The 282,416-nt window shown below is 38.7% G+C and overlaps 7 protein-coding genes across 11 annotated transcripts; 5 read left to right on the top strand and 2 right to left on the bottom strand.

Annotated features, from left to right (window-relative positions):
• Window positions 1-5,756: 5,756 nt before the first annotated feature.
• Window positions 5,757-30,235, top strand: hps1 (HPS1 biogenesis of lysosomal organelles complex 3 subunit 1). 2 transcript variants are annotated; one of them, XM_079843167.1, is made up of 18 exons: window positions 5,757-5,943; window positions 6,715-6,836; window positions 8,106-8,240; window positions 9,245-9,387; window positions 11,954-12,062; window positions 12,145-12,305; window positions 12,427-12,526; window positions 12,618-12,687; window positions 13,737-13,792; window positions 20,701-20,856; window positions 21,020-21,199; window positions 24,860-24,936; window positions 25,021-25,152; window positions 25,227-25,292; window positions 25,444-25,588; window positions 25,999-26,112; window positions 26,200-26,282; window positions 28,742-30,235. In XM_079843167.1, exons 2-18 carry the CDS (start codon window positions 6,720-6,722, stop codon window positions 28,902-28,904), a joined length of 2,007 nt encoding a protein of 668 aa, XP_079699293.1. In that variant the 5' UTR covers window positions 5,757-5,943; window positions 6,715-6,719; the 3' UTR covers window positions 28,905-30,235. The 2 variants fall into 2 exon arrangements, with proteins under 2 accessions (XP_079699293.1, XP_079699294.1); XM_079843168.1 differs by having other exon boundaries at window positions 5,794-5,943; window positions 25,227-25,295; window positions 25,447-25,588.
• On the bottom strand, window positions 29,559-39,420 carry st3gal7 (ST3 beta-galactoside alpha-2,3-sialyltransferase 7). Its single transcript, XM_079843169.1, has 7 exons — window positions 39,264-39,420; window positions 38,978-39,141; window positions 38,686-38,806; window positions 35,903-36,228; window positions 35,607-35,793; window positions 35,206-35,346; window positions 29,559-30,707 (listed from the first exon to the last, which is right to left on the bottom strand). Exons 2-7 carry the CDS (start codon window positions 39,109-39,111, stop codon window positions 30,471-30,473), a joined length of 1,146 nt encoding a protein of 381 aa, XP_079699295.1. The 5' UTR covers window positions 39,112-39,141; window positions 39,264-39,420; the 3' UTR covers window positions 29,559-30,470.
• An 8,439-nt stretch (window positions 39,421-47,859) lies between these two features.
• On the top strand, window positions 47,860-54,538 carry ankrd2 (ankyrin repeat domain 2 (stretch responsive muscle); the record flags this gene model as incomplete). Its single annotated transcript, XM_079842240.1, has 7 exons — window positions 47,860-48,015; window positions 48,141-48,245; window positions 53,515-53,613; window positions 53,879-53,977; window positions 54,080-54,178; window positions 54,269-54,367; window positions 54,464-54,538. The coding sequence occupies 7 exons, from the start codon at window positions 47,860-47,862 to the stop codon at window positions 54,536-54,538; spliced, it is 732 nt and encodes a 243-aa protein (XP_079698366.1).
• A 5,309-nt stretch (window positions 54,539-59,847) lies between these two features.
• morn4 (MORN repeat containing 4) lies at window positions 59,848-70,688 on the bottom strand. The gene is made up of 5 exons (XM_079842198.1): window positions 70,546-70,688; window positions 70,090-70,168; window positions 69,347-69,461; window positions 69,126-69,235; window positions 59,848-61,500 (listed from the first exon to the last, which is right to left on the bottom strand). The coding sequence occupies exons 2-5, from the start codon at window positions 70,154-70,156 to the stop codon at window positions 61,352-61,354; spliced, it is 441 nt and encodes a 146-aa protein (XP_079698324.1). The 5' UTR covers window positions 70,157-70,168; window positions 70,546-70,688; the 3' UTR covers window positions 59,848-61,351.
• Window positions 70,689-94,954: 24,266 nt separating this feature from the next.
• nkx1.2la (NK1 transcription factor related 2-like,a) lies at window positions 94,955-97,539 on the top strand (the record flags this gene model as incomplete). The annotated part of the gene is made up of 2 exons (XM_079841979.1): window positions 94,955-95,186; window positions 96,935-97,539. 2 exons carry the CDS (start codon window positions 94,955-94,957, stop codon window positions 97,537-97,539), a joined length of 837 nt encoding a protein of 278 aa, XP_079698105.1.
• Window positions 97,540-136,422: 38,883 nt separating this feature from the next.
• Window positions 136,423-265,141, top strand: prkg1a (protein kinase cGMP-dependent 1a). Of its 4 annotated transcripts, none has more exons than XM_079843715.1 (18): window positions 136,423-137,169; window positions 159,288-159,454; window positions 175,719-175,832; window positions 210,634-210,739; window positions 214,335-214,398; window positions 229,535-229,612; window positions 229,697-229,791; window positions 238,014-238,079; window positions 239,309-239,383; window positions 248,877-248,973; window positions 249,172-249,311; window positions 250,506-250,595; window positions 250,686-250,827; window positions 252,886-253,049; window positions 254,451-254,573; window positions 254,653-254,715; window positions 254,808-254,874; window positions 263,787-264,952. In XM_079843715.1, exons 1-18 carry the CDS (start codon window positions 136,913-136,915, stop codon window positions 263,883-263,885), a joined length of 2,007 nt encoding a protein of 668 aa, XP_079699841.1. In that variant the 5' UTR covers window positions 136,423-136,912; the 3' UTR covers window positions 263,886-264,952. The 4 variants fall into 4 exon arrangements, with proteins under 4 accessions (XP_079699841.1, XP_079699842.1, XP_079699840.1 ...); XM_079843716.1 differs by lacking the exon at window positions 263,787-264,952 and adding an exon at window positions 257,024-260,466 and having other exon boundaries at window positions 136,696-137,169; XM_079843714.1 differs by lacking the exon at window positions 136,423-137,169 and adding an exon at window positions 148,025-148,638.
• Window positions 265,142-270,086: 4,945 nt separating this feature from the next.
• On the top strand, window positions 270,087-272,422 carry dkk1a (dickkopf WNT signaling pathway inhibitor 1a). Its single transcript, XM_079842851.1, has 4 exons — window positions 270,087-270,470; window positions 270,624-270,765; window positions 270,850-271,008; window positions 271,489-272,422. The coding sequence occupies exons 1-4, from the start codon at window positions 270,279-270,281 to the stop codon at window positions 271,737-271,739; spliced, it is 744 nt and encodes a 247-aa protein (XP_079698977.1). The 5' UTR covers window positions 270,087-270,278; the 3' UTR covers window positions 271,740-272,422.
• Window positions 272,423-282,416: the final 9,994 nt, after the last annotated feature.

The raw sequence follows: 282,416 nt of genomic DNA, 5'->3' as shown, positions 1-282,416 counted from the left end.
ATAACATTTAAAAAATGCCACTTGGCTTGATATTTTGTAATTTAAGTGTTGCATACTCGTCCAAATACTTTTAGGGGCTCTAAAAATCCCATGTACAGCGATTCCTTTGTGCTGCTAGCTGACTAAATAATAATAATAAGCATGATGAGTGACAAAAGTTTTTTGTACAGGTTCAAACCTTTTATTATATTAGTAAATGTACATACAATTGGTATTTGATTTAAACAGTGTGCTTCCTCACTCTATAAATATTATTTATATAAATGTATATGTGTGTTTATGAGTGTGTGTGTGTGTGTGTGTGTGTATGTGTATGTACATAGTCACTACATATTGTCAGATAATTAATATTGTACAATAATAACATGCTTTTTGTAAAACTTACAACACAGACTGGTGTTACCGTTTGGCAATAAAAATGGCCTTTTATTTTCAAATGTATTGAGTTGCTCACAGTATGCACGCTTGTGTATCATTGCATTGTCTGTTTTTTGGCCACTCAATCACAAAGCAAAAATGGCAATTCAGCTTTCAAACTGATTATATGAGTTCTGTTTTTGGAAAATTTTGGCTCTTTATATGGTTATGACAGAGTGTATAGTCAGAAGTTTTTCACGGTCAATAATTCACACCATATTTTATTCGATTCAGAAGATTCTTTTGTGATTTAGATATTTGTATGGTCTTTGATTTGTAAAATACACTTTTACAAGAAATTTGTCTTCCTTGAATGTGTTTATTGCTAATTTAGAGTTGTTAATATTTTTTCTGTTAAAGAGCATTATTTTATTATGGAAATGTTTGTGTCTGAATATTATTTTTGTCAAAATATATAAATAAAATAATAGTAAAAATGTTTATTGAAGATCTTGGTGTGACCTCTCATTTAAAATATTAAATTTGTGTGTGTGTGTGTATATATATATATAAATGTTTATATATATATATATATATATATATATATATATATATATATATATATATATATATATATATATATATATATATATATATATATATATATATATATATATATATGCATTTATTTTGTAAAAAATACAGCAAAAACAGTATTATTGTGAAATATTTTTACGATTTAAAACAACTTTTTTCTATTTTAATAAATTTTAAAATGCAATTTATTTATGTGATTCAAAGCTGAATTTTCAGCAGTCTTCAGTGTCACTTGATCCTTCAGAAATCATTCTAATATGCCGATTTGCTGCTCAAGAAACATTTATGATTATTATTAATGTTAGTGATTAGTATTAACAGTTGTGAAAAAAAAATTCAGGATTATTTAATGAATAGAACGTTTAAAAGAACAGCATTTATCTGAAATATAATTTAAGCTTTTGCAACATTATACATGTCTATCACTTGATCAATGTAATGCATTGCTGAACAAATTATTAATTCTGAATAAAGTATTAATTTTTTTTCAGTTCTTTCCCAAAAAGAAAAAAAATTCTTATCGACCCAAAACTTTTGAACGGTAGTACAATGTTATAAACGCTTTCTATTTCAGACAAATACTGTTCTTTTCTATTCATCAAAGAATCCTAAAAAAAGGATTTCTGAAGGATCATGTGACACTGAAGACTGGAGTAGTGATGCTCAAAATTCAGCTTTGCATCACAGGAATAAATTATGTCTCTTAAAGGGTCATCCATTGTACAGTTTATATATAAACTGTACAATGGATGACCCTTTAAGAGACATAGAGTCTGAATTGCAGAATTCCAGCACATGTTCACATGAGTGCAAGATAGGAGGATAAAAGCAAGCTAAGAGCTTAGTGATTTATACATGGGCCTGAACACAAAGAAGTACAGAAATAAATTGTGACAGTACGCTGCAACGGGTAACCCAAGACCGAGAGCTTTATGTCCCATCAGGTCAGGGGGAGAAGATCAACTCACTAGTCTTCAAAGGCCCGGCAGGGTCCTCAGCCCAGCGCTGGAGGGTTCACAAAGGGATGGAGCCAGTTTGCAGCTCGCTCACCAGCAGATGTTCCCTTTCCAAGCAGCTGGGACAAGACTTTGTAGAGGAATGAGAGCTAACTGTTGTGTCAGAGCAATCGTGTGAAGTACTAAGTGATGAGAACCATTTGCACCTGAATGAGACTCAGATTTAGATAGGGGATTTTGATCTTTTCTCATCTGAACTGCTTCAAGATATGTTTTGAATTTTAAAATGCATTATGTATTTGGAGCAAACCAAAAAATGTTGCATTGATGTGGTCATTAAATTAGTATACTGGCTTTATTAACTGCGCTTAAGTGCATACATGTACATCATGTTCTAAAATGTCTGCAGTTCACATATGGTTCATCTTAAAAGACTTAACGTGGTTCACTCATAAACATATTCCAGGCTCGTTCACACTTGGTCAGGACTCACAAAGTCTGACATGACACAGCAGGCCTTTATGAGCAGTGTTGGGGGTAACACATTACAAGTAACTCGAATTATGTAATCAGATTACTTTTTTTCAAGTAACTAGTAACGATTACTTTTAAATTTACAACAAAATATTGTACTTTTTCAAATAAGTAACGCAAGTTAGTGCAGAGGTGTTGTGTGCGCTGTGTAAACATGATGGATATTACAGTTAGACTAAATGTGAGCAGGCATTTACTCATCTAACTTGCACAAAAACAGATTCAGTATTCCTAAAAAGGAATAAAAACAGTGAAATGCAAACTCTGAGGACCTGCAATAATATGTTAAATAACACAAATATACGTCATGTATTTAATCTCACTTGTATTAACCTTCGATGATCCAATTCAGCCACACGAATAAACAAAAATGACGTTAGAATCCTCTTCTTAAATCCTACTCTTTTATGGCCTTGTCCCAAATGGCACACTTCATGTGCACTTTCGGTCTTGTGGACTTACAATGGCCGCTGCGTGCGCGTGTCCGTTAAGTCCACAAGACCGTAGGGTGTCCCATTCGTCATTTAAGCATAAAGAAGGTAGCTCGTGAGCGTCCCCTTTGTGGCTGCTATGCGCCCTTGATGCGCACTTCAGCTGAGCCCCCAAGTTCGCGAGCTACGCAGAGGACTTCTACCCGGCAGTCAAAGCGCCATTACGTTGTGAAAGTGCGGACTCAGAGGAAGACCATGAGGGTTTAGGGTGCCATTTGGGACAGGGCCTATGTCGTGAAAGTGCGGATTCAGAGGAAGACCGTGAGGGTTTAGGGTGCCATTTGATACAGGGCCTATGAGTAGCCTACTGTGAATTTGGGCATACTTCTTTTGTCACATACTGTTTTTCGCCTTCTATATAGTAGGGAAGTATGTGACTTCAGATGCAGCCTTGAACTTTCTTCTCCTGCGTTCTATTCTTCTGCAGTTCAGAATGGCAGCACAGCTGGAACGTTTGTTTGAGCTGCGCCCTCAAATAAAGGTGTGAATTTGCATTTCCTTCAACCCGAAGCTTATTCATTTCACTTTTGGTGTGAATATGGCCTTTACATTGCCAAAAATATATATTTTTTTAGATTACAAAACAAACAAGCAAGCAATCCCAGCTGAGAAAGAGTAACACAAAATTAACATTACACATTACTTTCCATAAAAAGTAACTAACACAATTAGTTACAGTGGCAAGAAAAAGTATGTGAACTGCTTGCAGAATCTGTGAAAATGGGAATCCTAAAAATAAAAGAGATCATACAAGACGCCTGTTATTTTTTATTTAGTACTGTCCTGAATAAGATATTTTACATAAAAATGTTTTACATATAGTCCACAAGACAAAAAAATTGGTGAATTTATTAAAACAACCCCGATCAAAAGTTTATGAACCATTGATTCTCAATACTGTGTCGTTCCCTGGATGATCAACAGCTGTTTTTGTGTTTCGTGATGGTTGTTCTTGAGTCCCTTGTTTGTCCTGAGCAGTTAAACTGCCCAATGTGAAAACTTTTGGACAGGATGAAGATGTCCAAATTTTTCTTATTTTGTTAAAAAATCTATTTAGTACTGTCCTTCAGAAGCAATGGAAGATACATGTTTCCCAGAAGACAAATTAAATTTACCTTGATCTTCAAATTCAATACGTTTTCACCCCCCGGTTCTTAATACATTGTGTTTCCTTCTGGAGCATCAGTGAATGTTTCAACCTTTTTTAATCTTTTTAATCCCTCAATTATCCTCAGTGTGAAAAGATGGCTCTTAAAATCGTACAGTCACTGCTGGAGAGGGTTCAAATATGAAAAAGATGCTGGAAAACTGAAGAATGTGTAGGACCTGGAGGATTTTTCTGAAAAACGTTGGGCAGTTGAACTGCTCAGGACAAACAAGAGACTCATGAACAACCATCACAAAACACAAAAACAGCCGTGGATCATCCAGGCAACGACACACAGTTTTAAGAATCAATGGTTCATAAACTTTTGATCGGGGTCATTTTAATAAATTCAGCTATTTTTTTGTCTTGTGGACTATATGTAAACATTTTTTATGTAAATATCTAGTTAAAATTATTCCCATTTTCACAGATTCTGCAAGCGGTTCACATACCTTTTCTTGCAACTGTACTTAGGGAGTAACAAAATATTGTAACACAATACTTTTAAAAGTAACTCTCCCAAACAAAGTAAAAATAGTAAAATAAAATAAAATGTTCTTAACATTTTTGTCTTACTTTAGTTAAATATCAAACCAAACAAAATATAAATTTATTTGAGATTCAAAATTGCATAAGATAGTAAGAATTATTTTTAAAAAATACATCAGGGTCATGAAAAGGAGAGTTTTGCATTAAAAAAATGTAATTCCTATATGTACTTCAAAAATAAAAATAAAAACTGCTGGTGTAGTTTGACTGGAGTTTTCTTGTTTTCCAATGCAAAATGTCCTGACTGAACCGCAACCTTGGTTTAATTATAAATATGCATGATCGTTGTGAAACAAGCAGGTAGGTCTTTGTCATTTGATCAAAGCTGACAATCAACAGCATGGATTCATATACAGACATAATGAAGTGTGACGTTTCTCTCTCTGTATATGCTGTGGACTGGAGTTCTGTGAAGAGTCAAACTACCTTTGCGTGACTCCCCTGGCTTTGCCATGCACACTGTAACCAAACCCAGCGTGAAAATGTTTATATTTTTGACCCTATTTGGAAGAACCAGAACCCATCCCCCTTGAGCCAAGATGGTGGATTTCATGATGTTTACACTACATATAAGCCAGTTGCATAGAGGGTTAAAATTGGTACAATGTTAAATTCTTACATGTGTGTGTCATAGACTGAACAAAGGCAAAGTCAAAGCCCCAAATATTTATTTAGAATTCCATGCCGAAAGAAAGAAAGAAAGAACGAAAGAAAGAAAGTAATTTAACAATATAGGAAAACATTTGACATCTTTCCTGTGCATGTAGCACTATATTGGAGTTGTTAAAACGAAAGAGGAAGACAAATGCATTATTTTACAATAGTTAAATGAGAAAGACAAAGAGAGAGTGTGTAAAAAAGGTGGTTTTCCATTTTATTGACTGCAGCGTCATTCAGTCATTGTCAAACTTAATCCATTGTTCAACGTTTTTAACCACTTTAATTAATTAAAATTATTTTGTTTTAACTTAGTAATATTGTAAAGTCCGAAAGAAGACAGACAGAATGAAAGAAAGAAAGGAGAGAAAGGGGGTGATTTTGAATGGGTTTATTTGTTTATTATATGAATGAATGAGCAATAAAGGAATCACGCGCTGTAGATCCGCCGCACATGATCTGAATTCCAGACGTGACGCGCGCGCTCGCTAGTGATAATCAAATCACGTGACAGGCGCGCGCACACAAACACACTCACGGAAGCGCTGCTGCAGTACAGCTGATGTCAAACTGTTTGTTGTTCTGTGATATTCAACTGCCTCATGATTTCGGGGGCAATGGTACTCTTCTGTTCTAGAAGCGAACAACTAAAATAGTAAGTTTACTTTGTTGAAACGTAAACTGGTTAGACGTTTTAGTGCAAAAAGTTTCCACTTGAACTTTTGTTTTCTGCGAATTAAGCATCAAATGGGGCGTGAGCTATAGTTTCATCCTGGAGGAACCGAGAGGTTTGGGCTTCTGCTGCAGTTGGGATGGAACAAGAGTATTGTGTACTATTGTGTGTTGTGTAGTCGTTGTTTGCATTCTAATATGTTTTATTGTATTGCATTTGAATACCAAGGAAGCTGCATTGAGCAATATGAGTTTTTAATTTCTGAAATATTGTCTTTGAGTTCTTTTTGGTGTCTTACAGAATTATTTATCCCATTAGAAGTCATACTGGCCCTAAAGGAACTGTTTTATAAAATATATTTTGGTAACACTTTATTTGACAGTGACCTTGTTACATAACAAGGACACTGTCAAATAAAGTAATAACATGCACCATAGTAATAACAGTAAATTATGCATAATTACGTGCAACTAACCCTCAACCTAACCCTATAGTAAGTACATGTTGTTTATTATTATTACTCAGTACTTAATATAATTACACTGTACCAATGACACCTTAAAATAAAGTGTATATATTTGTTGTGTTATGTTGGAATTCATTACAGATTATTAGGACTGGTGAAGTATGATTTTTATTTTGATTAGTTGCATGGAGAGGTTTTTGAAAGATGAATGTTTAAACAAAGCCATGTTAGAGTGAAACCGTGAGAATAATAATAAATATTGTCCTAATAACTGCATTTGTGTTCAGGTAAAATGAAGTGTCTACTGGTGGCCAACGATAACGCAGAGGTTTTGTTCTACTGGAGTGACAACGAGTTCGAGCAGCGGATCCAGGATCAGTATGTTGTTTCCCAGGAGGAAGGAGAACGAGTGAGAATTAATGCTGTTTGACATATCAGTTAAATTAGTGCTGTCAAATGATTAATTGTATCCAAAATAAAAGTTTGTGTTGCATAATAGATGTGTGTTTACTGTGTATGATTATTATGTATATAAATACACACACATGTATATATTTAGGAAAATAAATATATATTTACATATAAAATATGTATATTTATATATAATATAAATAATATATATATATATATATATATATATATATATATATATATATATATATATATATATATATATATATATATATATATATATATATATATATATGCAAATATTTATTTGTGTGGGTATTTAAATATACATAATAAGTATACACAGTAGACACACATATTAGGGCTCTATCATACGCCCAGTGCAATGCGGCAGCAGGTGAGACGCAAGTGTTTTTTTGCTAGTTTCAGCCCAACGCAGTTATCATTTTCACGTCCTGCATCATGTTGTTTAAATCGCAAATGCACTTGCGCCCATCTGTTCAGCCATGGGCATGTTCAGGCACATTGTTGGCGCGTTGCTATTTTGAGGCAACTGAAATAGACTGCGCCATTGACCAACTGAAACCTGCTCTAAAGTCAATTGCGCTGTATTTTTTGTATTATTTAAAGGGCATGTTAGTAAATATGCGCCTATAGGCGAATGCACAACGCGCGTACACTCTGCTTATTACGCACACAGGGACGCGCAGCAGCACACAAACATTTTTAAATATTAAAAATAAAAGGATTCCTCTCTGAAGAAGTGTTCAGTCTTTCCGCATGCAAATTCTGCCATGGTGCAAGCACAACTGGCTTTTAAAGGGAATGGGAGATGAGACTCTGATTGGTTTATTGGTTAATGCCCAAAGCACGATTACTTTATGATGCCCGCGGTGGCGGCGGTCGCGAATTTGTATTTGGAGGTTGTTGAGAGAGCATTTTCTTGTGGTGCCCCCCTGAGCACTTGGTGCCCTACGCACAGCGTGTGATGCGCGTCGTGGGAGTGGCGGCACTGGCTTTAAACCATGCGCTCAGATCGTTAAAACAGGGTCCATATTATGCAAACACAGACTTTTATTTTTGATGCGATTAAACACAATTAAATGTTTCACAGCCCTAATTTAAATTTAAGACAATTTTTAAAATATTAAGCTACATTTTATTTTTAAATAAAACAAAAACATTTTTAAATAAAATTTAAAATACATGCATTCATATTATTGTGGAAAGTTGAATGATTATTGATAATATTTTTATGTGTTCTTAGCTGCCCGCTTTTGAAGACAGCATTAACACTGTCTTCGCACCCATCATCATCTCCTGTAGCACCATGGTGGACCGACTCGAGGACAATTACACCTCCTTCAGCACAGAAAACAATCATATCTATGTTCTGCATCAGGTAATCCACAGCAGAATGAAAGCGTCATCTGATCTAACACTAATAAATATGTTTTATATTATATTGTTAAATATCAATATTTTTTCATTTAGATGTTCTGAGTGGTGTTTAATTAATTAATTTTCAATTAATGAATTGAGTAAATACTCTAAATTCTGTTGAAAATACTTTATAACTTCATTACACATAAGATAAAATCTATAAATTGTCTTATATTATATAAAATTAATAAAATGTTTTTACATTTGCTTCACATGGAGATCTGATCTCATCATCATCAAGTTTGTCTGTGATTACATGAAGAAACTGAAAAAACTGAGACAGACTAAATCCAGAAGAACTAAGGATCCAAGACACTTGAATAAACCAACCTCCAAAGCTACCTGGAAAAACTATGTGCAAGTGCCCCAGGACAAAATTTGTTTTAAATGCAAAGGGTGGTCACACCAAATATTGATTTGATTTAGTTAATTGATAAATAAATCTATCTGTGACATTATTTTTGAAATCATCCTCACTTTACAGCACTTTTACACAAGTGCCTAAAACTTTTCACAGTACTGTGGCTTTGCAGGTTTGGTTTCTTCAAGTGTCTTGGAGACGTTGCCGCAGTTCTTCTGTCTCAGTTTTTTCTGTTTCTTCATGTAATCACAGAAAGACTCCATGATGGTGAGATCAGAGCTCTGTGTGTGGAGCATACCAGCTGTTGTCAGACTCCTTGTGCATACAAAAGTCTCATTGGATTATTCAAATTAATGGCAAAAGGAATATTTGGAAATGTACATTTATATTTCTTACTGACACACAACAGCAAAAGATATAAATAACTGGCGTAAAACCATTTTTTGGGGGGTGAAAATATTAATGCAATACAACAACAACCATGCCAGATTCAAAGTCACTAAAATCACATTTCTTCCGTAACACTCTTTCAAGAAATGATATGTATTTTTCCAGTACTAATGCTATATCTGTCAACAACACTTGTGCTTTCTGTCATGCAGTTTGAGGAATGTCTGTACATCGCTGTGAATGGAGACGGAGATGAGACCGAGGAGGATTTGAAGAGAAAGATCTATGTGATGAAGAAACTCACAGAAATCATGTTTGGGATGGTGACGCTCAGCGGGCCCCTCTTGAGGAAAGAGTGAGAACTGCACTTTGTTCAACATCACCAGATTTCATACCATACTGTAGACTGAAGGGATAGTTCACCCAAAAATGAAAATTCTGTCATCATTTACTCACCCTCAAGTTGTTCCAAACCTGTATAAGTTTCTTTGTTCTGCTGAACACAAAAGAAGATATTTAGAAGAATGTTTGTAACCAAGCCGATAGAGCAACCATTGACATAGTAGGGGAAAAAATACGATGGTAGTCAATGGTTGCGTAATATAAGTTTGATTATTCTATTGGTTCCTGATTTTTTCATTTCAGATCCATTAAATTCAAGCAATATATATATATATATATCAGGCAGGGCTCTACATAGCGACCATTTTGGGCGCATTTGCACCTGAAAATGACTGCGTGCGACTGTGAAAAAACAATTAGGCGCACCGGTGCGAGTGACCCGATCGATTCTCATGAATAAATGTAATACAATCGGAATAAAAACTACAACTGCCAAAGTGCATCAACACTGACTGAGCAACAGTTGCGTTTCGTTCTGCGATCGACTGCTTGTCATGCCTTCTGTCAGCAGAGCATGTGCAAAAAACGTGTGTAACGGACTAAACTTCATAGATAGTTTACCAGGTGAGACGGATGTGACGCAGCCATGCGCACTTACCAGACGCCTCGCGCTGATGTTTATTTGCAGCCAAATCCAAATTAACTAGAAATACCACATTTGGATTATCATAAACAAGGTCGGAAATTAACGGGGGCTTGGGGCAAAAAATGCCACCCGAAAATTACTAAATAATAATTTAAAAAAGCCCCTGTATGAGTACTTGATTTAATCTTTAGGCTATCAGCTTCAGTCCACAACTTTTCTCGTGTTTAAAAATTACTAGATGTATATATGAGAGTACATCATGAATCCATTTTCCAAACCGTGTTTTTATCTTACCCTGAATCACTACGGTACACATATAATAAGTGTTTATATTCTGACTATTTTATTCCAGTTTGGTTCGCAGCGCTGCGGAGGAGCACAGTCCCTGCGTGACTCGCCATAGACATAAACAGAGAGAAGTAGATCCGGCTGCAGTGTTCTTCCGCGAGACGCATGCAGTTCTGTTTATTAGCGCCAGAGCGCCAAAACAGTTACTGACTGCTATTGCTCCGAGTTGGCAATGATTGCAAATGTTATACTGACCTTGTACAAAAGTCCAATATACAAGCTGATGTTAAGTAACAACGTTTTAGCCACAATACTGTTTATTTCGTGAAAATCAAAACTACACCAGAACTGTTGCGCATCTCCAAGCGGTTCGATTCGAATGAATCTGCGTTTGAACGATTGAATCAATGACTCGCAAATAGACTTGACGCGCCACCTACTGGCGGTTTTATTTTCATATTTATACTTTGCATGAACTTTTTATTTAAAATATCATACTTTTAAAGTTTCACTTGTACATAACCCATTTCTAAATTCAAAAACTTATATTTAAAACATTCATACAACATTATTTACCCATGAGCTGCATTAAACAGTCTAATCACCACTTCAGATAGAGCTGCTGTGCCACTTCTACACTGCAAAGATTGATCTTTTGATGCTGATTTAATTAGATTGGTAACAGTCTGATTGTGTCGTATTGCTGTAACTGAATTTATTGTTTAAATTAACATTTTAAAAACAACTTTTCTATTTTAATTGAAGAAATTGATAAGATGATCCATATATTTAATAAGATTAGAAAACATTGCTCTTATAATGGTAAAAATGCCCCTGGACATTAATTTAAAGGGACAAAGATAGTCCTGTAATGGGGAAGTTATAATTGGAATGCGTGTTATTGATCAGAAAGTGCTCCTAAATTTTTTAAATTAGGAGCACAAGTGCTCCTCAAGAAAAATGTTAGCGTAGAGCCCTGTATATATATATATATATATACATATATTAGTATACGTTTTTAAAAGAAGCCATTTTCGGCTTCAGTTTCGGTGTTCGGCCAAGTGCATCCTAAATTTTCGGTTTCGGCCAGTTTCGGTGCATCACTACAAATAAATATGTTTTATATTATATTGTTAAATATCAATTTTTTTTTATTTAGATGTTCTGAGTGGTGTTTAGATTTTCAATTAATGAATTGTGTAAATACTCTAAATTCTGTAACTTTATTACACATAAGATAAAATCTATAAATTGTCTTATATTATATAAAATTAACACAAAAGAAGATATTGAGAAGAATGTTTGTAACCAAGCAGATAGAGCAACCATTGACTACCATAGTAGGGAAAAAAATACTATGGTAGTCAATGGTTGCTCTATCTGCTTTGTTACAATCATTCTTCAAAATATCTTCTTTTGTGTTCAGCAGAACAAAGAAACAAATACAGGTTTGGGACAACTTGAGGGTGAGTAAATGATGACAGAATTTTCATTTTTGGGTGAACTATCCCTTTAATAGAACTAGTCTCATTGCATTTCACTTCATTTTATTTTTGGTTATTACACCAAAGGACTTTGGTCTTAAACCTGAACAGACAAAAGCATTTTTAACAGACACTTTCATATATTTGAATTTATTTGTCAGATTGCGCCCTCAAGATACAGAGCAAAGGAACCGGTTATGGAAGAAGCTACGAAGCCTCCTGGAAACGTACAGCCACTTGCGAGAGCATGACCAAAGCTTTTTAGTGGAGGTGTGTGCAAGCGCTATTTTTATCAGTTGTATGCTGGGTTTAGTTTTAGATCACACATGAAGAGTTCTCTGCCTTTGTTCAGGCGGTGGAAAGGTTGATCCACCCGACCCTTTGTGAGCAGTGCATCGAGTTTCTGGAGCGTCGGCTGGTGCAGCAGATCAACAGCAACATGGACAGAGCGGGCGAGGAGGTGCTGCATGCTTTCATACTGGTGCACACCAAACTGCTGGCCTTCTACTCCAGGTACAGCAAACGCTTATGGAGAACATGATGTTTTGACCACAAAATAAATCAGAAGGAAGCAACAAATATTTTGCTACAGAGAACTTTGAAAATAATCTCAGATTTCTAACTTTTTGTGCAGTCGAAATGCCAGCAACCTAAACCCCTCTGATCTCCTGGCTCTGATCATCCTTGTGCAGGATCTCTATCCCAGCAAAATCGACCTAGATGACACTCCTGAGGTTTGATGTGTCTTGTTTTTGATATCACTTGTTGATATCTCACAGTGTTTTATTTTTCATTGTGCCCTGACAGTATTTTCTGTATATTTAGGAGTTAGAGAACAGTTCAGTTCCTGATGTATTCTACACACCAGAGCCCTCTCCTCCTGAACGGGAATCAGGTGATTAAAACGAATAGACTTACATAGACTTTGGGCCTCATTAATGAAACACGAGCAGAACGAATTTGTGTGTAAATCGTTCGTAAAGCCGCTCTGACGTACATTTTCGGATTCACGGAAATTTTTGTATTTTCAAAATGTTAGTTGGTACAAAAGAAATTTGCACCTGCTCCCTACCACATGTAAATGGTGCGTTGCATTTTGATGGACTATGTACCATAATAATATTTCAAGAGTTGATTTGCCCCGTCATTCTTGGGTAATAGGCAGCGCTCGTCACTGTCACTTTTTACCCGGCCGTCCAATCACAGTGGAGGAGGGGCGGGAAAAAAACTACATCGACCAATCATCCCACTTGTACACCGACTAAACAACAATACTGGAGAAGTTAATACTGCTTTTTACTGCTTTTTTTATATTCAGTTTATTCCTCAAAATGAGATACTAGTAACACAGTACTACCATGGATATTCTGTATCATATTCATAGCAATCAAAGTATCTCAGAAGGAAAAACTCTGCCCTGGCAAAGCGCTTTCAGCGCCACCAGCTGGCCATTTTCAGAAGAGCACCAGGTGTTTTTTAGCTGGTTAAAATGCTTTGATGGACACACAATAATTTAATATTTATTGCTAGGCATATGACCAATTAGTCTCTTTAGCATTTATACAAAATACTGGAGCCAAACCTGAGAAAGAATTCCAGAAGATTCCACAGCGTTCCTGCACACGTCATTTGCAGTTGTAACTCATGGGCAGGGATTATGCAAATGATGAATGACCCTATTTACGAATGTTTGGAATTCTTTATATACACACGTTTTACTACCGAATCCGTGGTATACGAAGCGTTTGTGAATCTGGAGGAGAGTTTTCGTAAATGTCAATTTTACGCGCAAATTACTCAGAATTTGCTCATATATTTACGAAAGTTTCATGAATGAAGCCCATTGTGTGTAATGCAATGATTTCTAGACATGTTTGCTAAAATTTTGAAATTTAACAAAAGTGATAAGTATACAAGCTGCATATTTGTGTTTTGAATGCACAGTCCGACCAAGAGGTTTCAGTCCGCCTGTCTTCCAGTTTGTAGATCCTGATGTTCAGGTGAGCTATCTGTTCCTGTCCATCTCTGCTGGCCTAAAAGTAATATGATTATGTACACTACCGTTCAAAAGTCTGGAGTCAGTAAGATTTCTTTAAAATAATTTGTTGTCAAAAAGATGAGAATAGAAATAGAAATAATAGAAATAAATTGTAAAAGAAATAAAATAATAATTGTGTGTGTGTGTGTGTGTGTGTGTGTATATATATATATATATATATATATATATATATATATATATATATATATATATATATATATATATATATATATATATATATATATATATATATATATATATATATATATATATATATATATATATATATATATATATTCTTCATCACAGCACCTGTTAGAGGGTGAGATATATTAGGCAGCAAGTGAATTTTGTCCTCGAAGTTGATGTGTTAGAAGCAGGAAAAATGGGCAAGCATAAGGATTTGAGCGAGCTTGACAAGGGCCAAATTGTGATGGCTAGATGACTGGGTAAGAGCATCTCCAAAACTGCAGCTCTTGTGGGGTGTTCCATGCAGTGGTCAGTATCTATCAAAAGTGCTCCAAGGAAGGAACAGTGGTGAACCGGCAACAGGGTCATGGGCGGCCAAGGCTCAGTGATGCATGTGGGGAGTTTGGAGGCCTCAAACTCGTTGTTGTGCTCCTCAAACCATTCCCTTTTTGCTTTGTGGCAGGGCGCATTATCCTGCTGAAAGAGGCCACAGCCACCAGGGAATACCGTTTCCATGAAAGGGTGTACATGGTCTGCAACACTGCTTAGGTAGGGGTACCTACCTAAGGGGGTGTTACATGTCAAAGTAACATCCACATGGATGGCAGGACCCAAGGTTTACCAGAAGAACATTGCCCAAAGCATCACACTGCCTCCGCCAGCTTGCCTTCTTCCCATAGTGCATCCTGGTACCATGTGTTCCCCAGGTAAGCGACACACACGCACCTGGCCATCCACGTGATGTAAAAGAAAACATCATACCAGGCCACCTTCTTCCATTACTCCGTGGTCCAGTTCTGATGCTCACGTACCCACTGTTAGCGCTTTCGGCAGTCGACAGGGGTCAGCATGGGCACCCTGACTGGTCTGCGGCTATGCAGCCCCATACGCAACAAACTGTGATGCCCTGTGTATTGACACCTTTCTATCAGAAACAGCATTAACTTCTTGAGCAATTTGAGCTACAGTAGCTCATCTGTTTGATCGGAGCACACGGGCCAGTCTTCGCTCCCCACGTGCATCAATGAGCCTTGGCTGTTCATGACCCAGTTTTTTGTTCACCACTGTTCCTTCCTTGGAACACTTTTGATTGATACTTACCACTGGAGACCGGAACGCTCTGCTCTGACCCAGTCGTCTAGCCATCACAATTTGGCCCTTGTCAAACTCGCACAAATCCATCTACGCGTGCATATTTTTTCTGCTTCTTACACATCAATTTGAGGACAAAATGTTCACTTGATATATCCCACCCACTAACAGGTGCCGTGATGAAGGGATTATCAGTGTTATTTACTTCACCTATATATATATATACAGTGAGGAAAATAAGTATTTGAACTCCCTGCTATTTTGCAAGTTCTCCCACTTAGAAATCATGGAGGGGTCTGAAATTGTCATCGTAGGTGCATGTCCACTGTGAGAGATATAATCTAAAAATAATTTATGATTTTTTTAACCAATTATTTGTATGATACAGCTGCAAATAAGTATTTGAACACCTGAGAAAATCAATGTTAATATTTGGTACAGTAGCCTTTGTTTGCTAGCCTAGAAATCTAGACGCACCCTAGCGGCAGAAAATTAATTTTGCCTCGAGTGTAGTCTAGCAACTCTCGGTAGACCTCAGAGCTGGAAAAACCAAACTCTGATCAGGCCAATCACAGCGTGTGCAGAGTCGGTGGGCGGGCTTAACATAATGACGGAGCGGAGTTGCGGAGATTCTGCGTGCTACAAGTAAACAAAGAAGCTGACGACCAGCGTCTTTCAAATCGGTTTTGGCCGCTACTCTGGAAGACTTGGAGTTAAGCTTTCCTTTGAGGAAAGAACAAAGAACGGCACTTAAGTCATTCGTAAGAAAGGAAGATGTATTCGGAGTTTAATCTGTCAACTAACGTTAGCTCCGCCTCGGTTGGTTGTGGCGCTATCCAATTGCGTGCAGAGGGAATTTGACAGACAACCGTTTATCCCGCCCCTCGGATTGAGCCCTGTCAATGGTGAGTTTCCAGACCAAACATCTTGATGTGGGTCTGGCTTGTCAGACTATTTGTTTGCAATTACAGAGGTCAAACGTTTCCTGTAGTTTTTCACCAGGTTTGCACACACTGCAGGAGGGATTTTGGCCCACTCCTCCACACAGATCTTCTCTAGATCAGTCAGGTTTCTGGCCTGTCGCTGAGAAACACGGAGTTTGAGCTCCCTCCAAAGATTCTCTATTGGGTTTAGGTCTGGAGACCTTGATATGCTTCTTACAGAGCCACTCCTTGGTTATCCTGGCTGTGTGCTTCGGGTCATTGTCATGTTGGAAGACCCAGCCTCGACCCATCTTCAATGCTCTAACTGAGGGAAGGAGGTTGTTCCCCAAAATCTTACAATACATGGCCCCGGTCATCCTCTCCTTAATACAGTGCAGTCGCCCTGTCCCATGTGCAGAAAAATACCCCCAAAGCATGATGCTACCACCCCCATGCTTCACAGTAGGGATGGTGTTCTTGGGATGGTACTCATCATTCTTCTTCCTCCAAACACGTTTAGTGGAATTATGACCAAAAAGTTCTATTTTGGTCTCATCTGACCAGATGACTTTCTCCCATGACTCCTCTGGATTATCCAAATGGTCATTGGCAAACTTAAGACGGGCCTGGACATGTGCTGGTTTAAGCAGGGAACCTTCCGTGCCATGCATGATTTCAAACCATGACGTCTTAGTGTATTACCAACAGTAACCTTGGAAACGGTGGTCCCAGCTCTTTTCAGGTCATTGACCAGCTCCTCCCGTTCTAGCTGATAGACAGGTGTTCAAATACTTATTTGCAGCTGTATCATACAAATAAATAGTTAAAAAAATCATACATTGTGATTTCTGGATTTTTTTTTTTTTAGATTATGTCTCTCACAGCGGACATGCACCTACGATGACAATTTCAGACCCCTCCATGATTTCTAAGTGGGAGAACTTGCAAAATAGCAGGGTGTTCAAATACTTATTTTCCTCACTGTATATATATACAGCTCTGGAAAAAATTAAGAGACCACTGCAATTTTTTCTTAAATCAGCATCTCTACATGTATGGCAGCCATTCCATTCCAGTGTCTGTTGAATTCCATCCCAGGCACACCTCATTCTACTGAATGAGGTGCTGATTAGGTGATCACCTGAACCAAATCTTTTTTACTACACTGCTGTGGTCATCACTATCCTCTTGCAATAGAACCAGCTGGATGGCAAAGAACAGTGCTAATAGTAACTCAAAAGTAATTAGAATCGAAAAATAACTATTGACCATGCCAAAAGAGTTGAAAAGGAAAGCTTTGAGTGAGGAAAAGAAGGGTTCAGTTCTAGCTTTACTGGCAGAGGGATACAGTGAGCGTCAAGTTGCTTCCATCCTTAAAATTTCAAAGACGGCGGTTCATAAGAACAAGGTCAAGCAGCAGACATTGGGGACAACAAAGCTACAGACCGGCAGAGGGTCGAAAACGACTCTCCACTGACCGGAATGACCGCCAACTCATTCGAATGGCACTCAACAACCGTAGGATGACATCAAGTGACCTACAAAAAGAATGGCAAATGGCAGCTGAGGTGAAGTGCACAGCGAGGACTGTTCGAAACCGGCTCCTAGGGGCAGGGCTGAAGTCGTGCAAAGCTAGAAAAAAGCCCTTCATAAATGAGAAGCAAAGAAGAGCCAGGCTGAGGTTTGCAAAAGACCACAAGGATAGGACTGTAGAGGACTGGAGTAAGGTCATCTTCTCTGATGAGTCCAATTTTCAGCTTTGTCCAACACCTGGTCGTCTAATGGTTAGATGGAGACCTGGGGCCTCATTTATAAAACTTTGCGTAGGATTTGCGTCAGAAGTGGCGTACGGATGAAACATAGGACGTGCATACGCACAGAAATATTCGGATTTATAAAACCGTGCGCACGCACATCCTACGCAGTTTTCCCTTAATAAATCACAATCAATTCTAAATGTAGCGCAGCTTTTGCGGCTTCATGTCACGCCCATAGTTGCCCATAAATAGTCCATGAAACACCCACAAGTTAATATTCATAATTTGTGAAATCATGGCAAACACAGAGAGGAAATTAAAAAAACTTAACTTCACTCAATGCGAAGTAGAAGTTATCGTTGGCGAGGTTGAAAAGAGGAGAAACATTTTGTTTTGGAGGACACAGTGTGGGCATTACTAATGCCAAAAAGGCACTTGAGTGGCAAAAGGTTGCAGACGCCGTAAATGCTGTAGCCTCACAACCTCGGACCGTGGCCGAAATAAAAAAAGAAATGGTCGGACATCAAAGTCGAGGCAAAAAAGCGTCTAGCGCTCCATCGCCAGAGTGCCACGGGTGGGGGAAAGGGGACACCGGAGCAGACCCCTCTTGACGAGAGACTGGCGGCAATTATTGGGGAATCCCTATTAATCCCTATCCCTATTATCAACGTGGAAATGGGAAATAGTTCAGTGCAAATGTAATTTCTTGCAGTTTTCTGAATGGTTGAGACACGTCATACGTTATTTTATCAAAAATAAAACAAACTAAAGGCATATGCATATGATTCCGTAGCTGATGAATACATTTTTACTATGAAAACAACTTTCCCCAGCGGACAATTAATAAATCCATCCATCCATCCATCCATCCATCCATCCATCCATCCATCCATCCATCCATCCATCCATCCATCCATCCATCCATCCATCCATCCATCCATCCATCCATCCATCCATCCATCCATCCATCCATCCATCCATCCATCCATCCATCCATCCATCCATCCATCCATCCATCCATCCATCCATCCATCCATCCATCCATCCATCCATCCATCCATCCATCCATCCATCCATCCATCCATCCATCCACCCACCCACCAGACGGACACATTGACGAGAATATCAGTTTTGTAGGCTACATTATTTCGTTCTGTTTACCATATTATTTATGAGGATGAATTGCATAACATGGCAATATTATTGCAGAACATATTTCACTTTTCTTTTTGCAAATATGTGTTAAATTGCATTTCTGTTGTAATTTTCGTTTGTTTTACACTGCAGATCGATCAAACGGGTGTTCGTGTAGGCTGTTAATTGTAAGACTTGCTTTGTGAAGTCTTCATGTTATTTATGAGAGGCAGTATAGCCATTTCTTTTACACAACGTTCTACAGTTTCACATGTTTATTCCATCTGCCGACGGTGTCGCCATTTCTCATTTCACCCGTTTTTGTGCGTACGCCTGGGTCAGAGCTTGCGTGAAGGACCGCACATTTTCCCGTCAAGTTTGCTTTTTATAAATACCAATTATTGCGTAGAGAGCGGTGTACGCCTTCTTTTGTGCGTACGCAACGTTTATAAATGAGGCCCCTGGAGAGGCCTACAAGCCACAGTGTCTCGCATCTACTGTGAAATTTGGTGGAGGATCGGTGATGATCTGGGGGTGCTTCAGCAAGGCTGGAATCGGGCAAATTTGTCTTTGTGAAGGATGCATGAATCAAGCCACGGACAAGGTTGTCCTGGACGAAAACTTGCTTCCTTCTGCTCTGACAATGTTCCCCAACTCTGAGGATTGTTTTTTCCAGCAGGACAATGCTCCATGCCACACAGCCAGGTCAATCAAGGTGTGGATGGAGGACCACCAGATCAAGACCCTGTCATGGCCAGTCCAATCTCCAGACCTGAACCCCATTGAAAACCTCTGGAATGTGATCAAGAGGAAGATGGATGGTCACAAGCCATCAAAAAAAAGCTGAGCTGCATTAATTTTTGCACCAGGGGTGGCATAAAGTCACCCAACATCAATGTGAAAGACTGGTGGAGAGCATGCCAAGACGCATGAAAGCTGTGATTCAAAATCAGGGTTATTCCACCAAATATTGATTTCTGAACTAGAAATCAAAACATTAGTATTGTGTTGTTTAAAAATGAATATGAATTCATTTTTCCAGGTCTGACAACACTGGATCTTTTTTGTTATTTTGACCAGTTGTCGTTTTCTGCAAATAAATGCTCTAAATGACAATATTTTTACTTGGAATTTGGGAAAAATGTTGTCAGTAGTTTATAGAATAAAACAAAAATGTTAATTTTACTCAAACACATACCTATAAATGGTAAAACCAGAGAAACTGATAAATTTGCAGTGGTCTCTTAATCTTTTTTACAGAGCTATATATATATATATATATATATATATATATATATATATATATATATATATATATATATATATATGTTGCCCAGCCCTATACAATATTATATAATATGTTTTACCCCCTAAAACTTTCTTTTAAACTTTCTATTTATCAAAGAATCCTGAAAAGACATATACAAGTTTCCACATAAATATCAACATTGATAATTAGTAAGACATGTTTCTTGAGCAGCAAATTACTATATTAGAAGGATTTCTGAAAGATCATGTGACACTGATGACTGGAGTAATGATGCTGACAATTCAACTTTACCAACACAGAAATAAATTACATTTTAAAATATATTCAAATATTTTTTTTTCTATTTTTCATTTGTTATAATATTTCACAATATTACAGTTTTTACTGTATTTTTTGGTGAACATGCTCTTCTTTCAAAAACATAAATCTTACTAACTCCAAACGTTTTGTATCATATAACATTTGTATTTATAGTGAAGTTTCTCGTATATCTTATGATTTTTAGATGGCTGAAGACAGTCTGCAAACTCTTGAAGTTCCAACCCCTGACCCCTCAGCCCCAACCAGAGTGTTCCTGGAAGCTAAAGATTGTCCCATGATGCCTCACTCCATGTATTGCCTGTCTCTCTGGCCTGGAATCACACTAGTGTTGCTCACCAAGGTCTTTCTTAATATCATGCATTCTGTATATTACCACTATTAGACCTCCTAAAGCAAAGAAAAGTTACATTGCATCTCCTTCAATAGAGATCATGTTGGTGTTAAACAAACATGTAGAGTTCCCACCTAATTTTTCTATTTTATTTATACATGCATCTCAATAGATCCCCAACAGTCAAATGGCAGTGTCTGTTTACAACTATCTGGACGCCTTTGTGAAGCTGGAGAAGAGGTTGTGTGAGGGGCATGAAGGGGCTGCGGCCACACGGAGTCCGTCCTCTGTCCAGGAGCAGCGGGGCAGACTGGAGAAGTTCATCAAAGCCTTGGCCAGCATGGACATTCAGGTCAGTGTGGACAACCGAACCGAACACACACCCTTAATCCATTGCACATTGTCAGATCCACAACACAATGTTCTATCATTAGGACTCATGAGGAATTTAATGATTCTGCATTCATTTCAATTCTGAATAATACAATTTAAAAAAATTAAAACAACATTAATTCAAATGAAAACATATTCTTTAACTATACTTTAAATAGTTTTTCCCATCAATATAAAAAAATAAATAAAGGTGAATTTTTTTTGTTGTTTTTTTTAGTTACACTATCATTCAAAATGTTGGGATTTATATTTCTATGATGTTTTTGAAAGAATTCTCTTACACTTACCAAGGCTATATTTATTTTATCAAAAATACTGTGAAAACAGTAATTTTTTGAAAAATTATTACAATTTAAAAGAATTTCGGTCCGCTTAATACATAGACAGTTTGACAGATGCCAGATCTTCTAATCGTGATAACTGATCTCTGGCTGATTTGGTTCTTCAAACAAATTTGCGGATTTTATTAAAATATTTGGATTAAAATCTGAGATTCTGAGAGTCTGAGATTGCTGCACATTGTTGTCTTTATTGGAAAGGGCAGATGTATTGATACTCAAAACCATGATCAGCAATGCAGCAATTGGCTGGTGGCAAGACAGTAACGTAATGACATCATATTAAAAAAGAACATCACACACCTGATGAAAAACTCAAATTTCTGGACCTTTATAAGGAAACAGCCAAGCGACCAAAACGACTTAAAAGTTAGAATAGATAAATTAAATGTGTACTGTTTGTTACATGATTCCCAATTATTTCATTTAATATTTTTTACGATTTAATTGTAAGCTTTAAATTTTTATTTCAATGTTGTAATTAGCAATTCATTTAATTTAACCCGTGATGCAGATTTGTTATGTGACAGCATTAATTAGTTTTTTAAAGGGTCAAGAACATTTTTCTAATGACACAGCATTAGCAATAAAAGTTTTTATTAAGTTATCTGCATCTCCTGCTCTGCATCAAGCCAATCACATTCTAGCTGTTCATACTAATGTACGGTTTAGACTAGCTAACTAAATGTGTGTGAGACTCCGACTCCGAAAAAATATATTATGATAGATTACACAACATTATAATATTATTTGCAAATGTATTTTTAAATCATTATTATTATTTTAAATTATTATTGTCCCTGGTTCATTGGGGGGTACTCTTGTAAAAAAGTGTTAAGTATCACCTCCACTTAAAAAGTTGCAATCTAATCCTGTTTACATGAAATAAGACTGAAATAATCCTGCTTTTTTTCAGGATTCTATGATGAATAGAAAGTTCAGAAGCGCAGAATTTCTTTGAAATTGAATTTTGATTTGTTACAAAGTAAAAGTATTTGTTGTCACTTTGATCAATTTAATGCATTCTTCTTAAAATAACTTTTGAACAGTAATGTACAGTATGCTTAGCACTAAAATACAGCATTGATTAGAATATTGTTCTTTGTTTTGCAATTTATTCATTGTTGTGTCATATTCAAATCTAACGATTTTTTTGTTCTGCTTTAGACATTTGCACACTAAAATTTATATTTCAATTCATTTAAATCTATTAATTCCAAGAATTGCCACCTTACAAATAAAAAAATAAAATAAAAAATCTTCCGCAGCAATTACCATAAAATTACTTTTGAAGATTTTCATCCAGTAATTAAAGGTGCACTATGTAAAAAAATGTCAGTAAAATATTCAAAAACCACAAGGCCAGTGTTATATATTTTGTTCAGTTGAGTATTCAAGATTCAAGATTCAAGATTCAAGATTCAAGAGTTTTATTTGTCACATACACAGTTATATACACAATATACAACTGGCAGTGAAATGTAAACAGGTCCGCTCCATGGACAGTGCAAATAACAGTTACAAGAAATTAAAATAGAAATAGAATAAAATTAGAATAAAAAGTATTAACATAAGTAGAATTATAAATAAATCAAGTAAAAGATAAAAATAGGAAATAAGATAAATAAAAATATAAAAAATATGTGGATATGATAAGTGAGATAAACTGTAGACTTAAAAAAAGTGGTTAACATAAAATATATATATATGTATATATAAAGAAGTATAATGTGCAAGGTTTATTACAGGTTGTTACGCAGTAACAATAGGAAAGTAAAGTGCAGTGCAATTGCAGTATGTGGATGTTAATGTTAAAAAACCGTATGTTTATGCGTGTGCGGGGTGAAGTGAAGTCACGTGACTGAGTTCAGGAGTCTGATGGCCTGGGGGAAGAAACTCCTCCTGAGTCTTTCAGTTTTTGCCCTCAGGCTACGGAAGCGCTTACCAGATGGCAGCAGGGTGAAGTGAGAGTTTGCAGGGTGATTAATGTCTCTGATGATTTTGGTAGCTCTACCTCTGCAGCGTTTGGTGTAGATGTCCTGCAGAGACAGGAGAGCTGAGCCTGAGATGCGCTCGGATAAGCGCACCACTCTTTGCAGGGCTTTGCCATCATGACTGGTGCTGTTCCCGTACCACGCTGTGATGCACTGAGTCAGGACACTTTCTATCGCCCCTCGATAGAAAGTTTTCAGGATGGCTGGTGAAACCCTGAATTTCCTCAGCTGGCGCAGGTGGTACAGTCTTTGCCTGGCTTTTTTCACCTGTGTCTGGATGTGTGTAGTCCAGGTCAGAGTATTTACAATATCCCAAATGTTTCCAACTATTTGTAAATCGTGAGAATTTGCTATTTTACCCAAGGAACCGGGACGTGTGAGGGAGTCGCCTGTCAGTGGCGTCATATCTGCGTTACCCTCGGTTTCCGGTTTTATTCTGCAGAAACGCTTTACTCTCACTGCAGTGTGCAACAAGTGTCATAGCAGCCGCCGAGCGAACGCACAGAGTAACGTCATAAAATTATTTTCAACATGCTCAGATGTATCCAATATGATAAAAAGAGCTGCGTTACCTCATACTCATGACCGGAAAAGCGGAAGTGGCGCCGGCGACCGTGCCATAATGAAAGTCCCGCTGCGGCGTGTTGTGTTCTTCTTATTATCAATCGCTCCAGAGGCCTTTCTCAGCTCCACAACACTCGGTCCTGCTCTGCTTCATACTACAGTAATGTTAATAATCGCATCCATGAACATGATTTCTGCCCGAGTCCTATCCAGATTCTTTTCAACCGGCTGTGAGGTGAAGACCACATGTCCCAGGATTCTGCGCTCAAACGTGGCATCATTAAACTACCCCTTGTTTTTTAATAGGCGACCTCTAGCAGATGGAAAAGTTACATAGTGCACATTTAAACAACCAGAAAGGTCTTGGAAATTAATTGACCAGAAATGGTGGAATGCTGTCTCTATAATAGCACGTTTTTTGAAAACTCAACTCTTTATTTCCTGATTTTAGAAAATCAGGTCGGCTGAATCAGTGAACTTTTTAAATCCCTTCTTAAAACATACTTCTATCGGAGAGCCTTCCCTGATTTTATTATGTACAATTTTGGAAATAACTTTTATTTCTCAAATGTGTGTTGTTTCACCTGCCTGGTTGAAATTGTTTTAAATCAAGTATTTTATAACTTGTATTTGATTCTTGTAAAGGACTTTGTACTGTTGGTTTTAAAAGTGCTTTATAAATAAAGGTTTTTATTATTATTATATTATTATTTATGTGTTCAGCCTTCTCAGCTTCAAAATGTGTGGACAGACTTCAAGAACAAGGCCTTCACCAGATCTGGATCTGGATTCACAAGGGAGTGAGTAATGTTCTTGTTATTAACAAACTGAAAAAAGAGGATGTGGCTAAATTCACTCATTTGGCGTTGTATGTGTTGTTGCAGTTTGCTGCCCTCTTGTCGAAACATGAAGACTCAGTTGTGTGGTGTGTACAGGCGTTTTTTTGCAGCTGAGTGCATGGGCAGAAGTCAGCGACTGGCTCCTCATTTGCAAGAACGAGCTCTGAACATGGTCCAGTATGTATGAACCGATACTTCTACAGGATTCATTTTGATAAATCACCTTTGACTGTCTTTCACATCTGTTGCAGAGAGAAGTTGATGAACTGGAAGGATTTTCTGCTAGTGAAAAGCAAAAGAAATATCACAATGGTGTCATATCCTTTTCTTCTACATTGAGTATTTTGGTTTTGGCGTGATCAGTAGTAGCCAGGGAGGCATTTTTCTATTTACATGTGTTGCATTCACACTTCAATCTTCTTCTGTTGTCATGTCACATTGTGATAAACTTTAACCATGCCATCTCACATACCTGGAAGAGTTTCCTGGTCTCATCCACTTTATCTATGTGGATCGTTCAAGTGGTCAAATGATAGCGCCCTCCCTAAATGTGACTGATGGCACTATCTCTGAGCTCGGAAAGGGACCTGTAGCTGACTTCATAAAGAGAAAGGTGTTTTTGTGTTTTGCTGTTTGTTACTATGTATTGTTATATCTGTGGATATAAGTGAAAATGATTCAGTATTCTTCAGTAGAGACAGAATGTTGTCAGAAAGCTGACAAATAATTCATAAAATCTAAATTAAATAATATAAATAAATATAATCAACATATTAGAATGATTTCTGAAGGATCATGTGACACTGCAGACTGGAATAATGATGCTGAAAATTCAGCTTTGCCATCACAGAATGAAATTATATTTTAAAGTGTATTCAAATAGAAAAGTGATTTATAATAATATTTCATTTCTGTTTTTACTGTATTTTTAATTAAATGTTACCAATCCCAAACTTTTCTATAATACTGTATATTTTTCATTAGTTACTGATGATATACTAATCTCCTCATGAATCTGTGCAGGTTTGGAGTCTTGTGGCAACAACACGGCGATACCTACACAAGGGTTACCCCACCGTCACACTTCGAGATGGAGATTATTTCTACTGTTACTTTTTGTGGTTTGAAAATGAAACGGTAAATGGCAGCTTGCATCTTCTTTACAATTACTATAATACATTTAATGAAAGTTACATTGTCGGTGGTTCAATTTTGTTTTGACAGGGTTACAAACTGGAAGTGATAGACCTACCCACTCACCCAGATGACACCGCTCCAATAGGAATGCTCACCTGCGATTATTATAGGTAAGACACAGAAACAAGGACTTCACTTGCAGTTTGAAGCATATTTATCATTCAGAATGATTTGACAACACCTTGTCTAGGAGTTTAAAGTGCCCCTATTATGCTCTTTCGGATATTACCTTTCATGTAGTGTGTACTATAGCTGTTTGTGAATACAAAAGGTCTGCAAAGTTTCAAAGATAAAAGTGCACAACAAAGTTATTAGCCCCTTTCACACATACAGTCTTCACTGATAAATTACTGGTAAGAGATCATGTGTGAACAGGGCCTTTTCAAAAATACTGGTAAATCAGTTCCGGCAATTTACCACTAAGGGAAGTTATAACACAACCAGTAAATTACCTGTAATGTGCGCTTTGTGAATGCAGAATGATTACTGGTGTATTCGCGTATGAAGTCAGAACGCGCTGACGTAAGAAGTCTGCTTTGGGCTAATCGAGTTTTTATGGAGATGATGTGATTACTGTCTACAGAAAGCTTTTTTTAATAGTTTTTCTATTTAAATATGCGCTAAATGATGATCTTTGACCTTTGCGCCACATCTCACAGCTTTTTCAATGTGTCACGCTCGACACGCTCACTCATATCTTTGTATTTAACGGTAAAGTCATTCTTTTAATTTTCCGTCAATTTACTGGGATTACTGTGAGAAAGGGGCTATTGTCTCCTAAAAGAAAGAACAATTCTGAACTGCCTGAAACGAGTCATCAGTAATTCCAGTTTTACTTACATGCATGAACCTATGTATGTTTGTAACAGATTTGCATAATGCCAGGTTTTTATTTAGTCTTCATTCGCTGCCCACTTGTTAGTGTAGCCCAGTAAGAGCTTTGCATGTAAACATCACTCCACTGGCCTCAAGAGGCACGCTAGCAACTGCCGCTAGAGGCTGCGGTCTTTAGAGTCCTTGTTGTCGCCCACCTCCCACACTTGAGACCAAGTGTGCCGCAGATAGGGATGCACCAAATCCAGATTTTTGGGGTTCGGCTGAATACCGAATCCACTGGTTAAGATTCTGCCGAAACCGAAAACCGAATCCTACTCCCATTCTCAGTCCATTATCACAGTAAACACATTAATGAAGTAAACAACGTCCACAGCAGTTTTAATTTAATTTAATTTTAATTAAGAATAGGCAACATTATGCCAGGATGACTGTCCTTCCTTTGCCATACCTGAAGTTGCTGCATTTTGGCTGCTGTCTGTCAAAAAGCCCAATATTCGGCCGAATCCGAACCCGAATCCTGGATTCGGTGCATCCCTAGCCGCACAAGTTCTGAAAGCGTCTCGATCGGCCCCAAGTGGCTGGAGGCAGTATAGGTCATAAACTCCGCCCTCTCCATGAAATGTAATGGGACATAGACAAACTAAACAATCAAATTACACTTCAAATACATTTATTCCAAAGATAGTTTCTGTAATTGTAGGCAGTTTTTATTACGCAAATGTTAGTTCAAGTGTTTATTCTTTAAATAAGTTTGGTTTTAGTTAGTTATTTGATGCTATAAAAACGGGGGTGTGGCGTTATGATTGACAGCTGAGACTGACAGTTTCTCTGAGCGAAGTAGTCACTGAGGCACCAATGGATATTTTCAGGGAACTTCGGGAGGAGATTGGAGCTTTAACTTGAATTTCTACATTCCCATAACTGTTTATTTCACAAAAGTGTGATTGATTAGGCGTGAGTGTAGGCGGGACCTTGATATCGCAGCTCCACTTCACTCACATCACTCTGGCTCCAAGATGTCAGTGCCATATTTGGACACTGGCAACTTCACTTCTGTCAGTGGAAGATAGTGAAGGCGCATCGTCCATCGAGTAGGACCGCTTACTTTGACTCCTCAAACACTGTAATTTGTGACTGAGGCTTAGAAGAGTTTCATTTTGTCAACATGTTGAGAAGACGTGCTGCAAAAGCAATCACTTTGTGAAGAAATCACTTTGCATGCACTTCCAAAGGATGAGGGCTCAGGTTTTGTTACTATGTGTACAAGTGCTGAGGAAGATCCGGAGCTGAAATCCAGAAATGACATTGGGCGTTCCGTTTCCGATACGCACTGAAAGCTGTTGACCAATCAAAACAGACTGGGCTGTCTGACCAATCAGAGCACATTAGGCTCTCAGAAAAGGGGGGTTTAGAGAGACTTATTTTGAGCATATTTTGACCTTGGATGCATGTAAACCTATTGTAAAAGACCTCCAAACTAAATTAGGAGCATTTAAAATTGCATAATATGGGCACTTTAAAAGTTTTAAGGTTATTGTACATAAATCTTACATGGCTACTTTTGAATAGAATATTTAAGTTTGAATGGAAATGGACTTTGCTACAGGTTGCTGTTGTGTTCTTAGTGGTTGGGAGGCACTACTGCGTTTTGGATGGTTTCTAGGTTATTGCCAGGTGATAGGAAGCTGAACTTTCTTTAACACATGTCTATTCTGTTCTGACGGTGTCATAGGAAACTGCTGCGGTACTACAGCAAAAAACATCAGAACGAAGTGGTGAAGTGTTATGAACTGCTGACTGTGCATCTGGGTGTAATCCCCAATGAATACATTCTTCAGCACTGCAGTCAGCTGGCCCGTAAGCTGTGGGAGCCCTCCCGTATCCCGCTCCTGTGACCAACACGGTCCTCAGGGTCGGAGGAATATGCTCCATGCAGCTGTGTTCACTTTATTATCTTGCTGCGTGATTTATAATCTATATGGAGAGTTCTCTGCACTTTCTGCACAAGCACTTCTTATTTCAGTTCAGGTAATTGCAGAAAATACTGTGCCAGGAAACTAAACATTGCATTTCTTGTGCTTCTAATGAACTGAATGTAATGTGCAAGTTAACGGTTATAAACAGCCATTCTTAAAGGGATAGTTCACCCAAAAATTTAAATTCTGTCATCATTTACTCACCCTCAAGGTTTTCCAAACCTGTATGAGTTTCTTTGTTCTGCTGAACACAAAAGAAGATATTTTGAAGAATGTTTGTAACAAAGCAGAGAGAGCAACTATTGACTACCATAGTATTTTTTTTCTCTACTATGGTAGTCAATAGTTGCTCTATCTGCTTGGTTACAAACATTCATCCGAATATCTTCTTTTGTGTTCAGCAGAACAAAGAAACTCATACAGGTTTGGAACAACTTGAGGGTGAGTAAATGATGACAGTATTTTCATTTTTGGGTGAACTATCCCTTTAAGGGTCTCGTTATGCAAAAATGTGTCTGATTATTTTTGTGAAACCAGGACCAAATATTATAGGAAACACTCTTTAAAAAAAAAAAAAGTCAAGTCACCTTTATTTATATAGTGTTTTATACAATACAGATTGTTTCAAAGCAGCTTTACAGTGATAACAGGAAAATAATGATTCAATGATGAAAACGGAGTTCATTCCGGCTGTACAGAAGCGATTTCAAAGCTAGCTTGCTATTGCTAACCTCCGAAACTGCCTACCCTACCTCAGTTCTTAGCGTGCCAACAAATTTAGAAAATTACCCACAAAATAAGGTTGTAAAGTTAAAGCTGAAATACCCAAATCTAATTCTTAAAGAAGACAATTACAATTGAATTATCCTGCCGTCAAAAATATCCATTGTATTACAAAAGCAGATGACTTCTCTCCTTCCATTACATCAGCACTTTTTGTATCTAAAATGAATGATCATGAATGTGTTACAAAAATGCAACAAAATATTCCCTATTTAAATTTTAGTTCAGAGATCAAGTTAAAGACAAAGTACATTGATAATGAAAATATGTTTGTTTTTAACCCACTGTTTTGTGCTTTAAAAATACAAAGTGATATTTTACAGGACCGATTATAACACTCAAACATAAATCTGTCATTTATATTTTGATACAATATTGTTTGGATATATATGTAATGTTCTGTTAAAAAATGTTTTACACTGTAATCAGTTTTCCAAGATAAATAAATATTAAATAATTTATCTGAATACATCTTTTGTCATCTTTTATAAAGCTATATTTAAATGTGTATTATAGTAGCCTTGGTTTTAATTTTAGTAGTCATTTTCACTTGTTTTGAATGCCTTTCTTTGTATATTATGTTATTGTGTAATGTCTGTTGTATTTTACAGATGGATCCTATTGTCTTCCATCAGGTCTGTTTCTGTGGTTTGTCATCTCTTTTAACTTCTTTGTGTAGCTGTTTCAGAGTCTCTGTAGTCATTACAGTGCACCCGTGAGGTCTTGCACCCCTCCAGCTTTCACCAGCTCCCGCAGTAAGATGGTCTCAGCGCTGACATCGTGAACCACCTGGGCCTTCATGGCGTCCATGCGGAGAGACCCATAGTAATGCAGCAGAGCTCCAGGGTGCTGCAGATCATATCCAAATCCAGCTAAACTCACCTCATCACACACCTGCAGGGCCAGAACTGCTGCAGTTATACCCAAGGTCGGCACCATCTAACGAACAAGATATAAAACTGAATTCAGTTAACAATGCTAGCAGCAGAAGATTTAGTAGGAGTCTCATTCCTCAAGGACAAGGATTTATATTTCAAATAATGTTCTTTTGAACATTCTGTTCAACAAGAATCCTGAAAAAACAAAATCCACAAAAATATTAAGCAGCACTACTATTACAACATTGATAATAAAATGACATTTGTCCTCAGGACCAAATCAGCATAAATTAAGTACATTAATTAATAATAATAATACCTTACATTTTAAAATGTATTAAAATAGAAAGCTGTTATTTTGAATTGAAATAATAATTTTTCACAATATTACTGTTTTTAATGTATTTTTGATCAAATAAATGGAGGTGAGCATAATTTCTTTAAGAAGATTATAAAAATCTTATCGTCTCCAAACTTTTGAACTGTACTGTGTATATATATTTATGTGTGTGTGGTCCTGGTAAACCCTACATTATGAGGACCCACAAAGATGGCAATATCCAAAATACTTTTTGGTCCTCATGAGGAACACCGCTTATAAATCAGACTAAATGATGTTCTCTTTCATATAGGTTAGGCATATAATAGGTTCACTCGACGCTGCGTCACTTTATGACGTAATGGGAACGCCCTCTGGGTGTGCCGATTGTCTGAAGCCCTTATAGAATCACTCCAATTCATTGGCTGATGGTGCGGGCACCGCCCCGACGCTCTGACGTCGCTACATCATACTGGCGCGTGCGCCATCTGCTCCTCAGATTTCTCTGCCTTCATGAAGTGGCCATTTCATGCCCTTCGGTTTCGTTTTTTCTGGCCCAAATATCTTGGATTTCATTCAACTTTTATCACCAGCACTTCAGCCACTGCGGATAGTGGAACATTGTTCTCCTTGCGGTGAAGTGCCATGGATTTTCGTTGTTGCCCGCCGCGCACTCGCTTCATCGCGAATGACGACCCCCACAGTAAGTGCGTTAAATGTTTGGGGTTTTCACACGCGCGCGAGGCAGTTCAGAGGTTTTCAAAGTGTACATTTTGTGATAATCTCCTTCTCAAAACCCTCCGCTCGAGGCTCGCGGTTTTTGAGAGGGAGTCATCCGTTTTTCCCCGTCGCGCTCCCGAGGCTGCGCAGGCCTCTCTTGGATCCGCGACCTGGGGTTCGGATGTAGAGCTCGAGGATGTGTAGTGTGAGCAGACGGGCCTCGCCCTTTCTCTCCCTCTCTCCCCCCAACACGTGCGCAGGACTCCGCCCGTCGAATTTTCGCACGACTACCTGTGTCCCAGCCCGGAGGCACACGACGCGGTTTCCTTCGGACTGGATGATGATGTGTTTACCGCAGCGTCCGACTCTGAGGATGAACGCACCACTCCCTCTGTCACATTTCTCCCACGAGTGGAAGCTTCTGCCAGGGGTATCATCCTGGGTCCTCTGCACAATTCAGTCAGTTACACACTCCAGTTCTGTCGCAACCCCCCTCGCTTCGACGGGGTCATTCAAACTGTAGTAAACAGCGCCTCAGAGGCTTCTGTTCTACAATAGGAACTTACTTCTCAACTCCTCAAGGGTGCAATAGAGGAGGGTCCGTTAGCAGAAGAGAAATGTGGCTTCTTCAGCCGTTATTTTCTGGTTCCAAAGAAGGACGGCAGATTGCGTCCCATTTTGGACCTTCGCCATCTGAACTTCGCCCTCTACAGAGGGTAGTTCAAGATGCTAACACTCAAGGCTATTCTGTCACAGATACGTGTGGAGGACTGGTTCGTTACGATAGACCTGAAAGATGCATACTTCCATATTCAGGTCGTCCGACGACACAGGAAGTTCCTCAGAATTCGCCTTCAAGGGGAGGGCTTATCAATACAAAGTCCTTCCCTTCGGCCTCGCCCTGGCACGAGGACGTTCACAAAGTGTATGGATAATGCTCTGGCCCCGCTGAGGCTCCAGGGCATCCGTATTCTCAATTACCTGGACGATTGGCTCATTCTGGCCCACTCCAGGGAGTTGGTGACTCACCACAGAGATGTCGTTCTTCGGCACATTCAGTCTCTTGGTTTGAGAGTGAACACCGACAAGGGTGTTCTCACCCCAGCTCAGCAGACCACCTTCTTTGGAGTTCATCTGGATTCTGTTCCGATGCAGGCCCGCTTGGCCCCTGCTCGGATTTCCAGTATTGTAACATGCTTGGCCCGCTTCAGGCTCGGCCATCATGTTTCTGTGGGTACGTGTCACAGGCTCCTGGGTCTCATGGCCGCAGCTTCCCCGGTGCTTCCCCTGGGACTGCTCCACATGAGTCCCTTCCTTTGGTGGATGAAACGCTCAGGTGCTCGGTCAACAGGATCGGCCCTTCACCTATTGAAGGTGTCGCACGGCTGCTTCCGCGCCCTATCAGTATGGCGGGACCCTCTCTTTCTTCGGAAGGGGGTCAATATGGGGGCTGTTTTCCGTCACCAAATGGTCACGACGGACGCCTCTAACCGGTATTCGAGGGCAGACCGGCATGCGGGGTCTGGGAAGTGGAAGTTCTCTCTTGGCACATAAACTGCCTAGAGCTGAGAGCTGTGTCCCTGGCCCTTCAGCACTTCCCTCCCTCATGGGACATCATGTCATTGTCAGGACGGACAACATGGCGGTGGTGTCTCGTGTGAATCGCCAAGGGGGATCACGGTCACACACCCTGGACAGGCATGCACGCCGTCTCCTCCTGTGGGCTCAGGACAAACTTCTGTCCCTGAGAGCAGTCCATGTACCCGGAGTCTTGAACCTCGCAGCGGATTACCTGTCGAGGCAGAAGCTCAGGTCGGGAGAATGGATGCTGAACCCTCAAACTGTATCTCAGATTTGGGAAGTGTTCGGCAAAGCGGAGGTGGACCTCTTTGCCTCGAAGGAGTCGTCCCAGTGCCGACTCTGGTTTTCTCTAAGCTCCCCAGCCCCATTGGGGATAGATGTGTCCGTGCATCCATGGCCCAATCTGAAACTCTATGCGTTCCCGCCCATCAAACTGATTCCGGCGGGTCTGTGCAGGGTGAGAGAGAGTGGAGTCAGCCTCCTGCTTGTGGCTCCACTCTGGCCGTCCCAGGCTTGGTTCTCGGAGATGGTTCTCCTTCTGGATTATCCCCCCTGGGAGATCCCGATCAGAGAGGACCTATTGTCCCAGCTTCAGGGCAGGATTTGGCATCCTCACCCGGAAATTTGGAAGTTGTGGGTATGGCCCATCCATGGCCAGTAATGCTGGATACTGGTCTTCCTGCCGATGTTCAGGAGACCATTGCGAGTGCGAGAGCTCCCTCCACTATGAGGCCCTACTCCTCCAAGTGGAGGGTCTTTGAGTCATGGTGCTCGTCCCATGCGGTGGATCCAGTTAACTGCCTGGTGGGTCCAGTTCTGGAGTTCCTGCAAGAAAAGTTTGCTGCTGGAGCAGCGGCTACCACCCTTAGGGTTTATGTTGCCGCTATCGCTGTTTATAGGGAGTTGGACACAGTTCCTCTTGCATAGATTGGTTTAGTCTTTTATGCGAGGGGTTAGGCACCTGAGGCCAGCACGCTCCCCTGGTATTCCCTCTTGGGACCTCTCAGTTGTCCTTGAGGGGCTAATAAAGGCTCCCTTTGAGCCCTTGGAGTCAGCTCCAGAGCGGATTCTGACTCTCAAGGTTGCTCTTTTGCTAGCATTATCCTCCCTGAAGCGAGTGGGCGACCTACAGGCTCTCTCTGTTAATGGGACCTGTATGGATTTTGCTCCTGGCCTAGTCAAGGTTACCTTAAGACCTAGACCAGGTTTTGTGCCCAAGGTTTCGTGGTCCACTTCGTTCCGTTCTCAGGTTATCACCCTTCACTCTTTTCACCCCCCTCCTTTCGAGAAGCTTCATTTGCTCTGCCCTGTTCGAGCATTGAAGTGCTATGTAGACCGGTCTGACGGTTGGAGGAAATCTAACCAGCTCTTGGTGTGCTTCGGTGCTGGCCGCCGCGGGCTTGCCGCGTCGAAGCAAAGGATTTCCCATTGGGTGACGGAGGCTATTTCGCTGGCTTATGAGGTGCGTGGTATACCTTCACCTCTTAGCATTAGGGCGCTTTCTACCAGAAGTGTGGCTTCCTCTTAAGCTTTTTTTAGAGGGGCTCTTCTGGAGGATATTTGTGTAGCTGCAGGTTGGTCCTCCCCACACACTTTTGTGAGGTTCTATAGCTTGGATCTCGACATGGCTCCGGGTTTTCATGTTCTATCTGCTTAATCTGGCCATGCAGATTATCTGGTACTCTTTGAGACAGATATGGCAGCGCTTTAGCTTGGCGTGTGTGGTATATCGTTCCCATTACGTCATAAAGTGACGCAGCTTCGAGTGAACCTATGAAAGAGAACGTCTCAGGTTACTTGTGTAACCTATGTTCTCTGAGTAGGGAACGAGACGCTGCGTCCGCTGCCAAGCTCCTCGCGCTGCAGGTTGTTCAGTATAGAAATAATTATGTCTGTGAAAAATCCCCATAAAACATTGAAAAAGTATCTCTGTTCTGACCTTTTTCTGTTTCTCTGCATAGGTTTGCAGCACCTGTCCAGTCCTGTACATGATTTCAGGATTCAGGATGCGAACATTTTCTGGTTGAAGAGGTATCGTGTCTATTACATCCTTCCAGAACCACAATTTAGACCACCAACTCTTCAAAAAGACAGGGACAGACAATGACTTCTTTAGTGATATCTGGACCACACTGTTCATGTAAACAATTAGGCCTATTCCTATTGTAGGTGCCCTGTTTTTATTTTGTTTTTTTTTTAATGTTTGGCCATTTCTATTATCTTTAAGGCTAGAGCAACCCTAAAAGATTACAAAAACATTTCATATTTTAACATTTTTGTCCAGCAAAATGCTCTCTAGAATGAGAATGTCCCTCCTGAAAACCTTCTGCCATTACTCACCAAAGGTTCTTTGGTTACTACAGAGGTGAGCCATGCTATATCTAAGCTCTTGAATACGACCAAAGCCACCACTTCAGTATTCTCATATTCTTGTGAAAGGGAAGGAGCTCCTTCTGGATAAATGAGCCGAATGGTCGTTCTAGAGCCAACGTCTTTCTCAAATCCAAATACTGGAGCATTGTTCACTCTGTAGGTATGAAGATGAAAATATTAATATCAATAGAATTAGTTCAGGCAACTTAAAATGCCTCGTTGACACTGTTGCACCACACCCATGTGTTTGTTAATGAACTAACCTGATGATAATGTTGTACTGGTCTATATGAGGTCCAAGATTTCTGCCGCGTAAAATGCCACCGCTTCCGACCACCACACATCTCCTGCAGGTCTCTGGGCCAGTAGGTACACCAGTATAAGGCAAAGCTTTCAGGGCCTGAGCCACCATCTCCTCACTACCTTGTAGACCCAGAGGAGGAGGCAGTGCCCAGTCCTGTGTGCCGTTCTCCAGGAACACAGGGATCTTCAGCAGCCCAGCAGGCGTAGGCAGCGTCATCACCCTCTCCACACTCCAGCCAATGCGGCATGACTGAGACAGCAGAGCCGCTGACTGATTCAGCAGAGCCTGAGGTGTGTACAAATGAATGATTAGACACCTGGCAACAACATGTCTTTTATAAGAGAGTATCTCATAATACGTATTGCAGTAGCAAAGATGCATATCAGATTTGTACTTGTTGTACCTTCTACCTTATACATAATTAATATAAATGATTTTTTATTTACATGTACACTACTATTTATATGTTTATATGAAATACTTTTATTTATTGAGAATAAGAAATATTAAGCAGCACAACTGTTTTCAACATTGATAATAATAAGAAATGTTTTTCAAGCACCAAATCAGAATATTACAATGAAGGATCTGATGATTCTGAAGGACACAGGATTCTATGTGACACACACATACTGTACACTTAGTTTGGGTTTAGTAAGATTTTTTAAATGTTTTAGAAGTCTCATTTGATTTAAAAAAAATATAGTATAAACAGTACTATTTTGAATATTATCACAATTTAAAATAACAGTTTTATATGTGAATATGTTTCATAATGTGTGGACATTAAACATAACTGACTTTTTTATGTTAGAAAAATCTATTTCAAATAAATGCTGTTCTTTTGAACTTTCTATTCATCAAATAATACAAATATCATGGTTTCCACAAAAATATTAAGCAGCACAACTGTTTTCAACACTGATCATCAGAGCCGGCTCTCCCTATAAGCGAACTAAGCGGCTGCTTAGGGCCCCGCCGCCACTAGGGGGCCCCCTAACTACAGATTGCACTCGCCAGCGTCGCCGCAGTTTATCACGCAAGACGCTCAATTCGCGTCATTCGCACCGCGCGAAAAGCGCCTTCCGCGCCGCTGGATCTCCAGACGCGCGTCAACGCGCCTTTCCATTGACTTAACATTGAAATCAAATCACTCGCGCCAGACACTCTATTTGCGTTTGGTGTGAACGCAGCATAACGTTAGCTGTCCGTCGATTATGCTGAATCAACATTGCTTGCGCTATGGTCCAGCCGTCGGCCCCAGCTCTGGGCTACAGACCGCTTAGAGACAGACCCACCTCCTATGAATGTATTTTCTTTTTAACAGTTAACGTTACATGACCTACACTAGTTCTGGGAAAGAAAAAAACGAAAAATCTTTGTCTCAATAGACGCTTATTACAATAAAAAAACCGATAATATAATTTAACATTGGATTTCTTTTAATTTACCCTTAACATAATTGTAAAAAACAAAATGTCACTTTCTCAGGAGGAGCCATTCTTAAATATTTTAGTGGTCGTGGAGAAACATTTCAGGAGGCTGACACAAGTAAATATTTCCCACTGCCTTTCTTTTGAATAGTTTTGTGCGCAACTTCAACATAGCTAATTTTCCTCTTGCCAATAAAAAATTTAGTTTTATAATCATAATTCACTATGTTGTCTAATCGTACTTTAATATTAATTTAAAATGAATGTGTTTTATCTACTCTGCATACTGTATTTATTATTAATTATATTGTAATCTCAACAGCTGGAGGAGGTGACTCTACTGCTGCTTCAGTAGAGCATAGCGAGCCGCATACCACTATGGCTAATGTTGTAAGTTAGCTATATATTGTTAATGCTAAATTATTAATATTTATTTGTTTACAACAAATTGACCTTAAATTTGCAAATCTATAATCTTTACTTTTACTGTTTCAGTGAGTGTACTTTAATAAGCAGTAAAATAATTGTAGGCAATCATGTTAAAAGATATACAGATGAAATATGTAAGTGTTAGATTGTATACAGTTGCTTGTTTGCAGTGCAATACTCCATTATTCACTGCAAGGCAGGGCCCCAAAATTATCCTGCTTAGGGCCCCCAGATTTACAGAGCCGGCCCTGCTGATCATAATAAGAAATGTTTTTTGAGCACCAAATCAGAATATTAGACTGAAGGGTCTGATGGATCATGTGACACTGAAGACTGAATAATCAGCATGCCATCAATATAATGAATTAGTACATTATAAAATGTAATAAAATAGAAATGTTATTTTTGATCAAATAAATGCTTTTGAGCATAAGAGACTTCTTTCAAAAACTCTTACAGACCCTAAAATTTTGAACTTTTAGTGTACTCTATATTAATTAATATGACAAAAGTTGTGACGTATATATTTATTTATTGATGTATAATTTAATTAAATATTATTACAGCACTATAGTCCTCTATAACCCTAAAATAAACATTTTAATATACATTTTATTTTAATTATTTAAAATAAGTATGCTTGCATGTTTGCAATATGAAGTTTATTTATTTATTAATTTTGTATTATTTATTTATTTTTAATTGTAGAAAATAAATTTGAGGTTTGAATAATTATATGTAAACTCCACATGGATTATTTGAATCATCTTAAATCTGTAGTAAAGTCACAGTTGAATATCAAGTCTCTTATAAGTCACAGATCCTACAAATTGGTGCTCAACTTTTTAGCTTCATGTGGTGAAACGGTAAATTACAGTACCAGAGTTTCAGCAGAACTGTCATTAGTCCAGGTGGGCTCTGGTGTTGGCAGATACGCAGGAACCAGAAGTGCAGAGTAACAGCTCAACAACAGAACAATGCTAAAAATGAAGTTGTTCCTCCTGAAATCATAAAGCAGTAGTCTTATGAAGAGTACAGTCTTATGGTGTTTTAAAAGCTCGTGCTAAGTGTGCTTCATTGGTTTTAATGGCATGCGACTAAATCTCCAGTGAAGCATGTGAATGGCAAGCATGTTTCCGTCGTGTCACAGTACTTATCTCGGGCAAACTCACCGGCTAAGGAAGAATTCCCTGGACTCTGCCCTTTGGTCTTGGGTGGTTGGGCTCTCCGAGCTGCTGGCTTCCGGTAACAGGGGAACGCTGTCTTCATCATTATCCTTAACACTCAAGTGTTTCAGTGTCACCATTTTTCCATTCAGTTCAGTTCCCAACTACGCCTGTTAGTTATGAAATAAACAGGAGTCATACTTTGCTTGCTTGTTCTTTAGAGCCAATGTGATACAGCCTTCATTCACAGCACATTTTAATACTTTATGCCTTTATAAATGTTGTTTCTTACCTCTTATTTCAGGTGCTGTCTTCTTCTTATAGGTGTAGAGATAGAAACATGTCTGTGTTGTACTGAATTTGAGCTGCGCTTTTGTCCCTTTCATCTACTGCCGTGTTGTGAGTGTTTTGTCTCGCTCTGATCCCTCCTCACAGTTAATCATTCATCTGTCTGAGAGGCTTCACATTGTAGCCTACACCACAGTTCATTATCTAGTCTACTGTTTAAACAACCACACACTGCCATTTTGAATATGTTTGATACCATACTTATCATCAGAACTTTAAGTCCTTTAGACAGCATGTACAGCTGTTGCTCAAAGCAACAAAACAAAAGTTAAAGCATGACTTTTCTGCTGAATCTTAGCTTTAAGATGTTTGTTACATGTCAAAGAAATCTGATTGAACTTGAGGATGTGAAAAAACAAGTTTTGAAGCCTAAAAAGTTTGAGAGAGTTAACTGAGGCACAGGGTTGGAATCAGTGTTGGTGAAGCCTGTATGTTTTTTTTTTTTTTTGTATAATTAATCTCTCTAAATTAACAAATTATGTTAATTAAATGAGACACACACACACAATACAGTACACCAAGTTTGGGATAAGAAAGATTTTTTTAATGTTTTTGAAGTCTCTTATGTTCTATCATTTGATCAAAAATACAGTAACATTGTGAATATTATTACAATTTAAAATAACTGTTTTCGGCCCACTTTATATTAGGTGTCTGTAACTATTATGTACCTATAGCAAAAAATAAGTACAATGTACTTATTGACTCCAAATGTACAACTGACTCCAAAGAAGACAAGACAAGAAGCCTTTTTACTCGAATCAAGCCCCAGCATCGGATTAATGCTGACAGCACTGCAGCTGAGAACAGCACTGACAACTCTGCAGCTGAGAATGTTGCTTCTCCCCTGTGGCTATCCGGTGATAATAGAGCCATATCCCACGTGCCTTACTCTCCCTGCAGCTAGTGGATTCCCCGGTGCTCTTCTCCTGTGAAGACCAGCGCCCTCATCTGGTACAAGCGTTTTGGTCTCTTTTAAGAGTTCCAAGGAGGAAAAGCTGGATCCGCTCTCATATGATGGGGGTCCTTCAAGTGTTTCAAACCCCAGACCCTGCTGCTTTCAAGGAGCTGCGCAGCACAACTGACCTCGCTCTGTGATCTACTTAGACAACGGCCCAGGAGATCAGCCGTATGATGGTTAGTGGTGCTCAAAGCACCACCTATGGTTAAACTTGGAGATTAAGGACACCGACGACACAGCCCTCCTTGACTCCCCTGTCTCTCCCTCGGGCCTATTCGGTTCTGCAAGACTTGTTATGCGCCACTTCCTAACGAAGCAGGCAAGTTCTTCTGCTCCTTCTATAGTCGCCCTAAGTCGTCATCCACTCAGCAGCACAACAAGCCAGCTCCCGCACCGACTCAGCCCAAGGCAGAACCTTAGGTGAAGCAGCGCTTCTGCCCAGCTAAGCTCTACCCAGTTCTAACAGCCCAACCTGTTCAGTTCCAGGCATTGAAGGTGCTGTGCTTGTTGTTGGTACTGGGTCTGCCCCACCAGTGGTATGCGTCCCCAGACCTCCTTCCGCTGTTAAAACGAGTAAAAAAAATGCCACATATGACTTTTCAACCCCTTGCCGCCCGGACCCAGGCTTGGGAAGCCATTCCTGGCATGTTAAATTGGGTTTTAGAAATAAGAAAATGGGGTTACTCGATCCAGTTCGCTCGCAGGCCCCCTGCTTCTGGGGTGTGATTCACTCTTCAGTCTCAGTTGTCAAGGCTCACGCCCCCTGACCTGAAGTACAAGCTCTGCTTGCGAAGGGCACTGTGGAGAAAGTTCCCATGACCCGCAGCGAGTTAGGCTTTTGCAGACACTACTTCCTCGTTCCAAAAGCCCATCATCGATTTGAGATGTCTGAACCGCGCTCTGATAAGACATCCATTCAAAATGCTAACTTTGAAACAAATCCTCTCGTAGATTTGCACTGGGGATTGGTTTTTATCAGTGGATCTGAAAGACGCATACTTTCATATCCAGATAGCCCCTCATCATAGACCGTTCTTGAGATTCACGTTCGAAAGGGTGGCTTACCTATATATAAACAGTATATATATTGCATTATATATATTTTAACATGTTATATATACATTCCTACATTCAGAGGGCCCCTTGCTCCATGCACCTTCACAAAACGCGTGGAAGCGGCCCTCTCCCCCTGAGACGGATGGGAGTATGCATCCTGAACTACCTCGATAGTTGGTTGCTTTCAGCCCAACTATTTTTAGGAACTATGTGCACACAGATCTGGGGTTCAGGGTCAACCTAAGCAAATGGTTGCTGTCCCCCATCCAACGCATCTCGTTCCTGGGGGCAGTATTTGATTTGTCCCAAATGCGGGCTTGTATTTTGCCAGAACGGTCCCTGAAATTTCAGAGACTAGTGGCGACTCAATGTTGGGAACAACCCCCCTAAAAAATGTTTCAGAAGCTACTGGACCTCATGGTGGCAGCCTCCTCAGTAGTTCCCTTGGGCCTGTTACATATGCGACCACTACAACACTGGTTGAAGGCCTGCGTCCCACCTCGACCATGGTGCAAGAGCCGCCTCATTCTCAGGGTGACCCAAAAAAGTAGGAAAGTAATCATGACAGACATAAAGGTGGACCTTTTTGCGTCAAAAGAGAATGCCCACTGCCCAACATTCTTCTTGAAGGAAAATAACACTCGCAGGCGGCCCTCTCGCCGATAGCTCCGCTCCCTCAGGTCATCAATGTATCTGGGAGGACAGATGCTCGATTTTACTCGTGGCACCAATCTTGCAGAACCTTGGTTCCAGGATTAGTTCAGCTGCTAACAGCAGCCCCATAGCCAATCCCACTGGAGAGACCTCCTTTCCCAGATGGAGGGGTCAATTTGGCATTCTCAACCCGAGTTGTGGAGCCACCATCTGTGGCCTCTCAACGGGAGCCTTCATGTCTTTCCTGGGAGGTCATGGCGCCTTCTACCAGGCACCTTTAAAAAAATATATATTACTTTTTGGCTGGTGCTCAGTTCGGAGTATAGACCCTCTGTCTTGGGAGATCGCTTCTATTCTCTCATTCCTACAGGTACTGTTGGACGGCGGATGCACCTTATAGACGCTCACGGTATGCACGGCAGCTAACACGCCAGACCATGCTCCTATAGCTGGCCAGTTGGTTGGGAAACACGACCTGGTGGTCAGATTTCTCAGCTGGGCCAGGAGGCTAAACCTGCCTAGCCCCAACATGGTTCCTTCCTGGGACCGGTCTATGACCTGTCTATTTTCCTGCTCATGACTGCCAACCTTCAGCCTCTCTCTCTAACAACCGCCCTTCTGCTAACTCTGGCATCGGTCAAGCGAATTGGTGGTCTGCAGGCTCTTTCAGTGGACACTTTCTGCCTCAAGTTTGGCCCAACGACAGTAAAGTTGTTCCTAGGCCAAGGCGAGGCTATGTGCCTAAGATGCTTTCCACACCCTTTAGAGCACAAGTCATTTCACTCTCTGCTCTCCCCTCTACTGAGGGAGACGAGACGCCACACCGACTTTGCCCAGTCTGGGCCCTTAGGGTGTACATTGAGCGCTCTACCCAGTTCAGGCAATCAGAGCAACTGTTTGTGTGCCTCGGAGGCTGCTCAAAGGGGCTGCCAGTTACGAAGCAGAGACTGGATAGTGGACACAATAACATTAGATTCCTTTAGTCTTTGGACTTGCCTGTGCCCTATTGGGGTGAGGGCTCACTCCACAAGGGGAATACCTCCTTTTGGGCTTGATCTAGCGGGTGTCCCTTGCTGTGTCGTCTTATTGAACATATTTTAGGTCACTATCTCTGGTAAGCTGCCTTGGGGTCCTTGTCATCAAGCGTCCCCAGGCTACAGCCTCGCAGGACGGCTTCTGTTCTGCACTAGCAGCACACCGCTATTGAATTGCATTCTGCATAAGCATCAGAAACTAATGTAATGCAAGTTAACCGTATCGAAAGAGAACGTTCCAGTTACTAACATAACCTCGGTTCCCTGAGATAACGGAAATGAGCTACTGCTGCTCCCGAGTCGAAAATTTCTGGCGAAAATGGCTTTCAGCACGACATAAATAGGAAGTTGGCCCTGCCTGTTTCAGCGGGCTGAAAAGCCCTTTTCTATGTGCAAGTGCACAGATGTAAACCAATCAGGCTTCAGTATTCTAAGAAAAATGCAGTTGTCCGCATAATCGTCAAAAACTGATGCAATGCTCATACCAGTTATCTCAGGGACGTTATTTACGTTAGTAACCGGAATGTTATCTGGCAAAAAAATAAACAATTAGGAATCTCTGTTAAGCTGACAGCATCAAACAGCATTTAAACATGAGTAAAGAAAACATAATAAATAGCAGTATTTCTTAAAATTATTGTGCCATTGCTTTATAATATAATACAAAAAATAATAATAATAATAATAATAAACACTGCTAGTGCTTAAAATATAAAAAAGTCTGGATAAAGTACTTTGTTTTTAACAGTTGAACTACTAAATTCAACATTACTAAATTCAGTAAACTTGGCTCATTTTAAACAGATATTGGAACAGTTATTGTCAACTTTTAGTTCTTTTCTTATACATATTTAAATAAAAAATAGTTAGGGGTGACTCCAAACATTTAACGACTGGTCAGTTGAAGGACTTGAACAGCATGACTGCACTGTTATGAAATCAAACAAACCATTAGGAGTATTTACACATGATTATTTGCTGTTGCTCAATGCTTGGTTCAGTTTGTTTTATTGGTCAAATGATGATGGTTTTATTGAACATTTCAACTTGATCTCACCTTCACAACCATTTGCTTCTGTTCTTCCTTCAAACACAAACTGCATATCTCAAACACTTAATCATAATAAGACATTTGTGTGCATTCGTGCGAATGTACAACTAACAGGATGTTCCTGAATGCCGTTCCGTGATTGGACATTGTGTGTTAACAGGCGTTCTTTGAAACTAGAAGGTATTTATGAGGTATCACTTGACACTAATGAAACACTTATAAATAACATAATCTCCAAAACAGGGTGTTTATTGGGTCGTGATTCTTGTAAAACTGGGCTCCCAGAGTGTGGCAGAGGGCAGGCCTCGCGAGGTGGATGGCACCGAACAAACGGTGAGCTCATGGGCAGCAGCATGTTGCGTGTTTGTGTGTGATCCAGCTCCTGTCCACAGCTGTCACACAGGGCCTGACGTGGCTTTACATTCCTGCTGTGAGCTATAAGACCAGGTCAGATCTCATAGAGTCTGCTATTACCGGCGGGATTTGTACACTATTATTTGTCAAAGTGTGCGACTTGAAAATACTCTGGGTTAAGTTCTTTTTAGCTATTTTTTTTTTTCCACAATGGACGAGAACATCCTATGGGCTACGGCTGTGGTTGATAGAAGAGCTGCCCTTGATAAACGGGAGGAGGTACAGGATTTTGAACAGTCTTTAGCTCTTTTACATCATCTCATTCTGATCATTTTCTATGTATTTTATTTGTATTAAGTCTGGGAAGTACCTGTCTGAGAAAGTTTGTTTGTCCTTTATTGAAATTGTTTAGAAGCGTCGAGCTAGGGCACGAAAGTTGGGGATTTTGGTCGTGGATGCATCTTCTGTGGGTGCAGAACAGGGAAAAGAATCTATCAATCAAAGTGTTGCAAACATTCAGGTGAGTGAAAAAAAATCACAGCAGAGATCAAAATATGGACTGTTAATGAAACTATAAAAATTTAGATAAACTTGATATTTGAAGCATAACAGATATCTCCATTAAAGTCTTTATTAATAGTCTCCATTAAAGCAACCTCGAGAGATAACATTTTCCTAAGGGGTCTTGAACCAAATAAAGTTAAGGAAGATCAGAAAAAATGACCTTAGGGCATTAAAATATGCCAAAAATTAAGAAAAAAAAAAAAAACAGCTATTTAGCTGTTCAAAATCTATATGAGGTGTAGATGCTTGTTTTTTGAGTGTCACTCCAGAATAAAGGCCAGTTTACACCGAGAATGATAACTATAATAAAGCGTCCACACCAGCAGATTATATTCTGTTTATTCAAGCGCTGCATTTTGCCTTCTGCCGCTTTAAATGCTCAAGCTTTTTAAAGTCTGGTAGATTCTGATTGCCTGTCATTATTTTTATTGTTCATCTCCTGAAAAAAAAATAGTTGTGACTGCAACGATATTGTTTAACTGTGTTATTATGTGCGGACTCTGCTATTCTTTTATATTTAAAACGATTTTTAGAACTATATCCTTAATGTTATAATTATAGTTATCGTCCTTGGTGTGAACAGGCCTTAGCGGGCAGTTTCTAAACTCAACAGGCAGGCTTTGCATGTTCACAAGCCCAGAGCTTCTGCCAACAGTGACGTCTTCCATTAGTGAGCGCTGTATGAAATGACATGCAATGTGATCTTGATGCTATAGAGTTATGATGTATCTGTTGTGGAATGGCTGATGAATTTTGCTACCTAAACCTTTAACATGAAACCAAGCTTTTAAAACATTGGGCTGAACCAGTTTATACCAATTAATTGTAATTATCCTTCCTATAGTCTTGATGTGAAGCTCAAACAGGCACTAACAATGAAAAGGTCATAGGATCAATTCTCAGGGAATGCATGATTTTAACCAAATGTATAGCTTGAATGCAGGGTAAGTCGCTTTGGATAAAAGCATCTGCCAAATGAGTAAATGTGACGTTACGTTGATTGTAGGAAATTATTTAGACCAGGGGTTCTCAGCTCTGGCCCTTGAGGTCCACTTTCCTGCAGAGTTTCTCTCCAACCTTGATCAAACTCACCTGCCTATAGCTGTGTCCCAATTCAGAGGCTGCGTCCTTCGAAGGCCACATTTGAAGGCAGATTGTGTCACTGCCGTGCAACGGAGGCTGTATAATTCCAAATGCGTCCTTCGTTTACCATGAAATGAAGGATACAACAGATAGATCCCTCACCGCCTTGCTTACCCTCAGAATTAATTTTGAGAGAAATGGCCGAATTACACTTTTAAACGCAAGTATCGGGTTTCAGCTTGCTCAAATGTCTAATGATACAAATGTAAAAATAAAAAAACCTTTAAAAAGATTTGAGCGATGACTTTTATCTTACTAAGATGTGATTTATATATAGTTTATATACAGAAATGAACCATGGTGAACATAATTAGACAGTTTGTGAACCATGTTTTGTTTTCAGACAGTTTGTGAACCATGTTTTGTTTTCAGACAGTTTAATATAACTTTCAAAGATTTCCTGTGCAAACGTTACTGACACTCATCAATGGCAGCTGTCACAGTTGCCAGGCAACAAGAACAGTCTTTTGTAGGCTAGACCATTCCATTTAACAACGCTCAGTCCGACCTTCGCTTCAGTCTGAATCCTTCGAAGGATGCAGCCTTTGAATTGGGACACAGCCTATAACTGGAAATCCTTAAAGGAACACTCCACTTTTTTTTGAAAATAGGCTCATATTCCAACTTCCCTATTAAACAGTTGAGTTTTATCATTTTCGAATCCATTCAGCAGATCTCCGGACCTGGCGGTAGCACTTTTAGCATAGCTTAGCATAGATCATTGAATCTGATTAGACCGTTAGCATCTCGCTCAAAAAATGACCAAAGAGTTTAGATATTTTTCCTATTTAAAACTTGACTCTTCTAGTTACATTGTGTACGAAGACAGACGGAAAATGAAAAGTTGCGAATTTATAGGTCGATTTGGCTAGGAACTATACTATCATTCCTGCGTAATAATCATGGAACTTGGGTGCAGCGGTGCAATGTTATTACGCAGCACCGTGACAACCTCATTGCAAAGGGAGTTAGTTTGGAAAATAACCAATCTAACTCTTTGGTTATTTTTTGAGCGAGATGCTAACGGTCTAATCAGATTCAATGCTAAGCTATGCTAAAAGTGCGACCGCCAGCACCGGAGAACTGCTGAATGGATTCGAAAATGGTAAAACTCAACTTTTGAACTCTAGGGGAGTTGGAAAATGAGCCTATTTTCAAAAAAGGGGAGTGTTCCTTTAAAAACTTGATTAGTTTATTCAGGTGTGTTTGATTAGGGTTGGAGAAAAAATCTGCAGGAAAGTAGACCTCGGGACCAGAGTTGAGAACCCTTGATCTAGACCAAAATAAATAAATAAATAAAATAGAAAATAATGTATGTGATTTCAACTAAGAAGCAAAGTTTATTAGTATTTTTGAGATTTGATATTTTCCAGGAACCAGCGGGACAGGGTTTTGGCTGGTTGGCTTTAGCAGCCCCTGGTGGTAGATGCCATAACTACACCATTATTTTATTTATTTTGAATGAGTAAAACCTATGTATAACTTCTTTTTGTATTACTTGCTTTAAAAAAGAGAAATAGGCTGTATATGCTGTAAAAAATAAAGTGTATAAGCATGTTAATCCCCCAACAACGCATGCAGAATGCTGTGCTGGTCATATCAAAATTGGGCATCTCATATCACAGTTTGACAAGATTTTCACAATCCTGTCAATTAAAAAACATAAGAGCCAATTTTATTGTAAGAATACTCCACGTGCTGTAAAGTCCAGGATCAGTCAGTGATGAAGAGAAGTGAATTCTTCATGCAGGCAGAGGAACGAGTGAGGCGTGAGATCGTTGATCTGGGGGGTGCAGAGAATATTACTGAGCTGCGTATGAAGAATAAGAAAATCAAGAACAAGTCCACAGCTTCCAAAGGCCTAATGGATGTTCCTGTGGTGAGGGGAACCCCATCTGTCTTTCTTGTCTTTATTATTGTTGTTTGAATTGGAGTATTTCATTAGAAGTCTTTTTGCTGTTTTTGAGTGTTTAACCAACGAAATTTGTCTCTGGTGTTTGTCAGGGTCTTGTTGAACCAGAGGAGTTTTTAAAAGCAACAGCTCAGGGAAAGATGGGAGTAGTTGAGAAGTTTCTGGAAGATGGAGGAGATCCAAACACCTGTGATGAGGTGCTGCATGTCTGAAATGACGTTCTCTCCGGTGTTATTTTAGTATCAGTGACATAATATTATAGTTTTGTTCTAGCTTTCATTTTAATTTTAGTTAAAGCTTCAGTAATTTTGTTGTTTTTAGGGGCCAAACACTGAAGGTGCGTTGGCACCTATTGAAATCGTTGGCGTTCCTATTATAGACCCTTTTCACAGACTGTGATGACACATTTTAACAGTCATCAATATCGTAAATCCTGCAGCGTTTTTTGTATTTTAATTTTTTTTTTTATATATATGTACATTTATAACACTAATACTTTGTATTTTATTACTTTTGCATCAATTTACAATAAAAAAGTTACCGCTGCTGTGAGGGTAGTAATAGCGTCTATGGGAGTGATGGTAAAAATGAACATATTTCTCTCTTTTCACTGCCGTTATCAATCTCACTCTATTTTTTCCCTCTTTTTGAAAGTTGTGAAATCACAACTGCGCCGTTTTTCTTTTGCTATGTGAGCAAATGGGCACACAAAAAAATATTTAATGTATTCTCTCATTCACAGCTATAATATTTAACCCAACTATGTCGACTTCCGCTCTGAGAAACCGGAAATGTGAAAAGGGTTTAGTATTATTAGGGGCCAAGCACAGAAGGTGCGAAGGCACCTATTGAAATCATTGGCGTTCTTCTTATTATCATTATTCCGTTTCTTCTTCCGCTCTTGAGTCTATGGCAGCCCATAGAACCGTATGGTAAAAAGTTGTGAAATTTGGCACACTGATAGAGGACTGGCCCAACATTAACCACACCTATTTTGGAGTCTCTAAAACAATCCATCTAGCGTTGACTTATTGGTTGACTTATTTTCACGAGAGTCATCTCCTTAGACTCCTGAATCATTGCTGAATCCAAAGATACAAGACTTGCCAGGTTTTGCTGTATGGTTTGTGCAGCGTTGTAATTTAGCGCTTAAAAAAGGTAGCTGATATCTTCGAAACCGCTACTCTGAGCGAGACGAAACCAGCGTCAGAAGTTCGGAAACATAGGTTGATTGATAAAAGTCAATGCCCAAATGTCAAAATATTGATAGTAAAGGGGTGTAAAATCCAATCAAGTCAGGTGTCAGTAATTTTTTACGTGTTTTTTCACATAAATGTCTATAACTCCAAAAAGAAATAAGATATTTTCACCAAAATTGACACACACATGTATGGGCACACTCCGACGACACACCAAAAAATGGTGGGATTGTGCCTCTTGGTGGCGCTATAATAGAACAAAACATGAAATTCCCATTGACTACAATGCAGTATTATGATATAAAATGCTTATGCCTTTAAGGTACATAAAAGGTTTTGAGACAGCGCCACCATGTGGTCCATACTTATAATGATAAGGCTTCTTGAGGCTATATCTCTGCAATGAGATATTGACACCATATTGACACCCTGCTTTGACATTATTGACACCAAACTGTGAGGAAATTAAAAAAATAGTCCTGCACGCGCTCCTCCATATAATGGCAGTGAATAGCAACCAAGCTAAAACATTACAAAAATTATACAAAAGTATCCCGCAATGATACAGTGAGACTCGCGCTATATATGGAAAGTGTTCAGGATGCATACAATAAGGTTTTGTGAGAAAGAAACCATATTATTAAGTCAAAATACTGAGCTTGGCCTTTACTCTGTGCACATTCCTGTGAGTGCGTGCGAGCCATCGGCAGCCCCACACGCAATGTTGTCATGTTAACCGGTACACAACATTCAGTTCAGGAGGTTTACCTTATTATTAGTATAATTGTATTATTTCTTATCATATACTTTATAGAAAAGACGAGAGTCGCGTTTTTTTCTAGTGAGCCTGACTTCTCAAAATGGTGCATGTGTGTGCTTATCCTGGGTACCGTCCTGGTCCTAACAGTGTGGCTGCTGACGGCTCGCACGCACTCACAGGAACCAGGGGCGTCGCACCCGTGGGGGATGTGGGTGTTTTAACACCCACACTTTTCCCGGTGAGAGGGTTCAACACCCACACTTTTTCTGCAGTTTTCCCGCAGTTTTGCACAAACGCTTTAGGGATGCCACAATTATCATTATAATATTAAACCGTTCGGTACGGCAATCACGGTTCAATAAGCGCTTGTGAATTGCGTGGTTTTCTTTTCTTTTTTTTGCAGTGTGCCTGTGAGTCTACGCGCTGATATGAGCAAATATCCAATCACTAATACTATACACAGTGCTAGACACGCTTGCAGTGCTGAAGTCAGAGAGTTATACTCACGGAACACTAGAGTTATTCACAATCACGAAAGTTAATTATTTGCATGCGTTTTAAAGCCTTGCCGGTTATTCGCGTGCTATGCACCGTTTTAACACGCAGAGCGCGCGCAGACTAAAAGCCTGTCAAACACTTGATTACTGGACTAAGTAGTCTTACTGTGCTATGTGTCATACTGTCAAATACACACAAGGTTAACATAAACACAGTCGGTTATGTGTAAAGTGAAAGTACATTTGCGTGTGTCTGTATATTAGATGCACGTCTTAAATTGACAGGAGCACAGCCTATAGTGAACACGCTGTCCTTAAAGGGGCAGTTCACCTCTAAAATTCTGTCATTATTTACTCACTCTAATATTGTTCCAAACCTGTATTAATTTCTTCTGTTGAACACCGACAGCTGATGGTAGCCATTGACTTAAATGTTAATAAAACTACAAAAGACATAGAAAAGCACTCTCTGCTCTTGACTGAAAACATTAATACAGTAGCTTTAATAAGAATCAATTTATTTTATATTGAAGTCTATGTAGTGTTTAATTTTTACATTTATTCATTAAATTTCATACTTAAATGCTGCTGTACAGCTTTGAGCTGCCAGTGTAAATCTTTATATATATTTATTTTATATTATACTATACACTAGGAATGTGTACAAGGTTTTTTTTAAGTAAAGTTTTAAGTTTAAGTAAGGTTTTTCAAGTCTTTTAAGTAAAATAAAAAAATTGCATTTTATTTTTCTCAAAATCTTTCTGTCCCCGTCGCCTAAGAATAGAATAGCAAAAAACTGATGTGACTAGCCATCAGAACCCAATCGAACACCGTGGTTAAAAAAAACCGAGGTATGCAGAATATATATATTATATATCTTGTATGTTATACCTTTTGTACCCTTCTGTCATTGTATTCATCGTTTTTATTGTTAACAAACAAACCACATCCATCCCCCACACTTTTGAAAAGCTTGCTACGCCTCTGACAGGAACGCGCACAGAGTAAGATCATGTGTCCACCAAAGCGTTTTTTCATGAGGCTGGCTGGCGTATTCTATTGTTTTCAATGGGAGCGCTGCGTTTTTAGAACCCCATGAGCGAAACGAGGTGCTGAGCACTCATCACTGTCACTTTTCAGGGGCGGGACAAATACAACACCGACCAACCACCACATTCTGCTTGTACAACGTCAACAGATGAAAACAAGCAGCATAATAACATAACAAAATAATTTAAAACAGGAGCAAGAGGAAATACTCTCAAACGCCCACAGCGAGGCGTTTTCAGCAGAGCGCCTAGCGTTTTCAGCTGGATAAAAACGCTTTGGTGGACACGCAGCCTAACGACCGAGCTCAGTATTTTAACTCAATAATACGTTTTCTTTCTCGCAAAACCTTATAGTATGCCTCCTGAACACTTTCCATATATGGCGAGCGTCTCACTGTATCATTGCGTGATACTTTTGTATAATTTTTGTAATATTTTAGCCTGGTCGCTATTCACTACCATTATATGGAGGACTGCATGACTATTTTTTAAATTTCTGCTTTTGAGGTCCGAAAAAGATAGAATGACATAGGGCATTGGAACAACAGCAGGCTGAGTAAAAGATGGCCTTATTTTCATTTCAGGGGGATTTATCCCTTTAAGAGATATAACCCGTTTAGATCTCAAGCTGATTATCTGAAGACTTTACTGTAGCTATACATTAATAGACACGGTAATTCCTTCGAAAATAAATTCCAGCACATCTTTACAACAACCATAATGAAATTACCCTTCACAGATAATGTTTTACAATGAACTCTGTTAGAGAGCTACATATGGCAATGTATCTGTTCAATAAAATACCTTATTCACCTGTTGAGTAATAAAAACACCATCTGAGCGTCGCTTTTAAAGGATGAGTTCACTTCAAAATTAAAATTCCCTGATATTTTACTCACCCCCATCTCATCCAAGATGTTCATGTCCTTCTTTCTTCAATCAAAAAGAAATTAAGCTTTTTTGAGGAAAACATTCCAGGATTTTTCTTCACATAATGATTTTCATTTGTTCAAGGTCCAAATCAATGCAGTTTCAAAGTGCTTCGAATGGCTTCAGATGCTCTGCGCGATCCCAGACGAGGAATAGGGTCTTATCTAGCAAAACGATCGGTCCTTTAAAAAAAAAAAAAAAATATATATATATATATATATATATATATATATATATATATATATATATATATATATATATATATATATATATATATATATATATATATATATATATATATATATATATATATATATATATATATATATATATTTTTTTTTTTTTTTAAAGGACCGATCGTCCTTTAAAAAAAAGGTACAACAACGATGTCAGATGATTTTGAAGTTGAAGATGAAGTGTTTTTTGGTAAAGGGAGTTTGTATTAGTCCTCGCATGGTCGCTTGGGACGGTACTTCTGTCTACGTCTAGTGTGACGTTTTCAGCTTGATTGCGCAATCACTGGCGGTCGCAGAGCAGCACAAGATGAGTAATTTAGGTTAAAAAGTATATGTATTTAAAAAAAAAATATATATTTAAATTACAGACCGTTTGGCTAGATAAGACTCTTTTCCTGGTCTGGGATTGCGCAGAGCGTCTGAAGCCCTTCGAAGCCCTTTGAAACTGCATTTATTTGGAGCTTGAACATTTTGCTTGCAATTGAAAACCCTTATGTGAAGAAAAATCCTAGAAAGTTTTCCTCAAAATTTTTTTATTTTCAACTGAAGAAAGAAAGACATGAACATCTTGGGTGAGTAAAATATCAGGAAATTTTCATTTTGAAGTGAACTAATCCTTTAACATTTTAAATGCCTCAGTTCTCGCCATCTGTTGATTCTTGTTTTATTACAAGCTCTGTTGCGTCCTCTTTTCGTCAGCAGACTCTCCTCTGTTTGGCATTTGTTTAAAGCGGGTGATTCCCCAGAGGTTGGAGATTTAGCTTTATCCATTGCTCACACAACTGTTTGTCTTAGTTCAGAAAAACAGCACTCCATCGGGCTGCTCTGGAAAATCATGCTAAAATACTGGAAAAATTGCTGGACAAAGGAGCTGATATCAACTTTAAAGACAGGGTGAGATCATTATAAATGTTTATGGTTACACTTTATTTTACAGTACGTGCACTTACAGTGTACTTACCCAAGAAAGTATTGGTAATATAAGGTAACTACATGGGTTTAGGTTTAGGGGTAGGTTCAGGGTTAGTACCTAGTTATAACCCAGTTGTAATTGCTATAATAGAACAGGACTGTAAAATAAAGTGCTACCATGTTTATTAAGTCATTGTTATAATGGTGTTGTGATTGTGTTGGTTTGATTTTGTCATCTGTGGTTTAGCTGGATTGCAGGGCTGTACATTGGGCTTGCAGAGGTGGAAGTCTCTCAGCACTGAAAGTTCTTCAGGACAGGGGAGCTGATATCAACGTCAGAGACAAAGTAAATATGTTTTTACTGGAAGACGAAAATACTGTACAGTAAATATAAAAATAAGCTGCCGTATGCATGACATGGTGAAATCTTATTACTCCCTACATACAGCTGCTTAGCTCACCTTTACATGTGGCCACACGGACAGGTCACAGCGACGTGGTCCAACATCTTCTAGCCAGTGGAATCAATATTAATGCCAAAGATTGGGTAACAGATGAATAATTCATGAGGAAAACACAAAATATACAGATCGTGCAAATTATAAGTCAGTTTAAACATGTCCTTTCTCTTTTAAAGGAAGGAGACACAGCTCTACATGATGCTGTCAGATTAAACCGATATAAAATTGTAAAACTCCTCATACTGGCAGGAGCCGATATGCAGATCAAGAATGCTGTAAGATCATGCTGGAAGAGAAAACAAATATGATCAAATATAATGCAATTTATCATCTAAACAGCTGGATATAAACACTTAATTTGTGTGTTTCAGGAGGGCATTACAGCCACTGAGCAGGTGAAGCAATGGCAGTTTGACACTAAGGAGACACTGGAGAAACTGGAATAGATGAGGGAGGTTGCTCTGGCCTGACAGACACATGGAGATGCATTGTGAACAGGTGCATGGCTGAGAACAGCCCACCTCTGCCTGAGTAACTATTTGCTTTCTGTGTTAAATAATGGTGAAACGTACCTGTCCTCACTCAGTATACTGCATGAATGAGGAAAGAGTTGTATTCAATTATATAAAGAAAAAGGGCTTATATTTTTATAAAACACAATTTTTATTTTTATTTTAAGTCATTGCGTTACCTTGATTAGAACATATACAGTATCAAAAACGAAACTGTCAAATTGATGAATTGCTAATTTGCAAATTAATCACATCTAACATAAGTTAAAAATTGTATATATATATAATTAAGTATGTACGTGTGTGTGTGTGTGTGTGTGTGTGTGTGTGTGTGTGTGTGTCTATAGATGCGATTAATCGATTTGACAGCACTATATATATATACACTGATCAGGCATAACATTATGACCACCTTACTAATATTTAGTTTGTCTCCCTTTTGCTGCCAAAACAGCCCTGACCCATTAGACCCCTGAAGGTGTGCTGTGGTATCTGGCACCAAGATGTTAGCAGCAGATCCTTTAGTCCTGTGACTTGTTTGTTCAGCACATCCCACAGAGGCTCGATTGGATTGAGATCTGGAGAATTTGGAGGCCTAGTCAACACCTCAAACTCATTGTTGTGCTCCTCAAACCATTCCTGAACCATTTTTGCTTTGTGGCAGAGCTCATTATCCTGCTGAAAGAGGCCACAGCCATCAGGGAATACCATTTCCTTGAAAGGGTGTACATGGTCTGCAACAATGTGTCAAAGTAACATCCACATGGATGGCAGGACCCAAGGTTTCCCAGCAGAACATTGCCTATAGCATCACACTACCTCCGCCGGCTTGCCTTCTTCCCATAGTGCATCCTGGGGTCATGTGTTCCCCAGGTAAACGTTGCACACGCACCTGGCCATCCACGTGATGTAAAAGAAAACGTGATTCATCAGACCAGGCCACCTTCTTCCATTGCTCCGTAGAGCAGTTCTGATGTTCACATGCCCACTGTTGCCGCTTTTGGCGGTGGACAGGGGTCAGCATGGGCACCCTGACTGGTCTGCGGCTATGCAGGCCCATACGCAACAAACTGCGATGCACTGTGTATTCTGACAACTTTCTATTAGAACCAGCATTAACTTGAGCAATTTGAGATACAGTAGCTTGTCGGACCACACAGGCCAGCCTTCCCTCCCCATGTGCATCAATGAGTCTTGGTCCATGACCCTGTGGCCGGTTCACCACTTCCTTCCTTGGACCACTTTTGATATATACTGACCACAGCAGTTTTGGAGATGCTCTAACCCAGTCGTCTAGCCATCACAATTTGGCCCTTGTCAAACTCGCTCAAATCCTTACGCTTGCCCATTTTTCCTGCTTCTAACACATCAACTTTGAGGACAAAATGTTCACTTGCTGCCTGATATATCCCACCCACTAACAGGTGCCGTGATGAAGAGATAATCAGTGTTATTCATAATGTTATGCCTGATCGGTGTATACATATATATACATTTTACTTGATATAAAAATTTTGAATAGGTTATTATTTTAATGTATTTTAATTCTTATTATAAATATTTAATATTGTTTATTATATTTATGCATTACTCAGGTGAACATGTAACTTAATTGTGTGGTTAAGAAATGGTTGATGTATTGTAAATGTCAGGATGGTTGGCAGTGGCACTATAGATCTTTTTTGGATGGCATTTTAAATAGTCATTTCTGAAACGAGAAATGCATGCACAACATTTTATTTGACTTTTTCATAACATAACTTTCATATGAAACATTTTTAACGTGTTATAGTTTTGTCAATGGCTTATTGTGCCAGTACAGGTTCATTGCTGTGCACTTTCCTGATGCATCAGATGACACGGAGGAAACTGATATGGCACAGATGTCATCTGAGCTTTATTAAATAATGACAATTCGACAGAGCCTAAAAGCAAACATTTAATATAGTATGATTAACATATGATTGTTTATAAATCAACAGTCCAGCTCTTTTCACTTTGTGGTTAGTTACTCAGTGTGTGTTTTGCTGCTGTATTAGAGATGTAATCCATGGCCTGGCTCATCCAGTTCCCAAACTGATCTCTTGGCCTGGTGTCATGAAGGGTTTCCCCTGTGTGTCACTGGCAGCCTCGCTGATAGAAACATCACAGTGTGCCTGTGAATCATTTGTTTAAAACGCCCAGTTGTTCTATGATTAGAAAGCTTGCAGAGATCTCATTTAATGGTTGAAGCTCTGGATAAGTGCTCTGTGCCTTTCTGTGTACTGTAAATACTGTTAACTTAATCTTGAGACATGGGATAATAGGCTACCAGGGTTTCTGCAGGTTTCACCAAGTCAAATTTAAGACTTTTTGAGACCATTATGAATTAAATGTAAGATCTATAAAAGGAAATGCAGTCACACAATTACTTGCAAAGTAAATTAATGTATTCAAATTGAACAAATCGATTAACTTGTATTGATAAACTTGCACTTCCTCATAACTCAATCCCACCAGGATTTCGCAACATTTTTTGGGGGTGATTTTTTAGAGTGTGGAGGTAATTTCCAGAAATTTGAATTTTTTTCATAATTAGGATACCACATTTACCATATTATGTTGGATGCACAATAGTCACACATGACAATAGAACAAACAAAATACATAAATCTTGTTTATTTTGGTTTAGGAATAATGCAGGATCTCCAAAAAATGCATGTTGATTTTTCGTCGTATTTAGTAATCGCAGAAACACGAAAAACTGGAGGACTATTAGCTGAAGAATAAAATCCGTTTTATGTGTCTGTGGTACAATCTGAAAGAGACTCCAATAACACGAAAGCTGATTGGTTGCAATATGAGCTGCATGTTGGTCTCATTTGTAGTCGTAATACAGCGAATTATATTTGGACTAGCGAAAGTAAGCACGGAATAAAATTCAAAAAACATTCTAAAGTGCTGCAGGATTTCAATGAGCCTTAGAAGTAGCGGTACATGGACGTAGGAAAATTAAGACCTGTTTAAAATTATTAAAGACCTAAAACAGAATACTTCAGCGAATTTAAGACTTGTTAAGGCCAAAAATTTTGATTTTGAAATTCAAGACTTTTTGGTAACACTTTAGAATAATGGTCATTAGTTATTGTATTAACTAACATGAACTAACCATGAGCAGTACATTAGTTACTGTATGTGTTCATCTTTGTTAACGTTAGTCAATATAAATACAGCTGTTCATGGTTTGTTCATGTTAGTGCATAGTGCATTAACTAATGTTAACACGATTTTAATAATGTATTAGTAAATGTTGAAATTAACAAAGATTAATAAATGCTTTATAAGTGCAGTTCATTATTAGTTCATGTTAACCAATGTTAACTAATGACCATTATTAGGGGTTCAAGCACGAAGTGCTGAAACCCTATTGTAATTGTACTTTTTTCCATGATGCATCATTCTCCATCTAAAACTGATCGGGCAGACCAAACCGTAAGTCGTAGAGACATGAAACTTTCAGGACTGGTAGTACTCACTACGACTACCAGCGTCACCGAGGCACGCCCCGACCGGCCTGACGGGGGCGCTACAGCGACCAAAAGTACGAAATGGCTCATAACTCCTAAACCGTTAGGCGTGGGCTCAAGTGTCTTATATCCTTGGAATCCTTGGCTCAAGGCGGACAACATGCACGCCTCGGATTGGCTCGCCCTTCAGGCGCCAATTTCGAGAAATTTTGGGTTTTTTGAAAAACATACTTTTGTGAACTACTCCCACAATTTTCCCCTGATTGGAACCAAACCACTGTAGAAATGTTTTTTGGGGAGAGACTATTAATAATTATGAAAAAAATTCAATTTTTCGATTCATGGTCGCTAAGGGGAATGAAAAAGTTCAATGTGTCGGGGGCCACTTTTACTAAAATGACTATAACTTGTGAACGGAACAAGATATTTTCACAAAATTTGGGTCACATGTCTATGACCTCAAAGTTCGGTCACTTGAAAAATATTTTGATAATTGGCCCCTTGGTGGCGCTGTAAGAGGAAAAAATGTTATGAAAATGGCTATAACCTCACCCAATCATTAATCAGATAATAATTGGCATGCAGTGTCTTTGTCCAGGGTGCCATGATAGTCTATGAGAACATTGGCATATCTCAAAAAACACAGTTTGCATATCGGCACAATGCCTTGAAGGAGTCTAAGAAGTTTCAAGCCAGTGTTTTTCACGGGAGTCATCTCCTTTGACTCCTGAATCCTTGCCGAGTCCAACGATACCAAACATGGAAGGTTTTGCCTTATGGTTTTTGTAACAGTGTAATTTAGCACTTACAAAACTTTTGCGATTATCCTCGAAACTGCTAGTCCAATTGAAACAAAACCACCACAGGAAATATGATAACATCGGTCAATAGCTAAACAATAACATCCAAATGCCAAAACTATGATAGGAAGTGAAATCTAATCAATGTTGCCCATTAGTCATTTTTATACGCTCATAAATATACTGTAAGTGTGTATAACAGGGTGTCCAATCCTGCTCCTGGAGGGCCACTGTCCTGCAGAGTTTAGCTCCAACCCCACTTCAACACACCTGTACCAGCTGATCAAGGTCTTATTAGGCATGCTAGAAACTTTCAGACAATAAAAAAAAATAAAAAATTCCTTAGTAAATTGGTTCTAAATGGTCTTTTTTCATCCATGATCTTAGTTTATTTATTTATTCATTTGGATCCCCATTAGCCAATACCTAGGCAGTGGCTACTCTTCCTGAGGTCCCAACAATAAAAAATACATCCACAACAATAAAGTCAATGAAACATACAAACCCAAAATATTAACAATTTACTATTGTGCCATTAAATGTTCCTTAAAAGATTTTGTACAACTTATTTTATTTTTATGACTGGTGTTGAAATTATGACTTGTACTACTATATAAAAGTTGACATTACAGGACATTAGGAACTCTCTACAAATTATTTCTTATAAAACAGCAGAGAGACAATCTGAAATTATCTTTAATAATCTGAAGTAGTTATTCTAATCTGGTTTTGGTGAGTGACATTTCAGATATTACTCTGATTTATGGATCACCAAAATGCTTTTAGTTTTTGTCAAGTTTACAACCAACTTATTATTCTGTACCTACTTTGATCAATTGTAATTCCTCATCCAAAGCAGTAGACAACTGCTTAATTGATGTTGCAGTTTAATATAATGTTGTTTCGTCTGCATACATGACTGTCCGTGCGCACTTTAAAACAAGAGGAAGTTTATTGGTAAAATAGAAAATAGTAATGGTCCTAAACAACTTCCTTGAGGAACACCACATTCAACTCTTTCACATCTGAAAAACGTCCAATATAAAATACACAATGTCCCCTATTAAACAGATAACTTTTAAACCAATGTACAGTATGAAAAGTAATTTAAAATAAAATCTAACAATACTGTACCTAATTTATTTTCATCAATCGTCTGTCATCTGTGTTAATGCTGTTCCTGTTGAGTTTCCTTCTCAATGTGCATGCTGAAAATTATTAAACACTTACATTTGCTCACAAACTATTGTTTCCAATACTTTGCTAAGAACCATTAGCAAACTTATTGATCATATTTACGTTCACTTATTTTAATGTAACATAAAACATTATTTTCTTTTTCCTATTAATTTTCCTTACTTAAATTCTTAATTTGCAATTGACCTCCCAATCCTCCTTGCTCCCAGTTCTGATCGGAGATCGGAGAAATGGCTGCTGAAAATTAAGCTTTGCCATCATAGGAATATAAATTGCCCTTCATAAGATTTGAATATACAAATAAAATGTTATCATGGCACAAGAAGCATGACAAAAAAATGTAGATCATGTGAATTTTTTTCTGACTTTTATTTCACTTTATTTTTTATGTCAGTCTTTTAATTCTCTGCTCAAATAAATAACAGTGCAAAATTCTTTTTGGTGTCAGTATATTTTATATGATAGTGACTAAGGCTTCTGTCTGACACTGCGGATGATGGGAACCGAGAACCATTAGCGGTCAGTTCGGAAAATAATTAAAACACACACATAAATCAGTCATCAAACATTTGAAGTGAATGCATCACTTTCTGTAATGTACATGAGCAGTAAAACCATTATTTCACAATATCCTAAAGTGTTAGTAAATATGTACTCATTTTAAATGAATTAAATTAACAAATAAATAAACAATTAAGACAAGTTGCTGAAAATTTTCCCTCGCCGCTGTTGTACATTGGTAACAAGAAAGATTTGAATCCAGCAATACTGACATTTAATGTGATAACTAAGGCAAATGTGCAAAAAAAAGTTATTTTGTAACAAACGGCTAGAATAGTAAAGATAAAGTCAAACATACTGTAAGTGATACAATCGCAGACGCAGACTCACAAAGGCAAATCGAGTTCATTTACCAAAAAAACATCATCTGACCACACTTCGGCACCTGCAGTGCCTCCGATGCTGACTTGAGTTTATCCTTTAGCCTCCATAACAAACGTCCATAATTTTGCGATGTTTTAAGCCACAGAGGAAACCAAGGCAGAGCAACAATGTGAGCGAAATAGAGACGCGAGGAATGGAAACACTTTCATCCGTCCCTGAGGGTTTGATGGGTCTCGCATATTTTTGAGCTCTGTTGTGTGGTGAAGGCAGAGATCACCCCTGAACACAGATCCACAATCGCTTTACTTGTGACTCAGGGGGGGGCCTGAGTAAGGGGTGCTCTCACTGAGGTCAGTTTGTCATACAGCGAGGCCGCGGGCGGTGGATGCCGAGTTCTTGGCTCTCTGCACCACAGCCTGACACTTTTCACGTTTCAGAAGCTTGTTGTTCTCAAACATTCCCTCATTCCGTGGAGCACCATGGGAACCATCTGGGAAAGTCAGCAGCCCTATAAGAAAATACGACCACATTTATCCATGCTGTAAATCTAAACAAACACAGGCACGTTCCAAAGATGTCAAAAGAATGTAAACCGATTAGGGATGTAACGATATATTGTATATCGAGATATCGCAATATAAAAATGGGAAGATATGTATCGTTGATGTAAGAGATGTGATTCGCTATATAGAGTTAGCTTTATCCAAGGCTCAGCTTACTGTATTTATAAGGTATAATTCACTCAAAAATGTAAATTCTGTCATGTACTACTACTCACCCTCACGTTGTTTCAAACCTATAAGATTTTCATTTAACTTCAAAACACAAATGAAGATATTTTACAAGAAACCAGAGAAAGATTTCTGTACCTCCATTTGAAGGTCCCATGGCATTACATTTTAATTTCATGAGTTTTTTTTTTAATTAATTTGAGTTCCCCTAGCCTGTATATGGTCCCCAAGTGGCTAGAAATTTCGATAGGTGTAAACCGAGTTCTGGGTGTCCTGCTCTGCCTTTGAGAAATTGAAAGCTCAGACGAGCCGATCTGGAATCTTCCCTATATGTTGTCATACGGGGAACGGTTACCTCCCCTTCCTCTGCTTTGCCCGCCCAGAGAATTTGGAGAAAATGGATTCAGTTTATCAGTCGTAATGTCAGCACAGGCTTAGACTCAGGGTTCCCACTCTTTCATGAACACCAGATTCAAGGACTTTCAAGGACTTTTTCAAGCACCATTCATTTTATTTCAAGCACCTATCAGATTCATAACCCAGCATATGTAGCATCACGAAAGACCTCTTAAAGTAGGTTACTTAAAGGAACACGTCGACTTTTTGGGACTTAAAGGGGGGTGAAACACTCATTTTCAGTCAATGTGTGTGTGTGTGTGTGTGTGTGTGTGTGTGTGTGTGTGTGTGTGTGTGTGTGTGTGTGTGTGTGTGTGTGTGTGTGTGTGTGTGTGTGTGTGTGTGTGTGTGTGTGTGTGTGTGTGTGTGTGTGTGTGTAAATCCAACCACCCCTGTGACAGATTTTAAGTTTCACTTTCCCTGATCCGTTACAGAAGAGGCGCATCTTGGCGGCAGGGAATACTTAACAATGCCTGGAATAAGAAACTCTAAAGTGTGGATGCACTTTTGAAATGGCAAAAGATGATCCAAAAAAAGTTAAATGCAGTTGTGCCAACAGCTCATGTCCTAGCACTCATCAACAACAAACATGGCTTTCCACTTAAAACGGGCAAGTTTAAGAGCGCACTACAGCCGGCCAATGTTAACAAGTTGGTTTTCCCCGCACACAATTCGAAAAGACTCAAACGCACACAAGCAGAGTGAAAGAATGGATTTTTTTCGATCGGGTACAAGTGTTTTAAAACATTTAAGCCGTTTCTAATTTTAATTTGCTGTGAACATGTTTAGCTAAAAAAAAAAAGCCAGTTTAGCGTTTATTGTTGTTTCGGCAGTTAAAAAGAGAAAAGTTAAAAAGAGAAATTTCACAATTCTGGCAAAACTTTAGTTGTTTTAATAATTTATTTATTTTTATTTTATTTATTGATCACTCAGGGTTACTTAATTTAACTGTGGCTTGTGTTTTTTTATATTATGTTCCCCTGCACTTTGGCATTTTGCACACATGTATTATGCTCCCTGTGACTTGATTCTGACTAGTTTTTATTTATTTTTTATTATTAGAAATGTATATTCTGTTCTAATTTAATTCTGTAAATTAATGATATTGTTTTTCGTTGTCTCGATGTTCCGCTGCACTGAAAGCATGCTGGCACAGCAATTTTGCCGATTTAATTTAATTTAGCAAAATGTGAAATGCAAATCCTGTCTGCAGTCGGTGTGTTCTTTTCCTCTATAGGCAGGTTGTTTTTTTTTTGGTTTATTTATCAAAATGTGCTTTTATATATTTGTGCGATGTTTTGTATTTCGATCGCGGCTTTAAAATATTATGAGAAAACATTTTACAAATGTTTATCCACCACATTACCTTTTATTTAAACCTAAATAAGAAAGCCATTGTCAGTTCGTCTGTCAGTTGGCAGGCAGTTTTGTTCACTTTATTAAAAGGTGTTGCTGTGTGGAGTGTGTAAAATAAAATAAAAATAGTTTTACCCGCCTGCTGACTGTCGTGCCCCTCCCAACCCATTCACACACACATAGATGATCCAACACGATCTCATGACAATGCGTATCAATAGTACAAGTGTGCAATCTCGTGGAATATACGCCTGAATGAGTTTTGGCGTGCATATGCTACGCAGTTTTTCGCGTGCATATGATACGCATTTTATGGCTTGTATATGACACGCTTTTGGGTAGGGTGAGGGTAGGGGGTGGGGGGTTCGCACTTATAATATGCCATAAAGTGCGTATCATATGAACGCGGAAAACGCCGTACCATGCACGCCAAAACTCATTTTGCCGTATACATTCCACGAGATTGCACACTCTTATTATTTATACGCATTTTCGTGAGATCGGGCTCGATGATTCGACTATCGGTCGACTATAGAAAGATTCGACAATTCTGATTCGAATATGTAAATCATTAGTCGGGGACACCCCTAGAACAAACAAACACTTGCACAACTCCGTTGCTGCTCCGGAAAAACATGATTGTCTTGCCATGACAACCAAAAACACACATCTTTTGGAGACGTTGATTTCGTGAAGTCCTGTGACTGCAGCGCAGCCGGCTTCCCTAAAGCGTTTGCTCTCTCGCTCTAGACGCGCGCCCGTACGGCCCGTACAAGGACATTCCGCCCCATATACCCATACTCAAAAAAATTTCCGAAACTTATGAGAAACCGGAAGGAGTATTTTTGGCACAGAGATACTCCACCAAATGTCCAACTTTTTTTTTGTGAAACTTTGTCCATGTTTAGGATGGGAATCCAAGTCTTTAACAGTGTAAAAAGCTGAGTATGCATGAAACAGCATACCCCCCCCCCCCTCAAGCTTATTCACCGTATCCCCCTGAGTTAGATAAGTCCAAACATACCATTCTCATCTCCGTGTCTGGTTGTGTTTCAACTCTGTCTGACGCACCCACCGCTAGCCTAGCTTAGCACAAAGACTGGCGGTAAACGGCTCCAGCTAGCCTGAAGCTCAATAAGCAACATTTTCCTCCATGTTGTGATGTGTATAGTTACATCGTGTACTAAGGCCGACGGAAAATTAAAAGTTGTGATTTTCTAGGCCGATATGGCAAGGAACTATACTCTCATTCCTGTGTAATGATCAAGGAACTTTGAGCCGTACCATGGGTGCAGCGGCGCAATGATATCACAGCGCATGAAAATTGTCCCAAGCGCTCTCTCTGTGCAAGCAGGTTGTCACGTTGGTTATGTTGACAGAAGTTAGCCGATTGTCAGGCGCTGTGTAATATCACTGCTCCGCTGCACTCATGGTATGGCAGCAAAGTTCCTTGATTATTATGTAGGAATGAGAGAATAGTTCCTACTTCGTAGGCTAGCCATATCGGCCTAGAAAATCACAACTTTTCATTTTCAGCAAGTGTATACTGCTCTACATCGGTTCAAGTTTTTTTTCCCCTGCTACCCCTCCACCCCCCGAACATAAGCAACGTTTTGTTCTGTCTTTGATAGCACATATATTGTAGGACATTTTTTTTAAATAACATCATTCTAAACAAAATTTATTTCAAATTTAATTCAAGCACTTTCAAGGACCTATATTTGTTTTCAAGTACTTCCCAGGCCTTGAATCCATGTGTCTGAAATTCAAGTACTTTCAAGTACTTTCAAGAAGCGTGGGAACCCTGTAGACTTTTACGATATGGATTCGACAGCACCGCCACAAACGGTGAGTAAAAGTGTTCATTAATGCCTAAACCACACAATCTAATACTCATTTCAAATGCAAAGATGTCAGCCAATCAAAACAGGGGCGTTTTCACTGTAGTCTCACAGCAGACACGCCCCTTCAAACAGAGCATTCAAGCCAGAGGGCTAACATCAGGATAGAAAAAATGCCTTTTATTTCAAATTATGACATTTTGTGATGTAAAAATCATACTAACAATATATGTACACCTCAGGAAACATTATAAAATAATTGTAAAAAATCCACGCCATGGGACCTTTAAAGTTCCTCTCAAACTTAAAAAGATCCCAAAAAATATCTGTAATGGCAAAAATTAATTCGTCGACATCACTAATAAGAGACAAACCAAGATCCAATTGTCTTTATAAAGATTTATTTTCCTTGCAAGGAAGAGCCACGGTCAAACGCAGCCGCTCGAGGCTACCTTGAGTGTGAACTGGAGACACAAAGAAGCCACAAGCTTCTTATACCCCCAATGTCTAAATAACCCCCGCAGTAATTTCCCATACATCTGGCGAAACCCACTGAAGGTTTCGCCTTGAGCAATTAAAAGCAAGAAACACAATGGTCCTTCATCTGTAACAACAGACATAGTATCACCTACTCCTAATCAGCATAGCTATTCAAACGCATAGATGCTAGTCAGGAATTCCTCTTTGATCTGACTCATTTAAAACACAATAGAGAAAACAGGTCTGGAAGATTAAATCTTCTGTGATTAAATTTTTCCCCAACATATCATAAAGGCATCGTAAAAATAATCAATTTGATCAATCAGGTCTAATCCAAATCCAAGTCTTCTGAAGAGAGACAGTGGCTTTATATGATGAACAGATTTAAAACGACACGCGTGGCTACTGTAGTAAAATCGGACGTTCAAATGCTTGTGTGACGCGCGAAAACAACATGAGAGTGAGTAAATGCAGAACTAACCATTTACGGTTTGGGAATAGTGATTTTGACTCGCTTTTCTTGCGATTAGAACTGTGATTGATTGCTTTGATCATCTGAAATGCACAAGCTGCCGGAATGACACTCCTCAACGTGAAAGTGCAAACATCTTTTAATCATCTTTCTCCTTAACTCTGGGACCATTTTTGGAGATTTCTGCCTGGATTTGGCCTAACCAAATTGAAAAGCTTCCCATACCCACCTACAGTGGTCTAAGTACAGATTTTGATGTCATTTTACAGGAAACCGGCAGACTGCCATCACTTCCAGTGTGTGAGGTCAAAATTCTGTCCGGGTCATAGATATATACATAGATACCTCATTCGAGCGATCCACGCCATGATCCACGCAGGCACTAATGAGGTATCTATGTACATATCTATGACGAGCCAGAATTTTGACCTCACACACGGGAAGTGATGGCAGTCTGCAAAGCTGAAGCGTTCGTCTGATATGAGGTGATATATTTGCATAAATACCGCTCGGTTTTCTCTCAGAAACCGATCGTTTCGTGTCTTAAGACATCAATGTGTCGTCACGAGCCGCGGGGTTTAATTTGAAGTTGTCTGTCCATGTTTTTTTTACTCTAATAGAATTAGACCCCATTGACAAGCATTATATGAGTGACACACAGCAACGGTTGGAGTTAAAAATCTTCATTTGTGTTCTACTGAAGAAACGAAGACACCTACATCTTGGATGCCTTAGGGGTAAGCAGAAAAACATCAAATTTTCGTTTTTCGGTGAACTATCCCTTTAAGTATATGTTGTCTGAGCTTTTTTTAGGTATCACCCTGCAGACAGTTTAGGCTGTTTCCACTAGATGGCAGCAAATACTGGAAAAAAAATATTTTGTCTGTATCATGCAAAATTTATTCAAATGGATAAACCTTTTTTTAATGTAATTTCCTCCTACCCCAATCTCTCTACTTACAAGTCTCCCCATATACAGTGGTATAAGTGGTACAAAACTGTCTGCAGGGTGCTAGAGCACACAGGGCCTGAGATATACACATTCAAAAATGAATTTATAACCAAAAAAAAATGTAAACAATCTAAAAGTGCCTCTTTTTTGGGGTTTACTACAGATCAGAAAACATATACTTAAATGTGTATCACTTTTAGCAGTGTTTAATGTAACTTTAAAGGGTTTCCAGTAAAATGACACCAAAATTGTGTATTTAGACCACTGTATGTGGGTATGGGAAGCTTTCCGTTGGCCAAATCCAGGCAGAAATGATCCCAGAGTAATTTAGTGTAAACAAGTTACTTTGTGCAAAACAAATGCCAAAGTAATGCATATCTCCAGAAAGTAGACATTCTAAGTTTTCAAATGGTACCACATATGGTCCTCTCCACAGACTTTTAACATTTATTTATTTACTTTTTACTCCTACTTTGAGTAGTATTTAGGACAAGTACTTTTACTTGAGTATGTTTTTTCAGTACTCTTTCCACCACTGGTTACAGGTGCTATAGATGCTCAGTGTGATTGTGATAAACTCACGACTTCTAAAGCCCCGTTTCCACCGAAATTACACGGAACAATTTGTACCAGGAACTTTTTTTACAGGAACTTTTTTCCCCCCAGACCTGCTACTGTCTGCGTTTCCACTGCGGTCTAAAGTACTGTGAAGATTAGGCAAATTAGTCCAGAGACGTGGGACTGCGCGCGACTGTCAGCGAAGGACAGTAATCATTTTTGAGCGACACTGTCTGCAAGAATAAATATGGAGTAGATGCAAGCAGCGCTGGTTATATTGGTTTACTAAAAATGTAATTAGCAAAACGGTGGAAAAGAGACGAACACTGATACTAAAGCGTATTCTGAAAGCTCGTTAAGCTAGATTTAAAATAAGACAACGTATGTTATAATCAGCTATTACGGACATTGACCGTGCGATTGCTGAGACGATAGCGTGCCATCGGACAGAAAGAGCAAGACGGCAAGATGGCGGTTGAAATAAAACGCTGCGTGAGCTCAACCAATCAACATGTTCAGCACCCAAGTTCCAACCCTATAAAGTTCCTGAACTTTGAAAAAGTACCACCTCGGGAGCAGGGCCGTTTAGAGGGGGAAATATTTACCCGGAACTTCATTTAGACCCCGGTTCCTGCGTTCGAAACACACCGAGTACCACCCCAAAGTAAAATTACTTCAATGAAGCAGCTTCACGTACTTCTGTAATTCATTATATATATATATATATATATATATATATATATATATATATATATATATATATATCTCACAATTAGTTTTATTAGTATGATTATTCAAAGCATTTTAGATGGTTTATTCTTATATGTATAATGCATTAATAGCTGGAGAGGTGGAACATAGCGAGCACCAGGAGAGTCTGTGTACATGTGGCACGAGTACTGCATGATAAATAAAATTAAAGTTTACAGAGTTTCAGTGACATTACTACATTAAACTACTATATATAATGTTGAATATAATGTATAGTAATGCAATGGGGGAATATTTGTATGTCCTGATAATAATGTAATAACAACAATATTTAAATAATAATAAAAAAAGTAATAATAAAAAAACATCTCTTCTTTATTTTGGCTTAAAATATTGCGATAAATATTGCATCGTGAGTTTAGTATCGCGATAATCATGACACGAGTGTATCTTTAAACCCCTAAAACCGATTGAGAAAATAGTCTGATTCTAGCGTTTACACGCTTCATTTTTTCCCCTGTTGACTAGATTATTTCAGGCCTGTACCACCATCAATCCGATCGGAATTTCATTCGTATCAAGCTCAGTCTCGCTATTGTAAATGTAGCTATTGTAAAATGAAGGTGGAATATTTACCATATCCTTCTACACGGCCACTTTTGAATTCTCCTTCAAATTTCATCCCGTCAAACCTGCTGAAGATTCCGACGCCTTGGAATTTTCCCTGGGCAAATTCACCCTCGTACCTGTTGTTAAGAAATGGTTTTGTTTTCCATGTAGTCTTACAGTCTCGCTGCAAACGTGTTCATCTCAGTTTAAGTAGGTACACTTTTTAATCTGATCACACGGTCACTCACCTGGATCCATCGGGAAAGACTAACACCCCTGATCCGTGGAACAGGCCATTCTCAAAGTGACCTTTATAACAGGTGCCATCAGCAAACTTCAGCTCGCCCTTACCGTGTCTCCGACCTGCACAGCAGACACATTGCTTCATAACTTAACACAGGAGTTTTCATCCAATATACTAAATCTATTCTTTCTACCCCCAACCATTTCTACATGTTATGTCAGAAATATTTTTTTTTTTTTAAAGGTTTCATGTCTGTGTCCCTTGTCAGCACTGTCAGATATACAGTACAACTGAAATCAATCATGCTTACATTTTCCGTAGCATCATCCAACACCCAAATTATATATATATATATATAAAGACAATTTCCATAATTTTAAGTCAATTGGTAGCTGGCAAAAGAATAATGTAAGAGTTGCCAATATTGTTATAGAATAGAATATTTAGATATAGATATATAGAGTTGTTTTGATACCTCTCAGAGATGACCCATATAAGAGTAATCTAAAACAAGTCCATAATACATAACCTTTTCATTCATTTTGAATGTAGCCTGTATTATTACGTAATTATGAATAAATTATGAAAGCAAAAATGGAAAATGCAACATACTGAGCAAAACATTTAATTGTTTTGGCAAATATAAATAAATATAAGGCCATTTAAACACATGTGACGACCTGCCCCATTTATGAAAAATGCAGTGAGAATTCAAAAGTAATGCAAAGTGTGCAATAAATATCTTGCCTTCCTTCCATTCTCCGGTATATTCTTCTCCACTGGAATAGGTGAAGGAGCCCCTGGTTAATGTCATACCTCCACCAAGCTGCAGACAAAACAAATGAATATTAAAGAGGCAGAATTAACATAATAGAATCAACTGATGATAAACAGAGGAAGACCAAACCATTTATTGAATATATGTATGTGCAATACAAGTAATGAATGTACATCACCATTGCCCACACACAAACCTAGCTATTGTGTGCTGTATAATAATGAAGTAGAACTCATGGTAAATCACTTTCAGCCAGCACTGTATCATTAATAGTGTAACGCGTCATTTACACTGAACACGTTAAAACATTTACGGACTGAAATAAAGCAGCGGCAGCGATGACGTCACCCCGCCTCTTATTCGCAGCCCGTGTAACCCGCGCGCTGTGTTTTGACGCAATTTCATTAGAGGGAGATTTCATTTACCTGTGATGTTTCTGTGCAGTCTCAAGAGCATGAAAACCCGTCGCTTTGTTCAGCGGATTCGCAGAGAGAGAAAATCGGGTTCTGGTTCGCAGTCGCCGGTCTTACGGTTCCTCTCCCCTTGAAGATCTCGCGTTGCTTCTCTCAGCGGTGGATGTGGACTGATCGCTGATTGGCTGATCAATGCCTGGGAACGTGATCTGAGAAATGTGATATGGACGCCCCTTCTCACTTGGTAAACTACCCATTAAATTAGCAATTCCACCAACAGGTTTTATTATCGTGGATACTGGTTTACAAACATAATTTTTCACCTCACCGTTGTTTTATTCGGGACAATCAGAATATTATTTACAGAAATAAATAATTGTTTTAGAGATGGTATTTAAATAACATATATATTGTTAATCAGCTGATGGATGACAACGGTCAGTTTTATTCCTTTCCAGCATTCTCCAGAAAATTTGATTTTGGGGCTTTGTTAAATTCATATTGTATTCAACACCATTCCTAGTGGTATACAAACTCTCTTGAAAGGAGAGCAAACCTTCTTTGTATAACACTTCTATTTCAATTCAAATTCAATAACCATTTTATTCGTAATCTTATGAACAGAAAATCTATTCCAGCATCATCTTTCAAGTGGATGGCATTATACAATATTAATTGGAGAGTGGTCTGGTCTCTTCCACACAAATATTTGTTAACAAACAAGAGAAAAGAAGTTACATTTCAAATAGGCCTATTACATGTTACCCCTGCAATAGTGTACTCAATAAGTATATCCAAAACATAGAAGATAAATGCACTTTTTTTTCTGTGATGTAGAAGAGACAATTGTACATTGTTTTTGTGAATGTGTTTTTGTTAAAGCTTTTTGGAACGAGTTATGTAGGCCCACCTATCTCTGAGGGAAAACAATGCCAAAATATGTACCTTCATCATTATCCAAATTCTCATATTCAGTACATTGTTACATCTGTTCATGATTCTGTGTAAATTTTTTATTCACAAATGCAAATTTTTGGGTAAGATCCCGCTACTGTCTATTTAGAATAATTCCTATTGTTTGTCTTTGATGGGCATAAAAAAAACTTAAAATCTTTGAAAAGTCAAAGATTGCTTTCAATGTTTAACCTTGTATAACTATATATTTTTTCTTATTTCCTCTGGTGCTCTATTTTGTTTGTATATTATTCGTGATCTATGTCTTGTTTTTTTTTTTTATTGGTCCTGTTGTTATGTACTTGTTAAAAAATTTGGCATAAAAAAAAGTGAAATGGACTCCTCAGTGTTGTTCACTAAGGCATGTATCACTGTTACTACTTCTCACATTAGAGTTAGGTATATGAATAAATAATTTTTTTGTACTCGACACAGTAAATAGCCGTCCAGAACACCCTGGCAACCGCTTAGAAACAGCCTGTCAACCACCCACAACGGTGAGACGGTGACAGCCAGGACCTGTAAGAATGTAGTTTACATTTTGATAGAAGTAGCAGTGTCTTATACATTTGTAACAGGGTCATTCCTGTTATCCAGTAACATTTTTGCTTCATAATTTTTTTGGGGAAAAAGGCATTCTGTTTTTAGCATTCTACCAAAATAGGGACAGGCTTAACTATTAGGAATACATATTAGTCAAGCTCAGGGATAATAATTATGAGTAGATTGTTCAGACCAGGCACTGGCCGGGAAGGTATTCCACCCAGTTAGGAACATAGTTATCACAAAATGTTATTGATCCATGCCCTCCAGTCCGACCAGGAGGAGATAGACAGCCGGGTTGTGCTCGATCTACCTGCATCATACCGTCAAGCTGGGATTCAAGTCGGCAGTGGTGAGCAGTGTTGGGGGTAACGCATTACAAGTAACATGAGTTACGTAATAATGTTACTTTTTCCAAGTAACTAGTAGAATAACGCATTACTTTTCAAATTTACAACAAAATATCTGAGTTACTTTTTCACATTAATTTGACTGACAGCTCTCCTGCCCCCATGTTGAGAAAAATAAGTGCAGAGGCGTTGTGTGTAAACATGAGGGTTATTGTAGTTTATTATTCATGCGTGAATTTGCATTTTTACCTCAGCCTGGGGCTTATTATTTCAATTTTGGTATGAAGAGGTCTTTACCGTTGCAAATATAACTTTTTTGTTATAAACAAAAACAAGCCCAGCCCAGGTGAGAAAAAGTAACACAAAAGTAACGTAACGCATTACTTTTCTTAAAAAGTAACTAAGTAACTCAATAAGGGAGTCAATATTGTAATGCATTACTTTTCAAAGTAACTTTCCCCAACACTGGTGGTGAGGACCCTGGACACCAACATCTTCTTCATCCTCCTGCATCATGCTGACACCATCAACCTCGTCATCTGCCATGACACTGGCATGGGCCGGCACCGTCAGGTGGTCAATGTCACAGAGCTGGTCGGCTACTATGTGTTTAGTGGTGCACCACTACCAGCACCTTCAAAGGCTAGGGCAAGGGGACACCGCTCAAAAATCTCCAGAAGAACCCCGAATTTCAAAAGGCTTTCAGGTTGGTGGATACATTTTAGACAATTGAATTTGAATGTATTGAAAAGAATATTTGGAGAGAGCAAACTTAGCAATTATCCCAACAATCTTTTTCCAGTCAGCTGGGCGATGAGTGGAAGGTGAAGTTGGAGGTGCAGGAGCAGCTGGAGGTCTTCACGTGTGTGATGTACAGTCAAGCATGTGAGGAATCAGTCAAGCAGGTCAGGAGCAAGATGCTCTAGAAGATTGTGGGAGAAGACAAGACCATCAGCATTAAGTCGAGAGTCGATTTTGCTTGTCTGCCCCACTGCCAAGACTCACATCCAGCGGGCAAGCGGGCAGCTGAGCCAATCTTCCGGAGGCCTAAACCCTATGACGAGGGTCAGGGGTGGGATAAGACGGACGGAGGGATTTTGCAGCCTGTCTGGTCTTGTGGACCAATTCTGGTCCCATCTCTCCTCGACCTGTTTTCTGCTGGTGTTCCCAGTGATGATGGTGAGGGGGAAGAGGATGAGGTGGAGATTGATGATAAACAACGATGATGATCATTGATCCATTTAATAGTGATCAATTTAATAACCTTGCAATTGACCTATCGGTAAGCCCCGCCCCCCTTAGTTACTGTTGCTAACTCGGACAAACAAACGGAGTTGCTATATCTTACAATGTACAGCTGTCGATGTTTTTGGACACAGAATGTAGCGTATATCCCGTCCGAATGATGGCCAAACTTAACTGATGGTTTATCAAGTTTATTGCATCGTAATTCACTCCAAAAAATCATCATAAGAGCTGAACAAACAAAGCATAAGAAGTGCGCATTAACTCTCATTCACAAACTATCTCTCTCCGTTGCATTATCATTAACATACACAGCAAATTACACAAAAACACTCAAACAACTAACAGTAAACAAACATATACAGACCGCATACCTTTTCGGGGGTGCAGTTAATAACTGGTAAACTTTGTATCTGCAAAACAACTCCGATAAACTGCGTGCAAGCTCTTCCTTTCGTTACCCGGAGACTATAATACCCATCAAAATAGGAGTCCTCCTTAGTAGGACAGATAATGTAGACCTTAAACATATCTAAAATGAAATTAATTTACATATAACCAGTTTAATATGGAGAGGCACTGAAATGTAGACCTTCGTGTTTTTGACCTTAAAGGGTTAGTTCACCTAAAATGACAATTCTGTCATTAATTACTTACCCTCATGTCGTTCGACACCCGTCAGACCTCCGTTCATCTTCGGAACACAAATGAAGATATTTTAGTTGAAATCTGATGGCTCTGAAGCGTTATGAATCAGTGAGTCGAATCATGATTCGGATCGCGTGTCAAACCGCCAAACTGCTGAAATTTGGCGATCCAAACTGCTGAATCGACTCACTGATTCATAACGCTTCGAAGCTTCATGATGCCGTGTTTTGAAATCGTCATCACTATATAAGTCGTTATTTAGGGTTTTTTTGCACACAAAAACTATTCTCGTCACTCCATAAAGTTATTGTAGAACCACTGTAGTGAGATGGACTTTGTAACGTCGTCTTTTGTACCTTTTAAGGGTCTTGAGAGTGTACCGTGCATTGTGCCAATGGAGGCCTTTCAGAGCCATCAGATTTCAACTAAAATATCTTCATTTGTGTTCTGAAGATGAACGGAGGTCTTACGGGTGTCGAACGACATGAGTGTAAGTAATTAATGACAGAATTTTCATTTTTGGGTGAACTTACCCTGTAAGTTACAGTGTTACATGACATGAGAACAGTTAGTTAGTAGGTTTGTATGTTAGCAGGGACTTTAATCGTAACTTAACGAGAGTATGACAAACACAAAATCCTCTCAGGATCTCTGGAATCAGTGCTACAGTACCTCAGGCACAACGTTTTAGCATTTTTGTAGCATAAACACCATCAAACCGATGAGAGCTTCGGATTTTCCAATGTTTCTCTATGGCGCTGACACCTAAAGATGTCCGAGTTCCGGTCCCAGCGCAACTGATACTCAACTGCTATTGGCTCATCTGCATGTGAGGGGAGGGGCTTACTGATAGGTCAATTGTTATAACAGAACAAATTAGATTTATATGGCTAAATTTGCAAAACAAAATAGCAAAGGTTACATCATTATGAGCCTAAAATGTGTTATTTGCCAGTTTTTCACCAATAGAGTGGTTGTACCATGTCAGTGACATTTCCATTTGATTCCTGGTGTCAGAATTATATTAACAAGTGGGTTCATTTGTCTTTGTATGGTGTGTGGTTTAGGAGTTATGAAAATCTGTGTTTTTCGCCACTCGCATTGACATCAATTCAAGATGGCCGCCAAACGAACCCCATGGGACATTAGTTGACCTCGGCAACGTCAAAAATTCTTAAAAAGAAACCATTAGGGTCCCAAAAAAACAGGTTACAAAAAACTGCCAGGCGGATACATGGGAACCTATTTCTCCTGCTAGACTACTTGATTAATCAAAGTTTAACAAAGTTAAACATGGGTTGCAACTAGGGCTGTAACGATTTGACCAAAAATAAAAACCTCGATTAATTGAACATTTTACCTCGATTACGATTAATGAATGATTATTTTGCTTTTTTTTTCTTCATTTTTTGCCCTCATAAGGTTTTTGAGTAAGTTCACTGATAAGGTTTGTACTGTAAATATTTTCTACTATTAAATGGTGGATTTTTTTTTCTAATGAAAAAGTTTATTTCTTTGTGATTTTAAAATACTTGAAGGAAACGGTTCAATTTCAGCAGTTATTGTCTATGGGGCAGATTTCTGTTTGTTGTACATCAGATAGGCTACAGATAAATTAACACAGTAGGCCTACATTACATTTATTTGAATGCATTAATGAGAGTGATTGTGTGTGTGAATTACTCATACCGTCTCTATTCATTATGAAGCTGTGGTTTGTACTTACTTCAAAAGGTATTAAAATATGTGCTATAACGGTTGAGTTTCTAAGCTACTTAGTGACTTAGTCTGAAGCCCCGTTCACACCGCCAGCGATGATGTCGCTGCATGTCGTCCGCGCCAGAGATTCATGTCGCTAGTAGGCGTTCCCACAACGAGTTGCCTATAAACGTCATTAGCAGATCACCCTCCTCCTTCCATGCATCTTTTTTTTTTATGTGTCTCTGTATGTACCATAGACAGGTATGTACACAGAGACATATCGTAAAGAACAGGGAAATTGCTAACAGCTAAAATCAACATCTCCTCCATCTTAACACGATACCGCAGTAGCATTACAGCAGACGGATCACGTGCACTGACTTCACTCCTATTGGTTGTCGCTCGCGAAAATCGCTGCTCATTTGCATGAAGTTGAAATTTCTGAACTTTTGTCGCTTGTCTCGTGTCGCTTGACACGCCCACATTCTGTCGCCAACGGTCACTGTCGCTCATGTCGCCGGAAGTCGCCAGCGCTCCATTGAAATGAATGGGATCGTGTCGCTTTGTCGCTGCGTATCGCTGGCGGTGTGAACGGGGCTTGAGTGCTCGTTTGTCGCAATATATCAGGCATTAGTTCAACATAATACACATCTGATGGTCGAAAACTGGCAGGGCTTAAACCACATACAAATGAAAAAACCTTGTGAAGACGCAGGTGAAAGAGGTCTGCCTTCAGGGCGCGCGCGTTGTCAGAGACGCGACACGGCTCGGCTCTCTGTGTCACAGAACAAAGCTGAGCACTGAACGGATACATTGTCCGTATTGTTGTTTTTGAATAGTGCACAATCGCTTTAAATGTTGAAACTGGCAAGCCTTTAAACGCATTTACTTGACAAACTTTATGAGCATGAAAGTGAAAGCGATCTGGCTTCGGGGCTTGCGCGCGCCGTCTGTGTGTGTGTGTCGCAGCGCGTAGGCTATAAGAACAGCAATTAACTGACCTGTATATAAACTGTGTTAAACGTGCAGTTGCTATAGTGATTCTGAGCATCTATAAACACAGATAACTGCTCCTGCATCTCTCTGTGTGCCTGCAAACTGCACTTGATGTGACTGACGGGGCGGAGTCACGTGAAAACCGAAATAACCGACATGGGAAAAATATGTCGGTTAGAGATTCTGAATGTTGGTTTCGGTTATTTTTCGATTAATCGTACAGCCCTAGTTGCAACTCGTGGCGAGAGATTGCTCAAAACTGCGCATGTGTCAAACGCCTGTGTAAGTGTACTAGTCAAAAGAAGTATAGCCTACTTTGCAAGGCTGTGTATTCAACAAACAAATTATACTTTTGTTTAGGGGTCATATAAACAGATCATATACACTCACCTAAAGGATTATTAGGAACACCTGTTCAATTTCTCATTAATGCAATTATCTAATCAATCTAATGCTTCAATGTATTTAGGGGTGTGGTCCTGGTCAAGACAATCTCCTGAACTCCAAACTGAATGTCAGAATGGGAAAGAAAGGTGATTTAAGCAATTTTGAGCGTGGCATGGTTGTTGGTGCCAGACGGGCCGGTCTGAGTATTTCACAATCTGCTCAGTTTTCACGCACAACCATTTCTAGGGTTTACAAAGAATGGTGTGAAAAGGGAAAAACATCCAGTATGCGGCAGTCCTATGGGCGAAAATGCCTTGTTGATGCTAGAGGTCAGAGGAGAATGGGCCGACTGATTCAAGCTGATAGAAGAGCAACTTTGACTGAAATAACCACTCGTTACAACCGAGGTATGCAGCAAAGCATTTGTGAAGCCACAACACGCACAACCTTGAGGCGGATGGGCTACAACAGCAGAAGACCCCACCGGGTACCACTCATCTCCACTACAAATAGGAAAAAGAGGCAACAATTTGCACAAGCTCACCAAAATTGGACAGTTGAAGACTCGAAAAATGTTGCCTGGTCTGATGAGTCTCGATTTCTGTTGAGACATTCAGATAGTAGAGTCAGAATTTGGCGTAAACAGAATGAGAACATGGATCAATCATGCCTTGTTACCACTGTGCAGGCTGGTGGTGGTGGTGTAATGGTGTGGGGGATGTTTTCTTGGCACCCTTTAGGCCCCTTAGTGCCAATTGGGCATCGTTTAAATGCCACGGCCTACCTGAGCATTGTTTCTGATCATGTCCATCCCTTTATGACCACCATGTACCCATCCTCTGATGGCTACTTCCAGCAGGATAATGCACCATGTCACAAAGCTTGAATCATTTCAAATTGGTTTCTTGAATATGACAATGAGTTCACTGTACTAAAATGGCCCCCACAGTCACCAGATCTCAAACCAATAGAGCATCTTTGGGATGTGGTGGAACAGGAGCTTCGTGCCCTGGATGTGCATCCTACAAATCAACTGCAAGATGCTATCCTATCAATATGGGCCAACATTTCTAAAGAATGCTTTCAGCACCTTGTTGAATCAATGCCACGTAGAATTAAGGCACTTCTGAAGGCGAAAGGGGGTCAAACACAGTATTAGTATGGTGTTCCTAATAATCATTTAGGTGAGTGTATACAGGTCACATATAAAACACTATATAAATAAAGATGAATTGTCTTGACATTTAAAAACAAATAAAAAATTATTTTAAAAGAAAGCAAATGTGGCTGTGATGACTCGATGACTTCTTTCCAGTCTTCGTTCTCTCATGTTCTTTCTCAGAGGTGGGCCGGCTCTGATCTCTGGTGCGGTAGCTTGGTTTCTGTCAGGTTGGGGTTGGACTTCTGGCTTCAGGTTAAAGGGTTAGTTCACCCAAAAATGAAAATTCTGTCATTAATTACTCACCCTCATGTCGTTCGACACCCGTAAGACACCCGTAAGAAAGGCTTCAGATAGGCATCCATTGGCATTCAGTACATTCACACTTCCAAGATCCATGAAAGGCACTTAAAACGTCGTTACAAAGTCCATCTCACCACAGTGACTCTACAATAATTTTACGATGCGACGACAATAGTTTTTTATGCGCAAAAAAAATCAAAATAACACCTTTATCCAACTTGTTCTTGTCTTCCGTGTGTGCCTCCACGACGCATGCGCGAGAATATGACGCAGATCCGGCGTTCGGACACATGACCCAGAAGCGATTTGTTTACAAGCAGAGGAAGACGTGCATATCTAAGCTGTTGAATTCTACATTGATCGTGCTTTAGGTCTCGGCATAGTTCTCAAAATGGGGTTAGAGTGTGCATTTCATGGATTCCCGAACCCCGGCGCTACGTCATATTCTCGCGCATGCGTCGTGGAGGCACACACGGAAGACAAGAACAAGTTGGATAAAGGTGTTATTTTGATTTTTTTTGCGCATAAAAAACTATTGTCGTCGCATCGTAAAATTATTGTAGAGCCACTGTGGTGAGATGGACTTTGTAATGACGTTTTAAGTGCCTTTTATGGATCTTGGAAGTGTGAATGTACTGAATGCCAATGGAGGCCTATCTGAAGCCTTTCTCAGCCATCAGCTTTCAACAAAAATATCTTCATTTGTGTTCCGAATATGAACGGAGGTCTTACGGGTGTCGAACGACATGAGGGTGAGTAATTAATGACAGAATTTTCATTTTTGGGTGAACTAACCCTTTAAGTCTCGAGCTCAAGCTCTCCACCAAGGACAGCAATGTTATCTCCTATCCAATATATTGTTGCCCTTGACTGTCCTAGTTGCTTCTATTGCACTCATTTGTAAGTCGCTTTGGATAAAAGCATCTGCTAAATGACTAAATGTAAATGTAAATATAAAGATTATATGAACATGTGAACTCATGAATGTTTTTTTAAAAGCTGATTTACAACAGAACGGAATTCTTGCAATTGCATCACTAATTGTGTTATTTTCCTGTTTATTACTGTGAAGCTGCTCTGAAACAATCTGTATAAAGCGCTGTTTAAATGAAACTGACTTGACTTAACATGAACACAAATTTGAAAACCTCACTACAAATAATCCCGAATTGAAGAAACATGATAATAACCCTACTCTGTCTGTTACACACCTGAAATCACTGATCGAGTGAATCTCCTGAACTTAAATTTCTTATAAATATGTGACTAATTTTAGAGAAAATATAAGTAAATCATAGAGACTTTGAAAGTCTTATTTGTTTGTCATTGAGTGGAATATTTTGAGGTACATGCTGTATTGGCAGGTATTTCATGTTATTAACCTGTGTTTAATTTAGCACTCTGACCTGTGTTTGCTACAGAGGTGGCTAAGACATTCATTTATTAGTAAGCAATTTGAGCAAGAAATTGCCCTGCCATTTGTTAACAAGTGACACGACAGATTAATTACAGTTACAGCAGCTTCCCCATGCCTTTTGGCATTTTAATTGAGACATTATTTGGTGCTTAATGAACCTCTTTTTATTAGTGGACTAGCACATATGTTTTATTATTTGTCTGAGGAACTAGGTCCTCACAGTTAACACAGTTTTACTCCATATTTCTCAGACTGGATTCAATTTTTGCACTGTGTAGGTTTAATTATGAATTATACAATTCATTTAGTGCACTACTGTACTTTATAGAGCATCATGTTGGGTAAGTTGTCACAGTTTGAACCTCTGCTGTTTATTGACACTGATTCAAGACTGATGCCTTTGTTCTTTTTCCGCCATTTCTGTGTTTCCATGGTTACCCTCATTAGTTCATTTGTCCCAGCTGTGTCTTGTTAATAATTTCTGTTCACTTAAGTTACTCTCACCTTCAGTCTTTGTCTAGTCACTGTTATGTTATGTTGGAGTATTTCCCTGCATTGCCTGTTTTGTGTTCTAAGAAGCATTATTAAAGTTTAAATTCTGAGTTTTTGAGTCTTCAGCCTGTTCCTGTGTACACCAACAGAATCATGTTTTTTCAGCTATTTTCAAATTGTGAACAATTATGAAATAAAGAAATTCATGAAAAAATAAATGTAATATGAAATTATTTGGCCAACAGATGTTGTATATAAACCCTCTGATATTGTTCGTTTGGAAGTCACACTTGAGTATTTCGCAGTCAAAAGTGACCGAACACCTGAAATCTAATTATTATTATTTATTTTTTTCAGTCAAATGTAATTTTTGTTCAATATTATGTTTTCGGTCCCACTTTATATTAAGTGTCATTAACTATGTACTTACATCAAAAAATAAGTTGGCCTACAATGTACTTATTGTGTTCAAATTGTATTGCAAAATGTTGTTATGCTATTGAGGTGGGATACTGGTAAAGTTAGGGACAGGTTTGGTGGTATATGGCTATAGGTTTACGAGTAGGTTGAGGTGTAATGGAAGTGTCAATAGTGTAATTATATATGTAATTACATGCATGTATTTTTAAAATATAAGTACAATATAAAAACATGTATGTAGATAATAAGTACATTGTATCAAATTATTAATTTCAATATTAATAAGGCCACCTAATATAGGACAATTTTTTCTTTTGTATTTTGTATATGTTACTAATTAATTATTGTTACTAATTAATATGTATGCAATAATTATGATAATTTTCAATTAAAGCTGTATTTCATGTTAAAATAGAGACAAAGCCTTAAAAATCAAAATTTTGAAGGTAAATTATTGTCGTCTGGAGGGAGTAAAAAAAGAAAAACATATGTAATGCCATAGTGTAACCATTAGATTCCATCCATCATCTTCCGCTTATCCGGGGCCGGGTCGCGGGGGCAACAGTCTAAGCAGAGACGCCCAGACTTCCCTCTCCCTAGCCACTTCCTCCAGCTCTTCCGGGGGAACCCCGAGGCGTTCCCAGGCCAGCCGGGAGACATAGTCCCTCCAGAGTGTCCTAGGTCTTCCCCGGGGCCTCCTCCCGGTGGGACGTGCCTGGAACACCTCCCTGGTAAGGCGTCCAGGAGGCATCCGAAATAGATGCCTGAGCCACCTCAGCTGGCTCCTCTCGATGTGGAGGAGCAACGGCTCTACTCTGAGGTCCTCCCGAGTGACCGAGCTTCTCACCCTATCTCTAAGGGAGCGCCCAGCCACCCTATGGAGAAAGCTCATTTCGGCTGCCTGTATCCGGGATCTTGTCCTTTCGGTCATGACCCACAGCTCATGACCATAGGTGAGAGTAGGAACGTAGATCGACCGGTAAATCGAGAGCTTTGCCTTACAGCTCAGCTCCTTCTTTACCACGACAGACCGGTACATCAACTGCATTACTGCAGAAGCTGCACCGATCCGTCTGTCAATCTCCCGTTCCATCCTTCCCTCACTCGTGAACAAGACCCCAAGATACCTGAACTCCTCCACTTGAGGCAGGAACTCTCCACCAACCTGAAGTGGGCAATCCACCCTTTTCCGACTGAGAACCATGGCCTCGGACTTGGAGGTGCTGATTCTCATCCCAGCCGCTTCACACTCGGCTGCAAACCGTCCCAATGCACGCTGAAGGTCCTGGTCTGAGGAGGCCAACATGACAACATCTTCTGCAAAAAGCAGCGACGAAATCGTATGGTCCCCAAACCGGACACTCTCCGGCCCTTGCCTGCGCCTAGAAATTCTGTCCATAAAAATACGGCCGATAGTGGAACCTCAGATTCAGGGGGAACAGTGTGGTTTTCGTCCTGGTCGTGGAACACTGGACTAGCTCTATACCCTTTCCAGGGTGCTGGGGGGTTCATGGGAGTTTACCCAACCAGTCAACCAGTGTTTTGTGGATTTGGAGAAGGCATTCGACTGTGTTCCTCGTGGCTTCCTGTGGAGGGTGCTCTGGGAGTATGGGGTCGGCGGCCCCATGCTTAGAGCTGTTCGGTCCCTGTACGACCGGAGCAAGAGCTTGGTTCGTATTGCCGGCAGTAAGTCAGACCTGTTCCCGGTGCATGTTGGACTCCGGCAGGCCTGCCCTTTGTCACCATTACATTCCTATATATCAATATAAAGAGGCTTGTAAGTTCTATAGTTGTTTTTAGACATAAAAACTTAATTTTATTAGGTTGGGGATTTGGATATTTATTTAGACATTCGCAAAGACTACTTTTTGTCAAGGTTTAGATATTGTTTTTTTTTTAAATGTTGATTTGGAGTGTCAGATTTTCCATTAATTTTACTACAGTCAAACCTGAACCAAGAGAAAGACATTTTGTTATAGACATATATCTTAAAGTATGTCAGTGCCATTGTGTTTTTTTTTTAATCTAAGGCACGCTATAAAAGCTACTTAAATGTCATAATTGAACTAGGACTAATCCTGGCTTAATCTAAGCCTATAATGTTTTAGAGTTTAACCTCTTCCTTGCGGTACGTTTTTTTACTGCATTGTGGCTGAATTGTTGATTTTATTTCACGTATTTGCAAAAGCTTGCTTTGTGTTACTGTCACACCAGTTCATATATGTTTGGGGGTGGGGTGTTTCTATTTTGCATTCTTGATATTTTAGAGTGTCACACCCCTTCTTCACTGCTGTGTTCTTTTTTTCCCGCATTGTGGCTGATTTGTAGATTGTACCCCCCAAAAATTGCTCTTTTTTTCAAGTTTCATATTTCCCATTTATTTCCTATGGCGTCATTTCTGATCACGAACAACACAAGTGTGACAATTTTTTTTACGACCATTTAGCTAGTCCACGTTTGTTTGTTTGTTTGGTCACATAGCAACAAAAGTCACAGAGTTTCATACCATTTTGATGAAGTAGCGATTTTTAAAAATTCTAAATATATATAGTTATCTAAACTGACCGAACAAGACTGTAGGGTTAATACAGTTACAACACATTAAACACTTGCCCAACCTGATATTTTTGGAAAATTTGAAATAAGTATTCTGAGAATACAACCTCTTTTCATTTAAATGCATATTGCCTGTTTTTGTACGGTTTTATTATCTTAACTTTATTTTTACCTCTTACAGTTACTGAGATATAATAATTGTGACAACTAGCCCCAGTTTCCCCCTAATAGTGAAGTACTCTCTCTCTCTTTTTCCTCTCTCAAGTCATTAAATCTTGACCTGCGTCATTGCATCCTGCAGAGATTTGAACGCATATGCCCTGACAGCTGATCTCTTCATAAAACACAGCACCACAGGGAGACGTTTATGACCGTCGCTATAAACACCAATAGGTTGGTAATGAGAAATGTCGATAAAAATCTCACCCAGGAGATCTATTACCTTTAATGTTAAAGATGAGTGGTTCTCGCTTCCAAACAACGAGAATCCCATTTCTTAAATATGGTGCGATATATCATACGCTGTCAGCGCAACATGGACAATTATGACCACGCATTTGTGTTTGCATGTAACACAATGTGTATATTTTAAAGCAAGATAAACAAATATGGAATGGTAGCTAAAACTGCACTAATTGTAAGGTAATTGATTGCCTATAGAAGTTTTCAAACTTCATTGCTTTAACCTAAAGACCATGAACAAACACTCACACACCGTATAATGGGGTATAATTTGGTCTCTGATGATTGTCCTTCACTGGTAGTAAATCAGCATGGCAATAATGCCCCAGGGAAATGGGCAGTAGAGTCCATATGCCCCAGAGTCACAGGATGGGCCCTGCAAGCATCACTACACATGAGTGCCCATCCAGCACAACATGAGGACTGACCACACTACGAGCACACATCATTGCGATATAGAGTCTGCTCTCCTTGCAAGAAAAATTGCAAAGGTCAACTTCTAAAGAAGGAAGGATGGTGGAACAGAGGTTGTTGACGAGGGTCGTCTCATTGACCGAGCCTAAATTGACCTATAATTCTCTGCAAGCCATAACATATGAGGAAAGTTTGTCGGACGTGATCAGTGCATCCAACATCAAGGTTAGAGAAGTCACGCTATTACACTCCAGTTCTAAATCTCCAGTCCCCAAGTGGAGAGAGGCTTTTATTTCATAAGCAATTGCGTTATCCATTAATCTTCCCTTTTTGTGATAAAAAAAGATAGGATTATTAAAGGACGTATTTTTTTCTGCAAATCAAAATTTACTTTCATCTGTCAAGGCCAGAGCCAATTATATGCATTATTTTTTACTTGGGTGTCGGTCATTATTTATAGCTTTATTTCTCAACAATTAGGCAGTCTAGAAAATAGGAAATGTTGTTGTCATAAATGGGTTTAAGTGATATTTTACCTCAATGGATGTTTGGTTTTACATATAACTATATTCACTATATTGCCAAAAGTTTTGGGACGCCTGCCTTTACACGCACATGAACTTTAATGACATCCCATTCTTAATCCGTAGGGTTTAATATGGAGTTGTCCCACCCTTTGCAGCCATAACAGCTTCAACTCTTCTGGGAAGGCTTTCCACAAGGCTGGCTCAAAGTCTTAACACTAATTCATCCCAAAGGTGTTCTATCGGGTTGAGATCAGGTTGAGGCCAGTCAAGTTCCTCCACACCAAACTCGCTCATCCATGTCTTTATGGTCCTTGCTTTGTGCACTGGTGCGCAGTCATGTTGGAACAGGAAAAGGGCCATCTCCAAACTGTTCCCACAAAGTTGGGAGCATGAAATTGTCCACAATGTCTTGGTACGCTGATGCATTAACAGTTCCTTTCACTGGAACTAAGGGGTCAAGCCCAACCCCTGAAAAACAACCCCCACACCATAATCCCCCCTCCACCAAACTTTACACATGGCACAATGCAGTCAGGCAAGTACCGTTCTCCTGGCAACCGTCAAACCCAGACTCGTCCATCTTTGCCAGTTTGAGTGACAGAAAAGTATGATTCGCCACTCCAGAGAACACATCTCCACTGCTCTAGAGTCCAGTGGCGGTGTGTTTTACACCACTACATCCAATGCTTTATATTGCACTTGGTGGTGTAAGGCTTGGATGCAGCTGCTCGGCCATGAAACCCATTCCATGAAGCTCTCTATGCACTGTTCTTGAGCTAATCTGAAGGCCACACAGAGTTTGGAGGTCTGTAGCTACTGACTCTGCAGAAAGTTGGCGACTTCTGTGCACTGTGCGCCTCAGCATGCGCTGACCCTGCTCTGTGATTTTATGTGGCCTACCACTTTGTGGCTTAGTTGCTATTGTTCCCAATTGCTTCCAATTTGTTATAATACCACTAACAGTTGACCGTAGAATATTTAATACTGAGGAAATTTCACGAATGGACTCACGGTATCACGCTTGAATTCACTGAGCTCCTGAGAGCGACCCATTCTTTCACAAATGTTTATAGAAGCAGTCTGCACGCCTAGGGGCTTGATTTTATATACCTTTAGTCATGGAAGTGATAGGAACACCTGAATTCAACACCTGAACACCTGAATTCAGGGGTGTCCCAATACTTTTGGCAATAGTTTATACTCTTTTTTTTACACATAAATGTATACTGTTGTGTGTAAATAAAGGAGGTGTTAGTGCTATAAAGGATTAAATTGATTATTTGTATTATTTTATTAATATTTATTTTATTATATCCAGATGCACTCTCAGTCAAAAAAAAAGGTACAGCGCTGTCACCGGGGCAGTACCCTACCCTAAGGTACAAAAGTGAAAAGGTACATTTTTGTACCTTACTTACCCCTAAATGGTACACATTACATATTAGTACCTTTTTGTCTTTACCTTTTTTTGGCAGTCTTGTATCTTAGTGTAATTAAAAGAGTCATATTTGGGACATTTTATCAGAGTGATATATCATCATGATTAGATATTCCTTTTAATACTATTTATGCAAGGAATTTGTATTTAAAATGCTTACTAAAATTTAGAAAAGGGATTAGCATACCCTGCTACATTACTTTGATTCTGCCTTGTAGACGCGCACAGACCACAAATATAATTGTTTGAAACATATGAGCACAAGGTCAAGAGAAGAAAAAATAATGTGTGTAATGCTAAGTTCTCATCTGCAGTGTTGTTTTAAGGTTACATTCTACAGTACAGGAAACATGCACACGTTCGCACACCTTTTGCTTGTGGCATAGCCGTAGACCTTCCTGGGTGAAAAAGAACAATTAGAGGAGAAATGAGGGCAGAATCACTGGGGGAAATGGCTGGTGAAGACTATTGATTAGCAAGGACTGCCTGATCTAGCGCTCAGTATAGCAATTATGCTGGTGTCAACAGAGAGCAAAGCTATGAAAGACCTTCACCTCAGCCGTTTAGTGTCTAAACACAGCATATGATCATACATGTAGAATGATTCGATTCTCCATGATGGTATTTAACGACAATTGAAATTAAATGATTCTTGAGTACTGGGACAAAACATATTAAAGTGGGGACGGGGTTGGGAATAGAAGTTTATGAATTAGGAAATTATTTTGGATTAAAACTAGTACTGTCAACCGATTAATTGCGATTAATCGCACCCAAAATAAAAGTTTGTGTTTGCCTAATAAATGTGTGTATACTGTGTATAATTATTATGTATATATAAATACACTCACATGCATGTAAATATTTAATATTTTTTTTATATTTATATATAAAATATATTTATATAATTTAATTTATATATATATATATATATATATATATATATATATATATATATATATATATATATATATATATATATATATATATATATATATATATATATATATATATAGTACAGTATATACATGCAAATATTTCTTAAATATAGACATGTATGTGTGTGTATTCAAATATACAGTACATAATTATACACAGTACACACACATATTATGTAAACAAACTTTTATTTTGGATGCGATTAATCGCGATTAATTGTTTGACAGCACTAATTTAAACATATTAATTTACGTTTTGATGCAACCTTCTTATAAGTTAATTCATATTGCCCTTTTGGCTGAAAACAGAATTTGAAACAGATTTTATTACTATTTTCACAAATATTGGAAAGTCTTGGAAAAAAGGCAGCTGTGAAATATTATAAACATATAGGACTCGGGACATAATTAGTTGGTAATATTTATTTAAACTCAGTGAAATAAAATCTCATTTACAAGTGTGATGTTCAAGAATGCAGCAAAATACATTAAGGCTAACATAATAGGACAAGTCAAAATAAATAAAGGTAGAACGGAATGCATAATAACATAAAGTCAAGTAGGCTATCACAGAAGAAGAAATGTAGAAATGTTTTATTTAAAGATGCAGATGTTTTGTTCATTTTTAATATATTTTATTCTATATGAAGTAGTATTGAGTTAAGTTTGAGGGCAGCTGGTTTTATGGACAGTGAGTAGGCTAATGACAATGAGTGATAAAAAAAATGGTTATTTTACAAAATGCTAGTTATCATTTCTGATTCAATTCAAAATGAAAATGTTCGCAGATAAAAAACTGCAGATAAGATTGTGGGGACACATTTTGTCCCATGTCTCGAGAAACAGTTCTTGCCCATTTTTAGCATCACCAACAAATCAGTCTGAAGGTGAGGGAACCGTTGGATGATTCGGGTGTGTGTTGAAGGGACAAACACAATCTGTTTCCTCCACAAATAGAGATGAATTCAGTTCTGCCTCCTTCCACTCCATCAGCCATGCCTGACCAGGTCTGCCCAGTGTCTCTCTCTCTCTCTCTCTCTCTCTCTCTCTCTCTCTCTCTCTCTCTCTCTCTCTCTCTCTCTCTCTCTCTCTCTCTCTCTCTCTCTCTCTCTCTCTCTCTCTCTCTCTCTCTCTCTCTCTCTCTGTAACCATAACCCATAACCATTAATCCCAGACACCCTATTTATACTGCCTAATTGTGATGAGTATGAATTATCAATTATTGTGAGTACCTAATTGCCCTTCATAAAGTCAGCCTCCTCTGGCTTTAAAGAGGGCTGTTTAAATGTTAATAATAGCTCCCTTCTTTACATGGAGAATATATCTTCATTTTTGAGCTCGCTGAGCGTGAGAGTCGCTCGTAATTTAAAGGGGCAATTGAGGAAAGGCGTGCAGGTGGTTCCAGGGGGACTCGTTAAGATTTAATGAATTATGATGCGACCTTCTGCGAACAATGAGCAATCAATGCAAGCGCTGAGTGACAGAACATCACATCGACTGCGGCCCATAACCTCACATCGTGTGTAATTCTTTCTTTTACGCTCTACATTAGCAGTGCACTAACCCAAGTGTCCATTCACAGAAGACTCTGCGATTATGCTGCAGTCCTAAAGGCATCCTGTCTCTCTGTATACCATCTGGGGTTATGCTTGATCTCAGCTGATGAAGTCTGGCACCTCTGCGTACATTTAGTATGTGCATCTCTAAACACCTGACACAAAACATAGATAGTGTGTGCATTTTCGGTGTGACAGACGTCGATAGAAATATACACTGCTCACAGAGTCCTGTCATTTCTACTGACATCGAAAGACCATGGAAGAGATGGTGGAAGGCAGGGGTAAATTCAGGTTTCGTTCACCCACCATCGCATAATTAAGGAATTACGTTTTAAGGAAGATAATTTTATTTGATGGCCATTTTTTAAATAGTATTTCATTTTTCAATTCAATTGTTTGGCATTCTATTCTATTCTATTCATTCACCATACACCAAACACCACTTGTGTTTTTATTGACAATTTTAAGAATTTTCTTTCTCAGTTTGTTTCTTTCACAAACAGAGGAATTTAAGGAATTTAATATTATGCCCTTTGGTTTGGAAACCAAACTCTATTCTATTCTATTCTATTCTATTCTATTCTATTCTATTCTATTCTATTCTATTCTATTCTATTCTATTCTATTCTATTCTATTCTATTCTATTCAGAACCGGTGTCAAACTTTTACAGTCACCACTTTTTCCAAACACAATTTGTGTTTTTATTGACATTTTTAAGAAAATTATTTTCTCCATTTGTTTCTTTGACAAACAGAGACCAATTCAATCCAATTTAGGTTAAGATTCAAGGTATTTTATTTGTTTCGTTTATTTAAGGAATTTTATTTTTAACCATAATTCAATTTTATGTCCTTTTCTGCCAGCCCCAGTTTGGAAATCAAATCTCTATTCTATTCTATTCTATTCTATTCTATTCTATTCTATTCTATTCTATTCTATTCTATTCAGAACCGGTGTCAAACTTTTACAGTCACCACTTTTTCCAAACACAATTTGTGTTTTTATTGACATTTTTAAGAAAATTATTTTCTCCATTTGTTTCTTTGACAAACAGAGACCAATTCAATCCAATTTAGGTTAAGATTCAAGGTATTTTATTTGTTTCGTTTATTTAAGGAATTTTATTTTTAACCATAATTCAATTTTATGTCCTTTTCTGCCAGCCCCAGTTTGGAAATCAAATCTCTATTCTATTCTATTCTATTCTATTCTATTCTATTCTATTCTATTCTATTCTATTCTATTCTATTCTATTCTATTCTATTCTATTCTATTCTATTCTATTCTATTCTATTCTATTCTATTCTATCAGAACCAGTGTCAACCCTTTTTTCATTTACTGTTTCCAAACACCACTTGTTTTTATTGACAATTTTAAGAAAATTATTTTTTGCCATGTTTCTTTCACAAACAGAGACCAATTTAATTCAGATTGGGTTAAGATTTGATGTATTTTATTTGTTATATTTATTCAAGGAATACAATTTTTAACCATAATGTCATTTTATGTCCTTTTCCACCAGCTCCAGTTTGGAAATCAAATCACTATTCTATTCTAAACCGGTGTCAAACTTTTCCATTCACCACTTTTTCCAAACACTACTTGTGTTTTTATTGACAATTTGTTTCTTTCACAAACAGAGACCAATTTATTTCAGATTGGGTTAAGATTTGATGTATTTTATTTGTTTTATTTATTCAAGGATTTTCATTTTTAACCATAATGTAATTTTCTATTTGTTTCTTTCACAAACAGAGACCAATTCAATTCAGCTTAGGTTATGATTCAAGTTATTTTATTTGTTTTATTTATTTAAGGAATTTTATTTTTAACCATAATGTAATTTTATGTCATTTTCCACCAGCCCCATTTTAGATTCTATTCTATTCTATTCTATTCTATTCTATTCTATTCTATTCTATTCTATTCTATTCTATTCTATTCTATTCTATTCTATTCTATTCTATTCTATTCTACTCAGAAACAATGTTGGACTTTGTTTCAGCAATATATTATGGCTGATTATATGTAGTTGTCACTTCTGTCTTTTTGCCTGTAGTGTGATGATAGCTGCAGTGTAAACATATAACGTATAACGTATAAAGTCTAGAGTGAACTGACCTTTACCTCAGGGAAAGAGTGTGTGTTTTTAAAAAGGGGGCCAATGGCCATGAATGTGTGACAGTGTCCCCTGGTGTAATTGCCCTCTTTCGCTATGATCCAGGCAAATCAACAAATCACCCAGCCACTTTCCACATCTGCTGCATGTCAGCATCTGCCAGACGCGCTCACCCGTCCCGGACGCTGCCAGCAAGCCTTCATTACGCCTGCTGCTGAACAGGTAGAACCGTTTGTGCAATTACCAAACAATGCTACCGACCTTGTGTTCGCCTAGACGTCCTAAAACATCACTCTCATTTAATGTCCAAAAGTTTTAGTGTGATGATTTCTGTCCATTGTGTTTTTGACACATATGTGCACCGTAATCGGTTTCCAGTTCCTTTGTGTTCATGCGTTTTATAGGACTTTCTTAAAGATAATTGTGAGCAGTATTTAACTATTGTGCAATTTATTTTTAGATACATTTGAACAATTCTGCAAATTGGATGCATTTAAATGACATGCAGTTAGTGCACTTTTACTGTAGATTTGTAAGGAAATAGGCAGCAGCATGAGGCAGCAAAAGGATTTATAAAGTTTTAGATAAGATCAAGTTTTAGGCTTTGGTTCTGTATGAATGAAGGGACTACACAAGAATCAATTGACTAGTCACAATATATGCAACGATGATAAGACTAATAACAAACCTGTATGCAAATATTAGGATGATTTTTAACGCTGAACAACATTAATTTCAGATTTACTAAAAAAAAATCATTATTTTACAAAACCCAAAAAGCACATTTAAGGCTGAAATTATCTACAGAGCAATTTTTTATGGAAAATCTGTAATTGGTTCGGGATAAATTAACTGTAGAAATGTACCTGGACAGAAGGCTCAAGAAATATCAAAGCAATGCTGCTTTAAAGCACTATAATGTGCATCACTTTCCAGAGACAGATAAGTTAAACTCTTTACACCCCTCATAAGATTTTTAAAGTCTCTTTTCCCCATTTAAATAGTGGAATCCACAGGCTTTTAGTGCTCTGAAGTTGTAATCTTCAAAAGAGTGACATTTCAGCAGTTTCCCATTCCATTGTCCGTCTGCACTCTGGATAGGATAAAGGGACAAAGTCGAAACAAAGAGCACATGCCCATCCGTAAACAGAGCTCCACCTCAAGACGCGACTACATGAATGAATCGGCATTTAGCAGACCTTCGTGGTGCTCTGATGAGTTTATTGGCCAGGAGGCGGGGACGTTGGAACAGTGGGGAGGTTTGTCCGGAAGTGTGCCCCTCTCCCCAAGCAGTGCACCCAAAGTTTTCCTCTCAGCCCCAGCAGCTGCTGTCCTCAATTTCGGAGAATGTTGTCTATGTTGTGCCCCCTGGGCCACACTTTTGTGCTTCGGCCCTGTGTAAACAGATGTGATGTGCATAGTGTCAGGCCTGCAGAGAGGAAGTTGTAAACTTGCAGGAAAGACTTCAGCCTCCATTCTCATGGAGCTCACTGAGTGCAAGCCACTGGCCTTAGACATGCTAATAAAAGCAAACAGTCCCTGTTCGGACAGTGATCGTCTGAAGTTTGACCAGCCGCAAAACATACACTGCAGGCTGCCAGCAAACAAGCAGAAATGCAACTCAATGGCAGCACAGGGGAGGTGGAGTCACTCTGTTTCATAAAGGAGAGGAATAAACATCTGTGATCTGAGGTGTGGACAAGGTTTGGATATGGTGTGTGTGCATTTGTATGTGGTATTCTGCTCTTTGTCTTTTGTGAGTATTTGCACTTAAAGGGTTAGTTCACCCAAAAATGAAAATTCTGTCATTAATTACTTACCCTCAGGTCGTTCGACACCCGTAAGACCTCCGTTGATCTTCGAAACACAAATGAAGATATTTTAGTTGAAATCTGATGGCTCTGAAAGGCCTCCATTGGCACAATGCACGGTTCACTCTCAAGACCCTTAAAAGGTACTAAAGACGTCGTTACAAAGTCCATCTCACTACAGTGGTTCTACAATAACTTTATGAATCGGCGAGAATAGTTTTTGTGCACAAAAAAACCCCTAAATAACGACTTATATAGTGATGACGATTTCAAAACACAGCGTCATGAAGCTTCGAGGCGTTATGAATCATTGAGTCGAATCAGCAGTTTGGATCGCCAAATTTCCGCAGTTTGGTGGTTTGACACGCGATCCGAATCATGATTCGACTCACTGATTCATAACGCTTCGAAGCTTCATGACGCTTCATGAGGCTTCATGACGCCGTGTTTTGAAATCGCCATCACTATATAAGTCGTTAGGGGTTTTTTGCGCACAAAAACTATTCTCGCCGATTCATAAAGTTATTGTAGAACCACTGTAGTGAGATGGACTTCGTAACAACGTCTTTAGTACCTTTTAAGGGTCTTGAGAGTGAACCGTGCATTGTGCCAATGGAGGCCTTTCAGAGCCATCAGATTTCAACTAAAATATCTTCATTTGTGTTCCGAAGATCAACGGAGGTCTTACGGGTGTCGAACGACATGAGGGTAAGTAATTAATGACAGAATTTTCATTTTTGGGTGAACTAACCCTTTAAAGCCACGTGAAAATGTTGTGTGGAGATGGGCATTTTTGTAATTCCCTTTGTTTTTTGGACGTTTGAAGTTAGTTCACCCAAGGTTTACACAGTGCAGTTAATCTTCATATTGTACTTTACAATAAATGAAATTTGGGTTGATATTTTGCTATCTATTGCAATGACATTCATACATTTTTAAGGGTTGAAAATTCTGTCATTCACTCACCATATCACACGTTATGGTTTTCTTTCTGCTGTGGAAAACAAAAGGAGATGTTTTGAAAAATGCTGTGGTCCAAACAGGATTGAACTCCATTGACTTTCCTTGTTTGAACAAGAAAAATGTTCAATTGATGGCAGAACTGTCATTTTTATGTTAATGATCCCTTTAAGTGTGGCCAGCGTAAACATCTCAGGCTTTTATATATGCTGTTCTGTCTTGGGAAATGAATCGGTAGCTTTATTTTTATGCATGTATTTTGGGGAACAGAATAAGAGAAGTAAATCACTAGCAGTAACAGTAGCGCCTCATTTATCAGTGCCGGACACACGTTTATTGATCTATCCCAGCTTTGGCAGATTGATGCCACGTAGTGAATGTGAAGATACTGCATGGCTTAAGCTATTGACTCCATAAGCCAACACACTGTACTGACCGCATAATACATAATCATTTATTTGCCAGAAAAAGACTTTATATTGGCAGTTTTATTGAGGGGTGCAATGATAATATTTCTCATTTGTTACTGAAACTGTTACTTTTTAAATAATTTGTGACAGAAATCACAATACGAATCTCTAATAAGGGTGAATTCAGGGGGATTGGGACACTTTTTCCAAGTCATCTCAATGGCAAAAAGTGTCCCAATCACCCTGAATTCACCCAGATCACTCAAGAATACTGTATAAAAATCTTATTGTAAGGGTTCTTTGCTAAACATGCAGTGCAAAGTGTAGGCTATAAGGTTTAGATGCAACAGTTTCTTGAGTTATGCTACTTGTCAGCTTGGGAACTTGTCCATGTTGATTGAAATGAGCGCAGGTTTAAGTACCGAATGCTCTCAGCCAATCGAAAGGGATCCCGTTAAACGCTCGTGTTCACGCGTCTCCTCTAATGGACCTGTTAAAGAGCTCAGGCACACCTTCATCCGCTGACATCTGACCGAAGAGAAGCTGCATCCACTTTGTGTGCCTGCTATACTGAAATAAGACATCAGAAACACTACTGGAATTTGCAAAATGCTTGAATATCAGGAGTCCGCGATGAAAACAACACCAGGTCATCGGATTCCCTTTTCCATTATTGACATATTGGATCCCAAAAAGTTTACAAGTAAAAGGACAGCAGCAGTGGCAGAGAAAGAACGGACATCATCCTTAGAAAACACCGAATTTGGAAGTTTGGAGGACCAGCGCAACGTGGAAGTCAGTCCTGTGTACGGAGAACCGCTTTCCATCTGCAATAATATAGGTGAGGAAATACGATTCATAACAAAACCAGAGGGAGAATTATTCGGTTATTTTCAAACGGGTTAACTTTTGAAATTTCTGTGTGTAGCTTTTTTTTTGTTGGCCGCAAACGATTGAGCTTCATCTTGCGTTTTAAACAAAACAGTAGCCTATCTCTGATGTCTAACTAAATTATATTACAATTCTTTCGTGATACAAGCAGAGCTTGAGCTGCTGTTACTATGGTTACCTTCAGACAATAGCGACTTGTATTCGCGCACTCTGGCTAACTTGAATCCAACTTTTGTAGTTACCGAAACATTGTTCTGAAAGCTTTTGAAACGTAGCTTATCTATATCCTATACAATAGGCTACATATTTTTTAGACATACATAACCTTGTCTTTTGGGGTTACACCTGAGGTGCCATATCCTCTATAATTATGGGGAAAACACTAAATTCGTATTATTTTGTAAGATTTGTATGATTATTTTCCCATAGACTAGCCTATATATTCACTGATCTCCTCCAAACACATCTTTTGTGTATTGTATCATTATGGTAGAATTTGACCTTCCCCTCATTTCCAAGACCGCGTTTTCTTTAAGCAGCCGCAGCTGAGTAAGTGATTGCCATTGGGACAGTCAGGGCAGATAATTGTTTAAATCGTCCCATTGAGGCGCTCACTTTGATCGATATCCCATTACTGGATGCTGCATATCTCCCTCCAGCAGCTTGCGGCTCCAAACTTCAAACCCCTGCCATGTCTGATCCCAAATATCGTTCGATTAAAACTTCCCTTTAAATAGATGACATTTATTGATCTGCCGACAAATATGAAACTCCATTAGCGCGTCATGGCATGGATTGCAGAGCTGGATTTAACTAGGGTTTCTTTCCGCAACATGACATTTGAGGCGATTTGTGATTTAGAAATTGTTGAGGGATTATGGCCCATTCCACGCCAGTCTTTCCTTGAAATCCACACGGTTACAGCCTCCCCTTATTCCCGTACAGTATTTTTAGTAGCTTGTAGGCTACAGCGCTCCTCACATAGCTTTCGTTGACTTTCTTCAGCTCATCACTGCATACGATTTCATTTGAATTTCTTATTTATAGCAAATTTCGTACCTTTATTTATTTTGAGCAATTGTTTTATATTTATTTATTATTGTTATCATTATAAATTATTACTGTAGTTTTCGATACGCCTAATCAGTTGAATTCTATATGAATTGTATAGGCTATTGTAGCTAAAAGGCCCTGGGTTAATGAACTAGGCTACATTAGGCCTATACTTGAATAATTGGGAATTCTGATGAATTCAAAACAATTCATAATAGGCCTACAGAAAAAAGCTTTCAATTATTATCCATGTTGGGCTATTTTCTGTATCACCTTTTTATTTTTTTAGGCCTACTAAATAATATCTACCCAGATAGCAAACTGACTCTATGTTGATTCAATGTCAGTTTGCTATCTGGGTAATTAATGCTAGCCAAAACACCATAGCAACACCTAGCAACCAGTCAGAACACCCTAGCAACATCCTGTCTATCTGTAATCAATTTCAAGCTTTTAAAACGGATTTAAACTTTTAGATAAGGCAAGGTCAAATGTGTTAGTTTTGTTTATTGAGAATAAGCTACTAAAAATAGGTCTAATATTCCCACTCTTATCTGGGGTTCTTCGGATTTACTAAAATGTCTACAATTACTAAAAACATAAGCTACCAGAAAGACTCTTGACATATTGATTTTTTACTGACAGGAGATCAATCAGCTGATGGCCTTCAAGGTTGCGTCAGACTGCATCCTCCTGATCCTGATGTTGACTTGGACTCATCAACCTCTCTCAGAAGCTTAAGATCGGGCTTTTCTCCTTGTGAAGATCCGGATGAAGCAGGTGAAGAGAGAACCACTCCAGTGCCGGATGATGTGTCGCGTCAGCGGCGGCGCCGGTCAGATCACAGCTGCGCAAAGCCACGGCGCGCCAGAACCGCCTTCACTTATGAACAGCTGGTGGCTTTGGAGAACAAATTCCGCACCACACGTTATTTATCAGTATGCGAGCGACTAAATCTTGCGCTGTCCCTGAGCCTGACTGAAACCCAAGTCAAGATTTGGTTCCAGAACCGAAGAACCAAGTGGAAAAAGCAGAACCCTGGTGCCGAAAGTTCTCTACAACCCTGCACAAACTCTCTGCCCAACATCAGCTCGACCTGTGGGTCCACATCTGCACTCCACCCTACATTTAGCACCGGGAACATGATCTTTCATTCTGGACCGGTGCACCTGGCATCTTCCGGCGGGCTCTTGCATCCGTTTTTGCCTGATGGCTTTCTCCAGCCAGCATTCTTCCCCCCACACTTATGAAGTGTTTCGCAAAAAGACTATGTGTAAATGTGAATTTATAAAGTGGATTACTTGTTCAATGATCCTCAGAAGGATGGGTTTGTTCTTGGCTTCATGTAGCCTAATAATTAATTAGGCCTAAAATCACTTTTTTCACTGACTTCTGTGAACAGAAATATAGATAAGAGGGACCGAACCCTGGGCCTCAAGAATGATAAATCTGAAAGATATGCTCTCATAAATGCAATTAATAGATGATCTGAGAATCTAATCATGGCCCACCCTGGCAACCACCCACTTTAAATCTTAGAGCTGGATTGTATCATATGTGTATCTTTCTTTTGTATATATTGTTTGTGTTAGCAGTTTGATACGTTACTGTAGATTATAGCATAAAATTCTTTAAAGAACTTGAAATTAAAGACAATGATGTTCATCAATGTAAAAACATGTTAATGAGGTCATCAGTAACAATAAAATATGAAGGTAATTTGCTTTTTTTGTATCATTCAGATATAAACAAAGAGCAAGAGTGTATTGATCACTCTGAATATCTGTACTAGATTATTTGGTTCCACTTTATTTTACAATAGTCAACGTGTACTTACAGTACTTACCTAAGAAAGTACTGGTTAATAGCCTAAGGTAACTACTTGGGTTAAGGTTAGGTTTAGGGGTATGTTCCGGGTTAGTACCTAGTTATTACCCAGTTTTTGCTCTGTAAACCCGAATAAGTTGGGCTAACTCAAAATAAAATGAGTTAATCAGTTACAAAATTATTATTATTTTTAGTTATGATGTTCCCAATTTTAAGTAAGCAGAACTATCACGTTTTTGAGTTTGTAGTACTCATGCATGTTAAATTGCTCCTAACTTGAAGTACTGAGTTAGATAAAAATATATATTTAATTAATTGACTTTTTTTTTTTTTGCAAATCAAATGAGTTATTTACTTCACTGTAAACCCTAATAAGATGTCAGCACTCAAAAAAGGTGAATGAGATATTTTTTAAGTTAAGAAATATTTTGCTAGCTATAACTAACTAATTCAGAAAATGCCAAAATGCCAAAAACCCACATTAACAGAAACTCTTCTAAATTAGCATAACAAAACATGAATCACTAAATCTCCCTTAACATTAATCTTGCACAAAAAACATTGTATACCACTTAATTTTACCTTTCGAGTACTACGGGCAAAACATCCCATGCAGCCCAGTTTCGGTTAAACTTAAATTAGTCTAAATTAAAGGAAATTAGTTAATACAAATCAATGAAACTGTTCAGTTTACTTGATGTCAGTGCTGTGGACTCAAAAGAAAGAGAAAGTTCGGTCCCACTTTATATCAGGTGGCCTTAACTACTATGTACTAACATCAAAAAATAATTATGTACGTATTGTGTTCATATTGTATTGCAAAACACTTTTAATGATATTGAGGGGGGATACGGGTAAAGGGAAAGTTAGGGACAAGTATGGGTAAGTTAGGGTTGTGTAAGGGAAGTGTGAAGTGTAATTAAATGTAACTACAGAATTGTAGTACTACATGCATGCATTTTTAAAAATGTAAGTACAATGTAAAGGCATGTATGTACACAATAAGTACATTGTATCAAATTATTAATTTAAATGTTAGTACATAGTTAAGGCCACCTGATATAAAGTGGGTCCGAAAGTTCTAAATACTCATAACAGTTCATTTAACTGAACTAATTTAAGTTTGTTCTTCTCAAACCAATTAACTATTTTGAGCATTAGGGTTTACAGTGTGTAATTACCCCACATATATATGTACATGCATGGGGAACGGGCCGTATTCACAAAACATCTTAAAGCTAAAAGTAACTCCTGACTTGCCGATTCAGGAGAAACTCTTAAAAATAATGGGCGGGCGTGTCAGTCCTAATTTTATGACTCCTAAATTTTTGCTCTAGTATTTCACAAAGCATTTTAGCGTTAAAACTAGCTCCTAAATCTGTGAAACGTTAGGAGTAGTCAAGAGGACTCCTCCTAAGTCACCAAATCACAAACAATCCTGATGACTGTTGTGGACCATTTCGCTTCCTGTCTACTCACTGTCCTATCATAATAAAAAGGCAAAAATGCCAAAAATAATAAATATTATTTATTTAATAAAAAATAAAAATAAAATAATGTCTGATTACCTGTGGCAGTTGTTTCATGAGTTCACTTACAAATGATCGGATTGAGTAAAAGAGTAAAATAAGCCTATTTGCCCGAGGTCTCCGAGCCCAAACCAGAGTAGGCCTACAATCCTGCAGAAAACTGTCGAGGTAACTAGGTAATTCGGTTGTGTATACTGTATCCTCTCAAGCTGATTAACTTATTTAGCGCTACTCCTGAACTTTGTTTATAAAACATTTGTTGCTTGAAAGGCTGATTATTTTAGTGACACTTAGCCTACTTTTTAAAATCTTTATTTGAATATGGCACCATTTTTTAAAATCTTTATTTGAAAATGGCAACATTCTTTTTTTTAAATCTCTATTTGAATATGGCAACATTTTCATTTTAAAATCTTTATTCGAATATGGCAACATGATACGTCACTGACTCAGAGCCGCTGAAAAACAGTTACGACATTCCATAGACTTGCATTGGAACTGAGGAATGCGGAAGTAAAGCGTGTCATAGAGCGACCAATAGTTCCAAACAACCATTAGTTCCAGCATTGAAACCCATTCATTTCAGTGTATCTCAAGCACACTCGCTAGCAAATTGACGAAATTACTGCATATTTTGTGATTTTATAGCATTAGTTGACCTCTCAGGAAAATAAATAGAAGTGGTATTTTATGAAGAGCGTTACAGTTAATGTTTATTGTTGTAGGCTATAATAGATTGTTAGACTCTAACTGCAGTTAGATAACGTGAGCAACACTGCAAAAGCTATATCCAGATGCTATCTGTCATATTTCAACCGTTTTTAGTCTCTAAAAAAGAGGCTATTCAAGGAATAACGTATAACGCCTATGAATAATGAATATGAATAACGCCTGGATAAAAAGAGTTGAATTAAATTGGTTGCCCTGTTTTTTTTAAACACTATTAAAACTTATTTATTGGGTTAAATTCTGTATATGCTAGAATCATTCATTTATATTAACCTGTTGTGTATCGAGTATCATAAAATAACATTCGGACGTTAACAACATTTAAATTATAAAAGAAATTACCACTAACCAGTAGATGGCGGAAGAGGAACACTTATTGGCTCATTAGCCATTTTTTCCTAATCTTTTTTTTAAATTAATTTGTATAGATCATCAAATCACCATTATAACATTCAAATGTCCAGTTTTGTTATTTGTACTGTGTTGAATATTTAGGCTAATTGTAGGGAAAAATCACAAAGTCTCATTAAAAACAAAAACTTCTGAATAAACTTCACAATAAATCTTTATTTCAATCACCTCTGTGCTTTGTTTGTTATGATAAGAGGGGATAATGGGAAGATTCGTGTAAAACGTAAACTTGCACTAAAATTCATTCACCGTTTTGAAACTATATAAAACTTGTTTTAATCGATATGGATTCTCATTCCTGGTAAATTAAACTATGACTGGTCATTATTTTCAACAGAAATGCCCATGATAGGCTCACATGACCCAAATAAAATAACCAGATCACTCAAATAAAACATTAACGTTATCTATTCTTTTTCTCTCCCCAGAATAAAATGCTACAGTAAAGTCTAGTCGAAGTCGATGCACATATTGTGTTAATATTTACCAGAAATTGCAGCAAATATAGTGAAACTGCTATCTATCTTGCTTAATCCTATTCAAACAGTTTGACAGCGCGGAGTTGTTTGGAACTATTAAGAGCTCCATGAACCACGTGACCACGTGGCGGCGAGATCAAAGGGTGCGTCTCAATAAGCTCCCTAGTTCAGTAGTCAGGGCACTGATCAGGGAGTCAGCCCATTGACTTATGTCCTGATCAGTGCCCTGACTACTGAACTAGGGAGCTGATTGAGACGCACCCAAAGAGTGTCGCAACTCTCTTTTTCTATGGCTCTGCACTGACTGAGACTCATCCCCCATCAGCCAATCACTATGGCCATAGTTAGTAAGCATGATGACATCATCCATAGCAACAAGGTCAACCCCGCCCTTACTCTTAGCTTAAAGGGTTAGTTCACCCAAAAATGAAAATAATGTAATTTATTACTCACCCTCATTCCGTTCATCTTCGGAACACACATTAATATATTTTTGTTGAAATCCGATGGCTCAGTGAGGCCTGCATAGGCAGCAATGACATTTCCTCTCTCAAGACCCATTAATGTACTACAAAACATATTTAAATCAGTTCATGTGAGTACAGTGGTTCAATGTTAATATTATAAAGCGACGAGAATATTTTTCATGTGCCAAAAAAAAACTAAATAACGACTTATATAGTGATAACCGATTTCAAAACACTGCTTCATGAAGCTTTGGAGCGGAAACGAATCAGCGAGTCATTTCAGCGGTTCGGAGCGCCAAAGTCACATGATTTCAGCAGTTTGGCGGTTTGACACGCGATCCAAATCAGGATTCGACTCGCTGATTCGTTTCCACTCCGAAGCTTCATGAAGCAGTGTTTTGAAATCGGTTATCACTATATAAGTTGTAATTTAGTTTTTTTTGGCGCACAAAAAATATTCTCGTCGCTTAATAATATTAACATTGAACCACTGTACTCACATGGACTGATTTGAATATGTGTTTAGTAACTTACATTAATGGATCTTGAGAGCGTAAATTACATTGATGCCTGCAGGCCTCACTGAGCCTTCAGATTTCAACAAAAATATCTTCATATGTGTTCCGAAGATGAACGAAGGTCTCACGGGTGTGGAACGGCATGAGGGTGAGTAATAAATGACATTATTTTCATTTTTGGGTGAACTTACCCTTTAAAACTTCTTCCTGTTCCTTAGTAAAAGTTGCTCTCAGCAGCTTTGTGAATAGGTTTTAAAAGAAAATTCTTAGCTAAGAACTTTTACTTCTATTTAGGAGAGCTATTCGTGCTAAGATAAAATGTTTTGGGAATACGGCCCCTGGACTTTAAAATAAAGTGCTACCGATTATTTATTTTGTCTACACCACGGCTACCAAATACCCAGACAGGTTACACTGTCTATTCTCTTCATAAACACTAGATGGCGTCACCTGAAAACTTATAGAAGAGATTGAGTCATTATTTTAGACATTTATGAAATTGTTTGCATAAATGATGGTGCATAAAACAAAAAGTAAACAGCTCTGTGAACTAAATAAAAAAGTAAAATATATAAAATATCCCCCGGAAATCTACATTTGATAAGTATGTATTTTGAAGACAAAGCACACTATTCAGAATAGCTTATAGGTTATTATTCATACTTGCTGCAGTATTTAGTTTGTATTTGTGTTGCAATTGAATAGCGTGTTGTGCACGGTTTGCAGATTTTCTGTCTAGATCAATGGAACAGCATGAATAACAGCTTTAAAGTGCATGAGATCAAGAGGGCCTGGGAAATATTGATCTGAGGTGCACTGCAGGCAACTAGTACATTATACAATACCATAACACAATAAGACCACTAGAGGCCAGTGCTGAACCAGATGTCATTAGGCTGACGTGACAGTTGATTTGAATGAATTTCATTTAGGACTTTGCTGAATGTTCTCAGAATTAAACACAATCACAGTTTTCTCAGTCACTTACATTCTTAACATTCTCTGAACTGTAATGCAACTGTCAAAACTGTTTGTTGAAAAATCAGAACTCTATATGTCTACAGAACATAGTAACTCACCCAAAACATTTAATTCATGCTTCAAAATCTAGTTGTGTCCGTCATCGTGTGAGCCACACTGGTCAAAATGTTTAGATGTTTTTCAACATAGAAATGTTAGTTATATAATTTTTGTAGCTGCCATTGCTTTGTCTGTGTATCACACTGAGGTTTTTAGATATATAGATTTCAACAGTATACAATTTTACTGAAGTCTATAGTACACAAAAAGAATTTAAGAAAACATTTATTTTTGTAAAAATCTGATAAAATTCACAGTTGTTTGTTAATTTTGACATTAAGAATTAAGAAAAAGTGTCCCATTCAACCTGAATTCACCCCTATGTCTTCCCCTAACACCACATTTCTACATTTCTTCATATTGCTCTTCCACGACAAGCAACTTTGAACTTTCACTTTAGATGTAACTCATTTCTACAAAATAAATGTAGCTTCTGCTGTTTAGGGTTGTGAAGTTCCTTCATGTTCAAAAATGGTAGTGATCGTGCAGTGAAATCTCCATATGCTTCCAAACGTGAGATTGTGATTCCTATATTTCATTAGAATGGCAGGCCATTTGCCAACTCCTGTCAGATATTTATGGAATATACATGCATGTCTGATAGATTTTGATAACTGAATAGATACTTTTTTCACATGATGAAAGAATGTCCAGAGGTTGTGAAGAGTTTGACAATTTCACTGAGAATCAAAACTCACCGGTTGTGATCAACAAGCCATGGTGCATTTAGTTATTGTGAAAATTGTTGACAATTGTACTTTTGCACACATGCAATTTGCTTAAAGGGTTTGTTCGCCCAAAAATGAAAATTCTGTCATTAATTACTCACCCTCATGTCATTCCAAACCCATAAGACCTTCATTCATCTTCGGAACACAAATTAAGATTTTTTTGATGAAATCTGAGAGCTCTCAGGCCCCTCCTTACTGTTTTGAGAGAGAGAAAAAAACAGAGAATTGAGCCAAAGCTTTTGAGAAAAACTGTAAAGTAAAATTATTGGATGGTTAGTAATGTAAGTCTGCATCAAACTAATGCTGCCTTCACGTGCTATTGGAATTATCGTAAATACGAGTTTCCTAGGTAAAAATTGCACATGAACGCCCTCTGATGTCGTGTTTACCACTGGGAAGTTCGGAAATAATTTTGATACCCCAATTCCCGAGATGGGCGTGTCATAAGCTTTAAACATGGTGGCGGGGAGAACTACTGCTGTGGCAGGTGTGGTTTTATTGCCCCCCCCCCCCCCCCAAAACAGCTAGGTCGTCTTGTCTTGACATTAATGTAGTTCATATTTACATGTAAGAGTAATCATATGAAGCGTATTGTATGTTTGGTACACAGCGAAAATAGCCTGCATTTGACTGAAATTACAGAATCAGCAGAAAGCGGACTATCTGGAATGTTTATAAGGTTGTCGGTGCATGGGAGACTATGATGTTGGTTTTAATAAGATTTTCCCAATAAATAGGCAAGAATAACCAGGGGCCTGTACCATGATGATAGTTTAACAAACTCAGGGTTACAGGATTAGTTTCGAGTTGACAAAACCTAACCAATCTATTCAGGCTTTGTTGGTCCCATGATGCTGATCATCAGCTTTCTCTGTCAACTCAGGCTTTGATCCCGAGTTTAGGATTTTAGCTGTGACATCAGTAGTGAACAGCCAATCACACGATGTGGATCAATGAAACTGACATCTACTTCTCGTGAGAGAAGCAGCGAAATTGCTTTCTCTCTTCTGCAGAATATTACATGATTGAAAATAATAAAAATTTAAACAAATTTACTCAGGAAGAAGAAAAGAGCAGTCTATGAAAGTGGACAACTTTAAGAAAAATCTTATTTAGTCAGTGCAAGTAAAAGTTGTGAAGTTAGTTTAGTTGATATATAGAAAGAATTGAACATTTAAACTCACATGTAGTCATTTGTGTAGCTTTATTTATTGATTTTAAAGCTTATTTGTATGACCTTTATATCGGCTATTTATATTAATTTTAACTATGTGCCTATTAATGATTGATTAACAAAAATTATACATGTGCAATTGATTAAGGGTATAATAATTACTTAAATGATATCTAAGTCATTCAAAATTATTATTATAATAAATAAGCATTGTTAAAAGCCAGACACTTTAGTCTTTAAAAACCATTTGCTAGTGACCTTTAATTTGGAGTAGAAACAGGGGGAGTGACTTCATTGCATCAGAGGCGTGTCACTTTGCTCACAGCTGATTGGTCTAATTTAAATTTGAGATCTCTTATCCAGAACATAACCTGCCCTGGAGCAGGTTAGCTGTGGAGCGTAAGTTACTATGGAGATGAACACTGCTAAAAGCCAAACCACTTTAATGGTACCTAAAACCCAGGATTGGCACAAACTAAGCTTAAACATATCTGGCTAGCCAGCTAAACCAGCTTCATGGTATAGGCCCCTGGTGTCCACCATGATTCCTGTTCACTCCGACAACAAAGCACTTGAATGCAACAAGCTCGTAATCACGACTTCTAAAGTGGGAATTAGGAAATTTCCGATCGCATGTGAAGGCAGCATTAGTCGACGAAAGTTCCTTCAGTTCTCCCTTCAAATCATGTGTTTTCTCAGCAGAGATGCATACAAGTGTGATCAGACATTGGAAGTGATTGTTGCACACACTACAACTTGTTTTCCAAGTTTATGTTTTGATATTCTGAGTGCGAAATCACGTGGGTTGTGTGTGTGTGTGTAGGAGTGAAGTAGGAGCTGAATCCAGCCCTTATGGCCTGTGTGTTTCTCTGGCTGAGTGTCATTCTGTATTGTCCTGGCCCTTGTTTCATCAGCCTGTTCTCCAATCTGGAGAGATTTCATGAGATAGTCCATCATTTTTACATTCTTTTACAATTACGTGGTACATGGCTTACAAATTATTAAACTATTTCAACAATGAACCATGAACAAAGTTTGTGGACACATCGTGGATAGTGTTTGGTTGATGTGTTGGTATTGTTTTACATACAGTGGTCTAAATACACAATTTTGGTGTCATTTTAAAGGAAATCCTTTCTAAAATCTAAAATCACTGCTAAAAGTGATAAACATGTTAGTATATGTTGTCTGAGCTACAATAACCGCTTTTTGATTTTTTTTTGGTTATAAATTCAGTTTTGAAAGTGTCTAACTCAGGCCCTGTGTGCTCTAGCACCCTGCAGACCGTTTTGGCTGTTTCCACTAGATGGCAGCAAATACTGGAAAAAAAATATTTTGGTCGTATCAGGTTGTGTGCAAGATTTATTCAAATGGATCTGAAGGGAGGAATATTGCATTTTTATGTCCTTGTAACACACACACACATACAGTGGTATAAATGCAATATCCCAATGTCACATGACGTCAGAGTTCCTCCTCAGACATTTAAAATTTAAAGTATATACTTGATGATGTCATTCCGGACCCTGTACAGGGCCTGCAGAGTTTAAGAGGTTAAGACAATATTGTCAAGTAAAGTCACCTTTATTTTTATAGTGCGTTACACTCTAAAAAAAAAAAGGTTCTATGGCACCAAAAATGGTTCTTCGTCGTAATCATAAAGGAACCACTTTGGTGCTATAAAACCCGCCCAATTGCTAACGTTCCTCAAAACTAAGGGGGGGGGGGGGGGGGGGGTTCCTTAGCTGGCAGCTAAAAATCGCATTCCTGGGTCTGTATATCACATAATTGGGGTCGCTTCAACCCGTGGACTTGGCAACACAGTGCCTTGAGTTCTGTTGACATTTGATAACTAACGTTATGCGTCGCTCCGTTGCTCTGATTGGTTGCAGGTCTATCCAATTGAGGTCTTTCCTGGTTCGGTTGAAACACGCCCCATAATCAGAGCCCAACGGAGCAGTATCAGACTCATATTCTGACTAGAATTGAGTATGACGACGTCAGGCTAACACAATACAGATTCAAAGTAGCTTTGCCGTGATCAACAGGAAAATAATGATGCCAACAGAGCTTTAAAAAGAAAAAAAAGTGTCATAGTTCAGCTGAAGTCAGTTCAGTGTTGATTCAGTTCCGTTATAAAGCTCATCAATTATTAATTTGTTCAATGTCATCGTCCAGCTCAGGTAAATTCTCATCAATATCGTTGAATATTAAGTGTCCCCAACTAAGCAATCCAGAGGTGACACTGGCAAGGAACCCAAACTCCATCAGGTGACGACACAGGAAAAAAATGTTGCAGAAACCAGGCTCAGTCGAACGAACGAACATGGTGTGGTTTAATTCCAGGCTGCATCACAAGTCAGAAAACAGATTGTGGATTGCTATCATATTTCATCCAGTTTCTTCTGCTTGAAGATCGGATTCGTCACGCCGGTATATGGAGCCGAAGCTGGTCATAGGTCTGTGTAGTTCTCATGGTCTTTGCTGAAGATCTGTGCTGATGGATTACATGTCAACAAGGTCTTCACAAGGGATTGGCTAGTTGACATGGTCCCATCCGGGACTGCGGTTTGGTCATGTCTAAGTGTAGGTCCACCAGTTGATCTGGATACGGACCGGATCTGGCTGACTACGGTAACCTCGGGATAAGGATGAGTCAGACAGACTAATATTAGCGTACTGTAGATGGCATTCTTTTTACAATGTAACAAGTACTTCAGTGGTGTTATGGGAAGTTTTCCTGATTCTGGTTGACCTACTTTATGCAGCCTAACAATCCTTTAACTTTAGAAATGAGATAGTGTGTTATGTGTTTGCTAGGTTAAAGAGATCACTTTTTAATCTGGATTTAAACTTGGATCTACCGCCTGCAGTCAAATTTGATTGTAATACTGAAGTTTCTTATAAAAAAGTGGTGAGATGCTCAACTAAACCTTCTAATGCAAATTTGAATATTTCTATTTTAATAATAACTACTTCTGGTCCTGAATGTTGATTAGTCAATTGGTGCTGTGTTCTATCAGAAGGTTAAGGTTTGGTTGGTTTGCTGGTAGAGGCTATATGTTTTTGAAAGTCTCTGATGCTCAAAAATACAGCAAAAACAGTAATATTTTGAATTTTTACAACAATTTAAAATAGCTGTTTTCAATTTTCAGCAGTTACCATAAGTAAAAAGCTAAAGGTAAGCTATAAACGGACAACACCGCAGTCGCTCAACTTCAACGTCACCATCAGTAAAGCTTCCGACAACTCTTTCAGTTTTTATCTCAAAACATTTTCCCACAACGTTTGAGTTAGGCTAGTTTAGAAGAGCAGAATAATAAACATAATGGATGTAAATACGGACTGAGCTTACCTGTTCGGCGTGATGGCATTTAATCTCACAACAGCCTCTGTAGTCCCATTTAACCACTTGTTAGCAACAGCCTTTTTCAAGACACGTAACAGCTTAAAAAAAATCACAAGTGGGGTAATACTGATGTATTTTAAGTCGTAGAATAAAACGTTAAAGTGTCTTGAGCTTGTGTTCACCACAAACCTTATTTCAGCCATTTAACCAAAACCCCATTAAAAAAAAAACATTGACTTCGGGACGAGGGAACCGGAAGAGCTAAAATGCTAACTCGCTTCCACGCTTTGGCCTACAAAGTGATGTCATACCTGCACCACTCTAAAACTCCAGTCTTCAGTGTCACATGATCTTTCAGAAATCATTCAAATAGAAAAGTTTTTTCATGAAAATATTTCACAAATTTGCTGATTTTACTGTATTTTTGATCAAATAAATGAAGCTTTTTTTAAAGTTTTATCATTTTAAATAATCCAAACTGTTGAGAAGTCGATCAAATATAGATTGATCAGTCACATGACTGGCAGCGGAACTCCACTGAGATGAATGAGGATGCTAAAGGATATCTTTCTCTTTGGGTATATTAATTGCATGCTAAAATGAATGGGGAAAGTGTTGGAAAGTGTTAGATAACAGTCATTATTTATGCCTTTCTGTTTAGTTAGGATACCGGTACCAAATTATACACTTTAAGAACTAGTATATTCTCTTGAGAGTGTGTGAGTATATAGTGAATACTGTGAGCAGTGTGTGAGAGAGATGGTGCGGTGGGAGATTTACTGTGTGCTCTATTTTGGGGCAGCTGGGAAAACAGTAAAGTGTTTTGGTCAAGGAATAGCTTGTGAGTGTATGCCAAGGCCTTCTCTAGTCACCCTGTTCCTCTCCCATTGTTTCATGGAATGCTGGGATATGTGTGGCCTAATGTGGGGCAGTTCAGTCATGCACAAAAATCTGAAGCAACGCCTTCCAATAGCCATTTCCCTAAAATGTGAGTTCTGAGAGTGCAGTACATTCCATTTGTGGCCATCTTTAAACACAAGGAGGACTACTTTATGTGGAGGCTCTTACACAAACATGTGCAGACTGCGATGAGACCCAGACTCTCAGGAGGAGTTTGGCATTTTTTGTTTTGTCTGAAGAGATCTTCATACATTAAATCACCCTTTTATTTTGGTCTTCTGCCCTAGGGCAATGTTTACTCTCATGTCTAACTTGCACATCTAGTGTTCTTGTTTCTCATTGTGAACGACTACACAGTCTGCCACAGCAGGGAACAGTAAAAAGACCATTAAACAAAATATGAAAGTCTCCCTCTCTCTACGTGTGTGTTTCTCTTCTGATGTTAGCTTCGGTCTTCCTTTTCATTCTGTTTTTACTCACCTCAATAATAACTCAAGCTGGGTGTTTTTATGAGCTTTCCTATTGTAGCTTTTTATGATGTGACCACAGTGGCATCTTGGGTAAAAGCCAAGGCAGACTTGGCTTTTGTCAGAATTTGCGATTATTCATCTTAGTTATTTACAGTTCTGACATCCTAAAATTCATGCAAAATTGAAATGATTCTGACAAATGCACACTGTAAACCCGCATAAGTTGGCAAAACTAAAAAAAATTACATCACATTTTTTAAAGGCCTGTACACACCGGGGCGAATATCGCACGCGCTTATCGCCAGCGTTTTTCGTGACGTTTTTCGGCGCGTCTTGAGTGTTCACACCCAAGCGATTTCCACTGGCGTTGCGCAGAGTGAACGTGCACATTCAGTAGATGCGCTCCCGGTACACAAGGTGGTGCTGCGGCACTTTACGCTTCTGACACTCGCTTGTCACACAGAAGAAGAGGAGAGACAGTATTTACGTGCTTGCCAAAACCATAGATATATTATGTCTATGGCAAAACCATTCACACACTTTTTGCTAACTGGCAAGCAGCATTAGCAGCTAATCTTCTTCTTTGTTTACTTACTACTTCTTCGTCGTATGTGTGCTCGGCAAGACCGATTTTGTGCTTGAGCGCCACCAAGTCGTGTTTTACTGTCACTTCAGCAGCTCCAGGCACGTGAACAAAAGCGCGGATCTCATTGGTCGGCCAGTTTTTTACGCGCCGCGTCAAAATAAAAAAACAAACCCGAGGCGTTTTTTTTTAAATGACGCTTTTACGCCTGGCGTTTTACGCGTCGGTGTGCTCACTCACATTGGCGCCCATTGTTTAGTCACGAGGCGTTAAACGTCGGCGATAAACGCGCGCGAAAATCGTCCCGGTGTGAACAGGCCTTAAGTTAAGAAATTTTAAGTTTAAGTAAGCAGAGCTAGCAGATTTTCATTTGAATTGTTCTTAACTTCAAATATTTGCGTAAGCTAATTCATATAATTAATATATTTAACTTAAAATTAGAAACTTAAATATTTGTAGCAGTGGAAACTTGGCTAACCATAACTAGCTAATTCAATAAATGCTACCTTGCTAATTGGTAAATTTTAAAATACTGTATATCTGTTCTCAAACTAAGTCATGCTTCACCCGACACAAGATGGAAACCCCCCCAAAAACCCAACATAACAGAAACTCTTCTGAACTAGCAAAGCAAAGCATTAAACACTATAAATCTGCCACTTAAAGGTCCCATGGCATGGATTGTTTTTATTATTTTATAATGTTTCCTGAGGTGTACTTATATTGTTAGTACGATTTTTACATCCAAAAATGTCTTCATTTAGAAATAAAAAGCATTTTTTCTATACTGATATTAGCCCTCTGGCTTGAATGCTCGGTTTCATTGTCTGATGTGAGTCTTCAGTGAAAACGCCCACTGTTGTGATTGGCTGACATCTTTGCATTTGAAATGAGTATTAGATTATGTGGTGGAGGGGGGCGTGGTTTAGCGAGGTCTGCAAGCGCTGCCAGAGAGAGAGACGGACTGCTTGTGGACCAGAGAGACCTGGAGCAAGATAGCTGAGAAAGTTTTATTGTACCGAGTTGTTGTGACCGCAAGTTTATTTTGTTTGTATCTGAGAGTTCTGAAAAAACACGAGTCCCAGTCACGTCGACCCTGTCGTCTTCCTCCTTATTCTACGAACTTTGTACACAGAGTACACAGGCAGTCTGTTGATCACGTGAAAGCATTGATCTCGTCATTGCGGTGCGTTTTCTCTCACAAACTGCTTTCACCACAAACAAAGCAGTTTGAGCAAATGTGCAGATACACTCTGTAGTATTCTTACGTTTTGCCATGAACCAATCACATGCCAGAGGCAACGTATGATGTGTTCTTATTGGCTATAGCACTTGTCAGTACAGTCTATGCAAAATAGCCAGGAAAAGTTCAGTTGTGTACTTGCTGCCAGAGAGTTAACACTGTCAAGAGCTTAATAAATCTTTATGTTAAAGGACATCCTGCGTGCACCCAGAGCCTCCTTGTACACTTCATCAATCGCAACATAAGCATAACACACTCATGATGTGTGATTGACAGATCCGAACATTATAAAGAGAGTGTTCTTTGATCGCTAATCTAGCGTCTAATCAAAATTGAAATAACAGATTTGTTTCATGCTACAAACAGAAACGATGTGAAGTTGATCGTTGTAGTCACTGGCTTGATTCACTGAAGCATTACGCTTAGGGCATCAAGACACCCAGCGGCGGGACTGACAGTATTAAACAATTTAGAAAGAAAGTCTGCGTGAACTTGAATGATTAGCTACACATCAGAAATCACTGATCACAGATCAGGCATTAATGAACACTGTTTGTGGCGGTGCTGTCGAATCCATATGGTAAAAGTCTGTTTGTAAAGCCTGTGCCTGACATCGCGACTGATAAACGGAATCCATTTTCTCAAAATTCTCTTGCCGGGCAAAGCAGAGGAAGGGGAGGTAACCGTTCCCCGTATGATGGCATAACAGGGAAGATTCCAGATCGGCTCGTCTGAGCTCTCATTTTCTCAAAGGCAGAGCAGGACACCCAGAACTCGGTTTACACCAATCAAAATTTCTAGCCACTTGGGGACCACATACAGGCTATAGGGGAACTCATATTAATGTTAAAAAAACTCATAAAATGAAAATGTCATGCCATGGGACTTAAACATTAATCTTGCACAAAAAAACATTATATAACACTTACATTTTTAATTAACTTTTAATTTTTAAGTGTCTTGGCAAAGCATGCTGAGAAATAGAAATCCCATCCCAGTTTCCCAGTTAAATGTAAATTTGATTAAATTAAAAGAAACAAGTTCATAAAACTCAAAACAATGAAACAATTTAGATAACTTAAAATGTGTCAGTTTTGTGAACTCAAAAGAAAAAGAATGTTCTAAATACTCATAAAGTTAATTTGATTGAACTAATTGGTTTAATTTGAGTAGAGACTCATTAGACTCATTCTTTATTTTTCAGAGTCATTCTTCAGAGTAGGGATGCTCATTTCGGATAATTTTCCCGACCGACAACCGACGCTCATTATCCGAATATAATCGTTTACTGATAAGATTATAATATTGAATTGGCATTAAATAAAAATACATTTGACGAGTGTGTGACCCGTTAAAAAGACACCTTTTAAACAGGTTTATTTTACCGTGCAAACAGCAGCAGAACAGATCAACACCCTCTCAAGCCTTGTTTATACTTTTGTCTGGCTCCGCACGCAGTGCGAGCCTTCGCTGACTGCGCACTGCGCGCGCGCCTTGTCCGTCTGGGGAGGTTTTTAATACTCTAGTACGCGCTCGCCGTTGTGCTATTATTTGAGACAAAAGAGGGCGACTCGTGACAATGTTTAATTTAGTAATCTTTACCAAAACATACTATGAAAAGTCTAAAACAAGGCTTCAGATGGCACTGATGCCCCGGGAATACAGAGATAATGCCTCGCTAGAGTGGCCAGCTTTAGGAAGCACCTTTCATTTGCTTTCCACCAGTCAGGAGCTTGTACTACAGCTGTATTTTAATACCGCGTAGCATATTTTGCAAGTAACTTTGTCGCCCTTTCTGTCGAAATGGTCCCACACAGTAGGCCTACTTCTTTTCCATTGCTTCATTTTGCGAAATATGTCTGTGGTTGCACGTGTCGACGTGCCCCGTGAGTTAACAAATACAGCATTTTCTTTATTAACCATGCAGCAAACAAACAAAAAATACCTTAAAAATGAATTAATACCTTTTAAACCGTTTAACTGCTAATCAGTCAAAATTCTTACTTTAGGTTAATGGTTTAACGGTCAATATGAGCATCCCTACTTCAGAGCGAACTTGAGGTCATTTTGATTTGCTCGATAATAATGTTAAAGGAATGCTAAATAACAAGATATCTATACCAACAAGTTTTTTGTTATTGGCTTAAAAAATTAGCAAATATGGTATATTATTAGATGTCTGCAGGAGCAGCCCGTGACCCAAAATCTCTGACACTATCAGACATTGTAGCAGGCTAAGATTCATCAAATAAATGCAATTATTCGCCGTTGGTGAGCATGTCACACTAAAGAGTGCTGATTCTGCCCCACCGATGAAAGAAACTCTCTAGGATCCTTCACATTGATGAGGCCTCTTTTCTTGATATCTCATGAATTGCCTTCCGTAAATTAACTTTGTATGAGATTAACTGATCCTGCACAAGATATCTTTGTAGTAAATTATTCTTCCTCATGTGCCCCGATGCAGCTCTTGCTGCTGTGTGCTGATGCTTCTCTGAACGAACCCTGATTGAAAATCTCTTACTGTTGGGAATCACACTGAGAGTCAGATCGCTTGATTTTGCCCGTGTCTTGTTACGCAACATGACACTGCATGATGTGGCAGCTGAGAGAGGATGGAATGCAAAAGAACTGCACATGTTTGTTTGAATACAGGTACGTATAATGTACAGGTACTCTAGAAATTAATATTCAATTCAATCTTTCATTTATAATTACTAGGAATAAGGCAAATGTATTACATTTTTGCAAAATATCAACGGTGTTCTTTTGGGTGGTTGCTTAGTCAAAAGAGTTCATCCACAAATCTATGATATTCCAATCTCTGGGATATTAAGTCCCTTCTTCAGTGCAAGTCAGAGAGATTTTAACACTCATTTGAATTGGTTAGTTCACTCAAAAATTCTGTCATCATTTACTCACCCTCAAGTTGTTCCAACCCAGTATGAATTTCTTTCTTCTGCTGAACACAAAATAAGATATTTTGAAGAATATGGGTAACCAAACAGTTGTTGGGCCCCATTGACTTCTATAGTACGGGGAAAAAAATGGTAAAACTTTACAATACGGGTGCACTAATATGCATTATTTCATGCTTAACTAATGCACAGACAATGTATTAGTTAATGTATGACTCATGAAGAACTAACCCATTTATTAATGATTACTGCATCAGCAACTAATGAAGATTCTATATGATTAATAGATTAAGTAAAGTAAAATGTAATTATTATCAGTTAAATGTGTCATATTGTATTAATTCCCTAATAACATATTATATTAACTAATAGTGTAAATTCATATGTTAATTACCACAATGGTTGAAGCCATGTATTTCAACTTCTCCTTTATTTAATCATTAGCTAACGATTTGCAAATGTATCATGCTATGATTTTACTTGTTGAGGCTCTTGACCATTAACTAATTCAAAATTAATTCAAAAGCCATATCCACAATGCCATATTACTTAACAACTAGTTAATAGTCCTGTGCCTCAACAAGTAAAGTCATAACATATTGATACCTTTGCAAATCGTTAGCTAATGATTAATTAAAGCAGACAAATGAAAGTTGAAATGAGGGTTTCACAGTGTTCCCAAGAAAGGCATAATGTGGGAAGGAAATATTTATGGAAATGTTTGGGAATGGTTTTATCTGTGTTTATTTGATTGATATTGCAATCTCTTTGCTGCATTATCTACATGATTAAACTGAGATCGACATGTTTTCATGGACCTCATTGTATTACACTCCAGAGGACCCTCAAAATGAACTATTCCTGTGAAAGGTATTTTGCAGCACATTTGGTCCTTTTCTTGTTTTTTTATTTATATTGGGCATAGTCCTTCTGCCTTGCAAGCATTGGATGTTATTGCAAAGTTCTGCCAGCAGGGTCTCCACTGAGTGTTTGTTCCATTTAATACATTGTATGGATTTTGTTATTCTAGTGTCCTGTAGTGGGTCATGCTATACATGTCACTCAGACCTTTTTGCATGCAGTTTAGAGCCTCATATTAATTTAGAGGTCATTTAAATAGGCCATTGAAATTAACTGCAAAACAGTTAAAAGGACATTCAAAATGGTGTAAACATACAATTAACTGGTTCATGTGATTCTACAGAAAATAATTTTTGTTTTCTTCATTTCATCAATATATAACTTGCTTTGCTCTGAATCACCAAGCCCTCAGGATAAAATCAAGTCCCGATTACAACTAAATACGCTTTCTTATTTACGCACAAATTATTTTTTGATGAATGAGGAATAAATCAACAAACTGGTCAGATGAATTCACTAATTTCAGTACTTCAACTTTTTGTCCTTCTTTCATGGTTTTCTTTTCTCCATCATTTCTTTAATCTCTCCCTAGTCATCTGTGTTTTTCCCTCTCTATTTCTCTCAGCATGTTCAACAGGTGTTGACCGTCTGGAATGTATTACCGGAAGCGGCAGTAGATCTTGAGGCTGTAGTGGATCAAACTCTGCAGTGGTCAGAGGTCAGAAGGCCCTCCTGAGCACTAAAACACCTGAGGCACAGCTCTTCTGCCAGAGCACGTTTACTCAGGGTCAGCATTGCCGTGAACAGCAGAACAGTAGGACTCAATTCCATTAGAAATCCACCATACCATTTCCTTCACATGACATAACAGAGCTATACTGGGCATGATGGAACTGTTTTGAAATAGGTTTGTTGTCTTGTGTCTAGGGCATGTGGGCTTGATATTCAGAGGTGATGTTGTTTTTGAGTCAAAGTTTAAGCCTAGTTTTAACAGGGCAGTGATTTATGGAAGCCCCTATAGCAGTCTACATCTATCTTTAGGAAGCTGGGCATTTATGAGGACAATTTTGTTTGAGGGAATCAGTATTTTTGTGGGACAGCTGACCGTTAATGGCCTACTGCTCACACACTTGCTCTCCATAACACCACAGTGTCATGCCTGACATACCTGCCTGAGGTCTGCACACACACGTTTACTTAGCTATTTAAATGAATAGGCCTACATACCATTTCACCATACACTATATTGCAAAAAGGTTTTGGGACACCCCTCCTAATAATTGAATTCAGGTGTTCCAATCACTTCCATGGCCAAAGGTGTATAAAATCAAGCACATAGGCATGCAGACTGCTTCTAAAAACATTTGTGAAAGAATGGGTCGCTCTCAGGAGCTCAGTGAATTAAATTTGTGAAATGTCCTCACTACTAAATAATATATGGTAAACTCTTAGCGGTATTATAACAAAGTGGAAGCAATTGCGAACAACAGAAATCAACACAAATCGAAGTGGTAGGCCACGTAAAATCCCAGAACAGGGTCAGCGCATACTGAGGCGCACAGTGCGCAGAAATCGCCAACTTTCTGCAAAGTCAATAGCTACAGACCTCCAAACTTCATGTGGCCTTCAGATTAGCTCAAGAACAGTGCATAGAGAGCTTCATGGAATGGGTTTCCATGGCCGAGCAGCTGCATCCAAGCCTTACAATCACCAAGTACAATGCAAAGTGTCAGATGCAGTGGTGTAAAGCACACCGCCACTGGAGCAGTGGAGACGTGTTCTCTGGAGTGACGAATCACGCTTCTCTGTCTGGCAATCCGATGGAGGAGTCTGGGTTTGGCAGTTGCCAGGAGAACGGTACTTGCATGACTGCATTGTGCCAAGTGTAAAGTTTGGTGGAAGGGGGATTATGGTGTGGGGGGTTGTTTTTCAGGGGTTGGGCTTGTCCAAAATGTCTTTGTATGCTGAAGCATTAATAGTTCCTTTCACTGGAACCAAGGGGCCAATTTCATGCTCCCAACTTTGTGCAAACATTTTGGGGGTGGCCCATTCCTGTTCCAACATGATTGTGCACCAGTGCACAGAGCAAGGTCCATAAAAGACATGGATGAGCGAGTTTGGTGTGGAGGAACTTGACTGGCCTGCATAAAGTCCTGACCTCAACCTGATAGAACACCTTTGGGATGAATTAGAGTGGAGACTGTGAGCCAGGCCTTCTTGTCCAACATCAGTGCCTGACCTCACAAATGAGCTCCAAGAGGAATAGCCAAAAATTCCTATAAACGCACTCCTAAACCTTGTGGAAAGCCTTCCCAGAAGAGTTGAAGCTGTTATAGCTGCAAAGGGTGGGCCAACTCCGTATTTAACCCTACGGATTAAGATTGGGAAGTCATTAAAGTTAATGTGCATGTAAAGGCAGTTGTCGCATAACTTTTGGCAATATAGTGTATGTGGTGAATTTCGGGTTGATAGGGACACTTTTTCAAGTCATTTCAATGGGACAAAAAATGCCCCAATCATCACCTATATAAACAAAAACAGAATAAATACTGATGCAAGCATTTCCAGAAAAGCTTGCTGGTACAAGTCAAGTCCAGCTGAAATATACCCAAGAGCCCAATCAGTCTAAGAACCCACACTGTGGAGGGACACTGTTCAGAACATAAACGCTTAAGAAAATAACATCTGATTCCTAAACTTGAACTTGCCTCCTCTAGGAATAGGCCTATATGATAAAAAAAACTGCTTTGGACAAGTTTGCCCAGATCCCATCTGAATTAAACAATGTTTCGACATTCTGCTAACCTCAGGCTTTACATTGATGTACTGCAGATGATAATACCACAAAAAAAAGAATGGAGAATCAGCAAAGATTATGCTCCCTCACAAAACAAAAATGTTCTAGTTCTTTCTCAGTTTTTGTTCAGTGACTTGAATGAAATGTACAGCATCTTAGTTATACAAGATAAACTTAAAACAAATTCTTGAAAATCCACTCAATTATTGTTTGATGATGTTTAGACACTTCCCACCGTTTGCAAAAACAACCAAAAGTCTATGGCGCAACTGCCCTGAAATAAGTGTTGAATGCTAGAAAGGGACATGATGTAACTATCCTTAACTGTTTACATGAACCAAAATCCCCTTACATGGCTTATGCTGGTAATTCATAACCATATGTACAAACAGTAATAGCTTTACAGTTCAAATAACACATTTTACATTGAATTAATATAGCACTTTAACAAAAATACAAGCTACACAGTTTTGCTTTGTTGCGACTTCCGTTGCAAGTGCATTAATGTAAAAACAATTTTTAATTTTTAACATACTGGGATACTTCACAAGTTCACACTTATAATCAGATATTGTTACGAACCGCTCCGAGGCTCAAAAGGTTAGAGATTCAAATGCAGCTCTTATTAGAGGGACAATCCAAACACGTAATCCAAAATACAGGCAATAGGTCAATATCCAGGCAGGCAACCCAAACAAGGCAGGGGACAAAGGCAAAAGGGTAATCCAAGAACAGGCAAGAAATCCGAAAAACCAAGAGACACGAACCACGGAAACACTCACAGATGCAGTGTAAGAACATACAAAACCTCACAGTGAATGACAGGGTGAACAGGTTGGATATAGGCAGAGGTAATGAGGTAAATGAGACACAGGTGTAAACAATGAGTGCTTATGAGTCCGGGCAAAGGATTATGGGTAATGTAGTCCTTGATGACAGTGAGGACCTGTCCCAAATGGCACCCTAAACCCTCACGGTCTTCCTCTGAGTCCGCACTTTCAGGACGTAAACGCCGCTTTGACTGCCGGGAAGAAGTCTGCTGCGTAGCTCGCACCAGTGCGGGCTCGGCAGAAGTGCGCATCAAGGGCGCATATCGACCTCAAAGGGGGCGCTCACAAGCACCCTTCTGAGCCCTAAAATTACAAATGGGACACCCGGTCTCTTGGACTTAACGGACACGCAGCTGCCATTGTAAGTCCACAAGACCAAAAGTGCACATGAAGTGTGCCATTTGGGACAGGGCCTTACAGTCCGAGGTGGAGTTCCCTCTGGTGGTAATGACAGGCACTCTCACTGGTTAATCGTGACAGATATAGTATGTGTATTTGGCATGCTGTCCGAGGGGAGGGCTCCAAGCTCGGAATTTGGCCCAAACCTAGAGTACTCCCCCCTATCCCTGCCTGGGATAGGAATAATTGAGAGTGAGGAATTGGGGTGGTAGGGTAAGTCTGCTATATAGACTATATAAAGCCTCCTCTCGTACTGATTGGGTAGATCATCTGAACGTGCTCCTCCCAAGGTTTGTAAATAAAACATCATGAGTTCAAATGATTTTCTGTGTTAATCATTTGTTTAATTGTATACTAAAGTGTGTCATGCACATGTATCTCTCATTGCAGCACAACAGACAATTTAACAACTGATACCTGCAACATCTACACCTTGTGAGAAAGTGAGAAGTGAGAAAGAAACATACAAAGAATAAATCATATTATTAGGATTTTAGCCTATTAGCATATTATCTCAAACAATTGAGTTAGCAAGTCAAATGCCAAATGAGAGTCTTGAGCCCGAGAGCCAAAGCAGTGATGTCTAAGAATTTTTACCAATATTTACCAAAAAAAGTAAATATTTCTCCCAACTGGAGAGAAATCAGATTTTTTTAAAATCAGAAAACATACTGGTTTTCTGGCACAGGGTTTACCTCTTTAAAAAAAGTATGGACCATTTTTATATTTTGCTCAAATAATAAACTACTAAAATATACAGCGTACATAATAATCAGTACGCTCACCATGAGCACAAAACCACGTTAACTTGTAACTTCAGACATTGTTTATTATGAAATGCTCTTAATATGATGATTATTAATGCTGTATGGAAAAAAAACAAAACATCTAAAGGCGCCATGCGTTTACTTGTCACAAAGCTGGTTTAGTTTAACGGCCAGAGTCATCTCTATGACAGATACAAATAATGGTATTTGCTGCATTCCTTTTTTTTCTGCAGCGTTTTAGCAAATGTATCTATTTTACTGTTCACCATGTTTCTGCTACTGTTGTTAAAATATCCGTGTCATCTTAATGTGGCGCTTTACGTCTTTAGCTCTAGATGAAAATATTAGAGGATGCAACAACGAAAGAGCATTACCGTAAACAACCTTGAGTGCTTGTGGTGTGAACCGCTCCTTTGTTTTCACACGCTGCTCACTTTAAACTGTAGAAACTGTAAAATGGCGCAATTATTTCCTGCGGTCCGGATGGAACCAAGCCGGGATCCGGACCACCATTTGAATACCACTAATCTAGAGAGTGCTTCCTTTAATACAAAAAGGAGTAGTTTGTGATAAAACAAGCCTTATCAATTTCAGTGCCTGTGCAGGATGTCCTTAGTAAGTATTGAGTCTTTCTTAACTTCCACATGTTTTTCCACCTCTGAAAAAAACACAGCAGCTTATGTTCTCTGACAGCTTCCCTGTCTCTGTCTGCTGAGACATCTGCCTGCTGACCTTTCTACAACGATTCCTTTCTCACTTGAGTAATAGACACACACACACACACACACACATTCACCCTAAACACCGGAGCACCCACACACAGGAAGGGGCAGCGATGTAGACAGATATTCTGTTTTTCCACTGCAGCTACAATTAGATCAGGTTATCTGAGGAAGGGTTGTGACTGTGGTCTTGCTATGCTGTTCTGCCGCTGAGGTAGGGGGATCTGTTTGCTGTCTTTAGGTTCCTGCCAGGAAGAGGGTCCCGCCGCAACGACGTTATAGTACACAGCCGCACCATTTAAGGTCTGTTACGCTCCACTCACACACGTGTGTACACACACACACACACACACACCATCACTCTGCACCACATACTTCATATACTGGCCTTTAGAGCACACAACATGGCAATATTAACACAGCCACATGGTACATCTGTCTATCTATCTATTGTTTCATCTGTCTGTTTGTCTGTCTAAATCTATCTATCTATCTAGTCTTCATTCTCACTGGAGTTTTGAAGGATCCGATAAAGAGACCCAGTCTAGTGAGAAGACATTGGGATTCAACCAGGCCTGACCTGGGATGAACACCAGCTGTCTGACTACCATCAGAGGAGCTTTTTGCTGAACTCTTGAGGAACAGCTTAAGAATGAAAGGCCATGTTTGACACAGCGAAATAACTCCAAAGCTGAGACCCATAAATTCCACCAGATGTGGGCAGTCTGGAAGAGGGAAGCTGATGGTCCAACACAGCAGAAGATCTTGAATGTCCTTGCATGCTGATGGCCACGACAGCACTGAGAGTAAATCAATGAGTCAAATATAGTGAGTGAGTCAAAGATCTGGTTGTTCACTAAATACAGTGTACAAACTGTTCCCCTAAAAGACCAAACATAATTGCTTGACACTAAAAGTTATCTAAACAGCCCTTTGAAATGAAAGTCATTACTGAGTTCTCAGAGAGGGAAGAGATAACCAGCCATTTGAATAGTGATAGTCCGTTGGATTTGGATAGCTATTTTCCTTAGAAGAATAAGGTCTAATAAGATGTATTTACAAGACACCTGAGTAAGTGAAAATACCACCCCCCCACCATCCCCCTTTGAGAACGGTGTGTTAAAACACTCCTCTAAAAATATAACATGCCTAACCCGAGGGGAGACAACAGCGTGAGAAATAGAGAGAATAAGCCGACACAGAGAGAGAGATGAAAACAGGAGTCAGTTCAGTTTATATCAACCTGAATCTCCTCATTTAGAAAATGTGAGCACAGGCCGTGTGAAATGACAGTCGATAGAATATAAGCAGACAGAGAGACAGTAATTAGCATGAGCTCGAGTCTCTCTCGTGGGCTCTGAGCCGACTGCTATGTTGTGACATTTCTCAAGCCTTGTTTTGTAATGATGCATCTGGAAACTGCTGAGAAGGGCATCCCCACCTCTAATCTCAGAAAATTGACTCCTCGGTTTAGAAAAAGAAATGTTTACATATTTAAATCAGCACAGGGAACTTATGATGACATAATCACAAACTATTTTTACATTATCTGAAGAAACTGTGAGTATTGCTTTTTTTGCCGCCTTGATGCCGTGGAGTGTTTGCTAATCCATTGCCATGATGTTCTTGAATGGTTGGCTTTCTAGGGTAGTTGCTAGGCTTTTGGCCAAGGTCTCATAGCTACATACACACAGTTAGTGTCAGGGAGTGACAACTTTACTAACAGCTGTGACTCACAAATTGCCCTGTACATACTAGAGCAGACAGGAATACATTGGTCTGAATGGAATGTTAACTGAAGTCAATATGGTTTTTTAGCCTTGAGTCCATCTCTATCTATCTATCTATTGGTCAGTCTGCCTGTCTTAATCTGTCCATTCATCCATCCATCCACCCACCCATCCATCCACCCATCTGGCCGCCCGTCCATCCATCCATCCATCCATCCATCCATCCATCCATCCATCCATCCATCCAGTCACTTTGATTTTGCCAAGTAAGACAAGCTCCTGGATCAACATATTTTCACCTAAACTCACTTGTTCAGACTTACACACCCTCCAGGAGCTTACGTTCTGTAAATGAACGACGCCATGTGGTGCCATCCCAAAGAGACATGAAATCACTCTCACAGACCTTTTTCTGGACCGTTCCCACCTGGTGGAATGACATGCTTATCTCAATTCGAGCAGCCGAGTCTGTAGCCATTTTCAAGAAACATCTAAAGACACATCTTTACCAGCAGCACCTGACCAATCAAGAATAGCACTTATCACTCTATTCATTTTCTGTTTGTCTATTTAAAGCTACACTGTGTGATATTTTCCCCCATCTAGCGGTGAACTTGTATATGACCATCCAGGGAATATTAGTTTCTCGTCCTCTCAATTCCGATTTCGTTTTAACTCCTACGGTGGCCGATTTAGTCCAAGATTAACATGGCTTCCAGTTCGACCTCGTCCACATTCGACACGGTGCCATTGAGTGTTAAAATGCGAAAGGCGAAGCTTGAATTTATGGGTATGTCCCTCTTTGGCTAATGTACTTTCAAGATGGAGGGGCAACATGGCGACCCGCATTCGAACCCCTCACCCGTATATATTTTCAATGGCATATTATAAACCTACGAGAATACTTTATTACTTGAAAGAAGTAAATATACATTAATGAGCACATTCAATTTTGAAAGAACTAAGTGTTTTTAGCTAAGAATAAACTAAAAAAGTTACACAGTGTATCTTTAATGATAAAAAATAAATAAAAAACTGTCCTATGTGTTCTGAACTGAGACTTGTTACAGCACTTGCATATTGTTGCCCTTGACTGTTCTAGTTGCTTCTATTGCACTCATTTGTAAGTTGCTTTGGATAAAAGTGTCTGTTAAATGACTAAATGTAAATGTTCACAGATTCACATATTTTGTTGATCCTGGAACAACATTCCTGTCCGAAAATATTGTCCTAACTCTATCTCTATACCCCTAAACCTAACCCTACCAATAACATGTGCCTAAAAACACGGGAAATGATTGGTGAATAACCCTGATGTAGAAGCACCTAACCCCGATTGTAAGTATAAACTTGACATAAACTGTAAAATCAAAGATTTTGATCCAGGATCTTGTACTTGGTGAAATAATGTTCACCCCATCCATCCATCCATCCATCCATCCAGACTTGACTAAGCTGCATGAATCTATAGGTATCATTTGTGTCTGTAGCATATATGTACAGTATGAACAATAATAATAGTGTTGCATGACTTAGAAAGCACCACCAATAATAAGATCACTGAACCCTTGATCAAGTCTGCCATATTGACCATATCTCCTTACTGACTTCCTGTAGATATCCCAGATTTCAGAGCATAGCGCCAGAACTGATCAATGACTGACAGAACGTCCTCTGGTCCTGGAGCTCAGAGACATCCGATTGGGTTTCACTGAGAGTAGGAGAGAGAGACTGTATAACAGGAATGGGATGAGTAATGTCTGCGCCAGCACCACCCACCAGCCCCACCCCACCCCAGCCTGTAATCCAATCAGTCCCTCAGGTGCACAGCAGTCCTGTGCTAATCACTGTGTCATCGTTCGCACAGCAGGACAGCCAGAGAATTAGCTCTCATCACATCTCTGTTATAACACCAAAGACAACTTTTGAATCCTGCTCACTTGATAATGATAAACTAACATAAACAATAAGAATTAATAAATAATGTGATAGATTTTTAGTCTCTCTTTTCTCTTGTTCTCTCTCTATCCCCTCTGAATTACAGCCCCTCTCTCATGAATGTGAAGAGAGATGATGCTTTCATATCAAGGTTGGGTGATCATGAATGCACAATAGTCTACTGTACTATGTCCCTCAGAGTGGTCATAGAAAGAAATAATGCTGCCATTGCCATTATACACTGTAAAATCCAATAAGTAAACCTTACTTAAAAAAAGCATGCAAACCGATTGCCTTGAAAAAACCAAGTAAAGTGAAATAGGCACTTGTTAGTTCTACATACTATTCCTGTCTAGTTTTGTACACTCACAAGAGAGTTCCAGTAACTTAATAATTTACTTTAGATGTACTTGTCTTAGCATAGACTACTCAGAATTACTATTTTTAACAACTAAAAAATTTCAAGTAAAATACACTTTGTGAGTATTCCTAACTCATTAATGCAAGTTGTGCTAAGGTGATGTTTTCTGCATACAACTTGGAATTACCTAGTTTACTTTACTTTAAAGACAATCCAGTTTACTTGTTAAAACCATGCAAACCGATTGCCTTGAAAAAAACAAGTAAGCTTTACTCAAGTAACTTAAGTGCTAACAATCATCTATTCTAAATCATTGAGAATAGGTACACAATTTTTCAAAGATAACATTTACATATGGACAAATACATTTAAGGCAATGATACAGTTCAAAGGTAAATTTATTGTTTTTGTTTTCTTAACAACTGACACAAGGATGGTATACACACAAGTTTGCACTGGGGTAAAACATTTTTAAAACAAAAACCTTTTACAGCACAATTTGATTACATCCTAACTCAACAGGAGATTTGTAGTTTCAGAAATTTTTGGTGGCAGTTTGTTCTGTCCCAAACCAAGAATCACTTTCTGAATGAAGTTAAAAGTGTTAATCATGCCTTTTGGGTATTTCAAATTTAAAGCATAAGACAGACCAAACAAGGCGCAAATTGCCTGAGGCAGATTCTGCATATTATCCAGTACTATACCTCCCTCCACAATGATTGGGTCAAGGTACAGTTTATTTGGCATGAGAGGTTTTTCTTCATCAATAACAGTCATCACCCCAACGGACACTTGTGGCCAGCCATCAACATCACATGCCTGAATAAAACCAAACAATACAAATATTACAACAGGGGAATGTGAAAATCCAGTTGTACCTCACATATTTTAGTGTGGTATTAAAAAGCAACTATTATGAAGCACATGTCCATTTATAGTGCAAATTTAAGATGTCTACATGAGTTCTGGGTAGGTCTACCATTATTGGGTAGTTTGGTCATGTGACCACATACATTTATTTCATTGTACTGCCATCTTAAAAGAACTTTGACGTCATTGTGTTAAGTTAATTTGTAAAAATCTATCTATCTATCTATCTATCTATCTATCTATCTATCTATCTATCTATCTATCTATCTATCTATCTATCTATCTATCTATCTATCTATCTATCTATCTATCTATCTATCTATCTATCTATCTATCTATCTATCTATCTGTCTGTCTGTCTGTCTGTCTGTCTGTCTGTCTGTCTGTCTGTCTGTCTGTCTGTCTGTCTATCTGTCAGTCCATCTATCCATGTGTCTGTCTATCATATATCTATCTGTCTGTTTATCTCTCTGTCTGTCTGTCTCTCTCTCTCTCTCTCTCTCTCTCTCTCTCTCTCTCTCTCTCTCTCTGTCTGTCTGTCTGTCTGTCTGTCTGTCTGTCTGTCCTTATTTACGTTTATTATGAAATTTATAATAATTACCTTCCATTTTCTTATAATTTGTCATTTTGTTATAATTTTATTTAATTATTTGTGCTGTACTGCTGCATATAAATGCTATTTTGTCCTTTTTGAAACTGAGCCAGACAATGTTTACTTAATGAAATAAAACATTAACAACGCATTTTCGGCATTTAACACAAGCTGCGTCCCAATTCGTATTCTATCCGTACTAAATAGTATTTGAAAATAGAATTAGTATGGCCCAAATAGTAGTATTTTGAAAAGAGTAATCCAAAGATACCCGGATGGTCTACTATTTCTGCACACTCTAAAGGCTGATATTGCCCACAACCCATTGCAAGTTGGACGAGGTTTCGATTAGAACTACAAACGAGGATAAAAAGTGTTAAAAAACTACAAACATGACAGATGTGCGAGTCCAACGGTTAAGTAGAGAGGTTTAGATAAAGGGGTTTGAGTGATCAATTATCAGTATTTAACCTGACAAAGATATTTAATCAATGTTATCCACATTATATTTCACTTGCAGCAGCATTTAGAACTTCTGTACTGATATGTTTGGCCATTAACTCTTAAATGCATCATTATATTTAAACTGCAAACACAACTGGCAGATCAACGTGCAACTACATTTATCTCCGATACGGTAGGAAATTAAACTGAGTGTGGAGGATTTGAACTGTGACGATGATTGACAGGGCAGTTTAAACGGTGATGGGATGCACGTTACCAAGCGACAGAGTCCGTTAAAGATGATGAAGTAGTATGTCCCAAAACTGGCATACTCATTTTCTAAACACTAAAAAAAAGTACGGTATGTACTTTTTCCACACAAAAAGAGTACACACTTTTAGGTCGTAGTATAGTAGGTGAATTGGGACGCAGCAACAGTCTTTAAACTAATTGCTGGAGGTTTGTAATTTTGTAAATGCATTAACACCATAGACCTAGACTCCCTGTGTTCTACTACTGACCAGACATAAGACCCATTTTTTCATGGATTTTTCAATATTTTTCTTACTTAATTGACGTTGATTGTTTAATATCTTTACAAATACAATTCAAATTCATACATGTCATCTCTGGAATGAAATCGGTTAATTGTCAGTTCTCTTACGAGAGGTTCTCTCGTATTGCGTAAGTTCCTTACGCTACGGGAAAGTATTCTTTCTTCGAGATTTCTGAAAAACCCAAAATTATCCTTAATTTTGTAACATTGTCAACGCAGTGCGGCAGCCTGGCAGACCATAGCAGGCTATTCCAGCGTGCTATTGGCTGCTCTGCTGGCAACTGCAGCAGCCTATCGGTGAGCCCGCGTGACGTGGCGACCAATGAGGGCGCTTCGCGCCCACCTGGCTTCATTTGCCTACAGGTGGGGCGTGGCCACGTGTATATAAGCAGGGCTCACGGGCTGCATATTCGATTTTCTTTTCTTCAGCGAAGCCCTTCGCATCGCTGGATCTGGAACCCGCCGCCGTGACCGCGCAGACAAGCAAGCAGAGGACAGCGCCTGAGGAAGCCGGCAGCATCGCGCCACCTTCAGCCTTCCGTGCCTGCTCTGCTATCCGGCAGCCCCATATCCTTTTACGCTCAAAGTGTTGTCGCCGCTGCGTCACACTTTTCACAAAAAGAGCCGAGCGTTGATACAAATGTCTCGTTCCACCTGCGGCTCGTGTCACGCGCAGCTCAGCTCCGGGGACCGCCATGTGATCTGCGCTCTCTGCCTGGGCCGTGATCACGCCGCCGCCGCACTCCACGCTGGCGGATGCCAAGAGTGCGAAGAACTGACGATGTCGACCCTGCGGGCTCGACTCGTCCTGTTCGAAGATGATATCCCTCCAGTCCCTGCCACGCCGCGCAAGAAGAAGCGCCGCTCGCAGCGGACTCCGGAGCTCGCAGAGAGAAGCTCGCCGGAACCTTTCCCGCCCGCTTCACTCTCGCCTTCCCCGCCCCCACCCCAGGCCGCCATTTCTGTTGCCGCCTCCGGGGATGAGGCGGATGCGGCCGCGGAACGCGCCGACAGCTGCTCCATCATGGCTTCCGACAGCGAGGACTGGTCTTCCGCGTCCTCTTCAGTCCGGGGCTCCGGACGCTCTCGAGCGGGTGAGGACGCCGAACTCTTGCGCCTTCTCACCCGGGCTGTCGAGCAGCTAGGCCTCGAATGGGCCCCGCCCAAGGTGGCAGCGCCGAACCGACTTGACGGATGCTTCCTAAACAGTCGCCGCCGTGCGCCCACCTCCAGGACTGCACCCTTTTTGCCGGAGCTTCACGAGGAGCTCGCAAAGTCCTGGAACGCGCCATTCTCCGCGAGGGTCTCGTCTCAGGCTTCTTCAACGCTCTCACAAGTTGACGGCGCGGCCGAGAAAGGCTACAACGCTATCCCTCCGGTGGAAGAGGCGGTTGCAGCGCACCTTTGCCCGCCTTCTGGTTGGCGCTCAAAGGCTGCCCTCCCGTCTAAGGCCTGCAGAGTGACGTCATCGCTGATCGGCCGCGCTTTCGCTGCCTCCGGTCAAGCTGCGTCCGCTCTGCACTCTATGGCCGTGCTGCAAATCCTCCAAGCTAATCTCCTCCGCGACAGGGACGAGAAATGCTGTGACGCTGAGTTAATCACGGATTTGCGAAGCGCGACGGATCTCTCCCTTCGCGCCACCAAGACCGCAGCACAGGCCCTCGGACGCTCTATGGCCTCCCTCACGGTAGCTGAGCGCCACCTCTGGCTCACGCTCGCGGACATGCGAGAAACAGAGCGCGCGGCCTTCCTAAACGCCCCGCTCTCTCCGTCTGGGCTTTTCGGACCAGCGGTCAAGGGGATCGTCGACCGTTTCTCCGAAGTGCAGAAAACGACGCAGGCCATGAACCTTTTCCTGCCTCGACGCCCCGGCGCTAGCAATAGCTCCGCTGCTCGCCGTCCTCGTGACCAGCCAGCAACGAGCTCCGCGCAGCGCCCAGCGCGGCCCCCTTCGTCTCAGAGAAGACCGAGCGGCCGCCCCAGATCGCGCTCTTCCAGCCGTGGTAAGCCGCCTCCACCTCGGGGCCCCCGGCCTAGGATCACGCTGAAGCCCGAGCCTCCAAAGTCCTCCTAGCAAGAGGCGAGAAACGACGGTTAAGTCCCGCCGCGGCCGGACCACCGTCAAAACTCTTTTTCCTGTCAGCCCCCACCACTGTGGCTGCTGCAGATGGATTTCACGCAGCCAACGAGCCGGCAAAAATGCCTTCTCGCCTGTCAATAACCGCCGTTTTTACGGCGAACCAGAGAAATCACAAAAGTTGCATTATTTCTGGTCGCACGGCTCGCGCCGTATGTGTTTCAAATGCAGTAAATGTGCCCACTTTTCTGTGTTCACCCCTGCACACAAGCACTATAAACCCTGTGTCCCCCACTCACATAAAGCGGCCACCGGCCGCTCGAGTGCTAGAGTTAGGTCACGTGTCCGCTTGTTTGCGTCCACGACTAACCACCACACGCGCTGTCACACAGCCACTCTTAACCGGTCATGTTCCACGCGTAAGAGTTTTGCCCGCTCAAACGCGCTCACACATTTTCGCGAACATTATGCCTCAGGCGCCACGCGCCGCGCCACACACCATTTATTTTCCGCCCAGGGTGGCCGGAGCGATGAGTGTAGGGCCGCACACAAGCCACTCCCCGCTCGAAGCGGCAGAGATGCAGTGTGTAGGGCGGCCAGCCATCGCGAGCGATCGGCTGGCCCACAGCACAGAGAGCGCGCACACTGCGCCCTCCCCTCCTATACGGGCTGTCAAACCCGCGAAGCGCGGCGTTTCGAGCCCGGAGGCCGTTCTATCCCGTGTGGCGCACGCGAGAGCGTGGGAAGCCATTCCAGGTGTATCAGAATGGGTGCTGAAAACAGTGAAGCATGGCTACACTCTGCAGTTCGCTCGCCGCCCTCCGCGCTTCTGTGCGCGTACAGAGACGAGAGTGAGCGAGGAAGTAGCACATCTACTTCGAGCAGAAATAGCCACGCTGCTGTGCAAAGGGGCTATAGAACCGGTTCCCCACTCTATGAGCGAGTCAGGCTTTTACAGCCGGTATTTTCTTGTGCCAAAAAGGGATGGGTCGCTCAGACCGATTCTGGATCTGAGGCGTCTGAACAAAGCTCTTATGAAAAGATCGTTCAAGATGCTCACGACCAAGCAGATCCTCGCGCATATTCGCCCGAGAGACTGGCTAATCTCCCTAGATTTGAAAGATGCATATTTTCAAATCAAGATAACGCCGCGTCACAGGCCATTCTTACGATTCGCCTTCGACGGCCAGGCTTATCAATACACCGTCCTTCCGTTCGGCCTGTCACTAGCACCCCGTACATTTACGAAGTGCATGGACGCGGCCCTCGCTCCTCTGAGAAATCGAGGGATGCGAGTATTGAACTATCTGGAAACTATCTTTCCAAGGGATTGGACCCACAGCAATGTGGGGTCCAGCGGGTGCTCTCCTTCCTCCAAGAGCTTTTGGAATTGGGCAGGTCCCCTTCCACGCTCAAAGTGTATTTGGCGGCTATAGCAGCGTTCGCTCAGACGACGCTAGGTAGCACGCTAGGAAGGAACGAGCTCATCGTCCGTTTCCTCAGAGGAGCCAGACGGATGAATCCCCCGCGGCCCCCGTCGGTTCCTATATGGGATCTGGCCTTGGTCCTAGAGGCCCTGAAGGCTCATCCCTTTGAACCGCTCGAGACTGTGGAACCAAGGTTCCTTTCGCTGAAAACCACGTTTCTGATAGCTCTGGCTTCAGTGAAACGCGTGGGGGATCTACACGCGCTCTCAGTGAGCCCGACATGTATGGAGTTCGGTCCTAATGACTCTAAGGTCATTCTCAGACCGAGGCATGGTTATGTCCCCAAAGCGATTGGCACTCCCTTCAGGGCGCAGATTATCTCCCTCTCGGCTCTGCCAGCATCCGATGAGGGGGACGGTGGCAATTTCCTCTGCCCTGTCAGGGCATTGAGGGTTTATGTCACACGCTCCGCCGCCTTCAGGCGTTCTGAGCAGCTATTTGTTTCGTTTGGTGGGCGCACTAAAGGTCTCGCCTCCTCGAAACAGACCCTGTCCAGGTGGATAGTGGACGTGATTGCAGTAGCTTAGGCTTCCAAACACCTGCAGTGCCCGCTAGGTGTCAGAGCACACTCCACCAGAGGCATGGCCTCTTCGTGGGCTTGGGCCAGAGGGATTTCCATCCACGATATCTGTATGGCGGCAGGCTGGGCCTCCCCGTCTACGTTCGTGAGATTTTACAATCTGGAAGTTCCTGCCTTACAGGCGAAAGTGTTATCAGTTCAATAGGGCCGTTGGTTCTGCCCAGTGATTCTGCGCAGACATAGCTCACATACTGGTAGTAAGTTCGGTACTAGGCTCATGTGAATTTGAAGGAGACCGGCGGTGCCGTTCCCTCATTTACGAGACGAGCTGTTGTGAGTTTGAAGGTGACCGGCGGTGCCGTTACCTCACTCATATAACAAGATATTGTGAATTTGAAGGCGACCGGCGTTGCCGCTCCCTCATTCATGAGACAAGGTGTGGTGAATTTGAAGGAGACCGGCAGGTGCCGTTCCCTCATTCATGGGACAGGGTGTTGTAACCACCCGTCGTAAACCACCCGTCAGTTCGAATGAAGTGTCTGTATATGTGGTGGCCCGTTTTTCTTTACCGGCCACCCTGCCCGAGCAGTGTTATGGTCCCCGGTTCCCTGGGATACATATGCTGTATGCGAGGCGCGCACGGCGTTGACAATATGTTCCCGTAGCGTAAGGAACTTACGCAATACGAGAGAACCTCTCGTAAGAGAACGATACTCGGTTACTTAGCGTAACCTCGGTTCTCTCTAGAAGAGGGAACGAGTATTGCGTTCCTTGCCGTGCGCCCCGCGGGCTTTTACGCTTCAGAACTAAGAAAACCGAATATGCAGCCCGTGAGCCCTGCTTATATACACGTGGCCACGCCCCACCTGTAGGCAAATGAAGCCAGGTGGGCGCGAAGCGCCCTCATTGGTTGCCACGTCACGCGGGCTCACCGATAGGCTGCTGCAGTTGCCAGCAGAGCAGCCAATAGCACGCTGGAATAGCCTGCTATGGTCTGCCAGGCTGCCGCACTGCGTTGACAATGTTACAAAATTAAGGATAATTTTGGGTTTTTCAGAAATCTCGAAGAAAGAATACTTTCCCGTAGCGTAAGGAACTTACGCAATACTCGTTCCCTCTTCTAGAGAGAACCGAGGTTACGTTAAGTAACCGAGTATCGTTATCTGTCCTGCATACACTGCCTTTTATCCATGTCCCATTAAGTATTTATCTTTTTTTATTTTTTTATCCCGACTCGTATACAAGGTATATTCATTAAATAGTATAATATCTGAACGGAACATCACAGTTTTCTCCAGAGCTGCTTTATAGCCAAATAAACCGTTTTCACAATTGATGATCTTTACGATTAAGTAATGAAGTCAACACTGAACAGATGAGTTGTAAAATTACACTATTTTCTTTGGAGAAAAGTTTACATCACTGAATAACTTTCAGTGGAGCACAGAAATGCAATTGATGACAATTTACATTTTTTGGGAGACGTAACCCTTATATATTTTTTTTTACAATGAGAACTTACGTTGCAGGTGTTGTATACGTTACTGGCGTCATCACTAAGCAGGATAGGTAAGCCCCGGAGCACAAGAGTGTGCATTGCGGTCACATCTGCTTGTTTCTGGAAGTAGATGGGGAAAAAAAAGAGATCAAGTTCAAGATCATGAAACATTTAAGCTACAGTAAAAATAAGTTTGGTTATTTCAATTCTGTCACTAATTATATTAATTCTGTCACAGAATAATAAACAAAATTAAGGCTGCAGTAAACTCACCCCTGCTGCATAAGCGCATCCAATTTCTCTCCAACTCTTCCTTTCTTGGACTTGAACATTGTGACAAAGCGTGGTGTGTAGCGATCCACAGCACCACAAAACTTACTCTGCAGACCTGTTAAACCCCGCAAACACCTACAACACATGCAAAAAAAACAAAAACAACTTGGGACAGTGTGGACATTTGTTAATGCATGGAAAAGCTTACAGGCCAATTCTAAAGCCAAACCTAAACAGAATGCGGTTTCTCGTGGTGGAAAAAGGAATAAGTACTTACTTGTCTCTGTAAAAGTCCATCAATGTTTTCACTGGAGTCTTCACATTGAAAAGGTCTGGTCCATCTTTAATGCAATGAGTGCTCCACTAGGGTTCACTTTCCTCATTTCTTCAACCAGAAGCTGTCTCACAAAAATAATAGTATAATGCTACAGTGAAATCACAAATATTTTCAAAAATAATCACAAACTTAATCTCTATAAGCTGCAGGTTACATATAACTTTAAATGTGCGCCATTTCAACAGATGTGTAATGTTAATAATTTATAAACCAATGCCAACAGAGGAGAATGCATCAGGGAAAAAGGGTCAAATAGAAAACCATAATTCATATTATATTTGGGATAGTTAAAATAAGTTTTAAGACAATACAGGAACCGTTGTGACACCTGATAGTTTTATGTGCAAAAAATAGGTCAAACCATTTATGAATAATATCAAAATTATTTGGTACACATTAAGAATATCAGCAAAAATTAGCGACAGACCGTAAAAAAAACATTCACACAAAAGTTGCACGCTTGATTACTTACCTTATTGTTAATCTTCTTCCAAAAACGCAACAAAGCTCTGGATAAAAACGTAGGCAGCCTGTCAACGTCTTTCCACATCTGCAAAATTCAAATTGGCGCAGAGATGGCCGAGATACGTACAGATTCTATTGCGTACAGATTCTATTGCGCATGCTCTTACAAGTGCCACTTCTTCTTCTTCGTTTTTTCTGCACATTAGACACGCTTTAATGCACTGCTGCCCCTCACTGGTATAGTAACGTCATTGCATCCTTTGTTGGTACTTGCTTGTTTCAAGTAAGCGTCACTCAAACAATTGAGTAAACTGTTATTTTCACCCTGCAATTGACTGTAACTCAACAAAACCTAGTAAGAAGTATGTATTCTATATTACTGAGTAAAGTTTACTAAGTATATGTGAGTCAGGAAAGCTATTAGATTTTACAGTGTACCAAATAGCTTAATGTGAAACAGAGAGTTTTTCTTTTTAGATGTAATAACTGATCTAAGATACCTAAATATTACAGCATGTAATTCAAGTGTCAGGTTTCACCAAATTACGTCACCCATTCATCACATGACGGGGATGAAGAGCCGCATTGATTTTGGGAGCTGGCAGAGCCAAACTTGTTTTATCACAAAATACATTTCATTCATTTTTGTTGTTATTTTGAATAATATATATATGTATGATTATGTAGTTTATCTCAAGTAATATGTGATATCAGTCTTAAAAAACAGCGGATACTTGCATTACATTATCTTAGCATTAAATGGATAGTTCCCCCAAAAATGAAAATTCTGTCATCATTTACTCACCCTCAATTTAAATGCCGGGAGTTTGATTTAAAAAATAAAATATTTTTGTAGTTTTAAAATATTAATAATATGCCACGCAGGAATGTCACAGGATGACGTAAAGAACTGCTGAATCATCTAAACGAACCGATTCCCTGAAATAAATCGGACTTCCCATCGTTAAAGGGATAGTTCACCCAAAAATAAAAATTCTGTCATAATTTACTCACCCTCAATTTATTTCAAACCTGTGTGAGTTTCTTTGTTCTGTTGAACACAAAATAAGATATTTTGAAGAATGTTTGCAACAAAGCAGATAGAGCAACCATTTACTACCATATTATTTTTTCCCCTACTATGGTAGTCAATGGTTGCTCTATCTGCTTGGTTACAAACATTCTTCAAAATATCTTATTTTGTGTTCAGCAGAACAAAGAAACTCACACAGGTTTGGAACAACTTGAGGGTGAGTAAATGATGACAGAATTTTCATTTTTGGGTGAACTATCCCTTTAACGATGGGAAGTCCGATTTATTTCAGGGAATCGGTTCGTTTAGATGATTCAGCAGTTCTTTACGTCATCCTGTGACATTCCTGCGTGGCATATTATTAATATTTTAAAACTACAAAAATATTTTATTTTTTAAATCAAACTCCCGGCAAGCATATTTTGCATTTAAAAGACGCCTAGTCGTCCAACAGCCCTGACGTCTAGGCTAAAACAAGGCCAAATTTGGGCTGTCACTGGAAATTTAATAGAATTCTAACCATAATTTAAAACAAGAACATGTCAAAGAAATGAAACCAAACACCTTGTTATGACTGTTGACTTTACTTATACTGTACATGATGGAATATCATACATCTCATATAAGTTATTTTGGTAAAAACGACATGTTGCCTAATTCAAGGTTATTTTGGCTAGAAGTGGGATAGCCTACTCGATAGCCACTGGGTCTATAGTTAACCTAGACAGTGAAATGGTGGCTATTGCTGGGATGTATTTTGTCGGAGTTAAGTTTATTGATGCCACGATTCACTTCATAAAATACAGTCTATAAAACAGTGAGGGGTTTATTGGCTATAGGCTTATGATTTGCATATTTTAACAATATAATTCATCACCTGGCTGAAAAGGCTTTGCTGCTAAAAAACAAGTCTTTGAATGTGTGTTGATTTTTCTTCAACATTCTGTTATTTGGCTGTTAAAGTAGGCGTAACTAACTTTTTGCCCCGCCCTGAGTCAATCCTTTGCACAATCCAAAATCAGCACGAATCGGGGCTGATTTTCGTTTCTCGGTTCAGTGAGTACACTCGGACCGATTCAACTCTAATGAAAGAGATTGTTCACCCGATTCATTCAAGAGATCCAAATCATGTTTGGCAGATTGATAAGATCCGACTCTTCCGAAGAATGATTCATTCACAAATCGGACACGGTTGTTAGGTCAGTGCGCTTCTAGGTTCTGACGGTATAGTCACACATTGTTTCCCACGATTGGGACTTCAGTGTGAGTGCTTTTATGCCGCATCTGTGCTTTAAAATGTCCATGTAATAGCACTTTATCGTGGTTTATGTAGAGAATACAGTTTCCGAAGAGGCTTCTCATCCCCCCACTTTATCCCCCCAAGCGCAAAAGTGAAACTCCGCCTATGCCTATGAAGACCCCGTGGATGAGGAGACAGTCTGTACCCGGTATGGTGTGTGTTTTTGGACGGGGATGTTTGGGACACAAGTAACTGTCATCGGGTCCGACGCCGACTCCCGTTTCCAACTGTAAACACGTGGATAGATCAGCTGTTTTACACTGGAGCTTCACAGCCGGAGCTTGTCTGGGCGCGTGATACAGTTTGAGAGCGCGCCTGGTTGATTTCAAGGGGATTAAAGTTTTTTTACTACCTCAGAATGAGTGACCTAGAGGAAGACTTTGCCAAGATTTTAATGCTGAAGGAAGAGAGGATACGAGATCTGGAAAGGCGCTTGGTGGAGCGAGAAGACGAAATCAACGAGCTGAAGAGAAAGCTGCACAAATGTCAGTCCGTGTTACCGAGCGCGAAGATCGGACTGCCGCGGACGCACCGCGCGCAGGGAATATCAGCCGAACCGCAAACGCACCAGGATTTATCAAACCAAAGCTTTAGGAGAGTTGCCAAATCTGACAGGTGAGATGATTTCACACATATGCAACTAATGTTTGGTGGTTTTGAACGTCTTGGGTCATGACTTGTAATAGTTAATAGGCTACTTTGTTGGCATTATTTGATTTTATTCCATCAGTGCATCATTAAGAGTAGGCTATTTGAGGTTGAGGATTCAGGACATGAATGAAGAAACTCATGATGACAGAGCATCTTTGTGAAGCTTCAGAGAGAGGGTGAGGTGGGGGAGATAGAGTGTATCATTGATCTAAACCATCATCATCATCATCATCAGCTCCCAGAGGGCTGTGAGCACAGGAAGCTTCGTGCATTATCGGCTTTTAGGGTTTGAACGTGTAGCGCCCAAGAGCCTGTCTGAGGATATTTAATACGCCATTAGAAAGTGCTTTGTTTGACCATATGCTTCCCCTCCCATCAGTCCTATCCATCTGATTCTGTGAGCATCTTTGTATAAAATGTGGCTGAACTTTCTAAGGATGGATATTATTCAGAAGTTTAGGACTTTTCTTAGTGCTTTTGGCTTTTCATCATTTTATTATAAATTAAAATGAGAATATTTTAAATAATAAAAATGCTTAAAACTAATTTTGAGTTGGCTATACTTTTATTTGTGCTTAATCTTGAATGCACCTGTATTTGCATATAATTATGCAGAGAATGTGCATGAGTGAAATCCCAGATTTGGAAATCATTATGCTTTCCAAGTTACAAATTGAGTTTGGGCTGAAGCTCAAAAGACACTTTGGGAAGCGTATCAGCATCACCTCGCATCTGATTTGAATGCAGCGATGCCCACAAGAGGGCATAAGCTCTTCTGTTGTTGTTTCCCCCCTTTACACATCACATCACTAAAAATAACCAAACAACACTAATAGTTTTATAATTGCATTTTTGGGATGCTCACCCTTAGAGCACAGTATGTGCATTTATGTGTTTGTGACCGTGTGAAGTTACTATGAAGACAGATGTGCTGGCCTAATCACTCCTACCTTAATGATTTCATTATGGAAGAAGCAGAGGGATAAAAACTGTTTGTAGCTTAATGAGCACTGAGACCATATGCTGATAAACAAACTTTGCCTTATGATGCATCATCTGACCCTCAGATTTTTCATTAATGACAAAAATTACAATACTTTTAGCACCTTGTTAGTGATGGAGAAGTGCTTTATTCCTTATCACAATCCACAATACTGTATGTTATCACTATAAGAAAAACAGCGTAGCAATGTATAGTTAACAGAGACACTTAACAGTTAGTAAATGTCACTTCTCTGAATTTAAAATATGCTTAACATGTATTTTCAGAGCAGAATTCGGTGTTATTTAGACTGTTAAAGTGCCCCTGTGCTATTTTAAAGGTAGGGTAGGCATTTTATTTTATAAACACTTGTTTGAAACTCTCTTCACATCCTAGCAATCAATAATAGAAGTGGTCTAAATATTAAAACATGTAGGGCCATTGATTTTGCCATTGAGTTGACTTTGAAAAAGTGTCCCGATCACCCTGAATTCATCCTACATATATATTCTGTGGAAGTCTCAGGACCAAAAATGTTTGTCCAATCATTTGTCCTACCTGCCTGTCAACATATGCATTTCCATATCTCCGTGCACCTTGCTCGTGCAAACAGTAACATAAGGCAATACAAAGTTGTAGACAGACAGTCCTTTTACAGTTCCTCCTGAACCAAAACAATGAGCTTATGCTGCGTTCACACCATGTCATAACCGTAATTATGAGATGGCAACCCGTGACATTCTATGTGGAGCTGAATTTATGCTTTTCTATTTCATCAATGCCGAAATGAACCTGCTGCAGTCAGGTGGTACAAGAAAGAGCTCTGCAAGATATTTACGTTCATTATTATTGTAATGTTGTGTGCTTTGAGGCATGAGGTAATTTAACGCCGTCTCTCATCATCTCGCGACGCTGTGCAGAGTCTAATGTGGGTTCATGTGTTTTGAAGGAGGCGTGGCTTTGGAGACGCTCTGAAAGGAGGGTGGGATCTCATGCTTTCAAACCTAGCTTGCTGTTGCTAGCCTTTCCGAAATTGCTTATAAAAGGTTCCTAATTTTGTTTTAGAGGTCTCCACAATAGGTTAAGCATCCAAGGTCAAAAAACACATTATTTTTCTCAAAATATACACATCACCTCATTTCCGAGTCTGAAAATGGTTTGTTCGAAGATAAACAGTTTGTTCGATCGTGTCTCTAAACCCCTTTTTTCCCACAAGCCTGCTCTGATTGGTCAGACGGCCTAGTCTGTTGTGATTGGTCTACCGCTTAAGGTGATGATACATGGGGCAACTTTTTTGAGCAACGTTGCTGGGCAATGTTACAAAGCAATATTGCTTGGCCACTTTCCCATTGGGAATGGGCAACAAATTTCTATCTGTATACTTTAGATCGGTCATGGGCCCTGTGTCTTACCTAGTTGGCCGATGATGGCAACATTGCCTAGTAACATTGCTCAAAAAGTTGCCCTGTGTATCACCATGACAGATGGTGTCAGAAGTGAAACGCCTCCGTAGTACGGTGTTCATTTTAGGACATCTTCAGACCTCAGTCATATGATGAAAAGGTGTCATGCCTCAGACTAAAAGGCTTCAGTCATTAGACAAAACGGCATCGCGCCTCAGACTGAAAGGCTTCAGGTCTCAGGAAAAACATCCTCAGGTGTCAGGTCTCGTACAATTAGACATCGGACGAAAAAGTCTCAGATTAAAATGCATCAGAAATAAAGGCAACGGACGAAAAAGCCTCAAACTAAAAGGCATCAGACATAAAGGCATCGGACGAAAAGGAGTCAGACATAAAAGGCATCAATCGGACGAAACGCAGTCATAACGAATGTTTCGAATTGCATCGCCTCAATATGATGTCACATACACGCGGTTTTATACTGCTGAATAATAGCTAAATAATAACACATTGCAACAAGCTAACTTATTGGCAAACTATGGTGAAGGGAAAGAAACCTTTCGAGACTGTGTTGTTATAAGCACAGCGCTGATTTGTCTACAGAGGTTACCAGGGAAACTCCTTTATTTCTGCTGAACAGTGTAGGCCTTAGGGATGGGCGATATCTTATCGTTTGCGATATACCGGTAAAAATTCTCCCCACGATAAGAATTTGCCTTCCCGCGATAATAACGATAAAGCCTAGTTGATGGCGCGACCCATCCGCACCGTGCCACCGCTGGCCGTCTCTTGATGCCCTAAACGTTATTACTTTATGATGGCCGCGGTGGCTGCGTTCGTCACTCTGTATAGCTGAACGGGGGTTGGAGAGAGAATTTCTTGTGGTGCCCCCCGCAGCACTTGGTGCTCTACGCGCAGTGCTTGATAGGAGCTGCGGCACTGAATCCGCATCTCACGTGCAGAACGAAAACAACTATGGTGGAAGCTGCGGAAGAGTTCATAGCTAAACAAGGGGCTGCCTGAGGGCAATCTGAACCATACAGATGTATTTTCACTCGCTGAGCACTTGGACTGAGCGCTTAAGAGATTAGCTCTTTCTCAATCGATCGGTAAAGCACACTATTTCAGTTCATCTCAATGAATGCGAAGTGTATATGACGCACATTAAACACTAGTGTGAGGCGCGCGACTGAGAGCGCTCAGTGTTTCACAAACACTCAAAGAGAGAGCGAGAGGGTCTTATACCAAACAGAATTGACGTGCTACATGTAAACAATATCCTTTGTTGCATTTTCCTGTAAAGTAATGGCGTTTATTTGGAATTATTCAGCCTTTCGTGAACAGGAAGAAAGGAATGCACAAACGGGAATCTCATTGGCTGGCGCGCACCTATAACTGTGCCTGTTTTGATTTCAGCCAATCAGTTAGAATGAGCGCTGACAACGTGATTAATATTCATGAACCCAGAAGCTCATTATTCCTTAGTGCAGTTTATTTTTATTAGTAGAATAATTCGTGGTATTATTATATTATCAACTCAAATTACTGAAGTTCTATCATTAAATCATTATTTTCAACTTTTTTGTAATCTGAAGACATTTTTGGGATAATTACTTTTGCTGTTTCTGCTATTTTTACCACTGTTTGCACCATGTATGAATAAATACAGAATCGGTTTACATGTAAAACTTTTCATTGATTTAAAAATGATTTTTGTTTGTATTGTGTGACGTTTTTTAGCACAGTTGCACTATTTAAACATTTCCTGCACTTTTACAGAAGACAATTATATCTGCAACTTTTCCATTTCTGAAAAGGCTGGTGTGGAATTTTACACCAAAAAAATTATTAATTATATATATATATATATATATATATATATATATATATATATATATATATATATATATATATATATATATATATATATATATAAAACATGGGGAACGATACTACATTTATCGTCATTGATATCGTTATCGCAATAAATACTAGAAAATATCGGGATAAATTTTTAAGTCCATATCGCCCATCCCTAGTAGGCCTAACATTAAAACTAAGAATAAAATATCAAGTACAGCTTACTTTAGGTCTCTCCCGGTCTCTCTCTCTCTCTATATATATATATGCTTTTTATTTTTATTTTGTTATGCTTGAATAACAATTAGCACACATAAAGAGCATTGCCAAGGGATTATTATTTAGCTAATGTTTTAAATGTGAAAATAAAATTAGCGAATAATACAAATGTCCAAAATAATGTCAGCAGTATAAAACCGCGTGTATGTGACATCATATTGAGGCGGTGCAATTCGAAACATTCGTTCTGAGTCCGTTTTGTCCGATGCCTTTTAGTCTGACTCCTTTTCGTCCGATGCCTTTATGTCTGATGCCTTTTATTCTGAGGCTTTTTCGTCCGATGCCTTTATTTCTGATGCCTTTTAATCTGAGACTTTTTCGTCCGATGCCTTTATTTCTGATGCCTTTTATTCTGAGGCTTTTTCGTCCGATGCCTTTATTTCTGATGCCTTTTAATCTGAGACTTTTTCGTCCGATGCCTTTATTTCTGATGCCTTTTAATCTGAGACTTTTTCGTCCGATGCCTAATTGTACGAGACCTGACACCTGAGGACGTTTTTGCTGAGACCCGAAGCCTTTCAGTCTGAGGCGCGATGCCGTTTTGTCTAATGACTGAAGCCTTTTAGTCTGAGGCATGACACCTTTTCATCATATGACTGAGGTCTGAAGATGTCCTAAAATGAACACCGTATTACGGGCTTCCTCATACACCGTGATGCAAACAGTTGGTTTTTCTGTATCAATTCCAGTGCGAATCCTCATCCTTTTGAAGTGCATGCAAAGTGGATTTAGCAAATAAAAATAGCATCTTCTCAACATATCAACAGCACGAACCTTCCAGTCTCAGCTACAACTAGTGTTTTTAGGGCGGGTCAGATGTTGTTCACAGACAGCCAATGAAGACCTTAAGCTCGTGTCATGCAAATTTGTTACATTGTTACATAGTTATGTAACGGAAAGTCAGACTGGAATTGCTGACGATTCTTTTCGGCAGTTCAGAATCTACTTTCTTTTAGGAGTTGATAACTTAAGGCTATTTGTTGTGCACTTTTATCTTTAAAACTTTGCAGACCTTTTTCATTCACAAACAGCTATATTACACACTGCATGACTAATATTTTAGTCTGTAATATTTTAACGTAATATGTTCTGAAACTGGACATTTGTTTTATTTTGATATCTATTTAAAATTTGGAACAAAACTTGGTTAGACCTATTTTGCTAGTTTTAGAGTCATTTTTTTTGTATATATGTATATATGACCCTGGAACACAAAACCAGTCATAAGAGATTTATATATCATATGAAAGCTGAATAAATACGTTTTCCATTGAGTATGGTTTGTTAGGATAGGAGATACAGCTATTTGAAAATCTGGAATCTGAGAGTGCAAAATCGCCTTTAAAGTTGACCAACTGAAATCCTCAGCAATGCATATTACTAATAATTCTACATTTTTGATATATTTACGGTTGGACATTTGCAAAATATCTTCAGGGAATATGATCTTTACTTAATATCCTAATTATTTTTGGCATAAAAGAAAAATAGATAATTTTGACCCATACAATGTTGACTCATGTTGATATTGACTCAATGTTGATATTGACTCATATATTGCCACAAATATACCTGTGTGACTTAAGACTGGTTTTGTGGTCCAGCGTCACATATATATAAAATATATATAATAAAAAAATTAATAATAAAAAAAAAAAAAAAAAAAAATATATATATATATATATATATATATATATACACTCACCTAAAGGATTATTAGGAACACCTGTTCAATTTCTCATTAATGCAATTATCTAATCAACCAATCACATGGCAGTTGCTTCAATGCATTTAGGGGTGTGGTCCTGGTCAAGACAATCTCCTGAACTCCAAACTGAATGTCAGAATGGGAAAGAAAGGTGATTTAAGCAATTTTGAGCGTGGCATGGTTGTTGGTGCCAGACGGGCCGGTCTGAGTATTTCACAATCTGCTCAGTTACTGGGATTTTCACGCACAACCATTTCTAGGGTTTACAAAGAATGGTGTGAAAAGGGAAAAACATCCAGTATGCAGCAGTCCTATGGGCGAAAATGCCTTGTTGATGCTAGAGGTCAGAGGAGAATGGGCAGACTGATTCAAGCTGATAGAAGAGCAACTTTGACTGAAATAACCACTCGTTACAACCGCGGTATGCAGCAAAGCATTTGTGAAGCCACAACACGCACAACCTTGAGGCGGATGGGCTACAACAGCAGAAGACCCCACCGGGTACCACTCATCTCCACTACAAATAAGAAAAAGAGGCAACAATTTGCACAAGCTCACCAAAACTGGACAGTTGAAGACTGAAAAAATGTTGCCTGGTCTGATGAGTCTCGATTTCTGTTGAGACATTCAGATGGTAGAGTCAGAATTTGGCGTAAACAGAATGAGAACATGGATCCATCATGCCTTGTTACCACTGTGCAGGCTGGTGGTGGTGGTGTAATGGTGTGGGGGATGTTTTCTTGGCACACTTTAGGCCCCTTAGTGCCAATTGGGCATCGTTTGAATGCCACGGCCTACCTGAGCATTGTTTCTGACCATGTCCATCCCTTTATGATCACCATGTACCCATCCTCTGATGGCTACTTCCAGCAGGATAATGCACCATGTCACAAAGCTTGAATAATTTCAAATTGGTTTCTTGAACATGTCAATGAGTTCACTGTACTAAAATGGCCCCCACAGTCACCAGATCTCAACCCAATAGAGCATCTTTGGGATGTGGTGGAACGGGAGCTTCGTGCCCTGGATGTGCATCCCACAAATCTCCATCAACTTCAAGATGCTATCCTATCAATATGGGCCAACATTTCTAAAGAATGCTTTCAGCACCTTGTTGAATCAATGCCACGTAGAGTTAAGGCAGTTCTGAAGGCGAAAGGGGGTCAAACACAGTATTAGTATGGTGTTCCTAATAATCCTTTAGGTGAGTGTATATATATAACAACGTTTAGTTCAGTATATTTGCTTTACAGTAAACTTAGGAGTAGTCAAGACTGGAATTATCGTTAAAAGTGAGATTTTGGTGACATCTAAAAAAAGAGCTGGTGCACTTGTAAGGGTCCCAAAGAGACAAAATGGCGGCAGATGTGAGTCTGTGGCAGAAAAGAGCAGCCACACTAGTCATGTTACAACAGATCCTCTTTCCATCGATCCACAAAGGAAGAACCCTGCAGGAAGAGTTTATTAAGGTGAAATTTAAAGCCTGTTTTTCTGGGAGAGGTCCTTTCAAGGGCATTGGCAGTGAGAAAGAGATCGAGGGACAAAAACCAGCAGCAGAAAGAATAAATAATCTTGTATTCCTCATTTGTTATTTTCAGATATTGTTTAGATGAGTTGTTCTTTCTGTGTTATTTTTGACTACAATAACTATCCAAAGAATGAACATCTGGGTGCTGTTGTGGGCCTTTGGGATCTTTTGACAAGTGGATTGAGTTTCAGAGATGAGGGTTTGTTTCACTCATATTCGCCTGCTCATACTGCCTTTGTGTCTCTTTAAAGGGATAGTTCACCCAAAAATGAAAATCTGTCATCATTTACTCACCATCAACCTTTATTAATTTCTTTCTTCTGCTGAACACAAAAGAAGATATTTTGAAGAATGTTGATAACCAAATGGTTCATGGACCACATTGTCTTCCATAGTATTTTTTTTCCCATAAAAAAAAAACTGTTTGGACCCTGTTTGGTTACCCATATTTTTCAAAATCTTCTTTTGTGTTCAGCAGAAGAAATAAATTCATACAGGTTTGGAAGTTGGAACAACTTGAGGGTGAGTAAATGATAGAATATTCTATCCCTTTAAGTTCTATCATCAATAGTCTACAGGGTCAGGAAATGCATCCAGACCAGAAAAAAAGGGTCATGGGGAGCGCGGGGCACAACCTAACGCGGGGTTAGTTGTAACATGCATGCTTTAACAATTTCCACACAGGCCAGGATGACGAAACTTAGTGTATTTACTAGTTGCCATATCAACATTATTTAGAGAAAAAAATGTGCCAAAATTAAAAAATCTCTGTAAGATATTACTGAACATTTCTGTAACCTGGCAAAAGTACACTTCTTACTTAAGTTTATTTTTCATCTCTGTTTTTTGCGTTCATTTAAAATAAGACAAATCTGATATTATATTAATCTTATATCTGTTATTTAACAGTTGAGATCGTTCTTTAATGTTGATCTATCCAGCAGAAAACACTGGGTTTAAATCCAGTGTTGCGTTGTAACACTGCGTTACAATGAGCCCCTATTAGAACTATGCCATTATATTCTATACTTTTATGAATTCTTTTGAGAAACCATGAGAAAAGGGTGAATAATGACTGAGAGTCAATGTTCAGAAATGATTCATTATTGTTATGTTTTGAACTATGCTGTATAACTGTATTTAGCGATGTGTTTGTTGTCAAACTCAAAAATTACTTTTTTTTTAATATTTAAAAAATGCTACTATTTTATTTTAAAAAGTTAATAATTGTATTTTATTGACAAAATATTTGAGTTTGTTTTGGACATTTTTTGATTATATCAGGTAACATTTTAAGCTGTCATTTGGTCATGTTACAATGTGCCCCTCACATGTTACAATGTACCACACCTATGGGGCATGTTGTCACGTTTCACTTCCATTCTTTCGGGGTAAATCAAGAAAAAAAGCATACACTGTATTAATGAAACAAAACCACATAATTGTACTAGACATGTGGGAAATTATTGAGGGAAAAAATAAATACTCTGAACCCAAGTGGATTTACACAAACTGAAACAGTCAAAAAGCATTAGGTTGTGTCCCGCTTTACCCTACTTGTAACTTAGGCTACTTATAATATATTTGGTTCATATACAGATATAATTTCTCTTAGACTGGGCTGTAAAGTGTAACACCTCTGTTTTGTCTTACTTGCCACTATAAGCATCATTTTCCATCACAATCACTTCATTGTTCCGGTGTGTCTTTCATAGTCTGACACCAGAGGGCGCCTTATGTCCTTTTATAAACTCAATCAAACATTATGCATCTCTACTACCTCTCCAAAGTTGAGATCAAGCCTATGAATGCAGGTGACTAGGGATAGTTGTCCCACATTTTATTCCAGTGAATATTTCGCAGGTTAGGTTTAATTTTTAAGGCACTAACCCACAAATGGATAATTTTCAGTAAATATTTCCCAAGAATAAGACACAGTCATTTAACATGTAAATGTCCAAATAGCAGAGAATGTAATCACATTATTTGGTGTATGCTGTCACAATAGAAACCTGCTATTAAACAGCCTATGTGGTGCAAAACTCCCGGAGGGCCACAGCAGTTTAGCTTCAACCCTAATTAAACACACCTGATCCAGCTAATCAAGTCATACAAACTTATTTGCAAACTACAGGTAGGCCTATGTGTTGGAGCAGGGCTGTGGAACCCCTGAGAAAAATGACCCACCTTATATTTCAGGTAAGAGCGGGCGCGGCCATTTGTAATTTTGATGAATCTGCCTTCTGGTTAATTTGCTTCCAGTTATTTTTAGCTGTAACTTTAGATATAACAGCTCGTTATACTGTCTGTGTTACTTTCCATATTATTTTATTGTTTTAATTATAAGTAGGCTACCCTGGTTTGTAGCACATACAGTTTTACAGTTACTGCACTTTGATATATTCCCTATTTCCCGATAGCAAGCCTATACCGGAAGGTTCGCACATTCACAGAATATAACAGTTTAGCCTACTTCCGTGTTGAAAAATAAGGCGGATAAGCTTTTTGTAAATAACTAGTTCTCTCCAACAAGGTGTCTCGGGTGGTAACCATTATTTGGCCAAAATAAATTGGTATAAATTTTGTTAAATAAAATAATAAAACACGTGGCAACTTCCCCGATCTCGTCCTGACAGTCAGATTAAGCCTTTCTTTCTATGTGTTGACTTTTGCATTAATGTTTACGTGTTTAACCAACAGCTATAGTAAATAGGCCTATCATAAAATAATATAAAATATTATAATTTGGAATTTCTATGACAGGTTTTCCAAGAGCATGGGATCCCTGGTTCTATTTTTTATTTATTTTTTGCAAAGAAAAAAAAAACATGTATCTACAACTTAGCTAGCCCTGGTGTTCTCTATGTTTGGTTCTTAATCATATTTAAACTTATTTTTATATACTTCTGCATTACATTTGCGTATACTATTTATGCAGTAGGCTACTGTAAAGTTTTGTTTTGTATTCGCACGAGCTGAATATCATCAATACTGACTGTCCAGGAATGCCGCGCTCTTCTGTGACGCGCACGAGCGTTCTGTGCACTCTCGAGCTCAACTCATTCATCACGTCACTGCCCACGAGAGACGCGCGCTCACACGGATCCGCTTCTGTCGGCGCTGAGGATTTGTGCGGCTCTGTGGGATTGAGGGCTGATTGTTTTCTTTTTCTTTCTTTTTTTCTACAAGGAAACCCTGAGATACTTTTTTCCCCACAGGTTGTTCTCGTTTTGAAGTTGTAGTTCATTTCAGAGCAGAACAGGAGCTGGTTTAGTGCACAGTGTCTCTTTCCTCTCAGTGAAGTTACTAAAAGTGCAGTTCTGGGAGGTTATATTCGCTTCTGGGAGGTTGTATTTGATTCAGAAGAGATGATGATGGGGACTTTACGCGACCTCCAATACGCGCTTCAGGAGAAAATTGAAGAACTGAGACAGAGAGACGCTCTCATTGACGAGCTGGAGCTCGAACTGGACCAGAAAGACGAACTGATTCAGAAACTGCAGAACGAACTGGATAAGTACCGCTCCGTAATTCGCCCGGCGACACAACAGGTCCAGAACCGCTCGGAGCTGCAGGAGCATCAGCGCACCAAACGACAGGCGATCAGCGCCGAGCCAGCCAACGTCCAGCAGCTGAGTCACGTGACTCTGCCCAACGTCCCCAAGAGTGCCAAGTAGGTTAATAACTAGATATAGCAGCAGCAACAACAAAACAAATCATTTAATACGATATAAAAGTAATCAAATACATTTACCATTGAACGTCAGTAGGATAACGGCATCAAATACCTAACTTTAAACTGTAACATAACGCTAGACTCATCACATAACACTTTGCTAGGTTTAGTTTAATACGCCATTTGATGGCTTTAATGTTGAATTTAGAGTTTAAATCATCAAACACCACATAAAGCTCTACAAATACAACATTAATCTATATGACATATGAGAACAACCACAAAGAAAAGAAGGGAACGTTCTCATGCAACTTTTTGGTTTCAATATTTACACTTTAATAAAAGCTGCCCAGCTCAAGGTTATCTGTGTTTATATACAGTATCTAAATCTGATCAGATATAGGCTATAGCTTAGGATATATATAGCTCAAACCCTGTAACATGACTAGATCCCTACAAGGAAACAAGAAGCTTCAGATTCCTTACACACCAAAATTTGTATATTCGGACACCCTCCTACTGATTTGACTTGCTGCCTTTTGCATATCTACCATACTAGGGAAGCATTTCAGATGCTTAACTGAACTCACCTGTTGTTCTTCAGTACATTACCAAAATATTATCGTAGTCATTGTTAAAATACCTTAATTACTACAGTTATTTTTACACAATCCTTCTTTTTTTTTATCACAGTGGTGGTACCTAATACCTACATTTTTACTGAAGCAACAATAACTGGTATAGATGGTATTTTGGCTATAGTTACCATGGTAACTTGTTAACAGGGAGGACAATATCATGGGTTTTACAGGTTGCACAATTGAAATCCTTCTGCTGTCTGGGGTAAATCCGAAACAAACTCATTATGTTCTGTTCAAAATGCCATTCATTGACATTTGCAGAAGCATCTTAATGATGATGCTCCAAGAAAGTTTAATTTTCCACAAGGACACATCTGAACCAGGAATATTGTGTCAGCATTAAGCAGTTATAAGAGCATTGACGTGGGAAATGCATAAAGTCTTGCCTATAATAACCGCTTTGTTTAACGGACTGATAATTTGCTTATCAAAGCAGCATGATATCGTGCAGCAGGTGGATCACGAACATTATTTACATGATCATCTGTTATTATGCACAGTAGCGTGTCATGTTTTAATTGAAAGTAGACACTGCCACTACCCGAGAACCTAACCAGACTAAACAGTTCCCCGGAACGTGAAGGATCTTTGTGTTTTTGCTGTCATGAACACACATACCCTTAATTAATTTGCATCTAGTGGTTTGGCAGAAGAGGAACATCATTCTTCTGTTTCTGACCAGCATGGCCTCCCCCATCTGCTCTGCAACTGACATTTGACAGCTTAACACTGCTAATTTACAACTTAACCTTGTTTTGTACAGAAAAGCCATTTGAACCCCACCACAGCGGAGCTTGTTCTGCCTTTTGTTCTATTCTGCTTATATCTTGAGCTTAAGAGCACCTCAAGGAATTATTATTATGAAGATGTAAAAGAAAACTCTTCCATTTCAGCTTGTGTTGGGCTGCCTGATGGGAACGAACTGGCATCAATATTGATTTAGTCTTCAAATGCTCATATAGGGTTTTGAAAGTGGATCTATGTGTGGTCAGAGAGAAGTTATGGAAGCTTGTTTCTGCCACAGAATAAAACATTTAAAAAAATAATTGCAACCTTTTTATCTTACAGTGAGTTTACATCTTGCAAATCTGTTTTTTTTTTCTTCTTGCAATTGAATGACTGTTCTCAGTCAAATAAAGTCAAATTCTGAGGGGAACAAAGTTTAAATCACGTAATTCTGACTTTATATCTTGCAATTCGGACATATTTGGCAATTGCTACATTATATCTCGCAATTCTGACTATAACTCGCTATTGTGACTTAATATCACGCAAATTTGACTTTATTATGCAATTCTGAATTTATAACTCATAATTTCGATTTTTGGCTATATCATGCGATTCTGACTTTATCATGCAATTCTGACATTGTATTGAGCAATTCTGACTTTATCATGCAATTCTGACATTGTATTGAGCAATTCTGACTTTATAACTCACTATTGCGACTTTATATCACACAATTCTGACTTTATCATGCAATTCTGACTTTATATCTTGCAAATCGGTTTTTTTCTTCTTCTTGCAATTGAATGACTGTTCTCAGTCAAATAAAGTCCAATTCTGAGGGGAACAAAGTTTAAATCACGTAATTCTGACTTTATATCTTGCAATTGACATATTTGGCAGTTGCTACATTTATATCTCACAATTCTGATTATAACTCGCTATTGTGACATAATATCACGCAAATTTGACTTTATTATGCAATTCTGAATTTATTACTCATAATTTTGATTTTTGGCTACATCATGCAATTCTGACATTGTATTGATCAATTCTGACTTTATAACTCACTATTGCGACCTTAATATCATGCACATCGGAATTTATAACTCACAATTCTGACTTTAGGCTATATAACGCAATTCTGACTTTATATTGAGCAATTCTGACATTGTATTGAGCAATTCTGACATTGTATTGAGCAATTCTGACTTTAACTCACTATTGCGACTTTATATCACACAATTCTGACTTTATCATGCAATTCTGACTTTATATCTTGCAATTCTGACATTATATCTTGCAATTCTGACTTTATAACTCACTATTGTGACTTTAAAACTCACTATTGCAACTTTATATCACACAATTCTGACTTTATGCAATTCTGACTTTATCGTGCAAAAAGTATTTTTCCGCAATTACCTTTTTAATTTTTTTTATTCTGTGGTGGAAACAAGGTTCCATAGAAGTTATATTTGAATGAAAAATACATTTATCTTTATTTTGCTTGTCTTTGTTTGCTGATGCATTGCTGATGCATGCATTAATTTAACAACTAGTAAAGGCAAATGCTTTCATAAAATATAAGGGCTGTGTATTGCCAAGAATCTGGCGATATGATGCGTATCACGATACAGGGGTTACGATACGATATATTGCGATATTATTTCTTTTTTTTTTAATAAAAAAAAAGATCTAATTTAAAAGAATAAAGAACACAACCATATGCATAACTTGACAAGTAACTATTTTATTTAATTAATACAGTCTCATTTATATCACTAATCACTATTTTGTGCAATCTAAGTAAAGGGAAATAGTAAAGTGACTGCAGGATTCTTTATGTGTATAATGTTTTAAAGGTTCACAGTACAGCGATTTTTTTAATTTCTAAACTATTTATCAACAGAAAACGCATAGTCCATTTCATGACTGAATGACTGTTTGTGTTATATTTAATACTGTAAAGCTGTTTGCTTTAAAGCAGTCTATCCAACGCTCTCCATTGACTTTGCATTGTGTGAAGCGGCCTCCATGTCATCTCGGACTTATAACAAAAAACAGAACAACTAAAAGCTGATATGTGACAAGGTGTACGGCAAACAAGCTAAAAAACACAGAACTAAGTTTTTATAAGCTGTCGACCCAAAAAAACGAGCGTTTAAGGAGACAAAAGTGGTGACAGGCAATAAGACATGAAGCTTCAACAGGAAGAATGGGTCAATTTTGGGATCCTGACACTCAGTATGTCTCAGTATGCCTACGTGTGCCGTAAACATTTTGTCACTGTTAAGTCAAATATCCAAATGTCAGTTTTATATATTATATTTCCTGTCGCTGATTACGTTCCCCTCTAGTGGGAGTAGTTCTCAGTGTAATATAACATGTCGCGCTCTGTCTCAATTGCCTGTATCCACTTTTTTGTCCTTAAATGCTTGTTTTTTGGGTCAACAGCTTATAAAACCTTCTGGGTTTTTCGTTCTGGGCTGTTTAGCTTGTTTGCTGTACACCTTGTCACACATCAGCTTTTATACATTGTTCTGTTTTTGTTATAAGTCAAAAATGATAAGGAGGCCGCTTCACACAATACAAAGTCAATGGAGACGGTTTGATTGTTTTCCCCCCGGTGGGCGTGGTTTTCAGATTATGACGCGCGTCGCTATGTCTCTATCAAGCGGCAACCTCCAGCAATTTCTCTTGAAGCCAATGCGGAAGTGACATAAATTGCAATTCATCGACGGGCCACTAGGGACAGGCTCCAGAAGGGAGCAGAATCTCATTGAGCCCCATGTTAAAATGCCCAACTTTACAGCAGATTAAAACATGTTTACAGTCTGGTACAAATTGTGGTTTTGGTCTATATGGCTTATTTTGCCCTTCATGACAACTGTGAGGGGGGTGATTTATTTTTATTTTTTATAACTCATTCGTTTACATTATTTAAAGCATTAAAGTTCTGCATAATTAAGGGCGTGGCCACTTCAAGTGACAGGTGGATAGCCATTTATCTGCTGTGTGTTAGTCATCGCGTCACTTCAGCGCCGCCCACGTCCCGCCTCTTTGCCCATTTTCTGTTATCTGGGAGTGACGCGCTGCCAAGATGGCAACGGCCATCTTGTCCCTACTTTACACTTCAAAACTGCTCATCAGAATCCTATGGGTGACGTCACAGACACTACGTCCATATTTTTTTACAGTCTATGGTCTCTAGGGAGAAGATCCAGCACCTGGCCACATGGTGCACTGAAAATAACCTGCTCCTCAACACCACCAAAACGAAGGAGCTCATCGTGGACTTCAGGAAGGAGTCAAGAGGCACACACGACACCATCCACATCAATGGAATGGCTGTTGAACGTGTCTCCAGTTTCAAGTTCCTGGGGATCCACAACTCGGCGGACATGTCGTGGACAACCAACACCTCCAGCCTGGTCAAGAAGGCTCACCAGCGCCTCTTCTTCCTGAGGACACTGAGGAAGAATCAGCTCTCCTCGGCTATCCTGGTGAACTTCTATCGCTGCGCAATAGAAAGCATCCTGACCAACTGTGTCGCAGTGTGGCATGGGAGCTGCTCTGTTGCGGAGCGCAAGGCACTGCAGCGGGTGGTGAAAACTGCCCAGCGCATCACAGGGACTCCACTACCTGCCATCGAGCACATCCAGAGGAAACGCTGCCTGCATCGAGCTCGCAGCATCCTCAAGGACTTCTCTCACCCAGCCCACAGACTGTTTTCTCTCCTGCCCTCCGGCAGGCGTTTCAGGATCCACCGGACCAGGACCACCAGACTAAAGAACAGTTTTTTTCCCCTGAGCTGTCTCTTTACTGAACTCAAACCCCCGTTGATCCACTTCCCTCATAAACTGATAACTCTTCTACCTCACATCCGCCTTCACTTTATTTGCACTACCGACTGTTTATTACAGTAACAACTGTTTACTTATGCATTTTGCACTACCATACCGTAACTGGATTATGCTCATTTGCATTGCCGACTGTTATTTACAGTACCAACTGTTTACATTTGCATTTTGCACCGTACTTCTAACTGTAATATGCAATCACTTTCCACTGCACTTTTACACTTTTTTCGGATAGCTTCTGTCCATAATTTATTGCACTACCTTAATCCACTGCCATATTCCTCATTTTTGCCTAACATATCTTTGTATACCTCTATCTGTAAAATTCTGTTTATAGTAATAGCCATCTGTATATTATATTATATTCATAGTACATATCCACCTGTAAATTCTGTTTATAGTAATAGCCATCTATATATTTATTCACTGTACATATTCACCTGTAAATTCTGTTTATAGTAATAACCATCTCTCTATTTATAGATATATTTATATATACTCAGTACATATCCATGTCCTGCACTTATGCAAACGTTGTATATCCTGCACTTGCTGCTATTGCACTTCTGGTTAGACCTAAACTGCATTTCGTTGCCTTGTACTTGTACTTGTGTAATGACAATAAAGTTGAATCTAATCTAATCTATGTAAACACTAGCGATGCACACACCTTCACCATTAGCTTCTTCACCTCCGGCTCCACGTCAGTTTACGTTCTGAGATAACACTGATCTAGCGGTTGGGTTTTATACAGTCTGTGGTTTAAACCGAACACAAAGCCACGAATCTTAGATGTAAATAAATAAATAAATAAATATCGATACAGTGTTTTTGAGAATCGATACAGTATCGCCAAACATAATATCGCGATATTCACGTGTATCAATATTTTCTTACACCCCTACTAAATATCATGATACTGAGTGATGTACCACTTTTTTCCTTCAGTATAGTGTTTTTGGCATTTGAATGTCATTCACAGCATCTTTGTTTCATAATTGCATCTGGTTTCTTCCTGTTTCTGTGTCATTCTTTTTTTTGCATTTTCCTTTGCAGTGGCTTAAAATGATGAAAGACCAGAAGTGTTTTTTTGAAGTCTTGATTGAAATGTCTCTTCTGAACTGTTCTCTGACATCTGGACTGTCTGAGGTCTTTTGAAATATCAAAGATCTGAAGTTCTTTACCGATATAGGAATGTCTGCATTGGACTCTTTGACCTCTATCCACCTTTTTCCTAGCCTACTGTTTTAGATTATGGGGGGCACTTCCGAATTGTGGAAGTTCCTCTCAAAAAGACTGAAACAAAATAAATAATTTCAAATCATAAGATTGTGCTACAAATAATACTTATCATTTTGACTGAATGAGCTGTAAAATGTCCTTCATGTTTTATTTTCAAACGTCAGGGTAATAACATAACGCTTGGTATTTTAATGTGACATGGTATAGCAATAATATCTACAAGAGCTCCTTTCAGTCGCTGCATTCTTTTCCTCTGGATTATTTCCTTTTGTATTCTGTTGTAACAGAATGGGGAAAAAGACAACATATACTGCACATTTGGTGCCTGTTCTCCCGATTTAATTTACAATATGTCCCATTAATTATTTACTGAATGCACTAAGAATATCTTGTTTTTCTCCCCAAATCCTCACATCTCTTTCAGGTTTGTTTTTCACACGGATCCTTTAAAATGTAACTGTCTCCCCTTTTCACTTATAATCCCTATTAGCAGTGTTTATTGGACTGTTTCTAAAGCAGGTAAATACAATATTTTCTGTCAAAATGACAGAAATCACTTTGAAATATCACTCAATGTTCCACTTAACGCGACAATAACGCATTAACAGTTAGAAAATAGTGACTTTTAAGCATGCTCTTATTAGACCCTATTAGTCACCCATATAGTTCAAGCCAGGATTGCAGTTTTTCCTTACACCAAACATTAGCGCGTCCCCTGCCCAATAATCACAAAGAGCTTTGTGTTTGATCAGACCACACGGGCCAGCCTTCGCTCCCCACGTGCATCAATGAGACTTGGTCGCCAATGAGCCTGTCACCGGTTCACCACTGTTCCTTCCTTGGAGCACTTTTGATAGATACTGACCACTGCAGACCGGGAACACCCCACAAGAGCTGCAGTTTTGGAGATGCTCTGACCCAGTCGTCTAGCCATCCTATTTTGGCCCTTGTCAAACTCTCTCAAATCCTTACGCTTGCCCATTTTTCCTGCTTCTAACACATCAACTTTGAGGACAAAATGTTCACTTGCTGCCTAATATATATGTAATGTTATGCCTGATCGGTGTGTGTGTGTGTATATATTACACACACTTATTTTTAACTTTTAATACTTAAGTACATTTAAAAATCAAGTATTTTTGTACATTTTACTCAAGTAAAATTGAAAGAAGTACTTAACACTTTTACTGGAGTAATGTATTAGCGTATCTGTACTTTTACTCCAGTACTTCGTCTACCAATGGCTGTCGGTTAAAATATTAGAGCTAAAACATCGACATAACATCATCATGGGCATCAATCACTCTTGAGAAGAGGGAGAAAATGTCAGCCTGAGGGGCTTCAACATGCTATCTGTCAGAGACAATAATGTGCATTATAGTTAATGCATGCAAGTATAAATTTGTTCTTCACTCGCTGAAACTAAATCAGAATGATCAGGGAACTGAGTGAAATACTTCACACTGCATGCTAAAGAGAATAAAAGGCAATCCAATTGAAAAACTTTGCCCGGGGTAGTGTACATCATTCAACATGTGTTGGTTGTTGGTGGAAATTTTTTTTATGCGCAAACTACGCATTCTGATTCTGACATTATTGATTTGAATTTTTTCAATCATTTTCTATTTTCTCCATTTATAGTAATAAGCATCAACAGTGCAGTTTTCATACAGGAGTAAGCTTAAATCTAGAAATGAATCAACATTCATTTGTCTCAGGTTATTATGCACTGTCATGTGCAGTATGATCTGTTATCTGCCATAAGACTTTGTTTCCTGTTTTAGCATTCTGTCTAGAAAATGGACATAATAAACAGAGGAAGATATGGCCATTAACTCATTAGCACACACATCTGATGACCACAGAACTACAGATGGCTTTCCAATGAGGCCACAGCAGTCATGCAGTGAGGGCAGAATATGTGAATCAGTACAGGTCCTTGGGACCATCCTTCGCACTGGGAATAGAGAATTAATTCTCCAGTTCCAAGTATTAAAGTAATAGTTTCAAGAAATAATATTCCCTCAATGAAAAAATGTTGCAAGACAAACAAAAAGCCTACTAATGAGCAACTTTCTTGTAGGAATTTTTATGTGCAAGATCTATTTAGTGTATTTGTACAAGACGTCCATGGCTTTCTACACATTTTCTTTGCTTGGCATACTTTGTCCTTTTAAGGGAGACAGTCTGTCAACCTGTGATGTGAGTATCCTTCTGAAAAAGGCAGCAGGTTCAAGTCAAACAGGGACTAGTTACAGGATGATGCAGAGGTTGTCTGCTGTAAATGAGGCCAGTGAACTCTGTGCTTTTACTGGATGTAAAACATCTCCTCTGACTGTTCCTCCAGAGAGCCAATGTCATCTAGAATACAGACTGAGTCTGGCATACAAAAATACCACACACACGTTTTTGCTAAACTTTGAAGCAGAGAGATGAGTGCATTTTATGGTTAAATGGTTAATATTTTTTTTTATGCATCAAATTAAACAAGTTATGTCTGTAACTGTAAGACTTTTGCTCTAATGTCCTGCTTCTCATATATTTCTCCTAAAGACCCTACTAATCTCAAAATAATCTTGCATATTTCTCATCAAATTCCTCCAACAACAAATGAACCGAGCAATGCCGACCGATCACATTCATTTTATAGCTCTTTAATTTTATTGCATGTCAACAGTTGTCTCATTTGTTTCTATTTTTATATTTTCCAAGTTAAAGTCAATGCAATTTTCCTCCGGGTGAGACTGTCCATGTGTGTAAGTGAAATACGCTGTATGTAAACTACTGCAGAGATCTTAAAAAGGCCTATTTATGCTCACAGCGGAGCATGTTTGTGGAATGTAAACACAGTGTGGTTCATAGGTGAGCGTTTGTGGGTTTTAGTAACTAAATCAGATGTGTGGCGTATGTCCAGGTCTACAAAAACAGACCAAGTGCTGTAACAATTATAGGCTTTTTGTTGCGGAGTGCTTGGAAGTGTCATATAAACAGCGATAATGAGATTTGAAGAACACACTCCATCTTTATCAAACAAGGTTTTTTCCAGTCACCATCACTTGAGCAATTAAATGTCATTTTGCAGAACTAAATGGATTTGCATAAATAATGACTTGAGTTGCATTTCCAAACAGGTTTCCGGAACACTCTGCCCCGTCTGACATTTTTCAGTCAAACAGATCCCACTTCAAAATGGCAGTGCAAGAAGTTCTGTCTGACTGCTCAAAATAACAACAAAAAAGCAACGTTTTTATAGGAAAAGAGAGTTACCATGTTTTCACTTTTCATTAGTCAGTCTCTTCACATTAGTGAAGTATTTTATCATGGGAAAAAATAGCTTTACTGAGGGACATCTGATATTTCATATCGTTAGAAATATTTTTGTGTTCACCTTGTGTGGGAGGTTACATTGACTTTTAGTTTAGGTGTGTGTGTGTGTGTGTGTGTGTGTGTGTGTGTGTGTGTGTGATGCAAACCTTTTGAAATCCAAATTTTCTGATTGTCTACTGATTTTTGTTTGTGATGACGTCCAGCACTGACTAAGAGACTTTGTCTGTTTACTTTTATCTCCTGAAATATCCTCTTCATTTCATATTTTTTTTTAAATCCACATTCCCTGTGGATTCATTCCTGGAGCATCTCATTGGCAATGTTCAGATTACTATCATGCAGCTCTTACTATTTCTACAGTGTGTGTGTGTGTGTTTGTGTGTCTATAGTTTGCACTACATTTGCCAAAATCTATGCAACATGGCACATTGCATTGGATGCTATATTCAACAATACAAAGTGTTCTGCATTGCCTTGCAGTTTCATGTGATTAATGAAACTGTCACCCATGTTAAGTAATATCGATAGTGTCAGCTATTATTTTTTTTACATCTTTTTATTTACTCATAGTTTGATTGAATTGCCAAAAGTTAAGATGAAAAGTAAGTAGACACCACAAATTAAATTTGCACATAATCATAATGAGGGCATATGACAATTTAGCATGGTACTGTTTGAAATGTATATTTTTGCATAATGCATTTTGCTTCACAAATGATTAAATAGTAGTAGAATACTATCTTAAATAATAGGCAGCATTAGCAGTAAGTTTTCTATTTCAGGTAGACATTACTATGTTAAAGTGTTGTCACAGCCCTATCTAACACCGTTTTTCTGCACTTTACAGGTCAAAGGAACTGATCAAGTCAGCTATCTTGGACAATGACTTCATGAAGAATCTGGAGATGTCTCAGATCCAGGAGATAGTGGACTGTATGTATCCAGTGGACTATGACAAAAACAGCTGTATTATTAAAGAAGGGGACGTGGGCTCCCTCGTCTACGTCATGGAAGGTGAGACACGGGAATGGAACACATCCTTTTGAGAGAGGGAGAGTGAGAAAAAAGAGAGAGAATGTTAGTCCTTTAAATATGTTCAACAAAGTATATTTCACCCAAAATTAAAATTTTGTCGTCCTTTTCTCACTGTCATGTCTTTGAACCCTTAGTATTTATGAATATGCATAACAAAAGGAGAAATTTTGCACAATGTCTGAGCTGCTCTGTTTAATTCAATGAACCTTCATTGTGAGTAACTGCCAAAAAAAGCTCCATAAACTATCAAACAGTTTTCTTTACCACTTATGTTCTGTCTTCCAAAGCATCTAAATAGGGGTGTGACAATAACCGCATCACCGCAATATCGCGGTAATGAGATGCCTACCGCGATGTGAGGTCATCACTGTACTTTAAAAAATTTTTTTTTGCTGCAGTGAAAGTTACAGGAGTGCATATAAAAAATAACAAAGTTATATAAATACATTTTATTTCATATTATTGTTGTTAATATGTTTATTATGTTAATAATTAGAATTTTTTGAAAAGCAAATACGAAATAGAAAATCCTGTGAATAACTGGGCAAAACTTATGGAAACGCCAATCAATGCTCTGAATTGCTGCCCATTTACATGATCAAGATAAGAAAAGACTTTATTGATCCCGAGCTGGAGAAATTCGTTTGTTAAAGCAGCTCCAGATACAACACAACAGTTGGCAAAAATACACATTAAATAAAAAAATAAAGAAATGGAGAATAAGAGCATAATATAGGCTACAAAATAGACTGCTATAGACACAGCCACTTGATTGGATGGATTGATGTGAACATTGCACTGGCCGCGAAAAGGAGGTAGTGGCACGGTGTAGAAATAAATACATTTTATTGCATAGGATGAAAGTTGCCAGAACATATGACCTTAATGTGCTACGAGCACTCCCTCGGAGCATGTATTCAGTGCTGCAAGCAACATTGTCACTCAGTTAAGATCCTCTCTGAAACCAGACAAAGTGAACATGTTGGTTTTCCTGTCATGAAACATGAAGACCAAAAAATGGGGGTCGGGAAAGTGAGGTTAACTCCCAAACCGTGAGATTAGTTGCTTCTTTACCACGGTAAGAAAAAATCTCATACCGTCACAGCTCACATCTAAAGCCGTATGATGTTTTTGTGTAAGGAACAGCCCAAAATTGAATCAAAATGTCAATTTTCTGGGTGAAAAAAAAAAACCTGTCCAAAAAGTGTCTATAGTGCCAGATGTCAAACTCCGTCACATTTGGGTTTCTGCTGTAGATCCACTGAGTGGATCACGAATATTGAACCTATGATTAGATATGTATTGATTGGGTGCCTGTTAAATTGATCCAGTCAGAGCAACCAAATCCTCTGAGACCTGTTAGCTTTTGACCTCTCCAATATTAAAACTTCTACTGATATGTAGAGTAGATTGGCCTGACTTTTATTTTTATTTTTTAGTGTCTCTTTTTTAGTTGTTTTTAAATTAGGAATCTGGGGAACTAGAACTACATTAATGATTTACTAAATATTTTACAATAAAATACACAAATGGTCTTCTAACATACATAAATACATAAATGCAGGTTCAGTAATGATTCATTTTTGTTTACACAACAATGATTAGTTAGTGCTTGTAGGCAGTGCAGTGAAGGAGAGACGTATACTCACACTAGGGCCCTATTTACACTTGGTATTAAGATGCGTTTTGGTCAATCAGATCACAAGTAGACAAAGGATTCACATTTACACCTGATGTTTTAATCCGTCTCTTTTGTCCACTTTCAACCACTGCTGTCCTGATTTCTTTGAGGGGAGGGTCTATGGGTGGGTAAATGTATGGACATTTTCAGCTCTTTCGATCTAATGGACGAAATAAGCTCACACAATTTACATATTAACACGACCGGAGAAAACAGAAATATTTACAGAGAGCAGTAGCTTTCTGCTGTGACAACTGCAAGACAACACCGAACATGGTGAGTACGTGTTAGAAATCAGGAATGGTGAGAGAAAATAGTTTGGTATGTTTTTCGTATTCAAACCATCCTTGGGTCTCCAGCTAAAGTTTAAATCCTCTCTGGCTAGTGCGATTCCGATAATGTTTCTGCATTAGGTCAGGAGTTGGAGAAACACATTGACCACATGAGTATTTACACTATGAAAGCAATCCGGTAAAATGCGTTGTCGACTGCCTCTGGAAGTTGACGATAGTGGACAATAGGGGTGGGAATCGCCAGAGGCCCCATGGTACCATATTGCGATTTGTAAAAAAAATTGATTTATGCTGAGTATTGCTATAACATATTAATACTGCATTATGAATAATTTTAATATTCATAATGAAAAACACAAAAACAAAACAAAGTACAATGACAGTCTTGTCATTCAGCTCCTCACCTTTGTGATGAATGAAATCTGATTCCTGCTGCTGGTCTGTGCTGTGACTCTCGTTCGGCTTACGCTGCACGTACATTTTTTTTTTATTGTAGTGTCTTTTCTCTAACTGAACTACTATAAAAAATCAAAACTATGGTGGTGGCTGTGCCGCAGTAGGCAAGTGATGTTACCAGTGTTGAACACCGGCAGCACTGACTATAGCAGCAAGCCTATTGTGTTGACGAGTGCGCTGACAGTGTAGATATGGCATAATATCTTGGTTTGAATTGAAGCAAAGCTTCTTTGATTGTAATTGCAAGCGAAAGTTCTGTTGCAGTGCACAGCTGGCTTAGCCTGGTCCTACCAGACTCTCGGACATTTCATTTGTACAGAGAGTTTGGCCACTCTCCATTGACAAGCGTTAACTTCCTTAAAGGCGGGTACTCTGTTGAAGTTTAAAACTATTGGATCTGCCCAGAGCCACTCTGGATCTGCCATAACCAATTGCTAACGTTTGGTCATGACATATGTCATCTCAAACTAACTAACATCAACGTCATCGTTCTCAGCCACTCCCTCTGTTCGCTGATTGGACCAGTTAAAATTTGACCGGAGAAAACCAGAGAATATACCGCAATCCCAGACGGAGTACTAAAGGAAAATTGAGCGGAAGTATGTAGGAGGGTGGAGCCAGGCTACAGCTGGCTTGCACTTGCGTGTCAAATCAACATGTGTAACTAACGTATAAACATGGACAGAGCAGTCTACGGTCATAAATATGTGAGAAAACACTTCCTGCACACACAGCTCACTGTTCACATTTGTGTGAGCGAGTCATGTGATGTTTTTGATTTACAGTCTGAAAGAAATATTTAAAATTAGTATTATTATTATTTCCTGCGTTATAAGCGCAGAGCTTGTGGTAAAAAAAATTGGCACAATACGAGCTGAAATTCAGTTCCTGAAAATATTGATACTTGCTGTCCTTGTATCGATACAATATCCCCACACAAAATATTGTGATACTATGATGTATCTCCCCCCCCATAATAATATTATAATGCTGTGTATAATACTATAGACACAGCCACTTGATTAAGAGATTTATTTTTGATAGAATAATTACTTTATAATTTTATTGGAGTCTTACACACATGCTGTACAGTTACTCTGAGCCGTGCATTCATTTTAGTAATGATGGATATTATGGGAGTGGATTGCTTCAAATTGAATTAAAATAAAATGAATTGCTAATTAGAACACAGAAATAAAAATGTAAAGGGTGTACAAATACTATAAAATCATGAATATAAATAATAGGGGATCATGTTTTTAAAAAAAACACACATTTCATTTATCTATTATAACTTTTATGTTGGTTTGGTCGTTTGGCTGTTGGCTGGTCTTCTTATGAAGGTCCAGAAACTAATTTTTTTTTATTATTATTTCTTTTTTTTATTACGTTGCTGTCTTGCCGCCAGCCAGTCGCTGCATTACTGCTCGTGGTTGAGTATCGATGCATCTGCCCTCTTCAGGGAACACAGGAACGCACAGTAATGTTAGACCACTTAATCCAGATATTTTAATCCAATCCGCAAATTCGTTTGAAGAACCAAATTAGCCATAGATCAGTTATCACGATTAGAAGATCTGGGATCTGTCAAATCATCTCAGATGTATTAAGCAAGGTACGAAGAACGGACCCCAGTCGTGATCCAATCGACCAAAGTGTATCTTACTACAAGGTATAAACAGGGCCTAGGTGACCTGAAGCACGCTGGAGGATGTTTGAACCCCGAAGTCTGGTTTGTTTGCCTAGTGTGATCGCTTCTTATGGTGCCCCGTGCCCTGGCCCTCTTGAAGAGGTGGGGTCGAGGTCCTGATCGATTGGGCTTCGGCGCAGTACGCATGTAATCTGATCGCTAACCATGCCATAAACAGCTTTTACTCTAGTGTGCGCTACTGTCATCATTACGACAACAAACATCTATTACTACTTGGATAGTACACTTTTCTAATAATTCTAGTATATTTAGGTTCATAACGGACATGAATGATGAACATGATTTGTAGTTTGCAAGTAAGCTGCATATTCCTCCATCAAAGTCAGCTAGTCTAGATACGTACAGTGCAATTAAAGTGAAAATTGTTGCGCTGCATAAGTCATAAATCTATTATAGAGTTTATTAACTAAAAGCTCTTTTCTTCAAAACAAAGTTAATCGTATGGAACAGTAAGTGCAGGCCAGCGGGGGAGTGAGGAGGGGGTACAATTGCGCTCAGGCTCGGTACAAGGCAACCGTGTGAGTAGTACGCCCTTAGTTAGAATGCAATCCTCATCATTTAAGCAATGTTTAAAGTGAGAGTATGTCCATAGCAGGGATGGAAATTAACTTTTTTGTCCACCGGCCACTGTGGCTGGTGGATTTCAAAATCTACCAGCCACTCAATGTTTTTACCAGCCACTTTCTTGTTTTTAACCGGTTAGTAATTAATACTACAAGCTCTACAATACTTAAGCAGTTTATTTAATCTCAAGTCTCAATTAAATACTGACATTTTCTCTTCCTCTCTTATACACACACAAACCATGAACTGATATACATTTCATTAAATGAGTAGGGCAGATTAATGGATGTGGCATTTGGATGATTCGTGGTCTTTTATGGCTTCCAGTTTTAGGTTTTTAGTCCCAACAATGAAACTATTAGTTTTGGCATCTTCTGAAGCGTGTTGACGACACACTAGGGTTGCCACCTTCAGTGTGGCAAAATAAGGGACACCCATTCACGACAATATAAAATGTTATATTATTTTACATTTGATAATTTAATTTATTCAAAAAGAACTCTTTAGTGGCCTATTTGGTGCACTTTAAAGGGATAGTTCACCCAAAACTAAAACATTCTGTCATAATTTACTCTCCCTCATGAGAAACCTGTATAATTTTCTATGTTCTGCTGAACACAAAAGAAGATATTTTGCAGAAAGTTTGTACCCAGGCTGCTTTGGGGGCACCATTGACTTCCATAGTAATCTTCCTGTGTGTTCAACATAACAACGAAATGTATACATGTTTGGAACAACTTGAGGGTGAGTAAAATAATGACATAATTTTCATTTTTGAGTGAACTGTCCCTTTAAGCAGTCATTCTGAACCACTAATCACTTTTTTGACAATTCTGACAATTCTATTTTTTTATTAATTTACTTAAATTATGACTATATTATTATGCAATTATTTGTCCCACTTTTATCTAAATATTATTTTAATAAATGTCAAACTTTATATGGCAGGATTATTTATTATGTATGATTAAAATTATACATTAATAATAACATTAATTAGGCTATAATCTATTAATTTTAACAAGTCTAAAATATATATAATAATTCTGTCTGCCAAGCTCTGATAATGTATGGAATTAATATTATATAAATATATTATCCATTTAAAAAAACATTAGGCCTATACCTTTAGAAGCACGGATGTGTCTTTCACATAGACCGGTCTGTCAGCGCTGCTGCTTTAAGTCAGACAGTCTGAGCTACTGAAATGCTTCACTGCAAAGTGTGCAGTTCGCCTGAGGTTCATCACGAGTTACTGGACAGACCCATTGATACCTTTTTTCTATTCAGGATGCGACGCGAGCTCGATATGTTTTTAAAAAAACGCGTAAGTTTACAGCTCATGTTCTCGAGACTCCGCCGCTATGGCAACAAAGCCGCTAAAACGCAACCACGCGCAAATTAACTTCTCTACTACTTATTGGGAATTTGATTTGTAACGCCACATTTTTTTTGAAGGTGTGCCTCCTCTAACAGTAGGCTATGCTATTTTTATTTACCCGCCACGGTGGCCGGTAGGTGAAGCGAGTTTACCCGCAACAACACAAAATCACCCGCATTTGGCTGGTGGCGGGTGCTAATTTCCATCCCTGGTCCATAGTCAAAATACTGTATGTAAACACTTATTGCAAGTACAACAGACCCTGACTGGGATCTGACTGAGAATATAAGCCTACTTTTCTGTCCATGTGATTTTCTTCTATTTTTGTCATCGCGAACATGGTCTCACTAATTAATTTTTGTGCACTTTTTTTGAAGCATCAGTGTTATTTGATCTGCAAAGGCAGGTTAGGATTGTGTCAGCCACCTGTCTCTGATGTCATTACATCTCTCAATACATCTTTCAATTTCTGTGGTTTAATGAGACCGAAAAGCTTTTGTGTTTTCTTAGGATCACTGGATTTTCTCAGTCTTTCCTCTTTGCGTTCTGTAGGGAAAGGAAGAACACTTGGTTTGAATTAAAGGATTTCGTTAGTCATGCTCCAGAGATTCGATGCTTTTGTGGTACAAATTGGGCACTTGCCCAACACACCATATTCTGGCACAAGCCAATTAGAAAGAGTGTCAGAGTGGATATCGTCTGCATGTACTCCCAGAACACATTACAATATGTTTTTCTCTGTAATACAACAAATTAGGGCTGTACGACTAATCGAAAAATAACCGAAACCGACATTCAGAACCTCTAACCGAAGTATTTTTCCCATGTCGGTTATTTCGGTTAACGGATGTCCCGTCAGTCACATCAAGTGCAGTTTGCAGGCACACAGAGAGATGCAGGAGCAGTTATCTTTGTTTATAGATGCCCAGAATCACTATAGTAACTGCATGTTTTACACAGTTTATAGTATACAGGTCAGTTAATCGCCGTTCTTATAGCCTATACGCGCTGCCACCGACACACACACACACACACAGACGCCGCGCACAAGCCGCGAAGCCAGATCGCTTTCACTTTTGTGCTCCTAAAGTCTGTCAAGTAAATGCATTTAAAGGCTTGCCAGTTTCAACATTTAAAGCGATTGTGCACTATTCAAAAACAACAATACATATCCGTTCAGTGCTCAGCTTCTTTCTGTGACACAGAGAGCCGAGCCGTGTCGCGTCTCTGACAACGCGCGCGCGCCCTGAAGGCAGACCTCTTTCACCTGCGTCCTCACAAAGCTTTGTCATTTGTATGTGTTTTAAGCCCTGCCAGTTTGAACATTAAAGTGAGTTTAGACCATCAGATGTGTATAATGTTGAACTAATGCCTGATATATTGTGACAAACGAACACTCAGACAGAAGCTCGCACATCACGTGAAGATCGCGCGCAGAAACGCAGTGTCAACGCTGTCCTGTGACTAAAGTAAAGTCACTAAAGTAGCTTAGAAACTCAACCGTTATAGCATATATTTTAATACCTTTTTGAAGTAAGTACAAACCACAGCTTCATAATGAATAGAGACGGTATGAGTAATTCACACACACCATCACTCTCATTAATGCATTCAAATAAATGTAATGTAGGCCTACTGTGTCAATTTATCTGTATTTGATGTACAACAAACAGAAATCAGCCCCATAGACAATAACTGCTGAAAGTGAACCGTTTCCTTCAAGTGTTTTAAAATCACAAAGAAATGCACCTTTTTAATAGAAAATATTTACAGTACAAACCTTATCAGGAACTTACTCAAAAACCTTACGAGGGCAAAAAATGAAGGAAAAAAAAAAGCAAAATAATCGTTCATTAATCGTAATCGAGGTCAAATGTTTAATTAATCAAGGTTTTTATTTTTGGTCAAATCGTTACAGCCCTACAACAAATAGTATAAAACGTAGACAAAACCTATTTGAATCCATTTAATCTATTATCTCAGCATTAGCTCTCCCACATTAAGTTACTGCCATAGAAAACAGCAGCTGATCAGGAATAGCAAAAGGTTTTGAGAGAATGGAGATGGGGGAGAGAGGGAGAATGGGGGATATTCCTTTGAGATTTTCTATTAGAAAGAGAAACCAAATTTTCATAGCAGGGGTTCTGTCATTCAGATTGAATTATTTACATGTGAGACAGGCTAAAATGGACAATTCAGACAGGAAAGTGAAGCAGTAAAGTGCTTGAGATGCCAAATGACTCCTATTCAATGATCCTCCATTCAGATCATCATCAAAACCAAGGTCTTCATTCTAGAGTAAAAGGTCAGTGATGGAGGTTAGAGGATCAATAATAGTAATCTGAGTTAAACTGACCAGCATTTCCATTTGAAGCCCAAAATCACATTAAGCGAGTCCTGTATTTTTGGTTCAAATTAAGCTTTTGTTGATGAGATATATCAGGGGGTGGATAGAGTATTTAAGTTCTCAGTCACACAAGAGGGACGTTTCAGCTGTGATAATTAGTTCGGCCTTGCGATAGTAGGGCCTAGACAGGAAATGATGCCCTGCATGCTATTATTGTGCCTTGAATGTCATATTAGCCTGTGTGCTGAAGTTGCCATGCTAATTAGCCCCAATCTGAATTAATAAAGACATGCTTAAAGGACTGTAGATAATGTCAGCTTTAATATTGCAGCTTGTGTATCTGATGCATGATTTCATACTACCCAAAAGTAATTTACCAGCATCCATGAGGAGAAGCCGACCACAGAAACCCTCCATATGGAAAGAGAATAAGTGTTACTATTTAAAGACATGAAATCAAAATTGACCCCATGCATGACTAATCAGGGCACATTATCTTCTATAAAAAATGTTTTGATCAAAATGTCATTCGTTTTCCAATCTCTGAAATAGTGGTTGACTCATATGTTTCAGCACCAGTTAGTTTTCACCACAGTTTTGAAAAATGCTACAAAAGTGGCCGGCCAATTTTGTAGCATTTTCAAGAGAGGGAAGAGGGGAGATCGACGACAACACCGCAATGGCTTTTGATTTCAGATTTTGCTCTCATTGAATGATCGTAAAGCCGCTCTGACGTAAGTTTTCGGAGACACGAAAATGTTCGTATTTTCAAAATGTTAGTTGGTACGAAAGAAATTTGCACCTGCTCCCTACCACGTGTAAATGGTGCGTAAAACATTTGAACGTTCTATGTTCTAATTTAGGCAAACTGATGACATTGCATTTTGATGCACTATGTATCATACTAATATTTCAAGAGTTGATTTGCCCAGTCTTTTTTAAAACATTTTTTACACTGTTAATGTTGGGTAATAGGCAGCGCTCGTCACTTTCACTTTTTACCAGGCCGTCCAATCACAGCGGAGGAGGGGCGGGACAAAAACTATACCGACAAATCATCCCACTTGTACACCGACTGAACAACAATAATGAAGTTAAAACGGTTTTTTACTGCATATTCTGTAATATTCTTCAAAATGAGATCCTATTAACACATTACCGCCATGGATATTCTGTATCATAGCAACCAAAGTATCTCAAAGCGCCCTTGCAAAGCGCTTTCAAGCGACAACAGCTGGCCATTTTCAGAAGAGCACCAGGTGTTTTTTAGCTGGCTAAAAATGCTTTGGTGGACACACGATAATTTAATATTTATTGCTAGGCATATGGCCAATTAGTCTCTTTAGCTTTTATGCAAAATACTGGAGCCAAACCTGAGAAAGAATTCCAGAAGATTCCACAGCGTTCCTGGCCACGTCATTTGCAGTTGTAACTCATGGGCGGGGATTATGCTAATTATGAATGAGGGTGTACGCGCACCCTATTTACGAATGTTTGGAATTCATTAAAGGGGCTATATGCAACATTTTCCCCAAAATCAGCGTAACAATAGCCTTTTTATTTGACCATTTATGACTCAAACATCTCCTGATGAGCATACTGACAGCTTGTCCGCTCACAGTGGGTGCACCTATAAGCCTGTATCCTATTTTTCCTATTTTCTGTCGGGTCGGATTTTTCCCGCGCTGTCTGCGGATGTGACGTCACCACCGCTGCGAGAGCGAGCAGAAAATAAGAGCAGTTCTGTTTTTTGGCCACAGGTGTCAGTCGCAAGTTTAAATTTCAGAAAAACGCATATAGCCCCTTTAATATACACACATTTTACTACTGAATCTGTGGTGTACGAAGCGTTTGTGAATCTTTTGAGAGTTTTCGTAAAAGGTCCATTTTGCGCGCAAATTACTCAGAATTTGCTTGTATATTTGCGAGTTTCATGAATGAGGCCTATTGAAAAATATTTTTAAAAAAGTCTTGCAATACACCATTTACACGCAACAAAATGAACATGTATTACACATGGTTTTGTAAGCACAAATCCATATATCCTGTGGGTCACCTGTTTTGCCAAGTCAGACATGTCCCTGGATCAACATATTTTGATAATTTTGGACAGGGATGTTCTGGGATCTACACTGTCAGAAGAAAAGGTACAGTGCTGTCACTGGGGCGGTACCCTAAGGTACAAAACCAAAAAGGTACTAATATGTACCTTTAAGGTACTAATATGCACTCTTAAAGTACTGATATGTACCTTTTAAGGTACTAATATGTACCATTTAGGGGTGAGTAAGGTACAAAGATGTACCTTTTCACTTTTGTACCTTAGGGTACCACCCCAGTGACAGCACTGTACCTTTTTTTCTGAGAGTGTAGTCCTAACCCTAACCCTATCCCTATACCCCTAAACCTAATCTTACTCATAACTTATCCCTAAAATCAGTGGGAAATAACAGGTGAACAACCCTGGTTGTAAGCCTAAACTTGACATAAACTGTAAACTCGTCCCTCAAATCTGATTGGTTGACTAGAATGTTGTTCCAGGATCAACAACAATGGTGTAATCACATTCACCATATCCTGAGGCAGCTATTATTTAATGAACAAATAATTGCACAGCCGTTCGCACTTGCACTCTGCATCGGAAATGTATATGAACATGCTTTTGCATCTTCAATAACTTTTGAGGCCTAATTTGCATACTTTTTCATAAGCCGTTTGATCTGTAATTGGACTGTAAAGACCGGTAACTCACAGTGTGGATGACTCGTGTTTGTGTCTAAGACTCAGTATCTAAATTTAAACTTGGAATATGGAAAGGGCTTACAATTCACTAGTTTTCTCCTACGATTAAAACTATCCGATAGTAACATTGTCTTTTATTACAGGGGTCTTCAACAGTTTTCAGGGCAAGAACCCCTTAAGTGATATAGACATGGAGCAGGGACCCCCAATACAAAATGTGTCAAATAGAGCTACATATTAAATGTAAATGCTTCGATATCACCATATTTTATATTAAGAGAGTAGATCAGAACTATGAACATTATTGTTGCTACAAATGCATCACTCTCTGTATATTACTTGTCATTGTTAAAATTGACATTTATGCATCATAACAAACATCACAATTTATTAGTTGTTTTAATTTATTAGTTGTGTACAGTTGTTGTAAATTAAATTTTACTGATCAGATGGATAATTAAACATTTACCTGAACTTTAGCTTCAAATTTACTAAAACTTTAGATTTTAATTGTACGGTGAGATGGACATCTGGAATTAGTGAGGGTTCTTCAGTAAAGTGCAGATGTAATGTGTAAGCAACAGCTCCACCATAACAACAATAGCGATGTACAGTGAGACATTACTTTTACAATTAATTTGCATGGAATTTAAAAAATATATTGATACAAATCACTTTTTCTAGTAATCTATGATTCTGCATTTACATTACACTTATCTTTTTTGACATGCCATATTTTTGTTCCGGGCTAGTTATCACTGTGTCAAATGCAATTTCGAGAGTGAAACACAAATGAGATGTCACTTCCAAAACTTTGCAGCGTGGCCGTTGTTCCTCTTAGCAGCATGAAAAACAATACTTTTATGCAATGGATTATAGCTATATAGCCTCAAAAGCATGAGAGAGTGCTCACTTTACAATCACAATTAAGCTGTCACTCATCTCAGTTCGTGATCTCACAGCGTTCCATTAAAATCAGTAAAGTTGTCTACATTGCATAATTAATCTCTTACTTGCATTGTGTCTTTGTTTATTAATTTGAGGTTACGCGAATGCGAGCAGAACTCCGCACTCAAAAACTCTGGCATTTTGAGTGGTGACTGGATTTTAACTTAAACACCTGTTTGGCCATTGCATTCAAGAGATCAACAAACATGTGTGATTGGCCACATTGTTCACCGCTGTAAAATGTAACCCATTATTTGTGATCAAACAATAATTTGGGGACCCCCGGTTGAAAACCCTTGTTCTGTGATGCTAAAATTTCTGACAATTTAGTTTAGGGTTTAATATCCAGTGTGATTTTAAAATGGCTGTTGTATCCTATATATTTTACTTTCTGTAGTCTGACTTGTGAAACGGGATATTTATTGAGGAAAAAATTGTAGGGTGGGATTTTGGAGTTGGAAATAAAGTAGGCGTTACACAGCTGGTTGGCTATAGGGGCTAGGTAAGAGGTACCTAGCTAGGTAATGTTACATCAGAAAATAAAACCCTTTTTAGAGACTGAGCAAGGTATATACAAATAGAATAACATGCACTGATGAATTGAGCACAATATGACCATTTTGATTTCAGACTGACATTAATGATGACAAATGTGCAGGCAGAGATTGACCATAGGGCCCATAGTCCTCTAAATCCAAGGGGGCCTCAATCTGTAACCAGTTTTTCCAACAATGACTCATTCCAAACCTCCAAATCACTTCATGCTGAATGGATTTATTCAGGTAAAAAAAGAAAACTTGAATAGAATCAACTGATGGATAAATGTTCTGTTCTCACAGTGTTGTTAGTTTTCATTCACTTTATAACCATCAGAACCATGGTTAACCAGCATGAAAGGTTGCGGGGAGAGAGTGAGTGAGTGCAGAGGTGGTGCTACAAATAATCATTATCTGTCACTGACAGACTGGGTTGTAAATTAACCATCACTTCCTTTTTTATTCTATATCTATCAGTAAATATTGTGACACTTGGTATTTTTTATGAGACATTGTAATCACAAGAACTTCTGTTGCATTTAGTCTTATCAGGTGCTATGCTGCCTGTTCTTGGCTTCTTTTTATTCTGCTCACTCAATATGACAGATGCCGTCTTGTGATTTGGTCACCCAATTTAATGAACAGTCTACAGGTGTGCACTTGTTTCTTGTCCATATCTCTCTCTCTCTCTCTCTCTCTCTCTCTCTCTCTCTCTCTCTCTCTCTCTCTCTCTCTCTCTCTCTCTCTCTCTCTCTCTCTCTCTCTCCTCTCTCTCTCTCTCTCTCTCTCTCTCTCTCTCTCTCTCTCTCTCTCTCTCTCTCTCTCTCTCTCTCTCTCTCTCTCTCTCTCTCTCTCTCTCTCTCTCTCTCTCTCTCTCTCTCTCTCTCTCTCTCTCTCTCTCTCTCTCTCTCTCTCTCTCTTCATTTGCTTATTTTTCTTTACAACTTTTTTTCCTTAACTTTTAATCCATTTTGCATCCATCTAAAGAACAGACAGTCATCAGACCTTATTTTTTTAATTCTACTGTATTAAAAAAAAATTAAAAGTATTAAATGAATATAAATGAACAAATAAATATCAAATATTTTCGATGTTTTAAATACATTTTTCAGTAAATTAGTGTTTCTAATTTACGCACATTACGCACATTTTCAGCATCCATTTACTGTCACGTTTGGAAAAAAAAAAGAAAAGAAAAAAAACGTACCCCAAAGGAACTGAAACGTTAGTGTTTATAGGGCCTAAAATGAACACTCGCCAAGCACCAAATGCAAGTAAAAATCTGTGTTGGCGAGTATATGAAACCGTGTCAATCGCCAGTTGCCCAGTAATATTTTAATGAATTCAAAGTTGTGAGAACATGAAAGTGAGCAAATGTGAACAACGTTTGGAACAGTTGACGGGCCAGTGCTGCATCGTCACAAACGTTTAAGCTTTGCCAATTGAAATACTCAAGCGCAAGAAGATGCGAAAGGGAACTTCGTTACTCGCATGCTGTTTGAGAAGATTAGCCAGTGTTATTTTACGTTTTAATTATTTAATTTAATATCTGTACCTGAAAACGACTGTTACTTGTCTTTTAATAATGTTTTAAATGTATATTAGTTAGGCTAGTAGTTTTAGCTGTGGTATTCGAAATTGGAATAGAGGATTGTGAATTTTTACTGCTGTCTAAAATGTTGGTGTCATAAGCTGCCTGTTTTTGCAAAACGAGTTTCATGGCCAATAAAAAAAATATATTGAGCAGTGAAACGCAATATAAACAAACCAATAATATCATAGGCCGACATGTTTCACTTTGCACAGTCCAATCAAATCCCGATGGACAAAATGAAGTCCCGCTCTGCATTTCCTGTTCAATGTTTTTGTTTTGCTCAGATGTACAGCATGCAGAGTCCATTTCAGCCTGCAGTGTAAACATAAGACAATCTCCCATCATTTAATATCTGTCTTCAGCGGCCTTATCTGCAGTCCGCTCTCTTTATTTCATTTCATGCATTATTTCATTCCTGTCTGTTTGATCACTTAGCATCTGTCTCTGAGTTATTAATGTTTGTTTAGTAGAGCCCATGTCAGGGGAACATCTCTGTCTCTCTCTTCTCTCTCTCTCTTCCTCCTCTTCTTATCTCTGTGAATCATAGGTAATAGATGTTTGGCTGTAGGGCATTAATAGTAGTTGAGCTGCTCTGAACAATAGTGCTTAATAACCATGACAGAGCAAACATTATGAGCCAGCCAGAAGGAGGGTTACCTGTCATCTTACAGTGCCAGGCATTAACATGTCGCTGTGTGGCATCACAAGAGATTTTCCATTCTTTGCCAAAGAATCATATTAGAGTGTGTTGGGACATGTCATCCGTTGTTCACAACAATGTCCTTGACCCTGAGGGTCATAGCTTCCTGTGTCTGTCAGAGGAGGAACTGGAGGTCACACTATTGGACATTATTACTTCCTGTTGTGGTGGTGTGTGTGTATAAGCTTTGGGATAAACATTTGAGACACTTAAAATGACTACAACTCTTCAGTGTGATCAAACCCTGGGCTAAACTTTACAACTTCATCCCTTTTCATGCTCAGTCTTCTCTATCCTTTTGTTTATATTTCATTAATGTCTGTATTTGCACTACATTGATGTAATTGAATTAATGTTCTATTTAATGAATGCACATGCTGTAGATATTTAAGCTTAAAAACTTTGACTTTATGAATGTCCTATTTGACTATGTCGTGCGATCTTGATAAACTGTTCATATTTAATTTCTTAATCACCCAGATAGTCACAGTATAATTTAATGTTGGCTTGTTGTGGGTCACTTTTTAATCAATTCTTAGCCTGTTTTGAATCTTATCTCACACTCTGACAGAAGTTATTTGCATGTTCTAACCTCTCATTTTAATGTGATCTTAAAGCATTTGATTTAATGATTAATTTGCTTCCCTTGTGTATATATGCTTACACTATTTGATCAAAAATACAGACATTTTATTTTAGGCATTCTAGTCTTGTCCTTTTACACCCACTGTCTTTTCGTTCTAAAACCTTGATATGACCTTCACGCCTTTTCCATCTTTCCCTGCATCAGTCGGTCTCATCTCTCATGGTCTTCTTTAACCCGTTTCATCAACTTTCTGTGTGAAAAGTGAAACTCAGCTGTTGAAAAGTGAGAAAAGGTGCTCGACTTCCTGTTATTCTGCTCGTAATGTATCCTATCAGCCCATCTACAGTTCACACCTCTGAGAGAAAGAGAGAGAGCAATAGGTGTATTTTAATGTGCAGTCTCACTAAAGGTGTGTTGAAGGCTGTGATGTGTGCTCTTTCATGAATCTTAAAACATCACCAGTCGGCACAGCATATCTCATATCTAGCCAATCATTTCTGTCTGTTCTCTCTCTTGTGTGTGTGTGTGTGCGTGTGTGTGTGTGTGTGTGTGCGTGTGTGTGTGTGTGTGTGTGTGTGTGTTCTGGTTTTAAGACTTAACTCACAATTAAATGTGCATCTAAATAATTTCAGTATGTACAAATGTTGTTTTGAAGTGTCTCGTGTTGTTTATAGTTGTGGTGTGTTTTTTTATTTTTATTTCAGAGGGAAAGGTTGAAGTGACTAAAGAAGGATTGAAGCTGTGCACTATGGGACCAGGAAAGGTGTTTGGAGAGCTCGCCATCCTTTATAACTGCACCAGGACAGCCACTGTGAAAAGTGAGTTCACACAGACCACAGTAATAAATAAAATCATCCTGATTTTTGATTCTGAGTACACAAGCAAGGGACATTTTGGAATATTTTTTTCCCACTACATACATGGATTAACACAATATGAGTTTATTCTAGGCCACATTTCCCAGTCTGTCAGCATGGGATTATTAATTCTCAGTATGACTGAAGACAACCAATCACTCCATTTGTGATGATGATAAAGACAGGAGGCCAGATTGAGAGAGATGTGAGGAATGAATTAATATTAGGGTACAACAAATTAATTGTGTTCAGATATTCTAGGCTGTTATTGGTTATTTTATACTTCATTAAAAGGGCTTAATGTAGAATTCAGAAACCCTTGTTATTAGCGACACCATGCAGTTGCTGTGTTGTGAATTTCAGCCAGCAACTTATTGCTTTTGCTCGCACATATGCACACGTAACAGGGACTAAATGTGATTCAATGCCCGAAATACTAATGGCAAAGTTATTTTCCGTTCCTTGCTTGGAAGTAAAAAGAAGTTGGAAATACCCTTGCAACAATTTACTCTTAATGAACATCCAGACGCCATCCATGTGTGCTTAGGCCTGTCGCAATAATCAATATATCGATATATCGCACAATATATGTACATGACCTCAATTATTTTTTGTGACGCAATATATCGCCAATTATATTTACATGATAATGAATGTCACCAACATTTTACTCGATTGTGCTGTCATCTTGTATGTTTTCTGTGACGGAGGCAGAGCGGTTATCGACAGGTGAATCGAGTCGTTATAGTGTTTTCCTGACAACTACTGACAGTTTGGAAGAATAAGCCCAAATGGACTCGATTTCAAAGCCGCAATCCCCTGTTCCGGTGCACATATAAATGTCAACGCAGAATGACGAGTGTTAAAGCCGTTTCACAAGGGAAAATGTTTATTTACTATTTATTAAATTTTTTATTTTGGATAATATATTTTTTACCCTTAATTTCCATGATCTAAAGAATTAAAAGGTTGCATTTGAAAGTGTGTAGGTCTACTTGCATTATTATGCTGTTATATTAGGATTATATATTCAGTGGCATAAAATAGTCTTAAAATGACAATAATATCGTTTATCGCAATTATTTCTGGGACGATGTATCGCGAAACAAAAAGTAGTTATCGTGACAGGCCTATGTGTGCTTTGTGCTTTCCTCTCAATAACAAAATAAACACACAACAAAAATGACTGAGAAAACAGAAGTTAAGAAAGTATTTGATGTGGATATGTTTGCACAAGCTCTGCAATTAACCGGCATCATGACAACAAATTACATTGTTATGACATATAGATCTGGCTATGTGAGACTATAGTTTGAATGAATCTCTTTTCTTTGCATGACACATTCTTCACACACAAATCAACAGGCTTTCATATCCAACCTAGGATGTCGAGGGAAGGTCTTTTTTAAGTTTAAGTTACAAGCTTTTCACACACTGGCAATGAAAATGCGATTTTATACATGATAATTCTTACATATAGCCCCTTTAAACTTTGGCACACAACTTGTCTCACTTCAACTCACCACTTACATTTTCATTAGGCTTTTCCATATTTATAAAAAAGCCCCAAGTTGCTTTAAAAGCTAGATGTAATTCTGTAATTAGCAGCCAGTTTACATAGCCATAATTAATGTCCACTGTTGTCCTATAATTCTAGTTCTTTCCCCTTTTAACAAGATCATCTCATATGCACAGGCTTGTGTGCTGTGAATTATTTGCAAGCCTTTCTTTCTCATTTATTATTCCATTCTTCTCTTCGTTTTATTTTTCCTCTGAACTATTGTTCTCCTTCATGCATATTCTCTTCTTGCCTTTGCTTCTCCATCCTCTTTCCCTCCACTTTCTCCTCCCCCGGCTGTGTTTATGGTGTCCCTGCGCTCTTCTGCTCTGTCTCTGGTTCTCTGGATAGCGTCTGGGACAGGAAGTGGGCTGGACTCTGATTAAGGGACGTGCATGTGTGTGATCTCTCCATGCGTGTCCAAATGCAATGTTATTTCCACTTCAGTTCATGTAAATTGAAAAATTTCCACTATTTTAAGCATCTGTTGCATGTTGTTGATTTACCTAATTGTACAGGCTTTCATAAAATTGCATTACAGAAATTGAGGGAAAAGTTGGAATTATGTTTTGAAATGATTATTTGTGCATCTTTTAATTCATGTAATGAACATTAAACCAGGTCATTTTCACACAATGCGCACAAGCATACCAGAAAGAAAAAGCATACCAGAAATGTTAATGCTCTATTTTACATGGAATTGTAGCCATAACCAAAAGGTTATTCGTCTAGCTAGTTTTTCCACCTCAAAATTATAATTTATACAACTTTTGCATCTCAATTATAAGCACTTCCACAAAAATACAAGCTTTTTATTACTGTTTTTAAACTCTAAAACTGTACACAAATCTGATGGACAAGCCGGCATTATTTTCTGTGATAACATCATTGCATGATAGAGCTTAAATTTTATTTAAGCTTTAACAAAAACAGGCTTTTCTTTTCTGTTTTTAAACCCTCATACTGTACACGTATACAATTGCATACTTAGAGTTCCATTAAATGTCAGAATGTAACTTGCCCCGCAGTGTTTGTGCTAGACATGAATGATACCTCAAATTGTGTGGCCTTTGAGGAGAGCAGCACTATTTGTTTTCTAAGTGATCTGACAGTTTTCAAACCTTTTGCAACTGCACATTTTATACTGGCAGGCACCACTTTTCCTCAGAAGAAGTTTGCATCTGACAGTTTTCAAACCTTTTGCAACTATACATTTTATGCTGGCAGACACCCCTTTTGCTCTGAAGAAAATGCCATCCGAGTGTTTGCATAGCTGTGTGTATGGTTATTCATCTCTCTTTCCCTGTCTCTTTCTTTCAAACACACACCTTTTTGTTGTGTCTGGTTTCCAGTGGTGTCTGCATGTAAATGAGTCCTCAGGAGAAGTCGTGGCTTAGAGCATTAGAATGCACAGGGGAAACAGCACAGATATGTCAGCTCTTAAAGTGGTTTTGACCTGTTGTGATCTTACCCACCCTACAGCTGCCCTGTCCTTTCACAGCTATAAACAACAGAGCAAAGCAAGAGAGAGCAGGCCAAGTGCTTCACAGGACACACAAGATAGAGGCTCTTTATCACAATACTCTGATGTAATTATTGAACTCTAGTTGATGCTCTACAGATTTTATGTGAGAAGCACTGTGTAACGGGCACCTATATAGTTACCTTTTAAGACGCCTCCTTTGATGTCATGCGTTGTCTAGTAGGGTGTGTCTGTGTAGCGTTTGCGCTGGTGAGCGTTTGCGCTAGAGGACTGCTCTAGACGTAAAGACATATGGGATTACCAACTCTATCATCTGAGTATTCTTTGTCTCTTTTTTTATTCTTGTCATCTGGGCACTCCTAAAACACTGACATACACTAGTAAGCACTTTTTAAACCTTAGTTTCTGTAAAGTTTGCTGCTTTACAGAATGTGAGATTAAAGGGGCTATATTGAAGAATTTTCTTATTATTCACATTTTATTGCCAGTGTGTGAACAGCTTGTAACAAAGCTTAAAAAGAAGACCTCCCCCGACTTCTTATGTTGTCTATAAAAAGCCTGTATACTGATACAAATTAAATTTTATATAACAAATATTTAATCAAATAATTCACAACTAATTACAGTATTTTCTGAGGACGGGACATAGCGACACAAAGGCTGGGTCTGCCTCGACCAGGGGCAGCGCTTGCACGTTCACCACCTGGACCCGAAAGGGAGTGGTAGGAATTTTGGGCATATATCCGGGCCAGGGTCTCAGGATCACGTAAGAAAAGGCTGGCCCAAACTCAAGGCATGATTTTTCTGCCTGCAGGTCCCCCACCCTCTTGATGGAAGTGAGCGCAGTCAGGACAGGAGCACTGTCTTTAGAGACAGGATCTTAATCCTGACTCCAGCGGCTTAAGATGAGCCCTCTACAGACCCAAAAGGACTACAGAGAGATCCCCGGAGGGGATGAGGCACGGCCTGGGAGGATCAGGAACCTGATGATCAGGTTGTGCTTTCTCAGTGACCTACCATACACTGTAACGTGATGTGCCGCGATGGTGGCAACATACACTTTCAAGGTGGAGGAGGACAGCCTCCGCTCCAACCTCTCTCTTGCAGAAAGGAATGCACAGAGCTGATCAGGCATTTTCGGGAGCTCTGGCTTGAGTGGTCGTGTCTACCACCGCTGGTGGTAGGACACTTAAGTCCCCCACGTCCTGTCCAGATGCCATGCGTGGAGGTTCCAGAGATCCGGATGTGGGTGCCAAATGGTCCCCTGTTCCTGTGAAATAAGGTCCTTCCGCAGAGGAATCCGCCAGGAAGGGGCTGTTGTGAGGAGCATCAGGTCCGAGAACCAGGTTCGGGTGGGCCAGTAAGGCATAACCATCAAGATCTGCTTATCGTCCTCCATGACATTGCACAGTGTCTGTACAAGCAGGCTCACTGGGGGAAATGCATATTTGCGTAGGCCCTGGGGCCATATGTGTGCCAGCGTGTCCATGCCGAGGGGTGCCTCGGTCAGGGATTCCTGGGAGGCATACAGGACTCTCAGGGTGAGTGACTACCCCAGAGGGGGGAAGCTCAGTTTCATCTACAGAGGACAATAGCCCACTCTCCGATACAGCTATCGACATTTTATCCTTGCTCGGAGCCCCGAATGACACACTGGGTCCCCCCTGAGAGGGACCCGCTTCATCATCCAGAAGCTCGATGACACACAACATGCTGGAGGAGTGGGAGGTCCGTGGGGAATGGCCCGGCGGAAGGGCTCCCACTAAAACCCTCAGATCTCCCTGAGACGAGGCCAGGAAAAGACGGCATCCAGGAACACACGGACAGAAATGCATCTTTAATGCTCGCTGCCTGTGCTTACTCTTTTAGGGAAATCTACTCTTTTATGCTGAAGCACCCATGGTGGAATCACTCACCAATTCCAGTTTCCGTTTTACTAAAACTCAGAGTTGATTGGGGCTCCCAAGTTGAGACCTCAAATCAGTGTAGATGCTGATGGACTCCAGCTGAAAAGCGGTCTATTTATTTCGATAAGTAAGGACTGTAAGAATCTTTAGCTTTTTCCCCAGAACGTTTTTTTTAAACCGTCTTGGACGCAAAATAAAAAGTGCGTCTTACAGGGAAGAGGGTGGCACCTGTCTGTGTGTGTGTGTTTGATCTGAGATTTTTGATGATCAGAGGCCCGTTGCACAAAAGTAGAATTAAGACATCCAGGATAAATGACTGAGCTGAGCTCAATGAAGCCAAAACAAGTGCATACAGGCTTAATTGGTTGCACAAAGACCAAGCCAGGATGAGCAGACACGGATTCATCAAGCCAGGTTAAACCAATCTTGGATAGGTGCGCGCTCACGGCTCACTCAAATAGACCCGCCACCGATCACAGATTCACTGATTCACCATGGCAACTAGAGCGGCGTACTTTTCCCCGTTGGAGGCATAAATCCTCATGGAGGCATACGAGGAGGTAAAAGACATAATTAAGAAGAAAGGCAACACCGCCACAGTGATAAAGCAAAGAGAAAAAGTATTGCAGACCTCCTGAATGCGTAAGTTGTGCACAATTACACACTCACCGCTCTGCTGAAACATCACAATTACAATCCAAATAGTTAATTCACATCTCCAAAAATGCAGTTGTACACTGATTATGAAACAGTTTAACTTTTAATTGAAATGGACAACAGATATGAGTGAAATTGTGTAAAGTAACCCCATCACACTGTATAAGGCTTTGATAAATTATTATCAAAGGCTTACATAATTACTACGCTCAGTAGTACAGTTTAATCTTAGCCGTTGTACTCTGCTTCTTATGCTGTCCACCGATTTTTTTTTTTTTTTTTGGCCTCTTATGATGTTTGTGCTGTATACTGTGTGTAATACAAGCTTGCAGGGAGGCTACTGCTTCCATTCATTTGTCTGTTCAGTTGATGTGTATGGATTTGTCCTGCATTTACCGCAGTGTGCAGACAAGCGGGGTGTGTTTTATATATTTATATATATATATATATATATATATATATATATATATATATATATATATATATATATATATATTTATTTATTTATTTATTTATTTATTTATTTATTTATTTATTTATTTATTTATTTATTTATTTATTTATTTATTTATTTATTTATTTATTTATTTATTTATTTATTTATTTATTTATTTATTTATTTATTTATTTATTTATTTATTTATTTATTTATTTATTTATTTATTTATTTATTTATTTATTTATTTATTTATATATATATATATATATATATATATATATATATATATATATATATATATATATATATATATATATATATATATATATATATATATATATATATATATATATATATATATATATATATATATATATATATATATATATATATATATATATATATATATATATATATATATATATATATATATATATATATATATATATATATATATATATATATATATATATATATATATATATATACTGTATATATAATCTCTATCTTTGAATGTGTATTTATCCTTTTGTTGTATTGTTGAGTCACTGTGTGACTTCAGTTTCGAAAGGAGCTGATGGTTTACCTGCTTTGTTTTATCCTTATTCAATAAAGGAACCTAATGTTACACTTTGTGTTTTTATATTTATATGGAATGTGTATTTTATACGACCGAGTATTAGGGCCACACTGAGGAAGAAGGAAAAAGTCATACATTTATGAGGCTGGTTCTTTCTGCGGAAAAGATGCATATTCTTTTTACAGTCCTGATACTTATGACAATGTGACGCTGATGGGCCAAAAGATTAAGTATGTCCTTGTTTGTGAAACCATACTGAAGAACAATTCCACGAAATGCCCCACAGCTGTCATTTTAACAACCGTCTTCCTCTAAAACAACGGGTTACAATATTATGACTTAATTTTTCGAAGTCTGTGACTTTTCTTTTTTTTCCTCTGTGGCCCTAATATTCTATCATTTTTATATATAGCCTTATAGTCTATGGGAAACAGTAAATTATCTAATGATAGCAACATCATCTAAAAATCATAATTTATCCAAAATTATTGAAATTATGATCACAAACGTTTAAATAATGACAGTGGGTCTAGTTATATGTGATAATGTGTAGTGGGCAGTGGAATAACTATTGGTTTCCGTTTGTGGTGACTGCTGACTGACATAAGGGATGAGATTAAATAGATCCTGGAATTTAGCCTGGTCTGGAGCAGGCTAGCTCCACAGAATAAATCTCCATGGTAATTTATACCATAACTTCCAACTGCCACCCTATCCAGCTTTAGTGCAACCGGATCACGGATAAATTGAGCCAGGATCACCAAGATATCCCGGCTTAATCCCTTATCCTAGTTTTGTGCAATAGGCCTCAGGCTGCTTATCATAACTTAGATTTTTTTCAGTGGCTACAAGAGAGCAAGAGGATGGAGAATATGGGCAAAAATTGCCCATTTAAAAGTATGCAACAAAAGCTGCTATAATTTTCTAGTCTTTCTGGATGGTAAGATGGTAGTTAGGGATGGGACGTTTACCGGTTTCACGATAAACCACGATAAAATGAACTGGCGGTTAATATTATCGTTTAAAATTTAATTATAATTAAAACTGTTTAATTGTCGTGATTTTGAAAATCCTGTCCAGTCACCATCAGTCTGGCGCAGCGCGCAACGTTGTTTTTTGAACGAGAAGAAATGCCTTCTAAAAGGACCAAATCTGAGGTGTGGTCATATTTTGGCTTTTACAAAAGTCCTGAGGGAAACTTAATCGAGGATGGTCACCCTGTCAGCAGAACATGCAAAAACAAAGTTGCGGCAATAGGGGGATACACTTCAAATCTGCAGAGTCGTCTTCGTGACCATCACCCACTGATGTATAGCGAAAGCAAGGCAAGTTAACTTTGACTTCAATAACAACTACGTCTGGGAAATAATTGGAAACAAAATATTTCAAAAATCAAAACAACATCTCACTCACTTGAAATGAACGTGAAGCTTCCGCAAAGAAAAGTTTGCAGCAAGTGGCTTTGAGCCAAAGACCAATGTTCAAACAAGACCATTAAGGGTGACATGTAAGGGATAATTATGTATATTTATTTTACACTTATTACACAGATCTTTTTTTTTTTTTTACCACATTAATAATTACAGGGACATTGTTTTAAATCTTACCTGTTTATAAATCCATTTTGTACAGCGTACAAAACAATCGTTCAGACAAGATGATCACAAAAATATTAGTAGTATTAATAGTAAAGCCCTCTGTTTTTGATTGTTTTGAAAATTAAATCAGAGAGGCAAGACGGCAAGTTGCATTTGAATGAAACGAAAGCGCGCATCCGTTGTGATCCATGGATGTGCACTGTGTTAAAATGCGTTGCTATTCACGACGGTCATTATAAGGAAGGAAATACCACAGAGTAGAATCGTGCTTAAAAAATGTGCATAGAGCTGCTTTTGTTTGTTGATTTTCAAATATAAAACTTGTTCAACTTGAACACTCATTTTAACAAAACTGTGATAATATTGATAATCGTGATATGAAATTTTCATACCGTCCCATCCCTAATGGTAGTGTTTATGTTTGTGTATGTAGCTAAATCATCTCTGTTGTCAGGAGGTAGTCAGAAAGGCAGTTGAGAATCCCACTTGCTGCTTTGCTAGAATTAAGTCTATTTACTTCCATATAAGAAGCTTGAAAACCATGATGCAAATTTGCGCTATGAGCTCCTGGACAAAACATTGATGTGTGTATATATATTAGATATTCAAACTGTGGCCCTCCAGCAATCTGATGAAAACTCAATGAAACAGCAGGAATGTTAGCTCTGATAAGTGTTTTTATGTTCTCTGATTGTGGAAAACATACCCAGTAGTGATCAGTTTGCATTTCAGACACAACTTGCTTTGGCCCACACAAATTTAGCAGTGAGGAACAAAAATGAGATTTACTTTGAGACATTTTCAGTGCAGCCATCCAACTGAGATAAAAACACTCTTTTGTTCGCACTCATAAACCTTTTACCTAATAAGCCAGCAGCCCTGTAGTGCCATCTCAATTCACCAGTTAATAAATACTGCACACAAAAGTCACCAGTTCTATATGTGGGGTGTGTTGCCTGTACAACAACGTAACTTGCTGCTTAACTACCATTGTATAATGCATCATTGAAGAAATCTGGGTGTCGTGAATGGGTGTCCCTTATTTTTCCACACTGAAGGTGGCAACCCTATTAGGTCCACTTCATGCAAACATGAAACTGTGCTTCTAACCACAGGCCGAGAGCTGTCGTTCCAACCACACAACTTTGCGATGCTGTTTGCGAATGTTCGTTGGAACCTTGGTTTCGGGAAACACTGACTCGTTGAACTATGCTGAGAACTGGAACTTGCAACCATAGTTGGGTAACAATGCTTTTGGGAAACACACCTCTGACTGGCTGGCTGGCTTCTAGCAACTTCCTGGAGTCAGGTTTTTATCAGGTTGCTATATGAGGTCTGCTAAAGAATAGCCAATTGGTGGATGTGCCAAAATTTGCACTATTTATTGAGTAAAAAACAGTTTTGTTTGAGTCATGCATCAAGTAAATAATGTTTTTGCATCTTCAAAACTACTAAAGATAATGTAAAAAATATGTCCTGTCTAAATGAGGACCAATTTCTAGTTGACTGCATTTACTTTTTCAAACTTTCCCCATAGCTTTTGAGTTTTCCTCTAAACTTGGGACCAAATGGGTCATAATATCTTGTGTAATGCATCATTAAGGGCATCATGCTGGAGGTTAGACCCTATTTTTGCAATACTTTGATGTCTTGACATGAATTCTACAATGTGTCAGTGTAACAATGTACTGGCTGTACAAAAGCAGTTTGGTGATAGCACCACCTATTGGCTAAAGTGCTCAAAACAAATCAGGAATTGACCCCCAATGTAATTTAATAATAATTATGAACCTTTTTGTGAACTTTTTCTTTTCTTCCTACAATGCTTGTGGATTCTTCAAAATTTATTAAAATCAAAATTAACACAAGATATGATTTAAAATATTGGACATTTGATGTTCAACATAGTTTGGGGAAAGAAACCTTTTATAGGTTTTGCTGGTAAAAACACAAACTAAGAACAAGGATTCAAAATATGGAATCTTTTCATATAGACATAATTGCATAATTGCCTCATTGCCCTGAAAATACCAACTACATTTGCTTGCAGTGCTAACTGCTACTGGTTATGGAGTTGTAAAAAAGTTTTAGAGGTAGGGTAGACAGTTTCGGAGAGGCTAGCTTTGAAAGCATAAGATCCCGCCCTCCCTTCAGAGCCAAAACACATGAAAGAGTCTGCAAAGCATCATGTGTTAAATTACCTCATTTCTTAAAGTACATAAAATTACAATAATAATGAACATAAAAACTTACAGAACTCTTACCACCTGACTGCTGCAGATTAATTTAGTGTTGACACAGAAACGCATAAATCTCAGGCACTGAATGACTGGATTGCTCATGACGTCATAAAAAGTGAAGCCACCGCACCACCATAATGGTATTCCACAATATTCGTTCACATTCTATTAAATTAATAGGACATCATCTGATTTTGAGAAAACATTACCTTATAGGTCAATGTTTTTTATATCTGAATTCTCCCTGCATATTCTTACAATGCAAATGTCCTAAACGTTAAAATTTTTTGAAATTTCCCCTGTTTATTAAAAGTTATGTTATAAAAGTAGACACCTCAGCATTTATATTACAAAATTCACAACTATTCTTATAAAATCTTAAATACAGATTTATACTTTGTAAAGCATGCGCGCACAATTTAATTCATCATATACAGTCACTGTGGTTATGTAATTATGTAAACCGTAGAATAGGCTACTGTTTTTATTTTAACAGTAACCAATTCAACAGTGTTTTCGCTAACAGCTTGTATTTTGCAGTAAAGATAATGACTTAAATGTTGGTTAAATTAAGAATTAACTCAATATATACAAATAACGCTTAGGCCTAATTGCAAAGTTTCATTCTAGTAAAAAGCCATAGAATTTGAGCTGACCTGTGGCTTCTTAACAATCTCCAAGAGTCTGAAGTGGATGTTGGAAAAAAGACATCAGGAAATATGCATGCTTCACAACTTATTCAGAGAAATTATGCTGACTGCGTATAGATTTAAGGACCGGAAGCTTTATTTCCAAGCATTTATACTGTCACTCCGAGCATGATGAATCGTAACCTTTTTAATATAATACAGTGCAATTTAGTAATCCGCGTTTGTATGTATTGTAATATTTACAATAATCCCAGCTAATAATCCCAAATATGTTAATGCTTGATATTAACCTGCATAATTACGTACCTGTGTCGGCAGTGTGTAGTAGACATACCCATCTTAATTATTTCTATATACCGCTTTTCCTGCCCGAAAAGACCATAAACATTAAAAATAACATTCAAAGTATCAATTAATGTGCATGCATATATCTTTTCATGTGTAACTATTCATGTGCAACTGATACGCTGCAAATCTGGGTGATATTAGTGCAATGTTTTGGCTGTAAGTCTATGCTGCCCTCTTTCGTATAGGGAATCGTTAGATGGCCGCTTGAACACTTCCGGTGGCTTCACCAACTGCATGCAGTTTAGAATGGAATGTTTAATCCAGTCACTTGTGTATAAGTGGTCTCTCAGGACATGCACAGCTCCGGGTAGAATGCCACGGGTTGCTATCTTTTAATTACGGTTAATGCAGCATAAGCTTGTTGTTTTGGTTCAGGAGGAACTGTAAAAGAGGCTGCCGCTTGTTTGCGGTGCTGTGTTTACAACTCTGCATAGCCTTATGGAACGCACTGATGACGAGTGATGTCTCGGAGGAATGGAAATGTATATGTTGACAGGCAGGTATTACATTGTCCAATTCGTTCTGAATGCAATGATACAAAGTTTTTGGTCCTGAGACTTCCACAAAAAATATATGTTCATAAATTTAGACCACTTGATTGATACCAGGTTGTGAAGAGAGTTTCAAGTATAACAACGTTTTTATATAAAAAAAACCTACCCTACCTTTTAAATAATAATAAATGCACTAATTTCTTTTCATAAATTTGCCACAGGTGGCATATAACAAATCTAATGAAACTGCTCAGTCTTACATTTGTCATTGGGTTGACTGGCCCATAATTGCTGCTTGCAGCTATATTTGATCCTTTTTGTTTTTGAAAATAACATGTTTGAGATATTGTTATTTGCTAGAAGTCTGAAAACTTTGGAGGCCACAACATAACAACAGCCTTTAGTTCACTTGCCCCCTGCCTCTCCGTCTTTCTGAAGTTACTGTTTTTTTTTTTTGCGATAGTTTTTTTTAATTCACATTGACCCCCACCCCCCCCCCCCCTTCATTTTCAGACTCAGGCTGCAAATATTTGTTTTTCTTCTTATCGTTGAAATCAATAGGAATTGTCGCTGAGAAAATGAAAAATTTGAAATGATGGCACCATTTCTCTGGAGAAAGAGCAGAAATGGAAATCTCTGCTCTGTTTCCTGGATTCTGCTGTTTATATTAGTTGCAGTGCATCCGTGTTTTGAGAATACCTTGCAGTTGTATTCGTCCCTCTCCCTTAGGTTTCTGTTGTCTGTCATCTCTCTGGAATGATTCACTGAGGCAGACAGCACTTGAAGAAGGCATTCTGCTAAAAGCATGAAATCTATGTGGCTCCTTCATGCAGCCCTGAATGAACAATGGTCTGTTCTGGACCAGATGACAAAGTGTTCTGAAAATTCGGTTTTTGTCTTTTTCTTCTTCATTTTCTCAAATGAATTAATCTCACAAAGTGTCAGTGTCACAAATAAATAAATAAATAAATATTAATATATTATGTGACAGTAGCCGCGTTTCCATTACCCTTCAAATTGCGCAAATAGAAATTGCGAATTGAAAATACACCCAATGGAAACGCGTCAATTTCGCAAAAACTCCCATATATCGCGAAAACAATTATATATGGGAGATTTTGCGAAATTGATATATGGGCGATATTTTTTGCGATATTGAGAAATCAATGTTAAGTGGTCTCTTAATTTTTTCTAGAGCTGTATTTTCTCCTAATAAGGAAAGTGGCGTAACTTTATAATGACGGACCCCGGTGCAACCACAAATATCATAACTATCTATAGGCCTACTGTAATTAATACATATATTCAAGAAATGTATTAACAGAAAGGCGCTATAGTTTCAGCCTTGTTCAAAGACTGAGGAAACAGGCCAGTTACGCACGTCAATCCATTCCCAACAATCTTGGTTTGCTTCTTTTTTATTAAATATACAGCCAAATAGTTGATTAAACATTGATCAAAATTAAAATACAATTTATACAAAACTAAATTAATTTTAAAGAAAGACTTTCTAGAAAACACAATTCAATGAAGTGCTCAAAATCCATGTCCCCAGACATATGCGCATCTGATTATGTGCCTTACTCATGCTGTTCACTTTTCATAATCAACATATGAAATTAAAAGATTATAATATTTAGACATAGCCTAACTATATGAAACTAAATAGGCTACGTTTTCTTTAACCTTCTGTCTAACAAAGTCGTTGGCGCCTTTTGATGGATTTTTTTCCTTATTCCAGCGGAAACAACTCCCAATACTCCATCCTTTTTAGCCATACAGATAAGTGCAATACATAATTATAAATAGTAAACTGTCTACTTTTATTTGTGTACACTCACGATAACAGCAAAGGCCGTGGACTCAGGGAAGAGATCATTTTGCACTCCACTCCAAACGCTGTCTTCATTTAAAAAATATATTTTGTTTATTAAACGCAAAGTTTTTCATTTCAAAAGCATTTCTAAATTCAGTTTATATTTACAACAAACGAAATTCCAAGCCAAAATAACGAAGTGGTAAAAAAAACCCTTTGAGTTACCACCATGCAAATTCAAACTTTTCGCTCGTCTCTGTATGTGGCAATGCGTCACAAAACCTGGCGTATGTAAAAGTCGATCATTCTTTACAGATGATGGTATGTTTGGACAGAAGACGAGTTCTTTATTAAATTCATAAAAAACAATAGAATATAAAATACCACAATTTATCATAACACGTCATATGTGCCGCTCAAGTATAAGGTGCTTTCCTTGCCATCAGTGCTTGGATAACACGCACGTCTCTTTCCATTAAAAATAATGGCGTGCGGTGGCTGGGATATACATAAACCTAACAACATGCGTAGCATGATTTTTGGAATTAATCACGAGAGGAAATTGTTTTAGTCGCATAACATCAGTTAATGGAAACGTTGTCATTTTGCAATATTTTTTTATCGACTTTTAGAAAATATCGCAAAAGTTTTGCGCAAATCTGTAATGGAAATGCAGCTACTGACACTTTGTGAGATTAATTCATATACAGTATATATGGCCATCCCCAAACTGTTCCCACAAAGTTGGGAGCATGAAATTGTCCAGAATGACTTGGCATGCTGAGGCATTAAGAGTTCATTTCACATTGGAACTGGACCATGAAACCGTGAAAGAAGGTCACCTACTTTTACATTATGTTGACGGCTTTGTACATGTGTGCCGTTTACCTTGCGAAGTGATGTCACCAGGATGTACTGTGGGACAACGACAAGCCTGTGTAGGGAGAGTGATGCTCCAATGTTCTGCTAGGTAATCCTGGGTCTGGCCATTCATGTCTCGGCAGTATAATGTACCCTGCCACACTGCACCCGTTGTATAGGAATGGTTTGAGGAACATGATGAAGAGATCAAGTTGTTGCCTTGGCCTCCAAATTTCCTAGAATTATATCCAGTTGAGCATCTGTGGGATGTTCTGGACCAACCAGTTGATATGTTGCTAATGTTTTGGTGCCAGATATCTCAAAACATCTTTAGGGGTCTTGTAAAGTTTTGGCAGCTCACGGAGGAGCAACAGACTATTAGGAAGGTTGTCATAATGTTTTGGCTCATCTGTGTATATTGTATTGTCTTTGTACTTTTGCATGTCTGATTGGTGTTGTTTACTCTGTAAATGAAAAGTCTCCTTTAAAATATGGCTGTAGATCTGGTTTTATGGGGAGACGAGTCTGTCAGTGTAAGGTTGAAAGATAATGGGTCGTGTCAGGGCAAGTTTGGTAGAGATACGTTTCCTCTCCCTCATGAATAATATTAACTCTCTGTGCTATCAGAGAGCATGCTGGGACGTGTTTTGCCTCTGACCACACAGCTTCTATCTCCATGTTAATTGAGAACATCATTTTTATCAGCGCTGCTGGGAAGAATCTCTGGGTGTTGATGGCCTGCAGGGAAATGGTTCTGCTAAAAACCTTACATCCCATATGATTTTTTTTAGCTATATCACTATATATATATATATATATATATATATAATGTATGTATGTATGTATGTATGTATGTATGTATGTATGTATGTATGTATAATATATATATATATGTATATATATATATATATATATATGTATGTGTATAATATATATATATATGTATGTATGCACCCATTGGAGATTCTCTATAATAGGCAATAACGGTATGCAAAATTATTGATATAATGTTTCGTGTGGGTACTTCACTTTTTGAATAACAGCCATTCATTCTCAACTCAGAAATGTGTAAATTAACAGTTAGATATAGCTCAAAAGATGATAATTTTCTATCAAAACAACTTAACAAATAATAATAATAACAAAAATAATACATGATTTATGCAAATATTCTTAAAGCTTCGTTTTTTTGTATTGTTGTAATCTATTGCATACTTAATGGGTACTTAATTTTTCAGATTTTATTTATTATTAATAATGATAAAATGAAATTGTATTTTTTATTTAGAAATATACACTGCCCTGTCAAAAAAAAAAAGTCAAAATATTGAATACACAATATAAATGTTGTGATGTTATTTCCATCAAGAGGTGCATCATTTTTGGTCAAGATCTTGTATTGACAATGCAAGAGTCAAGCACTCTGTAAAGTCTCCTCCAGCACATCCAAAAGACTTTCTATGAATTTAAGGTCTGGACTCAGGTGCCAATTCATGTGTGAAAATGATTATTCATGCTCCCTCCCAACCATTCTTTCACAATTTAAGCCTGATGCATTTTGATATTGTCATCCTGGAATATGGCCATGATGTGTCTTCCTTCATGGTTGTTTAAGAAATGAAAAGCTACACACAATTAGGGTTAACAGAACTGTTGCCAAACATATAACATGCTAGAAACATGATAGTCACTGCAATAATGATCCAATCGTAGATTCTTAAGCATTTGCCTATTTAAATCCAAACAGTGACTTTTTTTCCCGGGCAGTGTATATTTATCATTATTATAAGTAAATATTTTTAAAAGCATATGTTATTGTTGTAGTCTATTGCATATTGTTTATTGGGTTCTTAATGTTTTTTGTTACTTATGTGACCTACTAAGCGCGTTCTCCACACCCCTAACCATTTATGGATACATAGTTAGGCTATCAAAAATAAAAATGTATATCTAACGTGCTGTAGGCCAATACAGGGATTACTCTAGATCCTAATTAAAGGACAAAAAGGTGGGCGCTGGTGTAAGAAAATGAGAGGTACACTTAATTTTTTGTTACACATCAATACATATACGAAAGTCCTAATATTTTTACTCCAAACATGACACATTAAAAGGGCATAATGAAATACACATGGGCAAGGCAAGTAGTAAACCCTATAAAAAGTTAAACTCAATACTTCACACTCAAGTAGTCACATCACACATTGATCAATCACCATAAACGTGGCACACTGCAAGCCACACACACTACTGTGATAATGAAGGGAATTATTGCTCACTGCCCAATAATGTTAAAAGTAGTATCCCAGAAGTATGAACAACAAACAAACAAACAAACAAAAAAGAACAAAAACAAACCAAAAGAAAAACAATTCAAAAAGACTCACAAAAAAAAATTAATAAATACAATAACAAAATACAAAAGAGTCTCTTTCCCCGCGTCTCACAACGCGCCGCTGGACGCTTGGTCTAAGCAACAAAAAAACAATCATGAGAGACAATTACTCACAAACATTTACCGTTGGTAAGGATATTCATACCTGAATATGAAGACCCAGATAAAGAGGGCACAATTGTGTCCTTTAAAAAACGATCTCATGCCACTTCACTGTTATACAAAAGCAAAAGATCAAAATGCAAAAAAAAGTATACATTTAAAAGCATACATCTCATGTCATGTTAACTTCTATACCTGCATCAGTTCATTTAGAATCAAACTCAAGTACTGGTTATCACACGAGAAGTTTCTGTAAAGCAGTGGTTCTCAAACCTGTCCTGGAGTACCACCAGCCCTGCACATTTTGTATGTCTCCCTATATCTGACACACCCATTTCAGGTCTTGCAGTCTCTACTAATGAGCTCATGAGTTGAATCAGGTGTGATAGATGAGGGAGACATACAAAATGTGCAGGGCTGGTGGTACTCCAGGACAGGTTTGAGAACCACTGCTGTAAACAATTAGCGTCTCCACAAAATGTCAGTCTCAGACAGCTTCAAACAGTGGTGCTTCTACTAATAATTGAATCAAAACGGTCTTTAAAACACCAGCCATAATCTTGTGATCAAGAAAAACCTGAGCACGTCCATCAACGAGCTTTGTTCGGATGACGGAAGCCGCCTGCAGCGCTGTCATTTTGTTTTTAGACCACAAAATCAACAATGTCACTAAAGACGTGTGCTTTTGGTTGTGAGGGAAAGATAACCTTTTTCAGCTTCCCAAACAACCCAGTGTTAAAGAAACCCGTGTATGCAGTTGTTTTTCCGGAGCAGCAATGGAGTTCTGCAAGTGTGTTTGTTTGTTCCCGGTCATGAGTGAAACTGCATCAAATGTCTGTTTTGTTGGCAATCGGCGTGTAAGTGCATATAATGTAAACAACACAAACGTACAGTGAAGCCAAAGTTATCCAGGGATAATGCCATGATGTATTGTGTGTGTGTGTGTGTGTGCGTGCGCTCTTTAGCTCCGCCCACTACACGCCTCCACAAGCTCAGGTGTTTTCAGAAAGAATCGGTACAGCGTATCTGTCCTTAATAAATATGATAAAACTACAGACTCTTCGAAGATATGAAAGATGCAATACTACTCTATAGATACTTAAGATTAACATGAGATTGGCAGAATCTGTGCGTGTTATGTACCCTTTAATTAGTTAGTAGTTAGTAGATGACATGAGGCTCTCCGAAGTTAGTGACATTAAAAACAGATGGGCGCTCAAAACATACGGCTCCTGATCGAGAAATGAGATCTGCGTCCAGGTGTAGCGATCACCATTTCCTCCGGCGTCTGAAATGTACACATAAATCAGAGGATGGAAACTGTACTGTTTGTTAAACAGACATTTGATCTAGCTTAAAGGAGGGATTTATATTCAGGTAAATATGGAGTAAAATTTAAATGCACAACAAGTAATGTTTGTGTTCATGAACATATGTTGGCGGTTGTGTAGGTGGATGCTGTTAAATTGTTGTGTGTATCTGATGAATTCTGATCTGCCACAGGGCTGAATGTCATTATGGATCCAAACAGGAGCCGATTTTGCACTCTCTCTTTAATACACAGCAGAGAGTGGGTGTTTTAAACAGTGTTTTTGCACACATAATAAATCTGTCAGGACTGTCTGTCTCTCTCTTGTGTATAGCTCATACCTCTCTTTTTGTTACTTGCTCTTACTCTTATTCTTTCTCTCCTTCCAGGCAGAAAAAAATACAGGTGTCAGATGAAAGTCAGAAGTATTAAACTTAGACCCAAAGAAGTCAGTCAGGCACAATACAAAGCAATATCTCTTTGTGACCGATGTATTAGACGTAATTCTGTTTATACTTTATCAGTCTGATGAACTTAGATCAACATAGATCTAACCCATCTGCAAAGCTGTAGCATATCTGTAAGAAAGAAAAATCACAAATGAGAATTGAACCTAACAGGATTCAATGGAAAGCAACTGAGATCTGTCTCTCTTGCTTCTCAAAATTTGTATTTATTTTCTTTTTTTGGGTGGAGGAAAAGTGCTTCTCTAGAGTTTATCCTCTAGGATAGAGTGTTTTCGTTTTGGAAACAAAACAAAGCTTGAAAATGTATATTATTAAAGTGTGATCCAAACATCAAACAACATCCCAGCTAACAAACGTTCAAAACTTTCCATTTTTATAATTTTGCAAACATTTTGCAAGCATTACTTTTGAATGTTCTCTGAATATTTTGAAACATTTAAAAAACATTAGAAGAGGATCCAACTAAAATGTTTCAGGAAAAAAAAAAATCATGAATGATGTTAAATAGATTCATGTTTTTGTGCTAACATTAAGATCATTATTAAACACAAGATAACTGTAACGCATATGTTCTGTTTTGTTTAGTTTCATTTTGTTTTGGTTCCGTTTTTCCCTGTTCCTGTTTTCTTGTGTTCCCTGTCATTGTAAGCTGATCTAGGCTGTGTCTGAAATCGCCCCCTTAACTCTTAAATAGCCAGGAGCCATATCACCCTGTAGCCCAAGACTGGTTTCCCACTGAAGCTAAGCAGGGCTGAGCCTGGTCAGTACCTGGATGGGAGACCAACTGGGAAAACTAGGTTGCTGTTGGTAGAGGTGTTAGTGAGACCAGCAGGGGGTGCTCACCCTGTGGTCTGTGTGGGTCCTAACACCCCAGTATAGTGATGGGGACACTATACTGTAACAAGCACCGTCCTTCGGATGAGACGTTAAACCGAGGTCCTGACTCTCTGTGGTCATTAAAAATCCCAGGATGTCCTTCGATACAGAGTAGGGGTGTAACCCTGGCATCCTGGCCAAATTTGCCCATTGGCCCCTGCCCATCATGGCCTCCTAATATATATACGATTAGCTTCATCACTCTGTCTCCTCTCCACCAATCAGCTGGTGTGTGGTGGGCGTTCTGGCGCAATATGGCTGCCGTCGCATCATCCAGGTGGATGAGGAGATTCCCCCCTTCTATGTAAAGCGCTTTGAGTGCCTAGAAAAGCGCTATATAAATGTAACAAATTTTAAATTATTAGGGAACTATTTGAGAGGACAGCCATTTGTAGTGGTGTCCGAAACCATAGTAGACGTTATTGAGTGCACTCATTCAATCCCACGATGGACCACAATAACGAGTGTACAACTGATGTACGCTCAACAGCTAGAGAATGCCCATAATACATCGTGAGAGTCACGCTGAATGAATTCCCACGTCTCACCAGGAGATGGCACCCGCAGCTGAATCAGTCATCCATCCATTTTTCAAACCGTGCTGGTCCAGCGCACACAGGTATACGTTCCTTTTTAATTGATTATTACATTTGTTTAATTACGGCTTATACATGCTAGTTTCCATGGGAAGAGTTCAAGATAAATCTTTTCATTACTACTGGAGCTGCCAGTTTGCTATGTTTCAAATGATTGTTAAACAGCAAGCAGAAACTATGCAAAAGTGGAAGCCCTTCCAGCGCCGAATTCACTCCCTCGTTTTCATTCACTCCTTCAAGTGGACTATATTAATAGTAAAGTAATGTAGGGAATAGGGAATGAGGGCATAAGGGGTGGTTTCTTAGGCTGTATCCGAAATCGCGTACTGTGTAAGTAGGTACTACATTTGAATTTGAACGAACTTCACAACTTATGTTCTATATACATATATGTATGTATTCTATATACATAGTATGTTCTATATAGTGTGAATGAATGTAGTATAAATGTAATCTGGACGTACTACATGTGCCATGTTGTTGTTATCATGTGACCTATACTAGCGTCAGTTGCCTCCCATCACCTCCATTCATAAAATCCTCTCCCGTGGCCTCATGGGATAGTAAAGTGTCCATCGTATGCACACTTCAGAATCTCGCCGGATCTCATCCGGGTACTTTTCGCCTACTGTTTTTCGAATACTATGCATTTGGACATACTATTCTGTTGACATACTGTTTTTCGCATTCTATATAGTAGGGGATTATTCGATTTCGGACGCAGCTTTAGTTTGTGTCAGTTTGTTACCTTGGTTACTGATTACGTTCACCTGTTGTTCATTTAGTTTCCTATACCTCTCCTTGTGTATTAGTTCTACTCAGTGTCGTCTTGCGTTATCATTGGCATGTTAGGTTAGTACTAGCCTAGTACTAACCTAACATGCCAACGATAACGCAAGACGACACTGAGTACTACTAGGGCTGTCAAGATTAATCGCGATTAATCAAATCCAAAATAAAGTTTGTGTTTACATAATATATTTGTGTGTACTCTTTATAATTATTATTTATATAATATTTGTTTATATAGAATACAAATGATGTAAATGTATATACATGCAAATATTTCTTAAATATATACATGAATGTGTGTGTATTCATATATACATAATAATTATACAGAGAGTACACACAAATATATTATGTAAACACACACTTTTATTTTGGATGTGATTAATTGCGATTAATCTTTTGACAGCCCTAGTTAGTACTTTTAAATTCTTCTTCCTGCATTCTCCTGCGTGTTATTTTGGATTTGCTATTAAAGAATCTATATTTAATCTCCATCATGTCTGCTGACCAGCAGACTGTAACAATAACAGACTGAATATTCTATTAACATTACTGGATGAATGTTTGCTCATAACTTTGAGAGAACCTTGCCAGAACATTTAGCCAAAGTTCAGAGAATGTTCCCTGTTAGCTGGGACCAGTGTTGCGAGTAATGCATTACAAGTAATGCACAGATACTTTTACAAGTACTGTAACTAGTAAAGTAATGCATTTTTTTATATATATATTTACAACAAAATACCCAAGTAAGTAAGGCAAGTTTCTTTATTTTCCCATTTATTGACTGACACCTCGAGAGGTCGAGAGTAAGCTCAGAGGCATTGTGTGCGCTGTGTAAACATGATGGTTATTATAATTCTAAATTAAAAGTGAGCATGCATTTACCTGCACAAAAACAGATTCAGTATCTGAATAAAAACACTGAAATGCAAACTGCAATAAATAAATGTTAAATAACACAAATATACTTCATGTATTTAATCTCACTTTATTAACCAATGTTTTACTCCGCTGAACTTCGATGATCCAATTCAGCCACACTAATAAGCAAAAATTACCTCAGCTGACTTTTGAGAACATCATCATATTTGTTTAATTATTTTAGTTTTTATTGCTAAGTAAGAGTGTTAAACTTTCTTCTCCTGTGTCCAGAATGGCTTTGTTTGAGCTGTATCCTCTACTGTACAGGTGTGAATTAGCCCTTTTTTTTCAGCCTGAGGCTTATTCATTTCACTTTTGTTGAGCTTTACATTTGCTAAAAATAGATATATATATTTAATTTAATAAAAAGCAAAAAAAAAACAAAAAAAAAAAAACAAGCAAGCCCAGCCCAGGGGGGTATTCCAGAAAGCAAGGTTAACTTATTGTCTCATATACCTTAAACTCTTGGTTGATTAAAGGTCCCATGGCATGGCATTTTTCTATTATTTTATAATGTTTCCTGAGGTGTACTTATATTGTTAGTATGATTTTTACATCATCAAATGTCATAATTTAGAAATAAAAGGCATTTTTTTCTATACTGCTGTTTGCCCTGTGGCTGAATGCCCTGTTTCAAGAGGCATGTCTGCTGTGAGACTTCAGTAAAAACGCCCACTGTTGTGATTGGCTGACATCTTTGCATTTGAAATGAGCGGAGGGGGCGTGGTTTAACGAGGTCTACGACGCACGAGCTGCTGCCAGAGAGACGGATGGACCTGAGTTCACTTCACATCAGTTCTCAGCATGTCTCAGTTCAGTGAACTGTTGTAGTTACTAGAATATACTTCAGGTTATTAGTTTATTTCTAGTCGGAGGGACTGTCACTCATGTCAGAAAGTTAGTAACTTTAGTAAATTATGGATCAGCGCTGACTCGAGACGCGAACCGTTTAGAACGATTCAGTCCGATTTGGTGAACTGGTTCTGTTCACTAAAAAGAACCGATTCAAAAGAATGATTCGTTCGCGAACCGGACATCACGGAGACGGAGCGATTGCTAACAAAGTTATTTATAGTAACTACTGAGTTGTGAGAGCGCTGTCAGCACGAGTTTATTGTGTTTGTATCTGAGAGTTCTGGATAAACACGAGTCCCAGTCACGCCGAGCCCGTCTTCATCATTATTCTACCAACTTTGTAACACATGCAATGTACCATTACAGCGAGATGAACGAGTTAGTAAGTGTTGATTATAGCATTATTTTTAGATATGTTCCAATCATATGAAAAGCGTCAGTGACGCGCATTGAGTACACAGCGCAAACAAAGACAACAACAGCAGTAATCGAATGTAATCCAGTTTATTGTGGGGATACCCTCACGCTTACCCCCCTTCTGCTTAATCTCGCGCCGCATTTGGTGCCTCCGCTGTGGGCCAGATGCAGTACTGGGGGTCCGGGATGTTGAAGGCCGACCGGTCAGTGCAGCCCGAGCCTCGGCGTGCGTGAGGTTTATCTCTAAAGAGATGTGAGTCTGCCGATGTTGAGCAGAAACTCATGACTGTATGCACATTGTAGAACAGATAGACGCGACGAGGACGTACAAAAACACTGACTCACAAGATAGAAAACACGAAAACACTGTTCTGTCGGGAGAGAGAGAGAAGCCGCAGTGTGTGCACGGATAATAAATAATTAGCTACACATAAGAAATCACTGATCACAGATCAGAAGGAACTGAAAAAAGACTTTCTCAACAGAGACACAAGACATTCTCAACAGAGCGATGAAACAATGATTCACCATGGAAACGGACGCTAAGAAAAAGCGCGCCATTCTACTTCCTCCTTCTTCTTTTGTTTAATGACGATATATATAACCTACTTAATGCACATCGCCAACTACTTGGTGGTTGTGCAATAATTTTTTCAATCTTTTCGTTTAATAAGTATTTGCTTACTTACCCTGAAAGTTACCTCTGTTTTTGGAACCGAAAGTTGAGGTTATCCGCTTACTTACTCTAAAAAATACCTGGGTATGTCACACAACCGGCTTTCTGGAATACCCCGCTGGTGATAAAAACACCTGCAAACATAATACATTTTGTAAACATAAATAGCCATCTAATTATAATATTCGCCCATGCACACAGCTTCAGCCTGTCTGCTATCAGTGGTGCTAGACAAAAATAACAAGAAGCGTTCTGCTCGAAACATCACATTTGTTCGGAGAATACAATTCAGTTATATTTAGAAACAAAGGTGTGCAGACTTCCTCAACGTGCAGTAACACACTGATGTGCGAAGTGAATGTTGTGACAAAATCATAGACTTTCTCCTATCCAGCCCCAGCAGTTATGTCATAAGACAGCTCAACTTTATTAATTATACAGTAAATCCCTTACAACACTTACAGCTCTGTTTATCTTTTATTTATATAGGTAACTCTTAATCATCTTTTCAAATCTCAGCAGTATCTTTAGTTTTAATAAAAGCTGTGTTGTAGTTAATTGCAGGAATGTCCACAAACTCTGACTTGCTCTGAACAGAGAAAGAAAGAGAAGCCGATCCAACAAAGCCAAAACGATTGTGTGTTCTAGTAAGTTTTTAGAAATCAGCAGCAGCTGTCAAGATCTGTGTGAGATAGGACCCAGGTGCAGAAGTAGTGACAATTTATTGACAAAACAGCAGACAAGACACAAGGTGGGTGAGGCGTGAGGAACTCCAATGATGGTGAAGGGCACAGGGTATGGTGACAAGCCCCTATTTTAACGATCTGAGCACATGGTCTAAAGCGCATGGGGCATGTCCAAATCCACTTCCGCTATTTTAACGGTGGAAAGGCCCGTGGTCCGCATGGGTTGTACCTAGTCTCTTAATGGGTGTTTTGGGCGTAACTTGCAATAAACCAGAGTCTCAACTCCATTCCCTTTAAGAGCCAGTTGTGCTTGCACCATGGCGGATTTGCTATTTACATGCCAGAATTTATGAGCAGAAAGACTGAATGCTTCTCCAGAGAGGAATCCTTTTATTTTTAATATTCAAACATGTTTGTGTGCTGCTGCACGTCTGTGTGTGTGTAATAATAAGCAGAGTATACATGCGTTGTTACTAATGCGCTCTTTTAAATAACACAAAAAATACTGCACTAGGTTTTTGTTGGTCAATGGCGCAGTCGTTTTCAGTTGCCTCAAAAAAGCAACGCACCAACAATGCGCCTGAAAACACCTCGTTTTCAGACCAGCACGCCCGGGTGTATGATAGGGCCCGATGACTGCTGGAACCAGCCGTGGGAGACAGCGGGCTAGACATCTGAAGAGCCAGTGGTAGCACCAGGCAAATGTTTATGGCAAAGAGCAGACAGGAGTACAATAAACCAGAGATATGATGCTTGCAATTTACAGGCAGTGAACTAATCTGGCTGACGGGCAAAGTGAACCAGCATGCCAGGGAGTTTCAGGTTGCATGACACAAAACACAACACTCACAGCATGACAAGTATGAAATAAGACAAGACTCCAACAAGAACCCAACAGAAACAATACAACAGGGAGAGACAGCAAGATTACAAACAAACAAAACTAAAAAGCAATAGCTAGAGTTACAGTACCTAAAACAAAAAATAAGAGTGGGGAAAAACCTCCATGAATCATGCGGATTCACTGAGATCACCCACAGCGGTGAACCAACAAGTATCAATGGTTTTTACCTGATCTCTGATCGGTTTTATAAATTTGTAGACGTTTTAATGTGACATTTGTATAAATTAAAATGAATATTATATTTGCATAATTAATAGTTTTTAATAGTCTCTTATTGGCCTGTTTAGCTGAGCCACCATAGAACAAAGAAAACTGATTAAAGAACACATATTATACAGACATTTGATATTTATTTTGCCTTGTGAAAAAGTGCACTTTATTATACTTTTATAAAGTGTACTTGTTGCGCAAATCATATACTTTAAAATAGCACACAAGTGTGAATTACATGTAATGTTTTTGCTGCTCAAGTGCATTTAATTTCAAATGTATCACAGATTAAGTTCATATTGAATGCAATTAGTTGTACTTTTGAGTAATTTTTTAAAACAACTTAAGTTGGACTTTAATACAACTTTATATGTACTTTCATAATTGCTTCTAGTGTCTTAAAGCTACACTGTGTGATATTTTCCCCCATCTAGCGGTTAAAGGGTATATGACCATCCAGGGAATATTAGTTTCTCTTCCTCTCAATTCCGATTTCGTTTTAACTCCTACGGTGGCCGATTTAGTCCAAGATTAACATGGCTTCCAGTTTGACTGCGTCCACATTCGACACGGTACCATCGAGTGTTAAAACGCGAAAGGTGAAGCTTGAATTTACGGGTATGTCCCTCTTTGGCTAATGTACTTTCAAGATGGAGGGGAAACATGGCGACCCGCATTCGAACCCCTTACCCGTATGTATTTTCAATGGCATATTATACTTTATTACTTGAAAGAAGTAAATATACATTAATGAGCAGCACATATATTTTTGAAATAACTAGGTGTTTTTAGCTAAGAATAAACTAAAAAAGTTACAGTGTAGCTTTAAAATATAGTGCACTGTTCAATGTACTGACAGGCAATTCATGTGAACTAAAATATACACTTAAGTGGGAATGTTTTTGACTAAATGCATTTTATTTGTAATTCATTTAAAATGTATCACAGACTATGTTCATGTTAAATGCAATTAGTTGGACTTTTGAGTTTTGTTGTTGAGTCACTTAAGTGGGACTTTCGTATATATGTACTTTTTTAAATATGTTAAAAGTGTAGTTCTGAAATGCACAAGAAAAACCCAAGAAACACTTTACAAAAACTTTAACTCTCATTTGGAAAGAGTCTGGAGGACAATGAGGCTTATATGCACAATCTCACTCATATACAAAGGTACCTAAACCTACCCATCACAGAACACATTCTGCATTTTTACATTTTCAGAAAACATCCTGTATGATTTATAAGATTGTTTCCTTACGGGGACCTAAAAAATGTCCCCACAAGGTCAAAATTTACTGGTATTACTTGTGGGGTCAATTGGTCCCCATAACGTAGGGATTACCAGTACACACACAATATCAGAAGCAAACACACAGTACCTCACACACACAACCCATTAATTAATACAAACAAAATGTAAAGAAAAGTATCATTCCATGTACAACACTAAAATTCAAAACTTTGGGTAATGCTTTACAATAAAGTTTTATTAGTTAACTACCGGTACTTCATTTAACATGAACTAAGAATGATGTATGCGATATATAGAATAATAATACTTTAAACATTTATTAATCTTAGTTCATATTAATTTCAACATTTACTAATGCATTCTTAAAATCAAAAGTTGGGTGTTAATTTAGTTAATGCACTGTGAACTAACATGAACAATTACTATACATTTTATTTACTAGTTTTGAGCAATATTTTATATAAGGTTAACAAAGATTAATAAATACTGTACAGAAATAAAATAAATATTGCTCATCATTGTTAGACCATGTTGTAATACATTAACTAATGTTAACAAATGAGATCCTATAGTAAAGGGTTACAGCCCTTATAAGCTCTTAAACCTTTAGTTTACTAGCACCAAAAATAGGACCAAAAGGTTTCTTCTAAAATCTTATTCCAGCATTACAGTGAATGAATGTAAAAAAAACAAATAAAAAAAACCCCTGAAGAACTCCGAAGGCACAAAAACAAGAAATCCAAAATAGTTTGTCACCAACTATTTTGAAGTTGTTGGAAAGTGCTGTTTATGTCAATGTCCCAAAAGCTCTTCATCGGCAGAAAACTTCATGGACATTTGAAGTTGTGCACCATCTCTTCACAGTAGATGCAAATAAATCTACTGAAAAAAATAGTAAATGGACAGTAAATGGAAAGTAAAAAAAATACATATACCTTGAGGAAAAAACAGAAAGAAAACAATTGTTTATAAAACAGATCTATTATTATAATTGGCTCAATTGAATGAAAGCGATAGATGTACAGTTGCGCTCCAAAGTTTATATTCACATTGTTCATAAATGTTAATTTTAGCAATAAGTGGGATCATAAACATTAGTATGTTGTCTTTTTATTTAGTACTTCCCTGATGAAGCAGTTTATTGTGCAAGGTGTACGTAAACTTTTGACTGCAACTGCATCAAATTACCTCAGTCGTCCTCAGGGCAACATCGTAGTCGAATGCTGGGAGAAGTTCCTACGTTTCCCACAAAAATCAGGATTCTACTGACCAGACCATCTTCACTGACACTGGGCTTTAAAAATAGAGAACATTTTTATGAACGTTTTTATTCCCACTATATAAATAACCCAAGACCCATTCAGATTGAGAAAGGTATTCTTCAATTTTTCCTCATCTTGCCTTGCAAGTTTCATCTTACCATGCACCCTCTCCATGAATAATGTTCCTGTATTTACCACGGCTGGCACAGCAATGCTGCGGACACATTCCTTTGGCTTGTTACCTGTAAAATATATGATGATTAGGGGGATCTGTAAATGCGCAGGTGGGAATTTATTACTTTTTAAAAGCATTTAAAAGCTAGGATAGTTAGATACTTGATAGCAGTGTTTTAGCTTGTAGTGTGTGATCAGTAGTGCAATAATTCATGACAAAACTTCTACCATCACCTCATCAATATGGCTCTGTGATTCCACAAAGCTTGCTCTGGATCTCCAATAACAAATCTGTACTGTATACAAAAGGAATAAATAACTCCAGATAAGCACAAAAACACGTGTGTGTGTGTGTGTGTGTGTGTGTGTGTGTGTGTGTGTGTATATATATATATATATATAATATTATGCCCTAATTTTGTGCTGGTCCCCCTTTTGTTGCCAAAATAGCCCTGACCGGTCAAGGCATGGACTCTATTAGACCCCTGAAGGTGTGCTGTGGTATCTGGCACCAAGATTTTAGCAGCAGATTCTTTAAGTCCTGTAAGTTGTGAGGTGGGGCCTCCATGGATCGGTCTTGTTTGTTCAGCACATCTCACAGATGCTCGATTGGATTGAGATCTGGGGAATTTGGAGGCCAATTCAACACCTCAAACTCGTTGTTGTGCCATTTTTGCTTTGTGGCAGGGCGCATTATCCTGCTGAAAGAGGCCACAGCCACCAGGGAATACCGTTTCCATGAGAGGATGTACATGGTCTGCAACAATGCTTAGGTAGGTGGTACGTGTCAAAGTAACATCCACATGGATGGCAGAACCTAAGGCGTCACACTGCCTCCGACGGCTTGCCTTCTGTTCATAGTGCATCCTGGTGCCATGTGTTCCCCATGCACCCGACCATCCACGTGATGTAAAATAAAATGTGATTCATCAGACCAGGCCACCTTCTTCCATTGCTCTGTGATCCAGTTCTGATGCTCACGTGCTCACGTTGGCGCTTTCGGTGGTGGACAGTGGGCAGCATGGGCACCCTGACTGGTCTGCGGCTATGCAGTCCCATACACAACTGCGATGCATTGTGTATTGTGACACCGTCACAATATTATAATACATTCTAATATTCTAATACATGCTGCCTAATATATCCCACCCACTAACAGGTGCCGGGATGAAGAGATAATCAGTGTTATTCACTTCACCTTGCCAGCAGCCATATCACCCTGTAGCCCAAGACTGGTTTCCCACTGAAGCTAAGCAGGGCTGAGCCTGGTCAGTACCTGGATGGTAGACCAACTGGGAAAACCAGGTATCTGTTTGGAAGAGGTGTTAGTGAGGCCAGCAGGGGGTGCTCCCCATACCTGTCAACACTCCTGTTTTTGCAGGGAGTCTCCCGTATTTCACAGCCATCTCCCGTCCCCCTCCCGTTTTGTTATTTCTGCCGAGAATCTCCCGTAATTTGTATGGCCCAAACCAGTATCATGTGCACAGGCAGCGCAGCCAGAATAGAGTTCTGTTTCACGCTTTAACTAACAATAACACACACAATTGACCTATCGGTAAGCCCCGCCCCCCTTAGTTACTGTTGCTAACTCGGACAAACAAACGGAGTTGCTATATCTTACAGTGACAGCTGTCAGTGTGAAAACCTTATCCCATGATGTTTTTGGACACAGAATGTAGCGTATATCCCGTCCGAATGATGGCCAAACTTTACTGATGGCTTATCAAGTTTATTATGTGTTTTTTCACTCCAAAAAATCATCGTAAGAGCTGAACAAACAAAGCATAAGAAGTGCGCATTAACGTCTCATTCACAAACTCTCTCTCTCCGTTGCATTACCATTAACATACACAGCAAATTATACAAAAACACACAAACAACTAACAGTAAACAAACATATACACAAACCGTATGCCTTTTCGAGGGTGCAGTTAATAACTGGTAAACTTTGTATCTGCAAAACAACTCCGATAAACTGCTTGCGAGCTCTACCTTTCACTACGTTACCCATAGACTATAATGCCCATCAAAATAGGAGTCCTCCTTAGTAGGACAGATAATGTAGACCTTAAACAAATCATAAATTAAATTAATTTACAAATAACCAGTTTAATATGGAGAGGCACTGAAATGTAGACCTTCGTGTTTTTGACCTACAGTGTTACATGACGTGAGAACAGTTAGTTATTACGGTTTGTATGTTAGCAGGGACTTTAATCGTAAATTAACGAGAGTATGACAAACAGAAAATCCTCTCAGGATCCCTGGAATCAGTGCTACAGTACCTCAGGCACGACATTCTAGCATTTTTGTATCATAAACACCATCAAACCGATGAGAGCTTCGGATTTTCCAATGTTTCTCTATGGCGCTGACACCTAAAGATGTCCGAGTTCCGGTCCCAGCGCAACTGATACTCAACTGCTATTGGCTCATCTGCGTTCGAGGGGAGGGGCTTACCGATAGGTCGATTATGACAAATGAGTTCAATAACGTCTTAAATGAATGTAAAGAGTTGGGAGGAAATGAGACACATGTGAGATCCGCTTCATGTGCGACAGCGGAAAATCTTAGTGACAGTAACCCCTTATGATGACAATGTAACGAACAAAAGTAATTACTCACTGCTTTTTAATAAGGATTAATCTATATAAAATGTATAATTAATGCAGTGCAAACAGTTTGATATAACTTTTCAATTTCTGTATATTTCCTACTTGTTATAGAGGTAGAAGGGCACAGGTAGTCTACATATGAAATGTATTATGGGTTTATGTTTTTAAATTCACTTAAATATTTTTTGAAGCCTAATAAATGTTAATGTGTTATTTCATTGAAGTGTCAATGAAATGTTATTTAATAGAGACCTTCATTCATAAAAAGATGTCAAGTGTCAATTTGGAGATTAACTGAAATTATAACATTATACAATATATTAAAATATTACGTGTTTTTAATGGCGATTAATCACAGAAAAAATGTGATTTTAATCTAGTTCATTTTTATAAAAAATTATGTATTAACATAATACCCCACCCCCCCACTCACAAGTCTCCCGGATTTTGATACTCAAATGTTGACAGGTATGGTGGTCACCCTGTGGTCTCTGTGGGCCCTAACACTTCAGCATAGTGATGGGGACACTGGTAACCAGCACCGTCCTTCAGATGAGATGTTAAACCGAGGTCCTGACTCTCTGTGGTCACTAAAAAATCCCATGGCACTTCTCGTAAAGAGTAGGGGTGTAACCCCGGTGTCCAGGCCAAATTCCCTCTATTGGCCCTTATAAATCATGGCCTCCTAATAATCCCCATCCATTGAATTGGCTCTATCACCCTCTCTCTTCTCCACCTATCGCTGGTGTGTGGTGAGCGCACTGACTCCGTTGTAATGTGGCTGGCTTCCAAGTGGATGCTGCACACTGGTGGTGGTTGATGACTGTAAAGCGCTTTGGGTGTACAGTAGTACATATGAAAGCGCTATATAAATGCCTCATCCATCCGTGTTCATAATGTGATGCCTGATCGGTGTAGACAGTTCTCAGAACTTAATAGTTTAAATGAATATGATTTTCACACCTGGAATCATTCACATAATTCATTCATGCTCTATATCTAATAACAAACCGTTTGTTCTTCTAGAAAGATGCTATTGTTGTCATACTTGGGTGTGATAAATAACAAATGTATACACTTCACATGATAAAACAGTCCATGTGCCGAGTAGGTATATTTCGAAAGGCTGTTTATTTCCTGTTGTTATCAGAGACTATTAAAAGATTTGAGCCCATCATAAATTCAGATGAATTCTCCTGCATGAGTCAGTGGCTGTATTCAGATGCGACAGCTCACTGTTTATTTATGCTTCAGTGTCTTCTTCATCACTGCTGGAGCTTTACATTGTCTGTGCAGTTTGAAGAGCTTCAGCTTTATTTTGTTGTGTGCAAATCAATAATAAACACATTATAACAAAATAAGGTATCATTTTCCAAAAAGTCTCTTTCACATACATCAACGTCACCTTGTTTTTATTGCTTTAGCGATGTCTATAATATACACAAAACCTTTTTGGTACTTTGACAGCTGTCTGGCTCTCTCAGAAAAACAACAAGGGTTCAATATATCATTGAAGTTTTCTAACATCATACAGAAGTTTCTGTTTCATTGACAGCTGTTGATTCATCATAACACATCTGAGTGTCTTCGAGTAGGAGTCCGAGTTCAGTAGACCAAGAGGCAATAATCATATGCGCTTTCCTAGAATGTCTTTTCTCTTTCTCTGAATGCTGCCTTTAGCAGCAAGAATATGCAAGTCAATGCTGCAATATTTCTAAATATTTAGTCATTTAATGCTGTTTATCACAGATTACTTACCCATGCATTGTGAATGTTTAACTTTATTTACATTTTTGTGTAATTACAAATGTTTGCCCATTAGAGGTCGAGCATCTGTGAAAATGTGAACAATTTTAACAAAATAAGAGAGATCATACAAAATGTTATATTTTTTATTTGGTACTGTCCTGAATAAGATATTTTACATTAAAAAAAGTTTACATTTTGTCCACAAGACAAAAAAAAAAAAATTCTAAAAAGAATTTATTCAAATGACCCCCGATCAAAAGTTTATGAGCCATTTATTCTTAAAACTGTGTGTCGTTCCCTGGATGATCCACGGCTGTTTTGTAGTTTTCTTATGGTTGTTCATGAGTCTCTTGTTTGTCCTGAGCAGTTCAACTGACCAACGTTCTTCAAAAAAATCCTCCAGGTCCTGCAAATTCTTCAGTTTTCCAGCATCAACCCTCTCCAGCAGTGACTGTATGGTTTTGAGAGCCATCTTTTCACACTGAGTACAATTGAGGGACTCAAAGACAACTAATAAAAAAAAGGTTGAAACATTCACTGATGCACCAGAAGGAAACACAACGCATTAAGAGCAGAGGAGTGAAAACTTTTGGACAGGATGAAGATGTCAAATGTTTTTAAAAAAATTTTTTATTTAGTACTGCCCTTCGGAAGCAACGGAAGATACTTACGTTTTGCGGAAGACAAATTAAGTACAATTTACCTTGATTTTCAAATTCATCAAGTTTCTAAAGTTTCCTTCTGGAGCATCAGTGAATGTTTGAACCTTTTTTAATAGTTGTTTTTCAGTCCCTCAATTGTCCTCAATGTGAAAAGATGGATCTCAAAATCTTACAGTCACTGATAGAAAGGGTTCAAATATGCAAAAGATGCTGTAAAAATTAAGAATTTGTAGGACCTGAAAGATTTTTCTGAAGAACATTGGGCAGTTTAACTGCTCAGGACAAACAAGAGACTCATTAACAACCATCACAAAACAAAAACAAAAACAGCCGTGGATCATCCAGGGAACGACACACAGTATTGAGAATCAATGGTTCATAAACTTTTGAACATGGTCATTTGAATAAATTCAGCTATTTTTCTTCTTCTATTTTTTGCTATATGTAAACATTTTTTATGTAAAACATCTTATTCAGGACAGTACTAAATAAAAAATAACATGCATTTTGTAAGATCTCTCCCAGATTCTGCAAGCGGATCACATATTTCTTTCTTGCAACTATATATTGCTGCATAATCTAATATTCATAACAGCAATAATATAATATAATACACATTGCATTATACATGTAAAAAGTGTTAATAATGTATACATATTTTAATGCTTAAAATATTAGTATTCACGTAATTCTACCCTTGTGCCTTAAATGATACATGTATGAAAGTTAAATATGATTATACTACGGGGCTGAATGCTTGAATCTGAGCCACATTTTAAGGTGTGCAATTATTTTCCAGTAAATGCACAGCTAAGTAGTTCCAGGCAGGTCTTGACCACATTACAGTTCCATATCACTTCGTCACTGATTTCAGTTATGTCAAAGATCCTTACAGCCCACAACAGCAACTGAACCAAAAACCACAAAGACACTTTGCTTTGCATCCGTGACCACATTACCACCCGCATTATCACCCTTTTTTCCTAATAATTCAATGGCCCTTTGTCAATTACTCCTTACACAAAGACTTGTTGTTTAGCTATTGTAAAGTTTGTAAGCATACACTGCAAGTACCATGAACAGAACAGACACAATTATTTGTATGACAATTAAACATCCACATTTCATGTTCATATTGTAAGAAGAGCTCAGAGTTGCTGATTATGATTACGTTCACAAACTAATGCCATTCTTTCTAATGTGTGTTTCAGCTGTGACCAGTGTGAAGTTATGGGCCATCGACAGACAGTGCTTCCAGACCATCATGATGAGGACGGGGCTCATCAAACATGCAGAGTACATGGAGTTATTAAAAAGGTGAGCAGCTGTCTCATCATGGTAGTGCATCTCTTTCTTTATCCGACATCTTAATTTGCATAATGGCACCCAGAGAAGAGCGCATGGGGGCATATTTTACATATTAAAGACAGAATTCTCAATTCTGCATTGTTGGGCTCCTGAGCCACACTGGATGAAAGAAGTCTTCATCAAATACTTTAAAGACACTGAGGCAGAACAGACGAGTTTCTTGGAAGCTACAGCAATTCATTGCTGCAGAAACTCTCTATAGCTCCCAATCTCCTTCCTCTCCTCCTTTCATGATCTCTCTCTGTCTCTCTTTTAGGCTCTCCGTCTTATGTATTAACATGTGAAAAATGAAAAGTAATGCAATCGCTTTAAATGAATCATCTAATGTGGTTTCATCTAATGTTAATGATATTACCCCATCCCTGCTGCTGTATTTATTATTTTAATAATTAGACCAAATTTGTTTCAATTATGCTTTGAACCTACAGCCATTAACAAACAAAAGCGGAGTGCATGTGAATGCATGCTGAGCTGACATTTTATGGATCTGGTTTATAGGTTCATATTTAATTGAACCTGTTATATAGAATATTGTCTTAAACAGATCTAGACTCACACCTATTATGCAACATTGTGTGTGTCATCCCATGATTTATTACTGAGGCTATTTACAATAAGCTACTTAACTCTTTCCCCGCCAGAGTTTAAAAAAAAAAGTTGCCAGCCACCACCAGCGTTTTTAATCATTTTCACAAAATTTTCATGGCACCCCAGAATATTTTGTTGTATGAATTATCTGAATGCATAAAAGCCTCTGCTTTTAAACAAACATTTTATTCTAGTTTAACGGGTTCTCTTTTAATCAACGCTTGAATGTGGGTAAGATTCATTTAAAAAAGCAACATTTTGAGCATAAAGCTGAGAAAAACATGTTTTTGTCATAGACTACATCCAGATCGGATTCAGAATGATGATCAAAACACGGATGGAGTAGATCGAGACCATCAACACCCCTAGTATTTGCACAGTCCTAACCACTTCCTGGGTCGATATTTCATTCAGCAACATTAGGCAGTTTTAATTTGTATGCTGTTTAATGTTGATGAGATTTTGCATATGCATCTGCTTGCATACAGAATTATTAGGCACATAGATTTTCTGATAATTTTTCTTTTCAGGCACATTTGACCAATTCCAAACCACATTAATCTTAACTACTATTAATTTTGTATTTAATCATTTTTAAGTGATTATATAATTGTTCATGAAGGCTGGAAATGAAAAACACCTTATAAACACCCATATTCAGGTCAGGTGTGCAGTTATTAGGCACGTTTTCTTTTACAGACCAGCATCACATCCTCTCGTACCACTGTTTGAGCATCTTCCAGAATCTGGCAGTAAATTTTGGGAGTTAATGTTTAGTCCATCTCTGCAAAATGGACTTCAAGATTGGCTAAAAATGAATTCCCAAAACTTACAGCCAGATTCTGGAAGATGAATTCTTCAAACTGTGGTACAAGAGGATGTGATGCTGGTCCTTCAAGAGTCACTCTCAACTTATCTGTCTATAAAGCCTATAAAAAAACAGTCTTCATGTATTTTACAACACTTCAGCTTGTGATTCTTATTAAGTGAGGGTAATTTTGTTTTAGGATTCTTTACCTAACTTGAGTCTCTGAGATCCTGACACTTCTGGAGACTCCAGGTAGGTTGCAGTTCTGGAAAATGGTGGCGCTGGAGACTAAAGGGTTCCTGGTGGTTTCACACTTAATTCTTTTGCCGTTAACGTGTATTTTCTTCGCCACTTGTTTTTGTCTGACCCTGCTGACCCAATGAGCATTTCACTGTCCAACGGTCATGCCTTAACTGCAATTTCTAGTATTGTATCCTTCTCATGGGCATTTCATATTTTTTGTCTTTTCAGTCTGAGTTCAATCTCTTTTTTGGCTCATTTTATCTGTAAAAGAAAACGTGCCTAGTAGTTCTGCACGCAGTGTATGCTATTGCTTGTTTCTGCTGCTTCTTCACATGTTTTTTGATCAGGAGATTCAGTACTCTTTCAGAAGATGTCATAGCACCCCCTACCGTTTAACAGTGAAAACACAGAAAGCTGAAGAATTTCCTCTTTCCACTGACACAGGTCTTAGGAAATGATGAATCACAGTATTCATAAAGTATAGGCAAAAATATGCTGATGACCTACTTTTTCCAGCGAGATTCTGAAGTATATGCATACGATGGACAATAAACTATCCCATGAGGCCAATTGGATAGTAGTATTATTGAATGACCCCATTTTTTAACACATGGTTCAAATAGCTTTTCTATTTGAAAAATGGTCAAAATCAGTGATCAAATTTTTTGGTAAGGCTCAAAAAAATGTGGCGTGGTGCGATAGCCAGCTAAGTCATTATCCATTTTCGTTAAGCTTTAAATGTGCATTTTACATTTAACACATACTTTAAATATAACAGGATTGGCACAAAACATGTTTGTAATTTTTTTTTTTAACAAAGTGAATACTGTCAGAATCTATTCATATAACAGTATTTAAATAACAAAGTAAAACTATCAGTAAAATTGAATAACTGTTGGTACTTTGCAAGGCTTGTTGACATTTTTAGTTGAATATTAGGCGGATACATCCCATCATGGTGCTTCCCAAATGTCTATGATGGTTACAGCCCTGATACTTTAAATCTCAGACGGGAAAATATGATTTCTTGAAAGTTCATCAGCAACCTTTTCAAATGAAATTATGTAATTTTCAGACACAAATGTTTGCTTAGAATGGCCTGTCCATAACACCTTTAGATTTCTCTGCTGCAGTCTGTAATAGGAGACTTTAATGGCCCGTTGAATATTTTATGGCATGTGAAATATTTATGCTGGAGCTCTTGTTGATGTATGATCATCTCATGACACACAGCAGTGAAACGTGGATGCAGTCCGTCTCTATAAACGTGTGTGCATTTACTAATGCAACAAGACAAAGTTGCACAGATCTCATCAGGGACCATCTACGGCCCCCCAGGACAGCGGATCAGACGGCCTTTCCTGCCATCTCATGCTAAACATGATTCATTTAGATTTAGATAAATTACAGCTTTTATTACATAATCTAGATAATGCCTCGGCTTTGTGGCTAATGGGCTCAGCGTATACAAATTAGCCAGACGAAAACCTTTGCCTCCATTACGCAACACATGCCCATGTTTAGAAATGTTGTATTCTAGTGATTGAGGGATATTATTGTTGTTTCCGTGGCAGAGAACAGCTCTGGGTTTATTTCATTGTGTGATGGTGACCAGCTGTTTGAACCATCTCCGGTCAGATAAGAAATGTACCCGATGTACAGTGATATTCAGTACTATGAAGTGTGGGAAAAGCAATGAAAGTGTGTTGAAAGTTTCTGAGGATAATCATTTAAATATTTGTTATTTTGAGGGAATAAACACTGAACTTGCATAACATTAACAAACAGCAAAGACCCATCACCCTTAAATAAGGATCTCTTCCATCACACATTTACAGATGTGATCATTTCTTTCTTTTTCTTCTTTTTACAACATAAATGACGCAAGTTGTCTCTCACTGACAGTGTCCTGACGTTCCGGGGTCTTCCAGAAGAAATATTGAGCAAGCTGGCTGATGTCCTTGAGGAGGTAAGAGATCTTTAAACACACACACACTGGTTTGTTTTGCTATCTAAATGAGGACGTTCCATAGGCATAATGGTTTTTATACTGTACAAACTACATTCTATCCCCCTACACTACCCCTAAACCGGAAAGATTCTGCATTTTAACATTGTTTATAAATTAAAACTATTTTAAATATGAGGACATATAAAATGTCCTGCAGTATTCCTTTGGACACCTTGTTCTTATTAGCAACTATTGGTTTCATGTCTGTGTTAGCAAAGTCACCGTCTCAACACAGTGTTCTTTCTTCGCAAGTCGCCTTAAAAAGTATATAATTTCCTTCCCGGGAATGATCCAATGATGCAACAGAATTAAATGTTCACTGTTTTTATGTTCCTTGCCATACATTTTAGTACTAGATATTCTATTATAGTATTATTTAATTAACTTTTATTTTTAGAGGTTAAGCACCATCAGACACTATAATAAGACAATGGAGTCTAGCCCTACAAAATGTCATTTTTAATTTTCCACACAAAAAAAAACCTTTTTCCAAACTCCTCCTAGGCTGTTGGTCAGGGGCCGTATTCACAAAACATTTTAAAGCTAAAAGTAGCTCCTAACTTGCGATTTAGGAGAAACTCTTAAAAATAATGGGTGTGTCAGTCCTGATTTTATGCTCTAAGAGTATTTCACAAAACATTTTAGCGCTAAAACTAGCTCCTAAATCAGTGAAACGTTAGGGGTAGTCAAGAGGACTCCTAAGTCACTAAGGACCAAATCACAAGCAATCCTGATGACTGTTGCGGACATTTCTCCCATTTCTAAATTCCCTTTTGCTTCCTGTCTACTCACTGTCCTATCATAATAAAAAGGCAAAAATGCCAAAAATGATATTTATTTATTAAATAAGTAAATTGATAAATAAAAAAATAAATAATGTCTGATTACCTGTGGCAGTTGTTTCACGAGTTCACACTTACAAATAATAGAGTAAAAGAGTAAAACAAGCCAATTTGGGGTACTGTCCGAGGGATTCGAGGGCTCCGAGCTCAGAATTTAGCCAGAACACAGAGTTCTCTCCCGAATCTCCGGCTGGGCCGAGAGTTAGGAGTCAGGGTGGTGGAGGGATGCAGAAATCTGTCGAGATAGATGAGCCGGCTGTGTATACTGGATACTGGATATACTCGAGCTGATTAGATAGTGCTCCTCACAAATTTTGTTTATAAAACATAATTTGTCGCTTGAATTCTGCAATATCTCAAAATGCAGACATGTAAGAGGCTGACAATTAGCTGAACATATACTTGTTTAATTAGTGACACTTAGCCTACTTTTTAAAATCTTTATTTGAATATGGCAAAATTCTTAATTTAAAACCTTTATTTGAATATGGTAAAATGATACCTCATTCTACAATATTTCTATAATTCAATCACTGACAGAGACTCCTCCCCCATCAGCCAATCACTATGGCCATAGTTAGTAAGCATGCTGACATCATCCATAGCAACAAGGTCAACCCCTCCCTTACTCTTAGCTTAAGACTTCTCTCTATTCCTTAGTAAAAGTTGCTCTCAGCAGCTTTGTGAATAGGATTTAAGAGAAAGCTCTTAGCTAAGAACTTGTACTGCTATTTAGGAGAACTCTTAGTGCTAAGATCAAATGTTTTGTGAATACGGCCCCTGATCTTCAGCAAAATAGGCACACAGCAGCTAGGGATGGTGCTGGCAAAAAAATGAGAGATTTTGATTTGTCAAAGCATTGCAAAGTTACAAGTTAATGAATTGGTCAGGCAGTGCCCATTTTTACGATTTGAACTATAGCTGCTGAACTCAATGTCCAAGCTTGACACAAAGACATGACAATGGCTACGTTTACATGTGGAATACATAGGCGTGGAACAAGCTGTTGTAGTTGTTGAATGAAGTGTCATTCTAAAATTATCCTAGCACTCATCTGTGAAGTGGAGCAGGACATTGTGCCATTAGTCCTTCCATCATACTCTCCTCCACAGGTGGCCGGTTTTGGGCGCGGACAGGGGCATTTTTACGGCTTGATAAATATAACCAGCATGGCACAACAGTTCATATGCTCATTGTCTCCTAATTAGGACCCGTAATGGATAAATATTAAGTCTGCTGTTTAAAACAAAGAAAATTAGCGTCCGATTGAAACAAAAGTTTGTGCATGTAAACATAGCCATTCTGAGGACGCTGACCAAGTTTCATAAAATAAGTGGTGCTACAATAAAAAAAATAAACAAAATTATAACTCTGCAATCATATGATCCATGAAGTTGAAAAGTGGTATGCATCTTCTTTGGTGGACGTCCTAACATATCCCCTAATATAACTTGCATACTTCACAAAACATGGCAGCCAATCAAATTTCAGTGGCTAATAACATCAAATCTGAGTCGCCTACTGTTACAAAAATGTATTTATTGTGAAACTGAATGTGTGAAAATCAACTTTTGTGAAAATCAGTCACAAAGTGGCACTATAATAAGTGACTTTACATTTCCGCAAAAATCTAAATTCTTGTTTATTATGAATCCTTGCTTTAAGCCTGAACAATAGTACATCTAGGCCTGAGGCCTATTGCACAAAACTAGGATAAGGGATTAAGCCGGGATATCTTGGTGATCCTGGCTCAATTTATCCGTGATCCGGTTGCACTAAAGCTGGATAGGGTGGCAGTTGGATGTTATGGTATAAATTACCATGGAGATTTATTCTGTGGAGCTAGCCTGCTCCAGACCAGGCTAAATTCCAGGATCTATTTAATCTCATCCCTTATGTCAGTCAGCAGTCACCACAAACGGAAACCAATAGTTATTCCACTGCCCACTACACATTGTTATCACATATAACTAGACCCACTGTCATTATTTAAACGTTTGTGATCATAATTTCAATAATTTTGGATAAATTATGATTTTTAGATGATGTTGCTATCATTAGATAATTTACGGTTTCCCATAGACTATAAGGCTATATATAAAAATGATAGAATATTGGGGCCACAGAGGAAAAAAAAGAAAAGTCACAGACTTCGAAAAATTACGTCATAAAATTGTAACCCGTTGTTTTAGAGGAAGACGGTTGTTAAAATGACAGCTGTGGGGCATTTCGTGGAATTGTTCTTCAGTATGGTTTCACAAACAAGGACATACTTAATCTTTTGGCACATCAGCGTCACATTGTCATAAGTATCAGGACTGTAAAAAGAATATGCATCTTTTCCGCAGAAAGAACCAGCCTCATAAATGTATGACTTTTTCCTTCTTCCTCAGTGTGGCCCTAATACTCGGTCGTATAAAATACACATTCCATATAAATATAAAAACACAAAGTGTAACATTAGGTTCCTTTATTGAATAAGGATAAAACAAAGCAGGTAAACCATCAGCTCCTTTCGAAACTGAAGTCACACAGTGACTCAACAATACAACAAAAGGATAAATACACATTCAAAGATAGAGATTATATATATATATATATATATATATATATATATATATAAATATATATATATAAATATATATATATATAAAAAACACACCCCGCTTGTCTGCACACTGAAATAAATGCAGGACAAATCCATACACATCAACTGAACAGACAAATGAATGGAAGCAGTAGCCTCCCTGCAAGCTTGTATTACACACAGTATACAGCACAAACATCATAAGAGGCCAAAAAAAAAAAAAATCGGTGGACAGCATAAGAAGCAGAGTACAACGGCTAAGATTAAACTGTACTACTGAGCGTAGTAATTATGTAAGCCTTTGATTATAATTTATCAAAGCCACAGTGTGATGGGGTTACTTTACACAATTTCACTCATATCTGTTGTCCATTTCAATTAAAAGTTTAACTGTTTCATAATCAGAGTGCAACTGTGTTTTTGGAGATGTGAATGAACTATTTGGATTGTAATTGTGATGTTTCAGCGGAGCGGTGAGTGTGTAATTGTGCACTACTTACGCATTCAGGAGGTCTGCAATACTTTTTCTCTTTGCTTTATCACTGTGGCGGTGTTGCCTTTCTTCTTAATTAGGCCCTATGTCTTTTACCTCCTCGTATGCCTCCATGAGGATTTGTGCCTCCAACGGGGAAAAGTACGCCGCTCTAGTTGCCATGGTGAATCAGTGAATCTGTGATCGGTGGCGGGTCTATTTGAGTGAGCCGTGAGCGCGCACCTATCCAAGATTGGTTTAACCTGGCTTGATGAATCCGTGTCTGCTCATCCTGGCTTGGTCTTTGTGCAACCAATTAAGCCTGGATGCACTTGTTTTGGCTTCATTGAGCTCAGCTCAGTCATTTATCCTGGATGTCTTAATTCTACTTTTGTGCAACGGGCCTCTGGGGCCTATACCATGAAGCTGGTTTAGCTGGCTAGCCAGATATGTTTAAGCTTAGTTTGTGCCAATCCTGGGTTTTAGGTACCATTAAAGTGGTTTGGCTTTTAGCCGTGTTCATCTCCATAGTAACTTACTCTCCACGGCTAACCTGCTCCAGGGCAGGTTATGTTCTGGATAAGAGATCTCAAACTGAAATTGGACCAATCAGCTGTGAGCAAAGTGACACAGCTCTGATGCAATAAAGTCACTCCCCTTGTTTCTATAGGTCACTATAGCAAATGTTTTTAAAAGATTAACGCGTCTGGCTTTTAACAATGCTTATTTATAATAATAATACTTTTGAATGATTTAGATATAATTTATGTAATTATACCCTTATATATTTTAGTTAATCAATCATTAATAGGCACTTATTTAAAATTAATATTAATAGCCTATATAAAGGTCATACAAATAAGCTTTAAAATCAATAAATAAAGCTATAAAAATGACTACATGTGATATTAAATGTTCAATTCTCTCTATATATCAATTAAACTAACTTCATAACTTTTACTTGCATTGATGTATAATATATTTCTTTAAGTTATCCTCTTTCATAGACAGCTCTTTTCTTCCTGTCTGTTTGTTTAAATTCTTAATATTTTTCAATCATGTAATATTCTGCAGAAGAGAGAAATGAATCTCAGTTTCACTGATCCACAGCATGTGATTGGCTGTTCACTACTGATGTCACAGCTAAACTCCTAAACTCAGGATCAAAGCCTGAGTTGACAGAGAAAGCTGATGATCAGCATCATGGGACCAACAAAGCCTGAATAGATTGGTTTGGTTTTGTCAACTCAAAACTAATCCTGTAACCCTGAGTTTGTTAAACTACCATCATGGTACAGGCCCCTGGTTTTACAGACAGGGCTTAGACTAAGCTAGGATTAGGCCTTAGTTCAATTAGGACATTTAAGTAGCTTTTATAAATATGCCCTAAAAAAACCCACTACTAGTCAAGTCAACTTTATTTATATAGCGCTTTTAACAAATACAGATTGTTTCAAAGCAGCTTTACAGTGTTAAACAGGAAAGTAATGCAGCATAATTTTATTCAGCCGTCTAGCCATTCTGGAGAAAAAATGTCATCAGTTCATTTCAATTATCATACAGTGACAGTGTGGGCTTTAGATCAGTAATTAGAGCAGTAATTTAGTTTATATGGTTAATTTAGTTTAATAATTAGATTTATTCCGATATTTAGTTGAATAATTTAGAAAAATTTAGTGTCCCCACTGGGTGCATGGTGTGCATCTTAAGACAAAACAATGGCACTGACATATTTTAAGATATCTCAGTGCAAGTTTCTTTCAGTTAAAACAGCTCAAACATGCATTTTAGTCTGGGACTAGCTTAAGCCATGTAACCGGGGGCTAATTTTTTTGAATTATTTAAAATCTTTATATGCCTTTTCTAATATGTTAAAAAACAACTTTTTTTCTAACTCCTCCTAGGCTGTTGGTTGAGCTAGAAGTTCAGAAGATTCCTCAAACAAACAATAAAACAGAATAACTGGGAAGAAAAAAGGACTGGTTACATCTGGACTGGTTAAATGCTTCAAATAATGAATCATTCAAGAATTGAGCATCAATACATTTAAATCCAAGCCAAGTGTATTCTGTGTTCACCTATTCACTCATCCGTATTCCTGTGTTCACCATCTCATTCAATTAAACCCCACACCTAGAGTTAATCCTCTGTTTCTGGCATCACCCTGTTGTGTGCTATCAACGTATTAAAGTATTTAACACTGGAAAAAGAAAACAAGAAAATATTTAATGCTGAAATATTTGTTTATTCATTCACACTGAGACTTAAAAGCACAGAAAATGTGGAAAAAAAGCTTCACAACTCAAGTTACTAAAGCTTCTCATTTATTTCATCAATAACTTAGGGAGCATTTCTCTACCTTTTTTGTCTTTTAGTGGTTCAATACGTTGTAGTGGAGTGAATCATGAGGTTGTTTATACTCTTTCTGTGTAAGATGGAGAATAACTATTCTCTGAGGTCAACTTTGCACTAAGCATCAAAAGAGAAAAATCAATGTTTTTATCCAATAATAGCATGAGAAGATGAGCCGTAGACATTGTGAAAATCTTAGTCATCAGTCAGTCTATCATTCAGACATAAAGGTCCACATCACCTCTCCTCACCTCGTCAGCATACAACATTTATCACTGGTGAGTGAGTGATGGAGACCCACGGTTCCCTGTGTTTAAGGGTGAAGGGTTGTTGTTTTCCATTCTGTGTGGATTTGTTGATAATCTTGCAGTCGCTGTGGTCCGCCTTTGTGATAATACATGATTCACTGGCTAACAATAACACAACAACACACATAAATTGGTTAGGCTCTTATAATTAATTACATTTATAATAGGTATAATATATACACCATCAGATTTGGACTGTTTAGACAGTGACCATGATGAATCTGCGGCAGGATAAACAAAGGAGTGGACAAAGCTTACTTTCCGACATGCACATAATGCTGGTCACTGGTGAAACATTTACTATAATATAATGGAATATTTTAATGTTGCTTGCCAGTGTATGATTGTATTAGATAAGTACTATTGATATATTATATCATAGAATATTATACGATATATTATATGCCTGCTATTTTTATATTATACTATTATGGACTATTCACCGTTTCTTGCCAATTTTAGTATTACTTGTATACTATTATAGTAGTAACTAATATTTTAAATTAGATTTTATTTTTAATCTGGTAATTAGTTAGTAATTTTGTGCTTTTGTCACCTTTATACAGTGGGGAGAACAAGTATTTGATACACTGCCGATTGCAGGTTTGCCCACTTACAAAGCATATAGAAGTCTGTCATTTTTATCATAGGTACTCTTCAACTGTGAGAAATTCCAGAAAATCACATTGTATGATTTTTAAATAATTAATTTGCATTGTATTGCATGACATAAGTATTTGATCACCTACCAACCAGTAAGAATTCCGGCTCTCACAGACCTGTTAGTTTTTCTTTAAGAAGCCCTCCTGTTCTCCACTCATTGCCTGTATTAACTGCACCTGTTTGAACTCGTTACCTGTATAAGACACCTGTCCACACACTCAATCAAACACTCCAACCTCTCCACAATGGCCAAGACCAGAGAGCTGTGTAAGAACATCAGGGATAAAATTGTAGACCTGCACAAGGCTGGGATGAGCTACAGGACAATAGGCAACAACTGTTGGCGCAATTATTAGAAAATGGAAGAAGTTCAAGATGACGGTCAATCTCTCTCGGTCTGGGGCACCATGCAAGATCTCCCCTCATGGGGCATCAATGAACATTAGGAAGGTGAGGGATCAGCCCAGAACTACATGGCAGGACCTGGTCAATGACCTGAAGAGAGCTGGGACCACAGTCTCAAAGAAAACCATTAGTAACACACTACGCCGTCATGGATTAAAATCCTGCAGCGCACACAAGGTCCCCCTGCTCAAGCCAGCACATGTCCAGGCCCATCTGAAGTTTGCCAATGACCATCTGGATGATCCAGAGGAGGAATGGGAGAAGGTCATGTGGTCTGATGAGACCAAAATAGAGCTTTGTGGTCTAAACTCCACTCGCCGTGTTTGGAGGAAGAAGGATGAGTACAACCCCAAGAACACCATCCCAACCGTGAAGCATGAAACATCATTCTTTGGGGATGCTTTTCTGCAAAGGGGACAGGACGACTGCACCATATTGAGGGGAGGATGGATGGGGCCGTGTATCACGAGATATTAGCCAACAACCTCCTTCCCTCAGTAAGAGCGTTGAAGATGGGTCGTGGCTGCGTCTTCCAGCATGACAACGACCCGAAACACACAGCCAGGGCAACTAAGGAGTGGCTCTGTAAGAAGCATCTCAAGGTCCTGGAGTGGCCTGGCCAGTCTCCAGACCTGAACCCAATAGAAAATCTTTGGAGGGAGCTGAAAGTCCGTATTGCCCAGCGACAGCCCTGAAACCTGAAGGATCTGGAGAAGGTCTGTATAGAGGCGTGGGCCAAAGTCCCTGCTGCAGTGTGTGCAAACCTGGTCAAGAACTACAGGAAACGCATGATCTCCGTAATTGACCTATCGGTAAGCCCCGCCCCCCTTAGTTACTGTTGCTAACTCGGACAAACAAACGGAGTTGCTATATCTTACAATGACAGCTGTCAGTGTGAAAACCTTATCCCAAGATGTTTTTCGACACAGAATGTAGCGTATATCCCGTCCGAATGATGGCCAAACTTTACTGTTGGTTTATCAAGTTTATTATGTCCTTTTTCACTCCAAAAAATCATCGTAAGAGCTGAACAAACAAAGCATAAGAAGTGCGCATTATCGTCTCATTCACAAACTCTCTGTTGCATTACCATTAACATACACAGCAAATTACACAAAAACACTCAAACAACTAACAGTAAACAAAAATATACACAGACCTTATGCTTTTCGGGGGTGCAGTTAATAACTGGTAAACTTTGTATCTGCAAAACAACTCCGATAAACTGCATGCAAGCTCTCCCTTTCACTACCCGGAGACTATAATACCCATCAAAATAGGAGTCCTCCTTAGTAGGACAGATAATGTAGACCTTAAACATATCTAAAATTAAATTAATTTTCATATAACCAGTTTAATATGGAGAGGCACTGAAATGTAGACCTTCGTGTTTTTGACCTACAGTGTTACATGACGTGAGAACAGTTAGTTAGTAGGTTTGTATGTTAGCAGGGACTTTAATCGTAACTTAAAGGGGTGGTAAACAACGATTTCACTATTCTAACTTTAGCTAGCGTGTAATGTTGCTGCTTGAGCATAAACAACATCTGCAAAGTTACAACGTTCAAAGTTTAAAGCAAAGGGAGATATTTCAGGGTTTTTCCTACATTGAAAATTTTTTGGCGGCCGCCAAAACAAATTTTTGCCCCGCCAAAGCCTTATTTGATCAGTTATTGTGATTTATGAGTGATGTAGATCTACTGCGCTTGTGATCGGCGCATGTTAACTGATGACAGAGAGAACGAGCGGAGAGCCCTATCCCGCGCACACGCTCTCGGTCTTCAAAATAAGCACCGTTTTAGCATTCTAATATTTCACATATCACGTTAATCAAAAGGTCGGAAGACCGAATCCATGTTGCACGTGGTGGATTCGGACATTTTCTTCCTTGAACTACCGCTGGATGTGAATTGCGCTCAAAAAACGCTAACTCTTCACCGACCAGCTGACATAAACCATACTTTCAATAAACGGGAAACAAATCCTATCCAGTTATTAAGTGTTTTCTGTGTGTTGACAAATCTTTCGCGATCGCTATAACAGCGATGTTCTAACAGACGGGATTCACACACAACGCGTCTGCGCGTCTGTGTCCGATTCGCGACCTAATGACTCCTTTGAACCGAATCATTTTAACGACTGGTTAGAACAACTGAACTGTCCAACACTGAACTCACGAATCAGTTTAATCATTTACTCAGAACATCTGAAATGAGAACACAAGTGTGCTCACCCAATTTAGCAAGAGTGGATAGTAAGAATTAATTTGAATTATCCACAGTCTTTCAGCTTATTTCTGTTGACAATGTGTAGTAAATAAATAGCCTAAAATCATTTAGTTTAGAATGGAGTGAGGTGAAACCAGAACAAAGTTGTTATTAGCTAGCTGATAATTTTATGAAATTGTATATGGCAGAAAATTAGGCTATTTGTTATTTTTTTTAATACTATTTTTTAATATTGATATGGTTATATACCAAAACAATTATTTGTAAATAGTGTAAAAATGAGGAACAAAAGAAACAAAAATCAAGGTATCGAAATAAGATAAGCAAAAATTACAAACTGTTTCTTTGAATTTATTTTAAATGTATTGTCAGTATTGCGCTTGCAGATCACGTGGGTAGGGTACTTTTTACTGTGTATGTGTGGATGACCATGTCGGTCAGCCACCACCGAAGACCATTTTTGACCCAGGAAAAACCCTGTATTTGCTTTTAAAGAAATCAGTTTGCAGGTCTGGGGTACTTGCTCTGTTCAGCCTTCCTTGGGACGGGGGTGCGTTGCAGAGCGTTTAACATACAGCATGTTATATGCACGTGTGTTTGAGTCAGCGGGGAATCAGGCGCGCGCAGGGCTCCATGCAGCACATCTAACAGAGGAAAACATCCACCGTCTTCGCGATTTCAATGCCAGATTTGCACAACGTCAGCTGCGTGAAAAAAACACTGCCGGTGCATGGATGCACGACGCGCGCGCTGCACATTTCACGGAGGACAACACAAACTTCCACAAACTTCGCGAGTTCAATACAGGATATGCACAACGGCTTGTCCTGAAAGCTGGATTTACAAACAGAAGCTGTTTACGGGCCACAACCTGTAAGTCTGATTTATTTTTCATCGATGTGTTTTCCTGTAATAGGTTGTAGCAAGGAAGTAAACAGATGACAACACTGTTCTGCAAACCAGTCTGTTAAATGCTCATTCATACTTAACGTTATCCGACGAACACCTAACGTTACAAACATTAACGTTAAAATCTCAACAGCGAACCTGGCATTAGAGTAAATGATTCTTTGATTAGAGCTTTTATGTATTGTTTATCTCCAGGCATGCTAAACATGCTTCTGTGTGTGATTTGGCTAACTTACTAGTAAAGCCAGTGTTTAGTGTTCATTTTGGGTTAACGTTAGTTCTTGCGACAGATATTTGGCTATAATCGTTCTAAAAATACAAAAGTTAAAGTGCCATTCAGTAGCGATCATTATAGATCCGCAGTCTTTACTCTTGAGGACTGAACAGGTTCTGCTCGATCATCTTCACTCAAATGTTCTGGGTCTGATTCGAGCTCATATGGTTTTATTGACGCCGTTGTTTCTAATACTGAACAGCCTCCGGTAAGGGGCGTGACGTTTCCGACGTGCACTGCAGTTAGCGAATCACAACACACTGGGTCAGCTAACCAATCAGAGCCCACTGCGTATTTTTGAGGGACTGGCTTCATACAACCCGGAAAGCATCAGACCGTTTTACAAGGAGGGACAGAGCAGTGTAGAATAAAGGTCAAATATATGAAAAATAAGGCAATTTTTTTTAAAACGAAGCATGAACACATGTTACAGTGCACCCCACAAACACAGCCAAGCCTTCAAAAGAATGTGTTTTACCACCCCTTTAATGAGAGTATGACAAACAGAAAATCCTCTCAGGATCCCTGGAATCAGTGCTACAGTACCTCAGGCATGACATTTTAGCATTTTTGTAGCATAAACACCATCAAACCGATGAGAGCTTCGGATTTTCCAATGTTTCTCTATGGCGCTGACACCTAAAGATGTCCGAGTTCCGGTCCCAGCGCAACTGATACTCACCTGCTATTGGCTCATCTGCGTTCGAGGGGAGGGGCTTACCGATAGGTCAATTGCAAACAAAGGTTTCTGTACCAAATATTAAGTTCTGCTTTTCTGATGTATCAAACACTTATGTCATGCAGTAAAATGCAAATTAATTATTTAAAAATCATACAATGTGATTTTCTGGATTTTTTTTATTCTGTCACTCACCGTTGAAGAGATATAATGATAAAAATTACAGACTTCTACATGCTTTGTATGTGGGCAAACCTGCAAAATTGGCAGTGTATCACTTGTTCTCCCTTCTGTAATTCTATTTAGCTTTTATTCATTTTTATTTCAGTTTTAGTAATTTTACTAGTACAAATTAAACTTATTTAAGTTAATTTGCCAAGGCAACACTTCAAATTTTTTATTTAAGTAAAATTTTTTCATCTGATATTTATTTTTCTATTTATTTCAGCTTTATTTCAATGACCTAAACCAATATTTAACCGTTATAGTTAATGATAACACTCCTCGCTAATGTTTTTATTTCTGTCAAAAAACACTTTTTATGGAAGCCTGTTATCATCATCATCAGATATCATCACACAGAGAATACAATAAAAAAAAGATAATTGCAACTTTCTCACAATTCTGACTTTTTTTCTCATATGAGCTCACAATAATTAAGTCCAATTCTGAGGGGAAAAATTAGCTCACAATTCTAACATTTATTTTCTTGTCTTCATAACTGAGGAAAAATGCTCAACTGAATAATAAAAACTTTTTGTTTTATTATTCAGTGGCAGAAACTATAAGCTTCTATAACTTCTAAATGGCCTTCAAAGTCGAAAGATGTATTTTTGGCAACGGAAAGTTGTATTTACAGCATCTACCAGCTGGGGCAAACTTCAGGTAAAGCTCGAACCATTTGTTAGACTAATGTTCAAAATGTTAATCTGTGATGTTCACTAACAAAACAACAACATAAGAGTAAATGTGAGGAAGTAGCATCAAATAAAGAGAGTAGCTATTGGCACTGTGAGCTCTGTCAAAGGATTAGTTCAGTTTAAAGGTGCACTATGTAACATTTTTTCAGTAAAATATCCAAAAACCACTAAGCCAGTGTTATATATTTTGTTCAGTTGAGTACTTACAATATCCCAAATGTTTCCAACTATTTGTAAATCATGAGAAATTGCTATTTTACCCAAGGAACAGGGACGTGTGAGGGAGTTGCCTGTCAGTGGTGTCATATCTGCGTTACCCTCGGTTTCCGGTTTTATTCTGCAGAAACGTTTTACTCTCACTGCAGTGTGCAACAAGTGCTGCCGAGCGACTCGGTCATAATAACAGTTCCGCTGCTTGCGAGGCGTGTGTTGTGTCATCTTATTAACAACTGCTCCAGCGGCCTTGCTCAGCTCCACGACACTCGGTCCTGCTCTGCTTCATACTACAGTAACGTTAATAATCGCATCCATGAACATGATTTCTGCCCGAGTCCTATCCAGATTCTTTTCCACCGGCTATGAGGTGAAGACCACATGTCCCAAGAGTCTGTGCTCAAACGTGGCGTCATCAAACTACTGAATAGGCGACCTCTAGTGGACAGAAAAGTTACATAGTGCACCTTTTAAAATGAACATTTCCTGATAATTTACTCACCCCCATCTCATCCAAGATATTTGTGTTTTTCTTTCTTCAATCGAAAATACATTTTGTTGAGGAAAACATTCCAGGATTTTTTTTCACTTAATGGACATCCATGGCAACCAAAATGTTGAAGGTCCAAATCAATGCAGTTTCAAAGTGCTTCGAAGGGCTTCAGAGGCTCTGCATGATCCCAGCTGAGGAATAGGGTCTTATCTAGAGAAACCATCTAATAATTTAAACAACAACATTTATATAGTTTTTAACCTAAATTGCTCATCTTCTGCTGCTCGGCGACGTACCACAGATTGTGCAATCATGCCGGAAAGGTCACACTAGACGTAGGTGGAAGTGCCGCCCCAAGTGAACGTGCGAAGACTAATACAAACGCCCTTTAAAAATAAACTCCAACTTCAAAAGAGTCTTTTTTTGCTAAAGGACGTTTGTACAAGTCTTCACACAAGCGCTTTGTAAACACGGGGACAGTACTTCCGCCTACGTCTAATGTGACCTTTCCGATCAGTGGTGTGTCGCAGAGCAGCGCAAGGTGAGCAATTTAGGTGAAAAAATATATAAATCTTTATTTTTATTTTAGAAAATGACCAATGGTTTGGCTAGACAAGACCCTATTCCTCAGCTGGGAGTGTGCAGAGCCTCTGAAGCCCTTTGAAACTGCATTGATTTGGACCTTCAAATCCTTAAGTTTCCTCACAAAACTTAATTTATTTTCCACTGAAGAAAGACATGAACATCTTGGATGGCATGGGGCTGAGTAAATTATCAGGAAATTTTCATTTTGAAGTGAACTAATCCTTTAAAATGACTCGCCTGTCAATCATGGTCTCTCAGTGAGTTTCAGCAGGTCAAGCTCTCCTTCCAGTCCTCCCTTGAATACTTTAGTGATGTGATTTGTTAAATAAATGTTAGAGTGAAGGGAGTCTCTTTAGCCAATAATTGACCTTAATTGAGAAACTGAAATCTGCTGAATCTTTTTGAACTTTAAATGTTAATTTTGCATATGTAATTTTGCCGGAGGGAATGTAATTATGCTCTGGGGAATGAAAGTCTGGTCACATGGATGGAATCTGTTCTCCCGCCGTGGTCTTCTATGTGCAGTTAAAGTAGGAATTGCATCAAATATAAGTGACCACAATTAGAGTCCAGACATATCTGCATCTTACGGAATTTTCACACTGACTTCCATTGAGAAGGATTCACGCATCTCAAACAGTCTAGCTGCAGTGGCACTTAAAAAAAATAACACTTAAGATACACTAAAAATGTATAAACATCAGACAAAGTTGAACACACAACTTAATAAAAAAGGACATCATAAAAATAATCTACACACACGTATAAAATTACATTATTATAGTACATTTGCAGTTTTAAGTATAAATCATTGTAGTTTTAATCTGGATAGATTTAACTGCCGGTGAATATGTGGGTGTTTTGTTGGAGGACAGACTCTAGGTGATGTTGGAACAAAGTGTTTGCTTGTGTCAGTCTTTCTGGGCTTTGACTTTCCTATCTGCTGGTCATATCTGATTTCAGATGGATGTGTCTGGAGGTCAAGGTCTTAGAGTGCACACTGAGGGTCAGAGAGATGCTGTGCTGCCTTTTTTCTGTTTAGAAATCTGCTGGGTCTTATGTCTGCACATCCTCTATCCATACCCTCTTCATAGAAAATGTTTTTCTCCATCTTTTTTTCCACATCATCTTCACATCCTCAAACCAATTTTCTTTCTCTTATAGACTCACTATGAGGATGGCGACTACATCATTCGCCAGGGGGCAAGAGGAGACACATTCTTCATTATCAGTAAAGGAAAGGCAAGTCTATTTTAGTGCAAGCAGTGATGCTGTGAATATGAACCCATGCTAATATCTCTTCCTCTTCTTCTCACTCCTGTCCAGGTGACGATGACTCGAGAGGACTGTCCAGGTCAGGAGCCAGTCTACTTGCGCTCAATGGGGAAAGGAGACTCGTTTGGGGAAAAAGCCCTTCAAGGGTGAGATTATACCCTCTATACTACTGAGTAAGATACAAAACCTAAACTTAAAACAGCAAGGTAGGTTACAGCAAGGTAACCTGCCAAGAACAGGTTCATTGTTCAACCAAAATTCATGAGATGTACATCTTAAATGAACATTTACACCCTCCAAATGCCCATCACGGTAATGCAGAAAATCTCATTCTCCTTGAATAAGAAAAAAATGATGAGTTTCTATTCTATTTATACATAATTATAAATAACTAGTGGTGAGATCTGGATAACAATCACTATAGAAAAAACGGGTAATTACAATTTTCTTTTTTTAAATTTCTTTTGATCATGCAGTGAAATGTGTCCTGGGCAGGTTCTTGTGAGATTCATTCACCCTACTAGTTTTTAAAGGATGTGGTGACATCTTGTGGTGGCTGACAAAAATCACACTTGGAATTGAAAAAAAAAATTTATTTAAAAGCACTGCTTTCTCACACTCTTGCCACTGAGTAAGAACAAGTTTATACAGGAGTTATATTACGCAGAATCTAGTGTTTGCAGGGAGCTTTCTAGTTCCTTGATTATTGTTGTGAATTTCTTTTGTTCCTTGAAGTAGAGACCAGGAGCCTCATTTATAAAACTTTGCGTAGGATTTGTGGCGTACGGATGAAACATAGGACGTGCGTACGCACAGAAATATTCGGATTTATAAAACCGTGCGCACGCACATCCTACGCAGTTTTCCCTTAATAAATCACAATCAATTCTAAATGTAGCGCAGCTTTTGCGGCTTCATGTCACGCCCATAGTTGCCCATAAATAGTCCGTGAAAAGCCCACAAGTTAATATTCATCGATTGCGAAATCATGGCAAACACAGAGAGGAAATAAAAAAAAAAACATAACTTCACTTAATGTGAAGTAGAAGTTATCGTTGGCGAGGTTGAAAAGAGGAGAAACATTTTGTTTTGGAGGGCACAGTGTGGGCATTACTAATGCCAAAAAGGCACTTGAGTGGCAAAAGGTTGCAGACGCTGTAAATGCTGTAGCCTCACAACCTCGGACCATGGCCGAAATAAAAAAGAAATGGTTGGACATCAAAGTCGAGGCAAAAAAGCGTCTAGCGCTCCATCGCCAGAGAGTGTCCTCGTTTACCAGCAAGTCTTCTTGCTGTCTGAAGATGCGTTCACTCCGAATCCTTCCATTTGCCACATCTTCTAAGAGCGCACGATCAGCCATTGTGCGTCATTACACATTGTGATGGGGCATTTTATTTCCATCCATTTAATTGCATCTGACAAGCTACAGATGTCGTTTATAATCTACGTGGAAATGGGAAATAGTTCAGTGCAAATGTAATGTCTTGCAGCTTTCTGAATGGTTGAGACATAGCCTACGTCATACGTCATTTTATCAAAAATAAAACAAAAGGCATATGCATGAATACCATGATTCCGTAGCTGATGAAGAAATTTTACTATGAAAACAACTCGCCCCAGTGGACAATGAATACATCCATCCATCCATCCATCCATCCATCCATCCATCCATCCATCCATCCATCTAATTGCATCTCTGCTCCGCCAAACGGACACATTGACGAGAATATCAGTTTTGCACATTATTTAGTTCTGTTTACCATATTATTTATGAGGATGAATTGCATAACATGCCAATATTATTGCAGAACATATTTCACTTTTCTTTTTGCAAATATGTGTTAATTTGCATTTCTATTATAATTTTTGAATTTGTTTGTTTTACTGCAGATCGATCAAGCGAGGAGCTTGTGCTTGTTTTGGGCTAGTTTTGTTGTCAAAACCTGGCAATCCTGCGTTGATTCACAAATTCAAGGCAGCATTTAAAAACTGTCAATATAAATCACCATACATGCAATCCATTTGCTTGTTTTCACTTGAAGAATGACCACACGGCTGACGTGATCTTATCGCTATAGAAGTCCTTGCACACGTGAGTTATTGCAGGCGCATATCACGTTATCATATCGTCAAGGCATATCGGCATAATTTTTTCATATCGGCCAATGACGATTTTTATATTTTAAGCGTTTATCGGCCGATTCCGATGTCGTGCCGATAATATCGTGCATCCCTAATAGAGAGCGGCGTACGCCTTCTTTTGTGCGTACGCAACGTTTATAAATGAGGCCCCTGGAGACTTGGATATGTTCTTTCAGCAGGATTCTTTATTGAAAACATGTGCTGTCTTTCGGCTGAGGTCGTCAAGTCTAACTAAGGGAGCTGCACTTTGATCACCAATGTATATCAACCAATTTATACACTATATAAATCTTTTTGATTAAAAGTTATGATCAGTTCAGTAAGGACCACTGAAGTCAAAAACACCATAGACAAACTTTTAGTCAAATTGTATTGGCATTTTTTGCTAAATTTACATTTGGTGAAATCAGGGCTCGACATTAACGCTTGTCTGCTTGTCCGGGACAAGTGGATTTTTTGAAGGGGCAAGTGAAAAATAATTTGCCTGACGGACAAGTATCCTGGTTAAAACGTCAAAACTAAAAATAACTAGGGAATCACCAAAGTGCAATAATGATTCTGCATTCAGTTAGTGTAAGTGGAGATCAAAAGTGGATAATATAAAACGAACTGACAAGAAAATCGAAAACAAATGAGCGCCGCTCATACAAAGAAACTAGGGCTGTGCAATTAATCGAATTTCGATTTCGATTTCGATTTTGCCTCCCAACGATCACCAAAATAGTACAATCGAGAAAAAACGATTATTTTGACTTGCGTTCTGAATGAAACGCGCACGCGCTCATCCGCCCCTCCCGAAGCCACAAACTTTCTCAGATCGGGAGTCTCGTGTGCATATTATCCGCTGGAATGTAAAAACTCTGCGCGAGTAAAGATGGCAGAAGGAGGGCAGTTACAGCAGCGTTTGGTGAGCAAAAAAGGCAAAACCAACTCCGTTGTCTGGGAACAGTTTGGCTTCGAGGAATCAGACGACGAGCAGAAACATGCTACGTGCAAGATTTGCTACATGGTAGTGGCTGCAACGCAAGGGAACACCACGAATTTGTTTAACCACTTGAAAATTAAACAGAGTGACCTATGACAATCTAATAAAGAAACAAAAACTGACGAGAGCAGGGGTGCCCTGTAAACGTCATTTTTTCCCCTCATATTTTTCAAATAATTCTCTCTTTGTAAACTTTGTTCAATGCATGCGAGTGCTGCCGTATGTTTGAATATGACCAGTCGTTTTCGCCGTCATCACCCGGGTTTAGTGCCAGAAGACGCGAATGAGAAGCCGCGCGCGCTGTGAGGAAATGTATCTCTGTGCGCTCATCCGAGAGCGCGCACACGTCTCTCAGCGCGCAAATACTGAGTTCTCTTTCAAGTCTTGCTCTTGAACGGACAAACTCACACAAAACGTATGTCAACGTCCATCTTGATGAGTATCCTAGCAGACATAGTCTGTATATGCCTTAAGTGAACTTTATACAGTCGATAAAGACGACGCATATCCGATCCGGATTGAATAGCTTTTGTAAGTTTAATAGGATTCATCTTTAATTTATGCACTCAAATATGCAATGTTATTTTACATTTGAGACATTTCTGTAGGCCTACCTGAAAACTAATGTTAGACGTACCTGAAAAGCATATCTAGCCGAACCATATTGTTGATCTTATTTATTTGTGATTATCATTTTTACGTGAATAGTTTTATACTTTGATTTGAATATATGTTATATTATTTATTTTAATAGTTCAAAAAGTACAACAAATGTTACAATTTCAATTGAATTGTTGAAAGGTGTATTTTTAATAAATACAACACATTCCCAAAGTCATGTGAAATAATCGTGTTACATAATCGTGATTTCAATATTGACCAAAATAATCGTGATTATGATTTTTTCCATAATCGAGCAGCCCTAAAAGAAACTCAGTTAACATACACGGTTAAAATTGTGTAGTTTTTATATTTATAACATATGATACAGTTAAGCAACATAACACTAACAAGAGTGTTTTTTTCCTCAATACCATCATGACTGAAAATGACACTGATTTCATACGCCAGTTCCATAAACAATTATTCAACATTAAGTCACTTACATTTTAGATGCAATATAGATTTTTGTTCTATTTCAGCAGCGAAAATAGTTCCAAACAAAGATCCCAGCAGAACCGTAACGCATCTCACAGCAACAGCGCGTTACTGAATGATTCAGGGTTTTAATGAATCGGTTGAATCAAAGATTCAATGACCTATTTGTAAAGGGCCGCCAAATTCTTGAATGAATCAGCCATTTGAACGAATTTTAACTGATTAAGACGGTCACCTGCAGCCACCTACTGGTGGTTTAGTTTCATCTTTCCAACATTTCTTATTTGTATATACAAACAATTCTAAAATAATCTCATAACATTATTTAATGCAGTTGTAATTTTTCAGTGTAAATTATTTAATTTGATTGGTAACAGCCTATAGTGTCTTATTCTAATTTAATTTATAGCTCAAATTTAAGAATATAAAAGGAAATCTGAAGCATATCCTATATTTAATAAGATTATGAAAAAATGCCCTTTATAAAAAGGTAAAAATATGACAAATAGGCATATTTAAATATGTCAAAGCTGATTAAACACTGGTGAGAATATTGCTTCAGAATAGATTATATTTACAAAAAAATCCGGACAAGCAAATGTTTTACTCGGACAAGTGAATGACAGATTCACTCGTCCGAAGGACAAGCGTGTGAACAGGCTTAATGTCGAGCCCTGGGTGAAATGGCTCTGTTCTAAATTCCCCATCCTTTTCATGAGCTCCATGAAAAGCCAAGACAGGGAACAGCAACAGCTTCTGGGGACAACCTCCCATTTTTTTTTAAAAACTGTAAGGGTAGTGTAAATCCCCCATTTAGAACAGAATATGCATCAGTGACACTGATTAAGTTAAAACAAGTTCAAGGAGGAGCTGGGTTGCAAAACAGTGTGCAGAGGAAGCATCCAAGCAGGCAAACTGAACTTAAGCTGCGCTTAAGTAAGGCGCCTTTTTTGAGAGTTGCCAATTAAGTGGATAGGAATCGGATCAGCTGATATAGCGGAGCTTGACTGCGTGTCCTGCCTGAACTAACGCAGAATGCTTGATTTATACATATGCATTAGAGCAGGGGTCTTCAACGTTTTTCAGGGCAAGGACCCCTTAGCAATGGAGACATGGAGCAGAGACCCCCGATACAAAATATGTCAAACAGAGCTACATTAATTATAGGGGACAAAAGTACACAAGGAAAGAATACAGGAGGCATGCGGCTATAAACCAGTCAGATATCATTAGTTATTCTTATGCATTCTATTCTATTCTGGTGTCTGTTTTTAATGGGACTGTTTACCCGTGATTATAATTTATCTGCGTTTGGTTGTGTTACTAGGAAACAGTGATCCTGAGAGCGTGTTGATATGCTCCGCTGTGTATCAGGTGTCCTGCTGCGAGTGTGTGAACGGAGGTGAAATTTAGGCCACGGTTTTGGAAATCAGAACATTGCACATGGTCACTGTGATCCCTCAGAGATCAATTAAACGCTCTTCTGTTAGAGCTCACGCTGCACCCTTGTATATGGCATGTGGGAGGGTAACACTTTACACAGATACTTAGCAGCGTCCAGAACTTGATAAAGGAATCTCTTGATCAAATTGATGTGTGTGAGTGTATGTGCATTCAGCAGCATTTGACACCTGATTGGTTCACAAACACATTTGGCAGCGATGATGTGTCGGGGTTTCATGCTGTTTCTCCTCGAGCAGGTGGATGTGTCCCACTTAAGGCAAAATTACCCCCACACCTTACAACTACGGGAGTAGTTCTCCCAAAAATGAAAATTCTGCCATTATTTACACTCTCAAGGCATTCCATGTATTTTCATAAAACACAAACAGACATTGTAGCATTTAGCATTGTAAAATCATTCGATAAGTGTAATTTGCTTTATTCTTCTGAATGGTACTTTTTGTCCCTTTGTGTAGCCATTTTAAGAAAAAAGGCAATTTCAACATACTGCTCTTTTTTTGAGTGTTCCACGCAAGAACGAAATTCAGAAGGGTTTGTCATTTAGAGTGAGGAAATGATGACAGATTTCCCTTCTCTCCTCTGTCTCTCTGTGTTCAGTAATATTGTGGAGCAGCTGTGACCTTTGCAGTAGCGTTATTGTGTATTTGTGCTGTGACAGCTTTAGAGCCGATATGTTGTGAAGAATTCTCACCCTCTGCATTTGTGTTTCGCTGGAAATGGATCCGGCAGCGCGTGTGCGTGCACTGTCTAGCAGTATTTGCAGTTGGACCAAGGAGCAGACGCACTGTTTGTATGTGTGTTTACTGTTTAGTGTCCAACCCCTCTTGCTCTCAAAGTCGTGTATGAGAGCTCTTCCTCAGGGCAGTCAATGATGCGACAGATGTCACACAGTGATTGTTTTAGTCTTAATACAAGTGTGCAGTACTGTAGTGGTATATTTGCGCGTATAGCTGTGCTCAGATCAGACAGTAAGTGAATAATGCAAAGCATCACAAGGTCAGAGCGGGATTCAGACTATGATGACTGCGACTGGAGCGACAGTGAGGAAGAGGACAATCAGCAAACTCTGAGGCACGCTGGCTTTTTACATTTTTTTTAATAGATTTTAATCATGAGTCAAAATTAATTTTAATCTACTGATTTTTGCTTAAATACTTAAGATATAAAATATATTTTTCACCCTTTGTATCACTCCGCAACTGTCATTGCGGTCGAAGTCCACCATATATATATATTTTTTTTTACAAATATTACTGTTGTTGTGTCACGGAATGGAGTCATTTTGTAGCTATTGTTGGTAATTTAAATATTGTTGTTCAATAAATATTATTTCATATAAATATGCCGTATTTGGTAGTGAGAAGGGTCCGTTAGTTGATCATGATATGGACTTCATTGAAAGTCTTTAGATGGCGTCAAAGACTGTCTTTATGAGTGAGTTAGAACATGGAAGTTATTTTAGCGCCGTCATGGGAAATCCCCTTAACTGTTAAAAGGACAAAGATATCGCTTTCCACATTCAAACTGATATTTTTTTATAAGGGATATAATATTATGGACTTGAAGAATGAATACACTTTTCACTTTACACAACACTTTTCACGTGTTGACTACTGTAATGCTGCGTTCACACCGAACACGAATAGAGTGTCTGGCGCGAGTGATTTCCATGTTAAGTCAATGGAAAGGCGTTTTCAAAATTAATGTATATCAAATGCCGGTAATACACTCGTTTAGTCGATCTCTCTCCCATAATACTATACTCTACATAATACAATAAGCTTCAATGAAGCAACTCAACGTTCCTTCATTACTAGTTCTAAAGTGACGTTTTAGAATTAGTAATGGAGGCTTGGTCACAACTGTCAAACTGCCAACTTGAGATTTGAATCCGTGGCGGAAGGAAGTAGTTCCGCACAAGGGTTTGTAAAGACACTCCGTTGTTGTTTCTTGTGCATTTACTCCTTTGTGCCGTCAAACTGTTGTATAAAACGCAATATCACACGAGTAGCAGTGCGATTATGGCTGTATATCAGCACGCTGTGATTACCTACTACGGCCGAATCACAGCCATGCTGATATACAGCCAGATCGCACTACCAGTGTAATATTGCTCATATATAATTGTATGGATTATTTTGACCAGATTGCTCAGCATACATTGCTCAGGTCTTACTCTTCGTTAACTTGCTACATAATTCACCACATGCTTCCATTTGTGTTATTATTTGTGTAGTTTTATTACTATAAATATTTTATATTCATATTTATATGTAATTATTTTTATTTAATTATACATTTTTCATCATTATGTTGGCTTGACAAAGATTGATACTGATCTACTATTTAAGCTGCTTCTTCTTCTTTCAACTCCTCTTATTCTTCTTCATCTGGGACTAATTATAAACAGTGTCTCCTCCTAGAGCTTTAAAGCCAACATCAAAGTTTGTTCACAAACTTTACTCATCTAGTTTACATTTATAATACTTATAATTTCCTAAATCTGTTTATCTATCTGACTCAATATTTCTGTATAATTATTTAATATTACTTTAATATTTTAATTTATAACAAACATTAAATATTAAAATAAATGATTCATCTATATATCTGTGATTTTGAACGTATTTGAACATTGTAAAATGACGTTTCTCTGTATTGCGTCTGTCTTTTGAACAGGGAGGACATCAGAACAGCTAATGTCATCGCAGCAGAGACTGTCACCTGCCTTGTGATTGACAGAGAGTGAGTATATGACACGTTTATCCTGTGAAAAAAGGGTTTCTTTATATTATATTATACACCGCTTAAACCTTCACAAGTGTCATTCCAGCAGTCACCAGTAAATCAGTCCAGGTTCAGTTTGTTGAACATCTGTGGATTTTAAACTGATTGTTTTATTTGTGTGTGTGTGTGAGGGACACAGAATCTGTGGGTTTGAAGTGCTTATCGACTGCCTTAAAGTCAATAAATTAAGCTCAACCTAAATAGCTAGTGTCACGTGTGTCAATAAGCTGGAAAGAGTGAGACATTCAGACCGAGAGAGAGAGAGAAGCACATGCATACAGTATGTGCCCTCTGGCTGGGAAAACTCTCCTTCCTGTCTGATTGAGACTCAAACCATCAGCCATCTGTGTGATAGTTGATTATGGTACATTTCAATGAGCAGTATTTCATTTTGATATAAAAGTTACTATAATTTAGTACAGACTTTCTAAATAAAGAAAGAGACATGAAATCATTCAGAGTAATTTGAGAGATAGATCTTCAACTTAAAATGAGTTCAGTTTTGAAAGATAAATACCAGTTTTGTGGTGATAGACGTGTCTGTAGTAAAAGTGCAGTCAGTTTTAAGACAGGAGAATAAGGACATCATGTAACCGTCTCACTGCTTCTTGCCTGAAGAACAGTATTTAGATTAACTTATTATCATACAGACCACTGTAAAGCTAGCAGGGAACAGTCTGAATATATAAATTGGTACCTTCCTTTGATAAATCTACACTACCGTTCATAAGTTTGTGGTCATTTCTTCTTTTAAAACAAATGTAATACTTTTATTCAGCAAGGACACATTAAATTGGTCAAAAGTGGTAAAGACATTAATAATGTTACAAAGAATCCTGAACAAAAAAAGTCACGGTTTCCTCAAAAATGTATACAAAATGTTTCTTGAGCAGCAAATCAGCATTTTAAAATTATTTCTGACACTGAAGACTGGAATAATGATGCTGAAAAGTCAGATTTGCCATCACAGGAATAAATTACACTTTAAAATATATTTAAATTTAAAATTTTCACAATATTACGTTTTTTACTGCATTTCTAATCAAATAAACGCAGACTTCATGAGCATAAGAGACTTTTTTCAAAAACATTAAAACAAATTTACCCTCCTCAAACATTTTAACAGTGTTGTATTTGTCATAAAGATTAAATCTTTCTAAAGATGTTGTTTGTGGCAATCTTTCCAGCTCATACAAACACCTGATTGGAGGTCTGGAAGAAGTATCCAACAAAGGCTGTGAAGATGCAGAGGCAAAAGCAAAGTAGGTGAAATCATCTCTGAAGAACTTTTATTATTATATTTTCCTCCCTGATGTCAGTTTATAACATTATTCAAGGTTTCTTGCATGTAAAATATTAGCAATCTTGTTTTTGATCACCACTTGTAGTTGAGAAAATTATGTCTGCAAAGTACAACCCCATTTCCAGAAAAGTTGGGACATTTTGTAAAATGCAAGAAAATCAAGAATCTATGCTTTTAAACTATTCAACTGGCAAAAGTACAAATAAATAATTTCCAATGTTTTCACTGACATTTTAATTTTTTATTATTATGAACACATTTTGATTTTGAAGGCTGCAATACACTATAAAAAAAGTTGGGACAGAGGGAAAATAAAAGTGAAAAGCAGAGCAGTGGTTCTCAAACCTGTCCTGGAGTACCACCAGCCTTGCACATTTTGTATGTCTCCGGCCCTGTCCCAAATGGCACCCTAAACCCTTGCAGTCTTCCTACAAGTCTGCACTTTCATGACGTAATGCCACTTTGACTGTCGGGAAGAAGACTGCTGCATAGTTCACAACAGTGCAGGGTCAGCAAAAGTGCGTATCGAAGGTGCATATCGACCACAAAGGGAGTACCCTTCTGAGATCTAAAATGAAAAATGGGACACCCTACGGTCTCGTGGACTTAACAGACACGCACACTCGGCAGCCATTGTCAGACCATAAGTGCATATGAAGTGTGCCATCTGGGACAGGACCTCCCAGGTCTTGCAGTCTCTACTAATGAGCTCATGAGTTGAATCAGGTGTGATAGATGAGGAGACATACAAAATGTGCAGGGCTGGTGGTACTCCAGGAGAGGTTTGAGAACCACTGGCTTAGAGAATATCCAAGTTAAACTGTTTTGAAACGGTCCACAACAGTCAGTAGGTGAATAGGTAATAGGTGAAAGTATTGTGATTGGGTATAGATGGAGCATCGCAGTCTTTGCAAGTAAAGATGGGTCATGGCTCACCCATTTGTGCTAAATATCATAACAATTGTCAAATAATAAAAAAAGATTCCGGGAAGCTGGAGAAATATCAGCCTGTGTAGGGCAAGGCAGGAAACCTTTGTTGAATGTGCTTGACCTTCGAGCCCTCAGATGGCATCGCATAAGAAACCGTAATGCTACTCTGTTAAATACTGCTCAGGAGAACTTTGGAAAACCATTGTCACTTAAAGAATTAGTTCATTTCAAAATGAACATTTCCTGATCTCACCCAAGATGTTCTGTCTTTTGAGGTTTTTTTGAGGAAAACATTCTAGGATTTTTCTCCACATCATAGACTTCCATGGCAACCAAAATGTTGAAGGTCCAAATCAATGCAGCTTCAGAGGCTCTGCACGATCCCAGACGAGGAATAGGGTCTTATCTAGCGAAACAATACTTTTTAACCTAAATTGCTCATCTTGCGCTGCTCTGCAACATGCCACTGATTGCGCAATCACGTCAGAAAGGTCACACTAGATGTAGGCAGAACGTGCACAACTTCAACAACTAGTATCCTCAATTCCTAAACGATTAAAAAGTGTAATTAAAAGGAAAGGTGATGTGAGACAGTGGTAAACATGCATCTGGTCCCAACTTATTTGGAGTGTTGCAGCCATCAAAATGTGTTTATATTTACATAAAGATTCAAGAGATTTGATTGCAAGTTGGAAATAGGGTTGTACACAAAGTCAAATTCCTTCCTTCCTATTCTTTGATGAATAGGAAGTTCAAAAGAGCAGCATTCATCTCAAACAACATTGGACAGTGAAATGTGGTAGCTCACATCACATGTTAGTCAGTCGGTCACTTCTTCTTTAAGTGGGTGACAGTAAAATACAGTCTAGAAGTATGGCAGCCATTACAATGCAATTGTCAAAGGGCAGCTCAAGGATGTTTACTGTAACTCTAGAACTGTAAAGTACGAAAGGGTACATGCAGAAGACATGCTATATAAGAACCAGCAACTGTTCATAATCAGGAGAAACATGATGAGAAAGTGATGCAATCATTGTGTGGCGATGAGAAAGTAATCCGCTCAGAGAAATGTGAAACCTTATCACATTTCACAGAGAGATATCTGACAGAGAGAGAAAGACGGATTCTGGGATAGCTCAGAAACTCATTTCCCACTTCAAAAATCCCTTCAGTGTCAAATCTGAACCGAAATAGAAACTTTTCTTCCTCTTATCTGCTCATCTGCAATGTAAATGATCGCTGATGAATATGAAGAGGTGCCTGTAGTCTGTGTGACTGTCATAGATTAAAGCGTATTAAGACACATCTACAGCTGTCACCTCCTGCACTGTGTCCCCAAATCTCCAGCTGCCACACCGACAGATTTTAATGACTTCAACACTTTAATGAGACGAGTGCGTTCAACTCTCATATACATAAATGTCATTTCTGCGTCACTAGTGGCACCAAACGGAATTGCAAAAATGATGACTGTTTAAATCAAATAAGCAAGACACTCCCTATCCACCACTGTTCAGCTACACAGGTACAGTTGCTTGAGCTAATGTTGTGTTTGACCAATTGGACCACTTAAACAAAACTGGTTGTGTTTTCATTTGGTGCTGCCAGTGGCATAAAATTACAAACTCTACCTCTAAATACACTTTACAGTATCAAATCAATGTACCTGGGCTGGTGTACACACACACACACACACACACACACACGGGCCAAAAGGGCCTCCTTTTGGTGCCAATGCAGCATTGACTAATCTTGGGAATGACAGACACAAGTCGTGGCCAGAGGGAATTTGAGCCATTCCTCTTCCAGAACAGTGGCACTATGTGATTCTGGTGGAGGAAAATGTTTTCTGACTTGCTCCTCCAAAATATCCTAAAGTGGCTACAAATATTTAGACCTGGCGACTGTGCTTTGTCATGCTGATACACGGCACCTCCTTCAGGGTATAATGTTTGACCCATTAGGTGCACATGGTCCTCCAGAATGGTTTGGCAGTGACGTGCCCATCAAGCTCTGTAGAGAAAGCCAATATATTGCAGCCCAAACCATCACTGATCCACCCGAGTGCTTCTGGGCAGCAACAGTCCGGGTGTTAAGCCTCTTTGGGGCTTCTCCACACCAGAACTCCCACAGATGTGGGAAAGGCTGTCATCAGAAAACAATACATGTGTCACATTGTCCACAGCCCAACATTTGCACTGTTGGCACCAATGGAACCTACATTTGGCATTGGCACGAGTGACCAAAGGTTTGGCTATAGCAGCCCCGACCATGAATATTATGTGGAGCTCCCGACTAACAATTTTGGTGGGAACAAGAGAGTCAAGGTGCACATTTATTTCTGCAGTGAGTTGGGCAGCTGTTTTTTTTGGAGAGAAACCAGGTTAGTACCTGGACATCCCTCCCAGACAGCTTCCTCTTGAATCCACAGTTAGGATTCAATACCCACCCTGTTGGATGTGGTTTGTTCATGTCTTGCGTTGTGGTATGCAAACATTAGCCTGAATACCATAGCTCTCGATACACCACAAAGTCCTGGTCACAAATGAGGCAGCCCGATGCATACCCACAATTTGTCCTCTTTTGAACTCTGATATGTAGTCAATTATGTTGTGTGAACTAGGGATGGCTCGATACCACAATTTTGGCTTCGGTACGGTACCACAATCTAATACCGAAGTACCGATATTAAATCGATACCATACAGGGTCTGAATTATGGCGCGGGTATTGCGCATCATTTTACTCACTCTCGCAAGTTTGGGGTTTTATGAAGCGGGAAATTACCGCAAATGTTTATTATTAAATGAATCAACAAAGATTAATCACATCAAATCAGGCATTTGTTAACTATTTTGTGAGAAGTAATTTCGGCAATACTGGGCGTCTCCTCTAGCTCTCAAAATGAGCGAATTGCTTCTGGCTTTAATAGACATCATACCTACACTAAAGCAATCTGCGCGCTCAGATTCAACACTTTGACTGTCGTTTCGGGAGCTGACGGAAATCACTTGCCATCTTTTTAAACCATGCCAATTTGAACATGCAAGCGATTTTATAGAATTTCATAATTCATGGTATGGGAGCTCTTTGAGAGTTTTCTTTGTGCTCATACAACAAACATACAAGCCTAAAGAGCGCGCACATTCCAAATTAAGCTGTTTTTCCTTAGTCAAATACACACAAAATTATGTCAAAAATGTCCATCTTTAGTGAGCAGTCACATAAACACAGTCTGTTATGTCTTTCGCTAATGTAAATAGTGCAATAGTATGTGTGCAAAATCAAATATTATGAAATCTAAACATCACTGGTTAAAACGAACGCTGGAGATTTCATGATATTTAAACAATACGATCTTATGTGCGTTGACGAGTGTTAAAAGAAGATAAATGTCTAACTTAATTAGATTGTTTGAATTATGCACTCACCTGTCGATCTCTTAATGTCTTATACAAGACAGGAATGGCAAGTGACCGATGCTTGGCAAGGTTTGATGGTTCTTCAGCAGTTTTCTAAGAAAAGTAATTCCAAATTTCACGTCTAATCCTCTCTTTATTAATTAGTTTTGGGCGTGTTGAGTGAGAATCAACTGCTGTATTAATTTTGTTCCTCTATGGCGCCACATTTACCGGTTTCGCGTCAGTTTGGGTAGCGCACTGCCATCTAGCGGTGAACTTTGGAACAGCAGCATATATACCAAAATGAGCAAAATCATGATATTGTACCATTTGAAATAAAATATATACCGGTATTTTCCCGCGCGTCCCTAGTGTGAACAGCAATATTTTATGTACAGCTGTGCTATTGCTCTGCTAATTCAACCTTTACAACTCTGCTCTTACTGATATAATGTAAAATCAGGGACGATTGGCCACCAGGCTGTATGTATGTATGGAGACGTCCAATGCAAAAGCCTCTAAAAGCCACCTGGGTCAAAAAAATGAGATAATACTGAGTGAATGCTCACTGCACATAGCATGCATTACTTAAAATGTAGGATAGGATGAGTACAAATTATTTGTATAATGGTTTATTTCATATGTGTGTGTGTGTGTGTGTGTGTGTGTGTGTGTGTGTGTGTGTGTGTGGACTGGTAATCCCTACGTTATGGGGACAAAATGTCCCCACAAAGATAGCAATATCCGAAATCCTCATCCTTGTGGGGACATTTTTTGGTCCCCATGAGGAAAACATGTTATAAATCAGACTAAGTGATGTTTTTTGAAAATGTAAAAATGCAGAATGTCTCCTGTGATGGGTAGGTTTTGGGGCAGGGGCAGTGTAGGGGGATAGAAAATACGGTTTATACAGTATAAAAACCATTACGCCTATGGAAAGTCCCCATAAAACATGAAAACCCAACAAGTGTGTGTGTGTGTGTGTGTGTGTGTGTGTATATATATATATGTATGTATGTATGTATGTATGTATGCATGTATGTATGTATGTATGTGTGTGTATATGCATATGTATATGTATGTATATATACACACACACACACACACACACACACACACAAATATGAAATGAACCATTATACAAATAATTTGTACTCATCCTATCCTACATTTTAAGTAATACACCCTAAATCACACCATTGTATGTGCCGTCCATAAAAGAATCAATAAAGCTCCATATTTAGGGCCCTATGAAATCCGTTTTATTTTTTCCCAAATTCCGTTTTATTTTTTCCCAAATTCCGTTTTTTCCGTTTTAATTTTTGCTAATTCCTTTTTTTTCCGTTTTAATTTTTGCAAATTCAGTTTTTTTTACCCTTAACTGTTATTTTAGTCGTAAAAAGAGTGTTTTTAATGTTAATATAATAGAACATAAAACATAAAATAGGAATGACAAACATCAAACAGGTAACAAACATCACATTTACTTTTCAGGACAAATACTGCAACATAACACTGCACTCTAAGCACTTCAAGTCACAACTAGATATTAGTGCTGTGAATTGATAATAAAAAAAACCCAGAATTAATTGAATTTTTTCTGTAATTAATCATGATTAATTGCAATTAAAAACATTGGAGTTTTTAATATTTTGATATTGTAATAATTTCAGTTACTCTCCAAATTAATTTAGAAACAATTTAAAGACAGCATATTTTAAATGTGTGTTGTAATGGCATCTTTTTATGAATGAAGGCCAGTATCACTGATATTAATGTCTATATGAAACATTGATGACGTTACATTACAGTATAACTGAAAGCTACCAATTTCACCATTTATTAGGCTTTAAAAAATAACTTTTAATTTAATTGAACTTAAAACAATCTTTACATAAACCCATTATAATAAATGTTATATTTACCTGTGGCCTTCCCTGTCAGGCATAGTCTACACAGAAATTGAATAAAGTTATCAACACCTTTCTTAACTGCATAAATAATAAGTGAAATATAGATGAATCATCATTAAAGCTACAATCTTCTGTTCCCGTTGTTCTTTGAACATTAATGACAGACATTATCAGTGCTCCTGTCACTTTAAGAACAGCCGCTTCTGAACATGATGTGGATAATGCTGCCTTCACGTGCTATCGGAAATTTGATGATTCCGACTTCTGAAGTCGTGATTACGAGCGCATTGCATTCAAGTTTCAAAATGTGAGGGCGTTCAGGTGCAATGTTTACCTAGGAAACTCGTATATTACGATAATTCCGAGAGCACGTGAAGGCAGCATAAGACGCGCTGATCCGCGCATCTCATTTTCTCTCAAGTTCATTTAAGGCATTATTTTCCATACAGTACATTGAAGTGCATTAAAAACAAGGCAAAATACAGCAAGCACTACCTGAGGGAACTGCTCGGCTCTGTACTGAGGGCGGTGTGAACGGGGCTTTAGCGTTGAGTTTCTTAACTTTTCCGCTGATGAAAGCAGAGCCGTGGAGCCGCTTCACCATACTTTCATTGTTTTGAAGGCGGAGCTGAAATGACGGGAGGGGTTGAGTCGCCCAGATTTGCTTCCCCCGGTCTGCATTTTCCCCAGACATACGTTCTTCTCCCACACAAAACCGCATTTCATTCCAAATATGTCAAATTCCGGGAAATTCCGCGTTAACAATAGATTCCGCGTTAATATGCCAATTCCGCGATTCCGTCCGCGATTCGGTGATCGCGGAAATCATAGGGCCCTACATATTGCCACCCTGTGGTCAATCAACAATGTAATGAATTCCAGGAACCAGGAGCAGCATCATACGTGCTTAATCAACAGTGCCTCCAAGGTTTTTATTTTAATCCAAGACATTTTAAAAAGGGTTTTTGCTGATTCTTGGGGAATACAATATCAGTAAATTGTCAGAAATGTGAAATCCATGACAATGTTGCTAGCTTCCAGCATTTTTATCAGTGTGCATGAGCACAAAGACTGAAAGCTTTTTCCATGAACATCCAGATTTTGGTAGAATATAAAATCAAAATCTAAATTATTTTAGACTGAGGGATGACTTAGAAAAAAATTATGTAGGTCAGATGTATTAAAATATTTAATTGTTTAATTAATTATCACAAGTTGATAAAATGTTATATCTAATATAATTCAAAGGGGTCATGAACTGGCTAATTTTTTATGTTTTCTGAGGTCAACTTATGACTTTCGTGTGGTTTTTACATTCAAAAACATCATAATGAATAAGTAATAGGCTATTTTCTGCCTTGGTTTTGAGGCTCTCTTAAGAAACGCTCGGTTTCTATGGGCATGCCGGACCGAAGACTTGGAAGTAAACGCCCACGTCTAGGATTGGATAAGATGAACATATTTAATGAGCTTCAGCTCCCCTAAGTACATGTGGGAATTGTTTTGAAAGCGTCTGGAGAAACACTCACAGGACTCGGAAAATATCTTTATCAAACAAACACAATGATTCATCTCTCTTTGATTGATTGGAATGTTATTTTTTTTATTACTTGGCCCGCCCGATCAGTGTATATAACTGCAAACCATACACACACACACACACACACACGAAAGGAATGCCATTTCACTATTTAAGATATCACTGGCCTGCCGACAGGCTATGCTTTGGTAGCCCGTCTGAAAAACACATAGCCCCGGGATGTTGGGCTTTGCGAGCCCTGGCCCATAACAAGTTACAAGTCCGAGTCTGAAGTCCTACACCTCAAATAAAGGATTTTCCAGCCTGACAACGTGCTAAGGTATAATCATTAAATATCAAACGATCTGTAACAATGCAATACTAACACATAAAAAACATGTTTTACTCACATAAGTGTTTTGCATCTTTCCTGTTGGATCCAATATAGAAGGCACAGCATTGTGTTTTAATCTCAATATGCCTGCAAATCCAGTCTCGACCTGTGTCTTGTGTCAATAAAAGCTTTTCTTTGACTAACAAGGAAGTTTTCAGCTCCGAAACAAACACAATATTCTTATATCACAATGAACTTTTCTATATCAAAGGCTCAAAGGAAAATTGATTTCTCAATTCATCACCCATTTAAAAATATATATCTAAAAAAATATTTTGCCGTATTTTACATGCCATACTCCTTCTGTTGTTCTACTCTATAAAAGTGGTGTGAGCTATTTAACATCCCTAGCTTTCAGCTGAGGAATGCATTTCTTCTGTTTACAAGGAGTTTTGGCTTGTATCCATGCCTCTTTCCCAAACTGCACTCTTGCAAGGTGTTATTCTTGTTTGTGCATTGCTATAAGCCAGCGTTCTGCAGCCTGTATGCACATCGCTGACCCTGCCAGCCTAATAACTGATCACGTGGAAGGGAATGAATAATAAGTGAGGCACACTTTGTTTGTGCTGGTTTTTAGGACCCCTGGCAGTGTGCATGGAAAATCATAACCTCTCTGTGACACTGCAAAGCAGTTTTTGCCAAGCCAAATAGCAGCTCAACCATGTCATTGGCCAAAGCAAAGGGATTTGATTGGTCAGTTCTGCATCATAAAGCACTATATATGACTGTATCATAGTTCACAAGACATTTTATTTGCAATGTTACAGTATCCTTATGCCATTCGGACATCTAATGAATCAGATTACAAATATCAGAGGTGAACAAAAACATTTTTATGAATGTGAACTGATATAAACTCTTTGATCTCTTACCAGTTAAAACCCGGTTGGTTGTATTCAAAATAAATGACCCCGGGCAACTTTATGGAAAGTCACAACCAGGTTCATTTTATCCCACCCCTTATGAAAGTTATTGAAGTGCTTTTAAACATTGTTCATTGGTCAAATAATGCCAATGTAGATAGAATAGTGAAAGAAGAGAAACCAAACAAGTGAAAAGGACATAATAATTCTGAATAAACAGAATAATTCTGTTCCGTTTAGTACTGTTCAATACGGTTTTAAAAGCATCCCAGAGTGCATCTCTTAAAGCAGTTTCCAGACAAAGAGTGATGACTTTGAAGATGAAAATGACATGAGATTTGATTTGCAGGTTGTCCCACTAGACTGACAGAGGGAATAACTACATCTTTTCTTCCATTCATCCTCCACTCCTTTTTCTGATTTTGAAATGCAGATATGAGGTGGAGAACGCCTTCTTCGCCAACCTAAACCTGTCTGACTTCAACATCATCGACACTCTTGGAGTGGGAGGATTTGGACGTGTTGAACTGGTAACAGAACATCATGTTTTCGATGCAATATTTATTTGTATTATGTTAAAGTGTGCAGTTTTTTCCTCCAAATTATTTTAGATCATATTGTGTATTTCATTATAATAATTACATCATAGTCATTCATTCAGATTAGATATTTGTGAGACGATACACCATCTCCCCTTTAACATTATTCACTATCTCCTTTATTCTTAGGTGCAGCTCAAGAGTGACGAGGTAAAGACATTTGCAATGAAGATCCTAAAGAAGCGCCACATCGTGGACACGAGACAGCAGGAGCACATCCGATCAGAGAAACTAATTATGCAGGAGGCGCATTCAGATTTTATAGTCAGGTACCTCCAGTGGCCAGTCACCTACTACATTCAACGGCAGTTTTTAATGACTAAACTGGTTTATATGCGGTGTTATTTTGGTATCATTGATATACTCAAGTATATACACTTGTACTATGTTTTTGTAATTTTGTTGTTTTTGTAATTTTATTGTTTTTTTGTTTAATATGTTGATGTAGATTTAAGATTTAGTTATTTTAGTATTTCTTTCAACTTAAAGCAAATATTATGTTTATGCAAAAGTGATGTTTTGGTTTATTTCAAGTAATGACAATGTTTTTATAGTTTAAGTTCATTCAAGATTATTTGTCGTCACTATACAGGTACAGCGAAATTAGAGCAGTCCTTCAGTGCAGTCACATCTATACGCCATAAACAATACAACACAATACACTACACACAAAACCAGTAGAGCCAGACAAATAGTCTAATATTGCTCAGGAATATTGCACTGTAGCAGTAAGTACTGCATGATATTGCACACAATTAAAGAGAGGTAAGTACAACAGAATGTAAACACAGCAGAATAAAGTGGAGTGTAAACGTATATTAAATGGACATCGTGAGATATACAAAAGGTGTTGTTAACCTGTGGGTTGACATATAAGATGCCCCATTAGATTAGTGCATTCCTCAGTTTGTTTGTGTGTGTGTTTGTGCTGGCAGTGTTCAGCTCCCTTATGGCGCTAGGGTAAAAACTGTTCTTGATTCTATTGGTCTGGGATTTAATGGCCCTAAGACGTTTACCGGAAGGTAGCAATACAAACAAATGATGTCTAGGATGGAACGGATCCTTTAAAATGTTTTCTGATTTTCTAAGGCAGCGTACAGTGTAAAATTCCTTTAGGGAAGGCAGAGGGCAGCCAATGATTTTTTTTGTGCTGAATTCATTACCCCCTTTGATTACCCCCTGGAGAGCTTTCTGTTCTGCCGCTGGCATACCACGTATAGATACAGTAAGTTAGTACACTCTCAATGGGACAGCGATAGAAGGACACTAGCAGCTGCTCCTGTAAGTGGTTCTTTCTGAGAATCCACAAGAAATAGTCATATGTAATAAAGGAATGATAATAACCCTGACTATATCAAATGTAATGTTGGTAGTTTTTGACATCAGACGTGTGACAACATGATGTATTTCAACCCTTGAATCTGTCGAATCACTTTCTGACTGTGTTCCTCTTGCTTTCTTAGACTCTATAGGACATTTAAGGACAGTAAATACCTCTATATGTTAATGGAGGCGTGTTTAGGTGGAGAACTGTGGACTATCCTCCGAGACAGGTGACGCTTTCCTATTCACTTTTTGTTTTCATGTATGGTTGCTGTCTGGATTTCAATAACAAAACAGTCCTGTTTCTTTCCTAATTACAGAGGAAACTTTGATGACTCAACCACACGGTTTTACACAGCTTGTGTGGTGGAGGCATTCGCTTACCTGCATTCCAAAGGCATCATATACAGAGACCTCAAACCAGAGAACCTGATACTAGACCACAGAGGCTACGCCAAACTGGTGAATATAGGACACCATAAAGACACCCAGTACACAGCTTCTAGTAGTTTCATGAGGATGAAAAGACAATAATAATCTGAAGTCATCTAGAAAATTGTGCTTATTATTTTTTTTTTTTTAAACTGAAGCTACCCTTAAGAGTGTTTTAAATGTCATTGCATTAGATATCAAAATATCAAACCAATTGGTATTTAAAAATAAAAAAGCACATTTTTTTGAGGCTGCTTTTATTTTTAATATTAAAAAATGTTTGTGTGCTGCTGCTCGTCCCTGTGTGTGTAATAAGCAGAGTGTACGCACATTGGCCCTCATTTATCAAAAGTGCGTACACCAAATTTCCAGCGTACACCTGGTGTACACCCAAAACCACGGTGACTTTGAGATTTATCAATATGGACGTTGGCGTACGTCACGCACAAATCCTACGCCAGCTCAGGAGGTGGTGTACGCACGTTTTGAGTAAGTGCGAAAATGCGCAGAAAAACAATTCCTAACACCACAAAACGCACTGACAAAGATATGCTATATTATGACCCACTGTAAAAAAACTACAACAACCATAGTAATTATACATTTTTGAGCAACGTGGACTTCAATGTTTAATTTGTGTGACTTTACCAAAGCATTTGATTTGTAGGCATATGTATTCCTCCAGTTGCAAGCCTGTACGCTTTACCTGACGTTTCAGGGTTAGGCCCGGCAGCTGCGCACGGACTGGGACTGAAAATAATTCAGACTGACAAAATAATAATAACGACATTCTTCTTCTAAATAACAATAAGTGTAATTAATAATAAAAATCATAATAATAAGAATCTTACAAATTGTCATGCAATTATTAATGTGAATAAATGGTACTCCACATCACATTATCATCACTATTGTACACCCCAATACATGTGACGTGATAGGAAATTAAATGCTAATTGTTTCAAAACACGTTCTGTAAAATAATGCATTGTGATAGGTAATTTCTCATCCAAACAGCTATTTAAACTGGATTTCCACCGTACACCAATTGTCAATGATGTCTGACTCTGGCTCCTCCTCAGTGCCGAGACGCGCCTCTTTGTGGCGATCTTTATATCTGACCACTTTTTTTTTCACCTACAATAAACAAAAAAACTCATACTTAACTTGATCACTATTGGTCTATATTAAGCAATAAAACATTATTACCTCTGCTGGAGTGTGCTTCTCAACCCCCACACTATTAACAGTAGGCTACTCATAATTTGGGTCCATATTTTGTTTTTGTGGGCGCCTTTAATCCCACTCTTTAAACTCCCAAATAAAACAATTTTGTTTTTTTCCACTTCCCTGGTGATGGTCTCGATCTCCACGACGGAGAAGTTTCGCTTCTTTGCCGTCTTCCGTGTGTCCATGGCGTAAAATGAGGGCGTGGGGGAGGCAGAGACTTGAATATATAGGGGCGTGTTATTCTAATGACGATCGTTTTCAGCCGCTGCATTTATCATGGGCAGGTATTGCGTACACCTGGATTTCAGAGGTGCGCACAGCTTCATAAATCAGGCGGTGAGAGGAGTGTAAGCATAATCTTATGCCAACATATACGCCCGTTTCTACGCAAGATTGTTAAATGAGGGCCACTGTGCACCCGCCTATAGGTGCATATTTCTAACTAGCTCTTTAAATAACATAAAAAAATACTGCACTATTGACTTTAGACCAGGTTTTTGTTGGTCAATGGCAGTCGTTTTCAGTTGCCTCAAAGAGTTGCCTCTTAGCAACGTGCCAACAATGCGCCTGAACACACCTCGCTTTCAGACCAGCACGCCTGAGAGCAGTTTGTCAATTTGCATTTTGAACACAAAATACTCCATGTTCACTTGAATAAAAGATATGACGGGATCAGAAGCATAGTAAAAAAAATTTCAACTGCACACACTCATAGTTACCTAAAGAGACTTTCAAGGCCAGGGACAGGGTGAATAAAGTTCTACTGAATGCCTTTTTAAAGTATCCATTTAAAGAGTTCTGATTCTGTTAAAGAGGATTCAAGCATGAAACCTAAGATCGCGTGTAAATCTTTTAAAGGTGGATTTTGGCTTTGCTAAGAAGATCGGCTTTGGGAAGAAGACATGGACATTCTGTGGAACTCCAGAGTATGTGGCACCAGAGATTATCTTGAATAAAGGACATGACATCTCTGCAGATTACTGGTCCCTTGGCATCCTCATGTACGAGCTACTGACCGGCAGGTGAGACACAGAGTCCACGTGTTTAAAAAAGGTTTAAAGCTACACTGTGTAACTTTTTTAGTCTATTCTAAGCTAAAAACACTTAGTTCTTTCAAAAATATATGTGCTCATTAATGTATATTTACTTCTTTCAAGTAATAAAGTATTCTCGTAAGTTTATAATATGCCATTGAAAATACATAAGGTAATGGGATCTAACGGTGGTCGCCATGTTGCCCCTCCATCTTGAAAGTACATTAGCCAAAGAGGGACATACCCGTAAATTCAAGCTTCGCCTTTGGCGTTTTAACCGGTTTTAACACTTGATGGCACTGTACAAAATTCTCTACCTCGCGCATGTGCGCGTCAACTTGTTCAGACTTGTCTGGTGCATGTGCAGAGAGTTTTCATCTCAGCAGCTCCAGTAACAGAGTTATATGGAGTTTTCCTGGCTTGTTTATTCCTCAAAAGTCTGTTTTTCCTTGTGTGGTATTTCTGTGCGTTAATAACTCCGTAAGTAATAATAGTTATTGTCATTGTAGATGTGTTTCAGAGTGTGTCATCACGTAATTCAGTTGATGTCACCTCAGAAGTATTTTTGTGTCAACATACAATAGCATAATGCTCACCTATTTTGTTATCAACAATGTTTATTCGTTTATAGAAAATATTTGCTTGTAATGTATGTTGATGGAAATATGCATCAGGTCTGATCGGTATATTAACAATTGTTATACAGAGCGCACTGCAGTGCTAACGTTAAAGCTGCGCACACACTTTTGTAACCGGACACCGCTTGTTAGCAGCAGCAGCTGCAGCTCCGCTCCTTTTAATGCAGCTGCATTTAGCGCCTATAAATGGTACAATAAGCTCTGGTTTACGGTTACATTATACAAATGTAACTTATAAGTATACCGGTAGTTATACAGTTCTTAACTGTGTATGTATATTTACCATCCTTATTTGTTCTCTCACAGAAACCACATTTATGTACATATCCACGCAAACCTGTTTATGCCTTGCAATTTGATGACTGAATAAACATTACTATCATCAAAGTTCACTCTGGATTAGCTGCAGTTCTTTCTAGCCGAATAATTAGGCCAGTTGAGTTCCAACGGTCCCACTGCGCACAGAATATCCCACAGGCACCGTGTCGAATGTGGACGAGGTCGAGCTGGAATTCATGTTAATCTTGGTCTAAATCGGCCACCGTAGGAGTTAAAACGAAATCGGAATTGAGAGGAACAGAAACTAAAATTCACTGGATGGTCATATACCTTTTCACCACTAGATGGGGGAAAATATCACACAGTGTAGCTTTAAATGAACACGTATTTCAAAGTATTACGATTTTACATTTGTACTACACATGCAAAAGTAAGGTTTTATTTAAATCTCTTCATTTCCTCTATTTTTCAGTCCTCCTTTTTCAGGACCAGATCCAATGAAAACATACAACATCATTCTAAGAGGCATTGACATGATAGAATTCCCCAAAAAAATTACCAAAAATGCTGCCAATCTAATCAAAAAGCTATGCAGGTATGTATCCATCGCACAATAAAAACACATTCGCTGTCAATCAGCAATGTTTTCCAATGCCGATTTTTTTCCTTTTCAGAGACACGCCTTCTGAAAGACTAGGAAACTTGAAAAACGGTGTTAAAGACATCCAGAAGCACAAGTGAGTTTGACATTCGCTTTAAAACATAAACTTGAAGAATGAGCTGATACAGTTCTATGAATAATCTCATAATATAATGAACGTGTGTGCAGATGGTTTGAAGGGTTTAACTGGGACGGATTGAGGAAGGGGACATTGACGCCCCCCATCATCCCTAATGTAAGTGCTTACGCTCATGCAAGATAGATTTTACACTGATGTTAGGCCAGAAACATATTCTATGCAAGTCCACTCTTTAAGGTGATTATGCACGGGGCAACTTTTTCGAGCAATGTTGCAGAGAAATGTTGCTTGCTACACATTTCTATCTGGATACTTTAGATTGGTTATGTGCCCTGTAACATTGCTTAAAAAAGTTGCCCCGTGCATCACCTTTAGAAGAAAAGTTTCTATAGAATCTTAAAGGGTTCTGTCAGGTGCTTCATATATAGAACTTGTTTTAATTAATCTGCAATTTTAATAAAATGTTATGAATTAAGCAGCTTGTAAACTTTATCACTATACAAATATAAACATGAATGTATTAAGCTTAATCATTTAAGACATTTCTTCTAATATAGAACCTTTTTGGCATCATTCTTTAAAATTGAGTCAAGAGCCTGTGGGTTCTATATAGAACCCCATTATATAGAACATAAGCAGCGTTTCCACCGCAGGAACTTTCCCCAGGAACTAGGAACTTTGGGGTGGTACTCGGTGTGTTTTGACCGCAGGAACCAGGGTCTAAATGAAGTTCCGGATAAATATTTCCCCCTCCAAAAGTCCCTGCTCACGAGGTAGTTCAGGAACTTTCGGGGGTGGGACTTGGGCACTGAACATGCTGATTGGTTGAGCTCAAGCAGTAATTTTATTTCAACCGCCATTTTTAAAAGTCTTTTGCGAGGTTTGTTCTGCGTTCAGTAAATATCAGTCTTGCTCTTTCTGCCCGATGGTGCGAGTTCGTCTCAGCAATCTCACGGTCAATGTCCGTAACAGCTGATAATAACATACATTGTCTTATTTAAAATCTAGCTTTACAAGCTTTCAGAATACGCTTTAGTATCAGTGTTTGTCTCTTTTCCACCATTTTGTTAATGACCTCTTTAGTAAACCAATATAACCAGCAAAAGCAGCACAGCTTGCCTCTCCTCCATACTTGTTATTGTTGCAGACAGTATTGCACAAAAATGATTACTGTCCGTCAGTGACTGGGAGGAACAGTCGAGCCCAGTCCCACGTCTCTGGACTAATTTGCCTAATCTTCACGATACTTTAGACCGCAGTGGAAACGCAGACAGTAGCAGGTCTGGGGGGAAAAAAGTTCCTGTAAAAAAGTTCCTGGTACAAATTTTTCCAGGTAATTTCGGTGGAAACGGGGCTATAGAGGACACATGGTTGAATAACTGTGCTGTAGTACACTACTGTTTAAAGGTTTGGGGTAAGATTTTTTTCTTGAAATAATGTTTTTTTATTCAGCATTGATGCATTCAATTGATTATTTAGATGTTGATCAATTTAAGTGAGACATTTAGCTTTTATATAATGTAAAAAAAGATTTATATTTCAAATAAATGCTGTTCTTCTGAATGTACTATCAAATAATCCTGGAAAAATATATGACTGTTTTCACTCGCATATTAAGCAGTTTCCGCATTGAAAATAATAAGAAATGTTTCTTGAGCAGCAAATCACCATATTATAATAATTTCTGAAGGAAGACTGGAGTAATGATGCTAAATATTCAGCTTTGACATTTACAGGACTAAATAACATGCCTAACATGGTAACACTTTATAATAACTTGTACATTAATAGTTTACAAATGATGTGTAAGTACTATTAGCCTCTACATTGTTAATATATTAATGATTGATATACAAACAGTGAGTTCTTCATTCATTGTCACTGTAATTAACAAAATATTTATTGAGGTAGATGTTTTTTTTATGTTTTGTGGGTTTTTTTTACGTAATAACCGTAAATAGTCCTCACTTAAGGTCAATGTCATTAAGTGCTTTAAACCAACCTTGGACATTAATTGCATTAGTAAGTGTTCATTAAAATGTTTATGTTTATATACTGACTGAACAAAGAACTGAGAGGATCTACTACGGGCTTAAATACTGTGTGAGGTAATTAACTGGAACAGAAACAGGGGCGTGATCAATTAGTAACCATGGAAACTAATAACGACCAGGACACAGGCAAAACGAAAATGAAACTAAACATACTCCTGACAATATATACAAAGTTCTATCATGAACCTCTAGATGGCACAGGCTGGTAGGTCCTTAACTCAATCTGCTTGCAATCACATCATTCTCTATAGGGCACAGCTGATTGGTTCCTGCTGTATCAGTAGCCAATGAGTTTGCTGCTCAACCTTCAAATACTTGGTCAGTATTTGCTGTAGCAGTTGCAGCACGCTTTCAGAAATCCTCTGAAATTCAACATCTAAGATAAGTGAACGGTCTTTCTTATGCTATATCGCTATGCATTATTGCGTGGTCTGCCTTATTAATTCCTTAAGTAAATGCACAAGGTTTAAAATCATGCGTCATGTTAACAGTCCTGTTTTGATGCTTAAGAGTAAATTACTTCGCATATTAGCAGCTAGTGTATATGCAATATTGCAGTTTTCCAGGCATCCTCAAACGAAAGCAAGAGCACTCTCAGTTGATACTGTAATATCATATAGGCGAAACCGATTTCATCTCTCATCATCTTGTGACGGTTTGCAGACTCTGTCATGTGTTTGGAGGCCACTAAGCCAAATCGCGATTTCGGTTGAATTCTATTTAAATCACACTAATAGCAAGTCCTGTATTTGCTCACAGAAACGTGTCGTGCATGTACTGGCAGTAACAAGTAGGGGTGTGCATTGGCACTGCCCTCACAATTCGATTCGATTACGATTCACCAGGTAACGGTTCGATTCAATTCGATTCTGCGATGCATTGCGATGCATAAAAATTCTACTGCACACAAGGCAAATTTTTAATCAGTCATGAGGCAATACAAGCAGTCAGATATTGAACAACAGATTGTATTGGCTGCTATGTGTGTATTATCACTCTCCTGTATCTTTGACATAAATGTCATTAAATAAAATAAAATTGAATGGTACAGGGTATTGGATATGGCATTTTCAAACCTAAAAAAGAAAACATAAATCACTGCTTTCAGTGCTTTGAATGAGAAATGTTTCTCTTCTCTCTGCTTTAGAACCAAGCCTGTAGTGCTTCAGTCAGAAATTGAAGCTTTCGCGCCTCGATCGCCCCCCGGTGGCCGGTCCCAGTATAGCTCCTAAACCCCGCCTCTCCATGTATTAGAATGGGCGCGAGACACACTAAACAATTTAATTACACTTCAAATAATTGTTTCCTAAAGATGGTTTCTGTCATTTTAGGCAGTTTTTATTACAATAATTTCATTTCAAGTGTTCGTTTTTTAAATAAGTTTAGTTTTAGTGAGTTATTTGATGCTATAAAAACGAGGGGTGTGACGTCATGATTGACAGCTGAGATTGACGGGTTCTCTGAATGAACTTGTCACTGAGGCACTAACGGACTTTTTTCTGGATTTTTGGGAGGAGATTGGAGCTTTAGCTTTAATTTCTACACTTCCATAACTGTTTATTTCACACCAACATAATGAATTGTTCTGCATCTGCGAGAGTGTGGGCGGGCTTTTGATAATCGCGCCTCTACTTCCTGTTCTCTACTGCGCAACTCCGGTCCCGAGATCGCTACTGCGCAGACTCGGTCCCAAGATGTCAGCGCCGTGAGCGGGCCTATGAAAGCTTCAACTTTGGTCAGCGGAAGTCAATGGAGTCGCGTCGTCCATATTTTTTTACGGTCTATGTTTAGAACCATTTGAAATTATATAGAGCAATAATAACCAACTAAGCCAACTTTTTCCAGCAGTGAACATAAGTGTTTTTTTTTTACACACAGTAAAAAGCTCTAAGACAGGGCACTTCATGAACTCCTGTGCAAATATTAATCCGTAATTACAGTCACACTATTGTAACAACAACCACCACCCAGGCACCCAGCAATACAAATATTCAGTGCAACACACACAGTAACGTTGACACTAGGGACTCGTCAATTCTCGTGCTTGATTTTAGTGTGGCAGGCGCGTTAGCAGGGCGTAAGCAGCGCATATTTTTTTCGGCGCCCATGTTAACAGATCAGAGCATTCACATCGCACGCAGAGGCGGCAGCGCATCGCATCACAGGAGCAGAAGCAGCAGTGCCGCGATCGTTTCGGCGCTGAGTATATTTTTGCCGCGCTGCTCACGCTGATTTGAAGCCACAGTGGATTGTTCTTGATCAAAACTGACCAGATTAACATGGAAAATAACAAATTTCACCATGAAATCATGTAGTGAAATGCCCCGTGTGTTTCACAATCACAGCATATGCTGCCCATCAAAAATCAAAGCACGAGACAGACGGGGCTCGGAGGAGAAGCCCGGAAAATGTGACATAATGTACAATATTTGTCTGTATTTGCAATATCTGCGCAAGACAAACGCTGCCAGTGTGAATCCACAATGGGGGCGCGGGCTCCTGCCCTGCTAACGCGTGCGGTGTGAAGCCGGCGTCAGAATCCGAAATGTGCAGATGTCCGCTTTCCAAGCTTTGGGTGCGTTTTTAATTACCCGTCTATCGCGGTCATCTCCCTCCGCCTCAGCCATCTTGATTGTTGTTGTTATGACCCTGGAAGTAATTGAAACTTCACAACTTTATTGTCCAACTCAAGGCCAGAAAATAAACGGTGACATAATCGATTATGGCACTTTGCCGCATCGATGCTGAATCGTGCATGCCCCGCATTGCGATGCATCGCTGAATCGATTATTGTTGACACCACTAGTAACAAGTCCCATACTTGCTCTGCAGCAGAAATAACAGCACCAGCACCCTTGCAGATCGATTTTGCCAAAACCAAACATGTCACCATTGTCATATCCATTACCATGCCAAACATTTACACTTACACTTATGGCAAATGAGAGTTGTCATAACAGAAATACAAAGTTTTGTCATAAAACTCTAAATGGTGCAGGCTGAACTCAATCTGCTTGCAATCACATCATTCTCTATATGGCATAGCTGATTGGTTCCTGCTGTATCGTAGCCAATGAGCTCGCTGCTCAACTTTCAAATACTTGGTCAGCAATTGCTGTAGCAATTTCAGCACACTTTCAGAAACCCTCTACCTTCCCCAGCTTCACTTGTATAGATCTGCTACAGGTAATTCATGTATGCTATATTGTACAGCTGCAGCATGTCTTACTTGCTCACAGCAGCGTGTCGTGTATGTATTGCAGTAGCAAGTTCCATACTTGCTCTACAGCAATAACAGCAGCAGCATAGTAGCAGATCTATTCTACCATGATCAAACATATTAACATTAGGGCTGCGCAATATATCGAAATTATCGAAATATCGCAAATGTACATATCGCAATATGCATATCGCAAGGGTACGCAATATCTGAATGATTTTAATATGCTACTTCAATATTGTGAAAAGGGTACGTTTTAGGTCGACGCATAGAGCCGAGAATAGACTGGGCACACGACTGTTACTTATGTGACTTGCTTGACGTTAAAAAGAGTTATTAAACGCAATAACTTGTGAAAAACAAACAAAACACACACACAGTAAATATGATCCCATAACCTTATCCCCAAAGTCAGACATAACCAGTTTTTAATACAGAAACTGACAGGAAAACACATTGCTTCATAGATGATCCAAAACCCAAAGAAAAAAAGTTATGTCTTCAGTGAGGATTTAAAACTATCAACATCGGAAGATGTTGTGCCTAATGTGTGCCAGCAAATCATTCCACAGACATGGAGCAGCAACCCAAAAGGCACGATCTCCTTTCAACTTGAAATGAGACCACGGCACAGTCAGCATCACTTTAAGGGCCTAGAACATTTCCGTTGGAGAAGATGGTCTGTAATGCATTGTGGAGGCTCGCCATTTAACCCCTAATACACATACAATAAAACCTTAAATTTAACACCATATTCCATCGGTAACCAATGAAGTCAAGCCAGAACAGACGAAATGTGTTCCCTCTTTCTAGTTCCAGTAAGAAGCCTGGCTGCAGCGTTTTGTACCGATTGAGGTCAATACTGTGTTTGTATCTATGCAAATAAAAGTAAATGTGGTCAAAAAAAATACATACAAATACTTTTGAGATTACGTAAAAAATCATGAGTTAGGGGATAAGATGTATTGTTTGTACGGTATAAAAATCATTATTTCCATGGAAAGTCCCCGTAAAACACGGAAACCCAATGTGTGTGTGAGTGAGTGTGTATTTGTAAGCATTTTAAGGAACACTTAATATGAATGCTATTAATGTCCAATAAAAGATGTTTAAAGCACTTAAATGACATTTGTAATGACCTAATTTAAAGTGAGAACCATTTACTCCTAATATCCTTTAACAACTCCTTTACTACTGGTTTAAAATACTGTAAAATTGTTAAAGCATAAACTCTCTCTGTACATATGAGCTAATAATTAAACAATAATTGTGTTAAAGTAACAATGAATGAAGAACTCACTTTGTATATAGCCTATTAATATATTAACAATGTAGAGACTACAATATATACCGGTGTATATATAAAAACTATGAATAAACCTGTTAACTGTCACCCCCCTTTTTGAAAATAAACATGAAAATGCACTATCCAAACTTAAATGGTTGCAATTCAAGAATGCTTTGGAATATAGACATAAGTTTGGTCTCATTTTAAAGAAGACAGTCAGCAGATTATGGCTCAAGTGAAAACACTTCAAAAAATGAAAGTATGAAAAAGTTATGAAAGTTTAAATTTACTATAAATCAAATGTACTGTACTAAATATTTAATATTTTATGTAAAATATATATGTTACAAAATAATTTGTACTCTAAAAGTACTATCACATAAAAGCCAAATGTCTAACCAATTTGTGTTCCAAATTTGAAGTTGATACCACAAAAATTGAAGTTCCCATGAGATTTTGTTTAGGCGCTGTTCCACAAATAGCCACCGGGTGTCAATGAAATTCCATTGATTTTTTTTACGCACTCTCCTGTAACAAATGTATATATTTTTGTCCAAATATCACAAAACAGTGGGCAGATATAGAACCATGAGACTCAGACCTTTCCGATGATATGTGTTTTGTCAAGATTAGAAAAGGTTTTTATTTTAAAGTTTTTAAAATAAATGTTGTAATATGAAACATAACGACGCCCACTAGGGGAGGAGCTGCTAGAAGACTTTAGAGTACCGTTTCCATGGGAACGCAAAATCCGATTTCAAAATGGTTTTCACAGGATGAATCTTGAGTTCGTAAGCTTTCGAATGATATATAGTTTGTCAACATTAGATCAGGATAAATATAGGATATAATTGTTTTAAATATGCAGTGGCAAATGGGCCCACCGGTGGGCCAGTGACAGTTAACAGGTTAACTATAGTTTGCAAATTATTTGTAAGTATACACTCTAAAAAATGCTGGGTTAAAAACAACCCAAGATGGGTTGAAAATTGACAATTGGGTTGTTTTAACCCAGGGTTAAATGTTTGCCCAACCTGCTGGGTAGTTTTATTTAACTCAACTATTGTTTAAAAATTACTGTATTGCTTGCTTAAAATGAAACCGAACAATAGGTAACACTTTACAATAAGGTCTCACTAGTTAATGCATTAACATTAACAAAGAGCGAATAGCTACATTTTTACAGTTATTATTGTTTGATAATGTTAATTAAAAAAAGCAACTGTTAGTTAGTGTTAGCTCAGGTCCATTCAAATATAGTTACAACTTTTTATTTGAATAATGTGTTATTATTTTGCTGAAATTTACATTTAACTAAGATTAATACATGCTTTAGAAGTATTTTTCATTGTCGGTTTGTTAATGAATGAACTAATGTTAAATAAAAGAGCCTTATTGTAAAGTGTGTGGCTGAACAACAATCAGAACATATTCAAACAATATCTAAGGCATGTCATTTAGTCCAGATTAAAATATAAAATGTTTACGTTTGAAAATGAATAGCCTTAAGACTATGTATTAAGTATTTGGTTATGTGATGAGCACGTATTGTTGTCTGCGGTTCCGTCAGCGCCCTCTGCAGTCAGAGAGAGAATGTGCGTCTCCTTCACTCGTTCCGCCATGTGCTCGTCTCATGCACATTGGGTTTGTTTACATCAGTGCGCGTTCCTCTTTGACGTATTGTTAATTTTAAATGGTTGATGGGTAAAGTATTCTTAAAATGCAAATTATTCACTGTATTTTGAAGTGCCCAAGATAACAATATTGTGCATGTTCATTATTGTGGTATTACCGTATACCGGCACATGTCTAATGACAATTTATCTGTTCAATAAAATACCTTACTCAGTGTTACTTTTACAATTTCAAATCCCTAATTTATCGGCATCTCCAGAAAGCCAAACCAATGTTGATTCTCGTTTTTTGAAGCTCTGTCGCGTTCTCTTTTTGCTAGCAGACACTCCACTGCTCTGCTTTTTTTTTTTAAACGGCCGATTCCTCTGAGGTTTGAGATTTGAATCTTTCTCGCATGTTGACCATTAACCTACGCTACTCCCACATCATATAACTTTTCTCCATTTACGGATACGGTGAGACACACACGGGCTAGTGATGTATGTATGCATTTTTCCCTGCGAAAACCATCCAGAGAAGTCTAAAATATAAACACTAATAGGCTTACCATAGTGAATCAGGGTAAGATCTAAACACATGCACGATTTCATGTATTATTTAAATGTTGTTAACTTTAAATGTTAAAGGTATACTATGGGGGTTTTTTTGGTCAAAGTATATTAATATAAAGTATTTTAAATTGTAATTTTCTCACAATATTACTGTTTTACTGTATTTTTGATCTAATAAATGCAACCTTGGTGAGCATGAGACTTCTTTCAAAAACAATAATCTAAAGGCAATTGTACTCTATTGTTTTGGTCCATGTGGACTACAATGTACTGTATAACTCGCATGCTAACAGGTTCTCCCATTCTTTGTGCACATGCAGGTAACGTCATCCACGGACACCAGTAACTTTGACAGCTTTCCAGAGGACAATGAAGACCCACCGCCTGATGATAACTCAGGCTGGGATACAGACTTCTAAACAGGCCTAAACACACGTGCACACATACACAGACACACAACGTCAGCCTGGGACACACCTGCCGCACTACCATATGGACTGAAGGAGAAGAGGAAGATTTTTGTCCATCATGAAATGAAGTGTCTGTCAAGACCCGGAGACAAAAAAAAAAATGAATGTCTTGCGTGAGCGTGTCTGTGTGCGTGTTCACCTTTGACCCTTAATAACCACCTTTACTGTGATTATAACTGAGGAGACAGTCAATTTAGGGAAAAGGCTGCGACCTCAGTGATTTGTTCTTCTCCCTGATTGGCTGTAAACTCTTCATTCACCAATCCGTGTGCAGACTACTCTAAAGAAGACCACACGGTATAAATCGCAGGAGTCCAGACAGACCTGAATGTTGCTCTTAAAGTAATACTTATTTGTTTAAGCACATGTACGAAATAGCATAATATCACTAGCCCAAAAAACTCACACGTATGCTGGCATTCCTGACATGTATCGGTTTATCTCTCATGTGTATCATAATACGTCAGTCATAAGACTCAGTTTCACTCTCTTCAAACACACACAGACATTATAGACGCATCTTCTCGCCTCTCTTTGCTGTTAATTTATTGTTGTGCCGGTCGGCCATTACAGGTTATGATATTCTGAGCACAGCGCTGGTTCTCAAACTTTATCCCATGAAATGATGTGCCTCAAATTCATAGCTCCATTGATGGTGTACTGTATTTATTGTCTCAGATTTATAATAATGATGAGGTAAGTACTGACCACTGTGAACGGACGGCTTTTAAACGGGAACAGAGCGTCAGTAAAACAGGGACGGACCTGGGATTAGTTTGCCTTTAATGGCTCTTTCTTAAAGCAGACTGATTTGAATGCAGGTACGACATAATCATGATTTCTCCAGAGATTCAGCCGTGTCAGATTATGAACAGTATTAGTGCCTTAAATCAATGGCATTCTGCGACGCTCCTCATGCTGCATGTCAGAATATGATCCCTTCAGCCTGCTGCTGTCCATCTGTCTAGTTTTTTTTACACAATAAAGCGACTGTTTTAGACACTCCCTGTATCCTCACATGATCTTCAGCTGTCTTTTATACATCTGAAATGTTGTTTTTTCTGTGAAATATATTTTGATCCAAATATAGATCAGAAATTCTACTAGGACCTGCTTTCTTCTGTGGAAACACACAAGTGTCTTTTCCATATAATGAAAGTGAATTGCTGTCAAGCTACAAAATAGTATCATAGTCCACATTGACCAATAAAAAAAAAGTACAAAAGGCATCTCATTCTCACTGAGGCTACATTTATTTGATCACAAATACAGTATAAACAGTAATATTATTCAATAATATTACCATTTAAATGATTATTTTCTAATGTATTATTCCTGTGATGGTAAAAACTGATTTTTCAGCACTATTACTCCAGTCTTTAGTGTCAGAAATCCTTCAGAAATAATTTTAAAGGGGTGGTAAAACACGATTTCACTTTACTAACTTTAGCTAGTGTGTAATGTTGCTGTTTGAGCATAAACAACATCTGCAAAGTTACAACGTTGAAAGTTTAAAGCAAAGGGAGATATTTGCTTTTAAAGAAATCAATTTCTAAGAACTACAGCAAACGGCCAGTAGGGACTACAGACATTCCTCCAGGGTTGCTGACATCACCAGCCCCAATATTTACATCAACCCCTCCTCCGAGAATATTATATAAGGGGGGCGAGGCCATTTTTTATTAGTGTGGGAAAGAGTTGTTGTGGTATAGTTAGTAGACTGGAATGTTGTTGCCGCAATGCCGACGAAACGCTGTTATTTTCATCCGGATTGCAGGTCCACTTTGTTCAGCCTTCCTAGGGACGGGGGAGTTGGGGATCAATGGTTAATTTATTTTTAACTCGGTCCCTCACAATTATTACCCAAATCTCACTCTCTGTGCTGCACATTCCACGGAGGAAAACTTCCACAATCTTCGCGAGTTCAATGCAGGATTCGCACAACGGCTTGTCCTGAAAGATGGATTTACAAACACAAGCTGTTTACGGGCCACAACTAGGGATGTGACGGTGAGGAAATTTTCCCACCGGTTAATTGATGTGTGACAACACCGGTAATACCGGTATCACCGGCGGAGGCTTTTAAATCACTAATTCTATCTAACCGAAAGTAACATGCACACGACCGCTCTGAACTGAAAACGCGCCAGTGCGCACACACCGTGAATGACAGCTTGTCTGTAAATGCGTGCTCTGTGAGGCCATGGGCGCGTCTCAATCAGTTCCCTAGTTCAGAATCAGTAGTCAGGGCACTGATCAAGCATTGATCAGTCTATGATTGAGATGCACGCCATGAATGCACACTGTTAGTTCGCCCGTAAAGCCTCGTTTATACTCGACGCGCCCGCACGAGCGCGAGGGTGCGCGCGGCAAAAATAAATGCGCGCAGTCAGCGCAGCGCGGAGGCTCGCACTGCGGAGCCAGGCGAAAGTAAACAATGCGCGCTCTGTGCGGCCGTGCTGCCCGTGCACATTTTACTTTCGGTTTTTAATTAGCGCCAATTCGGCTGCGGGTTGCTTGAATTGTGGGTTCATTAGCCTATTATTTTTAATGAAAAACACAACAACAAAACAAAATGACAAACTCCCTTAAATAGGCGCTTTTACGTTTCGCTTTGAAACCAAATCTTCCGTGATCATCTCCGTCAGCTCCTCACTCTTAAATCTGATGAATGACTCCTGCCGCCTCCGAGACTCACGGTCGGATCCTGCTTTATTAAGCAGATACGTTCAGTTTTTATTTGTATTGTCTGTTCTCTAACTGAACTAAATTATTTTATTACTATAAAAAAAAAAAAAAAAAGACGGTGGGCGGTGCCACGGTGGGCAAGTGATGTAACCGGTGTTGATCTGGACACCGGTAACACCGACAACACCGACTATCGTAGCAAGCCTAGCCACAACCTGTAAGTCTGATTTATTTTTCGTCGATGTGTTTTCCTGTAATAGTTCGTATTGTTAATTGTACGTTTTAGCAAGGAAGTAAACAAATGACAATGCTGTTTGGCTCTGCAAACCAGTTTGTTAATGCTCATTCACACTTAACGTTATCCGACATACACCTAATGTTACAAACTTTTTTTAAATCTCAACAGCGAACTTGGCATTAGTGTAAATTATTCTTTGATTAGAACTTTTATGTAAATGTTTATCTACATGCGTGTTTATCTACGGGGATGCTGAACATGGTTCTGTGTTTGATTTGGCTACTATAGTAAAGCCAATGTTTAGTGATTGTTTTGGGTTAATAGTTCTTGTGACAGATATTTGGCTATAATCGTTCTAAAAATACAAAAGTAACAGTGCCATTCAGTAGCGATCACTATAGATTCGCAGTCTTTACTCTTGAGCACTGAACAGGTTCTGCTCGATCATCTTCACTAAAATGTTCTGGGTCTGATTCGGGCTCAAATTGGTATGGTTTTATTGACGCCATTGTTTCTAATACTGACCAAAGCACAGCCTCCGGTAAAGGTAAGGGGCGTGGCGTTTCCGACAAACGTGCACTAGGCGGTTAGCGAATCACAACACACTGGGTCAGCTAACCAATCTGAGCCCATTGCGTATTTTTGAGGGACCGGCTTCATAGAACCCGGAAAGCATCAGACCATTTTTACAAGGAGGGACAGAGCAGTGTAGAATAAAGGTCAAATATATGAAAAATAATGCAATTTTTTTAAAAACGAAGCATGAACACATGTTACAGTGCCACCCACAAACACAATCAAGCCTTCAAAAGAATGTGTTTTACCATATTTTTGTGTCTAATATACATGTTTCCTTCCAAGATTATTGGATAAAGTAAAAAAGAACCACATTTATTTGAAAAAAAAAAAATTCTTTTGGAACATTAGAAATATACAAAAAAAGCTTGACAGCACTTAGTCCTCATTAAATTTCATTATATAGAAAAATTACCAGGATATTCTAGGGAGGTTAAAAAAAGATGATTTGAGGTGACATGAGGGTGACTAAATTATATTTTAATTTTTGGGTGAACTTCTGTAAAGCAATGTGCTCTGACGCCCTCAGTGGCAGAACAATTCATCTTGGTCAAATTAATTCTCAACAACAACACAGCACAACTTCTTCAGGCTGTTCTTCAAAACATGCAGTGTGCTACTTTCAGTCTGTCTACTTTTAGAGAGGCATGATTGTTGTGCCTAAAGTTCAGGGGACTCATTTATAAAACGTGCATAAGCACAGATCGGATCTGTGCATACGGTAGAATCCACAGTCAATGTTCAGATTCATAAAAACATGGAAAAGTGCTTGGTGCAGGGCCGTAACCACCATAGACATTGAGGGGGACAAGTTCCATCTAATAATTAGAAATGGCCAAATTGTCCCCCCATTATTTGATATTCTTGATGCTGCTCTGCTGTATTTTATTACACACTACTTGCTAAGATGACAAAAGTTATGAAGTAAACTATTTACCAATAATATATTTTTTTTTTAAATATGCACACATTCATTCTAATTTTCGTCAGCCTAATATGTAAAAAGGCTAAATGTTTCTTGTCACATCAAATTCAGTTATGATTTACATAAATAATGTAATTTTCAATTCAAAATCAGACCGTTCTGTTTTTGCTTTAAATCATGAAATTGTACAATAATTCCAATCAAAAATTGTACATGTGTGCGTCTTTGGATCGCGATTAAAATGCGGGGTTGCCTCTAATTTCAAATGGCTACATTTACCTGTTATAGAGCAAATAACAACAAATAAATGTATTTGCTCTATAACAGACAAAATGGCTTGTAAACATTTTTGAATTGGAATTGGTCATGAAAAAATTATGATCGGTGCATCACTTTAGGCTATATCTGCTTACCCTGGAAAAATTTGAAATTAGATTAAAAATGAGTTTGAAGTTCACTGCAGTCAGGCAGATGCATTCAGCCCCAAAGCAGAAAAAAACATCGCAGATTCATTTATTCCATCATTAATGAACCTGCATGCTACATAATCATACTCAAACCAACAACAAAAACAAGATTTCCTATGGTAATACACTTGCCTTCTTCAGACATTTTCTTTATATATTCTGAACCTCATTTCTATATTAATAAATATATATTTTTTATTTATAAAATATATCAATTTTTTATGATTTTCTTTTTTATGAAGCCAGGTGATCTGTAGGGGGCACCACTTCACCATTTAATATCAAAACGCCAGCAATACTAAATATTCATTTGAAGAGCACCAACAGAGTCTTCTATAACATTACACCAACTCAGTCAAATGTCATTTCTATGAAAATATGAAATTGAACAGTTACACTTAAGTTCCAGTTTTTTATGTTCTCTGCGATATCTAAATCACTCAATGACGAAAAACATAAGTGACACGTGCATAGTCAAAAAAACAAACAAAAAAGGAACAGCATGAAGCTTTGTATATTTATTCTTAATAAATAGATCAGAAACGTATTGTTAGGTGTTTTCTACAATGTTACCTGTTTGACAACAAAATATGATTGCTTGGAAAATATAAAGAGTATATATTTATGATAGGCTATATTAATTATTCCACTTTCATTTCTTTCAATGAAAAGTTTTCCTCCTGGTTTCCTCAACAATTGCAATTGAAACTGGTATACTTTTAAATAATTCAGGACATATCACAGTTCAAATATTATGCTATTAATGCACTTGATGTAGACAATAAGTGCTGAATGTAAGCTTGAATAATCCTGAACCCTGTGTGTTTACCCACAGGAGATGAAGAGAGGAAGATGTTTTTTATTGCAATAAGTTAGATAAACGCGTGAAACATTAACATGCATATTATTTTTATGTGCTGACAGCAAAATGATCAGGTTCAAGCTCTAGCCCTAGTTAACAGAGGTCTGCTGACAGGTACTGTCGTGTATAATGATATACCTTAAATTCCACTTTAAGCACTTTAAGTTGTCAGTCTGTTTCTGAGGGGGCGCGACGGTAATTACGCACAACTATTGCGAAAGACGTAGCCAAATTTCACCAATCCCCATTACGACGAGGGCGTGGCTATTGAATATTCATTAGGTTACGCAATCTGTCGTACGAAGCAGTGTCTGCATGGCTCATTAATATTCATGAGCCGGGGATGCTGCGCGCCTCTCAGCAGAACTATTCCTATCTATCGCCTCGCCTGCGCAGACACGAGTTCACACAGCAGGTCTGCGCAGGCGACGAGAGGGGAGGTGGAGAGCGTGTTTGATGCACTCATAGTACAGTCATTTAAAAGGGGCGGGAATATACAAACAGTCCCGCATGTATAAAACTCTTGGAGACACATGAAGTGCCGTGGAGTTTGGACATTGTGCGTGACATACTGGCAGAGAAGAACATGAGGAACATGCTCTCACTACTCACCGTTGTGACTGTTTATCTCGCGGTTTGGGGAGGAATCACTGCAGATGCTCAGGTCGGATCTGTGTTACGGAACTCCATCAGGCATCTGCCCGCAGCATCCAGTCCGAGTGACGCGGTGAGCGCGAGCCCGCGCGTGACCGGCACCGCAGACAGCGACGCTCCGGCGGTACGTGTTCACAGGATGCTGAAACGCACAGAGGATTTAACATTTAGACTTTGAGATTCTTTTTTTTTTTTAAATTCTCTTGGAGTTGTATTGCATGTGCTTTTAAAGGAGCGATTTCAATAAAGTGTATCATTATTATGTCCTCTCCCACAGTCGCCGCACTGCGCCGCTGATGCCGAGTGCGGGCCCGGTGAGTTTTGCAACGGCTCTCGGGGAGTTTGTCTCTCGTGCCGCAGGCGGAGAAAGCGGTGCGCTCGGGACGGGATGTGCTGCGCTGGGAACAGATGCATCAACGGTACAAACCAGGGAGCGTCTTGTGTTTTCACTAATTCATAGTTTGTATGAAGATTAATTTTCCCATATCGTGTTTCTCTCTCAGGTGTGTGTCAACCTGCTGATACAGAAGCTGTCGTCACGGTAGATGCAGGTCAACCGGGTGGCAATACGGATGAGCCAAGTGTGACTGCAACACGTGGGCAGAACTTCACACATCCTAAAAGAACCACCATCCTACCAAAACCACAGCAGCCACTGAAAGGTCTCAAATCCCTCTCCTCTCCTCTTCTCATCTCATCTCATCTCATCTCCTCTCAGACTCTTGTTTTCTCTTTTCACCTTGCCTTGCCTTGGCTCTCCTCATCTCTTCTATCCTCGTCTCTGAAATACATTCTCGTTCATTGATGTGCCTTACAAAGGCCTTTTTCACATCATCTTGTCTTGTCTCCAGTTTTCTCGCCTCACCTTTTCACTTATTCTTTTCTGGTCTCTTCTCATTTAGTCTCTTTTCAGAAATAAAATTCTTAATTGATCTGCCTCACTAAGCCTTTTTTAAAATCTCACCACGTCTCATCTAGTCTCTTCGTTTCTTTTCTTCTCAACGCTCGATTCTCATCTCTTCTCAACTTTCCAACTAGATCTGATTTCAAAACTTCCTCTTCAAGTTCTTCTATGTGCTGCTATCACATGCCTCTGGAGGAGTGATGCTGATGTGATTTCTAATCGGTCTCGTCTGTGTCAGGTGGCGAGGGCGAGACGTGTCTAAGGTCTTCGGACTGTTTGGAAGGGCTGTGCTGCGCCCGACACTTCTGGTCACGGATCTGTAAGCCCGTGCTGACGGAGGGGCAGGTGTGCACGCGCCACCGGCGGAAAGGGGCTCACGGTCTGGAGATCTTCCAGCGCTGCGACTGCGGCTCCGGCCTGACCTGCCGAGGCCAGAGAGAGAAACCCGGAGCGGAAAGCCGAAACCTCCACACCTGCCAACCACGCTGACCACGCAGAACCCTTCCCGGCTCCATACACACACACACAGCACGCGCACGCATGCAGACACACATGCAGCGGCGGCAAAGGAAAACTGATTGCACGGAAGGATGCGCCATTAAAAGGACTGATCGTATTTCCTGGACGGATGCAGAGAAACTGCACCGTACAGATGTTTCTGTTGTACACTCTGCTATTTAAGACTTTTTCCCCTGGGTCATCACAAAAGGCAGATTGCTTTTGTTTCCCTTTATAAGGAACTTCTTATTCTTCTTGCAGTAAATTACTGTATTGTAAATACGTAGTCAGAAATTGCACTTAACACTGAGCATATGGATCCTGTAAAAGTAGCATTTTATGATTCACACACATTGATATTGTAAATGTGCGAGTGATATGATTTAGAGAGGTATCAGTACTATTTTTATTTTAAGCACATTGTAAAGATATTTGTCTGATTAAAATATATAAATGGAACAATAATGGACTTTTTACATTTCATATTGCCACAGCAGCAACCTAAAGAAACCACTTAGGGATGTTTTTGTAGTCTAATGACATACACTGCTTGCTTTATTCAGCAGGTCACACTTCCACACTTTGACTTCACAAAAAATGCTTATATTGTGTGCAGCAAAGTCGCTTTGGATAAAAAAGAAAAAACGTTTTCTAAATTAATAAATGTTACAGTGAAAAAGTGTCCTAATTTAATGTATAGAGCATAGGTAAAAACTTGTTTGCTTGATCATCGCAGAATATCATTTTAACTTGTAATACAACAAACAAAAACAAGTGCACTTAAAATGAAAGTCTCAGGGCAACTGATGTACACTTTCTTGCATTGTAATTGAAAATTGAAATGAATTTATTTGCCAAGACCACACTCATTTGTTTGAGCGTGTGGACATAATGCTGAGGGGTCAGGTGGACAGAATATAAAGAGAAAAAAACAAACAAAAAAACAACATAAAAGTCTACTCTACCACATGTTCCTGATACACTTGCCTGCTCTGCTCGTAGCTGAAGTTATCATGGCAAATAAAACAAGCTCGGAGCTCTGATGAAGAGCCGTAATCCTTTTTGTAGCCATATCCCTGCCTGCAGAAAAACACCTGACCACATGAAAGCCTGAATGGGCCCAAACAGCAGGAAAGTACAAAGCCGACAGGAGGATATCAAACGTGAAGAATCCCGAGGAAGTACAAGAGGATCAGCAGCAACAACCTTTGGTGTGTCTGGCTAACTTCTAATTAGTCTTGCAGTCAGGCCTGAATTGCAGGTTAATCATAGATATCTGACCCTTTAATTACTTTATTATGCAGCCTGTTTGGCACGCACACAGCACATAGTGCAGTTTAGAGAGAGTTCGGCATTCACATAGATAAACTGTATTTGTGCGGTCTGTAGTTGATGTCATTAATGTTTTGCACATGATCAATATATTGAAGGCATGATGAAATGTTTGTCTGAAACACTTGAAGGATTAGTTCACCCAAAAATGAAAATTCTGTCTCACCCTCATGTCGTTCCAAACCTGTAAGACTTTCGTTCGTCTTCGGAACACAAATGAAGATCTTTATAATGAAATCTGAGAGCTTTCTGTCCCTCCATTGACGGCCTGCACAACTTATCACTTCCAAGCTCCAGAAAGCTAGTAAAGACATCATGAAAGTAATTTATTTGACTCTTTTATGAGTGCTTTGTGCAAAAACACGCAACATCACTTTATTTACAAAATATTCACCGCGCGTTCACGAGAGCACCACAACGTATGAGTGTTGTGTTCACACGAGAGCAGACGTTGCGTCAAGATTGTTGAAGATTAATATTTTGTAAATAAAGTGGTGAATTATGTCATAAAGCTCTCACGTTTCACTTAAAAGATCTTCATTTGTGTTGCGAAGATGAACGAATATCTTACAGGTTTGGAACGACATGAGGGTGAGTAATTAATTAAAGGGATAATTCACCCAAAAATGTCAATTCTGTAAAGAACACTTAAAGAGACAGTTCACCCAAATTGTCATTATTTGCTTACCCTCATGTCATGCAAAACTGACTTTTTTATGCTGGAGAACACAAAAGGAGAAATTTTGAATAATGTTCTTGCTCTTTTCCATGCAGTTAAAATGAATGGGGAGTGGAAGACACGAGGACACAAAAGCATCAAATAAGCATACCATTTGTTCAAACATACACTCAAAAAAAAATGGTGCTATATAGCACTAAAATTGGTTCTTTGGCTCATAATCATAGGGGAACCACTTTAAGTGCTGTATAGCACCAAATCTTGGTACTTCACCGGTTCTTTGGGATGACTTGAGGTGCTATATAGCACCGCTACCATATACAGAACCTGTTAAGATATGGTGATATATAGCACCAAAAGTGGTTTCCCTATGATTACGAGCCAAGAACCACTTTTAGTGCCATACAGCACCATTTTGTTTTCTAGAGTGTATGTTACCGGCAATGTGTGAAATCCGGCATTGTATAGAATGCCTAGGGAATATATAGAATGCCTGAAGTTTGTTGGCAAAGTATGAAATGGTTTGTATTTCACACATTTCTTAGGCATGCTATACAATGCCAAAGGGCCAGCCAGCAGAGTATAGAATACTCCCGCTACTCACGCTTGGGTCTTTGTTCGGCGGTGGCGAAACACGTAAAGCTTCAACTCCCGCCACAGAGGCTCGCCTCTATTGTTCCCGGATAGTTGCTGTGTCACAATGTCAGAACAGGAAGAAAGTGTAGGTCCATTCAAAATGCCATTCTAGCCTTCTTTGGTGCAACAAGTAGCTCAATGCAACTTCTGCTTTAGTGTTTTTCTGGTAAGAACGTCCTTGACTATGTCGTAGTAGAAAAACATGTTCAATGCCAATAAAGGTGTGTTTTGATACTTTGCCTAGAGTGTACTTGTAATCCTGTATAATACCTAGGTAATGTATAGAATGCCTAGGAAAAGTACGCAACATAAACACAAAAATGCTTTGCCTATGGAATATATAGAATGTGTGAAGTCTGTTGGCATTCTATACCAGAGGTTCTCAACCCTGGTCCTCGAGGCCCACAGTCCTGCAGAGTTTAGCTCCAACCCTAATCAAACACACCTGAAACAGCTAATTAAGCTCTTCAGGATTACTAGAAAGCTACAGGCAGGTGAGTTTGATCAAGGTTGGAGCTAAACTCTGTAGGACAGTGGGCCTCGAGGACCAGGGTTGAGAACCCCTGTTCTATACCAGTGGTTCCCAACCACGTTCCTGGAGGACCCCCAACAGTGCACATTTTGGATGTGTCCTTTGTCTGACACACCCACATCAGGTCTTGGAGTAGCTACTAATGAGCTGATAACCTGAATCAGGTGTGTTTGATTGAGGAGACATGCAAAATGTGCACTGTTGGGGGTCCTCCAGGAACGTGGTTGGGAACCACTGCTCTATACAATACCTGCTTTTCACACATTGCCGGTAACATATGTACTAAATTGCAAGTCTTCTGACGTCATGCAATAAATTTGCATGAAGAACAGACTGAAATAAGCTGCTATCACCACAGTGTGATGTTAAGTGTTGGAACAGAGTTACAAAATCAGTGAGTGAAATTTGGAGTCAGAAGTTTGATTCATAAATGAATCATTCTGTTAAAAGAGAAAACATTGAAAAAGAGCTATTTGGTTATTAATACGCCATTGCTAAGTCTCCAATAAACTAGCCGGAGAGCTAGAATGGATGTTAAGATTAGTAAATAACACAAATATGTTCCTCACACAATGTTATCACATACACTACATTGCCAAAAGTGTTGGGGCGCCTGCCTTTACATGCACATGAACTTTAATGACATCCCATTCTTTATCCGTAGGGTTTAATATGGAGTTGTCCCACCCTTTGCAGCTATAACAGCTATAACTCTTCTGGGAAGGCTTTCCACAAGCTTTAGGAGTGTGTTTATTGGAATTTTTGACAATTCTTCTAGAAGCACATTTGTGAGGTCAGGCACTGATGTTGGACGAGAAGGCCTGGCTCACAGTCTCCGCTCTTATTCATCCCAAAGGTGTTCTATCGGGTTGAGGTCAGGACTCAACCCGATGCAGGCCAGTCAAGTTCCTCCATACCAAACTCGCTCATCCATGTCTTTATGGACCTTGCTTTGTGCACTGGTGTGCTTTGCATTGCACTTTGTGAGCAACTAAGGCTTGGATGCAGCTGCTCGGCCATGGAAACCCATTCCATGAAGCTCTCTACACACTGTTCTTGAGCTAATCTGAAGGCCACATGAAGTTTGGAGGTCTGCAGCTATTGACTGCTGAAAGTTGGCGACATCTGCGCACTGTACGCCTCGTTCCCAATTGCTTCCACTTTGTTATAATACCACTAACAGTTGACAGTAGAATATTTAGTAGTGAGGAAATTTGATGAATGGACTTATTGCACAGGTGGCAACCTATCATGGTACCACGCTTGAATTCACTGAGCTCCTGAGAGTGACCCATTCTTTCACAAAGGTTTGTTGAAGAGTCTGCACGCCTAGGGGCTTGATTGTATACACCTGTGGCCATGGAAGTGATTAGAACACCTGAATTTAAGGCTTTGGAGGGGTGTCCCAATACTTTTGGCAAAATAGTGTCTCTTCAGAAGACCTGAAATAATGGTAATTCCTAATTTCATGTCCTTTTCTATTTGTCCTTTATTGTATTTGCACATAAAATTTGTCTCTCCAAATGTTTTTTATTTTCACTGAAAAAGAAAAAAAAGTTACGAGGGTGAGTGAATGACACAAATATATTTGAGTGAACCAACTGCCAGGAAAAGAAAATCATTTGTTTGCAGATTTTGTTATATAATGCAACAACTTTGATTTTTAAGTGTGTCATACTGTAAGTGTTATTTTGGGCCCGCTTTTCACAAATCAAAATCACAAGATCAGGGCTGTTCACATCTCTGTAGCAGCTGGCAAATGTCAGAACAAGACTCTTCATTAGTAGGGTCATAAAAGAGTGAATTTTCCACTCCTTCACGCTCTTACGGCAAAACGTAACCTTTTTCTCCGTCCCTTGACCTTCCTGTCTCGCTCTCCTTCAGTCTGTCTCTCTCTGGTGACAGACACTGTGGCTGAAAATTACAGACAGGCAGATTTGTTTAATGATGTCAGGCGTCACAGATTCGAGGGCTCACGAAAACTGACTATTTTAACTGCGCGCGTGGAGACTAGAGGAGGAGACGGCCTCCTCACACACACACACAAATCATGTCCACTCTCTCAATATGTAGTTTTGGTTTTCTGAGCTGTTCTTCTGAGTAACTGTCAGTTACTCACCTCCTATCTCAGCCAAATGAGCAAATTACTCAAAAACAAGTCCAAACAAAACCGCAGAAAAGCATTTTGTTACACTGCAGTACAGCTTGCCAATTGTGTGTCGTTTCATGTAATATATATTTTTACTGTTTGGATACGCTCCTTTTAAAGAGACAGTAGTTCACCCAGAAATTATAAATCATTTATTAATTTGCCATCATGTTATGATTTTGAAATGTTAATTTTGGCATCATGTTATGAATTTTTTATTTTTTTTAAATAAAATTTGTATTTTAATATATAAATATAAATATACAGGGTCCTATTTTAAAGATCTGAGCACATGGTCTGAAGCGCATGGCGCAGGTGCACTAAGGACATTTTTGCTAGTTTAACGATGGAAAAAACAGTCGGCGTGCCAGGCACATGGTCCAAAAGGGTTGTCCCTATTCTCTTAAAGGCGGCATGAAATCAAATTTTACAATTCGTATTTTTATATTAATATTGTAGTGTTTACTATAACTGATTTATCTGTGCACTTCATTATTTTTAAAAAATTAATTTACCCTTATAATCTTTAAATATGTTAACTTTCCCTCCCCCATCGAAACGACCTCACTTCTCTCCCGGTCATGTGCTATGGCGCGAGGGCGGGGTTATCGCCCCGTCTCGTTTCTGCACCTCCTCTCAGAAACCTGTCACTGATCGTGGTTAGGCGCATTTTTCTCGGTATACACAATACCTTCTTCAAGAAGGACTTGAGGCAAAAAGAGAGAAATATATGAGAAATAAAAGCTTTTTTTTTTAAGTAAAAATTACTCAATATAGTCGGACGAACAGCTTATCGTGACGACTCGCACTGAGGAATGCAGCGTGTGAACGCGCTTACGGCGCGCCCCCTTATAAGGGAGAGCTGAGAAAAAAGCTTTACAGAAATAAAGCCATAAAAGGCTTAAAATAAGTAAAATCTGTAGCATAAACCAGCGAAAAGTGAGGAAATATGCTCAGTAACATTATGTAGAAAAGATTTAGAGAGAAAATACATTTATTTAAAAGATAGATCGATTTTTTTTTCCACAACTGAATGCAAACTTCAAATCTGCCTCCACTTTGTTAGCAACGCCCCACTTCCAACGATCCAATCAATTCCCGAAGGACGAAATCAAGCCTCGCCCTACATTTTTTCTCATTTCAGAAGCCGTTTCACTCGGATATACGTCACAATAAGGAGAAAAAGACGATCTCAACTTCCGTTTCATGCCGACTTTAATGAGTCATGAGTGTGTTTTGGGTGTAACATGCAATAAACCAATCAGAGTCTCATCTCCCATTCCCTTTAAAAGCCAGTTACGCATAGTCGCTATTTACATGGCGGAATTTGCAAGCGGAAAGACTGAACACTTCTCCAGAGAGGAATCCTTTAATTTTTATATTTAAAAATGTTTGTGTCTGTGTGTATAAGCAGAGTGTATGTGCATTGGTTTCAATTGCCTCAAAATAGCAACGTGACAACAATGCGCCTGAAAACACCTCGTTTTCTGACCAGCACGCCCATGGGTGAATAGATGGACGTGAGTGCATTTGCTATTTAAATAACATGGAGCTGGATGTAAAAATGATAAGCCTAAAATGGCCAAAATGCCCAATGAGAAGCCCAAAATGGCTAAACACTAAGGTCCAGATATACTAAACGGCAAATTAACGTGAGCGCAATTCCTGAAAAGCGCTGATAGGAGTGGAAAGTTCTGCACATGATCCACTGACGACGCGCAAACTAATAAACACAGACGCAGCTGGATCATTTCCATAATGACTAGCGCAATCTACTCATTAGCATCTGGTTTAAGACGTGCTTTTTTTGGGCGGTAAATAATGGTGTAAACATCAGTAAATTGAAAAGGGCAAACCTTTGTAAAATCACCTTGCATGATTCATTTGAATACTCTTCTCCCATGAATTTTGTGCCTGAAAGGGAGTCCACGCCTTTTCAGAGCTAATTTGACACTGCATGTCTTCAGAAAATCCTGACAGTAGTTTTTTAATGCCAAAAGAGGGTTTGGGCTAACCCTTAGATTTTAATTGTCTTAACCACAAATTATTGGTCAGGAAATTAGCAAAATGTAAGCAAAAAGCACTAATTAAAAAGTCATTGCTGTCTCGGAAAAACATCAAAGACAGAGTGAAGTTTTGGCAGAATATGGGAAGTTTGATTACGAGTTGCATGGTGATGCTCCAGACTGGCGTCTTTGAAAATCAGATGATAAATATAATAAAAAATGCATCTGTACCACAGTGAAGCATGGAGGAAGAGGCTGTCATTGTGCGGGGAACCTTTAGCTTGCATCCCACAATTGAAAAGGTGTTAGGAATGATCAGGTGATATTTTTCAACAAGACAATGCAATTGCAAAGACAACCAAGAAGTGGCTCGAAGTCCATCGGGCAATTTTTTTGGCCTGGTCAGAGTCCAGATTTCAACCCTATAGTGAATATTTGCTCTCACATTAAACTCTGACGAACTGGGAGACATTTTTCAACAGTTTGAAGCCATTAACATGGAGTGGAACAACACTGACTCTTCTCCCTGTAAAAAGCTGTCTGCAAGATGGGGATGGCTATTTTAAGAAGTGACTTTTTATCGACAGTATTTGTGCAATGCTTGCTAATTTCCTGACCAGTGATTTGTGATTAAAATTGTTAAGACCGTTAATGTTTTCCACCGCCATGTTTTGTTGTTTTTGGCTTGGCCCATTTTTTGTGTGTATACACAAACTCGCTATTTTATTATCTATTTATTTATTTAATATTTAATATATCAACACTACGTCTAGAGATGCAAGTAAAGTAAGCATCTTGAATAAAATGAAAGTCTTCTGATGACCTCAGGCAGCGCTTTAGGTTTGACAACAAATAAATCAGACTACAGCCTCTGAGTCAAGACTGTGAAAAAACACATTGACAAACAAAACTGCCATTTGAAGAAATCTGTTTTTGCTCAACGTTGTGCGTTTAAAATATTTTCACATGTCCATTAGTAAATCTAGTGATTTGTATAAACACAAACACACATGCGCGCACACACTGGCAGTGACAGCTTTGTGAGTAATGTGTCAGCAGCAGAGGGTTCTGGGGTTTGGGGCAGTCTAGAAACCGTGTTTACGCTGAACCGCTCGTTATTGGGCTGACCACAAACCTCTGCTGGCCACAGGCATGTGTGTGTGTGTGTGTGTGTGTGTGTGTTTGTGGTGATGGCGTAGGGGGGAGGGATCTGCTTCCAAATATGTCAGAACAAAACTGAGCTGAAGCAGAGATCTGACTGCCAACGACATCATATTCAACGTCTGCGTGACGACAATTATCTCATTCATCTACGCAGCACGTTTTTCGCAAGCATTAGAGAGAGAACACTGAATTGCACCACCTCTCTGACCGCAAAACATGGCCGGGTTGTTTTTGTCGTCTTTATACAGCGCTGCTGAAATGATGGTGATTGTTGATTTTCGAGATAATGTTGCAACAAACTTCTCACATATCTCTGAATAACTGATTCATGGTTGATTTCTTTGGCACAGGTGCACGGCAATGCGCAGCGATTGGTTGCAGCACACAAACAATGTACAACAGAAGAAGCGAGCCTTGTTCTCAGTGGGAATGTCGGTGTTCATTAGAGACTTCAAAGCAGCTTCTCACCTGGCACGAGTGTGTTTTTACCACGCTTATCTAAACAGTCTCAGAAAGGGTGTCATTCCTTACACCCAGTAGATCTGCTTGCAAACAATATGCTCCATTCATCTTTGTGCCATGCACTGGGTGACTGTCAAAGGAGGTAAACAAAAGCAGTTGCGCAAAGAGAGAACTGCCATAGCTAATTAAACCCTTTCATTCCTATAGCTGAGCTAACTTATCAAAACAAACAATTAAAAAGACTTTTGTTCTGAGTGAACAGTAAACCGTTCAGAGCCTCAGGTGTACTCGAGCGACCTAGGATGCATTCCCAGAGAAAAAGGGTTAGGTATCTCACTTAGGCCTAATAGAGTTGCTTCATTTAAAGTCACAATGGACAATAATTCTTCTTTTTTTATGGAATATTGCAGTATTTATCATAGTCTTTTGTAGTATTTAATAAAAACAACTTCCCCTCCCTCTTCCAGCGACATCTCTTCTCTTCTCTCTGATGACGTTTTTACAGATGCGAGGGCGAGACAACATGTCACTCACATGAGATCGACCAAAAGCAATCATTCCTGAATTATTGACTCTGTGGTCCCACCCTACATTTTCTTCTTGAGAAGCCATTTCACTCGAATAAACGTCACAAATGGGAAGAAAAGACTTCAATATTATACCAACTTTATGTATCAACATGGTCTCAGATGTTTATCCTAAAATTCATTAGAATAAAATTAGAACAGAATGAAACTACTGCTGGCATGCAGTAAGAATATAGAGATATAAAATCCATATGCATAGAATAGTTAACTGTTAACAAGTTCCCTTCCCCTATACGATGAAAAACTCTAAATACAAATTATATACAAGTTTACTATGCGATACAGTAAAATGTATGATTTTATTTGGACGCACAAACAGAATTATCATAATTTATGATGAAAACATTAAAAAGACATTCACATAAGTGTATTGCATTATTTTAGGGCCATGTGTGTTACTCTGACTCTGTAACTTTCTATATGCAGCATTGGTCATGTTTTAAAGGACAGCCTTTACCACCTGTATTATTATGGTGGTTTTCAGTCAATTTTAAGGTAAAAAGCTGATTTTAGCAGCTCAAGTACATTGATATTTTCACATTATACCACTTAATGAAATATGGTTATAAGTTGTTTAATACAAAAGGCACCAATATGCCATACAGCAATACCGGAAATTAGGGGTGTAACGGTACACGTATTCGTACCGAACCGTTTCGGTACAGTGCTTTCGGTTCGGTGCACGCGTGTACCGAACCGTTTCCGAGTGCAATCTTTATCAGTTAACAGAAGGCTTGTTTTAAGAGCGGGACACACTTCAATCCAAGTTCCCACATGAACATATTAAGTATTCAGTCCATTTTATCACGAAATTCAAACGATGAATGCCGTTTTGACGCTCTTTAATGTGGCGTGACTGATCACTGATCACAGTTCAAGCGGCCGCGCAACGTGAACGCGATCGATCATCTCTTCCAATAAAATAAACATGAATGAATATCTGAAGGTCATTTGTGGTGTAATCGCTCAGTCTGTGTTTCAACGGCGGAAAGATCTCAATATAACTGCTTGTAAACTAAATGTCATGTAGCATCATATTTACCTCAGGTAGTCATTCAGTGTCCACAGAATTGTATTCACAAGAGAAATCAACTCTTTCACTAAATATATGCACTATATTA

This window comes from Gobio gobio (genome assembly GCF_949357685.1).
Source record: "Gobio gobio genome assembly, chromosome: 18".
NCBI lineage: Eukaryota > Metazoa > Chordata > Actinopteri > Cypriniformes > Gobionidae > Gobio > Gobio gobio.
Note: the sequence above shows the minus strand (reverse complement) of the source record. Positions and strands in the feature narration are given on the sequence as shown.

What these genes read in the sequence shown, in the direction of transcription:
- hps1 (XM_079843167.1), top strand. Translation starts at nt 6,720, where the DNA reads ATGAAGTGTCTACTGGTGGCCAACGATAACGCAGAGGTTTTGTTCTAC. An exon ending in GGATCTGGATTCACAAGGGA is followed by an intron (nt 24,937 to 25,020) that starts GTGAGTAATGTT and finishes GTGTTGTTGCAG; the next exon opens with TTTGCTGCCCTCTTGTCGAA. An exon ending in TGTGGTTTGAAAATGAAACG is followed by an intron (nt 26,113 to 26,199) that starts GTAAATGGCAGC and finishes TTGTTTTGACAG; the next exon opens with GGTTACAAACTGGAAGTGAT.
- st3gal7 (XM_079843169.1), bottom strand. Translation starts at nt 39,111, where the DNA reads ATGGTGACACTGAAACACTTGAGTGTTAAGGATAATGATGAAGACAGC. An exon ending in TAGTAACCAAAGAACCTTTG is followed by an intron (nt 35,347 to 35,606) that starts GTGAGTAATGGC and finishes GTCTTTTTGAAG; the next exon opens with AGTTGGTGGTCTAAATTGTG. An exon ending in ATGCAGAGAAACAGAAAAAG is followed by an intron (nt 30,708 to 35,205) that starts GTCAGAACAGAG and finishes CTTGTTCGTTAG; the next exon opens with ATGGTGCCGACCTTGGGTAT.
- morn4 (XM_079842198.1), bottom strand. Translation starts at nt 70,156, where the DNA reads ATGACATTAACCAGGGGCTCCTTCACCTATTCCAGTGGAGAAGAATAT. An exon ending in TACCGGAGAATGGAAGGAAG is followed by an intron (nt 69,462 to 70,089) that starts GCAAGATATTTA and finishes TCTGCTGTGCAG; the next exon opens with GTCGGAGACACGGTAAGGGC. An exon ending in GTCTTTCCCGATGGATCCAG is followed by an intron (nt 69,236 to 69,346) that starts GTGAGTGACCGT and finishes TCTTAACAACAG; the next exon opens with GTACGAGGGTGAATTTGCCC.
- prkg1a (XM_079843714.1), top strand. Translation starts at nt 148,334, where the DNA reads ATGATGATGGGGACTTTACGCGACCTCCAATACGCGCTTCAGGAGAAA. An exon ending in GATTTGGACGTGTTGAACTG is followed by an intron (nt 248,974 to 249,171) that starts GTAACAGAACAT and finishes CTTTATTCTTAG; the next exon opens with GTGCAGCTCAAGAGTGACGA. An exon ending in CATTCAGATTTTATAGTCAG is followed by an intron (nt 249,312 to 250,505) that starts GTACCTCCAGTG and finishes TTGCTTTCTTAG; the next exon opens with ACTCTATAGGACATTTAAGG.
- dkk1a (XM_079842851.1), top strand. Translation starts at nt 270,279, where the DNA reads ATGAGGAACATGCTCTCACTACTCACCGTTGTGACTGTTTATCTCGCG. An exon ending in CAGACAGCGACGCTCCGGCG is followed by an intron (nt 270,471 to 270,623) that starts GTACGTGTTCAC and finishes CCTCTCCCACAG; the next exon opens with TCGCCGCACTGCGCCGCTGA. An exon ending in ACCACAGCAGCCACTGAAAG is followed by an intron (nt 271,009 to 271,488) that starts GTCTCAAATCCC and finishes CGTCTGTGTCAG; the next exon opens with GTGGCGAGGGCGAGACGTGT.